The 288,358-nt window shown below is 39.7% G+C and overlaps 3 protein-coding genes and 1 long non-coding RNA gene across 7 annotated transcripts; 3 read left to right on the top strand and 1 right to left on the bottom strand.

Moving 5' to 3' along the window:
• The first annotated feature begins 58,313 nt into the window (after positions 1–58,313).
• NFIL3 (nuclear factor, interleukin 3 regulated) lies at positions 58,314–72,937 on the top strand. Its single transcript, XM_051777431.1, has 2 exons — positions 58,314–58,461; positions 68,941–72,937. The coding sequence occupies exon 2, from the start codon at positions 69,130–69,132 to the stop codon at positions 70,501–70,503; it is 1,374 nt and encodes a 457-aa protein (XP_051633391.1). The 5' UTR covers positions 58,314–58,461; positions 68,941–69,129; the 3' UTR covers positions 70,504–72,937.
• A 9,579-nt stretch (positions 72,938–82,516) lies between these two features.
• Positions 82,517–212,080, top strand: AUH (AU RNA binding methylglutaconyl-CoA hydratase). Its single transcript, XM_051777455.1, has 12 exons — positions 82,517–82,613; positions 83,281–83,364; positions 100,240–100,878; positions 109,378–109,445; positions 109,543–109,630; positions 136,744–136,830; positions 153,203–153,295; positions 154,198–154,254; positions 206,143–206,330; positions 207,676–207,726; positions 209,483–209,530; positions 210,378–212,080. The coding sequence occupies exons 1-12, from the start codon at positions 82,517–82,519 to the stop codon at positions 210,453–210,455; spliced, it is 1,578 nt and encodes a 525-aa protein (XP_051633415.1). The 3' UTR covers positions 210,456–212,080.
• A 12,363-nt stretch (positions 212,081–224,443) lies between these two features.
• LOC127466549 (uncharacterized) lies at positions 224,444–273,387 on the bottom strand. 3 transcript variants are annotated; one of them, XM_051777437.1, is made up of 7 exons: positions 273,011–273,387; positions 269,987–270,112; positions 268,354–268,441; positions 267,155–267,322; positions 265,648–265,711; positions 261,587–261,695; positions 224,444–226,047 (listed from the first exon to the last, which is right to left on the bottom strand). In XM_051777437.1, exons 1-5 carry the CDS (start codon positions 273,253–273,255, stop codon positions 265,685–265,687), a joined length of 654 nt encoding a protein of 217 aa, XP_051633397.1. In that variant the 5' UTR covers positions 273,256–273,387; the 3' UTR covers positions 224,444–226,047; positions 261,587–261,695; positions 265,648–265,684. The 3 variants fall into 3 exon arrangements, 2 of the variants coding, with proteins under 2 accessions (XP_051633397.1, XP_051633396.1); XR_007902777.1 differs by lacking the exons at positions 224,444–226,047; positions 261,587–261,695; positions 267,155–267,322 and adding an exon at positions 264,904–264,987 and having other exon boundaries at positions 273,015–273,387; XM_051777436.1 differs by lacking the exons at positions 224,444–226,047; positions 261,587–261,695; positions 265,648–265,711 and having other exon boundaries at positions 266,320–267,322.
• LOC127466557 (uncharacterized) lies at positions 226,003–246,391 on the top strand. 2 transcript variants are annotated; one of them, XR_007902782.1, is made up of 4 exons: positions 226,003–233,984; positions 239,962–242,269; positions 242,352–242,533; positions 243,812–246,391. It is a non-coding gene; the product is annotated as an uncharacterized LOC127466557 (long non-coding RNA). The 2 variants fall into 2 exon arrangements; XR_007902781.1 differs by lacking the exon at positions 226,003–233,984 and having other exon boundaries at positions 233,991–242,269.
• Positions 273,388–288,358: the final 14,971 nt, after the last annotated feature.

The raw sequence follows: 288,358 nt of genomic DNA, 5'->3' as shown, positions 1-288,358 counted from the left end.
TTAATGTTGACTTGTACTGTGTTGTTCTAATTAAGTATTCCCAGAAATGCACTAAAATGGCATTGTGTTTGTTGTGTTCCTGGGTTTGCTTGCTGGTTTTTTAAGGTGGGGAAAAAAACCCTGGCTGTTATTTCCCACTCACCTAAAAGCTTCTTTATTATTATAATTCATATTATTCAGACTCATACTGTCCACACAGTAAATAATGTTCAATTGCCTTTGACTACAAAGAAGAAAAAAATAACTCTACCAATTATGTATTTTATTAGCACTGCTGTAAAACACAAGAAGGGTACTTGCTAATTCCCTAATGACCTGGTATCCCACAAAATGTATGATTCTTCACCATGTTTATCAGATTTAAATTCAGTGTTGGACCGGGGGGAGGAGTGGCTTACTGGGAAAAAGAATGTTTCAGGCAGGAGCAATTGTATTTATTTTTCCAGTAATAGGGAATAAAGAATGTGAAGCAGACTAATACATCAGTTTTTAAGGGTTGGGGAAAGAATGATGACTGAAGTCTGAAATCACAAGTCTGGAGAAATATGAGGAGCTAGAAAAAAAACTTTGAGAGCTTGAAAAACGGTTTTCATCGTGAAGATATTAACATCTCTCCATAAATTTCAAGATCCCCAGACACCTCTATTCAAATATCCAGAGGAGGTTTTTCTGGATTTTTCTGTGAATATCCAAAGCAGTTTGTAACTTCAGTGACATTTTAAACAAAGCAGGTTATAGAAAGATCTGTAGGAAAAATCCAACACTTTTCAATCAGCCCTTTTCTTTGGGAGACAAGCCTCAAAAATAATTAATGGTGTACTCTGTTTCTAAGCACTGTTACAGCCTTTCTACAGGTGAAGTTCTGTGTACAGGTATGCAGAATATCAATCTGCCCATTTTTCTTTTGTGATACATCCTTTTCACTCGGGACTGATCATGATGGAGAAAAGGTGACCAAAGACTCCTTTGATGGGGAGCTTGGCTTTCATAAGTACAGAGTAAAAATCTTCTGGAAAGGGAAATATTTTCCTTGTTCCTCTATTCTCCTGTAAACATCTGTACCATAAACTACAGTGTCCACGAGGCAGCTGTACAGGCAGTTCAATATGTAATGTGGAGAGGACAATGCTTGTGTGGTCTTTGAATTTCCAATATCAGGACCAAATTAAGACTTTTCTATTTGTCTTTGCAAATTAAGAGAGAAAAAAATCTGTAGGGCCAGAACTTCTGAAGCAAAGGACAAAACTTCAACCAAGGACATTATTATCTAGATTATATGCATCTCAGGAAAAAATAATCCTTGAAAAAAACTTTCTGCAATGAATATAACAAAAAGAAATCAGTTGGCAGCAAAAACAGACTTTATAGGCCAATAAAGTGAAGTTTACTGTTTTGATATTATTATCCATTTAAACAAGCTTTTCTAACAAAAATTATTAAGAAAGGCAGGTCTGAAGTGGTTAATACTTTCAGATTCCCATAGAATTAAAAAAGGAAGGACGTACGATCACTTGTATTTTCATTGTTCCAGTCAAGCAGAGAAAAGCATGCTTGTTTATGCTAGTTGATCATTTGAGCCTTATCTCAAATAGTCCTGTTCCCACTTCAAGGTCCTGAAAGAATCATGTACACCCAAAGCAGGCGTAAAGCTAACTCAAGTTACAGTAAAGGGATTTCTCTCACTGCCAGAGATCAGATGTAAATTATGACAAGTTCCTCTTGCAAGAAGATGCAGTCTTCATTTTCTCATCAGTAAAATGGGATGATGAAAAGAGTACCATTCCCCAGTACCTAAGGGGATGTATTTAAGATTATGTACTTGCAGTGGCTGGAAATATGTACCACTGTATTTTTATTAAGATATAGATCACTTGACTAAACACATTATTTTCTCTTAATATACTGTAAGACTGGATTTATGGGGACCTAGTAGTCTGTGAATACATATCCTCTGTAACAAATATTCATGTTTGTTTTCAGATTCAGTACTTAGAGATGCCCTGTTTGTATATATGAAAACCAAACAAATATCATGCAGCTGCCCAGAGACTTTCTTATTCAAAAACATAAAACCTGAGCATTTCACCCAGATCAGCAGCAGGGTCTCTGGCAGCCTGTGTAGGAAGTCATAATTCTGGGAACAGAAAATTAAACTGCTGCTGAACTTGCCCGGCCAAGCACTTGAGGATGCTCCAGGAGCAGCTTCAACATGCGGAGGCAGTTGCTTCTTGCTCCCATTAAGCATTTCAAACATCTGTCCACGGTGTTGAAAGCTCTGTGCTGGCACCAGTTGAATAGCAGATCATTTGCAGGGTTGCACGTCATGGGCTTAGTTCATCCCGGTTTTGATAATCTCTTTATTCCCTGCGTGCCTGGCATGATTTGAGATCTGCTGACACAGGATTTCTGCGGTTCGTAACTTCTGTCTCCAAGACGCAAAATGTGGCTTTAGGGCTTGTACTGCTTTATATTTTCCTGCTTCCATCTGATGAGGCTAAAGCTTGATGGTTGTTCTGATATTCAAGAACTTTCTGCTTACTCTTTAGTGGATGGACAAAAAATTTCCAAATCTCATCGCAGGACTGAGACCCAGGAATGCCTACCCTACAATCCCAGGTACCATCAATGCTGTTCATGGCTTGGGTGTGAAAGCTCGTGTCAATACATAAATCCTACACCCTCTGCTTCCTTCTTAACAAAATAGGCATCATACGTAATGAGCATTTCAATGATCTAATTTGCCATTTGGGATATAAAAGGTTTTTTTCATCTACCGTACAATAATCATCACTTACATGTTAAGAGAGCATCAGACTTCTGAGCTCCAAATTCACACGCTTGTTAAATATTTTAATTGTTTTCCTTGGATGTGGTGCCCTGAGATGCATGAGAACGCGTCTTTTAATAAATACTACTATCTTTATAACCCTGCTTAAAGCCTTTGTGCATTCTTATGTGATTTTGCAATCTTTACTGCATTCTTAAGCAGCCCTTCTGTCAGCAGCCCTTCCTGAGCAAAAGACTCTCATGCAAACAGAAGTTCTCTTAATTGTATCCTGGACCAGTTTGCAGCCTTTTCATGTGGCTCAGCTGGGTGATTTCCCAGTATGACCTGTTTAGGAAGAGAATCTTCTGTGTGTGTATATACATATATGTACATATATATGTGTGTGTGTGTATCTATCTATATATCTATCTACACACACACACAGACATATATATATATATATATATATATACACTGTTCTTGGCAGATGAGGCTTAGTAGTATGCATTCCTGGGCAGTTTGGGGGTCAGAACACTTTCTGGAGTCAGTGACTAGTTATCTTGCAGGGTGCTCCCCAAGCCAGCACATGGGGAACCCAAATCCATGACTGTGACTCCCAGGCACCAGGATAATGTAAAAAGTAATGGGAATTAAGAGTGTGAAAGAGCTGTGGCTATCAGCTACAGTCTGAACACCACAAATTCAAGAAATTCAGGCTTGCTATTTGGATGTCCTGAAGCAATGTCCAAGGGTTGTGATATGTCTGAGAAACTGGCACACTACTATTTGTTTGAAGACTCACAGTTCCAAAGCCTACAGAGACCTTCACTTTTGCTAGTTACCTTGAGAATATAATTTCTCTACTGCCAGTTTCTCTGGCAGACATAGGTCATGAATCCAAACATAGGTCGTGGAATGCCAATGGTTACAGAAGCAAGTGAGCAAGCAGTGAAAAGAGGATAAAATCTACCTTTACTTGCTATTGTCTGACCAATTGCTGATTATGATGCTTCACATCTGCATGAATTATTCTGCTGTTCTGGGGTCAGTGCTTAATCTGTTTTGCATTTACAAATGTTTGAATGAATCTGGGAGATGGTGTTTTTTTGGTAATGATCCAAATGTATGCTATGTGCCTGTAACAAATCCCTAGTCCTTCACCAGGTAAAAGTTTCAGAAATCCAAACTATTCTATGCCCCTTCCAGGAAAATGTTAAGGACTCTTCTTAAGGATAGGTGTGGTTATCCCCTGCCCAGACAGCAAACAGAGCCAGCTAACAACTACTCTGGTGTTGGGCTAATGGTTAATGTATTGCAAGGCACAAAACCAGAAAGCATTTTTCTATGGGTGTGGCAGAATGAAGAATTTTATATATTGCATGAATGTACCACTTCCTAAATGTTCTTTTTACCATCAACTGTTCTCATTAACTGACTGTGATGAATATAAAATATCATGTGCTCTTATACAGAAGGATCCAGTGCTGAGCTTAGGAGTGAAACAAATTTTTCCCACCTACTTCCCACCTTTTTTGAAGGATACTATGACAATACTTAGCTTAAGACTCTGCCATTCCTGGCTATAAAGAATGGATTTTTCCAAATGTGCAGTTGTTTTGCCAGAATGTCTTTGCCATTCAAATACAGTCTCCTTTGTCTTTCTCAACAAACAGAAATATGGGAGAGATGAGGGAAATGCAACAAGATGAAATAGATCAGCTGAGGGGGTGGCCCTATGCATAAGTGCAGGGGAATTGATAAGAATTTGAAAGCTGGACCACAGTATAAATAAGCAATTTGAAGGAAGTGGGAGCAGATAGAAAATGAAAGGTAAAAGAAATGGGAAGAATAGATACATTTTTGAAGACCTGCATGAAAAACTGAACAAAGAATATGAGAAAGTGGAATAAGGTTGGAGAAGACAACAATCCAGTAGGTAAGGATGAGAATAAAAGAGGAAGGCAGAAGGAAGTGAGAATACTGACACAGGAAAAAAAAAAAAAAAAAAAGATGAGAAGAACAGCAGTATTGAGTTTACATGACTTAAATTCGTTTCTATGGAATGGTAAGTGTTTTAAGAAGTTCCTGGCAATAAGGTCAAAGGAGGAATAGAGAGAATTTTGTTTGAACATGTGAAAAATCACATAGATTCCCAACAAGCTTGGGATTTGCATCTGTTTTTGCATTTGAGGGTCTGCTTTCAGAAAGCAAACTGGAGATCTAGAAGATTAGTACGGCGAGATTTGACTCAGATGAGAAAGCAAAGGAAAGTCTTACCTGAAAGACTTTGAACAACCCCATACTCTGCTCCCTATCATCCATAGAAATTATGTCATATCATTTCTGCTCCCCTGCTAGATCTTATGGAACATCAACAGAAGGGAGGCTGAATGAGGGACCCTCCCACTGCGTGTTTCTCCACAGCAGAGGTGGGAAGATGTCACTTGTTCTGAGAGTTGAGGTGACAGAGCTGGGGGAGTGGAAGAAATCAGTTTGTTCTCCCAACACATGAGGGTCCTAGGCTGCCTTTTTCTTACAAGAACAGGAGAGATACCCTTTCTCCCTCCAGCTCCCCTTCCTCCCTCCAGCTCCTAAGCCTTTGGTAACTCATCAAGTGCTCATCCAGCCACCCAGGAGCTGGCTCTTTCTGCTAAGGATTGATCTCCTGCAGCCACCACAGCATTCACCTAAAGCAACAAGGTTGTAAAGAATTGAGTGTTCGTGACCTTTCTCACTCCACATGACTCACTAGGACGGTTGAAGCCTTATGCAGGAGATGGCCTTTTCTGTTTGGCAAATATTGACTCCTCTTATCAATTGCTTTTTCCTAAGCCCACACCAGCAGAGGTTTTCACAGAGCCCTGAAAGCTAGTTTGTTGAAGAAATCAAGGATGCTGCATAAATGAGCCTCGTGCTGGTGTTGCAACATTGGGCAGTAACGTTTTCCATTCTGCAGATAAGAAAACAATGCATAGGCCTGCCCACAGCTAGGAGATATAGGAAATGTAAGAAACACAATGAGGAAGGAGGCTGGAATAGTACCCTGGTACCAGTCAGGGCAGCTTTTCCCTCCACCTGTGGTCATAGCTGGGATGAAGGCGCTGCCAGGCTGCTGTGATAGATAGACGTGCACGTGTCTGGGAACCTTGAAGGCCTTGCTAATGGTGGAGTAGGTTCTGCTAAAGACTAATCACGTTCTGGTTTAAATACCCCCATGAAATTAATTCAAACAAGCAAACATTTTCTAAAGCCAAAATTAACTTCAGTCTGTCCCGTAATTGTCTGATGGCTGAGAAGCGTCAAATCATCCTCTGTCTCAGACTAAAATATAACAATCAGCCTCTATTTTCTTACTGTTCATTCCATACCACAAAACTATTTAGCAACAAAAGGTGACAATGACATTGGAAACTGAGATCCAAAGTTGGTAATTTCATCATTTCGGAGGAGAAACAGCGGGGGTGATTTTACATAAGCTGGCTTCCCCTCCCCAACACAGCTTCATCAAAGTGCTTTATTATATTATCGCTCATGCTTTTGTACTGTTTTCTAATATTGTACTGACTTGTCTGAATCACTTTGAAAATTAAGGCTGCCTCCTTCTGAGACAAATCCAGGCCTCATTAAAATTCATAAACAGGCAGCCAAAAGCTTTGAGCGCTTTTCCATTGACGCTGAGAAATGGAAGAGTCCTTATTTATCCTGATAGCATATTATTTCAAAGGGTGTCTACATCCATAGGAAACTGGATTTTGATTTATAGATAATATTTAGGACTGGCTGTGAAAGAAACTGACTTTCATTAAGGAGTTCTGTGACATGATCTAGTCAATGGTATCTCAAATCGAGAGTGTTTCAGTGTTTAACTGGGTTCTTTTGATTCAGAAAACCTTCATGTTAGCATTAATTGCAAATCTGTGCTGACACACAGTAGTGGTCTGATCTTCTCATGTAGCATGCATATACACCTGGAACTCTGTTACATGTTGTCACTGATGATTGAACTGTCCCTCATTTCAGGGAGCAGTGAGGGAAGTGTCTCTGCTCTTGAGTCCAGCTGAGCCCATATTACACAGTTTAATACAAGTTATGAAGTATATTTGAGCACTGCATTGTTTTTGTTTGCCATTCTGCCAAATAGGCACTGGGAATAATGATATTTCTCCAAAATAGTTCTCAAATTTAACTAGAAAAAGAAAAGATCCTAAGCTTTAGTCAAAGATGAAAATTGAAAAAACTTTGACACAATATAATCTCAGTAATGTAAGAATTTAAATGTAGTAATTGTCAATTGCATCAATGATAATCAATCAGCAAGACTTTGCAGGGCTGTGATATGGAAAACATCTAAATCTTCAGCAGATAAAATCAACTGGAGTAACACATTTGCTTACAAGTTTGTGTATGATATACTCTCCATTAGAAAAAAAAAAAAGACTCCATTAGACAAAGCTAGCACTTTTGGCTGCACTATAGGAAACTTTAGTAATTGATCTATTGGCCTTCATTTTAGTGAGGTCTTTACTAGTATGACACAAGTGTGACAAGTACTATAGATATCAGTCTAACCTTCTGCTTAAGAACTGACATTTATCTGAAGCTTAAGGTTATCCCAGAACTAGTGTCTTTGAACTAAAATAGTTCTTGGGTTTAATCTAAGTTTGTTTATCCAGGCAGCTGGGGTTTTATGTCCAATGGGAGATTTTTTCTGCTATTCACTCAAGCTAGTGCAGGTTCTAGTGAGAACCATCATACTTGCACTTATCTACAGCAATGGGATATTTTTCCAGACAGGTCTGTATTTAAGAGATGGTAAAAATTGTAAGATCAACCGAGATCACCACACTTTCAGGTAATATGATTTACATTATAAAAATGAATTATTTATGTTTACATTTAATTTCAGCAGCTTAATTCAAAAAACACAAGCCTAAATACCACTTCTACTCCAGTTTCTCAGGTCTCTGGAGTCTGCCCTGGCCTTCCGTGGTGTGTTATATGTGCAGAAAATGCTTCTTGGACAGTCTTCTTTTTATGAAATCTAAGAGAAAACAAATCAAAAATGTTAAAGTTGTAGGCAGTTAAAACAGTACTGCTGATGTTCATAGAAGCCATGCTGTTTATCACCACTGAGAAAATGAAAAGTGTAAATGGGGAATGTTAGACTTGCTGTTAAGAAACTATATATTAGATGAAGTTTATATTTTGAGTCCTTTCTTCTGTAACAAGGCTCAGAACAATTCCATTGTAGCAGTAGATTTGGTGATGGCTTGCTTTTATAAAAAGCCTAGTAAGCATGTTCCTGATGACTTCTATGACATGTGTCTTCAAAACAGCTGTAAGTACATGACATGAGCACTTTGTATCTGAAATCTGTGTGCCTTCTAGATTTGATATATAAATTCAAATTCACCCAACTGAGTTTTTGTAAATTTACATTCAGGAAATCAACATAAAGATGGTAACAGTTTTTAGCAAATGGGCTTCCAGCCAGTTAGTCAAACAGGAATGTTTGTAATTACTTATCATATCTGGTAACCAAATTTGTTCTGGTTCTCAGTCACAAAGTTGTGATTTCCTAAGGAAATCTTGCTACAGTCTACACATCATCAGAAATATGGGATTTTGATTTTCAATACTGCTAAATCTTTAAAGATTCTCAACATTTACCCGAATTTGTCTAGTCCATTCACTGAAATACTGGAATGGATTCAGAGGGCAAAACAGAGGCACTCAGTTCAGAAGTTCTGGACCTGACTCAGACCCATTACTCTTAAAAATATACAGTCTGGTAAAGAATGCCCTTTGCAGCATTTTTCACTCCGGCTCTGAAAGGCTCAGAGATCTTTTACTTTGATATCTGGGATGAATAATACCCATCTTGGACCAAGTAAGTTGCTCTTTTTCCATGTAATACAGCCTTGTAAACATAAGTTATTTTAAGTCAATTGTGTATTAGCTCTGTGAAGTCAGTGAATACTTGATGAAATGCTTTTTCCATACTGAAATATTCATGAAGCTAATTTTCAACAATCAACAAAATCAAGTCATGTTTTTTAAAAAGAAAACAACATCTTTCCATATCTGCTTGTTGAATACAAATCAAAAAAAAAACCCAACACCCTAAAATAGAAGTGATCAAATTCACTTTTTGTATTTGCTCCTGATTTGATGAGAATTTGGAGTCCCAATCAGACAGCAAGCAAATAGCTCCTTTATTATTATTTTTATTTTAGTTATCAGCCATCTTCTTTTGGGAGTCAGTATACAGTATTGAATTTGATAATTTGACACTGAATCTGGACCACAACCCTGGCCATAGTGGGCACTAGCATTTCAATGAGGGATTTAATTTAATCTAATTTTCTATTATCTCAAAATGTTATTAATGTTTCCTTTTTCACACACACATCCAAAAAAAAGTTTGACTGCTTTCCAACGTACTCATATGGCTAATGTATTTGTAGAGTAAAACCAGAACCAGTATTTACCAGTATTAAGTCTACTGAAGTCTATCAAATCACTGTAATTTGTCCTAATCACTGTTTTAGGGATGGTGTTTTTAATTGCATGCTATATCAAATTCAGTCCCAGGAGAAGTTTAATTTGTAAAGGATTCTTTCCCCATGACATTTTTGGCTTTGAGCTCAGAAGCGTGTTTTGAACTTCCCTAATAATGAGATCCACTGATGCCTTGAGGACAGGCCTCTCGTTTTAGCTGAGCAATGCAGAGATTGACGGAGCTGCAGATCTGATGGGGAAAGATGCACGACGGCAACTGCATGGCTTGGTGTGGAAAAAAGCACAATGGCAGACAGGCAAATGGGTGGAGGCAGAAGAGACGTGGGATGGTGACCTCCTTACCCACCCAGCAGTACCTGTGGAGAACAACCCAGGACCTTACACGATGCACATAAGCTCTCCACAGGGTTTGTGCTGAGAAGCAGGCGTTTGCAAGAACCACGTGGAGAAAATTACAGCCTTCCTGCTGAGCACGTTGTTTCCTAGAACTCTCAGAAATGTTCACAAAAAGCAAGATGCTGGAAATCCTGCCCATGCAGGGAGCCAAGGCATGCTATTTAAAAGCCTGCTGCTTCTGTTCCCCTCAGATTCACAGTGTAGGGCTCTCCTTGGAGTCAAGAGGCAAGTGACTACTTGGAAGGACTTGAAAATGGGATGGAGGAGGAGGAAGATGGTAGCTGAGCTGGCCTTAGGTAAAATAGTCAAGTGGTTGGAGTGTTCTCCTAGGAAACAGGAGAGTGGAGTTACCTTACTCAGCTTGAGGCTGTCAAAAACCTATCTTCTATCTCTCTCCTAGGAAAGTGCTGTCAGCACCAGGCCAGCTCTGAAGCTGGTTGGAGGCAATCCCCATCCTTCCTGTGCAAGCTTTTCTCCTGCAAAACAAGAAATACAAGAAGCTTTAGGAACAAGAGAAACACTGCAAGAGGATACTGTAATGTGACATTGCCAAAGGCTAAGTGAACTCTTAAGAGTGCCCACTGTAATGTGCATCTCACAGAGAGCTTGGGCAGAAACACAGCTTGTTCTTGAATTCTTGTTACTTTGGCCAAAAGCTAAAACGTGTGGTTCTGGCCATCCATAGTGTTAATGCCTTAGGTACCTGGGAATGTGGGAATCAGACTAGGTGCTAGTCAGCTCTAGGCTTTGCTGGCACCTGAGCTAGGGATGTTCAGAGCTGAAGCCCCAAAACCAAACAGCAGTGTCTTGGGTGTACCACCTAAATCTTGGGGCAGTTCTCCAGTGGATCTAGCTTCTTAAAAATTGTGTGATCATAAAGCCATTCATTTTAAAGAAAAGGCACTTAACCTCCTTTTGATTCAAATCACTCTGCTTGTAGGAAAAAATAAGTTAAAATATGAAACACCTTGGGAAATAAGAATAAAATATGCCCACCACAGAAAGAAATCCCTTTAAAAAAAAAATGAAATCATCAGGTTACACAAGTCAAGGGTAATGCTTCCCTCTTCAGATATACAGTGCACACATGATAGATCTGAACAGGCTTGTAGCAGGCAGGGACTACTTCACTGCTTGCTTAAGTAGTTGACCTTTTTCTCACTTGGCAGGATTTCCAGGTATCACTTCTTTATGTAGATAAACTGTTCTTTTGGCAAAGTTGGTGATTCTTTCACAACTGCAGTATTCTTGAACAGGTACTGAGCACAACATAAACCTGGGTATGTCATAAATATAGCTGTAATTTATAAAAAGCACTCCTGGTCAGACTCAGTCAGCTGCATTTTAGTTTGTTGACTGTGTTAGTTCTAGTGGAAACCAGCAGAAAACACTGGCATGCTAACAGAGAGTGATGAGAAGGAATAATCTGCACCTTTCAGAGGCAGTGAATGTAAAGTAAGGCAAGAATCTTTCAACACATTCCTAAAAGGCAAGCATCTCTCTTCCGTGGAGAAGGCCAGGGACTCAGGGGTGTCCTTTGCCTGTTACAGATCCACAACTACTCTTTAATTCTTTGATTGCATTTTTCTGAACTCATGTCTGCAGTGCACGATGTAATGTGTGCTCCACAGCCAGACCTGGTTTTGGTCACTAACAGAGCAGTGAATTGCTTCTCTCATTCCTTCATATGAGCATGTTTGGAGTTTGTTTTTTTTTTTTTTTGATCCTTTGTTGTCATGCTTTTCTAGTAGTTATTACAAATGTGTACAAATGTCCTTATTTGTAGAATTAATATAGGTACCATGTGGAAGCTAAGAAATATATTAATGTGCTGATTTACAGCCTTACAACAATTCTGTGTATCTCTATATAGACATACTTATCTGTCCTGGTTCCAGTCAGGACAGGGTTAATTTTAGCAGTAGTCAGGAGGGGGCATGGAAGGACCCAGAGTTTATTCTATATTAACTGTACCACGTCTGTGGGAGAAACAGGGGAGGACGATTTTCTCCAGCTTTTCACCCTCCTTTCCTCCTTCAGGACTGTTACAAGAGCTTTTGAGAATTTTGGATTTCCCTTGGGTGCTAAGGAAAACATGTTCTTGTTGCTAGATCTGCCAGGTCTCCTCCGTGCAGCCCACACCATGTTAGAGTCACAAAAGGTTTTTTTGGGTGAGCTGCAGGATAAGTGCAGACATTTCAGCCACCAGTCAGGTGAGTGCCCCTGGTGACCTGGCTGCTCCAATGCTGGGATATCGTGGCCCACAGTATGAAAAGAGATAGTAGTGAATCCAAGCAACTGGGATCCCTGTCCTGGAGTGCAGGCATTGAGAAGGAGATCAGGAAGAGGATGGAAGCTCTCAGCACCTGGAGGCATATCCTGTCAAGTACAAGGGAAAGCAGTTCTCTCAAGGATGGTCTAGCAGTGTGCCCAAGTAGGTGGAATGCCATGGAGAAAAGTATCCAGTACCTGAGAGAATTAGGTGTGCTGGAGGTACCTATACAATTAGGGTATTCAAATAACTGGGGATTCAGATAAGGAGAGCAGTCCCCTGTAGATCCAGATGAGGTCCAGTGTATGAACTCCATATGGTGGAAATTTGTACGGAGCAAACTATCGTTGTACACCAGCCCCTTATCATTGAAGTCCATGAAAGAAGGAGAACAAACAGTGCTTCAGGTGACCAGCTGACTCTGGCAAAATGAAGATCATCTTTTTTTCTCCCTGCCAACCTGTGCCTCTGCTTTGGAAAGACTGTCCAAGACTGCAGACAGATTCAAAAGGCTCGACCAAACTAGAGAGGAAATGTCCCGTGCCCCACCAGTACGGACTAGATCTCTGCTATTGGGAGCAAGTGCCCCCCAGCTTGAGAGAGAGGGCACACACCATGAGGTATCCTGTGGTCTAACCTGCATGACCACAGAGAGGACATGAAGTGGGATGGAAAACTCACCTCTGCCCTAGCAGCACGGTGTCCTGGGTTACACAAAAATTGTGATATCCACCTTTTCTCTTTTCTCCAAATATGCCTTTTTGGGGTTTTTGTTTGTTTGTTTGTTTTGGGTTTTTTTGGGGGGGTTTGACTTCTTTAAAGAGATTGAACTGCTAGTGATTATTAATTAAACATATGACCACCTCCAGTGACCGCCCAGGCACTGTAGGAGACTGGACTGTTGGTGTTAATGGCTCAATCAGCAAATGTGCTTTGCTAACAATGTGCAGAACGACCACCTAGGCTAGGTGCTGAAGGTGTGCACAGATGATGCCTCGGGCTACAAGCTGGATGTTGAACAAGATAAGAAAAGAGGCAAACCCTATCAGGTGGGATAGTGTTTCTTTTCCCTTACACAGATGAGTCAGCTGTTATAACTCCCCTGAACATTCATACCAAGGCTGAAAGTATTAATCTCTTGTTGATGAGCCATAATGGGCCATAGTGGACTTAGCTGCCCTGACGTAAGAGACAGCTGCTGCAACATCTTGGAAGTGTCAAAGACTCCCGAATTATCCTGTGACTCACAGTATTACATCATCCAGAGGAAACATCCCCGCCCCAGGGGAGGTACTGGAGGCATTCCCACCCAAAACTGTGTGTGTATGTAACTGAGTTTTGGAGCCTCCTTTACCACTCGGGGCTTCCACCACTTCCTTGGCAGATCCAGGCTGCAACCACCACGTTGACAGGACTGCAGCCACCACTTTGACCAATGAACATCGAAATTGCAACAATCAAGTCTTGTTGCTGGATCCAATGGGTGCCTTGCGGGGTCCTTCCAGTCACCTGGGGGGTCCAGAGCCCTGCTCCCATGCCTGTGCCAGCACCAGAGCCTCACTCCAGCACCATGGAATCGCCTGCCAGGTTTTCTGGGTGTCTGGGAGGCAAACCACATGGAAGAGTGACCATCTTGTCTCTGTCCTGTGGCCACATGTGTCTTTTCTGTGTGGGAGAGGCTGTCTGCCATCTCGATTTGGTCCAGTGGGTGGAGCTTGGAAAGTTTCTCCTCATTGGTTGGTTTAATCCAGTTTTATCAGTATTATTATCAGCATTCTTCTTGGTAAAAAGTTATTTTTCACTTACATCCAGGTGTATTTGGTACCCAGTTTTATCGGTATTGTTATCAGCATTCTTCTTGGTAAAGAGTTGATTTTTCACTTACATCAAGGTGTGTTTGGTATCCCTCCCTGTACTGGAGAAACCAGGGATATTGCATCTGAAGAAGGAGACTTCTGTCCGAGGTCTCCACCCCTCCAAATTGTCTCAAACAGAGACACATGGGTACATGAGTTGAGAGGAAGACCAACCACAGGAAACTCTTAAAGGATAAATGGCACTCCAGTTTCCAGTGGGCAAGCCCTCAGACAGAATAGGAGGGCTGATGTCACTTCCAATCCTCTTGAACGGACCACCAGTTCATACTTACAAGAAGTGAGCAGCAGGTGCTATGACCAAGACTGAAGGGGCCCTGCCTCAATCCATGTGTAGGAAAGGGACAGTCAGATCCATTGGAGTGTGTGTATCCAGTGGCCTGGCACACCAGATGCGCAAGATTATGAGGCTTTAGTTGACACCAGCACACAACATACCCTCATGCCACTGAGATATGTAGGGGCAGAATCCATCTCTTCTCCTCTGTCTGTGGTGACAGAGGGATCCCAACACCTGCCTGTACTGGAAGCCGAAGTGAGCATGACTGGGAACATATGGCAAAAAAACCCCCTTGTGACTGGCCCAAAGGCCCTGTGCATCCTTGGCACAGATTACTTCAGGAGAGGGTATTTCAAGGACCCAAAAGGGCATCACTGGGCTTTGGGAGAGCTACTGTAGAGATACCAGAAATTAGACAGCTGAATACCCTGTTTGGTCTCTCAGAGAACCCTTCTGCTGTGGGACTGTTGAGTGTCGGAGAACAACAAGTCCCAGTCACTATCACAACAGTGCACCATCAGCAGTACCACCCCAACTGGGACTCCACTGAATGATTCCTGAACAGGAGAGCCAGGGGGTGGTCAGCAAGACTTGCAAGACTTGCTGACCCTTTAATAGTCCTATATGGCCAGTGCATAAACCCAGTGGAGAGCAGAGACAGTAGATTATTATGGCCTGAACAAAGTCACACCACACCCAGTGCTGCTGTGCCAGACATGCTGGAACTTCAGTACAAGCTGGAGTCCAAGGCAGCAGAGTGGTATGTCACCACCGACATTGTCAATGCCTTCTTCTCCATTGCTTTGGTAGCAGAGTGCAGGCCACAGTTTGCTTTCACCTGCAGGGGTGTCCAGTACACCTGGAACCAACTGTCCCAGGGTTGGAAACACAGCCCCACTATTTGCCATTTACTGATCCAGACTGCACTGGAAAAGGGTGGTGCTCCAGAACAGTTGCAATACACTGATGACATCACTGTGTGGGGCAACACAGCAGGGGACGCTTTTGGGAAAAGGGACAATATAATCCAAATCCTCCTGTGTACCAGTCTTGCCATAAAGCCAAGTAAGGTCAAGGGACGTGGTCAGGAAATTCAGTTTTTAGGAGTAAAATAACAAGATGGACGTCATCAGATTCCAGTGGATGAGGTCTACCAAACAGCAGCTATGTCCCCAGAAACCAGCAAAAAGGAAACATATGCTTTTCTAGGCACTGTGGCCTTTTGGAGGATGCATATTCCAGATTATAGTCAGACTGTAAGCCCTCTCTACTTGTGACCCAGAAGAAGAATGATTTTAAGTGGGGTACTGAACAACAACAAGCTTTTGAACAAATTAAACAGGAGATTGTTCATGAAGTAGTCCTTGGGCCAGTCAAGGTAGGAAAGATAAAAAATAGGCTCTACACTGCACCTGGGAAGATTGGTCCTTCCTGGAGTCTCTGGCAAACTGTACCTGAGGAGACTCAAGGATGACCCCTGCAATTCTGGAGTCAGAGGTACAAAGGATCTGAGGCCAGCTATACCTCAACTGAAAAAGGGATTCTGGAGTTTATGGAGGGGTTTGAGCTGCTTCAGAAGGGATTGGCACTGAAGCACAGCTTCTTCTGGCACCCGAAATTCCCATGCTGGTTTGGATGTTCAAAGGGAAAGCCCCTTCCACACGTCATGACACTGATACTCTGAGGAGTAAGTGGGTTGCACTGGTCATACGGCGAGCTCAAATAGGAAACTCCAGTTGCCCAAGGATCTTGGAAGTCATCATGAACTGGCCCAAAGGTGAAAATTTTGGACTATCATCCAGAGAGGAGGAGGAGAAGGTGACACATGCTGGGGAGGAGGCCCCACCATGTAATCAGTTACCTGAAATGAAAAGTGACACGCTCTCTTCACTGATGGTTCCTGCTGTACCCCAGGGATAAACTGGAAATGTGAAGCTGCTGTATGGAGTCATACATGACAAGCCACAGAAGCTACCAAGGGACAAGGTGGATCAAGTCAGGCTACAGAGCTGAAAGCCATCCAGCTGCTTTAGATATCACTGAATGAGAGAAATGACCAGCACTCTACCTCTACCCTGACTCGTGGATGGTAATAAATACACTGTGGGGGTGGCCGGACCAATGGAAAAAACCCAAATGGCAGTGCAGAGGTAAATCCATCTGGGTCTCTGGATTGTAGCAAGACATCACTGTCCAGGTAGAGGAGTTGGCTGTAAAAGTATGTCATGCAGAGGCACATGTACCCACAACCTGGACTTTTGAAGAACGTCACAACAACAGGCGGATTAAAGTGTCTCATGTGGATCTGGACTGCCAACATAAAGGTGGATTGTTTCTGGCTCAATGGGCCCATGACACCTGAGGTCACCAAGGAAGAGATGCAACATACAGATGGGCTCATCTTCCCCATTATCCACAACTGTGAAACATGCTACAATCAAGCAGGCCAGGCAGGTAAAGCCTCTGTATTGTGGTGGATGAGGGTTGAAATAAAAATATGGTGTGGCCCGGCACATTGATTGTATCACACTCCTGCAAGCACACCAAGGTAAGCACTACATGCTTACAGCAGTAGAAGCAACTCCTGGATGGTTAGAGACATACCCTGTGCCTCAGACCACTGCCCAAAACACCATCTTGGGCCTTGAAAAGCAAGTCCTGTGGCAACGTGGCACCCCAGAAAGAATTGAGTTGGACAATGGGGCTCATTTCAAAAATAGCCTCATAGACACCTGGGCCAGAAAGCAGGGGACTGAGTTGGTATATCATATTGATGTCATATTGTCCTTGTTTCGGCCAAGGACAGGGTTAATTTTTGCAGTAGCCAAGAGGCGTGGTTGAGGGGGCACGGGCAGAACCCAGATGTTATTTGATACCACATCATGTCATGCACGGAGGTTAGGGACTCTTTGGCTTCTGAGAGCAAAGGCAGGACTTCCAGTTGGGAAAAAGTGTGGTGGACAGAGCAGTCAGGGTAGCATGGCACTGGTCACCCAGAACTGAGCCAGAGGGAGCAGTGGGGTGGCGCTGGCCAGGAGTGGTTGGTTCGGGCTCAGTGAGCATTTTGCATGTGAATCACACTCTCTTTTGTATACTTCTGTTGTTAATATTGTTTCTGTTACTGTTCGTTTTCTAGTTTTATTGCTGTTTCCAGTAAATTGTTCTTATCTCTATCTGTGATCTTTGCCATTTATGCCTCCAATTTGCAACTCCATCCCGCCACAGCGGGAAGGGGGAGGGAAGGAGGAGTGAGAGAGCAGCATCTGGCTTGAGATAGTCTTGATGAGAGCACTGAATTGGGAAGTACCATTCCTAAGCCACCTATCATGCACCAGCCTGTGGCAAAATTGAATGGTACAATGCACTGTTAAAAACCCCTTTGAAGGCAATGGGGGGTGGTATGGGAGCTGAAAGGAATGAGGCTGCACACGCAGAATTCAGTTTTCGGGATTCTCCACAGAGCTCTCTCTGCATTCCACTTTTATCAGCTTCTTCGAGTAAACAGCACCTGGTGTTGCCGTTCAGTTAATTAGAATTCCCAAAATTTTGGTGACCTGATGTTTTGATTTCACGCATTCACACGCTGCCCTTCTGTGATTGTTTTCAGTCATGGCATAAACAGTGCACGCTCTCATGCAGACTGTTAAGTAGTTTTCTGCTTTGGGAACAGAGTATTCTCTTTATCAAAACATGGTCAAGGTGGAGATACTCCTTTTTGCTTCTAATTAATTGAATGCAGGTGAATCTGCCTCAGCTCGTTCCCACATCTCCCCATTTTTTGTTTTGACACACGAGGTTCACTGCAAAGAGGGCCAGGACCTGGATTTCTTGTCTTCGTGTTTGTCTGATGTGCTTCCAGAGGACTTGAAATATTAAAAACAGACAAATTACTAGAAAATCTGCTATTGTTGCTGACATATTGACGCTTGGCCTGCACTGAATGGGCCAATGCAGCAGTAGCCATGGCTGTAGTAGCTGCCAGGATTACTGCAGAGATGATAAAAGCAATTAGCCACCCCTTGATGATTTCTTGATTGTGTTAACAGTTTCATTAATCTACTGTACCCTGCATCATCCTCCCAGCTTCTGGTTAGATTCACTGGGAGCCACATTTTGGCTCTTCTCTGCATGGGAATTATTCATCATGGCCAGGCTTCACGAACAAAGATTTGGGAAAGGCTTGTATTGTTACAAGCACGCTGGTGGCTAATGAGGCCAATACGAGATAGACATGTCCGATTGCATGGGAATTATTAATTAATTAATAAATTGAAAGCGGATACATGTCCTGTTCCATCTCAGCCTTTGCTTTCCTGACTCCATCCTTACACATTTGAACTGTATCCCCGTACTCTCCCTAGGTCATGTGTTCCTGCTTACACTGGTTGTGCATTTTGTTCTTAGCCCTCAGATGAGGAGCAGATCCTTGCCCAGCCATGCCAGTTTCCAGCCTACTTTGCTTGATTTCCTGGGATAAAGAGCTCTTGTGCTCTAAGAAAAGCGGCCTTGAAGAGCTGCCAGCTGTGGTCAGCCTCCCTGTCCTTGAGGACAGTTTCCCAGGGGATGTCATTCACCAACTCCTTAAACAGCTGGAAGTTCACTCCTGCAGTGTTCAGGGCCCTGACTTTGTTCCTCACCAGGCTCGTGTTCCTTGAGAGGAATTGGGATTGGTTGCTACAGGGATTGGTTGCTACAGCCCAGGCTGCCTTGAGTCTGAATTCCTTTAATGAGCTGATCTGCACTGGTGAGCACCAGGCCCAGTAACACCTCACCTCTGGCTCCTTTATCCAATAACTGCACCAGGAAGCTGTCCTCCAGGACTCTCCTGGATTGCTTGCATCCAGCTGTATTGCTTTCCCAGCAGATGTCCAGGTAGCTGAAATCCCCTATTGGGATGAGAGCTTGTGAGTGCAATGACTCCTATATCCAAAGCAAGAGGCCTTGTCAGCAGGCTCCCCCTGGTCAGGCAGCCTGTAGTAGACCCCCACCACAGTGTGTCCCTTTTTTGTCCTGTCCTTCATTTTCACTCACGGGCTTTCAACCTGTTCTTGTCTCTTTCTCAGAGGCACCTCTCTGCAATCTATCCCTTCCTTAATATAGAGTGCAGTGACCCTGCCTCTCCTCCCTAGCCTCTCTCTTCTGAAAGTCTTGTAGCCCTCAACTGCACTGCTCCAGTCCTGTAACTCATCCCACCATGTTTCTGTAATAGCAGTTAGGTCATGATTTTCTAATTGTACCATGGTTTTCTATTCCTCCTGCTTGTGACTGATGCTGTGTGCATTGGTGTAGAGACATTTCATCTGAGGCTCTCGACCTCTTCATCATTTGGGAAGAGCCCTCTCTAATTCATTTGGGATGATTTACAGGTGTTTCCCTGCTCAACCCTAAAGTGCTGGTTTTTCCTGGTTTCTTACTGACACCCAGGAGAGCACCTCTGCTGAATCTAGTTTAAAGCCCTGCTAATAAGTCCTGTCAGCTTGCTTCCCAAAACACTCTTAGTCAGGTGTATCCCATGTGCTAACATGCCCAGCCTCTCAAAGGCATGTCCCAGATCAAAGAACCGAAGCCCGGAATAGACACCAGTCCTGTAGGCAGTCATTCACCCTATCCACTTGTCTAACTCTACCTGGGTCCCAGTCCCTTACTGGGGGGATAGAAGACAACACTCTCTGCTCCAGATCCTTTCCACATCTTTCTGGGGGACACGAAGTCCCCGTTGATGTTTTGGGATCTCTTTGTTGCAGTGTCATTCAATCCTACATGAAAGAGTAGGAGTGGATGATAGCCCTCAGCTTTTACCAGGCTGAGTACCCTCTTTGCAACACCCCAAATGTGAGCTCCCAGTAGGCAGCAAACTGCTCTGGAGTGGTTATCTGGATGAAAAACGGCCACTTCCACACCTCTCTGTGAGGTGTCACCAATAATTAGCCCCCTTCGTGATTTTTTGGCGGTGCTTGTTCTAACTTCATGTGGGATGATGTTTTAGTGTGGAATAAAATATTCTGGTTCACATATCTTAATCTGGACTGCTCACACAAAAAAGATTTGATTATTTGGCCTGGTCTTGCCCCGTTTGCTTATAAAAGGAAAGCCAAGTGACTGGTGTAATTCTGATAGATGATGTCAACAGTTAATAGACTGGTTTCTACAAGGAATGCCTAATTCTGTCCATATCGTCTTCATTCTGGCAAGATCTCTTGGTATAACCCAGGGTAACTTTACCTGTGTGAGAGGTCACTATCAGGTTCTGCTGCTAACTGCTGTTAACCTCTGAGCTGCCTGCCAGAATCCAGATTGTGTTCTGTTGTTGGCTTGATGCAGCAGCATACAGAACACTCTAATGCACAGGATTTCAGACTTCAGTTGATTGTTTTATGAACCTTTGTTAAAAATCAGCCATTTATGTCTTGATTTAGAGTCTAGTCCATATTCTGCATATCTTCTGCATAACTCATGCAGAGGATGTACTGTGGCATTGCAAGAATGACTAATTCTTTCTCTATTAAGATGACTCACTATTTGTTGTTCTAAGAAACAGGCTTCTCAAATGATGTCTCTCAAAGTTTTTTTCATTTCTTTCTTTTTTTTTTTTTTTTTACCTTTTCATATTTACTATTTATCAGTCTAGGCAGATAAGAGACTTTTAAAATTTTTATATAAGTTTTCCTCTAATACTTCCCTTAAGTATTGTCTGTAGAAATTTTACCTCCTACATGAACATTTAAGAAAAGATCATTCAAGTATGTAACACGATGAATAATTTAGCATTTGAAAGATATATTCTCTCAATGCTACAATTAAAGCACAGTTGCTCCTTACAATTATATGCAAAGAAATTTTCTATCTAATCCTGTTGATTAATCATGTCTTCCTTTTTTCCACTGACTAGCTCTCTAAATTTACATGCCTTGTGCAATTACTTTAAGCACAGACCTACAAACTTCTGCTGCTATAGCTGTCTGTAGCTAATTAATTGTAGAAACAAACAGCTAGGTGTTGATCCTTTAGTAAAGTTTGGGTAATTTATTTCTATATTTTATATTTCCTTTAAACTGTTTCATGGCTGAGGCTGGCAGCAGAGATGTTTCAGTGTGCAGATTTTGCTTCTTTTTACAGTCCTGAAGTTTTTCCTCCATTTTGTGGTACACAGAGAAGTTTACTGTTTATTAAGACAACATAATAAAATTATTGTGTCTTTTGGCAATGTCAGCTACTTCGAACAATGGAACTCCTTTGAAAACGTCAACCACCAGAACATTATTATGGTGCACGCTTCAGTTTTGTGAAATGATTGATTTTATTTGCTTTGGGTTGGATCAGTGATTGTAAGCACATATTTAAAATTGCCTTGTCATAACTTATTTACTCTAAATCATTATATTTTTAATGCCTGTGTGCCTTGTGATGCCCAAATTGGCTGCTTCATTAACTCCTAGTGAAAAGAACTACTGATTTAAAACCTGCTATGTCTTTCTGTTAGATGGATGTTGGCATGCACTTAACTCCGAAAATTTACCCCCTCGGTAGCTATGACAACTTGTGACAGATTCTGGGGTATTACAAGCAGATATGAAAGGTGGTGAATAGCACAGAGGCTTAGAAGAATTTCTCTTCAAGGTTAGTTACTTCCTGTTTCCCCACTGAATTTCTTTACAGCCTGGATACTGAAGGCACTTTACAAGTACCTCAGGTTTAGATCCAAGCTTGTTCACATCTCAGATTCTATGTGTTTATGCTTGATGGACTTAAAGAAACAGAAAAAAAAAAATTTAAAAAATTGGCATCACATGAAACAGTATTTTCTTTCTCACAATTCAGATCTTCCTTCAGATGTTTCTGACCCAGAAAAATAGAGTCCTATTACCTGGACCTGCTATCAATACTGATTTCAGCTGCTTGGGAAGAGATAAGAAGAACCCTAGGGAACAGATTGGCTTGGCCTTCAGATCCCTCCAGGGCAAACATCTTTATTTTTGGTATTTGTCAGGCAGTGCTTTAAGAGGCAGGAGAAACAACTTAACCGTGGAGTACCAAAATACCATTCTACATGTTTCTGCTGGATATCTTATAGGAAAAAGAAAGGCAGTGCTCACAAAGATGGAATCCACTGCAGAAAGGAGAGGCAGAGGAGATGGGGGGGGGGGGGAAGGAGTGGACTGGCTTCTTCAAATAATTTGGTAAAAAAATAACTCTGTGTGCTAACCTTCTTGATAAGACAGGACCATTATCAAGTGTGTCTTCATTAGCTGGAGCCTCTTAGACATGCTGGTAGCAAGCCAAAGAAAACAAAATGGGCCAAATAAGTCTCGGTCTGTGCAGTCAGCCACAAGCTGAAGGAGTCATCCTGACCACTGGGAATCACTTGCTGAAAAACCAAACCAGAAACATGAAAATATGAAAAGAGCCTGTAGGTGTGTACAGTGGACAGGGCTAGGGATTAGGGAGACGTGAGGTAGCACTGAACAGCATGTTACAGGGTATTTATTGCTACAGGTTGAGCAGTGTTAACATGGAAAAAGGAAACTTTAAGGAGAGGGTGGATTTAGGATAATGAGAGTGCTTAGTAATAATTCCAAAGCCTCTTCTTGTGCTCCCAAGGGCTACAGTGTCAAAGAATCACAATGCTTATTTAAAAGTTTTAAAGACTAGCTGGTGTGGTTTTTATTGCAGTCTGTAAAGTTCACGAGTGGTCATTAGCATTCCCAGTGCACAGACAGCCAACCTGCATGGCTGAAGTGTTTGCTGCCTGCATGCACCAGTGCCAGTTCTGCTCCTTCTTTCCAATCCACTCTTCCTAATGGAGCATACAAATAAGAAAAAAAAAAAGCTATTAAAAATACCCTGGATATCACTCTCAAGTGTGACCTGTGCAAAAGGAGGCTTGTGCTTCCTGAACTTCCCCTGGTAACATACTAGGCTGCATGGATGACAGAGTGACTTGGCCAGGAAAATTCCTTCTGATCTGCTGCTGCTTTTTATGCTGTCTTCTGTGACATTTTAAAACATTTTTTTGAGCTGAAGAGGTTGACAACATTGAATAAGGCCAGGGTTATGAGCACTTCAAAATATTTCAGTGAAGAAACTGGTGAATGTGCTGGAGATCTTTGAGTGCACTTTAAATTGGCTCCTAGAAGTGAAACAAACACCAGTAATCTTATTTGGAAGACAGAGGTGTGTATCACAGAGGAAAAAACAGTAACTGTCTTATAAGAACAATAGATTTTTTTTAACAGATGTCTGTTTGGTATTTGACCACTTTAATTCTTTTTCCTGCACCTTTCTTATATATTCAACTTTCATTACTAAAATCATAAGATAGAAGCAAAGAACAAAATGTTACTCTTTGTGCCATATAAAAAAAAATATTTTTTTGTAATGTGTACCCAATTCTAAGATTTTTCCTTAGGTGTTTGGTATCTTCCTGGCAGCCAATTTCCAACCTAGTTTAGCACATTCTAACATAGCCCTGGTTTACTGTCTTTGCTCTCCTCTATTTGAGTCAGGTCAGTCTGCATCTCAATACTTGTTTAGGGTTTACTGTGGATGTCATCATGATATCCCAAGTGTTTATTTGCACTGCAGGATAAATTGCTTCTCTCTGTACAGCACATATTTCTTCTGTTAATCCAAACTAATTCCATGTGCCCACAACAAAATCTCTCTTGTTACCATCTCGTCAAAATATTAGATGAAGTCTGTACTGCTGTAATATTTTTCCTTCTCTAGAAGAGACCTTTGAAGTTGTCAACTATGTATCCAGGTTTTAAACATGCATGGTAACTGTCCAGAATTAATAAAATTAGGCTTATTATTCATATTTTGCTGCTAAAGGCATTTTTTTTAATGGCATATACTCATGAGTCTTATTTTAGTACTAAATGCAAGAAGTGATAATTTTTATTTTTTATCCAATATTGCATCATTTTAAACATGCAACTAAAGTCCATATGTCCTGGCTCAGCCTACTATATCTGCATGAAGTTACCTTTCAGCCCACACTCTCTCTGGTAGCCAGTAATAAACATTTTTGTAAATTATATAAAAAGAAGAAAATGTTTTGGTACTTCTGAATTAATAAATTTTGACTATTTTCTTTCATTGCTAGGAAAAAAAAAATCTTAAAGAGAAAGCCATCCTCTTCACTGTAGGGGACCAAAACAAAATTGGAATTTCCTTATCAGAAGTTTTTTCCCCTACTTAGTCATATGATTAACTTTCATCTCCTGTACCAGGCTTGTTAAATTCACTGCTGTGTTTTGAAATTATGTCCTTGGTCCTTTCACAGAATTAATTATCACCTCTTTGCCTCTGCATGTGATCTGCAAACTCTGCCCTTTTTCAGGGGTTCAAAATAACAACATTTTCAAATTAATTTTATATAAATGTTTTTCTGATATCTCAAAGTCCAATGACTTACCTTCTTTTAGTTAATTCTCTCACGCTTTGGAGTCCTGCTTTTTCTCATTTACAAGGAAAAAGAAGGCTTAGTATTGTTTGGGAACTGGAGGTTGTTGGAGAGGTTGCTGGCTCCTGTGGTCAAAATAAAAAGGAAGAGTTTGAATTACACTCCTTCTGTGTTTGTGTCATTCATCGTGATGCTCAAAAAATTGTTGGGTTGGGTTGGTTTGGTTTTGGTTTATATTGGTGCTGATCTTTTCCTTTAGGAAAGGACTGAACTGTAACTAGTATAATGTTTGTGTTTTAACTTTAAATCTTGTTGAAAATTAAATACTGAAGGAATGACTGCAAAATTCTTAAACTTCGTGGGTAATTTCAACTGAAGGGTTTGAAAAGCAACATAATTTTAAATGAAACTGGAAAAACAAAGTAATTTTCTCTGTACAAATTGATGGAATTTTTAGAGCTTATTGGAGTTAGGGGGAAAATTTGATGGGATCTGGACACTTTAGTTCATTGGACTCCCCTGAAAAAGCCAGTTAATACTGTCTGTCCTATATGGAATATTTAAGGACTTTCTATACTAGAGTAGCAGAGGTGCACTATTTGTATCTAGCCTGGTATGAGTTCAGTTCATATCTCAGCCCACCTGTCTCCTCTTGACAGATTCTGGGGACATCTTGAAAATCTCACAGCTGAGTTCCCTTGTTCGTTAAACCAAGGTAATCAAAACCTCCTTGACGTCTTAGCAAATGTTTGGCATGTTCTTTCACTAATTCTGCACTTATTTTCGTGTCTTAAAAATACTTTGGAATATGAGCAGGCAAAAGATTCGGTCATGGAGACAACGCTGGCTGCATCCAGCCAAGATGTAGTTGCCAGATAACCAGTAAGTTAGTCATTAGTGGGGTTTTGTATCTTGGATAACATTAGCCTAAAACAATTTGGATCAGTTTAGCCATGTCAGGGGTTAGGATTAGGGACATACTTGTGTCCTTTGCTAGTACTCCAAAAAAGGCAGCTTGCTTATTTTTCAGTCAGCTATCAGTAGATATTTTGTCAGTAGATTTTTCAGGACTTTATTTTAACACACCTGTTATGCCTGCATTGGTGCAGTTAGCCATTCCTCTGGCTTAGCTAATTATTGCTGTTTCCTTATTTATCTCTCTCTGGATCTGCTGTACTTGTCTTTTTCTAGTAGGTTGAAAATCAGAGGTGGAAGGGAGAGGTCACTGTTGTCTACATATTCCTTCCAAAGTGTGCAATTCTTCCTTCATACAAAATGATTGGCCTGATCTCACTGCTGTCTAGCTGCTCAGATCTACTTTTCCTCCATTATCTGTCACGCTTACGATAATTATCCCCATAGACTCTAACAAAAACTTTTATGGCACTTGTGTCACTTTCGTTCTTTTAATGACTCAATCCACAAGCTGCCAGATGTTATCCACCTGCCAGAACTTAAACCAACCTGATCTCTGCTAATCAGCTGCTTTATGCAGTCTTCCAATCTGTTTGCCATGTTATTTGTAGGTATTTTTGATATTGAAATGGCTTGGCAAATGGCAACAGACTTACTGGTTTATCTTCATTAAAGGTGACAGTATTTCCATCAGATTCATTCAGTTTTAACTGCCCTTGACTTAAAAAACATCATTAGACATTCTAAACAGCTTACAAGATGCTGCTACTTCCAGAACCTTAAAAATCTCAGTTGGGAATCCATCTGTGCCTGTAGCCTTTTTTCCTGTTGACAAATACTTAATTAACTGGTTAATTTCCTGATGCAGAATTTGTCTCCCATCTAAGCTGCTACATCTAACTTTGGAGGGATTCTCCTCATCGGGAGTGATGCAGAGAGGTGGAAAAATATGGTGGAAAAAGTATAATCTTTGTACAATGTTTAAGTTTACTGTGATGGCCTCAGCATAAGTCCAGTTGTTTCCTATGCTGTACTTCTGTTGTTGTTGCATTTTAGAGTTCTTAACTGCAACTGTTTCTTGCTAATCTGTCAGGTCTGCTTTATAATTTTTCCAAAGAAATGTTTCTGTGTGAATTGAATGAGAGGCAGCTTTATTTTTTTTAATTGCTGAACACTTTTTTTTTTTTTTTCAGATTCATCAGTTACATCAGATAGTAAAGAGCCTTTTTTAATGACGTCTGTGTGGTGATGGAATAGTTGAAACATATTGTTGCTTCATGTCTAAAAATATGGACTTTATTCAGTCGTAGAGAGGAACCGAGCATGGATAAACTGAGATGCAGTGATACCTAGTTTTATAAGTCTAGTTCACAACCTGTGTGTAAGTGGTAATTATCAGGAATAAGTTAGAATTAATCATGGAGAAGCGAGTGTGAGCTATGGTGTCTGGAGCATGGGGCTCTACAGCCATTTTAGGACATGTTTCTTCACAGACAACATTCCACTCTTCTGGGCTGCAAAATCTGGGCAAACTGCTTGTAACTGTGGTGTCTCATCTTCTTAGTGAGCAAATGAAGGATTAGAAAAGGTAAGAGTGAAACCTATTAAGCTCAAAGAGTATTGTGACTCTTGGCTATTTCATTAGTCCTTTGCAAAGTGGTTTGAAATCCTTGACTAGAAGGTGGCACTAGAATGAAAACTATTCAGGTTGAGTTTTGGTTCTAATGTTTGCACAGCTCCTACTGAGAGAACAGTTGTATTTAGTCCTAATGGTCCTATTGAAAATAAAACCAAATACTTTAGTGTTAAAACAAAGGCCAAAGGCAACATTAGAAATGGCCAACATCAGAAATCAGTGGTTCAAATGTAGCCTTCCAGGATTTTTGCAGATTGCACCATTCTTTGGGGATTTTGATTGTGCAAAGCACAATGTAGGAAGGCTGGCACAATCTGATCATTGCTGCTGCAGCCTCTGCCAAAAGGACAGAAACTAGTGAACAGCTTCATTATTAATCACATCTTTCTTCATTTCTCCCATATCTAAGAACTGTTCTGTACTAGAAAGGTTAGCTGAAGAGATGGCAGCTGACAGCAGCCTGCACACCAGGGGGTATGGCATTCTTACATTCTCTTTCTGTGTCCAAAGAAACTGTGGATGCAATTAAGATATTAAATTCAGGGAAACAGTATACTGTGGCTGGGGGACTTCAGCAAATACTTCACAGGTCAGCTAATCCTTCTTTTATTGTTGACTTCAGTTATCTTTTTACATACAGGTACAGTGTGTTTTTTCTTTCAAACGAGCACCAGTGCTTTCTACAGTGGATTGAAGTGGCTTTGAACAGTAACTGCAACAACATTTTTGCCTTTTCTAATAGTTCCAGCATTGCTTCCTGGGCTTGTGGCTGAACTACAGCATTGCAAAAGAGCCCCATGGCAGGAAGGCTGCAAATTCCAGCCATGCCAGAAGGAGAACGGAGGTCACTGGGCAACTCTTGCCCACTGGGAAAGTGTGTGCTCATTGCAGCACCAAACCTGCTTCTTCACTTCTCTTGACCTGCACAGGTCAGGGCAGTCCTTGTGTCTCTCTGCCTGAGACGGTGCAGTTGGAACCACACACTTGTTCAACACAGTTTGTGTGTTTGTGTTTGCATGCAGGTGCTCAGAGGCCGTACGGAAACTACATTCCTTCCTCATCCTCGTTTTCTACTCAGGTTCCACTTGAGGAGAGGCTGCCACTGCGTTCCAAACAATTATAAACCAAACAAAACCAGGCTTGGCATAAGACCTCTCTCTTTGACTTTGTTTCAAAACTGTGAACTGGAAAGCTTTTGTCCAGAGCTCTGTGTGAACCTCAGGCTTTTCAAGCTGGTCTGCTGCTGCTGCCCTTGCTTTCCAGAAAATGTCACAAATTGTTTAAAGGACAAAAAGAAAGACATTTCCCAAGAAATTATAAACATTCAGTGCTGCTCAGCAGAAATATGTTGTGGCCTCTTTCCACAGCAAATTTAGAGGAAACTGGGATTTCACTCCTCTGACCTCTTTCAGGGAAAAAATGTACCCAACCCTTATAACCACATTTTGGTGTCAGCCTTCAACAAAGTTCAAAAAAAAGAGAGAGATGAAGGTTCCCTTCTCCTTTCTCCTGAGCACAAGTCTCAATTCAGAACAGGAAAGAAAAGCTGGTATCATTGCGTCATCATTGTACAAGAGAGAACTATTTTTAATTTTTTGAACTTCCTTCTTGGGGGCATGTAAATATGACAGCCTCTTTAAAAAGCCCAGCGGGAAATTTTCTGAGTCCTCACACCACAGCTAGCTTGCAGAAAAATATGTATTCCTTCTAGTGTAGCCATAGCTGTATTTTAAAATCTAGGTGCTAAGCAGGTACGTGTGTTCAACCAGGCATCTTGTCCATGCTGCTTACTCTTAAGGTACAAATGGCACAAGCCACAACTCAATGAGACTCCAGTCCCACGTGAGCAACTGGGTTCTGCCAAAATAGATATATGATGTTCATTTTCCTCTGTGGCAGCACTGCCACACTGTCATCCCACTTGACATCCAATTGTACCTGGGCAGACAATGCTTTAAAGTACTGGACATCAGTGAAAACAAAGACAGGGGTGGCAGTGGGGGATACTTGACCACGATGGCAATGCTCCCAGCTCTCAAGGCCAGTCTCTGGCAAACAGTGAGCAGTTTTGCTAAAAGATCACTGAGCAGGACAGCCCTGAGGCACCCATTTGTCCCCTGGAGGGGCATTGCAGCAAGCTGGGTGCGGGGCTGTTTGGGTCAGGAGGGGATGCTGCCCTTACACGAAGAGGAGACACCAAATTCCCTAAGTTATGGAGGAGCAGGACAGTGCAGAGGCCAGCACTGGGGGGGCAAGGAGCAAGCTAGAGAAATAAGAAGGACAGCAGAATGTCTCTAATGTGAAACAGGTGCTACTGTGACTTGCTATTGTCTCAAAAGGTGTATGCCCAGCCTTTCCCCGAAGTTGTCCTCTATAATTTGAGAGCAGAGCCCATTTCACACTTAGAGGCACCAGGGAGCTGTTTACTAGTGTAAATTTTGAAAGATCGATCAGGCTTTTGTGGCCAAATTTTTCCTTCTGTATTTAGTAATATGCAACCATAGGTGCTTCAACAGTACATGAGAATTACAGGTAAGTGTTCTGGAGTCTGCTCTCCGTTAGTAAAGATGTCATTTGTTTCCTGACTTGCCTTTAAACTTTGGAAGGGGTGTAGAAGGGTGTAGAAAAGCCACAAAACTCAGGATTTTTTTTCTGAAAATAGAATCCTTATCTCTATTCCTGATAAGGAAAAAAAAAAAACAAACCAAAACCAAAAAAAGCCAGTGGCAAAGCTTACAACTGAATGTCTGTGTCACAAGCACAGTGGTACCGCAAACCACAAATAATAATCCTAGAGAATAAGGGAGGATAATAATACTTTCTATGCATTTCTTTTTACTTTCCCTTTGTAGGCTGATGTCATCGTTATGAATTGTCGCTTCCTGGGATCACATTTAGCACTCCGATGGTTTTGTTAGAAAGATAATTCATGTAGTGGCAGAAGCTAATTGTTCTTTGGATTTGTCCTTCATTGTAGAATTTTATGAGTCAGTTTGTAAGTGAATTTGAACCTTATCTGAGTCACTTGGGTTTGTGCCCTGGTGCTTCTAGCTTTATTCCCAGGTTAAAACCATCCATCTAATAAAAGTCCCTGCTTCCAGAATTAGCTTAGGGGCACTAAGAAAAGCATTTGACACTGTAAAAAGGAGAAGTAAAAGTACAGTAGAGGCAGCCTTAGGTTTCAAAAATGCTTTCATTGTATTATCATCAGCTTTTCCAAGAGCTGCAGTAGCCTCTGGTGACCTGCCTCAAACAGTTCCATTACAAAGAATAATAGGTGAGGCCATCCTTTGTCAGTTCTCTTTCAACATGTGCTTAGGAAAATAGCAGAATGTCTCATCAGACAAAAGAAAAACAAGGAGAAGTACAAAGGAATGTTACCAATAGACAGTAGTCTAATTATTGGGTGAGGATGGTACTGTTTATAATTCTGATCTTCCTGCAGTTGTCTTCAATCCCAGCAGCCTCATTTTCAGCAGGATCCAAAACTAGTGCTATTGAACAGTTTTCCCTGTAGTATACAAGGTAATTTGCCATTTTAGTTGGCCTTGCAGTGTCTTAAATATTTAGGGGATTTGTGTGGTGACAGAAATAGATAAGATGTTTGAAGCAAATGGCTTAGCTCTGTTTAGGAAAATCTCCATGGGATGTAAAAGGATGCGCTGATGTAATACAATTTGTGGTTTTACTCAAATTCTTTCTGAATAACATCTAGGGGTAAAAGTGTAGCCTATTCCCATTAAAAAGTCCTCCCCATCTTCTAACCCTCCCCCATAATATCCCTCCTGAATGAATTAGAAACCTACTAGAGATGTAAATAATACAGCAAGAGTGAACAAAGAAATGTTTCGAAAATATATTTATTGTCTGTATATACTTGTTTATAGCTGTGAAAATCACTAATCTTCTGATCCTACAGAGTAAGCTGAAGCTTGAGGCACCTTCATAGAATCATAGAATTTTTCAGGTTGGAAAAGATCTTTAAAATCATTGAGTCCAACTCTTAACCCAGCACTGCCACCACTAAATCATATTCTTAAGTGCCACGTCTGCCATTGCTTAAAAAAAATATCGTAAGCAGCAGATTATCTGCTTGTTTATATGCTATTTCTATCTTGCTTAATCACAGTATACAAGTGAAAGTAAGAATACTCACAGTCTGTGCAGCACTGCATCCAAACCCATCTCTGTCTATGTGCAATTGTAAACACAAACATGTCTGCATTCGCTGATACGAAGCTAGATTGCCCACACACACTGGTAAAAGATTTTTGTTATGGATGCACTGTAAAGCACCGAAAAAGCTAAGAAGTACCAAAGAACGAATGTCACTGGAACAACCTTAATTTGGTTTCTTGGTTATCCTTGATGCCAAGGAAGCCGTTTGGGAATTTTTCCACACAAGGTTTTAGTCACAAAACTCCAGTCTATCAACACCAAGACACTAGTGTACACATTCCAGTTTTGGCAAAACTTATCTTAAGTCCAGACTTTAGAATCTTTATGATTAGAAATTCAATTCGGGGCTGGTTCAGACCAGTTTTGTAAACCTGGTTTGTTCCAGAAGGAAGCCCTAAATAAGTGACTTCTAGGTGATTTCCCAGGCCTGGCCATTGTTTTGTTTCCCTGTATTTCCTGGTTTTCTGACTTGAGACTGTAAGACCACGCTGCAGAAATGCAGAATGCTCATGGCTGGAGCTGTAGTTAGTGGAAGATGGGCTTTGAAAATACAATGCTAAATAATCATAAGAAACAGGTCGTACACATTTGAAATTGCTTGCCAGCTCTGAATGTCTCTGCCTTGCTTCTCAACCTGTGCAATGATTCACCAACATTTGTGTATCACATTATCATTTGTTATCACAGCACTGTTATGGTAAGCACTACAGAAAAGCCCTTGAGGAAATTTCATGTGGGTTTTTTTCAGAGTAGGCTTGAACAGTGTTAAATGAATAACACATTAGGCAACAGTGTATTGAACAAGGAAAGAATTAAATATTAAAAACCTACAGGGCACTGTCGTTCTTAAGTAATTGAAAGAGTCATAGGTCTTGTAAGTAGAAACCTCTGTGTGACTCTGTCACCACACATGATGACAATACATATGTACCACAGAGGTTGAATTAAGGTTGCTTTAAGGGAGCCTTAAAGCTGGGATTTCCTAAATCCTGAATGCTTAACGTTATTCTCTTTTAGAAGAACAGTATTAAGGTGGGCTTTTTATGGGTAACACATATATAATCTACAGAGAAAATATATACCAAAGGTTTGATAGAAAGATTTTTTGGGATGAGCTTGGTTGACCTTGTTATTTCTAAATAGTGACTGGAATTACATTTCATTAATATGTTTAAGTACATTAATCTGTGCAGGAGTTGGAGAAACAATAATTTTGTAATTACTATATTTTCAAGGTCTACAATCCAGTTGAGGTAAGATCTTTCTTGTACACAAGCATAGTCCTTACCTAACTCCAATGCCTCTCTATTGCCTGCTTGCTGAAAATTTTCACCAGCTGTGACTTTCTTTGAATGCAAAAAACTGCAGTGGAATTCAGGGTTGAGGCAGGGACAGATGAGAAAGAGACGAGGGTAGTTAATGCATTGAAGGTGCCTTTTAAATTCAGGAGTCAGTGGCTTAGTCTCTAAAGTCTGACACCTGTCTGAGAATGTCACACCACCAGTGAGTTACAGACATATGTATAGTGCTGCAGGGAACTTCTGGATCTACAACCAATTTTTTGATGCCTTGTGACATTGGGCATTCTCTCTTTTTCTTCTGATTACAAATAAAAATTTTGCTTCCTGTCAGCGACGAGGAATGATATATCAAATCCTAAATGTAGCTCTTTGGTGCTCTGATGAGGCAGGGGCCGAAAGAAAAGAAATGCATAAATTATCCTCTTCTGAATAGTAAGATCCACTTGGCACTCCAACAAAAATCTTTCCCTTTTTTGAAGTGTACAGCCAGAGATTCATTTGATGTTCTGGTAGAGGAGCTCCTGGACAGCCCAGGCAGATAATTCCTCTGCAGTATGTCCAGGCCCTGTCAAACAGTGGATCAAAAAACTGAATGCCAGGATTTTTCTCCAAGAGTACAGGTTTATGCCAGCCAGGCCCGGACTACTATTCCTTCTTCTATTTATTTAGAAGAAACACCTGCCAGAAGATGGGAAACCAAACACTTAAGTGGGAGAGTAAAAACAGAAGAGAAAGTGAAATGGTGTTACAAGCAGCATTACTTCCAGTGCCGCAGGGAAAACTCTTCTGAGCAAATGGATATTTTCATGAAACTGCTATCACGGGCTATGAAATGCCCCTGTCATCTCAAATTAAACATGTTTAAGAATGAGTGGTCTTTATTTGGTGGAGATCCATTATAGGAGATGAGCAGGGATTTCTTTGTCTTCTCTGAAGGCGTAGGCTATACATTACCCTCTCTGGAATGTCCATGAGAAAGTTACTTAATGCTCTGAGCAGTACTTACAGGGGAAGAGAAGGCAATTGTTATCACTTGGGCTGCCCCTTGGGGGGTGCTGTGATGATAACTTTCCTGTTTAAATCTTGGAAATACATAGCGCACAGATGAATGAACTTCATTGTCTTTGAAGTTTCCTGCGTGAGTCATGGTGAAGATTTTACATAATTGCATTAACATCACAGGGACAGGAATCAGCATGCAAACAGGCCACAGGCAAACATATAGTTACATGATTCTATCAGCTATACAAATGAAAATTAGCTCCCTTTCCATACTACTTGCCATGCTTTCTCTAAGTGTTACATAAGTTAGTGATAACATCTAAGTGTGTTTTCAGAACTTAGAAAAATCTTACCAGGAGAATAAATCAGTGTAAAAGCTTCACAGAAGAAAGCCAGTATTAGTAATTCATTTAGTGTCAAACCTGCCAAGCGTGCCTAATTTGAGGGGGGTAAATACAGAAGCTTAAGCCAAATACTCTGGTAAGAGCACCTTTCTGTCACTGCTCAGACAACTGGCACTGGCTCACAACCTCGTTTTCACGTTTCCAGCTTAGCATGTAGGCACATTAAACAGACAGTGGTGAGAGATTGCAGAGTAACTGGGATGTCAGGAGGTACTTAGAAAGGGCTTGCTCGAGGTACAGAGGTATGAATATCTCCAACAGAGCTTGTCCAACGCACAGCAGCGCTGCGAGTAACCCGCGCAAACTCAGATTGCACACCACACTTTCACTCCTGGCTAACCTGAAAGTCAGATGACTGTTAAATGTTATTGATGGCAAAACAGAGCCTCTTTCAGATTGGCTGGAGTTCGAAGGGGGATGCAAAATCTTTTGTGACTGTCAGAATGTATCTGAAGCCTGTTGCTCCTTGTCACCCTGAGCATTTCTCCCTTTGGAGGGTAAGGACGAGGGGTCAGAGGGAAAGAAGTCTTGCAGAACAACCTGAGAACAAGTTTCAACACTGACCGCTGCCTGCTAGTCCTTTTGTTTGTTGCTGTTCTCTTTTCTTTCGTTATGAAATGAAGACCAAGTCTTTCCCTGTGGTAAAGTACATTGTGTTTTGTGATGGGCAACTGGAATATACACTAAATTAACAGTTTTTCAAAATCAGTTCCTGATTTTCTGTGACTTCTCTTGAAGTGCAAGCAAAATGGCAAATAGTAAAGTAGGGAATACGTGTGCAATCTTGTTTTATCTTATAGATGATTGTCAAAAAATAACACAGGAATTTCAATTTCATTTCTTCATGTCAGTAGAAGAGACAGATTGTCAAGTGCAGTCAGGTTCCTTTTCTAGAATGACTTCTAACTCTACTCAGCTTAATTGAGGTTGCCCCTACTGAAGAAATAGCATGACCAGAATTTGTAAGTTGGAGTGGCTAGAGCCAGCATCCCCAAGCCCATATTTAGGCACCCAAAGAAATGGTCTGATTTCCAAAACTGCAGAGCATCCAGGAGCCCTAATTGGAGTCCATGGGAACTGTTGGATGTTCAGCACATTTGAAAAATCAGGTCACTTATGTAAGCAACTAATTGTTGCTGTAAGAGCCCAACTTCAGCACCTAGTTTCACGAGGGATCAACGTCGCTTTGCGCAGAAACCTTTCAAAACTGAGCATCTGCCTTGTGCTCACTGCTGACCTGAGCTGAGGGCCTGACTGCTGTTTCCTTCCCAGGGAACTCCCTCCAGCAGGCTGGGGTTCATCTCATCTACCTTTTTAAGGTGTCTCGGGGAGGTGTGCAGTCTGAGGCTGTGGGTTTGCGGCTGCTCTCTGTGACTGAAGGCAGTGGCTCTGCCAGGCTGCATCAACAGTACTGAGAGCTGCTCTCTCCTGGGCCACCTCCCTGTACCCCACTGGCTGCCTCTGAGAGACCAGGGACCACCAGATGCCACTCCCAGAGCCCCTCTGAACCTCTGATATGAGAGGGGGATGCTTCAAAGTGTTTGCCCCTTTTAAACAGTACTCCTGGAAATTCTAAGCCTTTATTGCCTTTGTTCTGTTCCCTTTGGAGAAGGAAAAAAACCCCCACGAACAAAAAAACCCAACCCTGTGGAAAAACCTTACTGAAAAAGACCCTGCTCTTGACTTGAAGATCATCCTCTTTGTGTCAGCAGGGATCAGCTTCCAGCCCTGCATGGCATGCTGCTTGCTGAAGAGTGTGAAGCAAGCATGGGACAAAGAGTGCCATGAACTATTTCAGTGCTAAAATGAACTTTGTGTAGTAAACATGGGGAGGCTTAAGTTCATTTAGTACCTAAGAGGGTAAGTTTGCAGAAGTTCTTGTAAACCCCTATTGCACAACAGGCTCAGCACGACTGTCATCCTGAAGTAATAGATATTCCTCAACATTGTGAAATATAAATAGGTGTCTTAGTCTGACTTTCCACATCAGCAAGGATCAGTGCAGAGTGTTTTCCTCTTTGTTCTTATGTTTAAAATAGTACACAACAAATGTAAGCAAGTTTCTTAACTCCTGGGTAGGGTCTGGTTTCCCAACTCCTGGTGCCGAGCCAAGCTCTAATCTTGGGCACACAGCATACATGAACGTGTATCTCAGCCAGACATTTCCAGATACATGGTGCTACTTACAATTCACCCGAGATTACAATCTGACCTGTGAGGAATATTCTGGACGTGGAAGATACAGGACAAACAAGTCGTGCAAAGGAGCAGAGGCAGCAGTGCTGTTCCTCGGGCTGTGAGCCCCGAGTGCTGCTCGCAATAACAGGCCCCGAGTGATGATTGGCAATTTTCAGAAATAGTGTCTTTATGAAGATGTGCTGGTATTATGAAATATTTGCATCCCTTTCATTACAGCATCCCCACAACCTTCAGAAAGTAGGGCAAGCTGACAGGCAGCATTCAAAGAAAAACCGCACTGGGTGTAACGTCAACACCGTCACTTTAAATTACAAAATTAGCTGTCTTTGTTTAACTTAATTTAGCAGGGGCTGGGAATAGCTGCTTGATTGTCAGCCCCACAGATGCAAGTCACAGGATTACAAGGTGCTTCATATGCCAGGTCCCTGAGGAAGAGCCAGAGATGGTTGCAGCTCTCTGTGCAAGCGCTGGTGTAAGAAGTACGTCGGGTCCAGTGATCCTTCTGCCAAAGGGAGCGTTGGATCATCTCACTGAACCAGCACAGGGGCTAATCCACCATCTGTCTGAGCTGCTCACTGGCCAGCCCCGCAACTCCAGAGAGCAAGATGGGCATGAGGGGGAACAAGTGAAAAATAGAGCAGGGAGGACAAGGGGCAGGAGCTCATTTGAAGTAACCTTCCAGCTGCATTCAGCTGGCTGTGGTGTGAGACTGCACATCAAACAAAGCATGTGTACATGTGGAGCCAAATATGCTCCCTGTTTCTCCTGGAGGAACCCCTTCCCATTGGAGAGGCCCGCTCGTCTCCATAAATGGGAATACTGCACCTTTCTAATTCAGATCTCGTGTTTTGATTAGAATGCCATTTCTAACTGTATTAGAAAATTGTGTTGTTATATCTGTTATTAGACACTCAAGGAGGCATTGTGTTTACAGTGCTGTATTGTAACTCAGTAGACTAATACGTCAGCGTGGAAGAAGGGAGGCAATAAATTACGTAGGGTTTGTACAGTCAGCCCTACAGGTTGAATCACATTTATTTATGTTTTGATAGAAAATACCTTGCAGTTGACAAGCTGCAGTTAAAGTACAAGTTGGTTCCTGTGGCTTATGGGTAGTTGTTGGCAAGAAATTATCCTCCTTTAATGACTTAAAATTTTAAGATGTAGGAGTTAAAATCTGGTATTTCATCACTGTTCACCTTTTTCCTTCCCCATACCAAAACCCAGCCTCATCCAGTCAGTTTTATTGACTGTTTTACAGTGTTACAGTGTGTTCTTTGCAGGAGAGCTGTGGATGTATTTTGTTCACAGGAATGAAGGCAGAAATGTGTGTTTGTGCTTTCTGCTAAATACAGACATAAGCCTACTCCCCCTTCCTTTTCTCCTTCATGGCACATACTGTCATTGTGAGATGACGCAGAAGTGCATCACCACAGAATTATTGTGACTTGTCAGGACAGGCATTGCCTCTAGCTTTGTTTTAACGTCTGGGCTACAACTGAAATGAAACTTTTTAAAAGCTGCCATGCTGATGGTAGCTAGCAAATATTACTGGGAGTCAAAGTTACAGATAGAAAGCTGGCAAGGAAAACCATTCACCTACTCAATATCAAATACTTCTGTCTGTGCCAACAGCAGTTATACAGTGCCAGAGAAAATGTGTTGCTGTAACATTATACATTACCTTTCTCTGCAAAAATACTGGACCAAATTCAGCCTTTGGTGTAAGCAAAGGCAGTGCCACAAACACTTCTGGTGCTGTGCCTACCTCTTTACACTCATGTGGCCCACAACTGTATGTTTAAATTACGTTAAGTGATTAAGAGGAATTTGCTTAAACTGTTGCAAACAAAGGAAATACACTTCTAGGGCCGATGGCATAACCTCGGCTCACATTGCTGGGGCTTGGGTGTCAAGGGAAAAAACACTGACAGTCTGAGCTCCAAAAGAAAAAAAAGGTCAGAGCAGCACATACAGGAATGGGGGTCCTTTTCCAGCCAAAGACTCCCTCAAGTGCCAGGTTATGGGGGGAGGTTCCTTTCAGCTGATGTTTCCTTTCCCAGCAGGACCCAGAAGGGAGATCATATGCAGCTTCTCAAAGCACGCTGCCAACCATGAGTGACCCCTCGCCCCACTCTTCCCCAGACAGCTGCTCTCAGCCTTTCTGCCTGCAGTCTGATGGGCTACAGGCTCGTCCCCTGTAGCTTTGTGCCACTTCACGATGCTGCTGCCCTCAGTGCTGTGTAATTCCAGCCTTATTTTGTACCACGGGTTTTTTTTTTCTCTAAATGTAGTTTACTTAAACCAGATAAAAGCTTTATCATGGAAAATAATGTGGTAAGCCAGCGGGGCTGCAAACAGGTTAAACCTGAATGTAAACTGTTCTGTAAAGAATATTGCTGGAATGCGGGCAATAACCCCGAATAATTTTGTTAATTAGTTATATGCCAGTAGCTGTTTTTAAAGGGCACACTATTTACACTGTAGGCAGTTGAATACGTAATTACACGCTAAGGATGTGTGCTATTTTACTGTCATGAACTCCGTGGATGCAAGACAAAATATACATTATAAAAGCATGTGGTCCAATTTACATCAGAGCTAGGACATTTTTGGAGTCTCTTAGCATTAAAACACAGGGGTTTTGTTCAAAGCTGCTTATATTTCCAATGTAACAACCATTTTTCCTGTATTTTCCACTCTAATTTAGAAGAAGGCCATTCCACAAGCTAAACAAAACTGCATGTATTTGCTGTTCATATATGAGTTCACTATAAAGCATACGAGATAAAAATAATTACTTTAAAACTGTAGAAATATTTCATGCTACTGCAGCTGTTGGTGTTATAAGACTAACATGCTTGCTTATTGCAGGCTGTCACTACTTGTCACAGCTGAGGCTGTTTCAATGACCTTACTGTGAATTTCTATTAATACAGATTGAACTTTGAATCTTAAGGGGTTTTAATATTTGTTTGAGGGATAATTGCAATATTCTTGCAATATTTACTTTGTCTACATTTTTAATCTATGCTCTCTGTCCTACCTCTTGTAAATACTATCTTGGCCTGGGAATACTGTACAGTAGGTATAATGAAGTAACTGTTTGACAGCTTTGCGTTAAGATTATGTATTGTGGTTTGATGTCTGCACTGAGAGCTAATGGTGGTGGAGCTGGAATTGCTAATACCATGCTTAGCACACCTTGGGCATGTATTTGCACAGCAAGTGCCAAAATGCGTTGATATTGGCCTTTCAAAGTAATGAGTAGCCAGAAGAAGGTACACAGTGAAAATTACCACAGCAAAGGAAAACGTATTAAACAAGACGAAGAGGAAGAACACTGCCTAAGACCTAGGCTTTGTGGGATGTTTCTAGAGAGTTCCAAAGGGAGAAGCTGAGGCAGCACGCAGTCTCTGCACTACCTGAAGAAAATCTCTGCTGCATTCATCTTATTTTAGTTTGTTATTCCAGATAATGTGTTGTAGGTCATTCAGTTCATGCTGACTGTAATCACTTGTACGGGGATGTTAGCGTCACTCTCGTATCCTCCCAGACAAGCCTCCCATCTAGGTCAGATTGTGATGCTCTTGCTCACTGAGGAATGTATCAAAGCCCGGTCCCTCATCAAACCTGCTAGAGGTTGTAGACCCTGTATGATCTTCACATTTTACTAGTGTGTCCTAACTCTTCTGCAAGAGGTGCTCAGCCACTCACTTTTTGCTGACAGAGGGCTCTTCTTGTGCTTTCTCTATCCTTAGGAGAAAGTGTAACGAGACACAAGCCAAGAAACCGCAACTTTTAAAGGCAACTTTTGTTCCTGGGCATTTCATGATCTTGCCAATCAATGGATCCTGCTCCAAACCAGGAAACCAACAACTCTTCATCTATTTTACAGTTAGATTACAGGGGAACTTAAAAATTATTTCTCGAGCATTCTAGGCTTCATTCTCCCCTGCTTTGCCATGCTGCCTCTCAGAGTAAGGAGCCAAGCTCCTGTTGCAGGATACATCGTTATCCTTGATCTGGTTAGGTGACTCATCACAGCTTTTTATACAGCTCCATTTTAATGATCTTTTAATGATCTTTTATCTGAAGCGATGAGATCTGTGGATTGAAGAGAACTATCTCAAATTTAATTTCCTGCTGTCAACCTGAAAGCATCTCTGACTGCGAAGTTCTGTTGGAGTAAGGGAAGAACCCAGGAAATACTGAAATCCAACTTTTGCACTCCCAAAAAAATGTTGTACTCAGAAGGCTTTTCTCCGCCAGATAGCAGTATGACTTTCTCCACCAATTCCTCTGCAGGCAGAATACAAGAGGATTGTGGAACACCTTCCTAGGTTGCCCTTCCAATGCTTTCCTATGTTGCCATTGAAAGAAAAAGTGTAAATTTCAGGATCCTGACAGATACTCCACCGATGTAAATATTGCATTACAGAAGTGAATTTGCACATGTGGTCTGCTGATGTTGATATATGGGTTGATGAGAGCTGACTTTTTAGGAACTGGGTGGGGTAGAGCAAAAGAAACAATGCATGTCTGCGTAGTAGTGGCTCCCAAATCTCAGCCATCACTTCCACAGAGGTACCTTTCCAAGAACCCCTGTCAGCTTTCTTGTGAGGGTTACTAATATTCTAGAAGACTAAAGGCCTGGGACCATAATTGATTATAATCTTTTGACTGAAGTTTCCCAGCATAAATCTCACCTGGATCTGTAGAGTTAAACCTGCTCACGTGTAATTGATGTTTGTGGCTGCTATAAGGCACAGAATTTTGGGGTAGGATGGGAGAGGCAAAGACTCTCAGTTGCAGCCCCTAGATATAAATTCCTTGCCATCATTTTTAGTTACTAGAAGATGCAATATAGGTCTGTCAGTCATAGGGAAGGAACTACAGAACATGAGTCCCTATAAAAACCTCCACCAGTTTTTACGTGTTTGGTTAAGCTGAGGGTTTTGTGCAGCAAGGCTTCTTTCCACCCCCACAGCAGTACCACAGGCTTTCAAAAAAGGAAGTTGGTTATATGCAAATTATATGCAAATACCTAATAAGCTTGTTAAATAATTGGCATAGCATATCACACATGATGCAGCATCAAACTTGGCAGCTACAATCGTCCTTACTGTACTGCTAGTACTTCACTGGTGCTAAACTGGTTTGTACCAGCTGAGAATCTGGCCCACATAGCATATGGAATTTCCTGGATAAGCTACTACTCCCTGTTGTACTTAATCACTGATAAATACAGGCCAGATTTATATTGTATATATATGCTGAATTTATCGGATGATCCTTCTCATTCTGCCATCACTTCAAGCAGTCCATTAAAACACTCATTGCAAACAACTGCATGCTGGAATCAGAGCTGATCACATGCTGGCATTTAGTTTTCCTGATAAAGAATAGAGGAAATAACGTAAACAAGTATGCTTGATTACTTTCCCACCCCCGTTCATCCATTTCTGAATCACGTTGGATTAACAACACAATTGAGACAAAGATGCTGAATTTTATTAGCAATGCTTGATCACTGATGTCATTATTAAATGTTACATTATTAGCTACTCGGGTGTAGCACACATAATTCCTGTACCATTCCTCAAAAAATAAGCAAAAGCCAAATTGTTTTGTGGCATACCAAAACCAGTGCTGACTTTATGCAGCAGATGTTCATCTAGCCACGCATGTAGATGATTTCATAGATGGGGCGAGTGTGCTTACCAATCACGCACACTGCTTTTTTCCCTCCAGCACTGAATCATCATCTCTCCTTAACTGGTTTCTTTTTTTTTTTTTTTTTTTTTTTAGTGGAGAAAGTAGAGCACTGTGCAAACAGTCATGACCTTTCCCGTCTTTAACCAACATTTTTTTAATGCCCCAATTCCAGGCTGACCTCCTTTTCAGAGCTATCTTTGGAACTCAAATAATACTATGAAAATACATTTGTCAGCTTCACGATTACTACTTTAATGGTGATGTTCTTTCACTGCTTATTTTCCCCTGCTGTTCGTATTATGGCAATTTTATTTTTACGAACACAGAAAATGATAAAAGAAAATCCAATTTATTTCCTTAAATTTACCTCTATCTTGACATCATTTCTGAGAGCTGCACGTTGCGTGTGCTTAAAACTTGCGAGACTACTTGAAGATTTTGTTTGGTCTAAAGAGGAGAGTAGGAGTTGCTTTGTTTTGTTACTTGCAGCTTCAACAGCTCTGTGCATCTGATCTAGCTGCAGCACTAATTTGTGAACACACAGTTCACAAAAAAACCCATCAGCAATATAGCTACACTTGAGAAATACAGACATCTGGAAATACTAAGCAGCTTGTGGCGTGAAGGTCAAAACCACCAGCGTGCTCCTTGTTGGAGATGGGAGGACACAATGAGTCTGGCGTGCTGTGATATTGTGCCGTCATGAAACAAAATTTTATACAATCTGTTTTCAAATTTCAAGCCTCACCTCTGTGATCCCGTGGTGCTTTCCCCTACCACGGTTGAAACAGTGGTGCATAAGGGTGGCAGTTTGTCATTGCAGGGGGTTCCTGAATCATGCACGCTGTTACATCACTGTCCTCCCACTGAAACTGGCTCTGGAGTATTGCTCACCAACCAGGTGGTTTTGCGGAAAGCACACTCGACTTGAGCAGGCTGCATGCATTCAGATCTCCTCTGTACAGATATCAACTACCCTGCAAGTTTGCTGCAGGCCAACTAGAACCAGTGGAGTTGGTGTATGTATGATGGTCTAAGCAAGGCTTGGTTTGGGCAGGGTGTGTCATCTGTGCAGTCAGATGTAAAGATCTCTTTCCACCCTCCCAGCTGTTTCTTGACTTCACCTTCCCTATTTTTCTCTCCATCATGTTACTGCTTTTCAATTTTTTCAACAATCTAACTAGACCCTTTATTTAAATTTCTATCAAACCCTGAACTTTTGCAATGCAAAGTAAAGTTTTTTATATAAAACCAATGTACTAATCCTTATTTCTCAAATACCTAGCTGAAGGTCAGGAAGAAAGGTGCCTGGATGAGTGAAGAAGCTGAGCAAGATGATGAAGCAGGAAAATGGAGAGAGTGACCCTTCAGGGCTTAGTAGGTCCAGCCCAGCGCTAAGGACCACACATTGGCTTTTCCTCACTGAGCATCTCCTTGCAATGCTTGATCCACCTGGCATGTGACTTATTAAAACACAAAGCTGTGCTGAGGCTGCTGCTTGGCAGTGTTCTGTCTTGCTGGGTGCCTGACACACCACATCCCAGCCTCAATGTGGCACTGGGCAGGAAGCCATTTGATCCCAGCCCTGCACACCACTCAGACAGTGCATGCACCTCGGGCTTCAGAAAATAAAAATCTTCTGGCTGCCTCTACTTGTACATGTCAAACAGTGTGGGCATCCTCATAAACTTGTGCCCAGCACAACGCTGAGCTTTGTCAGTGCAGTAGCATCTCTGGTTCTGTTCAGTAACAGCAGCAAGATGCTTCGAAAGTGAATCCTGTATGATTTTAGGAAACATATGCCAGTCCTGGACAAAGAGAAACCTTTTTCTTGGAGACTTTTTGCCAGTAATGTCCATTTGCCTTACTGCAGCTTCAGCAGCAAACACAGACGGCTGGTAATGACCTGATTTGTTTAAGCACCTTGCAGCAGGGAATAGAAGCTGTTGGCATCTGTGCATGGGTGATGATCAGATACTTAAATAGAGCCTAGAAAGGGAAATATGCACCTGATACTACCCCAGAGAGCAAATTAAATTTTTAAGATAGTCTTAAACCCATGTTATTTAGAAGTATGCATGTACTGTACAGAGGGACAGGATTTAGAAATATGTCAGACAAAGAGTCTCCCAGGAATGCATGTTGCTGACCCTGGGTTCTGTGGAGGTTTTTCTAGCTGTAAGTCAGAGGCTAATCTGCTTCACTCCTCAAGTCAAGAACTGACTTGCAACTTCCAGACACTGCAAAGTTTGATGTGAACCTGATAGAAAGCTGGATACTAGTGACACTCTCCGATCTGGAGCAGCATACAGATATTTGTACGATGACTAGACAAGTTTCATGTCTTTTGACAGTCCCTTTCCCCAAAAGCCTTGCTGCTTAGCCATGACAACAACCACAGCGAGACAACCTTCAAATGCATCAAAAAGATGAGTAGGCATTAAATTTGTGGTGAGGGGTATCAGATACAGAAAGATGGAAACTTGTTTCCTAAGAAGAAAGTACAAACACCAAGTGGGCTCCATTCCAAAGTCCACCTGCAGCAAGAACAACAACTTACCAGCAGCGAGGTAACGGTAATAAAGAACTATTTTATGGCTGCCCAACCCACAGAGCATCTGTTCTAATGAGCCCATAATAAAAGCCTTGGTGCTGCACAATGGGAAACTGGAGCTCCCTCTGCTTGGCTGTGAAACACCTACCTGTTCAGGCCATAGCCAGCAGTGAGGACACAATATTTTCAGCTGAGAGAGGCCTGTCCCTAGGTGCAGAGCATGGTTATTTTGAGCAGTAACATAGAGCAGCTTGCACCAAGTAAAGTTTGAAGGAGCAGAAAGCACGCTGTGCTGCTGCAGTAGTCAGTGCGTAAATCCCCGTTAGCAGGCAAAATAAGAAAACCTGCAGTATTAGACAGGCACAATGTGTCTGAAGCAAGGCACATAGAGTGAAGCTAAAACCCCATCCAGCCTATATAAAGTTAGCTTTTGTGGGGATTACTTGACCATGATCTACAGAGAGGTGTGCAAATCTCAAAAAAAATTGTTTTTGCTCTTTAGCTGCGACAGGTCCTTGGAGTTAAACTTTGACATACACTGGGGTACAGAGGAGCCTACCCTCATTTCTTCCACTGCGAAGGTGAGGTCGTTGCTCTGTAGAGGCCAGGAGTTAACTAAAAGCTACTGAGATGCACAAGAGGTATTCTGCTGCACTCAGAGAGTGCACCAGTGACTGTGCACCAAAGAGTAGCAGAGCACGTTCCTGGATAGCAGGTGCTGAGTCAGTCACTGGGGCACCTGGGCTTACCCTTGTCAGAAAGATTTGTACTTTCTGTAAAAAGGAGGTTTGCTCTGATGTGTACTCCTGAGCCACCAATATCTGCAGAGAGGAACATAAGACCCTCTTTCTTGCTTGCTGGTGCAGCCTGTGTAGAACAAGGTTCAGAAAAAAAGACTCCATATGAATAGTCAGTTAAATATTGGCTTAGTTGGTAGAGTCAGTCAGGGCACAAGTGTTGACACTGGTGGTTTGTTTAGCTTGTTGCAGAAAACAGTTGTGTGAGAGACATTTGGTTTTTATTGATGAAAATAGATTTATCTTTATTTGTTGCAAATAGAGAAAGAAGAAAGGAGATTGAACAAAACGTGAGGAAAAAATGCTTTTAAGTTTCTGTTAATCTTCAACTTGAAATATAACAATAATATAACAAATGGTATTTTTGTATCCAGCAACATGGTTTATTACTAGAGTGTCTGTGTTTTACCTTTTTTCAGAATTACTATGGCTTATTTTTTCAAATTAAAGAAGGATACAGACAGGATTTTTGGTTAGAATAAACTGGGTGAATTTGAGCCATGAAGAACAGCTGTTAGGAGAGAACACGTGAAGAATATCCCAGTTTCTCAGTTATACTGAGAATATTTAACTGAAAACTAGATTTTGTACAGCAAATGTCTGCAGTCCTTGCTTGCTCACTGTTTGGTGGCGTTATCATTCTCCTATACCATGTGTTTGATATTTTTACTCCAGGCTCTTCCTGCGCTCTGAAGACTGGACTGGTTCCCACAGTCAAGTTCTCTATCTTCTGTAGCTCACCCAAAGTAGTGGCATTTGTAAGTCTCATTTACTCCAGTCCCATTAATCTGTGCATCCAGTTCACTTCTGGCATCCTTACTGACACCCATAACTTCTGTTTACTCCTGTGCCAGTTTCCTTGTTTTAATACAACCAATTTGCTACTTCCTCTAATTTTTCTCTTTTTTTCTTTTTCTTTTCTTCTTTTATTTTGCTTTTTTTTTCTTTTTGTGAAGACTACCTCTTGGTCATGTTGTCTATGTTCAGGAGCTCCTGCCTCCTTTTCCCATTAGATTTCAGATGTTGGCCATCAACCTACTGATCAAAGTAGTATAATTGTTTACTTCAAAGTATGTTTCTGTTTGAGCCACAATCTGCATATCGGTACCATGCATTTACTAGAGACACCAATCTTTACAGTCCTCATGGTTTATCATATCCTAAACACCTTATGCTGCTACCATTAGCCAATAAATTCTAGCTGGTACTTCTCCATTAATACTAAATATCAAACATAACATGGTCTTTAGCCTCTTCCTAAACTAAACTTCTCTTATTTGAGGTATCAGGATCAACTACTCTCTTGATTTTAGCATGCAAGTGTGTTTCAAGGTGTTGATACCACACAGTTCCACTTCTTCCCTCTTGGACTTTCAGTTACCACTATTTGCCTTCATATACAGTAGGGGTAAACTTTATATTGCCAAAAAACGTTTTTCTTTCCAACAATGTGTGAAAAAAAAAATAAGGAGGGTTTTGAGCCTGAACAGTTCACTACGTATTTCAAAAGTATGCATGCAGATGTGTGATTTTTAAGAGAAAGGCTTGCACAGGGTATTACATAACAGTATGCAGAAAATGTAATAAAAAGATCAGAGCCAGCAACACTTGCACTTTGTATGGTAAATTGGGGTTCTGCAGCGAGAGATTAGCAAGAGCTGTAGAAAACAACAAAAACTAGGGACACCCAGAGAAAAATGAGCCTTACACCAAAAAATTCGTCCTTGATGAAGTCCACGATAAGCACTGAAGAACTAGGAACAAAATGTCCTCTGTTAAGTAACCCGAGTACAGAAGATGAGAAAGCCTTGAGAAACAGGAGGAACTGTCTACATTAAGGTGGCCTTTTTATCACAAATATTTCCTTTTAGATATATCTTTCAATCGCCAAACTAAGAGCTTCCTTAGTCCCTCCCTTAAACAGAGATGTCTGACCTTAAAAAGAAGAGCCTGAAAATCCTTGGTCATGCAATCCATTGGGGATTTTGTCATTGCCACTGATGCTGTCACTGAGTCACTCTGATATTACTGACAACTAGTTAGCCATAGATGACTACAAGTGTAGGAAATATTATTATATCCAGTGTAACATTTCTGTTCCTTCTTCCTTCCAACCCCCCAGCAGAAGGGCAATGTAGTAGCAATGACTTTTTTGTCCATTTTTTCAATCAAGGCTAACACAATCAGTGAAATAAAATCCAAAGTGGTAGAAATGGAAGAAAAAGGAAGAAGAATTGCTTCACAACCACTTAGCTAGGAACTGAGTCCTTGTACATTTCTGAGATGGTCCAAACCCTCAAATCTGAACTTCCTCAGACATCAGAAGAAAAAAAACCTGTATGTAAACTTTGTGACTTGGCCCCTCTCTTAGAGCCAGCCTAGCTCATGATTCACAGATACATGAAAGTGCAGTAGAATCATCACATGCCCTACAATATCTTAAAAGAAAATAAATGAATCAGTTAAACCAAAACCAAAAACAAGTGTGACGGGCTTATATGCTTTTGAGTTTCCTGTGTGTCAAATCCTGCTTTGAAATACAAGGCCTGAGAGTAAGTTCAGTTGTCAGAGCAAGCAGAACCTTGTTATTATTCTCAAAAATACAGGGATGAAAACAAATAACATTGGATTTTAAAATGTATACCAGACACACTGAGGGGGAGTGAGGGCAGAGGGTGGGCAGAGAGACAGGGCGGTACTGAGAATCAAGAGCACAGAAAGCAAAGCAGAGAATGGTAGGAGTTTCTTTTATTTAACCTGCATAATGTTGTCCTTGTTTTTCTAATTGAGCAGTTCTAGTGCCTGTAATTCATAATATTAAATTGTAAACTGAGAACGGGTTTGTGTGAGATGAACTAACGTGAGCAATGTAATTCATACTTATGAATATTTCTGAAGTACTTTAATGCATGGGAAGGGCATTTTCTCTCTGTTTGCCTGCAAAATATTGCTTTTAATATCAAACAGCCCAGGCTTGGATTCTTTGCCCATGTCACACCCTGCCCTTATTCATGACAGACATGGTGAAGCTCAGCATTCCTGTAGGAGAGCGATCGGGCTCTGGTCAGCATGAGCATTTTGAGTCGAAGGCACTTGAAGGATCACTGCAGTGGGGTATGCTGCAAATGTGCAGCTTGTCGTCAGCAAAGATGGTCAGAAATCTTCCAGGGGAACATTTTACCCACCCTGAAGTGCTGATAAATAAAATCAGAACATTCTGTGGGAATGCGTCTGTTTTAACAAATCTTCTGACAAAACACAGGCACATTTCCAAACTCGCCTGCCAGGCAGGTTTCAGTCAAAAGCCTGCCCAGTTTCATGCCAGCTTGCCAACCCAGCTCCTTAGCAGTCTGTCCAGCAGTCTACTGGGGAGAAAAAAGTGCCAGGCCTTCAGACTTCCCCATGCTAGGGCAGCCCGTGGAATTAAGTGCTGTTGGGGGACCCTGGGCTCGCAAGGTGTTCGTCACAAGGTAGAATGGTTATCAACCTTAAAGGCAGGCAAGACCAGGGCTGCCTGTCCTGAGAAGGGCAAGAAAGATGTTTGTCTGGGAGTTTTGTAAAGGGAGCAGTAAATGAGGGGTGAGGAAGAGTCAGGCTGCATGAAGGACCTCAAAACCTCCATTTCCCTCTGCTCTGATTAATCCTGCAATCCAGCTTTTTATGGGACAGTTTCAGTTCTTGATCCAATACCCATTGAGAAGGGGAGCACTAAGTTGGCTCAATTACTGGAAGACTCTTACCAGTTCAAGTGTCTATGCATGCAAAAGAAATGTTTTGCCTTTTTTTTCCCCTCTAGGTTCAGTTCAACTCCTTTCTGTGCTGGGGTGGACAACAGAGCCCCTTTTTTTAGGTCTTATAGTGTGCTTGTATTACGCCCAGCTTACTAATGTTTACTGCAGAGTGACTGCATGCATGTGGATAGCAGACCAAGTTCTTTTCAGCAGTAAAGAACTCACCATGTGCCTGCTGTGCTCTGCAGATCTGTGATTGTCCCAAGAACCATCCAGAGTATTGGTGGCAATTCAAGCAAGCTGTCCTTGTTTGGTGTGTTTGTTTGTTTGTTTGCTTTTTCCTCAAGAAAAACTCAGAAACATAAAAAGGAGAAGGATATATATTGGGTGAGGCATTCCAGAAGTGGTAGTCTCTCTCTACTTGTAAATTTGGAGCCTCTTACTACCCTCTTCATCCTTTAAAGGATGTGCTCTTGTCACGTAATGGAAGAGAATGCGAAGGACCTCCACAAATGCTGGTGAGTAGCAGTGGGCTTCTGCCAGTTCTCAATTCATGCAGCTCCCCATCACCAGTTTGCTTGCTTGATCCCAAGTTTTCTGCAGGAAACTGGTTCACAAACTGCATGAGCAGTTGTACCCCTACAGCCTGGGGTAAGAACGAACACTGAGACCCCGTGGCTGAGAAAATGATCTTGCTAAACACTCCTTTAAACATTCTTTTTTTAGTAGGTTTTATTGTTTTCTTTCTGTGAGGTGACAGCTTTTATTATAAGATCAGTATCTGAGAAAGAGTAAAAAAAATGGTAAATTGGGGATTTGGATGACAAGTGTTCTTGACCATTTTACTGCATTCCTGTTACTGGGCACTGGAATTAACTAACGCCAGTTCAATCTCCATGAGAATTGTTGACAGCAAACTAACTCAGCTTTTTATTAGAGAATAATATGTCCATCTGGAAGGAATTGTCCATGCTCATTCTTCTGAGACTTGACGACATTTGTTTATGGCTAATTAGCCCAAGCAGAGTTTAGCTTAGGTACATAAGGCAGTAATACAGCTGCATCAACTACCTTTTAACTGACTTTTGTATCAAGGCTGTCTTCCAAAGCCCACATAGCTCAAGATGGTGTGTGCTGTGCCTTCTAGATATAAACTCAGTTTAAAAGGGGAAAGACTCATCTTTGAGAAGACTATTTGTACCAAGGAAATAACATTTTTTCCTCTCACACATGTTTTGAGCCAAACACAAGTAGAACCAAAATCAAAGCATACTTTTGTTCATAGAACTTGTAGGGACTGTGAAGACAAATTCTAGGCTTATTTTCATGAATTGCACGGAGAGCATTTGGGATTTGGCCTAGATAAAGAAACAACCTCTTACTCTTTCTATGTTTGCTCACTGTTCCATACCCTCAGGAAGTCTTGCTTCATTAATCCCTCATTTTCCTCAGATTTTTTTCTGGGGACATTTGAGAGAATATTTAATTTATGGATCATTTTGTACTCCTGATCACCAGCAGTGGAAGTCTGGTTCCCTTGACCTAATTCTGGACCATGTTTCTCTCACTGCTCGGTGAGAAGTTCACAGCTAGTATTTCACACCTCAATGGAGCTACCTCGGGTTTTGCCCCTGAGCAAACTCCAACTTTTCTCAGCTCTGTCTTTCTCCCTTTCTGGTGTCTCCTCTGTTTGAACATAAGGAAAGGCACCTCAGAAGCTAAATTAACAAATCTCAAGAAAATTTTCCTATAGGATGTGTCATCACTAGCAAACATAAGGGACTGGTTCTGCCAAGTTCTGAGGGGTGGTTAAGCAAATTGCAAATTGCAATGTGTGCCATGCACAGGCAATAACAATGGGATGACAGGGGAAAAAACCTCCATCCCTTTAGTTTGTTGCCTCATTCCTTCTTGGTCTGCCACAGCTCAGCTTTTAGAGCTAATTCAAATAATTTCTCTAGTTGCTCTAAAATGAAAATATTTCACTGGAATACTGGTTGGCTAACAATACTAGGTAAACCTAGCTTGCCACTAATGCTATAGGTGTTTTAAACCATTACTCAACTTAGTGCATTATTTCAAACCTTTGCCCTGTGTTTCAGACAGCTCAGTGTAAAAGCAGGATTACAGTCAAGCTTAATGTTTTCTTGTGGTGCTATGACCTGTGTTAGCAGCAGCTCTGGAGTCATAAATGAATTCATTTTTCTGTAGGGAAGATCCCTGTAACTCTTTGAAGTGTTGCAGCCACATGTGTATGTGGAACTCTAAAGCAGGATTTCCTTTTCTCTAATTCCAGTTTAATTTCACAATAAATTTTATCCATGTCTATCTGTTCTAACATAGGAGACTTTTATGGAATATTCTTGAGGGACTGATGTTTACGCATGAAGAACAAGAGTATGGTAGCTGACATAGATCAACAAACTATATTTCCTGTCTAAAGGAAAGACACAGGCATTGACAGATAAGGTACCTCTGAAATAGCTTTGTTTAAAGACTGCTGAGCCTGAATGGCTTCATTGGACCACATATGCTCCAAAACTGTTCTCTTACTATATTCAAATTCTTCTTCCATTTGACACCTGTTTCTTTCATAAAACACAATGAAGAAAACTTGTATATGTTATTGTGTAAGTCTCCATCATACTTATTTTTAGAGAACTGCTGTTGAGCTAGCCAGTAGGTAGGTTTTTGCAAGTACTGCTTTATGAAGGAATAAGGGTGGTTCAGGACATGTGTGCACAAACCCGTGAGGGTTGGAACTCGACAATCCTTAAGGTTGCTCCCAGCCCAAACCATCCTGTGAATCTATGATCTAAACCCATGATGACTATCTGTTTATTCTGGGTAACACAGAACGTTCTTTAAGGTAGTGTCCTTCCAGCTCAACGCATGAAATGTCCTGAAAGTTCACACTGAAATGAAACACACTTCTCCCGTGGTGAGTGTCCTGATAACTGTGCTACAAAAGACAGGCTCACTTTTGCCCTTTGTGTCCGCTCTGGTGACTGTTTTCCTGCCTAGTAGGCCACTTTCTACCCACCCTCCTGGATGCCAGTTTTAGAACTCTGCAGCCCAAGGGTTAGGAAGCCACCAGTGCAAAAGAAGTTTATGCCAGCAGTGGTTGGTAGAGATTTCTCCAAATGTCTGTTAGACAAAGCCCTGCTCTGAACTCGAGTGGCAGTTGTGCCAGTTTCCCACATCTCTAGGTCCCAGTCAGACTCATCGGCAAGATATCTCCCTGCTTCATGCATAAAAGGAAAAACTTTAGTCATCTGAGCATGTTGAGGGTGAAAAGCAATTGTGGTAATGTTATTTCTAGTCCTCTAAGGTTATGAAGCATCTGAGCAAAGCATTTCAGGAGCAAAAGTTTCAAGCAAGCCATTGGCCAGACTAAATGGTGAAGTCCATGCAACAGCAGCTGTTGGGCAACCAGGAGCATGCTTTTCAGTGATCCCTGCTAAGGGTGTTTTCCAAACTCTCTACAGTCCTGGAGAGCAAGGGTCTAAGACTAAGAATTATACTCCATTCTCTCATAAGGCTATAATTAGCCTGCCCAGTGCTTGCACAGCTTTAATGTACACTAACTATAAAACAGTAGCACAGACATCCCCTGCACAGAACAAAGGCTTCTTCTTGTCTTTTTGCTAATCATTGCTGGTGTGACAAACTTTTTATAGCTCTTCATGTCTTTAAGTTTACTACTCAATTTTCACTTCAATAGAACACATTTCCATCTATTTTGCAAAGCATAGTGGCTTCAACAAGTGACTCACTGATAATTACTGTCATAGGAAAGCCAACTGCTCGGTATGATAATATGCATTTTACTATTCTTAGTTGTTATGGTGGCTGTAAAAAATCCATCGTGAGATGTTTGTTCACAGCATCATAACTCAAAGCACAATGTCATAGAAAGATATCTGTTCTCGGTGTCTACAAGCCTAAAGTCGTCAGGGCACACAGACTTCCAAACATTTTGGTGAAAATCAAGTGAGGTTTATTTGTTAATGATTTAGTGCTGTCACTTAAGTCAGGATTAATCACAAATGTAAATCATCAGAGTTAGTGGGATGACTAATGTGAACAGAGATTAAACGGCAAGACCAAGTCTCAATTGTGTTTAAGAAATTACTTCAAAAAAAACAGCATCCCACTGATTTCTTTACACATCTCTCACCTTGGAGTATGACAAATGAAGCAGAAAAGTAGATGACTAGAAAAGTAGCAGTGAATAGTGTCAGGTCATATCTAAAACACTCTGCCTGAGAATTTTGACTTTCCCTTGTCTTGGCTCTGCTGGAGGCCAGGCAGTGAAATTTGTGACTGGTATAATCATTTTTAAGTAGAATATAATCATGTAGAAAACTAACTGAACCAGATTTGTGTTAATTCTGTCATTTGGGGAACTTTTACGCAAGACAATTTTATTTTGTTTTGGAGATAAGATTGCTCATATCCACATGGATAGGAAACTGTCTTAAATGGAACATATGAAAATGTGTGTGTGTGGGGGGTGTTTTTTTGCTTGTGTGATGTTTTATTTTTTTTCTTCTGTGTCAGAAAACTCCATTTGCTGGGGTTTTAGACTAGATCCTGTCATCAGTTGCTTCAGTTGCTGCAGACCAGGAGAGCCTCTGGACATGAGGAACCTTCAGGCCCTCTCTGCTGGAGCTGGTGTTACTTCTCAAGAAATCGTCACTTCACATCAGAAATCCAGCAAATTATTGGACTATCTCATTTAATTGTAATGATTCAAATGTCAGCAGCGAGGCGGCTCTGAGTAAGTACACATTTCAAGCCTCCCTGGTACTTGGCAACATCCGAGCAAGGTGCTGCAAAGTGGAACTTCGTATGGTGAGCTCATTTCACCATAGGCTGAAAACAGTTCCCAGTGGCATTGACATGTCAGTTGTCTCCCTCCTGTGCTATTGGCCATGAGAAATTGCTGATTTCCCTACCTGTGTGTCATCTCCCCCTTTCTTTCAAACGAATGTGGGTGTGAGGTGTGTCTTGCTGTCTCAGTCACTGCAGGGTGCCTGCTGCTTTCCTTCTCTAGTTCTTTTATGTGGTGTGCTCCAGATTTCCTACTCATCATGTCTGCTGCTCAGTCATGGGAATAGGGAAGCTGGGACTTACCTCTTTTTTTTTTTTTTTGCTTTCCAGTGATATTCATAGCATTTACCATTTTCTATATGCACACTATACACTTAATGCATACTATACACTTAATAAAATGGCACATTTTCACATTCTCGAGGGCTTTCCAGTGATTTTTTTCCAGTCCAATATTGAAAATTAATGGCAATACACGTTTCTACTTTCCACAACATTGGCAGCACTACCTCAAGAGTTCCAGTAATGGCAGTATTATACACATTTGCAGCATATATGTTCATTAATGAGAAGAACCTTTTTGAAAATACTTCTCTTTTTGTTTAAATATTCAGGTGAAATCAGATACTTCCCTCAGTCCCGAGGATATTGCTGTTCTCCATATTGTCTCTGAATCAAAGTGAATAATATGCCAGTGGCTCTGCAGGCAGAATTACTGTCTGTGACCTAAGAAACAGGACATTTTTGTTTGCTTTTAGACTCATCTAAAATACTTGAACATCATAATCTTCTTAGTTTTGTTCATTTGTCATATGAATGACCATGAAGCTTTAAGTTGGCTGTTGCAGTGCAAAAGTATCATGTAAATTTTCTTTATTTAGTTCATGCACTTCTTGTGCAATTTTTGGTGTTTCTTCACACTTAACAGTTCCAGTAAACATTGCCTCACTTATGTCTGCCTAAGTTACAATGTGAACATCTATTTCTCTTGGGTTTGCTTTTAGCAAGAGTACATTACAGCACAAATATTTTTCCAGTACAGTTCCCACAAATGTTCCCAGATGCATGGAAATATTTTGATTAATACTTTGAACTGTTGTCAAATGACTTGACTTTTTCTTTAATGCATTTTATTTCTGGCTTTGATCTTTATAAAATCACAATATCATCTATTTTATGGAACTTTCACTACTACTTATCTTGAGCAGGAAGCCCTGGAGGACTAGGTTAGTCTTATACATTTTTGAGCACTGATCACATTAAATATATAAAAAGACTGGTGAATATAGCTTTCTGTAATTGCATTGCTATGTATTAAACCTCCTACACATATAAAGAATGCAATGCAAGGGAACCAAGGATGAAAGCAGAAGTCACCATACCTTCAGCTAATTTCATAGTATGTGTGTGTATATACACATATATATAAATTGTTAAACTGTGTTCAGTAAATCATAATCTTAAGAAGTGTTTTATCCTTATTTTGCTCCAGACTCATTTCAATTATTACATTGTACTGCATGTGGACTGTAACAAAGGTGAGGAATTAAAGCCTTTCTTCTTCGGAGCCACCAAAACTTTTACTGTCGACTTCAACTGATTCTAAATTTCATGCCGGGTCGTATTCAAAGCTCATATCGCAGAAAGTCCAAGAGGCATGGGCAAAACTGAATGCAAACTAGTCAACCAGTGTGAGAGATGGCGGACACTACTTCTGTTATATTTTTGTTAATTACTTCTCAAGTACCACTTTTCTAGACCCTACATGTTGTACTATGACTCAGTGTAGACTCAGCAATATGCATTAAGCCGAAACCAGAGGTAGTGTTAAGAGATTTTAAGCCATGTCGCAATAAATACCGACGAATCTAAAGGAGTTGAAGTTAATATTGTGCTCTCCAAAAGCAAGCATAAATCCTACCATGCTAGAGTCAGCTGAGAATTTAGCTAAAGATCTCCATGACCTACTTCATCCCTCCAGTAGGAAAATCAGCAGAAGTGGATAATCATAGAATGATTCTCTTTTTAGAGTTTTCCCGAAAGCCTTAGGCTCCTTTTGTGCAGAATGCACAAAGCTATGGCTTTCATCCGTGCTATTTTTTTCTCTACTTCAGGAGGAATGGAAAAATGATATGTTCCTTCAGCTGCATGAGCATTCAGCCCTCTATCCCACCTTATCCTTGAATCTGCCAAGCACCCACTGTAAGATCTGGAGAGTAAGATGAGATTTTGCCGTAGAAGGTTTTGACTCTCCTGACTGCCACAGAGTAGAACTAATGTAAAATATAGAAAACATCTTTGTTACTAATCCGGGAGAAAGATCAGGTCTGGTTTTGTGGCTGATTATAATTAGTGACAAACATATAAACAAATAGGCGACCAAACTCCATCTGCAATATTATGTTCAAGACTGTCCACCCACATAGGGAGGATATTATTTGCCTTGGAGACTTCTTTCTAGAACTCTAGAATTTCAAGAATCTGAGTCATGAAGTCAGATCTGAATTACTGCGTTTATTTTTATTTTTTTTTCCAGATATGAGATTTAAAGTTGTTAAAAGTATATGCTATGCCCAGGATTCATCAAAAATATTTATTGTGGTGGAAACTCCATGTACCATTTAATTTTAAAAACTGCCTGAAGTTTCAGGATTTTTTATTTATTTATTTATTTATTTTTAGTTTTTGAAAGTCCTGGGGACTCAGTGCCTTGGATTAGTACAAGATTAGCGTGGAACATAAGGTGTGCTGCACAAGGCTCCTCACATAGGTTCTCTGGTGTGCCTAAGACCTTAAGTAGGCCACTAATATTTATGAGCAAGCAGGTCTTCAAGCTCATTGCTGGATCTCGTGCCTGACATTTACAGCAGCATGCCAACTGTCTTTGCATGTCTGTTATCCACTGGCAAGAGAAAGCATGGCAAAAAAAGTTGGCTGTGTGGCCTCCAGATGGAGGCAGTGGTTGATGTCTCAGACTTGGGCAGCTTTCGAGTTCCCTTTTTCATGGTGGGCTCCATAGTCTCTTACCACTAACAAGGCTCCATACGATAGATATTAGAAACTGGAAAGGAAGGGGGCAAAACCAATATGAGCAAAGGTTATTAGACCCTCCATATTAAATAATCTGTAGAGATAAACAGAAATGGATCCAAGGACTTGGATTTATTGTGAAGGGATGGTATGGGTACATGTGATAAAGGACTGAAGGCTGAGATAAACAGAAAAGTAGTCTGAATTTGCTTTGTGTTAGGTTCACTTTGCTCCAGAGGGCTATCTCTGTTGACATATAAATATGGGATGACAGAGTAATATAAAAGGATAATGTTAGTGAGGACTATGCTTTTTTGGTAAGAGTGTGTAACAGAATGAAATCAGGAATCATTTAGATTCTGGAAGTAGGATTTAATAAGGAAAAATTTCTGTTGTCTCCATAAATTTTACTTACGAAGGAAAAGAAATAGAGTGACAAACGTTCTGCGGGGAAAAAAAAAATGAGGAAGACTCATGTCACACACTTAATCAAACGCGTACATTCGAACACATTCTGGGATGAGAACTGGACTGCTTGTTGGCCATGTGTCGCTTTGTAAAACGGAGGTTAAGCGGGTCAAACCCGCCCCAGAGTCTCCACGGCACCTCCGCTTTGGGAAGCCAGGCCCGGGATGCGGGCTGGGTGGGGGCTGCGGGCAGCGATCGCCCCGGGAGGGCCGGCGGGGACGAGCTCCTCCGAAGCGCGTCCCCGCTTCTGAGCAGCGTTTCAGCGCTGCCGCCTCAGGGGTGAGGGCGTGGATGAAGAAACATCGTCAAGATCCTTCACCCTTGACGACCAGGAAGGATAGCGGGCGAGGGGCCAGGGGCCAGGCGGCGCCCCGGTACGGCGGGCAGCGCGCTGGGCTCCTTCTCCCCGCTGCCATTTATCTCCTCCTCCTCCTCCTCCTCCTTTTTTACGGTTATTGTGGCTGTTTTCCGCGAGTGGCAGCAGCCGCAGCGCGATCCGCCCGCGCGCGCGTGGCGAGGCGGCGGGCGCGCGCCTCCGCGAGGGAGCGCGCGGCTCCCGCGCCCCGGGCGCGCAACGGCCGCGGAGAGACGGCGGGGCCGGTGGCGCTCGGTTGGCGCCCGGACACACCCCGGTACCGCCGCGCACTCCCGGCAGCGCTGCGGGCGGGCGGGCTGGCTGGCGGGCGAGCCGGCCGTGGCGGCGGCAGCAGCTGCCGAGCCCCGCCGCGCCCCTGAGGGGCGGAGGCTGCGCGGGGCGAGCGCCCCCCAGCGCGCGCGGCCGCCGCGCGCCGGTTACGTAAGCGCGGGCCCCCCCTCGCGCCCCCCCGCCCTCCCCCCCGCCGGCGGTTATGCAATCGCAGCACACAGACCTACTGTACCGCGCCCCGCCCCGCGCCCCGCCCCCGCCCCGCCCCCGGCGCGCTCCCATTGGCCGCGGCGCGGCGGCGGCGGGCTCCCATTGGCGGGGCGGCGCCGCCAGTCACGGCGCGGCGCGGCCGGCACGCGGGGCTATGAGGCGCGCGCTCCGCGCAGCGCTGACCTACTAACACACATCCCTCCGCGCCGCCGCCCGCCCGGCGCGGCACCGCTCCGCGCCGCACCGCCGCCACCGCGCCCGCCTCGCCCGCGGCCCCGCGCCGCGCGGGGCATGCCCGGCGCTCCGCAGTGCGCCGCAGGTAAGGGGGGAACGGCGCGCGTACCCTTTATAAAGTTGGGGTGTCCGCCCCGGCGCTTCGCTCCGTCCCAGCGCGCCGGGGGCGGCTGTTACATAAGGCGAGCCCAGCCCGCGCCGGCCGCCGCCGCCGCGCGGGGAGGGTCCGCGGCGGGCCCGCTGGGCGGCTCGGCGCAGGGTGGCGGCCCGAGAGGCAACCCGGGAGGTGCCGGGAGAAGGCTTTCCCCGTCCGGAGCGCTCGCTCCTGGCGTGCCGCGCTGCCCCCCGCGTCTCCGCCCGAGCGGCTCTCCCGCGTTGCATAATGTGCCCAGGGCAGCGGAGCCGCCGCGGCGGAGCCGTGCGGGGCGGAGGGCTCGGTGCCGGGCAGCGCCAGCCGTGCCTCGGCCGCAGAGCCAGCGGGAGCTGCTGCCGGAGCCCGCCGGACGGAGACACCCCGGTCTCGGGCGGCGCGGGGGAATGCTGCCCGCCAGCAGCCGGGATCAATGGCAGCGGCCCGGGCCCGGGGCTGCGCTTCCCTCAGCCAGCCCTTCCCGTCACTTTTTGTCGCTGTTTTTTAGGCGCTGCGGGACCGATCGCATAGTAGTTCCTGGAAATGTTGCATTATGTAACCAAAGAATTTGCTGGCAGCCGGGCTGGGGAAGAGGGAGCTAATTATGCGATTTTATAATCTCCCTACAAAGAAACTAGGACAATCTCGCCCCGGAAAAAGAAAAAAAAAAAAAAAAAGCCCCCCCCCCCAGACCCGTAACTGTAACAGGTTTTGTTAAAGTGTGTTTAATAAGGGAAGTAGACAACTGGGTAAGTGGGGAGGCGAGGCGCGCTCGCCGGCTGCGTGCCGGGTGCCTTAAAACGAGATTTGTGTTGAGTCTATATTTAGCCCCATCGCGTTTTAGCAATTGTGGCTTCAAGTGCTATTTCTGGTCTTTTCTCCAGAGCCGTGCGTGTGTAAGACGTTCGAGGCATTTGCTCGGATTTTTTAACTCCACGCCTTCGGAGGCGTTTTAGATCAAGGGCTGTATTTTTAGGGAAGGCGTGTTTCGCCCAGGCAGCCGTGCCATCTCTCCAGTACGGGGAGGGTGGGGGGGAATAAAATAAAAAAAAAAAAAAAGAAAAACAGAAAAAAAAAACAAAACAAACGGGAATGGCTTAATTTAAGGAAGGGGAAAGAAGGCGTTTATAGGACACCTCAGCCGCGCTGGAGGGCAGAGGTAGAGCCGTCCCTCCCGTGCCCTGGCGGGCGGGGGGAGTGGGGCCGGGTACCGCCGGGGCCCCCCTGGGGCAGCAGAGCCGGGTCCCCGGCAGTAGGTCAGTGTGACATCCCCGGCGGGCAGGGGTGGGGGGAGCGGAGCCCGACGATTCCTCCTCGCCCACCTCCTCCTTCTCGTCCTCTTCCTCCTCCTCCGCGGGGGTCCCCTCTGCCTGCCTTCCCCCGGCGGCCGGTGGGGCGGCGGCGGCGGCGACGGGCGAGAGAGGAGGGCTGGGGGCGCTGGCGCTCCCCCTCAGCCCTTTGTTCTGGGGCTGGGGCGGCGGCGGTGGCGGCAGGAGGGGGGGGTGGCGGGTTGATTTAGCGCAAGAGAAGGGGGGAGCGGGACGGGGCCATGCGCTGCCGGTCACGTAGAGGGGGACAGCAGTCGGGGCATCCTTTGTGGCGGGCCCCGCACCGCGCCCCGCAGAGCGTCCCCACCCCGCTTGCCCATCACCCTCCCCGTCGTCCTCCCCCCTTCCCTCCCAAGTCCCACAAATCGCCAGACAAAGGCCCCCCCCTGGCAGGTAGGCACGAGAGGGGCGCTTTCCTTCGTTCCCTTACGTAACGGCGTGATTAAACAAACAAACAAATAAATAAATAAATCGCCACTGCCCAATTCTGTTTTTATTATTATTATTATTATTATTATTATTTTTATCCCCCAGCCGCTTTTCTCCACCGCGGCTATGTGTTCTGTGCTCCTCTGGGTCAGCTTGTGCTGTGTGTGTGTCCTCGATGGGAGCATAGCTTGAAAGTTGCTGGCGGTAACTTGGCTTTCGAGATTAGGTGATTGATTGTGGCGTTTGGGTGTTTTGGTTTTTTTTTTTGTTGTTGTTGGTTGTTTTTTTCTTTGTTTTGTTTTGTTTTGTTTTTTTCCATTGGTGATGGCTAAAACGGTTCTCCAAGTGGATGAAACCAACATCACTGTGCCTATGACCAAGACACTCCAAACTGAGTGCACCAGCCACAGTCTTTATGCACGTTGTACCTGCCATAGGTAGTAGTAGCAAAACATTTTAAAAATGTAATATTCTGGGTGACTGCATAAACTTTTTGCTGCTTGATTATCGAGGTCAAGTACAGCTTTGATTGTGAAGCTTTTTTGGGGGGGTTACTGAGTGTTAAAAAAAACACTGTTGTTAAAAACAACACTTTTTTTTTTTTTTTTTTGCTTGTCCTTGTAACTTGAATGATTACACTCAGTTTCATTATGTTTGCTCCTGTGTACGTAACCTACTTTGAGTCATCTTTGCCCTCCTCAGTAATTAATTCAGTCCAGAGCCTCGTTTAAAATATTGCTACGTGCATCGCTTTTATGGTCCTTATTCAATCAAAGTGTTGACTTTGATAGGAAACTCAAATGAATTGGGTTTTTTTGGGCCAAAGACCTGATTTAAACCAACAGGTTCAAGGACTACTGAATAAACATCCTCAATAACATTGGCACTAACAGTTATTGTTTTAATTCTCACAAATGTCTTTGACTATTGAAGTGCTAACACTCTTTAGAATATTTTGCTTCTACTTTCCATTTTTATTGACTTAACATTTTTAACTCATGCTCCAAAAGACTCTTAACTAGCTTTTAAAATATCCAGCTTGCTGGATTTGAATCCAAAGCCACCAGTTTCTGCTGTTTCAATGGCTTTTTTTTTTTTTTTTGAAGAAACTGATCCCAAGGTGTCAAAAAGCTTAGTCTTCCCATGAGCAGTATGAACTTGCATGACCTCCATGCAGCTTATCTCATCTTAAGAAGGAACAGTATTTGCCTTGCTTTGGCCAAAATTTGTAGAACATGCATTCTTTCTGTTGCAATAAGTTCTAAATAGAGTCTGAGAAAGATACCAGTACCATGCTGCTTTTTTCCAATCCTTTATCTTGAAATAAAACTCTTAAATAAAATAAACCTTTACTTCATTTTAAATTTACTTATTTTAACAAATGGTTATGCAAACCATCCTTATGCAATAGTTTTTTTCCAGACAGCAATCTCACTGCTGTTATAACATCACTGTGATGCAATAATATGAACAATAAAATCCTCTGTTTGAGTCTTATTACACACTGTTAAGCAATGTATCTGACTCATCAGCTTAATTGACTCTTCTAGGTGACCTTGCCATGGTCATTACAGCCAGTTATGAGATATAAATGTGCTTAGGCTATGTAATAGAAAAAAAATGCAAATAGATGGCCAATTCCTGTAGTCCATACTAAAAGAAAGTGACAGTTGATTTCTGTTTTAGTATTTTACAGTATTAAAATGTTATTTTACAGTATTTGAAAATAATTATTTCAAACATATTTTTAAAAAAAAGCCACAAGGTAATGTAACTGTGTAATACTGTTGATAAGGAGGACTGTAAAAAATAAAATTGTGTAAGCGAGGACATACTTGGACTTGACCAAAAATGTGATAGAAGCAACATTCTTAAATAAATCTATTAGAAGGTAGTTCTGAAATGAATTATTACTAATGCCACCTTAGATACCCTGTATTTTTTTCCTAATTCACTTGTTGAATTGACCCATGTGTAAATTAGCATACTGTGAGACTGATTCTGGTGACAGATATTAAATAAATCTATTTTCAATCAGAAAAAATGCCTTTTTTAAGATGGAGCTTTTTTCCCCATTCTGGAGTTGCTCCACCTTGGTGTAATTTTCAGTCTGTCCCAAAGTATTTGAATAATTAACTAGTTTTTGCTACAGAGGTGTCTGCACAGCAGTTAGCAATATAGGTGCCACTGCTGCAAGACCTCCTTTTACAAGTGGAATGCAACCCAATAAAGAAAATGATGCTTAGCATGGGCAGTGGGCTGGACCATCTCACGGAATTTGGAGCTCTAAAGATTGCTATTTCTCTGTTCCATTTGCAGTGAGTGGTAGATAACAACATTTTACATCTGGTGTGTATTTTATATATTTACTTCAGTTATATAACAAGATGCATGTTTAGAGTATCAGCTGGGATTAATTGACATAATTCTGCTGCCTTTAAATAGAGCCATATAAATTTAGGTCAGCTGAAGGTCTGGTCCGTGCTTGGGATTTTAAGAACACAGTTCAATAATAGAAAGCCATTTGTTGTCAGAATAATTAATATTTGATTTTGTGGGGGGGGTTAGGTGGGTTATGGTTTGTAACTAGGGCAAAGCTGAGATTGTATTTCCAGAACATGGGTAGCTATTAAGTTATAGCTTTTTGCAGTTCTTTGTGCTACCAAGTAGTTATTGAAATGAGAAACATACTGTCATAGTACTGTAACCTTCAGTAATGGTTGTTTCTATTGAGGCTTTATTCAAAATACTGGAAAGTGATATGATATTTAAATTACATATTTATATGTACATACTGTATCTATAAGTAATTAAGTATTTACCTCAGTTATATATACATTTCCTTTACTTCTCTGTTTTAAAGTTTTTCCTGGTGCTTCTGGTAATATTCTTAGATCTTGTTTTGTACCCTTTAAATCAGAACATCAAAGAGCTTGTTTTAGGAAAAATAAATAGACCTGATAGAATCATACTATCTTCATAAGGAAATGGAAGAAAATATAGGGCAAATTTGCTCCTGTTAAGCTTGACTGACCTTTCGAACAACAGCTACCCTTAATATATGTTTTGTGATCTCCAAATAATAAATTTATTTGCATAATTTGTGTAATTTACCTTTGGTAAGCAGGCTGCACTGTAATGAGTTAATTTGTAGTTATTAAGATAAACAGTAACTTAAGTAATTTTTCCAACAATAAAAGTCTTTTGTAAAGATTACACACGACATCAGCTTTCTGGTAATACAAATGTGAAACATTGTTCCACGTTCTGTGACAATCTTACTAATTTTTTCTTACATTTGATTGAACGGTGTCATAATAAATGATTTCTGATGTTCCCAGTGGACTATGTTCTGTGGACATATCCTGTGTTTTTTTTTTTTCCTTTCAATAAGATGATCAACATTTTAGCAAAAGTGGGTCATCTTGTACAAAGCTATCATCATCAGTGTTCCACTGACCTAATTACACATTGGTCCTGAAACAGCAAGCACTTAAGATGTTCGTGAAGTTGTAAGGAAAGGGAACTGTGCACGGGATCAATAGTTCTGCATTGCTCCATGCTGTTGTAATGGATTCGTGGTCCTTATGCATGTGACCGTGTAACAGCAGTAATTGGTGGTAATGTTTGTAGTGTAAATGCTTTTCCCCTCTCCAACTGTGGAAAACCTGTCCGTCATAGCATAAAATGCCATCACCTGGGTTTTTTTGGAAAGGTTTTAGCTTCATTAGCTCTACGTTCTCTAGACCCTTTCGCCCACAAATATGTCCTAGGGATAATATCAGTTTTTCTGTGGAGCCAGCATTAGAGCTTTTCTTTAACAGGAACATAATTTTACAAACTTTTCTAGATAAAGGGCAAGAAGGAGTGTGTTGAAGGATTTCAACAGAGATTGGAAATCTTCCTCTCTGTCGGAGAGTTTCATGGCATAATTTTTGTCTGTGAGAAGCAGCAGAGATAAGAGTATCTCCAAAATTTTTCAGCAATGTTTAAGTAGGCTGCATATGCACCACCTAAGCTTAAATTCAGCCTCCTGTCTCATGTGTGCAACGAGAATGATATTTTTTTTCTGTACCTCATGGAAGCATCGAGACAGATAGCAACTGTTTTTAGAACACTTTGAAGATAAAGTGCAAACTAGATCCTTCAGTTTTTCAAAATTTGGAATGCAAACTGGTGACTTTGGAATTTACGAACAACTTCTACAGCAGCTCTTCTGCTATGTAGACAGATATTCAAAATCAGTGCACCGTGGCAGAACGGTGGCAGTAATATAGTTAATGATACCTGTGCAAAACATGGGCAACAGCAACTAAAAGTAAGCAGAGACATCGGTACAAGCTTTTATTGCTTTTCTAGAGTGTGCCACATAGTGGTGATGGTGATAGATGTGTGTTCTTGTCTAAAACAAGAAGCTGTACTTCGCTATTATTTAAGGACTGAGATATATTTTTTTTTTTGAGCACATGGTGATGCAAAAGTGATTTGTATTTGAGCATCCAGTGCTAGAGACAGGATTTCATTTAGTTTCATAGAATCACTATCAAAATGCTAGAGCAGTAGAATAAATAACTTGTTTTATTCTAGGATGCATTTGAAAAATTACGCTTGGAAATAGCATGAATTATTTTGCTAAGTGTAAATAATAATATGCAGTTGTTCTGTGGGGAAACTTACATACATAGGGAGGCCCACATGCATTCTCTAAAGCAGAAATTATTTATGTAATTAAATTACACAGAAGAGAGAAGAAAGATTGTGGGCCTGTCCTTCAACCTTTGAGACATTTCAATTATTACAGTGTGAATACATAAATCCCCGTGAATGTACTATGTTGTCACTTAAGTATTTTTTGAAGTCCATGGATAAATTAACTTTGTGTGATTTCTGCATACATTATTTCTTGCTTCAATAGCATGAGTTCTATACAATAGTCTCATTAATACTTGGATCTGGGATTGTGTTCTGCTTCTGTTGAAACCAATGGCAAAATTGCTGTGGGAGCAAGACTGGCTCTGTAATTAAGTTAATAGGGTCGAGTGTTATTACGTTGTTGAATTGGCACTCAATGCCATTAACATCAACCAACCAAATGTTGGTTTTATAACACTCTATGAGGGAGTGATAAAGCAATTGAAAAATTAATCATAAGGGAAAATATTGGAATTTGAAATGTAGTCAGAGGAATCATTACAGTTCATTAATTTATGTGTAAATACCGATGTTTTCCAGTGGAATTATAAAATTCAAGTGAAGTGACTAGTTCCATTGAGGGTATGTTGCCATTATCATCAGATGGAATTTAATTTGTTTACAGACTCAGCATTGGACTGATCCACATGGAGAAGTATTAATAAGCAAGGGGTTTGACTCCTGTTTGTAAAGCAGTGATTCCAGTTGCCATGATATGGAAAGAGTTAAAGATCTATTTCTGTTTTGTTAATTCAGTACAGTAATGGCATTAGGTCTAACTGCAGAAACAGCAAACCAGTATGACTATGTCAGTGGGTTACACATCTGTCTGACAGCTTTACTGATGGACTCTGGCAGAGAGCAAAGTTGAATACTGCGTGCAAAAACATGGTAGTTTTGATACACGCTTAATATTTGCTGTAGATTGCATGCTACTTACGTTCCGTCTGTTTGTGCCAGGAACAACGTGTACAGGAGGGAGACTGGCCAAAACAGGAGGAATCAATGCTACAGTTAGCAGAGTGTATGCTGGAATGGCCCAATCTGCAGATGTCCCGTGGAACAGGGGGCGTGAACTCTGCAGCTTGTTGGGCTAAGTGCAGCTCAGTGCTAGTGTTAGGCTTGCAGACATGTTTGGACCTGGAGCTGAGTTTTTGTTGATGGCCATATTGATGAACTATGTCATTAGTCTGCATTCATTTAAGAAAAAAAACCCCACAAACCCACAATCCAACAACTTTTTGCCAATTATTATTACCATTATTAGTATTTTTCCTAAACCACAACACTGGACAAACACTAAAGTGGAATCACTTTGAGCTGGAGACCGTCACAGATAGACACAGTCAGAATTCTTGTCCTGAAGCAGTCTTGTTCAAGACTAAACTTATTGCTTTTGTATAGGTGTGGTTTCATTCTTCTAAAATATCCACTGATTCTCTAAGTACTTCCTTGCTGTTGCTACCGTTTCAAGTAAGTGTAGATGTTCTAGGGTATATGGCATATATGTATAATAATGATGTATACATATTAGTTTCTGCTTTCTGGGAGAATAAACATTTGTATTTGGGTTTGAGTTTAGCTCTCTGTTAGTGTTAAAATCAAGAGCTCTGAATTGTTAAGGACCTGAAATTTCACAGAAGTTGTTGTGAACCTTTTTTACTTAAGTGGGCGTTGACCGAGATGCCCGCTAAGAGACAAGTGATGATTTCATAGGTATTCAGTACATGTTACACTGTTTCCTGCTGTGCCCCATACAAGGTGTCTGCAGTTCCTCAGAGATGCACTATTTTCTCCTGATACAAGTGAATACAGTGTTTGTAGTATATCAAGACAACTACAGTTCAGTAACCATGCGTTCCCAGTGCTACAGTGTAATGAAACAAAATCCCAGTATTTTTCTATTAGTGTAAAATGATGTTACAGAAACCGAATATTCTACAAATGTGACAAAAGGTCAAATGACCTTGTCTTCTCTTCCTTTTTTTTAATTTTTTTTTTTAAATTCTGTGTGTTCAGCAATGATTTTTTAAAGTATTGAGTTGCAGTAGGTTTAAAATGGAATATATACTAATTGAACCACTGATTACATGTAGCAGTGAGATGGGCAAAATGGCTATACAGCTACTTCAGTAAGTCAAAATGTACCGAAAGTTTGGACAAACAGATGTTACTTTGTTGTGGGGCATATGTTTGTTTTTAAACCTGATCCAGCTCTCTTTTTGGCAGAAAACTCCCTTTGACTCCAGTTAGAATTTTGGATCAGGGTCTTATTGTGTAACTGGTTGTGTATTGGAGGTACATTTCTTCTTTCCTAACACGGCAATTTGTGGTGCTGCTTTTGCACTGAAATGTTAGCTGCTGTCTTTGGTGTGGTTAGCTTCTTGCTCTTTTTCATTAAGGCTGTATTATCAAAGACAAATAGTTACATGTCAATAATTAACCACGGATTTTAGGAAATTCCACTTAGTTGTTTTATTAAATGTGTTATTTTTTTTTACGAAAGAAGAGTTGGCATGGTTTGATGGAACAGAACACAGCTTGAAACTTTAGTCTTTATGACCCTGCTTAATTGTTATTACATCACTCACTCCACTTTGCCTTCTGGAAAAGACAAGAGAAACTGGCAGAATACAATTCATTAATTCTTTTATAACTTTCCTGACTAATAATCTTAAAATTAGTTTCGTTAGTCATTGTAAAAATATTCCCAATAAATAGAGATATTAATATGAAGTGGTTGGGGGGGTGGTGTTTGTTGTTGTTGTTTGCTTTGGTTTTTTGTCAGGGTTTTTTTGGTTGTACAGGCAAGAATGATTACTGACTCAATAGTCAGTTCTATAAAAGCACTTGGCATACTACATTCATTTTACCAGGAACATGACTGACTGTGGCAAATGAGATACTGAGAAGCCTCAGGTGAAGACCAAATGATCTTATGAGAATAAATATTTTTTTTTGATTGAGAGAGACTAAGTATAGCAAAGGCTAATTTAAATGCTAAGTTCAAATTTAATGATTAGAATGTCTGAAGCTAAAGGTTAGGCTAGTTTTTCCTTATTAATAGTAAGACTCGTAGGTCTAAACTTCCACTTCAGTGTGAACACTGTTTTCTGAAGGTGCACATGCCTCAATGGTATTAAACTTTACTTTGACATAATAAGACAGCTTGCCAAATGCAAATTATTAATTTAATGTTATTTCTCTAATGTATTTTTCAGTACTGATTTTAAAATTTTCTTTGTAAGATACAAGAAATAATTATGTAATGCTTTTTTTTGGTCAATATTTTTTGTTAGGTATTTGCCCAGCTTATGTGTGTGAACTTGCTAGTTTGAATTGATATGACTGATCAAAAAGGCATTTTAAAGTTTCATGTGCATGTATATAAACATTTTTATATACATATATATGTATATATTTTTTATAGAATTCAAAAGCAGCAATTAAATGTTTAATAGCTTTAATAGATAGTGATGGTATTTTAAAACAATAGAAAGCACTCCAGCTTCTCTAAATAAGCCTATGTTATTTTTAATGCATGAAGGACCCAAATATATTGCATTCTAAGTCACGCACGGCTGTTTTCAGAAGAGATACTTTAGTGGGGAACAAGATACTTTCCAGTGCTGCTCATCAACATGCCTAGTGTCCTGCAGTGTTAAGCATTGGAGGTCTCAGTTTGGTCAGTGATATCATGGAAAATTCTGTGACAGCATTACCATAGGATCAAAACTCAAATACTTTTTTGATTGATTTTTCCTTGGATCATATTGCATTTGTTTTGGAAGCAAATCTGCTACCTAGGTATCATAAAATCTGGAATACTAGTTGTTTCAATGTGTGAATATGAAGTGTCTTCATACTCTTCATACAGCAGGTTTAATGAATCAAATGCTAGTTCTAAGCTAGTTATCAGAAGCTACTTTTGTGTGCCCTGAACCAGCAATTCCTAAGTAGTAATAAAATTCTCTATTTATTCCAGGGTTTTAAGAAGATTCCCACTGAATCTGCTAAGAAAATTGATTCTAGACACTTCTGTCTGAGATTATGAAAGAAAAGGAAGAATGTGTGTGGATTTAAAATTACTGTATTTATCAAGTTGTGGAGTAAGAAGTACTGGGGAGATCGCTTTCTCTGTTGCTTATTGTAGATCTACTACAAATTGTTTCTGATGCAGCTGAGAAAAATGCAGACCCTTAAAAAGGAGCACGGACCTGTTGACACAAGTAGCAATGTGGACAAAATCATGGTACTTAAGTCTACCTTAGCAGAAGTGTCTGAAGAGTTGTCTACAAATGAAGATATACTACTTACTGAAGCAAGTAGTGGAAAAAGCAAATCTTCAGCTTGCCGGAGAAAGCGGGAGTTCATTCCAGATGAAAAGAAAGATGCTATGTATTGGGAGAAAAGGCGGAAAAATAACGAAGCTGCCAAAAGATCTCGTGAAAAACGACGACTGAATGATCTTGTCTTAGAGAACAAACTAATTGCACTGGGAGAAGAGAATGCCACTTTGAAGGCGGAGCTGCTTTCTTTGAAGCTAAAGTTTGGTTTAATTAGTTCTGCAGCCTATGCCCAAGAGATACAGAAACTCAGTAGCTCAACAACTGTGTATTTCCAAGACTATCAGAGTTCCAAATCAAATATTAACTCATTTGTAGATGAACATGAACCATCTATAGTTGGTAGCAGTTGTATTTCTGTCATTAAACATTCTCCTCAAAGCTCAATGTCTGATGTGTCTGAAACATCAACAGTAGAACACACCCAGCCGAGTCGTATACAAAGCAACTGCAGAAGTCCTGAAAATAAGTTCCAGATTATAAAGCAAGAGCCCATGGAATTAGAGAGAGAGCCAAGAGATGACAGAGGTTCATATAAAGCATCCATATATCCAAACTACATGGGAGCTACCTTTAATGTGTACTCACATTCTCCTCCTCTCTTGCAAGTTAATAGGTCCTCCAGTAATTCTCCGAGAACGTCAGAAACTGATGATGGTGTAGTTGGAAAGTCATCTGATGGAGAAGATGAACAGCAGGTTCCTAAGGGTCCAATTCATTCCCCAGTCGAACATAAAAATGTTCATGCAACAGTTAAAGTTCCAGAAGTGAATTCTTCAGCTTTGCCTCACAAGCTTCGAATTAAAGCCAAAGCCATGCAAGTTAAAGTGGAAGCAATGGATAATGACTATGATGCAACACAGAAATTGTCGTTGCCCATTGACATGTCCTCAAAAAGACATTTTGAGCTGGAAAAACATGGTGCGCAGAATTTGGTGCATTCTTCTCACACTCCTTTCTCGGTTCAAGTGACTAACATCCAAGACTGGTCACTTAAACCAGAACTCTGGCATCAGAAGGAACTCAACGTTAAAATTCAGAGTGGTTGCAAAACTGGAGTTGTTGAAATAAAAGACAACATCTACAATGTCTCTGAGTCAGAGAACCTCTATTTGAAGCAGGGCATAGCAAATTTATCTGCAGAGGTTGCTTCACTTAAAAGACTTATAACCACACAAATCTCTGCATCGGACTCTGGTTAAGTTACTACTGAAAAAAGGCTTATTGTTTTAAAGGATGTCATTTGCAGTAGATCAATATGTTTTGTATGATGCTGAACTTTCACTGGACTTGTGATGTCATTTCACTGTAATGTTCACATAATGTCTGATTGGTGTCTTTTTGTGCACAAATTATTATGAAGACTAGGTTGTGTTATGATCACTATGCCTTGAGTATAGTCAAGTAGCCTGTACAAAGGCTGTATATAGTGAACTTTATTTTCTTTTTGTTCTACTACAAAGCGTGCAAGTTACCAGTTACAATAAAATATTGGTGACAAACACAGAACATCTACTCCAGTTCAGTTGATTTTATGAACTTGTAAATAAGTTGTTAATCAAAAACTGGTTTTTTTCTTACACTGTGCTCAACTTCACGTACATTTTAGGGTTTTACAACCTAACAACCAAATTACAATTTACAACATGTGTGATCCTTCTGGCCACCTTTTTCCTTAACACGTTTTTTAGAAGAGAAGTAAAGTGATTATTTATAAATGAAACAGTACCAATTTATAGCCTTAGCCTTCTTTAACTTATTTATTAGGAGAAGTTAACCAAAACCCATGCAAATTCTAACCCAGTAACTAAGATCACCAACCTTTTTTTTTTCTCCTTCAATCTCAAACGAGACAGTAATGAGTTTCCTGAATGTTTTAGTGTGAAAAACAATTTTTTTCAATATTATAACTTGGTGTTTTAGGTGAAATTAGTTAAGTCGGATTTGTGCATCTGCAAAGTTTTCAGAGCCTTCCAGTGACAGGATCGGACAGCACCACCTTTGTCAAGGGGTGGCTTGTGTCTGCAAGGGGTACTGTGAGCAGACAAAGTCTGCCCCTCTTGCATGCCAGCATTCTTTCCACGGTAGACCGTGGGCCACCTGTAGATGAAGAATAAGGCTACTGGATCTGTAAACTCTGAGCTCAAGTAGGCAAATACTTACACAAAGGCTAGGCAATAGCAGTTGCAGAGTTAGAGGGGATCATCTGCTGTTTTAGTTCCCAGTATGGGAAATATTGCAATTTGGTATGAAGTAAGTCTTGCCAGCAATTTGGCCTTGGTTTCAATGGCTTAGTTAGCTGAACTGGAATACTCTGGCTTGCTAAAGGGCATTTTGCAAGAACTTCTCAAATGTAAAATAGAGAACTACGTGAAGAACTGCACAATCCAAATACTGCTAGCCCTTTTCAACTTCTGCAGATGACGAGTTCTTCACTTGATGACTGGACAGGGCTGTGGTGATCTTTGTCTTTCAGAACAGCCATGGAACCATGGAGTCTAGAATTGCATCACATATCCTTGGTTTGGCTTACCAAAGTCTTTCATTTTAAAATTAAAAATAAATTCTAAATAGAACATAGACTTGGCAGAGGTTCTTTTCATGACACTTCCCCCTTCTTTTAACATACTAAAAATCAGACTAACAAATAAGCTTTTTCTGAAAAAGCTTTTTATTGATTGCCATACTGTATAATGAATGGAACCTTTCCATAGGCTTAAAATACTAATTAACAAAATGATATGTAGGTATTGTTTTTTAAATTCATACTTGACTTGAGTGAGAAGAAGTTTGTCAATTTTTTGGGGATATGAAGAGGAGTCCGTGTCACTCCTGATAGCTCTGAAGCTTGGTCCAGCAGTCAAGGCAATGGCAGAACTCCCTGATGTCAGTGAGGCCAGGATTTGATTCTGTGCCTTTTCAGGAGCTGATGATTCAGTTGTGTTCTGGGAGGACCTTCGCACAGAAATCACTGGTACTTTCTGAGCTTTTTTGAGCCTTCTAACTGCTGTGCTGTATTTGTGGCATTCAGAGTTAATAAACTGCTATTCTTTTTTCATGCCTTAATAATACAATAGACCCCATAGCTGGGCTCTGTATGTATTTGGTAATTAACATAGATGACATTTCAATGTTACTGAAAATAAGCTCAGGATTATTGCATGAAATGTAAACATTTGCATTGAATGATGGGGATATGAGACATGAGGCAGTGATTGCTACTGTCTCTTTGCTTGCTAAGTATCTTCTGTAAGCAACAATAAAATTCTTTAAATATTTTGCATATTATTTATCACATGTAATGTGTTCAAGGAGAGGACTTAAAAACTCTCGGTGTTGCCATCTGTGTAAGCCTAGATCTATTGGTTTTTTTTTTTTCCATTTCTTGTTAGAATTGTTTGTCATAATGGAAGAATGTTGTCCTCTTTCTAGCTCATTATATATTTTGTGTATCTGTTTTGTGCAATTAATACTTAACAGTAATGATGTAGTTAATTTGTTGAAGGATGTCATTGCAAGAAAGTTATAGCATGGAGCTTAGGAGCACAATCAGATGTTATTTATACTCCCTTTATACCTTAGTGTTATGCTTCATTTGAAGAAAGAAATAAATAATTTGTCTTTTGTTCAAAACCAGTTCTAACTACAACATGCTTTTCTATTACGTTCATTGTCATAGTTCAACACAGGGGTGTTAGCTGAGCTGATGACTAATGTTCCCGTGCTGAAGTTACTGTTTCTGCAGCTAACATTTGGAATATCTTCCCCAGGCCTTTTAAAGTTACAAAAGGCAGGCGTGTGGGTGGTACCTACAAAGCCCCGTTCTTGGCTGCAGTTGGCGAGCTCTGAGCAGCTCAGCTACACTAAATGTGGTGTACATGGCCTCCTCACCCAGAGGCTCTCACCCTCCTTGCCCATCTTTACCCTGCTTCCCCTTGGGACGTGGTATGGGAAAGATGGAGAGTCACACTGATGGGGGAAGGGAGAGAATGTAGTGGGACCCTCCTGCTCCAACTTTCGGCTGGTACGTAATTGTGTATGACCAGAGGGGCTGGGGAAGCTGTGCCCTTCCAACATGCTTTTCCTGCACTGCAGGAAAGAGAATCAGCCTCCATGAAAAGAATATCCTTGGCTGGCCATCTAGTCATGGGACATCAGAAGGTTATTTTGAGCACAAAGTGGGCTTTAATCTCAGTGGGTATAAACTGGCATAACATCCTCTAACTTACTAAAACTCTTGAGAGCTCAGCAATTAACTGACAAAACAACATAAAACATGGTGAAAGGGGAATCTTTCTCATGTGAGGGAACATGGATGACTAGAAAGTATCCGAAAAATGACTACTGTGTCTTCAACTGTGAATGCTAAGGAAGGCCACATACAGAAACTGTTAACTGAGAGACTTACCAATATAAATTGACATTTTTTATGGGAACACCTGAATTACCACTCTAGATTCATTTGGATATCCCCAAACCTTGCTTTTGGTGTTAATGAGAAGTTTTAAGAAAAGTCTGTCACAAATGACTGATGATTAGCAAGGTAAGTTTTTTCCTAGTGACATTAACTGGTGGCTAATTAACACTGTGAAGTGTGAGTATCAGGTCTTTTATCAAAATTCCCTAACTTAATTGTGTATAAACACAGTAGTGTAGCCTCATGTTCTATCAACATCAATATTTTGATAAATGTATATAGAGGTGAAATGTACATATGCCCATACATATACTGACCCCATACATTATGATTTTCTGAATACCCTCAAGTTTCTACCTTCAGTAAAACTTATATATTACATGGGATATATTTAAATTTTATTAATGTTCTGTACCACCTCCTTATTCATGATAGGAGACAGATTATTGACAATTCCTATTCTTCTCTCATTATTTCAGCTGTTTTCATTACAGCTCTAATGTCTACTTGAGCAGTTTATGAGGGCCAAAAACATTCCTGTGGAATTTAAATGTAAAATTGTGCAATAAACACTTTTCTGAAGTTTGATTAGAACGCAAACTTCTAAAAATATTTTCTACTTGCTAGTACATAAATGTGCAGTTGAAAATCATGTACAATGAATTTAGCAGAAAACTCACAGAGAATCCGATTAACATGACCTTTATTAAAACCATATTGTTTTAAAAATACTTACATAGTTTATTGCTCAATACAAGCTTGGTAACTGCAAGAATACGTTAAAAGAATTTTTGGTATTTCTTGCGTAAGAACAAGTAGCACTTATTGTTCCACTATGGTGCCAAGTCAAAAGTTAAAAACATTAGGCCAAATCCTAAGCCTTTTAACTCAGTGTTGAGTTCTAATTCTCTTAATGAAGTAGATTTTTTCTGTGTGCAATAAAGGACTTAAGATGAGTTAACATTACCAAGATAGAAGCTTTACAGTTCACTCCTGGCACAGAGTCCTACTGGCTTTCCTATCTCTAAGGCTAACTCCCTTGTGACCCAGCAGTGCTGTACCAGTCACTTTATTCATATCACTGGAGTTGTAGGGAACTTGTGTAGGAAAGAGAAGGCAGCCAGATACTCAACTATTATTTATTCAATGACAGCTCTAAAAGGACTCGGTGAATTATGAGCAAAGGGTCAGAATAGAGGCATAGTGTTTATTTGCTTGAAAGAGAAAGTATCAGAAGACATTTGGTTTTAGGAGTCCAAAAAATATCTGGAATGCAGATATGAGTTGACCAGCCATTACTTGTGCACCAATCCCAACTGTGGTAATCCCTTCTACTGTGGACACGATGGAGCTCCACAGGATTACAAACAGAAGTGCTCAGGAGGAACAAATGCAGGGCCTGCAACTCTGCTGTGATTTTATGTGAGTTTTAGTCTCCTGTAGGCAAGCATCCTTCCTGCTCCTGAAGGATGCCTCTGAAAGGGATCGGATCCGAAAAACCTGCATCAGTGCAAAGGAAGCCCTGAGGAAGCTCTGTGGCAGTCTAATGCTACCAGCATTCAGATTACATGGTCTATTTCTCCTCCACCGTCCCTCCTTTCCCCTGCAAACTGATGCACAACTCAGTGTGTCAGCCTATTTTTAGACTTTTCCATGCTACTTGGATTCCTGGATGTGCAAATGCCTGAACGTGCATCCAACCTGACAACTTACACATGTACAAGAATCAGTCTACCCTGCTGTCCACATATGCTGGCATCAGTATCTATTACACTTAGATTTCTGAGAGGTGACACTGAGCGAGTTTCTAGCAATTTAGACCTCCAAAAATCCTCTTGATTTTGGAATATAAATATACTGAGAACGTATTGTGGTCCTTTCCATGGTAGTTGTGTTATACAACCCTGAAAGGTAGGATATTAATGGTTTGTATAATAATCAGAAAATACCAAAGCATAATATCCTATCACATCAAATAGCTGAAAAGATGATAAAAATGCAATGAGGGCTGTTGTAGCACAGTGTTCATTTCTCTGTGTTCTCAACACTGTGCACAACAGTAGACAATATGTGAACAAAGTGGTTAGTATTTAGTTCTCATTCTCAAAAAAAAAAGACGTGGTGACGTGTTTTAAAGGCTTTGTGGTTAAATGTGAACAAGGAAACATCAAAAATATTTGTGTAAGCAGAATGGTACTGGACAAGTGACAGTAACAGACAACATATATGACCTATCAGCATTTTATGGCACTGAAAGGAGTTGCTTATATTTTCTCATTTTCTGTAAGAATAATGACGTTACTTTAAGAAATTCAAATTTTATCTTCTTTCATGAAATATTTATGTCATTGAAAATACAAAGATGGGAGAAAGGCGAGCAGTGCTTATTTGATGGTATAGGCGGGCAGTAGAATGGAATAAATCCAGTTGTCACAGTCCTACAATGATCACCTAGTCCCACTGCCCAAACACTTCAGGGCTGACCAGAAGTTAAAACCCATCATGAAAGGTATTGTCCAAAAGCCTCTTTCTAAGGCACTGACAGAGAGGGAGCCTTCTTCAATGTCTGACCACACTCTTGGTATGAAAGTATTTTCTTAGGTCCAGTCTGAACCTCCCTGATGCAGCTGTGAACCATTCCCACATGTCCTGCAGCTGGGTCCCATGCAGAAAAGATCAACACTTCCCTCTCCACTTCCCCTCCTCAGGAAGTTGTGGAGAGCAGTGAGGTCACTCCTCAGCCTCCTTCTCTCCAAACCAGACAAAGTCCTCTGTCACAGAGGAGTCCTCTCTAAGCTGAGCAGAAGAAATACCAGCACCAAGGCTGGATCTGGAAGAGCAGGAGTTAAGTCTGTGCTCGGGGCCGCAGCACAGTCACCTTTCCCTGGCTGCTCACCAGCCAACGGGTGTGCTGGTGCCTGGTGGTGTCTGTCCCCTGGGGCAGGACTTTGCACTTACCCTGCTGGACTCCTTGGGGCTCGTGCCTTGGTAGGGTACAGGCAGGAGTGATGCAGAGAGCAACACCAAGTCGTGATTTGAGGCAGGAGGAGGGAATTGGCCGCTGCCATAGCAAGGCAGCACCAGGCAGTGCAGGCTGTTAGGAGAGCGGAGGCTTGGGATGTGGGGGCAGAGGGTGATGAGCAGCCTGGGATAATGAATGGTGGGGCACGGGCTGTAACTGGAGACCCTTTGCCTAGAAACCTCTGCCCTGGGGCCAGCTACAGAAATGGGCCTGGAGCTGGGCAGCACTAGCCCTTGGGGAGAATAACAAGGACAGCAATGCCACCTGCACTGCTTGTAACATTGAGACTTTTTCTGAGTTTCCATGCATTTATTTTATTTGGATAGTTGGCTCTGGGGAGCCTGTCCTCTAGGCTCCCCTGCTTTCTCCCACATTGGGTCACAGGCAGCACTTGGCTTGCTCTGGAGGGTCCTCTGCTATCCTTCTTCCCTAGACAGAAGGCACAAGGGTGATTCCTTCTGCTCAGCACCCATCAGACCTCATCCAGGCACTGAGTCCTCTTCGTGGTCCCAGAGAAGTCTGACAAACCAGAGGGGCTCAGGGCTTTAAAGCAAGGATACTCTGTGGGGATGAGTCTGGTTCAACATGGAGCAGACAAGGCATTGGGACACCTCATAGCACACCCTGGTGCTTCTGGGAAAGGCATCAAAGGGATGGGGACAGGCTCGTGGAAGGGTGAGAGACAGTGGCATCTCCTGAAACTACAGAGGAGATAAGGAATCAAAACCAAAATTCCTGCAAGATTCATAAAGCACTGAAGTATGTTGCCTAGAGAGGTTGTGGGATCTGTGAGCATGGAGGTCTTCAGGATCTGAGTGGCCACAACCCAGTCACAAATCCAACAAAGGGATACTGGCTGAAGTCCTGGAAGAGAAAGCATTGACAGTGGGAAACACAGCAATGATTTTCAAAGGACCAACAGTTTCCAGAAGGTTTTGACTTTCTGGTTTTATTTGGTTCAGCAACTTTCATAAATTTTTAATTAGGAGAGAATAGGATAGTTCCAGTTGGCAGGGACACACAACACTCATCTAGTCCAATTGCCTGATCACAGCTGACTAACAGTTAAAGCCCATTATTAAAATTGTTGTCCAAATGCCTCCTCTTAAGGCACTGTCAGGCATGGGACATTGATCACCTCTCTAGGGAGCCTTTTCCAGTGTGCAACCACCCTCTTGGTAAGGAAATGCTTCTGAACGTCAACAGGCCAGCTCTTCACCCAGCATGGCATGCACCTCTTCATCTCACAGCTGAACAACGTGTCCAGAAGGATGCTGTAAGGGACAGTAGCAAAAGCATTATGAAAATCCAGAAAAGCAACACCCACCTCCTTCTCTTCACCTACCAGGCAGGTCACCTTACTGTAGAAGCATCTTGGATTAGCCAAACAGGGCTTTCCTTTTGTGAGCCCGTGCTGTGCCTGGTGCTTACACTTCCTTGAAATGCCTTTCATTACCACCCAGTAACACCTTCTCCATAATTTTTGCAGGTACTGAGGTTAACTCTTAATTGCCTATAGAATAACTCATCAGTGCTGGTTATGACAGGTATGGAAGGGAGGTACAGTCTTTTGGTATATACATTAATCCACATCAATTTCTCTACCTGTAAATTTCACTGTCAATCCTAGCAACACAGTGATATATATATATATATATGGAAATCAAAAGGAATGGCTTGTATCTGAGAATCCTCTAGGGAACTTTCTATTTCTATACTGAGTACCTAGTACATATTTCATGTAATGTCTATGCACTGGTCTCTCCACATACGAAAAGAAAAGAAAGTATGGCCTGTAGATGACATGCAGAGAGAAGAAAAACACTTCTGCAGTCTGAATTCTTTCTGCTTTGTCATGTCTCTCATCTTCTTAACAAGTGCAGGAGTATGACTGAGAGGAAAACTGCCCTTGTTAAAAAATGTTACGAACTTCTCACATTTATGTATTATGATCGTGCTTGATGTGATAAACAGTGAGGTAGCATGTCAGATTGTACAAAAAGTCAGCTGGCTCTCAGAAGATTATAAGTAGGATATCATATAATGACATCTACGTGCGAGTCTCCTCTCTCTTTTTAATGTATAGACGTCGTGTCTTCATAAAGCGACTGGAAACAGTCTCTTTTACTAAAAGTCCTTTGGAGCATATCAGGATTAAAATACACTGCTGCTGCTCCAGAGTGATTAGCACATGTCCCCCAGTTGTTGGCTGAAATGTTTTTCTCTCCTGTCAATTCCCACAAGCAGATCTCAGAAGGTTTCTGTCTGTACCAGTAGTGAACTACCTGAAGCTGTTTCATTTTCCCATCCACTGCAGTTAGTTCAGATTCCAGCTGCTCAAATTTTTCACAAGTGGCTGAAGCTACCTCCTGAAACAAGGCTGATCAGTTCAGTCCCAGGAGCAACCCTTGACTAAAATCTCAAAATAGCTAAGACCAGTTGTCTTGACTTCAGCATCCTTGCTCAGTTGGAAATGTATGTTTCTTCAGCTAGCTGCATTTTTATTGTCTTTATTGGCATCTCCTCAAAAAGGATTTATGTGTTCTAAGCATAAATGAGTAATCCTAGTTAAATTTAAAAATTAAAATATTTGCAGTTGACCTCCTTGTTTATTCCAGTTCTACAGACTATCTCTCTCAATATCAAGTTGAATATTATGGTAGGCTCATGTATACATGGAATGCTTTCAATCTATATTTTCTCCTGTGTAATCAGATAATCTCAATTCTACAACCTTACTATTGCTTTAATTCAGAATAAATTTTCTGGCAGCGTTGTATTACCTGAATTTACACCAGATTAAAGAAAAGGGACCCAGCCTTCCACATGGTCTCATTTTGGTAGAATCTGTTTGTGATATAATAGGGGTGTTGGAAATGGGGAGAATATGAAAAGTCAAAGCAACAACAGTGTACTCCTCATCGTGTAACTGCAGTTTGATGGCTTGGGCCATATTTGTTACCTATTATACAAGTCTTTCTTCACAGAATGTGGTGTAATAACTGGCTTTTAGTACTATTTTCTTGGATTGTCTGCCTCAACTTTGACAGAAGTATTTTCTGCCACATCTTTGAAAATGCTTGGCTCCAAAAATTGTTATTTAATTCTTTTGTAGTTACTTCATAGGAAAAAACCCACTTGAATCCTTTAGAATGGAAAGCAAAACATGCTCCTTAAGAGAGGCAGGTACTCCTTAGAGAGGTACTCAAGCGTTTGGACACAAGGCAATTTGGGTTTTTTTTTAGAAGACTGCATATATGCACTTTTTTTTACTCACCCTTTTTCCAAGTGTCCCTCATTCAGCTGAAGCTGCAGTCCTAAAATATCCACAGGGCAGCTGATTGCATATGGCAAGTCGTGGTTCTCCTGAGGTGCAGCAGACTCTCTCATTGGAATTTTGGTCAGGACCATTCGTGGTCATTAAAGCACTTAGGAAAAAAGAAATAAAACTGCAGACGCCAATAGCTTTTATTTAAATTAAAGGATGACTAGAAGTCCAAGGGCAGTCTGCAATTCAGTAAAAAGATTACTAAATCTGAGATATGAAAAGAGGGACAGGTTACTGGAATAGGAGATGTTTTTCTTGGAAGTGATACAGTGAATGTGTTTGCCTATCTGTCTATTTATAACACGAAACATGACCCACGCACATTTTTCCTGTGCAACATATTAAGTGTTGCGTGGCTTTTCAATACATAGGTAGTACATTCAAAAGCTGCCTTTGTGTGCTGACCCAGTTTTCTCTCAAAACTTGTCAAAACCCCTTAGGTAACTAATGACAATTACTAAACAGGTTTGTTGTTATATCAGGTTTTGAACCTGAGTTGAAAAGAAAATGTTTTGCATTGAGTGAGTAATTTTCGTAACACTGAGAGCGCATTTCTGTAGCACTCCAAGCTATTTTTTCACAGTTCAATGCAGAAGCAGCGCCTCTTCAAAACTTTTGCTAAATTTATGTCTTAGTACATTTCTGAAGCATTCACTAGAGAAATGAGAGCTCTTCTGTTCTTGTCTGTGACCACTTCACCACTCAAAGGTTATGGGAAAGAACGCTAAAACGCGGTAAAGAGCAACAGAATTTGCAGTGAAATCAAAAGAATTTCCCTCAGCGTAGCTGATTAAGTACAGCATCAGGCAGAAAGTTAAGTAAACATACAGTCATAGTAAAAAAATCCTACACTGGGGGAAAGACTCCTTTGGTTCTTCTTATAAAAAGAATTGCTAGATGGCAAGTCTAATTCTCCCAAGGACTTGGTCGCAAACTCTGCGGTCAACATTTGGAGCTTATCCTGTCAAGTAGAAAGTACAATAACATGCGGCATGAGAGAAACATTTCGGTTTGTATGACAAATGTCACTTGAAAATGGGCTTGGCTTTTAATTTAGAACATTGTAAACACACCCAGGAGAAACTAGTTTTGATCATTTGCCAAATATTGCACAAGTATTTAGACTAATAAATAGCCTTCTATAACAGGAAGTGTACTGTATATTTTATGTGTTCCCACAATTTTTAAGAGAAAGTCTCATCCCTTCTGTTTCACAGATGTTTATAGGGAAAAAAAAAACAAACCTAAACTAGATAAAATAACATGTTATTATCAAAAAAGCATTTCAATCATCAGCTAAAGATTTTGGGAACATTAAAAGTACATTATAAATAAGAATACGTTTTAATTAGAAGATTTTCTCGCTGATTAGTCCTTCAGACCCCAGGTTAAAATCATGCCTTACTGAATAAAATAAGATGTATAGTTAAGAAAATAATCATAGGGTCCATCATCTCATTATTTTGCTTGTGTAAACTACGAAGTAAGGCATATTCCAGCTGTAAGAAAAACCAACAGGCCTAATTTCCATGCCGTTATTACATCATGTGGATCTCGGATCTACGAGTGTACACTGCACACTGTGTCCTGCCTCATCATGCTGCTGCTACCAAGGATATGAGATGGATGTGGAGCTAAGGGTTTTGTTTTCTAAACTTTTCTAAACTGGACTCTCCCTTTTGTATCCAAAATGTCTCAGGAAGGAAGCAAGCAAGCCCAAACAACCTCTAAGCCTTTTAGGCGCGACAAAAGCTCTCTTACTTCTGCTCCCTCTCCATTTGGCTTGAAGGGCTGAAGAAGCAAAAGCTAACTCCAAACATAAGAAGAATAGTTCTGCTGGTAACCATCCAAACAAATTGTGGGGAGGGGCAGAAGGGTGTGGGGATGTGTGGTATATGTTAGATCAAGGAATGCATGGTTATCTTCGTTTGGGTTTTCTCAGGACAAAGGTGTTCTGTAGATAACAGAGGTAACTTCAACTAAATCCTGCAGAAATTTGGTGTGAGTTTGGGGAAGTTACAGAACAGTACACAGACTGCTTGGCAATCTCCTGGAATGTGTTAGTAATAAAGTTTTGGTTCAGACAGCAAAGTATGCAGTAGTGAGACACTTTTAAAATTCGATTCTAACCAATGAGTTTGAGGATGCTGAGAGTGCAAAGCAAAATGTCTCACAGATCATGATGTGACAGCTGAAGATTTTTATAAAGAGAGCAATGCAGCATAAAATCAGCAAACTAGGAAAAAAAAAAAAGGAAAATTTAAAGAAGTAGAAGGTGTAGGACAACTGGTAAAGAAGTGATACTGAGGACACAAATGTAGGAAGGGAACACTTTGCTTAATGATGGGTTTCACTGTCACCAGCCATAAGCAAAACACAGAGAAGGTGGACAGTAGATTAGTTATGTGAGCACACACGGAGGTCTGAGGTAGAAAATGAGTGAGATACATGGACAGGAACAACAACATATATGAACATCAGCACTATAAGGCTGAGAAGGGAATTGCTGCTCTGTTACAAGACAAAAAGGAGGAAATAGTGATAGGTAACGCACACAAAACTCAAAGAGTTAATATTTTTGGATTAGTATTCTCTAACAAAGTTAAAGTCAAGCTTGAGGCCAAGACAATGCCTGTGGAGGACAGCACAAGAATTCTTCAGTGATGTGGATGCTTTCAAATTGGCAGTGACCAAAGAATTTCACCTTTGGATTCACGCAAATTCAAAATAAGTATTGATGAGATTCCTCCTCAAACAATCATCTGAAGATATCTCAGACACTCCAATAGCTATTTTTGAGAAATGGGGGGAAACAATCTTTTTTTTTTCAAACAATAGAAAGTTAGTGAGGAAACAGGTGAGAATAAACAGGAGTTCATCACGAACATATTAATCTGTTTTACTCTACCACAGTGCCTGTTGGCCATGGGGCAGGGAAGAATAAATAGATGTTATGCATCTTGACTATTGTAAAAGTCTTTTTTCTCACATGACAGATGCACAGTAGGCCATGGGTGTGTGATCAAGATGAAATTGCTAAGATAGGGAAGCATGAGCCATCATCTGAAAATAGTTCATGGTGAATTCCCAGATTTCAACCTAAACAAAAGGTGGAACAAGTGGGATTTTGCAGTAGTCTGCACCTAGTTTCATCTGTTAAATATTTTCATCAAAACTACGAAACTCTAATAATGTGCTTACTGAATTTGCAGACAATCTGGGGCTGAAAGAGACTGTCCTTGAAGTGGAAGACAGGCTCAAGATTCAAAACAGTGTTGGCAGAATTGGATGTGCAGGTGAATTGATGACACTCAGGAATAAACACAAGATACTATATTCAGACAAGAATGTTCAATTGCTCAACTGCACAACAGGCCTCCGTGGGGGTTGCCTGTGACTTGTGAAGGATTACCAGTTGATCATGAGTTAACAAGGTCATGATGTTGGGGAAAAAAGCATATTGGGACATGCAAACAGGAGAACAGTTTAAAAGATGCGGATAGAAATTGTGCATTATTATGGTTTTGGGTGTTTTCAGTTTTGGACACTGCCCCCCTTGAAGAACATAAAAGCAAAATCTACATGAACAGAGAGAACCCAGAACAGGGCCATGAAAAGGACCTACAAGGAAAACCTGGGAAAACTGAGGTTAATTATCCTAAAAAAAAGAAAAGACTGAGGAATAATACAGACGAGATGCTTCATGTAAACAAAAAGGTGCTGCAAAGATTAAGGTAACTGTTGTCTGTTCAAGAGGGTTAAGACGAGAAGTAACAGACTGCAACAAAAGCAAGGCATGTTAGAACCACACACTGAAGAAAACTCAGAGAAAGGCTTGAAAAGCACTGGACCAGATCACTTGTGAAGGCTATGAAGTCTCCATTGCTGGACATTTTTAAGGGTACCTTACATAAGGATCTGTTGGGGCGTCAGTTTTTTGAGAAAGGGGACTATCGTCAAAGTTCCTTCAGACATACCTTCTTGCAGTTCAGTCATCTGTCTTGGCCCTACTTTCCATTTCCTTAACAAACCTCCTCTGCCTCAGAAACCATGTGTAAAAATTAATTAGTGTTTGCAAATGTACTTCGGAATAGTGCTGAACGGTCTTGAGCACAATAAAATAATCAATGTTTAGATAATTGTCAAGGAACCCATGCAGTTATCTATACCTATGCAAACCTTGTGCCCCTATTTAGGAAAACACATAGCTGTGTGTGGGTTTACCAATGCCAGCAGTGCCATAGACTCACAGAATCATTGAATATCTGAAGCTGGAAGTGCCACATAAGGATCAAAGAGTCCAACTCCCTGCTCCTTGCAGGACTGCATAAAACTAAACCATATGACTGAAATATATATAGTAGTGGAGATGTCACAGAAGTCACTGATGTGTGAAAAAAGGAATCACATTCCCAGTCCTTACTAAAAGGGGGTAAGATGGTTGTATTATTGACTGGCTTTCATCAGAAGTTAGTGTTTTACTCTTATCCCCATCTCCAGTTTATCAAATCTTTTCTTTGTTGCAACATTACAAATAAAAGCTTACAGAGTGAAGTTTAATATAATTGGAAGACATTCTTTATTTTTATAGCATGTAAAAATACATACAGAGCCCTTATGATTTGCTCTGGGTCTGACTTCAGCCACTACTGAAAATTTACTGTTCCCTTATAATACATGAAAATGTCAAAGAGTAGTTTAGCTATCTCTGCTCCTGAGTGCTTTTTGAATTAGGGTTCTATTTCAGAAATATACGTTTATTATAATCACACTTTTGGAAGGGATTATTTAATGTATAAATTATTTTCATTATCTTTTAGGGTTGCTATTGCATCGTGATCTCTGTCTGTTTCCGACTCAATTAAACACTTTCTCACTTCACCAATTCCTTTTTGAAATGTCAGATCATTGCTACTATTATTTTATTGCACAGCAATAAGAATGATACTGGTAAGAAGATCCAATCTGTTGAAAAAGCTTGAGTTCATTGGATGAAAATTTGAATACAGATCTAAGAGGGAATTTTAGTTAAAAAATGCAGATAAACAGGAAAGTGTGATATTTCATATTTATGTGAAAAGTGTGTACAGTTCAGCAAAGATGACTTCGAAACATTAGCTAGGCTGTTGTAGAAAAAATATATATTAATCACTTTGGAAAATATAATTCTTAAGACAAAGCATTTGTGATTCCTTTGAGTGGACAGTATTTTATTTTTTTTCTGAGCCTTTTCCTTCCTTTGATTTCAGATAATGACACTAGAGTTGGAAAAATCAAGCTAAACCCCATCTGTCATCAATGCAAAAGGATATTCACTATTTCTCTAGGCTAATCTAAAAATTGTCAAATTATTGGATTTTTCAGTTCATACTGTAGTAATTCCCTGACTTGTTTCCATTGAGATGGATGAGGTTTTTTCCTGATACAGTTTAAACACAAGTTTTCTCTTTCCGGCTGTGCCATGTACCACCCTAAACACAGATCTGCCTAGATGCAGTATCTTTCCTTGCCAGTTTTATGTCTCCCCTTTTCAGTCACCTTACCTTTTAAGGAGCATGGGTTTCTCAGAGCAAGGAACTTAAATTTTCTAAAAATAAGACCTTTTCTTGTACTCAGAATAAAGCAGCTAAAATCCATAGTCATTTCCAAATGCAGGGGATTGGAATTGCAACGTGTCTTTCAAGTAAGACAGTTTATGAGCAAATGCATCTCAATTAGCACGAAGGTAGAGAAGGCAGAAGAAATGCAGAATTCAGACTAAAATGATACACAAGAAATGAGGGAAACCTTTTTTACAGGGTGAAATAAAGTGAAATTCTGCCCCTAATGTAGTCAAAAGGGGTACAGCCATTGAGTTCAGTGGTACCAGGACTATATTATGTTTGTATCTTGAAACATATTCAATACTTTTAACTTCATCTTTAGAAACTGTGGAGGCCTTTACTATTTTTTTCATAGAGTTGAATGAATAAAAATGTTATCTTGTATGAATTGTCCAACAATAATCCAATTTCAGCTGTCTGATTTGATTTAAAACCTCAAATTAATAAATCTATGTAGTAAAAATTTGTAGTAAAAATTTCCAATGTACATAGAAACTGAAAACACATATTTTCTGTTTCGTAAGTTTAAAGATGGTTCTTCTCTTCGACTCCCCCCCGGTTGTTTTGTTGTTGTCTGCCAAGCCTTGTAAAAAGAGTTACTTTCTTTGGAAATCTTTGGCAATTCCTACATATATAAAATAAAATAATTCAGTAGCATTATAGCCTAACAAAAATTACAGCCAGCAATGTTAAGGCATAGCTTGGGAATTGAATCTGAACATGCTATGAAACCATTTAAGGGAAGAAAGCGTTAGCAAATGCATGTAATTTTGCTTGTGTAATTTGTCATTAAGAGAAAAACAAATATGTAGGTCAGAGGTGAAAGTTCACTTCTACAAAATGTCCTTTCTTGTATTTTTAGCACTTACTAGTAGGGAAAATTGCAGTTCTTACAACCTCTTTTGGAGTTTTCCTGGGAAAGGGTGAGAAAGTGCTGTCCTCTTCATAGTAAGGAGTCTTCCAGTGAGATTGGGGTTTTTGAGATCAAACTGGGTTTGTTTCTTTCCATTTGACCTCATGAAAACCCTGTTACCTGTGATTCCTGTATACAAGATCTCCTTGGAGAGGGCAAACAAGATCACTGAGAAATTACCCAGTTAACTTTACAAGCCATTGATGACTGACAAGCCCAGTGCCCCAAAGAATTAATTGATCTTGCACCTTATTGCTTGAAAACTTTCATAAGGTGGGTTTGGACAACACAAATTGAGAGTCTGAGTGGGTTTCCTAATTCTCTTCCCTCCATCCTTGATGTCTCTCATAGGTGGCTATGCCACCTCAAAGCAAAAGATTTTTCCACATTTATCCCTAAGCTCAGGCAGCTTTTCCTTGTAAGGAGATGACCTGATGCTAACAGGCCATACAATGGTATTCATGTTATTTGTGAGAATCTCGCACAGCTTGAATGAATAACCTGATACTTTAGAGCAGCTCATTGCTCCACTCAGGAGAAAAGAAGCAACAATGTATAAGGACAGTTCTTTGTGTTGGTGCTTCTATAGAAAATGTAGCTTTAAAGGTGTTTTCAAACAGATTGGAAAAAAAATTGACGGATATTCGTGCGGATTTAATTCCTGCTATGACACTGCCTCAATATCACCACTTTTATCCAAGACATACCTGTGTTTTAAAATGGCTTATTTCTAAACCATGGGCCCTCCAAGATGGAAATACTGCAGCTTAGCCTCTTTGCATGACTTTTGACAAAAAGGTGGTAAGTCAGCAAAAGGCACATCCTGGGCATCCCAGGGATGTCACTGGTGAAGTGTAGAGCTCCGTAACAAGACATGGAGATGACACATTAGCCTAGCTGGCACATCTTTCAATACAAGGAATTCGCCTCCAAGGCAAATCCTAGAAATTACTGGGCCATTCCAGTTTAATCTTGGGCAAAGCTGGAGTCAGGCATTCACCACGGCAAATCTTAGTCTGAATGCTGCGTCTGTTACAATTGTAAACTGTTTTGTGATGTGGACAGGGGGACAAACGTAGGCAGCATCTGACTATAACATGAGACAATTTTCTGCTTTTGCCTTTCCAATATGGAAAAGAAACTGTGTGTCTGGATGAACAGCTCTGTGCCAAAGCCAACCTCCAAGCAGTCAAATGTCTTTCATCTATTCTGCATCCCACACACTTGTAAATTTAATGAAGTGCTGACTGAAAGAAGTTTATTCCCGGCTTCCAATTAGGTACTAATAAGCCAAGCTTAGGTAGCATAAATGCTTATTAGGAAGATGGAATATGTTAGCTATTAGCAACCTCAGGCTTCCCAACTTTACAACATTGCCAATAGTTCTTTACAGTGGGACCCTCCATTGATTCCAGTGGGTTTTGGATTGGGGTCTGAGTTGTGCAGCTCTTGCTAATACAGGCTAAGTATTCAAATACTACACAAAACAAGTAACAAGAACTGGTTATAAATTTATATTGTACAACAATCTAACCCAGAGGTAGAACAGAAGATAACACTACATCTGTTCCTCTTTCTTAGATCTCCCAGGGCACATGTAAATGGTGGCCCTCCACCTATTCAGGTCCTGTTGCAGATTCCAGCTATTTCTGGGCTCCAAGTCTAGCCAAGATCTGGTAATTTGTACCTCTAGTAGAAAAGAGACAGAACAGAAAGGGTCTACAGTATTCATCTCCACCTCCATCTCTTATGAGGTCCTCCTGTACGTATTTATCAGTTTTCTCAGACTTTCTTAAAGTGAACTTTACAGTTGAATTCTTCCAAAAGTGAGCTGGGCATCATGATAGAGAGCATTTCAACACCCAAATTTTAAGACACCTAGTTGCTCTGCTGTAGTCTACAGGCTTTTGGAACCCCCACAAGAAAAGGTAGACACCTTAAGACTGGGGTATCCAAAAAGCGATGTAAGCAGCAAACAATCTAAGCTAGCCAATAGGGAAATACTGAGGAAACCAGTATATTTTTAAAATTTTATCCTATTCACAAGGCTGTTTAGTCCTATTTTGAAGAAAGAAATTGCTTTGCTACTTACTGGGATTTGCACAAAATTGTATTCAGAAGGTTGCAGCAACTCTTTAAATTTTTTTTATTTCAAAATTGCTGCCTTCAAATTGGTATCAACTATCTGTTTCTTACCTTTGCTGCTAGTTTTCCATTAGTAACAGTGAAGAAGCTGGTTACATTCTATGCTGGGAATGGGAAAGTAGTTCACTTGGTGCCACTGAGCATCTTATAAGCGAACTTTTACTGGAAGACATACTGTATCTGACAGGTTTGACAGACCACATAATACAGCCAGTAAGAAGTTTTCAGCCAACTCATGTAATTGAAGTCTTAGATACAGTATAATGACCAAAAAGATGCAAAACCAGAGAAATGTCACTTTGTGAACATGCCAACATTAATTTGAATAAATTTTTAAGTGGTATTTCAATTAACTTCTCCAGTAATGAATAAAGAGTGTGTGTACCAACTCTTAATTAAAACTTACTTATTTTCTAATTTTTTACATTAAGAGACCTACTTATTTCACTTCTTGGTCACTACTGTGTCTATTTTGGTTTGGGGTATGTGATAGTTCCAGGTGTAAAGGTTTAGAGTGCTTGGTTTTATGATACACTTATTTATGTATTTTACCTACAATTCTAAAAACATCACTCTGTATTTGAAAGAGAAATTTCCTATAATAGCCTTAAGCAATAAATCACCTTACTCTTTGCCATATTCCTGTGTACTTTTGCCATATAGCTTGTTACCTAAGCTTTGCTATTTGAACAATGATTTCCTTTTTCTCTAGCCTCATTTTTTAAAAAATATTTGAGTGTGTCATGAAGTTCTAACTGAATTTGTGACATCAGTAATTTCCATGGCAACAAACAGATGCTTTAAACATAGGATTATGATGAATTGAACACAAGACTGAGTAAAAAAAAAGACCATGGCCAAGCAAGATTTCATTAGAGCTCAATGGTGTTCTGTTAAAAGGGTGGAGAGAGGAATATAAACGATGAATACACTTCCACTTTTTAACATCACAGTTCTACATGATTGTCCATACATTGTGGTTATTTATTTCAGATGTTCATAATATTTGATGTAACCTTTGTGGAATTCAGACATTGCCAAAAGTTTCAGACATACTCATTAGTCTTGTTCTTGTGTGCTCTCATCACCTCTGAAAAATCATGCTTAAAACACTCCAGGCTGAACTCTGAAAAGCTGGAACACAGGCAACTGTTGGGAAATATGGCTGTAGATTAATTTGTCTTAGTAAGTTTATGTTAAAAAAATGCCACACATTTAACACATTAAGAGTCAAACCCCCACTTCTTTTAAACAATATTTTTAGTCCAGCACCAATTTATGTAATGAAAAAGAATGATCTGTTTTCTTTAAACGATATTCCTTTCAGCTAAATTCTGTTATTATGAAGTGTCTTGAGCATAATGCAGACATACATATGGATGAGGGCATCTGTTGGGTCAAATTCCCACTCTGTCTTTTCCAGGCTGAAGGGCTACTGGTTGCATACAAAAGTCTCACTCCAGGGTCAAAGCAGACCTCAGTGGTTCCATCTCGTTCCCACCTCATGCTACAGCGTGTACCTCAGTTGAAGCTACACTGACAAGGCTCAGAGACGCTGTGGTGGTACCAAATCCACAATGAGAACTACTGAAGTTTTATTCTGTAGTCAAGCTACGGTATCCTCTGTTTCTGCCCAGTGGCTGCAGGAAGGATTGTCAGTTCCAGTCTGCTCAAGATGCATGAAGCCAAAAAAGCATGGCGCATCTCCTGTGGGTGTCTTTGGGAGAGGGTGCTGGATCAGGTAGTAGAAAATGCCAAGGACACTCCGTATCTGCATTGCAAGAAATATCATTCTTGAGGTCAAAATTAGAGTATGATTAATACATGGACATGAGAACTTTCCCAATACATCTAATTGTATGAAATATGTACTCAAGTGTGCACAGTTTACTACTCTTATGGAAATCTTGGGAATTTCTTTCACTAAGTAGTTACAAAATACTGTTTGGGAACATGGAAACACCTATTTCTTTTTCATATTTTTAGTTTTCCACCTATTGCCACAGGAAAACGGCATGTTTGAAAGACTGCAATGAGGAGGTAAACAATATTCTTGATTTTTTTTTTCAGGTATACTGTTGAAACAGCACATATGCTGCAAAGTTATGGGCCATCTCTAAAGTAGAAGGCTGTAGGCAATATTATTTTAACATTCTGGCTTAGTCTTGGAAATTTGGTTTATGTTTTTTTAAGTTTTCCACTTTATTGAGGTGCTTAGACACAGAAAACTTTTTTTTTAATTATTTTTGCCAGCAGCTGCCAGGGTTGAGAAGACAGGATATGTTATGTTCTGCTTAGCAGGTAAAACATAATTCACCAGGTTTAAGGCAACTGGAACATAGTTTTACCTTCCAAACAAAGTGACATACACAAAAAGGTGCTATCTAGAAAGAAAATGACTCTGAAGATTTTTTTTTTTTAAGATATATTTTCCTTAATTGATGTTTAATTTTCACAAATTGTAAAACCTGGTTCCTAAGTGAGATCCTATTTTTAAGGACCTACAAAAACCTTTCCATTAGGAATGCCAAGAAATTAGAAATCTGAAAACTGCTGTGTTGGAAATGGCTGTTCTCTGGCATTGGTGAATCTCTCTGTATGTCTGACCAGGCACCTAAGTGCATTCTAGCCACTTAGTATGTATTTTTCTTTTATTTCCACATACCAATTGCTAGGTTCATTGCTCTTGATCTTAAGAATTATGCTTTTGTACATAGACAAATAATTTACACTGGGATGATTAAGTAGAAATAAGGCTATGATGAATCCATTTTGACAAAATAGAGTCCCTAGTCTACGTAGTTTTCCAACTCATCTATTCTTGAATCCATGTGAGATGCAAAGACTGTGATTATTTAACCTTCTACTCTGCCCTGAAAATTCAGGTCTTAAGGTCATGCAGATTCATGACATTAGAAGATTTCTTATATAGGACTGACTAAGCCTTCACTGAAAATGCTTATTCTGATTATCAGAGTATCTTAATTGCATCAGCATGTAAAGAGTGAAGAATGCACAAAAATTCAGCTAAGGTTAGCATGTAAAAGGTAACCTAGTCTAACAAAACAGAATAGAAGGTCAAAAAAAGGTTCCAGGGTTTTCTCCATATGGTGTGAAAATCAATGTGAGGCAACAATGTGAATGCATATTGCATTCTTAGAAAGAATGTAATATATTCAGTAGAATTCTGCACAACATACTATTAATCATAAAAGGCTAAAAGGGAAAAGTAATCAACATAAATATGTTTTACATCATAACAGCTTACAATTTTTCTTCAGAGTGATCTGTGCCTAATGCATCATATTTTTCAAACAGTAACTGTGCAATTGATCTTCTTAAAAAATGCTGCAGTTTTTAACAAGAAGTATAAACAGTACCTTCAATTTCATGTAATATCTACACTACATTGACTGTAAGCTTAGTTTTGTGTATAGACAAAAAAACCCCAGACCCCCTCCCCCCAAAACAATTAAAAAAATCAGCTGAACAGAAGGGAAATGTAATTATGCTATTCAGAAATGTAATATACACCTTTACTCCTGGCTCAGTCATGGAGAGTAATGGAGTTGCAACTGACAAAAACAGACTATGAAATTCTGCTGATTTTTCTGTTACATTTTATTACTTGAGCATAAAATATAAGACTTCTATTAGCTCCTCCTAGGGACCTGGAGTTCATGACAAATGTATTGTGTTCAAATAAAGCAGAGCTTCTTGGTAAGTTCTTCTCACTAGAAAACTCATCACCTGTGGACAGCAGCACTAAAATATTTTTCATCTCCTGATTGTAACAGTGACTGAAATTTTTGTTTTTTTGAGAGCTCTGTTGAAACGTCCTTTATTACTTTAATTAAAAAAACTTTTAAACAAAATGCTATTCAGATGAATTTCCCCTTTATTTCACCAAATGCTTGTTTAGCTGAAAACCCCGCTCTGCATGCAGATACTGTTTTTATGATGATAGTAATTCTTTGTTCCTTAATGCTTCCTTCTGTGGGCTAATACGTAGTTCTACTTCATCCTTCCAGATAGCATGGATTTGACAGGCTGTTTTTACTGCCTCCTTAGCAGCAGCCCCTCTGCAGCAGCCTTTTACCACACATAAAGGCACCCTGATAAAATTGGCAAATCCATTTTCTACTAGAATTTCATATCAACTTCCTTAAATCAAATGCCAGCTCCATTAGCAGTGTTCTGCTTGGTTTCTGTGCTTCTTTGCAGCTTTCACTGACCCGCCTAGACTACAGGAGAGTAGTTGCCCTGCCTGTTTCCAAAGCAAAGACACTTCAGACAAGTTAACATTAATATTGGCTTTGGAGTTCTTTGAAAGGATACAGATATGGAAGGGGAGTATTGCTTCAGACAAGGGTTTGTCCAGAAGCCTGATCATGAAGAAAATGAGTGATTTTAACGATCTTTATAAATAGCAGAGCAGGGTGCATTCTCTGCTAGAAAAGTATTCAGTGATGTTGATGTTGGTGTGTAATTTGACTGAATGCATAGTTATTTAACTGGCTCTGTAATGCCTTATGTGTTGAACTACTCTAAAAATAAAAGAAAGCTTTTTCAAAAGTTTCAGCAAGAGGAGACGTATCAGCATGAAAACACTTGGGAGCTGTAAATAGGTAGATTCAACTTTTAAGAAATCTTCACTGTTTGTCAATTCTCTGTTTGCAATGTCTTTGCTTACATCTAACCCCACAGAAATAAATACCCTTATTTCATGCCCCTTTGGGATAAACTGTGTGCCCTGCCTCAAAATGAAGCACTCTATACGTTTTCTTTACTAAATATCTGCCCAATTCTAGTTATAAGTACCTAAGGTACCTAGGCTCTAACTTTCCAGTATTACACAGTTGCAGCTCTGTGCTGATTCACCCACTCAAGAGGCATTGCTCAGCATGTTTATGTTCCTGTAATTGTTTTAGCATTCTGTCTTGTTTGTGGTCTGAAGAGGATGGGCAGACAGTCCCATTCTCCTGTAATTGGCTCACATGTGCCAGGCGGTTGTCCACTATATCGATCCAATGCACTTGTCTCCATTTTCAAGATGCGGGGGCATAGGCACAGATAAACGGGGCTGACATGAATACAAAGCCAAAATCTGCTCCAAAATGTGCTCCAAGACACGAGTGACACGTAGGTACAGTTTTCAACAGGTCCTGGGGCCGGGTAACAAGTGCCATGTAAGCAAAACTGCAAGCATACCCCAAAAGGCTGAGTTTAGGAAGAGTAATTACTGAGGAGAAAAAGCAAGCTGTAAAAGCATCATGCATCTTGGCATTACAGTCTCAAAGCTGCACTGAGAAGAAAGAAAACAGACAATCTAAGGAAACAGCTGCCTGCAAAACCATATTGAATAGGCACAGTGCCAGAAAGAGGACACGCTGTGAGAGCCACATGTTTACTACTAATAAATACATAAAAACGAGGGACATTGCTTCAGCAGTCTCAGTGTTAAAATATCAAAAAGACTTTAAAAAAGGTTAAAAATCCAGATTGGAAAGGCAAGTGTGCTAACTGCATAACACAATAATTAGTAAAATCCTGCCATTAATAAAAAGCAAACATGTGAAAACTAGAAGAGACAAATGCTCCTGGTGGGTGGTGTGAAATTGAAACAACCTTTATAAACCAACTTAGAGAATGGGTAGCTAACAGATCTCACTCTCAAATATCACAGTCCCTTTACAGAGACAATTACTTTTCAATTTGCAAGAAAGACAAAGGATTTAGCTTGAAAAGCCAAATTTGTGTGCTACATTTTCTCCCTAAAACCCGTTCCCTTTTCACTTTATGCATTGACACTAATATGCTCATCCAGAGAAAATGAAACTACTTGTTACACCTCATCTACATGCACCAATGCAAGAAAATTAAAGCAACATAGAACTAGGTGAGATTCTTTCTTGCCCATATTCCTGCTTCATTGTACATACTATCTGCACCTTTTCATTGTTAACTGTAAAACTGCACATTAGGATAAATACACACGCAATTATTTTTGTTTAATTTCAAATGTTTTATTAGCCTTTTTAACAACACTAGATCCCTAACTGCACATCCACAAGTAGTTTCACACTCTTCGGTTTTAGGTACTTAATTTAGATCTGAAGTTTAGAGGTCACATGCCCCTGTTATACTTAAGAGTGAGATTTTTCCTCTAGAAAATGAGTCAAGGCAGGTACCCTGCACTGAAGCATGCAGAAAAATGTTACAATAAAACTTCTCTCTGCTAGCCACGCAGGTACTCTCCCAATTTCTGCACCTCTGCACTGTGCTGCCTAAATTACAACAGTTCTGTCCTCACCCCAAGCCTCAAACTTTTCAGGGCCAGGAGTTGGACTGAATGATCCTGATGAGTCTCTTTCAACTCAGCATATTCTCTGATTCTGATTCAGTACTTTCAAACAAAAGCCATAAGCCAAGCTAAAAAAGATGCTGCATATTTCCCCTTTCAGTTTCAGTCCTGTTCACTGTGAGAACCTGGAACCTGGTGTAAATGGGCTTTCCAAGGCAACTCCAAGTGTAGAGTTAATCAGGGCGAAGGACCTTCAAGCTTTTTTCCTTAGATTAGATTATGATTGAGTGACCATATTAAAAGTTGGAGCCGAGTGCAGAGAGTTTGATGAGCTATTCTCCATCTACACTGGTTTTATTTTCATTCATGCTAACATTGCTTCTCTGGCAATAAGGGAGGCCGAGTCAAGATCTACGCAGTTGTGCTAAATCAATTTATTGTACCCATTACCAAATATCAATATTTGGATTTTTGTGTGCAGCAGCAATCAGGCCACCAAACAATGTCATATGTTATTTAGGTAGTTACTTAACAATATTCTTCCAGTTAGTCCAGTTTTTTTTTTTCAATTAGTATATGTGTTTACATAATAATCTGTATGTCAATATACTTTCCCTGCGTAACTAAAGGTGCTTTCCAAATATTACTTTGACTTCAAAGCTGTGTTGTCAGAACTAAATCACAGTGAAAAAAGCAAGGAACAAAAGAATATGGAAAACTTTGCATTCAACCAAGTCCTGAATCATGTTTGAATGTCAGTGGAATTGGAGGAACTGAACATACAGTATTACAAAATGCAGTGTAGTATTAAATGACCAAAATAAAACACACTTACATGCTCATCACACAGTTTTAAGCATTAATAGGGGAAAAAAAAGTAGAAATTAATTTTAAGTTCTTACACACAAAGTAAAATCACACATCAGCATGTAAAAGAAACTTGCATTTCTGAAATTTTTTCAGTTTTAAAAATGATTGTGAGGGCTTTCACAACAGACATGAGGCTGTTGGGCTTGATTCCATTTACTGGCCTCTGCTCAGGAAAGTGTTCACTAGTCCTTGACTCTGGGAACCACTGCAAATGACTACAGGTCTGACTTCAGCCTAAAGGCAACATTATAGGCTCTAGTGAATCTAGTTCTGCTTTTAATGCCCTTTTGTCTTCTCCTGTGTCTTTTAGAACAGTGCTGTCTCTCTCTTTCTATTGACGTAATTGGACACAATGTTTCAAAATTCCTTTTTATAAAATAAAATGTTCTTCAACTGTGACCAAAATTTCCAGGACAGGCACTCTTTATTTCTTTCTACTGGAAAAGTCTCTAGCATACTGTGGGCACTACTGGAATGAGCTGAGAACCACAAGCTATAGCCCTGTTTAAATAGTAAAACACAATAAATGCAAGGTGATACTGTGACTGTTCCTCCCCCTTCCACATTTGCCCTCCGTGGTGCTCCACAAGAACAAACAGGACATTATTTTTAGACTTTATTTCTCCAGAAGGAAGGCATGGAGGAGCTGCTGAGCAACAGCATGAAGGAATGCAGCAGCTAGTTTTCCGAAACAACAACCAAAATGGCTCCATCCGAGCCTCTGCTCAGAAGAAGTACAGCTTTACTCCTCCTATTCAGTACATCGAATTTTGAAAATGACAGGGGGTGGCTCAAAGGCATGTTTTCAATTCTCAATGCCTAATTCTTCAAAGGAAAGAAACTTGAAGAAGAAAAATTCACAGATTTAAGAGCCTCATTACTGTCCTGGATTAATTGCAGCTATAGCAACCTTGCCCAGGTACTATGTAAGGGGTCAAGTCAGCCTCTTTTATATCTAATACACATACCTATACTCTGGCCCAACAAATGTTTTGGTACAGATTGGTGACAACCCTCGTTTTGAAACTGGTCATAACACTCCTGTAACATGCAAATTTACAACTAAAGACAGCAATTACCTCTTACCTCCACTGGTACTTCTTACATTATTTTACTTGCTTCATGCTGGAACACCTGTTAGTGTGCATGGAGGGCAAGCAGACACCACGGTGGTGTTGCTTAGACAACTAAATCCAGCTCTAAACACCAAGTCCTATTAATTTCATCCTTACTTTGGCAACACAATGGTAACTCCGAGTGCTCCAAAAGAGAGGGTGGCCAATCCAAGAAGCCTTTTCAGGCAGTGTGCAGAAGCAGGCACTACCAGGTTTCTGTTACAGACTGAAGTTACTTTGTTCAGTGCTTCTGCAAGGACTGGGCCTAGCTGAGGCTGTGATGTGGGGGAGGAAGCAAGCACTGCAGAGTTCACACACGTTCATTCTGGTGCCACCTCACACCACGAAGCAGAGCCTGAGCATGTTGCCTTTTGAGGTGGGACGTTGTCGAGCTCACCGCAAATAAGTGTGCCACAAAACTTCCACCAGTATCACAAACTGCTGACGAAACCAAACATCTGCTTTTACCCACGAGAAACCTGTGTAATTAAAGGTGTGTATGAAAATCACAGAATCGTAGAATGTTAAGGGGTTGGAATGATCCTTTAAAGATCATCCAGTCCCAAACCTCTGTGCCAGGGGCAGAGACACCTCCCTCTAGAGCAGGTTGGTCAAGGCCTTATATGACCTGGCTTTGAACACTGCCAGGGCTGGGGCATTCACAACCTCCCTGGGTAACCCGCTCCAGTGTCTCAACCACCACCACAATGAAGAATTTCTTCTTAATATCTAACCTAAATATACAGTCTTTCAATTTGTACCCATTACTCTTTGTCCTATCACTACAGTTCCTGACCAAGGATCCCTCTCTGGCTTCCCTGTAGGCCCCTTCAGGCACTGGAAGGTTGCCATGAGGTCTCCACACAACCTTCTTTTCTCCAGGCTCAGCCCCGACTTTCTCAGCCTCTTTACAGGGGATGGTGCTCCAGTCCTCTTAGCAACTTCATGGCCTCTTCTGGCCTTGCTCCAACAGTTCCATGTACTTCTTGTGTTGGGGGTGATGCCTTAAAGGATTGCAGAGAAAAAAAACTCCAAGCCACTTTAGTCTTAGATAAGAGCAGGTCTTTTAATAACAGCCCTCAGGCCCAGGGGAATACACAGACACTCATGTGCACCCAGGTAGTGGTTCTACAACTTTACAGTATGGTCCATTCAATCCCAGATTCATCCACCCTCCCCAGATCCTTCCCAGCTCTGCCTCTGCCATATCCCTCTGGAAATTGAGTCAGGGGTCCTTGAGACCCCTTCTTCCTCACCTTCATCTTCTTTGTGGTACTACATATAGTCCTTGGAGCTTGTCCAAAGTTCTGGGCTTGAAGGTTGCTTTGTCTATTGGAGGTATCTTGTTCGGGTCTAGGGTATAATGTTCTTAAACAGAGGTGTTTTCTACAATTCTACTTTGAACAGGAATCTAAACAAGCTAAAAGAAATTAGAAAATTTGACATGAAATGGGGAGAAAGGGTTTAGTGTGTGCTAACTACTGTGCTAAAGTGTAAGGGATTATACAGCTACCTTAAAATTTACTACTGTCCTAGTTAGAACAGCTGGGACCAGTTCATCACTGGATGGATGTAACCCAAAACTGTGTATTCCATAGCCTTCCATGCCATTTCCCAGAAACTGTTATCAATAGACTGTTTACACCCTCTGCCCAGAGCAGCCCTGACTCCTCAGGCTACAAACTGGGTGTTAAGAGGCCTGTGAGATAGGAGGGTGCTCCTGTCCTCACACCCTTTGTGGAACTCCCCACCCTGAGGGAAGTGCTAGGCATTCAGGCCTGAACTGGAGAATATATAATCTTGGAGTCTTGGAACTTTTGGAACCACTCATGGGATCCAGAGGAAGACTGAGACCACCACTCTCAACCAGACTGAGACCACCACTTTTCAACCAGACTGCAATCACCACTCTTGACCAGACTGCACCAGCACTCTTACCAACAGGTTTTCCCCACTCCTTTTACTTTGGACTCAGGGGGGCCAAAGAACACCACTCTGTTCATGCCCCAGGGTGCTGGGTTATACATTTGGGTTTTGTGGGTTAAAACCAATTGTTTGTCTGTATAATTGTACTTATTGTGTTATTTTATTAAATTGTTATTCTGATTTATAATCTCTCCTTTGAGTTGAGTTCATTTCCCCTGCTGGTTTATCTTTAAACCAGCACAACTACACACCTACTTTTAAAATCTACAAAAAACTGAAAAATCCAAAAAGCTCTGGGGCATCAGGGGCAACAGAACTGTACAGGTGTTCCAAGGGGATCTGACAAGAGCAGCAGAGAGGGGCAGAACCCCCTCTCTCGCCCCGCCGGCCATGCTGCAGTGGGTGCAGCCCAGGATGCAGTTGGATTTCTGGGCTGTGACCACACACTGCCAGCTCATGTTGAGCTTTTCATCAACCATCACCCCCAAATCCTTCTCCACAGGGCTGCTCTCAACCACTTCTCCACCCAACCTGTAGCTGTGTCTGGGATTGCCCTGACCCAGGGCAATGGTTGAACAGTATGGGTAGGAAGGTGACCCTAAAGATCGTTTTGTTTTGACCCCCTGCCATGGGCACGGACACCTTTCACTGGACCAGGTTGCTCAGACCTCCATCCAACCTGGCCTTGAACACCTACAAAAATGGCCCATCCACAGCTTCCCTAAGAAACCTGTTCCAGTGCCTCACCACCCTCACAGTAAAGCATTTTTCCCCAAATATCTAATCTAAACCTGCACTCTTGAAATTTGAATCCATTCCCTCTTGTCCTGTCACTACGTGCCCTTGTGTCTTCCTTCGTCTTCCTTCTAAGTTCCCTTCAGCACTAGAAAGCTGCAGGTAGGTTATCCCAAAGCCTTCCCTTTTCTAGGCTGAACAATCCCAGTTCTCTCAGCCTTTCCCCATAGGGCAGGTGGTCCATCCCTCTAGTCATCTCGGCAGTCCTGCTTCAGATCCGCTCCAACAGGCTGATGTCCTTCCTGTGCTGAGCACCCCCGAGCTGGATGCAGTGTTCCAGGTGGGGTGTCCCAGAGCAGAGGGGCTGAATCCCCTCCCTCACACCTTGCGCTTCGCTTTGTTGAACTCCATGAGGTTCACACACACCCATCTCTCAGCTGTGTCAAGGTCCCTCTGGATGACATCCCTTTCCTCCAGCCTGTCAACTGCACAGAGGGCTCGGTGTCATCAGCAAACGTGCTGGGGGTGCCCTCGATCCCGCTGTCCCCGTCACTGAACAGCATCGGCCCCAACACCGACCGCTGACACACCGCCCGTCCCTGCTCTCCGCGGGGACACCGCGCCGCAGGTGGGGTCTCACCAGCGCAGGGCCGAACCCCCTCCCTCGCCCTGCCGGCCACGCCGCCGCGGCGCGGGATGCGCGGTTCGCTCCCGGACCAGCCCCACATCCCCCGGCACTGCCCGGGCCCGGCTCTCCGGGCTCTCCGGGCTCTCCCGGCTCTCCGGGCTCTCCGGGCTCTCCGGGCTCTCCCGGCTCTCCGGGCTCTCCCGGCTCTCCGGGCTCTCCGGGCTCTCCGGGCCCCGCAGGCCCGGCGGCGGCGCGGGGGGGGGCGGCGGCGCCCCGTGCGTGCCGCAGCCGGTCACGTGGGCGGCGGGGCCGGGGCCGGGGCCGGCAGAGGCTGAGGCGGCAGCAGCGATGGCGGCGGCGCTGCGCGGGATCGGCCTCCTGCGCGCCCGCCTCGGGCTCCCGGCCGCCGCGGCCGCCACCTCCGCCGCCCTCGGCCGCGCCCCGCACCGCGCGCCGGCCCTGCGGGGAGGCGCCGCCGCCGCCGCTCGCCCCTCGGCCGGGAGGAGCTACGGCTCGCAGGCGAAGGAAGAGGAGGAGCTGCGCGTCCGCTACCTGGATGATGAGCACAAAGGTAACGAGGGGAGCAGGCGGCCCTGTCCCCGCTGCCCCGGCCCGGCCGGGGTGACCCCTGCGGGGCAGGGACAGGGCGGCCCTGCGGGAGCCGCGAGGGGCGGGAGGAGCGGCGGCTCCTCCTCCGCCTGTCAGCGGGCCGGGGTTGCGCCGCAGGATGCCGGGAGCTGCCGGCAGGGCAGCGAGGAACTGGGTCAGCTTCGTCTCTCTTGGCTTTGCTTAGACTCGCTGAACGGTTCGGGTTGGAAGGCGACCTTAAAAGATCGTTTCTTTCTGACCCCCTGCCATGGGCAGGGACACCTTTCACTGGACCAGGTTGCTCAGAGCTCCATCCAACCTGGCCTTGAACACCTACAAAAATTGGCCATCCACAGCTTCCTTGGGAAAACTGTTCCAGTACCTCACCACCCTCACAGTAAAGCATTTTTTCCCAAATATCTAATCTAAACCTACACTCTTGAAATTTGAACCCATTCCCTCTTGTCCTGTCACTATGTGCCCTTGTGTCTTCCTTCATCTTCCTTGTAAGTTCCCTTCAGCACTAGAAAGCTGTAGGTAGGTCATCCCAAAGCCTTCCCTTTTCTAGGCTGAACAATCCCAGTTCTCTCAGCCTTTCCCCATAGGGCAGGTGGTCCATCCCTCTAGTCATCTCTGCAGCCCTGCTTCAGATTTGCTCCAACAGGCCAATGTCCTTCCTGTGCTGAGCACCCCCGAGCTGGATGCAATGTTCCTGCTGGGGTGTCCCAGAGCAGAGGGGCAGAATCCCCTCCCTCGCCCTGCTGGCCACGCTGCTTTGGATGCAGCCCAGGACACAATTGGCTTTCTGGGCTGTGAGTGCACATTGCTGGGTCATGTCCAGCCTCTCCACCAGCACCCGAGGTCCCTCTCAGCAGGGCTGCTCTCGATCTGTTCACCCCCAGCCCCATCCAGGTGCAGCACCGTGCACTTGGTCTTGTTAAACTGCCTGAGATTCCCACGTGCCTGCTTCTTGAGCCTGCCTAGGTCCCTCTGGATGGCATCGTGTCCTTCAGGTGTGTCCCCTCTACCACCGTTCCTTTTCAGAGGACTGCAGTGCAGGTGCTGTGTGTGCGAGGTGCACCTTTCTGAGTTGTCATCTGTTGGACACTCCAACTGGAAGAAAATGAAGTTTAGCAGCAAACTGCCAAAGTTGGTGCTGCTTCTCACACCCATTTTCTGCTTTTGGTCAGAAGCATACAAGGGCATAGAATTTGTATCAATGTTTTCTGTGCCAGAAAGTGTGGCTTCTGCATTCTCTCATCTCATGCCACTTTCCTAATAATCCTGCCCTCTTCCTTGCTTTTATAGTTGTCAGCTGCTGCTGACCTTAGTCTGCTCAACTTTACCAAGAGTTTTGTTTTAACCCCCTTGGTTAAACGGGGAAAGAAAATCTGTGCTCCGTAATACTCTGGAGCCAATGCATCACAGCACGGACACTTGGTGCTTCCTCTCCTGGTTTGTTGCTCTCCAGATTTTGCAGGTGTTCTTCCTTCGGAGGTGTTTCACCTCCCTTGGTGTTTGTCACTTCCTTCCCATTTCGGTGCAGCAGGGCTGGGAGTGGTGGAGAAGGAGTAAGTGCAAACTCCATTCCTGAGGGTTTATTTTTATAGCCATGATGTTATACCTGCTTTTACGGAGAGGGCAATAGTGTAGAGTTTTCTTCATCTGCAGCACATGTATGTCTTTATATGGAGAGCATACCTTGAAACTACCACGTGTTGAGGTGCACAGTGCAGTTTATGTCTTTTCAGCATGTTAACTCAGCTATTTCAGACCTGCTGCAAATTCAGGCAAATGCCTGTGAGTTGAGTGTGCCTGCATATAGATTTGTATGCATGTACAGAGAAGAGGTAACTAAAACTTCAAATTTTAGCATGAGGCTTAGAAGATTATTCCTTTTTTAAAGGGAAAGCTGAGGTTTTGCTTTCAGCTGAGGGTAGGTTTTTTGTCATTATTAAGAGTTGATTGTAAAGATGATGTAATCTGATCCTGAAATTACCATCTGTCTTAGTTGTAGTTCTATTCCCAGCTCTTTCAAGTTCCTTCAAGGTATACTGTAGTCGTGTTTTTCCAACCAACTATGGAATTAGTTTTAAACATCTATTTTGATTTTTTTCAGGATTATTTTAAGTAGAGGATCAGTTTTTATTTCTGCTATAACACAACAAACAATAGAATTAGGTGTTGTGTTCCAACTGTTGAATCAGCTAGGAATCATTGCTTTTGTAATGTTATGAAGGTGTTTTGTACTGAATATCTAACCTAATGCCCCAAAACACGGGGATAGTATTTAAAATGAACTGTGGCTATCGTAAGAAAGGATTCAGTCAATGTATTTTTGATTCATGAATTCTCTTTGACAGAAGGAATTTTCTTTGGCATTAACTTTCAGAAGGACATAGAAGCAAATACTGTTAGAAAAGGATAAGAATAAAGGTCTAGAAGTAAACCAGAAGGAGACATAAATTTCATATGCCTCCTTCAGCAGCACAAAGAGCAGACGTTTCCACAGAAGAAATATCTCTACTTTCTCCCTGTAGTGCTATTGCACACTCCCCTCCTCACCTTGTATGCCAGATTCATCTATCTTTATCTGCTGATGGTGTGTAATACCCCTGCTGAATGAGGACACTAACTCTGTGTACACCACTGTGATCCTTCTTGCTCTTCTCCAGCCTACCCTTCCTTTTTCTACCTTTTCATGTTGTAGACTTTCCCAAGAGGGACTCCAGTGTTGTGGCCCCATACTAATTTTCCAATACATACTTCTTGACTCCATCCAGGGTCAGACCCTGTCCCTCTGACTACCTTTTACAGCACACAGATGCTTTTTCATGCTGTGGTTGGTCTCTTCCACATGCCTAGTGTTTCCATGTTGCTTGGAGAAGGATATATTTTCCAGGGGCTTTTAGGGCTGAGGATACTGGGGAGGAAGGAAAACTGACATTAACTGCCTGACATACAGGCACCTGTAACTATAGACAAATCTTTTCCTGCAGGCAAAGTAGCAAACTGTTCTGCTTCATGTCACTTTCACGGGCTTTGTATACCCCAGGTTTTGGAAGTCGTTAAACCTAAACTAAAATGGTAGTGTATTTGAAAAGGCTGGTTATTAAAATTTTAACTCAAGACTTTCCAGCTTCCAAATTTAAGCTGAACTAGAGCTGTTGAGATTTTTGAAAGAGTGTGATTGTAAAACACCTGTGTATTCTGCACATATTGCAGCTTTTGAAGGGTTTAGTATTGGTTTTCTACGAGTAAAGGTGACCGTCAGTGCCTTAGTATTTTTTAATTAAGTATCTATCTTTTACTTTATTTGAGATTCTATCTGATTATCACTAGGGCTGCAATGTGTTACAGCTGTTGACATTTCAGAACTTTTAGCCAAGTTGCATTTTTGATCCTGTTACAAATTTAAATGAGCTTAGTGCTTTTGCTCTTTAAATTACAGGTGGAATTAGTAGAAATATCTTCTTAGTCTTGATGCCAGTGTTGCAGTGTCACTTGCTGGAATGTGACATAAACATTTGTAAAATTTAGATTTTACACTAAAATGACTTTTTTTTCTTAAGTTTTCCAGCTGGTTTTAGTTAAGTTTAGAGTATGTAAGACAGCTTTTGGTCCTCATCAGTTGGAATTTTAACATACATAGAACAGGCAGAACAAATATGGTCTCAGTTGAAGTCGTTTGCATAGAGTAGAGGTTGGAAACTGATAGCTAGCTGGTGAATTGGAAATACTAGCCCTGCTATCTTTAAAGCAGGGCTGAGCAGGTGAGATCTACTAGTTTAAGAAGTGCAGAAAAAATTTGAAGTGGTATTTAGAGATGAAACAGGTGCAGATGGGGATTTTGAAGAGTGTTTTGGTGTTTTTAGAAAGTACTGTCTAGTAAACATTGGTGTGATTTTGCACTTAAATACTTCTTGATAAGGTTGTTAATGGAAGCCACCAGAATTGTGCATGATATGCTCACCATATGTTCTTGTTTTACTTAAGAAACTATCCCAGAATAATAAATATCTAAGTCAACTTGTTTACCTTGGTTTATCTGAGTAGCTAAGTGAGACCAACTTAAAAGTTACTTAGCTCTCTTTGATCATCCTTCCATTTTTCAGTGCATAATTCAGACTTTTTAAAAATATTTTTTTTTTAATTGTGGAAGATTACATTTTTGTGTGTATATTTAATACAAATAGATAAATACAATTTAGAATTCTACAAGTACTTTTTATGCAGGTTGGTGAATCTTTCTGGCTCTGACAAAATTACTAACATGAGTGTAATGACAGGATTTATTTCTAAGTGACCATATAAATGCATTTCTACCAAACATTGAGGATGAATGTTTTGATCACTAAAAAGTACAAGATAAAAGAGATAAAAATCATTATTTATAAGTAAGATTTCCCGAGTGTTGATAAAAACTGTAGTTAAACCATGGTCTAATCTCTTCATGTTATGCACATATTAAATTTAGCGAATGCTATGAAATCAGGGTGTTTCTGGGAATTTACAGGTATTTTGAAGCTATCTTTCAAACATATATGTATCTTTATTTTACTAAAAGACATTTTTTGTTTTTATTATGCATTACTTTAGTATTTTATTCTCCTAAACATTGAGAATTATACCACAGGCAGTTTTTTTCTTTTGACAGAGCTAACTTGTAAGCAGAGAACATAATGTACATTTGCATATGCTTTTTCTCTGATGGTTGGCTAGGAAGTAGTATACAGGAGTATGACTGCTTATATTAGACAACATTGGGAATCATCATCTTTTGGAGAGCCTAGCCAGCATGGATGAAGTTAGTTTTCAGTATGTGGGTGTAATTTTTAATTGATGCACATTATGTGCTGAAGTGTGTCCCAGAAAAATGTGGGGATGACTCCCAGGAAAAACTATGAAATTAATATTTAGCATTATGTGAATGCTTAATCCTTCTTAGTATATCTGCCATGTTTCTGATACCATACAGATACTGCAGTTATTATCATCATCATCATCATTATTATCATTATCATGATTATTATTATTATTATTCCTACTTATATGTGTTAATGATTACTTTTTAGTAGTTTTTTTCTTCTACGAGTAGATTTTTCAAGCAGTTTATTTTAAAAGATTTTGGAAAGCACATCTATATGTGAGCTCTTTAGAAAGAATGAACAATGATTAAATGCTTCAGATGACAATGTAAAAGGGATTATCAAAAAGTCACGGCAGTCAGGTGAAATCCGAGGTGACTGGAAGAGGAGAAACATTGTACCTGTCTTTAAAAAAGGGCAGGAAGGAGGACCCTGGGAACTACCAACCCATCAGCCTCACCTCTGTGCCTGTGAAGGTCATGGGATAGATCCTCTCGGAAGCTGTGCTAAGGCCCATGGAGGACAGGGAGGTGATTCAAGACTGCCAGCATGGCTTCACCAAGGGCAGGTCCTGCCTGACCAACCTAGTCATGGACATCAGTGGCAACTCAGAAGTCTGTATTGGGACCAGTGCTATTTAATATCTTCATTAATGACAGATTAAATGATTGAGTGCACCCTCAGCAAATTTGCAGAGGATGCCAGGCTGAGTGGTGCAGATGAGTTGACACACCTGAAGGATGGGATGGCATCCAGAGGGCCCTGGACAAGCTCAAGAAGTGAGGCTGTGGGAATCTCATGAGGCTCAACAAGACTAAGTGCACGGTGCTGCACCTGGGTCAGGGCAACCCCTGGTATCAGCACAGGCTGGGGATGAACAGATTGAGAGCAGCCCTGCTGAGAGGGACCTGGGGGTGCTGGTGGGTGAGAGGCTGGACATGACCCAGCAATGTGCACTCACAGCCCAGAAAGCCAGTTGTGTCCTGGGCTGCATCCAAAGCAGCGTGGCCAGTGGGGTGAGGGAGGGGATTCTGCCCCTCTGCTCTGGACATCCCACCTGGAACACTGCATCCAGCTCGGGGGTGCTTAGCACAGGAAGGACATTGGCCTGTTGGAGCAAGTCCAGAGTAGGCCATGAATATGATTAGAGGGATGGACCACCTGTCCTATGAGGAAAGGCTGAGGGAATTAGGATTGTTCAGCCTGAAAAGCAGGCTCCAGGGTGACCTACTGTGACCTTCTGGTACCTGAAGGAACCCTACGAGAAGTCTGGAGAGGGACCTTTTGCAGTGCCATATAGTGATAAGACAAGGGCTTTAAGCTGAAAGAGAGCAGGTTTGGTTGGATATTAGGAAGAAATTCTTTACTGTGAGGATTGTGAGGTGCTGGAACAGATCACCCAGAGAAGTTGTGGGTACACTGTCCCTGGAAGTGTTCAAGGCCAGGTTGGATGGGGCTTTGAGCAACATGGTCTAGTGCAAGGTGTCCCTGATCACTGCATGGGGCTTGGGGCTAGATGATCTTTAGGGTCCCTTCCATCCTCAAGATGCTCAGCTCTTGTTGTAATGGCATATCAGAACAAAACTGATTGAAACATGAATTCAAGGAGTGTCTTTTGTGTAGATCAATGCAATATGTAGTTTTCTCTTGCAAACCTCTTATGCTTTTCCTGTTGCGTTTCTTGCTTCATCTTTTTTTTGCCTACTTAAGAAATAGATTAGCTGAATGGGTGTTATCTTTATCTCTTGCTTCTGAAGAAGGAAGCAGAAATGGTATTTTATGACTTGATACAACACTGCTAAGAGGAATCAACTTGTAGGATTTGTCTTCAAGGATCATCTGTTTGTAGGAAAAAATATTGAATGTGCTTTAATGTTAATTGGAACTTACTTCTGAATAGATTATTGTTGGTGGTGGAGTGACAGTCTTTGGGCTCTAGTGGAGAGAAGAAAAATTCAAGTGTTGTTAAGTGTCATTGCTGTAAAGATTAATGTGCTTCTGAAAAGGACTATATTTCCTAACTGGAGTATGGTTTGGGATAATAGCATCTCTAGTTTTTTCAAACATGGGATTCGTAATGTGCCTGAAAGTTTAAAATCAAATTGAGGTCAAGGGATCTTTTGTTTCTTTGAAGTGTGGTGTTGCATTTGTCTAATCTATTGCATTGAACATGTTTGAATTTGGAGTGATCCTCCTGAAGAAGTGACAGCAGAGAAGTGCTACAGCACAGCTCCTTTTTGCTTAACAGAACATAAACAGATTCCTGTGTAAGTGCTGAATAACCACCCTTGCAGATGGTGCTGTGTGAATACCTCCACCCATGGGGATAAAGAGGTGGAAATTAGGTTTGTAGAACAAGGAAGTGAAGGTCATTTGGGCTAGACCAGCTCCTCTCCTCTCTTTGGAGGTATGCATAGCAATTGACTGTGCCTTGGAGCAAGAAAGAGGCACACATACAGGAGGAAGCAGAGGAAGGGGACTCAAGCACTGATGGTGAGTCCCGTGGGAGGACAGAATTTCCAGAAATAAAAGAAGTAGTGTGCACTGAGATGACAGGGAAGGCACCCTGTGGAGGGTACGAGGGCCAGGTTTTATGTAGGTTATACATTCAAACCTGAGTGGTGAAGTAGTAATCACCTGGGCAAATACTGAGTTTCTGGAATTTCTTTTTTTATCTTGTAACTTGATGGCAGTACTATGGACATTTTTGTTTAAGGTAGAGCTCCCTTTTTGCCTTTCATTTGTGGTCCCTGTCCTAGTCCCTTTTCTCTCTTCATCCTTGCATTCTCTGCATAAAAGGTACTGATAGATAAAACCTTACCAGGGCTGGATCAGTGTGCTTTCGTTTCTAATTCAGGGAGCTGTGTTGGGTTGAGGCAGTGATAGTCTAAAAGATTGCTACAGGCATAGTAAGCTTAGACATTAGCAAAATAAACCTTTCAGGATTTTCCTGTTTGATAATCATGCCTGTTAAGCTGAGGGGGGCTGAATAAGGACAAACAAGTGGTGTTTCTGCTGCAACATTCAAACCAGCGTGATCAGTTGGTGAGACAACTGATTTATCTGGACAAAGGGAGCTGTGAATGTGTCTTTGGAGCTGTGTACCAAGGATTGAGCTTGGTTTCTGTGTCTTGGGGGAGAACTTTTGTATGAATTTGTTCCTTTTTTAAACAAAAGTACAAGTTTCCCATTGTTGGTATTCTTTGTATGTTTGTGACTCTCTTTTACCTCTCTGAGTTGCTAGTCTTAGCAGTGGTAGCACTTCATGCCTTAAGAAGTCTCTGAAGACAGGCTATCTAAATATGGAAACATATGCTTTACAATTAAGGATCTTTCCTGATTGCATGTCAGCACTTCACTCACAAACGTGAAATTTGTGCATGCAATTGTGTAATTCCACACTCAGCCTTTGTAAGCACTGTTTCCACGTGAAGGTGTCAGGGCCATATTTTTGTTCTTTAAACGTGTAATTTCTGCCGAGTATTGGAAAGTTTATTTTCTTTCAGAAGCTTTTTTTGCAGCCCTTGATTCCTCTTGTGTAATTCAGAGTAATAATATTTTACGTAGATGATACATATTTTACTACATTGTAACAATAATTTCTTCCCCTCCAGGAATTGTGGTGCTTGGATTAAACAGATCTCATGCCAAGAATGCACTTAGCAAAAATCTTGTAAAAATGGTAAGTGAAAAGAATAGTTTTTACTATAAAGGTGAAATATTGGAATGAAGCACTTTAAAAAGTGTTTGGTTATTCCCCTTCCTCCTTTTCTCTGTAGATGTCAAAAGCTGTGGATGCTTTGAAATCTGATAAGAAAGTACGAACTGTTATATTCCGGAGTGAAGTCCCAGGGATATTCTGTGCTGGTATGCAAACTTAATTTTCCTGAGAAGCTGGAAGTCTCTATCTCTTATTGCACAAAAAAAAAAAAAAAAAAGGCCCAGATTCCAAGGAAACATGTCTTTTTCATATATTCATCTCAGTAGCAAACAAAACATTTTTGTATGATTTTCCTCAATTGCTGACAAGAACCAAATATTGGTTTTATTCTTTCTGTGTCATAAAGTATTTCAAAATATAGAATAGTTTACTCATGGTGGTGAAAAGTCATCTAATTGAACTCCTAGAAAATCTTGCATGTATGTCAGAAAAAGTCCAAATAACACTAGAGGCTGTATAAAGAGGCTTTGTAGAAAGCTGTATCAAACCTCTATTTTAAACACATTAAATTGAATTTTTAATTAAAGAAACGCACGTAAACTTAGAATTTCATGATGAATATGCATGTTACTGCAGGCTGAATGTATTCTCAAATTAAAAACAAATCAAAACAAAAAGCACACACCCCAGCCCACATATCCAACAGCACATGAGTCTTGCCAAAGTGCTCAGGAAAACAAAAGCTCTCAACTACCAGACGCTGGGAAACAGAATTTGTTGACGTATCAAGATCAATTCACGCAACAGTGTCTTCTGTGGATATCAAGTGAATAGTCTTCTTATTTTTGAATGTTTCAACTGGTTGCTACCTTATTCAAATTTAATTTAAATCCATTTAAAACTGAAAACAGAAGTAAATCAGTTTGTTCTTTCTAATATACGAATAGAACTGAACTGTCAAGAAAGAGATCAGTTCTGAAATTTTTCCTTTCTATCATTTACGTAGTCATTATGCTTGATAGCACCACACAGCATAGTTATTTCAGTTTTAAATACAAAATAGTTTTTTCAATTTTTTGCATATGTACCTACCTAAGCTCTTTTAGTTGAGTTTGAAATTTCTCATTGCTTTTAATAAGTCTGTTTTCATGCAGATACAGTTTGTCACTTACAAGACTTGTGAAAAGAATTGTCTTGAAAAGGCAGAATAATCAAATATTTGGTAATACATGTAATTATGTTAATGTGTATGTATTAATCAGGGTATTTAATTTAAAGGTTATATCTTGTGTTAAACAAAAAGTTTTAAAAATCAGTTACTAGTAATGTCAGGAAAAAGGGTTTTAAAACTGTAGTTTTTAAACTGATGAAGAGTGTAGCATCAGAGCAACACATGCAAATGGGATTTCAGGTTAGGCACTATGTACTTCAAATAAAAAGGTGGCAGTTAGTTGGCATTTGTTACCAGCTGTTGGGTTTTTTAAACCATTTTTTTATTTAACATTCTTGAATTTTATGATAGTGTTATACAGGAAATAGGAGAGCAGTAATACTGATTTCAAGGGAGAGTATCTCAGGTATGCTATTAATATTGTATTTATAAGCTCCAAGTGCTTCTCCAGTATTCTTTGTTGGCTGACTATTCAGAGCTGTTTTGGTATCAAGATTTAACATAGTCATTGTTACTTGTTTGTCTGGCTTAGAAAAAAAAGAGGCAACTCAAAGTGTGTATATACAACTGACAGTAGACAAGATCAAGGATGTTTTTGTTGGACATTAGGAAGGAAAATTAGCCCTGAAAAGAAGACTGTGAAAGACAAGGGCTGGATAGCTATATCTGGATCTTAATCCAGGGAGTAGAGATAGGGTGTGGGCTAGGTGTCTGTAATTTTAAAAAAGTGATGGGTTAAACAAGGATCCTAAAAAAGGAGATTCTGGCAGCTGAACCATTGAAATAAAGGATGTTCCAACAGTGGTAACTGAAATTCAGGGTGAACCAGAATACCTGAGGCAGAGTTTGTCAATGAAAAGAGGCAGAAAGAGCTCAGTGGATGGATGACTTCCTTCAGTAGATGACTTTAAGGGGTGTCTCTACAGAGAATGAAAACTGAGAAAGTGTAGTGGGATGTGGAAAAAACAGGTAACAGCTTAGGGGAAGTAGGATGAAGGGGGAAACTGTGGATGTAAGAAGGCATTTTCTGGAGGGGACTTACTAAGGAAATTCAGTAGAACAGAAGTAAGTGTTTTCAAACTTAAATGTTAAAGGAGAATGTGTTGTTTCAAGAACACTTAATTTCCTTAAAAAAATGCAAGGGTCACATTTGCTTAGGCATTGTAGTGCTGTTCAGTTAGGCTAATCCTGGAATGTTTGTTTTATTTTTTTTGTATTTTCTCAATCATGTTTTCTTGCTTGCATGTATGGGAATGTATGTTTTTAAAAATACATTTTTGTGATGATTTTTTGGACCACCATCTGATGTTTTACAGACCGCATATTGAGAAACTTTGTCCTAGAATTTAGTTCCCTTTTATGTGTGAAGAGAAGTCCAAGATCATTAAATCTTGCCATTCTTCAGCTATCAACAAAAATCTGTGAAAGCCACAGGCCAAGTGTCTTATTTCCTTCTAAGGCTTAGTCCACAAAAAATGACATCCAACTGTTTTTCACAAAATAACACTGTGGATGGTTAAAAGATTTAAACTGTGTTGGTGACTGATTGGGATTTGGGTATGATTCCAAATTATGGAATTTTCACATGGTGAAATGGGAGGGGGAAAAAAAAAAGGAATTGTATAAAAGAATGTAGACGTGTGCCAGAAATCACATCCTTTCTTTTCTGCATAAAAATTCACTTTGAATCTTTTACTACTGCTTTCTCCGTATCTCCTGTTTTATACTCCATACATCTGCGGGCGCAGAAGGTTCCTCATTAATGCTCTAGCACTGATCAAAAGGGACACCTAGAAGTCAAAGAATTGCTTGGGTTAAGGATGTCTTATGTCTGTGAGCAGACTATGCCTATGAGGGCTTGTTGTGCTTCCATTAGAAGTACTCTGGCTCCGAGTCACTTCTTGGCTGCTTTCTTTGTCTGAAACCAAATAAGTAAAGTATTGCCCTTTCTGGAGTGAACATGTATGACTAGTCCTGGCCCGTGTACGTGCCCAGTTCTGCAGCCAAAGCAGGTGAGTCTGTGCAAGAGTCCTTTTATTTCCTGGCAGTGTTCCATTCTTGAGGAAGGCACAGTCTTGTGCGTGAAATAAGGCAGGTGTCCCATGGGTAAAGTGATCATGGGCTGTGCTGTGTTCACAGAAGGGGCTGAATTACATTTACATAGGCAGTTTGAATAGCTTCATTTTTCATTATTAATGTAATTTTAACATCTAGTGATGTTGCTTAGGGACTTTATGTGAGCAGATTTTCAGGATTTTTCACCTTCAACACATGGTACTGAGAGGAAGGGAGGAGGGAGTATCCAGAAGTTGATGCAAAACCTAATTTTTGACGTGGCAGTGTATTCACAGAATCACAGAATGGGTCAGGTTGGAAGGGACTACAGGGTGGTCATCTGGTCCAACCTCTCTGCTCCAGCAGGGTCATTCTGGAGACAGTCTTACAGCTTCTTCTGATTTTAACAACATGAGGTCTGAGAGAAGGTACAAATAAAATACGTTGTCCAAGATCTGCTTTCCTTGGTTTTCAGTGTTTGATAATGGCTTTACTCCGAAGACTTGAACAACCTAATATTGCACCTCAATTTTTATTGCTTTTGATTTCCCAAGGCTTTGAATAAAAGGCAAATCAATATTTGTAGAACTTCTAGTTTTAATAGAATTTTACATTTGGAAATGTTTTTGCAGGCTGAAGCCTGCTGCTTTCCTTCATTTTTTTTCCCCTGTCTCTCTCACTCTTGTCAGCGTTAGTGACATGAAATGGGGATTATGCTATATTTTGCAATTGAAAACTATGGATGTTTGAGATCAGGTAACATTCTTTTCTTTTTAAACAGTTTTACTGTTGATGGTTGCAGTGATTAAAGAAACAGACTATTATTGTATTCTTTTCCTTCCACCTTCACTTGCTGTTCTTTGTGCAAAAATAGTTTCCCTTAGGATTGTCATGTTCCTCCAGCCCTCTTTTCATGTCCTGTCAAGAAGGTGCTTGCATATGTATTAAAAAAATGTATTCCTCATTTGTTTGTTCTCAGACCCATAGTCCATTGGTTCAGTTTACAGCTCATGCTAATAAATAAAACCCTTTGCTACTGTTTTCAACTGGCCAAGCAGGACAGTTGCTTAACTCTTGCTGTCTCAAACAGTCGGAGACTGTTTCTTTCCTGATAGTGAGTTATTGTCAGTTTCTCTGCATCCACCCTCTGTTGATATGCAAAAAAGTGTTGCCACCTCATAAAGGAGAAGAATGAAATGCTGTGATTCCCTAGAGGAACACACTACTTCTGGATTTCCTTTTGTATGGCAGAGTTGGGAGAGCTTTCTGGGACAAGAACTTGTAACTTCTTGAGATTTTTGTGGTGACTGTCTTTGGACTACAGGTCTTAAGGGCAGTCTCTTCTGTATTGTTTTTTCAAAGTTAACTGGACTAACCGAAGTAGAGGTTGTGAGATTGAAGCGTTATTTGCTTTGTGTATGTGTGCACAAAAAGGGAGCGAGCTTTCTTGGCATATTTGAAAAATGTTGTTATTTGGTGACCTTATTTCAGAAATCTTTGAGACATATCAGAATATAGACAGTGAACTTTTTTGTTGTTGTTGTTGTTGTAAGAGGTTTTCAAGACAATTTGAAAAATTTGTGTATTAGAGCTCTTAAAACCACTTAACCTAAAAGTTCCTTCAGCTTGGCCAATAAAACCCTCTCTTAGAAAAGCAGGAGTAATCTTTCTGCCAGCAAAAATTCATCATTTTAGTCTGTGGTGTGAGTAAAGCCAACCCAAATGCTTCTCCTGTTGGCATAAATTGTCTGCATCAGAATTATGTTTCCAGCAAGGCTGAATTGGCTGTATGGTGTCTGGTTCCCGGCTGCCACCTCCAGCTGGTGTAGTTTTCCTGGCAGAAGTTTATGAAGCAGATAAGCCTGTTAGGGCAGATCCTTGAAGACTTCTTTGTTTATGAGGTTTTGAAGTGAAGAAGGAGAGGAATTCCATTATAGCTCTCAAATACTTGACCTACTCTTATTTTTGTAGAACTAGCAGGAGTAGTAGGGAGGTATTACTGTGGGTGTAGTCTCCTTTTGCCCTGCAGTCTCTGTTAAATGGGCAAGGAAAGAATATAAATTTTCTCTGAGCATACTTTGTCCTCCAGATCCCAGCTCCTGCACACACACTAAGAGAGTTTGTGTATTACTTCGTTGTTCCCTTTTGAGGATTCAGGTCACACATGAAAATGTTTTAGTGTCTCCTGAATATTTTTGTTGCTGTACATACGTTTCATTCCTCAAAATAAATGCCTTCATATGTAGTCTGTAGCTAGGTTTTTTTCCTCTGTTTTTCATTCCAGGCTTGCACCTATGTTGAGATTCAAACTGGTGTTATCTACTTGCAGACTGTTAGGCTCAATGACGGCTGCATTTCCCCTGGGGCAGCGTCACTTATGTGAAATGCAGCAGGTTGGTCAGCCGTGTGTCAGCTCTGTCCTGTGTGCATAGTAATCTGTTAGGTTTGGATCCTACAGATTGCATTTGTCTGACATCATTTATTGTACTTCTTAATTTTGTCGTTGTTTCTCTGAAAGAACAAATTGTTGTCATGATTTTCTAGAGGACATGTTGAACAGCTGGGCCAATAAAGAGTGCAGTTAGGATTGTGGTTTAATCCCCAGGTCTATACAGAAAAAAAATCCCAATAAGAAAAGCTGTTTTAAATGTCTTTCTTTTGAAAGTACCTCATTCAGTTAACTCCAAATGCTCCTCCACCTTCTATGCTGACAACGCATACTGAATTTCAGATGAAATTGGAATGAGGGCTAAGTCAATCTTAAACAAAAGCTTGTTCTCAGCCCTCAGTATGGCAGAGCTGCTATGTGCCTAATTGATCACTTACATGATTCTGATATTGGAATGTAGTTCAAAGGGGTTCAGCATGCTATGTCATCCATATTATTTTGCATAAGTTTACCTTAACCGTGTGGTTACCTTGGAAAACAAGCTACTGGGAAATTAGCAAATAAAAATTGCTTTTAGCTAAGGCAGCAAATGGTGGCACAGTAAATAGCTGCATGCTAAGTTATGCTTCAAAAATAAAAAAATATGCATTCATCCTTTAGCTGCAGAAAAAATACAAGTGGGAGGTTTCCAGGAAGTTTTTCACTAAGAATATGAGAATTTAATTTACTGTGTTTATTTTTTTAATCTCCAAAAGACTGATCTGTTCCTGTTGAGGAGGCAGACACAAGGAATGGGATTGGAAGTTAGGTGGGAATGTTCTCAATAGTGCAGTCCTTAAATCAGCATCTAACCAGCTGTGAAACTTTAAGCTAAGAATCACTTGTCTGCCTTCCCATTGGTCATTTCAATACCTTGCTTGAGCGAACTGTAGAATTTGTTTTTCATTTTTTCAGCTTTCTGAAAGTTATTCTCTAGTAGGGAATAGTTTTTAAACCAGTGTATTGAGTTCACATGGGCCTCTCTCAGAAGAGACCAGGAGCTGTCTTGGTACTGGACACAGTGAGCTGCAGCCAGTTCCAAAACAGACCCATGACTGTCCAAAGCTGAGTCTGTAAGTGATGCTGGTGACACCTCTGTGATAACACAGTTAGAAATGGTAGAGAATCATGTGCAGGAGCCCCGAGAGAGAAGTGAGAAAAAAATGTGAGGGAACAGCCCTGAAGACACCGAGATCAGTGGGAAGGAAGGAAGGAAGGAAGGGGAGAAGGTGCTCCAAGTGCCAAAGCAGAGGTTCCCCTGCAGCCCAAGGAGAAGACCATGGCAAAGCAGGTTGTTCCCCTGGAGCTCATGGAGGACCCACTGTGGAGCAGATAAGAGCCCTCTGAGGAGCAAGTGTTATGGTCTTACTGCACCTCACAATCCCCATTGTGAGGCGCAGCAGTGGGGAGAGGTGGAGGAGTTAGTAGTAAAGTTAAGCCAAGAGAGAAGGAAGAGTAGGGGCAAGATGGTTTTATTTTGGTTTTTGTTTCTCACTATCCACGTCTTACTGGCAGTAGATGAAATTTGTCTTTCCCAAGTCCAGTCAGTCTGTTTTGCCCACGATGGTAACAAGGCAGTGATCTCCCTGTCCTTATCTCAGTCCATGAGCTTGTAATTGTATTTTCTCTCCTGTCTTATTGAGAAAGGGAATTGAGAGACTGTCTTTGTGGGCACTTGACAGATGGCCTAAGTTAACACAGTTGTTATGGGTTTTCCAAAATAAGTCTGAGGCAACACCTTTATTCTTGAGGAACTATGAAATCGAGGGTGGACTGGTTATATGGAGTCTCAAGAGAAACTTGTGTAAAAATAGGGCTAAAATAAAAGTAATGAGGAATCTTTCTCTCCAGATGAGTGAGTAGTGACCAGCACTGTGTAATAAGTACTGTGCAGAAGCTGAAGTGGAATAACTCCATCTGAAGAGACTATGTCTGTAGCTGCTTTGTTCTTTTCTCCATCCCTTACATAAGATGCAGGACTCTTTTCATCAGGCTTGACATCTGTTTAGATGTCTCTCTTTTGCAACACTGTGTGCTCTAAAGCCTTGTCTATGAAATGCTGTGTGTCCTTCTCTAGTTTTGAAGTTCTCTAATGACATCTTTAGGTTAGTTACTCCTTTAGTACCAGGAGCAATTTATAAAAATATTAAATTTCTGTCTCAGAGGGACTCCATTCTTCCACTGAATGAAAACAATTTGAATTGAAAGTACTTTCAGCCACCGTGGCCTTGTCTCCTGTGTCAGAGTTTTTCTTAGGATCTAGTGGAAGTAGAGACAGCGTTATTCATAGCTAATATTACCATAGCATAAAACTTAAAAAAAAAAAAAGAAAAGTTTCTGGTAATTGGGTGTATTCATCTGGGGATACTAGTTGTGGATATATCCATGCAATTTTTCTTCCTTTTTTGGTCTTGAATGAGCTGTAGACCAGAGCTAACTGTGATTTGTGAGCACAAAATAAATACCAAATTTAAGATCAGACCATTAATGAAAAATAAATTATGAAATCCAGCTAGGGAATTATCTTTTTAGCAGTATTTTCCCTTGATTGACAAAATTTTGATATTTTCTTTTTCAACCTGATGAAACAGAACATCTGTCCATTCCTTCTCTTGCCTGGCTTGTGGTATCTGGTTAAGAAATGGAAATGTATTTATTTCAATAATATGAGCATTCTTCTTTCTCCTTCCTCAGTAGAATTGAAGCCATCTTTGAACTTGTGATCCATGCTGTTACTTAAGATTTACTAAAAAGACCCAAATCTGTCTGAATTGGTCCTCTAGTTATGTGGTGAGCCTTGCCAAACAGAATCAACATGTTTGTGCACGGTGACTTTGCTAGTATAATACTCACCAAAGGCTGGACATTCACCTGGAACTACAGCACCTTCTTCAGTTACTTGAAGTGTGGGGTTACTTTATGTGATGGTTTTCTGTCTTTAGAACTAATTTTGAGCAACAGAGGGCTATACTATACTTGATGTCATCCATCTGGTTTAAGTGTGCTGGGAAGTGTAAAAGCAGTGCATCTTTGGATACTGGAGAACGTAGTGAGGTTATGGTAAGTTTTACTTGCTCATAAAAATAATATATTTTTTAAAAACTTGTTCCGTTCTGATAGTTTAATGTCTTAGGCTTTTAGTCCATTACAGCAAATGCACACAATGCAATATTTTCTGAAAATATTTCTTCCATTGAAAGCCACCTAAAATATTAAAAATATTAAATTCTAGGTAAAAGATATATTTCTGAGGGAGTGGCATTTGATTAGTTCTTTAGTTTATCCTGAGGAGGGTAACAGGAAACAGGAATGACTTTCCCAGAGCCATTAAAAAATACAAAAGCATGGAAAAAATTGATCAAATTGAATACTTAAAATTATTACATGGAAATATTAGGTATAAAATAATTTGTTATGTTCTGGAGGAGTAGTCACAAAGCATAAATATACTGGTGATAAGAGAAATTTACTTGTTTCAATTCTGTGTCTGGCAGTCAGAGTAGTTCTCAGGGTGTCCTCTCTTTTGAGTAGCTGTATGGAAAAACTAGGGAGACAAATTTCTGAAGGGAACACTTGGCTGTTTTTAAGTTCCCCTCCTACATCTCATTTAGAGTAAGCTGAGTAAAAATTTTGGAAATGCAGCTTATTTTTTTAATGGAAAATAGAGAGTTGGAACCTAACTTTAGAGCTGAGACTTTTATACCCAAATGACTGGAAGTCATTTAATTAATGAGAATAAATATAACCGTATAGCTTACAAATAAGGGAGTCAAATATGATCCCGAACGGCTGGAGAGCTTCTGCAGTTTTGTGAGATGCTTGAATCTGACACAGCGCTCAAGATCTTTTGGATTGTTACAGAAATGATACAGAAGTTTCCTGAGTAGAAATTTGTAGTGATTTGGTGTGCAAACTCGACACAGGCAGGAGCTGGGGAGAAGGACCTTCAGCATAAAGCAGAATTTAAATGAAAGTGACATCTTGTCAAGATGATTATGAAGCAGTGAAAGGTACCTTGCTTGAATACCTTGAATAGAGAAATGCTTGAATAGAGAAACATACATACAGACCTTACTTAGAGTGCTGTAATAAACTTTCAAATAGTAAAGACTTCTCTGAGGTGGATTTTACCAGAATAGACTAAATTAAAATGGAAAAGATACCAGATGGATGCAGAACATTTTATACTGGGAAAACTCCTTGGCAGCTAATGTTCTTAGGTAGTTGGACAACTTGTTTTCCCATTTGCTCCTATAAAGAGACTCTGCTTTCTGGATATAAAATATATTAAAAAAATTATTTCAATATTTAGAGCTTAATCGGAAATAGTTTTGCTCTGTATTTGTCTTCTTTTTTTAATATGCTTCTCAAGGGTTTGGTCCACAGATGTCTTTGGTGATGTCACTAGCTTATTGCAGCTTTTGTTGCTTGGAAATACATCTTTAATGGCTATGTTATGTATGTAGTGCAACTGCAATGTGTTTAATTTTGATTTAAAAAAAATCGTTCTATAGTATTTCTATCACGTTTATCCAAACCCACGTTTTCTAGGTTACATGGGTAGATGAATTCCTGCATTTCATGTACGTGTTACAGTTGGATTTGACTTTTGGAATATAGTCCTTGTGGCACTGCTTAGGACTGCTTCAGAGTAGTGCTGAGTTTCACATACAGCTACTCACTGAAATGCTGCACACTTTTTTGTTTTCCCCCTTTTTTATCCTGTATCACTGAAGCGTGAAATTAGATGACTGTTGGCACACATGACACCGTGTAAGAAATTTCTCTAATACCCTGCATGTTAGAGGTGTGTAGGTGAACTTGACTGTCATAAAACAGGACTTAACTGGAAACTTGCATAACCATCACTGGACCGCTTCTGGTGCCTGGATCAAAGTGTGAGGACTGCAGGGTTCAGTGCTGCTAAAGTCTTTGATTTGGTAGGGTAGACTAGTGGGTAGGATGCTGTAACTGAACAGTTTTATTTCTGTGAAAGTGAATAAAGTTGTCTTGGTATGCTTGAGATTCTCCTGGTAGGGCATGTTCTTAATGTGGCATAATTTGTCATCTTCAAGCAAGCTGTAGGCTCTATTGATTCCTGCAGGTGTATTAAAGCTAGTTGAGTTTTGATTTAGTATTTCAAGCTACAGGAATATCTGTGCAGTCATCGTTGGTATCTTCTGGCTCTTTGAAGCCACAGAGCAATTCAGCTGAGTCTTCTGATATCCTTGTATGTGTCATCTTTCTGTACCTCTCTGTAGGTACTTTGAATTATTTGGGTTGTTTTGCTTGTGGTTGATGTATGCATTAACAAATGCCTTAAGTACTAGTGGTCTTTATGACTTGTACTGGGCATGACTGGGACAGAGTTCATTTTCCGTATAGCAGCCCATATGGTGCTGTGTTATAGACTGGTGAACAAAACAGTGGTGGAAAGACACCAGTGTTTTAGTTGTCACTGAGCAGTGCTTGGACAACATTGAGGTCCCCTCTGCTTCTCAGTGTGCCAGTGAGTCAAGGGTTGGCAAGAGGCTGGGAGGGTACACAGCTGGCACAGCCAGCTGGAATTGTGAAAGGGAGTATTCCATGACTCATGACATCATACTCAGCAGTAAAACTGGGTAGTTGTTTTTCCAAAGTAGACCTTGCTTAGGGCTGGAGAGGCATTGGTCTGCTGGTGGTGAATGATTGTTTTTGCATCCTTTGTTTTCTTCTTCTTCCTCCCGTACTTATTAAACTCTCTTTATCTCAACCTGCAAGGTGATTTTTCCACACAGCCATTCATCCCTCTCCCCCTGTCCCCACCTTGCTTTTACTGTTCCTTTTGTCTTGTCCATCCTGCTGGTGCAGAGTGAGAAAGCAACTGAGTGGGGGCTTATCTGCCATCCTGTGTCAAAACTGTGGTTTTGCAGTACAGAACTGTGGTTTTGTGTGACATCAAAAATGAAATCTGTAGTCATCAGGTGGGTTAGTTCCAAAAATGTCCTGTAAGGTGATGAATACCAACATTACTTTAATGTTACCCTACTCCTTTTTAGCTTTTCTAGAGGGATGCTTGAAGTCACTTCAAGCCTGTTCCAGCAGGTGTTGCAGGCCTAGAGGGTTATTCTTTATTCCTGTTCTATTTTCGAAGTGCAGTGGTGAACTCTCAGCTAAGAACTTGGCATTTAGGGAGGTGCTCCTGAATTACTTTTAATCCAAAAGTACCTTCAGGACTCTTCAGGTAGAAACACAGGTTTTCAAAAAATAATCTTTCTGTACTTCTAGCCTTTCATGGTTAGCAGTTTGCACAAACTTTGGGAGATGATTTATGGGGATTGTTGTTCACGCTGCTTTACATGTGAACAGTTGCAGGTTTATCTTGGAGTCTGGAATTTGCAGCACCTTACAGTATTAGGTATTAGATTATGAGTTTGAGAGGTATTCCTAAATTACAAAATGTTGTTTGGCTGTGGTTTTTTATAGGCCTGCATTGGCAATATGTTTTTGCTTTAAGCCTTTCATTTCAAGTCTCCCCATTGGGGATGGAGAAACAGTTCTCTCTATGCATTTAAATTTTTATTTTTATTTTTTTTTGGGAGATCTCTTGAAAGCTGGGTTAGTATCCTAACTGACATTAAGACAATTCAGGAACTTTATTTTTCCAAGCTACTTGCACATCTCTAATAAGTATGATTTTAGATTCCGAAGACAACTTTGCATATTTTGAAATAGAATTTTATTTATTGCCCAGAAAACATATAGGACTTATTGGATAGAGTTCTGTCTTTTTTTAGTATCAAGTTGTTTGTGCTTTGCTGATTGTAACGGGTTATTAGGGGTGTTCAGCAATTTGATTGAATCCAGCAGGATCCCTGGAGGTGTTTAAAAGCTGTGTAGATGTGGCACTTGGGACATGGTTTAGTGGTGGACATGGCTGTGTTAGGTGAACAATCAGACTCGATGATCTTGGAGATCTTTTTCAGCCTAAATGATGCTATGACTGTGTGATACCAGACCCACTTTAACATGATTGTGGTGGAGAATAGCTATTTTAATTCATGTAATTTTCACTCTTTTCATCATCTTCAAATCCTAGTTAAAAGAAAGCAATTGCATCTTGATTATGTATAAACTCCAAGTCTGTCATAGACTCTCTTACACCTTCCTAAAATCTGCAAGCTTATTTTCAGGTGTTGGCTAGAGCTTGTGCTGCAGTTTCAGGGCATGCACATGGATGCTTTTTTTGTCAGAAATTGAACTCACTCATCTTGTGCTCTGTATAAAATGGTTTAAAACTTTGTGGTTTTAAAGTGACTAAAACCATGTGAAGATCACTTTAACAGAAAGATACAGATTATTGATTATCCCTGATCAAACTAAATTGATAAGGATAGCTTTTGGTTAGGCCTTTGCCACCCAGGACATTGCTGGTAAATGCCTTTGTTCCTAGATGAAGAACTTAATTCTTTTTAACCTCTGTTATCAACATTTGACTTTCCCACTGCAGTCTCTTAAGGTCCAGATCTCTTCCATAAGTAATAAGTCAAATTGAGTAGTCACTTCCATTTGAAATACTCGTGTCCTGTCTGTTGTTGCTTTGTGAAGAAGTGATGCAGGTTTTTTCACAGTTCTCTGAGGCGGGTTGTCTTTGTACACTGTGTGAGTTAAATAACCCTTTACTTTGGTGTACTAAGTGCCTATGGCACCTGATTTCTTTATTGGCGAGGGAACTGAGCCTGCTTTGCCATTTATATCCTTGGCTGAGAAAACCTGCTGGCAAAAATAATTTGATCTCATGCGCTTGGTGGTAACGTGTCCTGGAAATAGAATACATGTGCGCAACACATGGAAAAAATAGTTATTGCATGGTAAAGAATTCTTTTCCACTTGCTCTTGAAAAGAATAAATAAAATGATCGTGTAGCAGAGGTATTTAGACATATCTGAATCTGTGGCATTTTCATCTTAAGACAGTTTTAACAGTTAGTTTCATACCTGCTTTTATAAATGGCATAGAATTGGGCAAAATGCAACTATATATATACATATATATGTATATGCTAATTGATTCAAATATGAAGAAAAACTTCCAATAAGTAAAAGAAATTCTGTGACCTTTAGTCATATCCTGCCTATTTTAACAAAATACAATCCTCTCCGAATTATTTAATGGTAAAAAGTTGCAGGTAGGTAGTTAGTTGTCTGCACTGTCCCTCAGCAAAATTCCAATGTAATGCAGAAAGTTTATATTAATAGTGAAGCATCAGGGTTTTGTAGGATATAAAAAAATTAGATCTAAAATAGTATTTTGTTGGTATTTTACCATTTCTTTGTGGAATTCCTGTCACCAGCTGGAACTTACTGAATGCATGTGGATGGACGTGGTTTTTAAGTGATTGAGCTCTAGGCACAAATATCACCAATCTGTATAATTTTTAAACCTTCTAGATAGCAGGTAATACTCCAGTGTTGTATCTCCTTTCCTTTTTTTTCTTTTCTTCTCTGAAGTAGTTTGCTGACAAGTCTCTTGGATGGTCTTTTAAAAATAGAAGAGATCAAATATCTCTGAAGTATTTTAAAATAACAAGTCCTTAGAAAATAGAATTGAATTTGCAATATTGGTGCTCAAAATATGTTCAGTGGATGGGAAATTTTGCTGTTTGAAAGCACTCTGATTTATTTTTCTGAGTCAGTTTGAAGCCTTTGGGGACACAGGGGATAAGGGGAAGTACTGCTTGTGAGTTGTGAGAAATAGAATTGCAGCTGCTGGTTTCATGTCTGACTTTTGTGTGAACAAAGGATAATTAAGAGATGTTCCTACTCATGGCTCACATACTAGTTGTTACTTTCACACAGTACTGTGTAGAATGGCGAGACTTTGGCCTTGAGTGCTGTCCCACTGTTAATATGGGCTAGAGATGTTTGTGCAGCAATGCCAGCCGTTTTAATGCTTTTTTTTTTTCAGTTCAAGATTTACGCTTTCTGAGTAGACTTTGAGTTGCCAAAGCCGAGCTCTATGTCTTTAACCTTTAACCTAGAAGACTTTTCTTCTCCAGTTTGAGTTTTCCCACAAAAATCAAGCTATAGCTTGAAAAGGTTTCTAGTCAAACTCAGTTTTCACCTCAGGCAGTCTTTCTAAGGCCATTACTTCAAGTCTTTCCTCAGCTTTGTTTGTGATCTGATGTGTGCATCAAAAATTATCATCCTGTAATTGGGAGGCAGCAGAACATGATGATTTTTGCAGATATCCTTCACAAGATGATTTTATATTTTCATATACTGTATGTATAATTTACCTGCTTCTTTAAATGTTCCATTGAAAATATCACTTGCTGCATAGCTGCACAGAATCCAGCGTTATTGAGTCTTGACCTGCTGGAAGTTTCCAGCTAATACACCAATGCGGTTAAGGCTGCCACAGAGATACTGGATGATGCCTTCAAGATTAAGGGATTGAACTAAGGGTAGTGAAGAAAGAAGAAAATGGCTTTCACCCATGCCTTTGTCTGCATCCAGGTAATGTAACAGTTCAATCTGTGTTTTTTCTCAGGAAGAACTCCTCCTTTTTTTAATAGGATTTATACCTGAATACTGGCTTCAGGACTTCTTTGGAAGAAATTCTGACTTTCTCTTTTTTACCACATAACACACTTCCTCTTTTTCTATTTACAGCTCATAAAACTGGGTGTGCTGTTAGTTAACTATTTTTGTACTTACTGCTATTCAAAATAGATAAACCCAGCAGTATCAATTCCTTTTAACATTAAAAAAAAATATAAGCAGTGGTCAGATACATGGTATATGCAAAATATTTGAGTCAGTCATCTGTAATAGTGCTATGAAAGATGTCTTTTCTTTTGAGTACTGAACTTATTAGAAATCAAAGTGGAACAAACAGCGGGTTGCTGAAAATTTTGGGTGCATTCATGTTTGGGATGAAAGGCTTCATAACTGCTTACTAAGAATGTTCAGTCTGAATATTCTTTTAAGGTTTGAGAAGAAGGATGAAGAATCTCAGCATTATCAAGTTTTAGGAACGCCTTCTTATGAATCAGAAGATAGAAAACTGTATGTCAGTTGTCATTATAGGAGTTAGATATTAGCAGACTCACTGCAAAGCTATTGCAGTTGATACACTTGAGATGCAATACTACATTTATACTATTTTTTCAGTAGTAAATTAGTTTTAGATCTTTCTTTAAAAAACAAGAACTCTGGCGCTGATCTCTTCAGAGGATTTTCTTATGGCAGGTATAAATAGAAATCACGATTAATGATTGCACCATTAGTCTCGAGCTAAATAATAGGGTAAAAAATGCCGCTTTTAGGGTTGTCTTATTTGAACTTTGCCATTCTGTGTAAGAATTCAGTTATGTTGAATGTAGGAGTTCTCTTAGTGAAGGTTGAATTTGAAAACGAAACGTGATTTGAGGAAGTTGGTTGTTCAGACTACCAGAATAACTAAAGAAGTACTTCTGTAATCTTGTTGTGGAAATAACATAGAAATCAAAGTGGTTTAGGAAATAGCTTTACTTTTTTTTTTTCTGTGGTGGGGGTTGTTTTGTTTAAAAAGAAAATGCTCTATATTGAATAATAATCACAACATTTTTTAAATGCTGATATTTAGCATTACCATGATGTAAACTCATAGTCTTGTCCTTTAGTTGGGATGTTTTATAGGGTATTATTCTAAGATTGGGGCAAATAGGTTTTTCAAGATTTGATTGTTCTAAAGGCCTGTCTTTGTGGTTCGTAGCCACTCACTACTGCCACCACTTTCTCCTCCTTCTGTATCTGTCTGAGAGTCAAAAATTACACAGCCTTTTTATGATAGTTACACGTACACAGCCTTTGTGCCTGCCTTCTGCTAGTCCTGATTTGTTAGCCTGACAGAAGTCACTAGAAGTGAGACATAGCACAGAACCAAAATTAATATTGTCTTAATTTACCTGTTTGGAAACAGGTAACTGTACCATTCTTGTATTTCCACCAGTACTCGTGTTGTGATTTAACCCCAGGTGGCAACTAAGCATATGTAGCTGCTCTCTCACTCCCTCATTGGTGGGATCAGAGGGAGAATCAGAAGAGTAAAAGAGAGAAAACTCATGGGTTAAGATAAGACAGCTTAATAGGAAAAGCAAAAGCCATGCACACAAGCAAAGCAAAACAAAAAATTAATTCACTGCTTCCTATGGGCAGGCAGAGTGACATGGCAAGACAAGCATCACTGCAAACAGCCCCAGCTTCTTCCTTCTTCTTCCCAGCTTTATATACTGAGCAGGATGTCACCTGGTCTGGAATATCCCTTGGGACAGTTTGGGTCACCTGTCCTGGCTGTGTCTCCTCCCAGCCTCCCATGCACCCCCAGCTTCCCTCCCCAGCGTGGCAGTATGAAAAGCAGGAAAGGCCTTGGCTCTGTGTAAGCCCTGCTCAGCAATAGCAAAACCATCTCTGTGTTATCAACCCTGTGTTCAGCACAAATCCAAAACATAACCCCATACTAGACACTGTGGAGAAAATTAACTCTACCCTGGCCAAACCCAATACAACTGGTCTCTTTCATGTTTCAGGGAGGAAACTGCATAAAATCCTGTTGTGACAAAGCTGTTAAGAGGACAGGGAGTTAAGGGACTAGAGAGTGACTGGATGATGGAAGTTTCACAAAGAAAACTGGTTGGTGTTTGGGAAAAAAAATTACTTTATTTTGAAGAGATGAGGTTAATATCTTTATAATGATTCGTTTTTCCCCCCTTCAAGTGAAGATGAATTCAGGAAAGGCATATGAGGTGTAATGCTGCCTTTCTTTTGCAGTAGAAAAGGTTAACAGGAGGAATATTGTTGGGTGTGTCTAAATTTAGATCTGGACAGACAGCATGGAAAAAGAGCCAGCTGACTTTAATCTATATCTGGTCTGAATTTGCATAGGCATTGGAAAGGGATTGTAGAACTTTTGTATATGAAGTTAGTAATTTATATTCAGGATTCCTGGATCTGAAGTGGAAACCTGTGTGAATTAGCACCTGGGCCATTCACAAAGGTTTGGAATTGAAAAGCTGAAAGGAAATAGAAAAAAAAGGCAAAACTCCCCTGTGCCTCCGAAGTTGTACTTTCTGAAATATCCTATTTATGGGGACTGATATAGCAGCTAGTGCTTTAAATATGCTGATCTGTGTCTAAATTATTGCAAGATATATAAGATAACATATAGTGCTGGAGCTGTAATGCTGCCATCTTACCAGAGGGAATGTTTAGGACTGGCATCCTGCCACAGGCTCAGACATATAGGAATTGCAGCAGACATTTTGTTTGTTCTTCACAGTTTGATGATTCTCAGGAATGTTTCTGTGACACACAGGGGATGTTTGTAAAAAGTGAGGTTATCAAGCCATGCTAATAAATTGTGAAAGTAAGTCTTATATGGAAGAACAACAATATTAGTTTTGTCTCAAAAATCATGTATCCACATTTAGAGAACTTCAGGAATATACAGTCTTACATAAAAAAAAAAAATAAAATAGTTTTATTCGTTTAGATGACTTCCCTGTGTAGGAAACATACAGGTCATCCTGTGTGCCAAACTGTTTTTCCCCCAGTTAAAATGACTACAGCAAGCATCCTTCTCATTTTGTTTTGAAATTTAGAATACAACTTGCTTTTTATCACAGTTGCATGTAAATGCATTTTCTTTGTACACGGTGCAGGTGGTGTTTGCAAAGATTTGTGTCTGTACAAGTGTGTGGCAGAATTGGTTGCTGTTCAGTAAAGGAAATGGCTATGATAGATAGTAGGTGGTTATTCTTAAGTTATGAAACGTGCTTTCTCTCAGGTTACTAAAGATGCTTGGAAAACCTTGTGCTGACCGTATGTTGTGAACTAATTTCTTAGCTAAAATGTTATTTAACAGGCAATTATGAAAAGCGTGTCATAATCTCCATAGTATGTTTGTGTAACTAACTGCACCAAAGGCTGAGAGATAACCCAGGTAGGTAGGCATTGGACCAAGATGTGTGTTCTCAGCCAGTGACTGTTAGTTTATATCTCTTTGGCACTTCAGAGCCAGCTCCTTAGTATATTTGTTCACTGTTAGGCTGGGTCCCGTGGTGCTGCACTGGTTTTACTTTTATAAGTACATTGTATACTCAATTTCTTCCTAATGCCTGGGAGCATGGGTACCCTTATTTTTATTAATTTCAAATAATTTTGTATTTTTACAGTGTGCTGACTTGCTAAGAATTTTGTGCATCTGGAAAACCGAGTTCTGAATACTTACATGTAACTTTTGGAGTTCTCCATTCCATTTTATATGAGAAGATTTTCAGCACTTGCTTAATACTTCGTGATATATTTCTGACTTCTTTACTGTGTGTTTTTTGTTTCCTACCTTTCTTGGAATCATTAAAGTGCTTTTTTTTTGGTTTGGGCAGAGTTAATTTTCTTCCTAGTAGCTGGTACAGTGCTGTGTTCTGGATTCCGTGTGAGAATAATGTTGATCACACACTGATGTTTTGGTTGTTGCCTAACTAGTGCTTACCCTAAGTCAAGGACTTTGCAGGTGCACAAAAAGCTGGGAGGGAGCACAGCCCAAACAGCTGACCCAGACTGGCCAAGGGGACATTTCATACCGTGGAACATCATGCCCAGTATATAAACTGGGGGGAGTTGGCTGGGAGCTGCCAATCGCTTTTGGGGAATGGTCTGGGCATTGGTCAGCGAGTGGAGAGCCATTGTGCATCACTTGTTTTTTCTTCTTGTGTTTTATTTCTGACTCTTTTTTGTTGTATCAGTTGTTGGTGTGATGATGATAATTATGATTATTCTTATTTTATTTTCATTATTAAATTGATCTTAACCCTTTTCCTCATTCTCCTTCCCTTCCCACAGGCATGGGAGGTGGAGTAAGTAAGTGGCTATGTGGTACTTAGTTACAGCTGGGGTTAAACCACAACAGAAATGCACTAAAATGTAGAGGTCCAAGTCGTGTTTACCACGTAAAAGTGGTGGTCATGTCTGTTTAACTTCAAATTAAAAAATAAATGTAAAGGAAAAATTAAATGTGAGAAGATGTGAGAGTTTGAATAAAACTTTGTGGGGACTTATCAAAGGGGACTGTTGTGGGATTCTTTCTTCATTGAAAAGTTTCAAAGTGCTCTACAGTGTAGATAAAGTTAATGTGAATCTTAGATTTTTATTTATCCTTAAGGAAACTTAAAAAAAAAAAAAGGTGTTATACAAAGCCATGTTTTTCCAACAATGTATTGTTCTCTTAGAGATTAATCTTTGAGGGAATGATCTTTTGATATAAATTTTACCTGTTACACGCACATGTTTGATTTTAAATTTAAATATAAAATCTCAGAGAACAGAAAATGTAGAGTAAGTTGTACTGCTTTGTGAGGTCTTTCTTCTCAGTAGTACTCAAAGAAGAAGTTGATCCTTAGAAGCAAGTTGCTAGCTTTTCTTTGTTCAGTAGGTATTTTGGTACTACTTTTTTCACTTTTTATCCTTAACTTTCAGATCTCTCATACCTCTGCATTAAAATTAATGATTCTTGATGAAATGATGATTCATTTCTTAGTGTTCTGAATTTGTAACTGATTTATAAGTATTACAGAGTCAATTTGAATCTAAAATCTTGAAAATATTTAGGAATGCATTGAAATATATTCCATAAATTATAAGTTTATTTTGTGTGTTCTGTAGCTTGTAAGCATTTAGATTTGAATATTTATTTTCATTCTTAAAAAAAATAATAAATTCCTGTCTTTTAATCTCTTGAATATCCTTTTTATATTTTTGGAGGAGTTTTTTATTCAGCTTACACCTGGAAAATGGGACTTCCAAACCACTCAGTTATGCAGAGATATGCTTAGGATGCAAGAAGCTCAGCTGGAGTTTGAACTGGCAAAAGGTGTCAAGAGTAACAAGAAAAACTCCTGTAGGTATGTTAGTACCAAGCATAAGGTCAAGGAAAATGTAGGTCCACTGCTGCGTGGGACTGGCAGCTTAATTATGAACAACTTAGGAAAAGTAGAAAGAAATATTCCATTTTCCCTCTGCCTTGGTCTGCTTGAGAAAGGTCAGGTCCCAAGTCTCTGTGCCAAGAAGCAACAACAAAGTAGATGGCAAACCACTGACAGTAGAGGAGGACTGAATTAAAGTCCAGCTGTACCAGTTGGACACACACATGTGAACAGGAACTGTTTGGATGTGTCTGAGTTGGTCCACCACCTATCTTATTCAAAAGGTCATTGAAGTGACTGCAAAAGGGCAAATATTTTACCCATCTGCAAAAACGAAAGTTCGGGAAATTGCAGACCAGTCAGTCTCACTTCCTTCTTGGGGGAAGTGGCGAACAGGTGTTTGTGGAAGTTGTTTTCAGGCACGTGAAAGACAAGGAAGTGACTGGGAAAAACCAGCTCAGGTTTACCAAGGATAAATTGTGCCTGACTGACATGATGCTTTCTGTGGTGGAAGCACTGGTTCAGTGGATGAAAGAAGAGTTATGAATGCTGTCTACCTGGACTTAACAAGGCACTTGATGAGTTCACCTGTACTCCTCCTGTAGACAAGTTGGTAAGTTACAGTCTGGACATACAGACCATGGAATTGGGCTCACCTGTAAAGATCAAAGGATAATGTGATGTTAATGGCTCAAAGACAAACTGTCAGGTGGTGTTTGGAGTGGGGTTCCTTAAGGATCAGTGTGGGCTCTGGCAGCGCTATCCAATATCTTTGTAGATGTTCTAATCGTAGGATCAAACCCTCACTGAGTTTGCAGATGACTTCAAAGTGGAAGGGGAGGGAAGTGCATGGGAAGGAGGAGCCACCATTCCCTCAGAGAGATGTTGACAGGCTGGAAAATTGGACCAACAAAAATTGCATGACTTTTAACAAAGATAAGTAGGAACTGCACCCGGAATTGAGTAAACTTCAGTGTCAGGACAGGCTGGGAACTGACTGGCTGGAGTACAGCTCTGCTGCAAAGGGCCTGTGGGTTCTGGGGGACAGCAAGCATAACGTGAGCTAGTAGTGTACTGTGGCAGTAAAGGAGGCAAACAGTGTCATGGACTGCATCAGGAAGAAAACCATCAGCGGATCAAGACATGCTTATTCTACTCAGCACTTAGCAGGCCAGCATAAGGTGATTAGAGGACTGGAGGTTGCTGAGGAGGGAGAGAGAACTGGTCATCCTGTGCCTGGTAGTATCAGAGAAAAGTACTCTGTTTGCAAGGATGTATAGAGTGGCCTGGATAACCTAATTTAGGGCTGTGCATTCAATAGAAGGTTGGACCAGGTGATTCTCTAGAGATTCCTTCCAGTTCAGACTTCAGTCTATTATTCTACCAAACAGATGATAAGTTTTTTTGTTACTTTTGGGAAGGTTGCCCACGATAGTCCATAGTTATGATGCATTCTGTCTGTTCTTGTTTGAGCAGACTGAACTAATTTGTATTCAAGATACTTTGTCTGCAAAGCATAAAACATTTTTCTTTTACATGGGCTAGAGATTTCAGTAGTCACTGACTTTGTTTGTGCTGTGATTTGTCAAGCATATAGCTTTACATACAGAAAGATGTTAGTTGAAAGCAAAATAAAAATCATTAATCTACATGGTGACATTGTTATAATCAAATTCAAATTTTGCTTTTTGGGTTTTTAAAAGGATTTTATGGATATAAACTGGAAATATATATCAATAGAATAATATTCATAGCCTGTTACTGTATTAACAAAGTTTTACTTGGGTTAGACTTGACACTGTCTCTAAATAAATATATTTGTTTCGTGAAGTATTGCAGTTGCTGTTCAAAACTGGGAGTTAAGTTGTCCTAAATAGATTTCAGGATGTAAAAGCTTTATTTCTGAAACTTAGAAATTTGGAGAAAAAAGATGTTGGTAACTATTTTCCTCTCCTTTCTCTCTTTCTTTCTTTCTTCCTTTCTTCCTTTTTTCTTTCCTCTTTTAATCTGTTTTCTTCTTTTACTCTTTTCCTCCTTTTGTGGATAACTTAAATGAATTGTGTTTTACTAAAACTGGTATATTGATTGTTTGTAGTGGGTGTTTTCTGTGAACTGTGTCTTTTTGTTGAGTCTTTTAGTGAAATGCTTTTCTTGGTTGTATTTTACTCCTGTAAAATCTTTTGCCAAAATGTCTTATTTCTCTCACTAAATTAAAAGAAATTCTCTTAGAAAAAGTGTAGTAGCATTGTCTCAGACAAAGGATACTTTGGACACCTTTTGACACTTGGTAGAGTAACTTCACTGTTTAATTTTGGTGTGCCTACTCTCTAAAGGTCTTATTTTAATGAGAAATATTTATTCAATAAAGTTAATTTTTAAAGTATCACATATAAACCTTTAAATTTTATGCCTTTCTAGTTTAGAGATTTTGTGGTGTGTTTTGGAAGTAGTATAGAACAGTCTGTACAAGAAGATTTCTAGGCATTTACAGTATTTAAAAAGTGAGGCTTGTACAAAGATGTTGGAACGTATTTTTCAAACACAACACATAGCTTTTCAACAGTATATAAATTATGTTTAGAAGGTTTGTGAAAATATCCAAAAAAGGCAAGAGGGGTCAGAGTAATCACTGTAAAACTTGGTTTCCTTTGGTATATTCTCTGAGTTAAATAGCCATCCTTGTCGTACATACCTGCAAGTGGAAAAATGCTGGTGAATAACAGCAACGTGCTCATCTTGCTGGCTTGCCCTTGGCTTTCTCAAATAAACATTTTCTCTGGCATCGTTGTGAAATGGAAGTCAGGCACATGCTGAGAAAACTCTCTCAACTGACAGTGTACAACAGCTAACCTTTGAGTAGGGTAATGTTTAAAACCATGCAAATGAGAGTTATTCCGACGGGGTTTTCATATTTAGGGGAAGTAAGGTAAAAAAAAAATAACCAACCTTCCTATTTTCTGCCAGTGTTGGAGGAGGGGAATAAGAAAGTGATGGATCAAAATCAAACAGACATTTCTACCTTTTGGATTGACAAACTTCAGTAGAAGTGTAGGTGGTATTTAGAACAGCATGCGTCTTCCTCACATCAGTTTCAAGAATTGATCTGGAAAGACCAGTGTGTGTACTTGCAGCACAGCAGACATCCTAAAGACTGCTGTTTATACTGGTGTTTTTCAAACAGATCTGTTCACTGGAAGTCTGCAGGGAAGTTCTCTCCTACCAGAGAGAACTTCTGTGTAAATTTGGAAGTGATACTTCGGTGAATTAAGTTGGTTCAATAGGAGTTTATTCACAAGTGGAGAGTACCTGACCAACTCCTAATGTAGCTGTAGGAGGAAGTGGTTGATGGCACTGACAGTGTAGTCTTTCACTGTGGCACTTCTCTTTTGTCCTGTACTAGCAACTAGTAATTTGGAAATGGCATTTTATAATCTTTAGAAAAGAGCTGATTAAGTGCTGGGAGCAGGAAGGTGAGAATTGGGGAGCATGACTCCTAAAATCACAGGTGGTTTTGACTAGCTTTTGTTAGTATTCTGAGCAGATGAGAATCAATTAGTGGGACGAAGCACTGAGATGCGAGAAAGCGCCAGAAAACAATGATTCATGCTCCGGTACAAACCGGATGGATGTGGGAACATAATTACAGTGTGTAATCAAAACTGAAACAGTTAGTTTGCCTCAGCTCACTGGTAGCTCAGGTTTGCCCTTTCTTTCTTTCTTGGGTAGAAGGGCTTAGAGAGCCCTGTGTTCAATGTGGGTGGGAGCAGTAGACCCACAGTACAGCCCCTGGAGTCGTTTGGGAGTGGATAGGGGGAAGCAGCTGGGTCAATCGTGCCCACAGATTTCAGCTGTGGCCCATGGGAAAGTTGCAGAGGTTCGTTGTGTCAGAGTTTTTGTGGTTTGAAAAGCCTATCTACTTTGTTGCTCTCAGCAGTTGAGCAAATACTATTTTCAGCTGCTTTGAAGGAGAAAACTTGGGGTGAGAGGAGCGGTCTTTGATTTCTGTAGCTGAGAGAGCAAAGTCTCTGGTTGAATCTGCAGTCCCCTTCATGGCTGGCTTCAGAAACTTAGCCTTTTCTGCTTCTGACTTGAGAACAGATTTTGAAGAAACACCTGAATAGTTCTCTGCTATTTGGGTCACAGAATTCTTAATAATTCTTTGACCAGAAGTCAAATCTTTACAACAGTAACAAAAGTATTAAGTTTGTGGCAGCTCTGTCTCCCGTGAACCAGAGGATGCCAAGGCGTGTGTTCTTTTGGAGTGGCTTCTGACTGAAATTCTTCCCTCAGAAAGTTACAGTTACTATTATTATGCTTTGGAGAGCTAAAATAGAAAAAGGGCTACCGAAAGGACTCTTTCCACTTCCTTGGCATTTATAAGGGAGAAACACTTAAAAAGGGAAATGTTAGATTACAAAAGTTGGTTATGGCACTAAGATCTGATATTTCTTTACAGTAATTAAAATCATTAATTTTAAATTAGAAAGTACATATTAATCCATTCCTACACAAGTTTTTTTTTAAAATTTAATAGATTTCTGTAAAGGTCTTCAAGGAAATGTATATTCTAACTGAAGGAAGAAGTCTGCAGTTTGTTAATTTTTTTATTTTAGAAGGGTTGAGGTTTTTTGATTGAGTCCATTTTTCCATTAGTCTGAATAAATCAAAACTTAAAAATTGTCTTAATCATATATTGACAGAAGATTTTATTAACAGTAATACTAGATGTTTTATTTGTAATTCTTTTCAAGGGTATGACAAGTAAGCAGGATTTCAGTGTGTGGAAGCTTTGAGTCAGATTACACAGTTTTCTTGTTAATAAAGCACACAGTCTTGTGTTGTTCTTATAAAGGCAATGATTTGGCCAGAGTTGTAGAAGCTAGACCAGACATTAACTGATAAAAAATAGATGATATATTTTGTTCACACAGTTGCTGACATAACTTTTAAAGCAGGTTTTGACATGAAGTTTCATGAAGCTCCTTTTAGCTCTATACATAAATGCATTTGTGAAAGTTGCTTGCAGTTTTATGTGAATCAGAGTTCTATCCAAATTTATGGATGCAAACTGTGTTTGCTTTCCAGGTTCCTGGCAAGATTTCTCTGTGCAATGACTGTGAATTGCCAAGGTAGCAGTTGCAATTTTGCTGCAGTGCAGACTTGACCATAGTAATTCCTGTTTTATACTCGTATATTTGTATGTCTGGTCAACTGTCCTGTCATACTGTCTTCAGCTGGGGCACATCCTAGAAGGTTGTGTGGAAGTTTTTTGGCAAAGTGCCTTATAGTGTAAATTAAACTTGACTTTACTTAGTGGGAAACATGCAAATTGCAGCCAGGACTGATGCTTCATTGTTTTTTTATTGACATGGGTAAAAGGAGAGCAGAAATCCTGGTGAAATAAGGAGCTTTGCTATGATGGAAGTAGAAAGGGCAAATGTAGAGCTGAATTGTTGGGCTTGGTACTGTAAATCAACAGCTGAATGTTCATCAGAAAATGTCAGAGAGACTGGTTTTCACAGAGCTAGACTAGAGTTGTGAGTTACAACTAATGCTGTCAATAAAAGTATGTCTAAAACTATGTTTGATGAAGAGGGTCAAGAGGGCCTAGCATGAGTTAAGTCCAGAAAGGTAAAAGGAGAAACCTATTACTGTGTAACTTAATTCTAATCTTCAGTCTTCACTTAATCTGAGTTCAGTGCATTTTCCTGAATGGATAGTATTTTGATTCTCAGGGTAGAAAAACATGAAACTATTTTTTTTTTTAATATTGGTTATTTGCCTTATTTAGCCATATGCCTAGAGACTAGCTCAATAGGTTACTTTTTACCAAACAGAAAAAATACATGTGCAGTTGCCATGTAACTGTTTCATTTCTTTGGAGAATAAATGTGTCTATGCAGATTTTGTCTCTTTTATGTATTCTTCCTCTGTAAGAAAGATCGGCTTCTCTATCTAGCTATTATTATTACTATTATTACTGCTGAGTTATTTTTTTTTACATACTCATGAGAGAAAATGTCAGTGTTATACTACAAGTGAATTTTTAAAAACGTTTATATCCATGTCTAGTTGCAGTATGCTTGTTAAACAGAATAATTTTCATATATTCATAAAGAAATAGATAAAAATTTTCAAGCTGTGGCATTTTTTATAAGCAAAAATGATGATGGTATGTAACTTATTCAAAAATACATTTCAGTAAATGAGTTGAAACTGAGTTGAAAAATGGAACTAGGTCCACTGTAGATTTTTATTTAGATAAAAATTGTCTGCTAATGTAAAACCATGCACCTTAGGTATTGTATGATCTACCAATAAAAGAATAACAAGAGCACAATATGAAAACCACATATTTATCAGACTTTGTGACACAGTTGGGAAAATAAAATAGTATGTCATATGAACTATAAGCATAAATGCTCAATTTTAATATGAGAAGAAGAAATGTCACTGGGAAGAATATACTTCTTGAAAATCTGGTTATGATAATTTATCTTTTTGTTTGGTTGGTTGGTCTTTGGTTTGTTGTTTTTCTTTTTTTCTCCTGGATAAATAGGTCATGTTTTCCTTGAAATCTGTGGAAAATTTATGTGACCAATTTAAACTCCTCGTCTAAAAGTAGATTTATATTTTCTATGAATGAAGGAATATTTTACTTTTGAAAATACATTAACAATACTGTATAGAGCTTGCTAACGTGTGTGTGAAATGTCACTTACAGGTGCTGACCTTAAAGAAAGGGCAAAAATGCACTCAAGTGAAGTTAGTTCTTTTGTCTCAAGAGCGAGAGCAACTATTAATGAATTGGGTAAGTAACCTCTCCCTTGAACAATGTTATTGTAACTTTAACCTGAGGAGCATTAGATCAGAGGAATAACATAAACATGCATGGTTAATTCTTGACAGGTAGTAGGATACCCATAACTGTTTAACTTCACATCACAGATCTTGAATTGGAAGGCACTCAGTAAGGATTATGGAGTGTGTTGATAAACATGAATCATCATGCATTTATTCTTTTAAAATGTTCCAAAATGAGTTGGAATTTTTTAAAGGGCGCTAGAAAAGCTAAATCTCAACGGGAATAGAGGTGATTTTCCCTTCTGTTTTTGTAAAGGATGGATTGTTCAGTGACATCCAAGTGCTTTACAGTTTAGTTTTCACTGTTGAATTCTTGTGGTTGGTATAATTAGTATGGTCTAATATATTGTAGAAACATGTTAAACATCGACTGCTGATAGAAATTTAGCTACTAAGCCTTCTAAAATTTTGCTTGATATGCAGTTGCTCTGGAGTAGTAAAACCTGTTAATAGTTTGAAATTTTAATGGACTTGTACCAGTTTTTAAGGTACAATTTCTCTGTAAGTTCTACATTATGAATTCACCATCAAATAATCATATTTTTACATCTCTGATGATCAGTTTTAATATAATTGTTTTTCATCAGGGTATTGCCAGTATCTTCTGTTAAAAAGAGAGGTATAGTGTTCCAAGTTAGAAGCAATTAATTTTCTGCATTTAATTTACGTATGAAACATATTCTGCCACTTGAAATTTTGGCACGAAACTCTGAGGAATAAATAATTTCTCAGAAAATGTTTTTAGATACATTTCCTTAAGAACACTGTGTCAGATATTGGTTTGGCAGAATGTTATGAATGGATACCAGTATGTTTTTTCAGGTAAATGACAAACTGCTGAAGAATGTGTCTTTGATTAGGTACTTCATGGAGAAACTTGTGCCCTCAAATGAATGTCAGGTCTTTGACATGACAGTAGACCCTAAGGGCTCTTTAGATAAGTAAAATCTGTGAAATGCCTAGAATCATTAATTTTAGATCATTAATTTCCTGCAGCTAATATTGTATATCATGCTGGTGTTTGTCCTTCTGTTGGAACGCCAAGCAACAAATTGTTCAGTTCAGGATTTTGTAAGAATTTTGGGAGGCTTCCTTAGCACTAATATTTTTTCAGCCTTCCTTGGCCTGAAGTTACTGGAAACACTTTGAGCTGCTGTTAATGTTTAAATAGGGGCAACTGGTTTCAAGATTTTCCGGTGATTAGAAAGTGGAGTTTTTTAATTCAATTATTTTTGGATTTTAAAGTGAGAAAATTTCTGAAGCATGAAGTATTTGAATACAGCATTCTGCACTGAATGATGGAAAATATTCACAGTGATTCGATGCTTTATTTTGCCTCAGAGTTGAAAAAAACTTTGAGAAAAATATTTGGTAGTGTTCATCTTCATTAAGGTTCCTGTAAGACTGTTTAACCACTAAATATGTAAGCAAATTTTCAGTGTTATCTGAAAGGTTTACACTGGATCATTGTGGTTATAGTGAATTACTTGAGGTTCAGGAAACCTCTATGAGTGCTTTTATTCATTGATCTCTAGTCTCTTTCTCAAGAAAGAAGCCTGGAATTGTGAGGGAGTGGAATTAATATTTGAGAACCCAGGCCACTGAAGTACCTAGACAGGAGGGTTTGTGTGGGGATGTAATAGCAATTAGACATGCCTCTGGTTGAAAAACAGAAGCCTCATAACCCTTGTCTCATACTGTAACAAAACTTTTTGCTTAGGTTGACTGTGTCTCTCTCCCCTCTCTCGTTTTTGCCTCTTTCTCCCCCTTCTCCCTTTCCCCTTTCCTTACTCCCTCCCTCTCCCCATTTTGCCATTTCCACTTTAAAACATAAACAGAACAGTCACTACAAGGTTCTCCTAGTTAATTTTTAAAGGACTAGAGAAGAATATTGAGATATCACTTCTAATATTGCTGGTCAATTATCATATCATGTATGTTTAAACATGCATACTGTTTAAAGTAGCTTTAATTTTTAGGTCACATGATGTATTCCCAGTATATACATCTTTGATGCATAGTTTTTTTGAGCATATTATGACAGCAGTAGATGTAGTTATAGAACAGCTCTAACATTTTTCTGAAGGGTCTTTGCAAAGCAATTAAAAAAACATAGAACCATGGAATGGTTTGGATTGGAAGGGACCTTTAAGATCATTTCGTTCCAACGTCCTGCCATGGGCAGGGACACCTTTCACTGGACCAGGTTGCTCAGAGCTCCATCCAACTTGGCCTTGAACACCTCCAAAAATGGGCCATCCACAGCTTCCCTGGGAAACCTGTTCCAGTACCTCACCACCCTCACAATAAAGAACTTTTTCCTAAAATCTAATCTAAATCTGCTCTCAGTCTGAAGCCATTGTCCCTTATCCTGTCACTCCATGCCCTTGTAAAAAGTCCCTCTCCATCTTTCATGTGGGCTCCCTTCAGGTATTAGAAGGCTACAATTAGGTCACCCCAAAGACTTCTCTTTTCCAGGGTGAAAAATCCCAAATGCTCCAGCCTTTCCTCACAGGAGAGGTGCTCCCTCCCCTTAATCAACTTGGTGTCCCTCCTCTGGACTCACTCCAACAGATCAAGCCCTTTGTGTGCAGGGGATCTCAGAGCTGGATGTAGTAGTCCAGTGGGGAGTCTGTGTGTAATTCCCTATACCAGGAACTAGTAGAGAATATAAAACAAAAATTATGAGTTTAGATTAGATGGCTGCACAAGATGTCCTGTTGTGTGATGTCCTTATGAAAAGAAGTGAATATAATTTTGTAGCAAGTCAGAGGCTCTTAGCTCTTTTCCTTTTTTTTTCTGAAGAAGTGATCTGTCATTACAGAATGTAGTTTTTGTGGAACTATGGGGACATTTTATTTGCATTTGGTTACTGCAATGAATCTGTATATTGAAAATGATAATGATATTTTTCCTGCCTGGGAACGACTAGAATGTTGTGAGGTGGTTAATGAGGAGAAACCATTTTCAAATTAGTATTTACCACTGAGAATGTTGTATAGCCAGGGAAAAATATTTCCAATCTCCTACTTTGTTCTTTTTCTATCTGAGTTAAATGCTTTAATCTCATTTAAAATGTATTCTACTTTTTGCTTTTCAGAACTAGGTCATGTTTTGATAATTTGTATTCAGACGTGTGACCTACTAAGGAGATACTTCTTTTTAGCTATATTTTCAGAAAGAAGACCATTAAGTTACCTTTATAGACAAAATACACTTAAGGTTAATTATGTCTCAAACAACTGCATAAACTTAGCTTTTTTAGCATGCTTAGGCTTTCCTTAGTGTCTGTCAGTTTCATCACATTTAAAATCCTTATGCTAGTGGTTTTGTAAAAAGCTGAAGTATCATTTTGGAATACAGCTACAGAAGAGAATTTTCTGGAAATTAAAAGCATACTGCACTTGTTTATATGGGCATAATTTATAACTTCTTGCTAAATTTGGGTGAAGTAGTAAGACTGCAGTAAATATCACTTGGTTTAAAAATAAACACATAAAAGGGCTGAAAAAACTGAACTGAACCATTAGTTGCAGCACTTAAGATCTTTAAGTTGTGGGGAGGGGAATCAAAACAGCTTCTATTTTTAGCAGTGGTTGCTTTTGCTAAGATTATATCAGAATTGTGGGGGTTTGTTTGGGGTTTGGTATTTTTTTTGTGTGTGTTTGGGGGTTTTGTATTTTTTCTTTTTCTTTTTTTTTTTAATAGTAGAATTTGTAAGAGTACTTGTCCATTATTATATTCTGCCTTGAGGCACTTCACTGCAGATGTAAGACTGTCTTTACCCTCAAGAAACAAGGAGAGACAGCCTTAATAGATCTCTTGTAACCGTGCACAACAAGACAGGCCTGCCTAAATTGATCAAATTACACTGACTTCCAGAAGCCTTGTTTTTGATGCTTTGGGGGGTAAAAAACCCCTATCATTCTGGGTCAGATCTTCATTATGTATTTTTATAGTATGACTCCCATGAAGTCCATGTCTGGGCTGTGATATTATTGTTGTAGGTATGTTATCTGTTGGGATTTCAGTTGCAAAACAAACTGAGGCTATGTATGGGGCTGAATGCAGTAACCACACTCCTCCATAAAAACACCTTGTTCAACAGAAAGAAAAAGTGAAGCTGTAGAAAAAATTTCAACTCAGCCAATACATGTAATTACTCAGAGTGACATTTGGCCCCAGCCTCTAATAAGTGAGAAACTTACTGTTTAGCAAAGCTCTTCCAAAGAACATAGGCGCACGTACCCAAATCCCACAAGCAGGGAATAAAAACTGGAGACTGACTTTCTTGGTTGCTTTTTAAGATTAAAGAGTGGTCAGCTTGTTTTTTATTTCACATTTGGAGACAAAACACCTTACTCATGGCCTAATGGAACCTAGATCTGCACTAAGTTAAGAATGAAATTTTTAATAAAATACTGACATTACTTGTTTTCTGTAGATTATGTTGCATTATAACAAACCTCGCAGTACTTTGTGAAAGGCAGATGATTAATTTTGATACCTAAGTTGTGATACAACTTCAATAAGTGGTGATATTTAATAACTTTGTTTATACATAATTTTTACAGATATGATTAGTTTTAACGTTAGTTTTAACATAGTTTGAATGAGATCATCCTCAGAAAGCACCTTGGTCAGTTGCTTGCACTTGTGTTTTTTATTGTGTGCTTTTTTTATTCAAGACAGATACATCTCTATATAGATTTTTTTTCCCTCCCTTCCTTAGCAATTTCTGTGTCATTCTGGCTTCTTTCAGTCATCACCAAACTTTTAACTTACCTAAAAGAATGCACTTGTTCATCCTTCTGGACTACATCCTCTTTTCCAAAAAGTTCCAGTTTTGACTATTGAAGATCATGCATCCTTGGGAGTTTTTTTCTTTGTGCCACGTTACATTCTACAGTTCAGTTTCGGATGCAAGCTCTCAGAAATCCCAAGAATGATATCAGGATTATAAAAATTTCAATTGTTTTCTGGTCTGCCAACTACTACCCCACCTTCCCACTGTGAGTTCTCAAAAATAAGCAAGAGTAATAACTGATGAGGTCAGTGCAGTGCCTTATATTGCTATTTGAGTTTCTGGTGCTTCTGTGGAGCTTTGGTTAGCATTTAAAATCCTGGTTTAGTAATGAACACTCCAAGCCTGATTACTGCTCCTTATGTAACATTTACCCAATTTATCTGTTTGCTGGAGGCGGATCTGGCCATCAAAGGCAGAGTACTCTAGTTTGGAAATCTTTTGGTAAGAACTGATGATTTCTCTCGTAGGGAAGAGGGATACAGGTTGTAACTGGCGTTTACTGGAAAGCTGAATGAAATTTCACGGCTATCAGATTTGAAAAAGGACTAATGTACAGCTAGCAGAGCCATGCTTAGCAGCCTGCCTCAGGCATCATGGTGTTTTTGTGTTGCTGACACCGTGAAAGGGAGATTTTGGCACAGGGCACAGTATTCCGCTTGCTGTGTTGTGTGGTTGCCTTTTTGGTTAAGTGTACTGCATAGCTAATGCAGTCCTTGACTGCTTGCATTCTGAGTGTGTTGCTGAGCTCTTGGTTGCTTTCCAGTAGTAGATTTACTGCTTCTCTTAATATTGAATTAATTTAAGATACCTGTTGACAAAGTGTTGCCTGTTTCCTAAACAGACAGTTCTGTCCATGCAGAGCGGAAATTAGGGGCTTTGTCAAATTGCACTGGATTGGTTTTAATTAAAAACCACAATTCTAAACTCTGTACCATTTTAGAGACAATAAATGCAATATTAAACTTCTCTACCAAGATGTTTATTAGCTATTTATATGACAACAGTACTTCCACAATTGCTGATACGTTTCCCTCCCCACACCCCAATAATAACCTTCTAAAAACTTACAAAAGAAATGCCGAAATAGAGGACCTGAATATTAGAATAAGCTGATTTTCCTTCTGTGTAGATCTGAAGATCAGAGGTGGCTTTGCATTGCTGATTCATTGCTTTGATCCCTGGTGCTGCTGTACAGCCTTGACAAAAAATCAACATATCCTCAGCAGTAGTTTAGTTTTCCTACTGGCAGTAATTCCAAGTGCTGCTTTATGAGGAAAAGAGTCTATGTTCTGGACATGACTCTTTAATTTTCCTTCCACAAAAAGTAACTGTACCCAAAAGGAGGGTACTACTTGCTCAAATGGTCTATTGAGATCAACACAGCCAGTTTGCACTCTGTTAGAACAGGCCTCTAGTATGACTTGCTGTCCAGAGCGGCTGTTCCCTCTCTAGGGAGCCACATTTTGTATGTTTGATGCCCTGGAAAACTCAACCCCTTCCTCACCTTGCTCAGGTTTGAAATTGCATGTTTCAATCCCTGAGTGAGAAGGAATAGTTTGTTAGCTCTTTTTCTTTGCCTGTCTTGGTCTCTGGCTCTGTTCCTAGAACGCATCAGTATTAAAAGGGCAGCACTCCTGGCGTGGTACTGAAAGCATAAAGTTGTCCTTCTGTCTAAGAAATCCAAATGTCATTGCCTGGCCCAGGCATGAGGCTTTGACTTCAGAGTAGCATGTTCTAGTCTTGTGTTGCACACACCTTTTGCCTAGGTATGCACTGGCTTGATATTGCCAAGCTAGTTAATGAAAAAAAAATTATGCTTCCTGTTAAATGTTAGGGAGCGTTCCTTCTGTAGTATTCCATGAATGAGCGGGCTTGAAACTATTGTTTGATACATTGTGGTAATTTAGAAATAAAGGTAATTTAGCACTAGACTGGGCAATGCATTGAATCAAACAAGGATGCTTGTGTTGTCTTCATACTGTAAATCAGACAAGTAGACGGTAAAAGAAAAAAAGAAAAACATATCCCTTTTGATTTTCTTAGTAGAGATTATATTAGAGACTATAGTTGTGCATATGTATTGTGTGTATATATTATGTAGAGACTGTAGTTTGAGTTTTATTTTGTGTGAGCTTTAGGAAATAAAAAAAATTACATAGTAGAATGTAAAAATGTAACTGAATTCGTTTAACATTGGTGTTATCCCCCGTGTTTTATAAATTCACTACTTAATTATGTGCTCTGCTGTTTGTGTTAGTAATAAATTCTTAAATGTACTTAGTAAGGGTAAGAAATACAAGAAATAATTTAATTTTTCTTCTATCCAAAGCTTTTACTCATTTGCACAGAAAGTAGATTCTATCACCTGGGTTTTACTTCGTTATTGTTTTACTGAAGGCAGAACGAGACTAGAAGGTGGAACATTAGGAAATATGAAGAAACTGAGGAATCTGTTTATCAAACTGAAGTGTGTCACTGAAGATGAATGAAATATGCAAATAATTTTATATAATACAAAAAGAAAATAATGGAAGAGTTGACTATAGCAAACTGTAGCTAAATGGTTTGATTAAAGCACCTCTTTCATTCCCATTAGTTTCCCAGTTTCTGTTTCTATTATCAAGACTGTAAAACACAGTGTCTCTATTACCTGTCCACAATAAAGTAGCAAATAGAAAATTTTAAAAAATAAGAATGTAATATTCCTAATACTCCTATATTAAGGTTGTTTTGATTGTTTTTTTGTCTTTCAAAAATATTTTTTCTAGGTCATATATCAGAGTGAGTAATCACTGGAGGAAACTGGGAAATTAATGGGATTGACTGAGGAGCTTTAGCTGTTGTCATAATAAAGGGAAGAAAAACTTTATTAATATCTTTTGCTTAATAATCAACTGTAAGCTATACACAGTAACCTTTTTAACTAAAAAGCAAAATTTCTTTAAAATGCATAAAAAAATGCATTTTTTTTATGCAGCTCTTCACTGCTGTGGATTGTCTGCCTGAACTTTGAAGGTATTAAAGCAAAGACACTGATGTTCAAACAACTCTACTAACAGTTACAGTCTATTAAGCTTCTTATCCAGAGCACAGGAATTAGAGGGTAGATAAAAGCCTTTCACAGCTGTACTCTAGCAAATGAATGGCAAAAAGCTGTGTGTGTCCAAATGCATACATAGCCTATTCAGAATTAAGAGTGTGTGGTCATGTTTTTGCAGATGGATACATTTTTTAAAAATATTTTAAGACATGTAAGTTACTTCGAGTAGTTGCTTTTTCATTCTTTTTGCAATTATGAGAGGTAAAGCTTTGCAGCATTTAATTACTTGCCTTTTGCAAAAAATGGTTTGACCAATCTTCTTTACCTTAAACTTCCTATAGGAAGATTTGACAATCTCTCTCAGACTCTTTCATATTTTGCTACATTCATTGATTGGTTTTCTTAGTGTTACAGAACGAATGAAAATATTTGTTGAAGTATTTGATTTCTGTTAGCTTTTTTCCCCCCCATAGAAAGGTCTTTTCTTGATGGTAGTGTTGCAACTGAAAATGCAAGCAAACTGTTGTAGCCACTGACTTGATAACAGATTTTGCAAGGTAAGGTAAATGCCTGAAAAAAACCTGACATTCCAGTGATAATATGCCATCTTAACATTATTATTTTTCTTCAGGAAAAGGTCCCTTAAGATGAAATCAAGATATAGTATTGTGTTGCAATTATTTTTCTGATTTCCTATGACAAAAATTATCTAATATGTAAGTGTAATTTTGTGATTATTATGTTCCTAATATAAAGAATATTGCAATTATCAAAATTGCATATGGTCCACCTCTACTTGCCACTCAAGGTGCATAGTTTATGTCCTTTAAATTTTTTTTTAATGGAAAAAAAAATCTTAATTTTTACAATGAGAAGTCACATCACCACGGGAGATCAAAAATCTATGTAGTGCCCAGGTGGAAGAGAAGTCTATTCTGACTTACAAGATAAGAATATCTAGGTATGAACTTAATTATTTTAAAGCCAAATTAAGGATCCGTTCCCAGTTATTATGCAAATTAGGGTGTGGTTTTAAATAATCATTACTGCTGACTCAAAATTCCTATTTGCATCCGTGACCTTTTGAAAACACTTTTCTAACTTGCAACCAGAAAACTTGCAGATATAAGGTTCATAAGGAGACTGTAAAGTAACAGGTCTTGAACCTTTCTTTCAGTGTTGTTGGTGTAGGAATCAGGCATAGACTTGCAGTATTATGTGGGTTTAAGCTATTGCTAGTTGAAATATACACTGAAAATAATGACCATGTAAATGAGTACATTGTTTTGTAGTAACAAACCTAAAATTTGTAATTCTTTCTTTAACACTTGCACTCTTCAGATGTGACTTCTGTTTCTTCTGTCTGGCTATTAAGACATTTTGGGGGCATGTGACCATTCCTTTTATTAACTTGAAGGCTCCATTATTGTTGCTACATTTGAATAAATGTACTAAGAAACATGGAGGGGGATCTTTCTTATCTGTAGAATAAAGTTCATCCTTGGAAAGGTGCTGGAACAAGTAAACATGGAAACTAAACTACTACTGGGCAGATGAGGGACCAGAAAGTTGTGAGGTGTAGTCAACATGGAATCACAGAGAGGGAAATCTTGCTTGACTAGTCTTATAACCTATGAAGAAATGACTGGTTTCGTAGGTGGGGAAAGAGCAGTGGATATTTTCTGCCTTGACTTCAGTAAGGCTTTTGACAGTGTCTCTTATAAGATTCTCATAAAGTAACTGATGGACTGGGTCAGCAGGCAGCGAAGTGGATTGAAAATTGGCTAAATGAATAGATGCAGACTCTGGGCATCAGCAGCATGAAGTCTGCTTGGAGGCCCCTAGCCAGCAGTGTGTATCCCAGGGGCCAGTGCAGGGTTCAGTGTACCCTCAGCAAGTTTGCTGCTGGCTTAAAAGCATAAGGAATGGGTTGTGCTATTATTTGGAGGGAACTCACCAAGGTGGAGAAGTAAGCTGACAGGAACCTCATTAGGTTCAGCAAAGGAAAGTGCAAACAACCCCATGCACCAGTACATGCTGGGGGTAATGATATGGAAAGCAGCTGCACAGAAAAGCCATGCAAGTCCTGTGGACACCAAGTTAACATGAGACAGCACTGTGCCCTCGTGGCAAAGAACTACAATGGTATCCTGGGCTGACAATGAGTGTTGCCAGGGAGTTGAGGGAGGTGATCCATTCCCTCTCATCGGCACAGGTGAGGCCACTGCTGGAGTACTGTGGCCAGTTCTAGGCTCCCCAGCAGAAGACAAAGATGGAGCTACTGGATAGTCCAGTGAAGGGCCATGAAGATGATGAATGCTCTGGAGCGTTTCTCCTATGGGGAAAGGTTGACCAAGCTAGGGCTGTTCAGCCTAGAGAAAAGAAGGCTCAGGAGATGATCTCATCAATATAGAAATGTCTAAAGGGGAAGGAGTTAAGAAGAAGAAGCTGGGCTATCTCCGGTGGTGTCTAGTGACAGGACCAGAGGCCATGAGCACAAACTGGGACACAGGACGTTCTTCCTGAGCGTCACAAAGTCCTTACTCACTCTGAGGGTGAGGGTGACTGAGCATTCATACAGGTTACCCAAGGAACTTGTGGAGTCTTCCTCCTTAGAGATCTTCAAAAGCCATCAGGACATGAGCTTGAGCTGCCTGCTGAAGGTGATGCTGTTTGAGCAGAGGGGTTGGACCAGGTGACCTCCAGAGGTCTCTTCCAGCCTCAGCTATTCTGTGATTTAAAGGTTTCTCATGTGCTGCAGATGTATGTAGGCAGATATTTGCCACACTTTCTCAATCTGCTAGAGTTAGATAATGAATTGTGGAACTTTTAATCTGTTCTTCAATTTATAGCATACTTTCCTCCAGTAATGCATATCATACACACAGTATGCAGGGTATTTTTAGACAATTCATCTTCCTTGCTTTATGTTCTAGGAAATCCATTATTCAGAAGGAAAAATGAGCTGCTGGACATGACTCCTGATGTTGTTTGTCCTAGTAAGCTGTTCACTAATTAACCTTATTTGTCAAATAATCAGAAACGCACCTGTGAAATAAATAGGTTGGACCATCTATTTTTTGGTTCTGTGGGAACTCAGTTCCACTGTCATGTAAAATTGAATTCTCTTGCTGTTTCTGTCTTAGTTGGACACTCATAGTTTTTGAGGCAAATAGAGTACTCTCACTACTTTCTTTTCAGTCAGTACCAGGAAAAAAGAATTCTTCTTTTCGTAATTAAAGACAAGTCAAGCTTACGAGTCTGATTGGTAGGTACCAGAGGTAGTAACCAGCTTCTGATTTATGTCTGAATAGCTGTTCTTTCTGATGATTGATTGCCAGAGGTCACTGAAGTAAGATGAGGGATGAACAATAAGGACTTTTTTGAACATTATGCAGGTATAGGACAACACAGGATTAGCTAGGGAAGTTAAGGTGACTGTCTTTATTTTAGTGTTTCATATCAAATGCATAAAAAGGCAAGCTTTAAAAGGGGGTTGCATTTGAATGTTCCTAAATACCAGATTCTGACTGTTAAAATTAGTTGAATAGAATATATTTGTCCTAATCTGTAAAAGAGTACTTCAAAAATAGAAGTTAATTGTCTCTAGGGGACCATATAGAATTTGTGCATTGTTAGGGCTTGAGTGGGCTTTCATGGAATTTTCTGATTCATGGGAATCATGAACTGTTGCTGCAGTAACAGCGCAAACATTTTACTTCAGGAGAAACTGAATTCTATGCCTACCGGACTTCAGTTCTTCAATGATGACTCCTATATCCTAGCTATAAGAAAGGAATACTACAGTTATCCCACAGGTTGATTGTAACTGCTGCCAAGCTACAAATGTGTGATTCTCATATACTTCATTGGTACTCGAACAGTCTGCATCTCACAATATCTTGTGCCTCGCTCTGGAATTTTTTTTGTTTTTATATGAGTATGTGATACAGTTGCTAACAGAAAATATTACAGGTATAAATTTACTTGGCAAGCAAGGGAGATGCTCTTGGAAGGTTGGTCTCTTTGAATTTGACACATTCTGCATCAGTAACTCTGTTTTCTGGTTGTTATGTATTTTAATTTAATCAATCTGGACAAGTTCATGTAGGTTGACCAGGAGCACAAATCATGAAGTCTGGAATTCTGGATAACTGTATTATTTTTCTGATGCCTGTTTCAGGAACTATCAGTAAGAGACCAGTATTGGTGATAGGTCTTCCTTTGAGTCCTTGGACACCATCTAAAGAATGTGTTTATTGCCTGTTATGTAAAATATACTGTATATAATGTTTCATAAAAGCAAGGCTACTTTCATATATAAATTTTTGCTGGTTTGGTTTTACTCTATGTATTCATTCCTTGCACTTCTTCCTTCCTTTTTCCTAAGTAACTGTGGAAAGTAGATTTTTCCTGGTTGATCAGACCACTTATTTTCTGTCAATAGTGAGAAAGTGAGATCGTGAAAAAGGCTGCTTGAAAGTTACTGCGAAAGTATCACGTGTAGTTCAGTTCCATCTCAGCTATTATCTTACATAGCTGTAATTTTATAAGAACTTTCCTAATGAATTAGTCAGAGAACTAAATAGTCAGATATGATTCAGGTTAGTAGAATCCAGGCAACTTCTGCTTTCTATTTGGGGAATATCAGTGTCCGCAGTAATATGAATCAGCTGTGTGGGCTTTGTGACACACATCTGAGAAACTATTTAGTGGTCAAGTCCTCCAGACCTGATGCCTGTATTTATGTGCCTGTTGTTCATCATATCATCATCTCTAAGCAGAAAGGAAATCCCTTGTTAGTCACCAGCAGTGGACATCTTGTGGAAAGCCACTTAAAGGTGAAACAACATTACATGCTTCAGAAAAACCAGTTCTTTGAAATTACTTCCAACACATTACATGTGTTTTTATGTACTTAGCTGCAGAGTGCTCCTTTTTTGACATCCTGTACTGATGGCAAAATTGTGGGAGAGTTTAGCTTACTCTATTCTATATGTTTCAGTAATGGAAGTCACAGGAGAGCAGGAGGTATCCCAAGTCTACAAGATGCTGCTGGTCAGCGTAATCTAAAACTACATGTGACATATCTGTTTAGCAGGAGTGTAGTCTTGAAGCTGATCTGAAGATTCACAGTTAGTGCAGAGTAGGAAACAGGCCCCTTTCTTTATATTGCTGTATATAATATTTTCTAACTTTTGTTTGACCTTTTTGTGGGTTTAGTTTAGGTATATAATGTTACGAAGTGTAGTTTCTCTTATTGAAGTTCTTCAATTTACCTGTTGGTCACTGTACCTGATAATGTCTTGAATGGTTTTTGCTTGGGACATGTTTTGCATGCAAAATGGAAGTGTCTTTACAGAATTTGCAGCATGTTTTACAATACAATAGATGTGTGAAGTAATCTTTTGTGAATTAATTCATGAACTATCTTATTATTTAGCGTTCTTCATATTCCACACTTTGATGTACTGTGGTAGCTCAGTGAAATTCTCTGACTAAAGTTTAATGCTGCTTGTTACTCAGTCTTTTTAATTACTTCTAACAACAACATTAATCTGTCTATATACATGGTCTACCCTTGTCTGTGTATTGTACACTCACATTTAGTTTAGTTAATTTGTTTCTTTTATATATATATATATATAATTCCTTTTTGACTTCACTCTGCAGCTCATGATTGCACATTGATAAACCTGTACCAGATCTAGAATTTAGCAATAATGATTAGTAGTGCACAAATTTCCTGAAATTTATATTTTGTTATTCAAAGTGTGGCAAAAATGTGGAATGTTAAAGAATAAAACCACTAGGCATCTTGGCAAAGCTCTAAATATTTTTTTTTATCACTCATAGCAAATGAGCGTTTTCACGTAGAATAATTTTGGAGGTTGACTTGTCTATTTACATAATTTATTGTTCCTAAAATTTGAGTGCATTGACTCAGTTAAGTCTACAGGGCATTATTTGTCAAACATGATCTCTGTTTTTGTTATGGGCTCAACAGATTTGGCAGTTGTGTATTAAAGTTAGTAAAATGCCTCTTGTGCTACAAAATATTAATATTCCAAGAAACTTTGCCCTTGGTTACAAGTTCTAATAGCCTAGAAACTCAGTTTACAGTCCTGAGCAATTGCTAACTTATTTCTGTGTTACTTTTTTTTGATGCTTCACAGGAACATATTAAAAGGATTAATTTCTCCAATTCATTTGAGAGATATGCACCAAGCTATTACAAAGAATTTGTATTTTGCCTTTCATTCATTGTCAGCTTCCACGTCAGATGATCCTTTAAAATTCACTTCTTGGGAAGTGATGATTCTAACATACTTTATCAAACTGCTTTTTCTCTCCTTGAATTATTATTTTTTATTATTTCCTTAAAGGAATGCTGGCTGTAATTCTTGAAACAAAGCCGGTTTATAATACTCATTTCCTAAGTTTCATTTCCATGTGTAATAGTCTACTTGAATTGCACCATAGCTAATTCTGGAACTTGCTTATCTTAGGGAAAGTATTCTGCCTTGGAGTACTGCAAAGTCATGCAGATAGTGCTCAAGATACTGTTTGCCAGTTTCTGATAACTGGAACATTCATACGGGCAGTAACTGCTGGAAGCTGCAGTTAACAATGACTCAGGCAAATTATTTTCCATTTACCTGTGGCAAAGGCCTGTTCCTTTAAGAGAAGGACTAGCTGTGTCAGCTAGCAAGATTGCAGGGCTGTTTGGCAGATTAGTTGTGTTGACGGGGTTAACTAGTTTCTGTCAGCAACCTGGCCCTGCTGGAAATGAGAGTGGCCTTTCCATATCACTAAGAAGAAGTGAATAGAGAAAGAGCAGGTTTTACTCCTATTCCTCTGTCTCTTATGCCTTCTGTGGTAGATGGCAAGTATAATGGATACCTTGAGCTCTTTTAAGTCACTGGAAGAGCTTGGTGTTGCAAACAGTCACTAATCTCTTTTGACATTGAAATTGATTCAGATAATCACTATTAATCATGATCTAAACCAGCAACCAAGGGACTTTGGTTTAAAGCATCTGTTACGATATTGAAAAGCTTTGCTGTGTTTTTGTTCTTTTCTTAAAGACAATTGGATATTTCATTAGTCGTTAATCATAAAAGTGTGTAAATTTACCACTAAAATAGCCTTCATTTAATTGTATATTCTGTAACTTTAGGTTTGTATACTAATTGACATGCTCATGTACACTAACATTTAATTGGAATTTTTTTTAAATTAAATTATCTGAAGTATCTCTGTCACAAAGGAGAAAGGTAAGCTAGGTGGCAAAATTTCTAAAATTAAGAATGAGCTAGTTCACTATGAAAAGGAAGTATTATTTGTAATTAATACATCAAATTAATCACTTTTGTTGTATTATCCTTTTAGATTTTAAAAGGAATTAAGTCTCTCGCACTTCATTTTCATTTATATGTTGACAGAAGTTTTTTTTCTATTTCAGTTTCCAACTGAATGAACTGGTCTTTGAATTCAAGTAATTGAAACATTAAAACAAAGAAAATATTGTTTTAACATCTGCAGAAAAAGCTACTGCTGTCAGGAGCTGGCTTAGCATTTCCACAAGCTGCACACCCAAGTGTCCAGCTGATTAATTGCTTTTGACTATCTTTGAAACTTTAATAGCAACAATGTACTACTGAAATATTGTTTGAGTATAGTTTAAAATTGATAGCTTGTGGTAAACGTTATATTAAATATAATTAAAGCTGTAATATCCAGTTTTATTTCTCAAGTGAAAATGCATTTTTTATCAAACTTTGAGTTGGTGGTGAAGAAGGATGAAGAGAACTTAAACTTGCAGAAGGTGAAGGGCAGTACTTTAGGCTTAATGTTTGAATGACTCTCCTGTGTCAGAACACTGATGATGAATTACGTACAAACCGTACCATGGTTGCACAGGCCTCTGGAGCCTCTCGTGTGTACTGACAGCACGTGCATCTGTTTGTCAGACTGAAGACTTTCCCACCTCCATTGTGCTGTTAGCTGCTGTTTTACAGGAGGAAAGGGGTGAGAGTGGTGGCCACTGTTGCCAGTGGTGGTCTGGAGTGTTAAGGCACAGAGAGCTTCCAGCTGTGCCAGCATCGCAGGTGGCTGTGAAGAGACATCTCCTTCCAACTGGGACTGTTTATCTGAGTGCTTTTTCCAAGTACCCCTGTTTTTTGTTTGTCTAGCTCTGCTATCTACATTCTTGAAGTTTACTTTCAGGTTTTTGTAAAAAGTGAGCCAAAGCCAGAGAAAAAGGCTTGCAAACCTATTCAACCACGGAGTGATGGGCGGGGTAATTTTTTTTTTTTCCCAAAGCATTGTTGATCAATCAATTTTTCATCACAGTTGGTTTGATGACAATTTTTTCCCATACTATGACTGTACAATGAACGAAATGTAATGAAATGGTGTTTCAGAGATCTTCTTTGTGAGGCTGGTTTTAACTGATGCTTTCTTTTTCAGCCAATCTGCCTGTACCTACTATTGCTGCAATAGATGGAACAGCCTTAGGTGGTGGCCTGGAACTTGCATTAGCCTGTGATATACGGGTGGCAGGTAGGTCTGAATCCTGTTTTTAGAATATAGAATTATTAGTGTTACAGATGACTTGACTAATCCATGTGTTGACAACAGTCTTATAAAACTTACTTTGTATTTGACGTTGTTTATAACCCATTGTTTTAAAGGACTTAAGCAGAAACCTGTCTAAGTACTTGCTAATGTTTAATTTCAAACATCACTGATAGTTGGATTGGTTTTATTACATGTTTATTTCATTCTTATGACCCTCATTTTATCAGTATTGCCAGAAGGGTTGTGTAATTATTTTCATATTTTATTTATTCTTATGAATTTGAAGTGCTCTGGATGGAGATTTCATTTTATCTAAACAGGGTGCAGGCAAAAAGCAAAAGTTGCTAGTGAGAGTATCATTACACAAGAAATTAAGTTACAAAAGTGACAGCAACACTTGAAAAGGGGCACCGTTAGCTAATAAGCTGTCAGAACTGTAAAGCCAATTGATGGAAAGTAAATGGAAACTTTGTCCTGAACTGTTGCCAGAAATTCGGGGTCTATTTGACCTTACAGAGTATTCTGTCACCTCAAGAATTCAAATAATCAGATAAGAATTCTACCCCATTTTAAGACGTTAAGTAATAGCAGCCTCTTCCTTTTAGTATTTTACATTTGGAAGCAAGTCTCTGTAATTGCTTACTTGTTATATGGAAACTAATAAGGTACAGAACTTGCCTTGATGGAAGTAGTTGGATCTTTTACTAATGGCAGATCAGTTGAATCTATTTGAAGATTTTTATAAACATGCTTTTTAAAGTGATCTATTGTTCTTTTTCAAGGAAAAGTAATAAATTAACAAACTTGTAGGTCATATGTAATATTTCCATAGATTTTTGTCTCCTATGGTTATGGTAAGAACTCCTTCACATTCTGTTTTTTAGCCTCTTCTGCTAAAATGGGCCTAGTTGAAACGAAGTTGGCAATCATTCCAGGTGCAGGTATGAGTGTTTTGCTTTTACTACCATGGATAACTAAATAACACATGATCTTAGTATTTTGAATTGCTGTTTATGAGTTTCTGCTTATTTTTATATTTCTATTAAGGATCATAGCAGGTTTTCCAGCTTAGTGCTGGTATTATTTTAAAAAAAATAATTAAAAGGTGTATTTCTTGGTTTCAGGGAGGAGCACTTGCATATTATGTTTTTAAACAAAGTCTTCAGTAACTAAGTCAATATTGAGTGATTCTGTAAATGACAGGTGATTCTGTAAATTCTGTAAAAGGTCAGGTGAGAAAAAACCTGTCAGTGTACGAAAGCAGTGATTTAAAATATGATCCACTTTTACATAACATTTGGTACTTTAGAATTCGAATTCTGTTTTCATGCTGATTTTAAATTGGTTGTAAAGAAATGAAAGTATAGCTGTGAATAAATGTGATAGTATAGCTGTGAATTTTTTGAGATTTTTGGAGGCAAAGACCTCTTTTATATTTGGAAGGCCAGTTGACTGGCTTTTCCTGGACTCAGGGTGAATACAAGTTGTGTAATAAATAATGTTCAGAGAGGTCTGTGTGTTACAAAACCTTTTGGTTTTATTTTGTGTATAAATCATTTTACTTGAATTAAGATATTTGCTGGTCTGGGAAAAGGACAATAATTTAGAAAAAAGTGCATTCCTTTGACTTTTGGCCTTAATTTCTGGAAGCTCTAGGGAACTCTGTTTTGTTTCTTTACTCCTGTTTTCTTTCTAGTGGGTCGAACCTATTCTGAAAGCAGTATATCCAATTCTAACAGATACCATTGCAGATACCATTCTGAGCTACATTATACATAAAGAAAACAGAGCTGTGCTTGAAGACTGGTCTCTTTTTAGCAGTGGATAAAGATAATAATGCAGATGATTTTAAAGATATATTTCCTTGTAGTGGTGTTGTCTTGAAGTAACATGCCTTGACAATAAGTCCCAGTGAAGAATAAAACAGGAGTTTATGTTGCTTATCTTTGTTGAAAATTTTTCCTCTTTGTCCTTCCACTCCATCTTCTAAGAACAGCAGGACAGTATTGGAGACATTTGCTCCAATTCAAGAAAGTCAGGTCAAATTTCTCAGTATATGGAGAAAAAGTTGAAAACTATTCAACTTTTGTAGGTTGTCTTGTTTCCCTGTCTTCAGTTAATTATAGATGTTTCAAACTTCTATGCTCTTACCTTAAAATGCTAGGTAACTGACTCACTGTTAGTTTCATTCAGAATATTTTACTGCTATTCAAAGACTAAGGTCTGAAAAATCTTTCTTTTTTTTTTTTTTTCTCATCCTAAAATAATGATTCTGGCATATGTCTTCAGCTCCTTGAAAATATGACAGATTTCGCCATGTTACATTGCCTTTTAAACTTAAAACATTTTGGGGTATGTTCAAAGATGAATTTTTTTCCATATTCATATCAGCCTTTCTTACGACTATTTTTGCCAACTACATTTGAGCTTATCACAACCTTTTCCTGTTCAGCCTGTACTTGCACCAGTCCTGTTCTGTTGAGCAATCACAGTGGCTCATCCCTTTTAAATCTCGTCATCTGAAGAGTAACTGATCATGCTTTTTGTCACCAGAAGGTGAAGACTGAGTGAAGGAATATTTTGCATATCTCATTTAGGTAGAGAAGCCAGATGTGCACACTTGAACCACAGGTTTCATGGGTTAATGGAATGTTTTCTTACAGTGAATGTTTTCTTACATGTTTACTTCAGGCTGCTCTGAGCCAAAACAACTGGGAAGTGGAGCTGAAAAGTGAGCTGGAGCCATTAAGAGGCCTCCATACGTTTCTGCTGCCATGTAGCACACCTGAAACCTTCTGACAAACTGTGTTGCTTCTTTGAACTGGGTCCCTATGCTATAGCAAACTATGGGGTTTATTCTGTTCTGTGAGCTGCCAGGACTATGTGATAGATGTGAAAATTTTAACTTGGGTGATAATTAATGTGAGTATTTGAGGCTATATGCAAAACATTTATTTGGGGGAGGTCTGCTTTTTAAAGCCCTACAAAGATACAATTGAAAAGCTGTGTTAGAAGAATGTTACTAGAATAGTATTAAAATATAGATTCAGGACATATCAGCTGGACATGTTTTGGACCTTGTTGTACGTTATGTTTTATTCCATCCGATTTTGAAATGTGGTCATCAAAAGACTGAGTGAGGTGCTGTCTAGTGACCAACCAGTTTTAATACAAATGACTTCACCTTGAATATTGTGTGCAGTTTTGGTCACCATGATATAGGAATGTTATTAGGCTATTACAGAGTGTCCAAAGGAGGGCAACAAAGATGGTGAAGGGCCTTGAGGGGAAGGCGTGTGAGGACTGGCTGAGGGCACTTGGTGTGTTCAGCTGGAGAAGAGGAGACTGAGGGGAGACCTCATTGTAGTTACAACTTCCTTGGGAGGGGAAGAGGAGGGGCAGGCACTGATCTCTGCTCTGTGGTGACCAGAGACAAGACCCGAGGGAGTGGCCTGAAACTGTGTCAGGGGAGGTTTAGGTTGGATATTAGAAAAAGGTCCTTCCCCCAGAGGGTGGTTGGGCACTGAACAGGCTCCCCAGGGCAGTGGGCACAGCACCAAGCCTGACAGAGTTCAGGAAATGCTTGGACAACACTCCTGGGCACATGGTGTGACTCTTGGGGATGGTCCTGTGCAGGGCTAAGGGTTGGACTCAATGATCCTCGTGGGTCCCTTCCAACTCAGCATATTCTGTGAAATATCCCAGGTGCAGGAAATTTTGCTTTTGAATAAGCACAGAAGTACTGCAACCTTCTAAAGGATAAGTTTGAGTGGTGGTTGGCTGAATTGCAGTGAACCAAAATGAATCATTCCTCTGAGGGTCTGCTGAGGGTCTCAACCAAGCAGACATTTATAGAGTATGCTGTATTGCTGGTACTGTATTGGTGAGCAGGTTGAATCTCCTTCAAAAATTCATCCATGGCAGACAGCATACATACAATAGTTCACAGGCCAGCTGTTCAGGTTGTGAGGGAGCAGGATTATTCTTATGCCTTCGGATATTTAAATCCAGTTCTCTCCACTATGGAAAAAAGCTTAACTGCTAGAATGTGAGCTAGAGAAAGTAGAAAACCTTTCTCTTTTTTCTCTTCAGTACATCCCACTGTCTAATAAGGAAGTCGAAATTCAGAGAACTAGTGGAAGTGTGTAACAGAGAGAAAATTGCCTGGTAACTTGATGGTGGAAAATGAATATTGATGATTTTTGTTTTCTTAAGAAAGTCTACCAGACACTATTACTATCTCCTTTTTTTATCGAGTTCCAAAGCTTTCTGTCCAGCCAGGCTGGTCTTCTTTCCCATTGATTCTTCTTTTGGCACATGGGGACAGCCTGCTTCCTGTGCCTTTAGGATCTTCTTGAAGAATGTCCAGCCTTACTGAAAACCTTTGCCATTCAGGACTGCCTCCGAAGGGACTCTGTCAACTGGTCTCCTAAACGGGCCAAAGTCTGCCTTCGGGAAGTCTGAGGTGGCAGTTCCGCCGACCCACTTCCTTACTGCCCTGAGAACTGAAAACTATCATTTCACAATCACCTGTGCCCCAGATGGGCTCTGACCCTCACATCATCCTTCTCTGTTCACAAACAGCAGTGAGGCACCTTGCCTCTTCGTTTATGTACCAACTGTGTCAGAAAATTATCTTCCACATAGTCCAGGAATGTCTTAGACTGTTTCTTCTCTGCTGTATTGTACTTGAGAGTGTGTATTTGGCTGTTCATCCCCTCCCTTCCTCAATTTTCTTGCCTGTGAACTTGGTGCCTGTTAGCCCGTTGTGGTCTAATTTGTGGTTTAGAGGCTGCAAAAAAAAGACAGTCCCTAGAATTCTACTGCAAGTAGGTGGCCAGATGAAGGGAAAATTTTATTGTCCTCAGATGAAAAAGTTTCAGCATGAACTAACCTATTCTTGGGCATGAAAGAAAGAGCACAGGAGGGAGGTGCCATGCATGTCTTAGCTGTGGATAATGTTTCAATCAGAATCCTCATCTCACTGGATAGCAATGAGTTTGTACGAGACAGGATTTCATGAGAAACCAGACTTCATTAGCTTTGCATTTTGAGGCAATGCTTGTTATCTGTCAGAGTAACTTTTCTCAAGCCTGTTCATCTCTAAAAGAAGTTATATTTTTTTCATCTCTTAGTCAAAAAGCTGTTTAAACAAGTTATTTTCTGTGTAATTCTGTGTCTGTATGGAACTCAGTGTAGGAAGAGTCTTTTTTGCGCACAAAACCAAAAGTATTTCTTCTCTCTGTTGTTATTTCCCAAACTGAAGTAAAAAGAAAGCAAACATCTGTCATTAATTGAATATAGTTTCTCATGTCTCTCAACTTGCAAAGGAAGTGTTTCTCAGTGACAAGTTTCTCCTTAGCCAAAAATTGTCTTTTGGAGCATTAGTTTGTTGAAGTCCCTTGTTTTTCTACTTTGTAAGTTTTTAAAACTGTCTCCATCCATAATGTATTTCTGTTTTTTTATCTCTGGATTTTCACAATGGATATCATACTAAGTCTGCAATTGATAGATGATGCCTTGCTGGCAGATCTGCTTTTATTTGTTTGTATCTTATTTATGTACCATTCAGTAATGGATCTGTGGTGAGGAGACAGAAATGCTTGTAAACGATATACATAAACTTTCTACTCTGTTAACAGAGCGAGAGATATTAGTTGGACAGGGGAAAGTATTCTGTGATAACAAGAAGTGGGAAAGACAGGTATATATATAAAAAATAATTTGTGCTTCCTTTTTGCAGTTTATTTCTGTGAAAGTGTCATCTGTAAGGTAAAGGTATTGGTATAAATCCACAGTTATGTTTTCACCAAAAAAAAAAAAAAACCAAACCAGAATAAAATAATAGAACTTCATTGAAATTAATACACTTGTGTCAGCAGATAAGTTGACCCTGCTGGATAAAAACTGTAGCTACTGGCCTGCATTTGTATAGCCGTCACTGTTTTTTTCTATTTGTTTTGTTTATGAAAGCATTTTGATTAGCAAGGTTTAGTTCAATTCATCATCATTTTGCCTTTGTTCTTCTATGCTCCTCATAAAAATCCAACTACTTAATTACCAAACTGTCTTCCACTCTTTATTATTAAAATAAAAACCCAACACACAATCCCTGGGATCGTGTTTTCCTTGATAATGTTCAATTTAAAAGCATTTTTTATGAAGAAGACTTAAAAAAAAAAAAAAGGGAAAGAAACAAAAACCAACTCTGTTAACACTCTAAGAAAGTCTTTGTAAATAAGCTATATCTTCTTTCTGCATCTTAAAGTTGCTTTGAAGCCTTTTTTCCAAAGGTGAAACTGAAGCTTCATGCCATAACAGACTGGACTGATTTTGTCATTAAAATGTAGAAGAAGGGAGAGATGGAATGAAAGCATTTCTGTGTTCTTCTCTTTCCACTTTGGTAACAGTATTGCTTTGACTGTTTTTCTAAACTTTAACTTGCATTTGGGGAAATTATAGTACTTGTGGATTATAAGATTATAAACTCCAATGGAAGAATACTGAAATATTAGTTTTCTTTGCACAGGAAGAAAATAAGTGTAAAAATGAAATCTAGATTTACGTAATCATAGTGTATTTTCCTTATCTCTGAAAATATTAATTCTTGGCTTTAAAAACAACCTTATGGTCTCTGTTGCAGTATTTATTTTAGAGTTGAAAAAAATTTTCTGTTTTGGATGATGAAGATGTCAAGGGAATTCCCAGACGTGAAAAACACAGAATGTGATCTTGCTAACAGCAGTCATTGGCCAATTCGGGCAAGTGTAAAGGTTAAGTTGAATGTCAGACATTTCAAGTTGAAATCTGATGCACATTACAATAGATTGATAGGATATTGTTTAGATTTCTAAACTTCAGTTTCAAGAGGAATAGGAATAATTGCATTTGACAAATACTGAAAAAATTCCAGTGTCACTGTTTGTGGTAGTGTCTGAGGTAGGACTTAAAGGCTTCTGTATATTTAGTGTAGTTTTTCTGCATGTAGGTGCTACATGACAGTACATCATTACAGAGATACTTAGAAAAATCTGATTATTTTGTATAACCTTATATATCTTACTCGGGTAATCCTGTACCTGTCTGGTCCATCTTTATTCCTACCCTCACTACCCTATTCTTTTCTTTTCTACTTTTTTCATATGGTCTCCTGAGTTCTTACATAGGCTACTTTTTTTTCCATTAGATAAGGACACCTGTGTAAGAGTCTTACATTTTTAAAGTTCAGCTCTTAGTCCTGACTGACTGATTGGGAAAAAAAACCCCAAAGGGAAACAGTAAACTTTGAGTTCGTTTCTTTTTTGTTTCAGTTAGTCCATAAAGTCTCTTTTGACTTCTATTACTTCTTCTGTTTCCTTATGTCAGGCTTTTGTCAGAGTTTTAGTACTGTAAAGTTCACAAATTAAATACTACTACAAGACAAGCTTCTGAATCAACATCTTCAGCATCTCATCAATACTGTGCTTAAAAATCTATTTACTGTGGAAAAACCAAGCATATGCATTTTCTTCTTCTTTTTGGCTTAAAATTAAGAAAAACTTTTAATTTTTCTTTTTTTACTGTGGTCTCAGTGACTGTTGAGCATTTAATAATCCTGTTAAGATTTGATACAGTAAACCCCCTGAATTAGTTCTCCAAGAAAGTTTATCTGTTTTTCTTCAGTCATCTGAGGTCTAGATAGCTCTAGTTGCATTTTCATATGTTTTAATGTTTATTTTATGAGTTGTGTTAAATAAATGTCCTGAAATAAGACATTGCTAATAGCATAGAAAACAGATGTCTTAACATCCACTTTTTCCTCAAAGTAATTAAACACAATATATAGAATGTTTCTAGAGGAGGGTGAATTGGTTCTGCTTCTGTAAGTTAAGGAGAATTGTGGTTCTTACAGTTTCCCTTTCTTAAATAAGAATTAACTGATTTTCATCAAGTGACTCATTTTCCCCCAGGCTTTGTGATCAGTTGTAATGGCAATGATGTTTAGGCAAAGCTGCAAAATGTCTTGCAATACTAACACTGCAAAAGCTCCATACATAAACCTAATGTTTTGCAAATTTCGTATACAAAATTATTTCATCTCTTTAAGTAGAATATTTTACAAGTAGTAGCAACATTCAGCAGAAGGGTAGGTGCTGGAACTGTGTCATCAGAACTGCCCCCAGTGTCTGCATGAAGAAGGTTATCTCCAACACTTACCTTTACAGATTGATCCTTGGAACAATCTGTGCTTTTCCCTTTGCATTTTAGCCGTAGAACACTTTCCAAATCCATATTAAAAACACAGCTAGTACTTCCTACAGAAAAAGGAGGTATCCAAGGCTGTTGTGAGTGTCCCAAGTGACTGCAATTGTGTAGAGATATTTGGAATGTCAAGTTCAGTGTAAGAAATTGACCACTTCTGACATTCTAGCAGAGGTGGCAGAACATCTCTTCCTGACCTAAATTTAGAGCTGTTCTGTTGATAAATCAGAATTAACAGTCAAATGTTTGAGAAAGTTCAATATCATAAGTGTCAGCACTGCATCTCCAATGTCCTGTGTCTAGTTAGTCCCCTGATGCTGCAGAGGAGGGAAGAAGTAAAACAAGGACAAAGGAGAGCCCCAGAAGCCAAGCTGAGCATTAGAGGAAGTGTAAGAGCACTTGATCTTGGAAAGCAAAGCATAGAAGTTCTGAGATCAGTAAAATACACCAATGGAGAAAGCAAACCGTAGCAACAACCAATGGTTGAATGTTCTTTGGACCTTTGTCATGTCTTGAGGGAATAAAAACATTGCTCTTAATATCAAGATTGATTTTTTGAATACTGTTTTTATTAAAATTCGTTCTTACAACCTGAGATGTTATCAGTTCCTTTCCTCATTATAGGTATATGAGTGCTTTCATGAGTTTGAAAATTGTTTTGTGAGATTGATAGATTGCTCATTTTTGAATGACAGCCAGAAAAATGAAAAGAATGCAACAAATTATTTGTTTATCCTCCTAAAATAATGCAGATTTAAGTCCTGTTCAGGTGCTATTTCAGTGAACATGGATATCACATTTGTATCTTTTCGGACCATTTCTGTGCTGTTGGTAACTAAGGAGTGAAGGTTTAAAAAGAAAGCAAACAGAAACTTTTTGGAGCTTTTGCAGCTTGATATTTCTTACTACATATATAGAATAGTATGACACCAAATAAAATTATGGTTTAGGCAGTCTGTAACAACATCAATGGAATTCACAGTAGGTTTCGTAGCATAGGTGCAAAGGAGGTTATATTCACTTGGGGTGCTCAAGTGAAGAGGGCATGGAGAGAATAAAGTAAACGAATAAAAGAATGATCTAAAACACTGCTAGGTAAGGAACCCTTTATTTTTTCAAAGCCAGTTAAAAAGATAAAAGAATCTCTATACACACTTACCTGATCAGGTGAATGAGTTTTGTATTCACTCGTAAGGATCAGTCATGAATGCCTTTGATGATGTGATTTCCCCCTTGCACAGTTTGGAACTAGTTTTAAAAGTTGTACAAAACCTGATGTACTTTGTTACAAGACCACCTTTGTGATCCCCAAATGTGTCCTGAAAACAGGATCTGGTGTCCATCTTAGGCTCTGTTGTTCACTGAAAATCCTAATAAAAACTAATTGCACGCTTTCGTGTAAAGTTTTTTGTATTATTTTCTTTCCATATCTCATTACTAAGCTTATGTGGGAACAAAAAGAAGACCGAGTAAAAATAGCTGATGTTTCTGGGGAAAAGTGGGACATGACGAAAATAAAAATTTGCAGCATATGGAAAATACAATTGCATTAAATTTTCTTTTAAAAGTTGGCTTACTGAAGGTTGTTTGGTTTTCTTGTTTGTTTGTTTGTTTTTGGTTTTGCTTTTTTTTTAATTCAAAAGAACTGCATTTTGGAAAAATAAAAGCTGCATTTTAAACAAATTAAATTTAATATCTACTGACTTGTCTTAACCTCTCCTGTTGGACTATGGCTAAAACAAAAATACTGAGCTTCAGAGTTCTAGGCTCAGCTTCTTCCACAGTCAGCATCTCTGAATTTTATTGCTCGCTAACTTTTCTGATTACCTTTCCATGTTTGTCTATTATAGAGACTCATTGCTGCTTCAGCTCATTGTCAGAGATTAAATATTGTCTCAATAATTTCCTTTTTTTCCTATAGCTTCACTTATGCACTCTATTTGACAAACTAATGAAGCTTTTTCTGTATTCTTCCTGTCTACAGTAGCACAAGTGGTAAGGAGAAAGAACTCCTTAGGAGTTTTAGGAAACACAGAGAAAATAGGCAGGTGAAGTAGAGAAAATTATTAACCTTAAAGAGTCAATGATGAATGAAGATTAAAATGCGTAAGTCAGTCAGTCTGTGTTGGGAACTTGTTTTCTAATTCCTTGAGATGACGAGGGAAAAATCTAACTTTATCTCTCAGTGACAGAATCAAGCAGAAATATGTCATTACCAAACTCTCAGTATGTGTGCATGAAAAACGTACCAGGGCAATTGAATACAGCAAAATAAAAGGAGCAAAGAAGATTATTCATACAGTCTAGGCAATTTTGGAAGTCTTAGTTGCTGTCCTGTCTCTGTACGTTGACAGCTCAAGAAACATAGACTCCTTATTTTAGTTCTTGGTTTGTCACTAAATGAGATGTGTAAAAAGGGTGATGAAAATACTCCTTGTAGTGTTAAGAAGCTTGTTAATCTGCACAGTGATAGACGCAATTTAGTGCAAGATGGTGAAGATGAGACGTTGGATGCAAATGTTATGTAGCTGATCATATTACACATCCCTTAGTAGTTCCCAATAGTTCTGTGGAAGTGATGACCAAATGTGTTTTTCAGTTATGAGATAAAAAGTATGTCTGGGAGACCTGCATGATTCTCACAGGTGAGATAAGCAACATCCATATGTGAGAATCAAACAGCCCATAAGCCACCCTTTAAGTTTAAAGTGACTCAGCTTCTGTGATGTGTCTCCCATCCCTGCCCTTTGTGAAGTCTGCAGTTGACAGCATGTAGTTATGATACTGCCATAGCCTGTACAAGTACTTGGGGTGGAGCCTACAAAGAGATTGGGCATAGAAGCAAAGACAGAAGGTGTAGGAGATAAAAAGGAGAAAAAAAAAAGCATGCTGATCAGGAGTTAACTGGCAGAGAAAAAAGACAGGTTGGAGATGCAAACATGAGGACTTAAATAAGTTTTAATAACTGAGGAGAAAGAAGTAAGATGCTGAAATTTTCCTGTTGATTCTCTTGAAGGAATTATTTATTAAGATTAAAATAATTAGTATGGGTTTTAGAAACATAACCATGTAGCTTTTTGGTCTGTTCAGTTTTTTTCCCCAGATACTCCCACAGCATTTTTGAAATTTTAAATGATGAGTATGTCCTTCCAAAACTTAGTCACAGGTCTCCATGTCATTATTTGCTCAAAGTTTCCATTGACATCATCAGCGTTTGCCACAGTAAAGCCTACAAAATCTATGATCATCCTCTGGTACTTTTTTTTTTCCGGTAGTTGTGAATCCAGAGGGAATCTGGAGGATAAAAGAAGCCCCAAAATTTTGAGGTGATTAAATAAACCATTGTGCAAGTGACCCTCAACTGCTCACAGCACACAGGGAAGAGCTGTGGTTTTGTCATTGGCAAGGGTTAGTAAAGACTTGTGTAAGCAGGGATTGCTGGGTGAAACTAATTGCGTTGCTCTACTTATGTCATGTTCTAGTCTGACTTATGAAAGAATGTTCTGGGATTTTTACGGGTGCTGTAATAGTTTTCTTATAGTATTTCAGTTTGCCTTCTGCACTTTGCTGGATTAATGAATGGAAAGCAATTCACAGAAGGCAACAGGCTTTGGAAAGATGAAAAGAAGATGAAATGTCTTCTGCTGTGTGTTGTTATTAAAATTCCCCTCTTCAAAATCTCTTCATCTCAATATAGATGTTTCTGGGGGAGAAGGACTGGGAGTGGGGATCTGGTGGACCAGCTGGAGTGTATAAATGGGGGCTAGTATAGACGCAACAATACTTGCTAAGTTCCTAAAAATTATGTCGACAGCTGTTGAGCTCATCCATACTCAGTGTGTTTTTTGAAGAGAAGCCAAGGAATTTTTAATCAAGGAAGATTACTGAGCAGATTACTGTGTGCTTAAAAATAGACTTACTTATATTAGTAAAACTCTTTGTTTAAGCCTGAAGTGTTACATTTTTCACTGAAAATGCAAGAGCTGTTTTGATTTTAAACAGTTTTAAATTATTATGAATGAAATGGAAAGAGATAATGGGATGGAAAGAAGATAATGTTTATTCGGTCTAATTGGAATTTTGTATAGGAATGTCAGTATGAGTAATTGAAGTGCATTTTAACTTTAAAATGTAATGTATGTCAGACTGGCATTTTGGGGGGGAGGGCAAGGTTTTCGGTGATCTGTTAGGTTGGAAAATGTCTGATTTAAAGAAAATTCTTTATGGAATGCTTTTGTGTGAAGTTATTTTGGTAATCTGCTCTCATAGGACCAATTGCTAGTCTTTTCCCACACTAATGAAACTAGGTCACTAGTTTTTGGCACTCATCCAAGTTGTGAGATTTATTTGGTGTTCAAGCACACTGTCTAGAAATAGTGATGCAATGTCAGCAAGGCCACTTTTCATTTCATGAACATAATTTTCAGTGCCCTGGAATTAATTTATTCACTGACCTGTTAATAACTGCAATCTGTCACTGGCTTAACAGAGGCTGAGGAAGTATCTGGAAATAGTCATGGTCACCCTACCAGGTGATTAGTTATAGGATATCTGTTCAATGCAACATTTTTTGGTTTTAATCATGTAGAAGAGTCTGACTGTTAATGAAAACAAAGCAACAACTTAATCAAAAGGAACATACGGGTAATAAGTAACTATTGGAGAGAGATAACTGATTGAAGTGGTGGTTTTACACCACATTATACGGTACTATACCTGACAACCATGCTGGTTACCTTTGAGACAGTACAGAAATTCAACATGTGTAGATGATGCATAATTGTTTGAAAAAACACATTATGATATTGCTGTCATGCTTGCTAAATAAAAGGAAGATTAGTAGTTTGAATTTACTGGTGTTTCAGTTTTATTCTCGTCCCCACCCTCACAGTGTTTCTGTTGAAATTAGAATTGTCTTTTGCCACAGGCATGGCAGGCAGTCACTCGTGGCTGTGGGTTGTCCTCGATACCAAAATAGCTGTTAGCTCTTTTCTACTTTGCATGGACCAGAGCCCTGGAAAGTCAAGCTTGCTGCTGCCATTGAGGGAAGAGGGTTCAGTGATCATAAAACAGTTGTTACTGTGCAGTGACACAGCTGGCTGTTCAGCAATGCTGCTGGTATCTTCAGTTTTTCTGTTTCTGCAGTAGAGAATCATTAAACATAGCTCTAAAGGGATACCCCTCTGTGTCTGCATCCTAGCTCTGAGCCTTTTGCCTTACTTTTGATCTGAATATTTCTCCAGTTCCTCATTTAGTATTCCCCATGGTACAAGCTGCACAGCATCCTGGCCCTTAATCCACTATCTTGAAAAATTAAATTTTGCCTATAGCAATAAGCTGGCTCTGATTAAAGTATCAGGCATCATCACTGCATGTAGTAAACCCTACTCTTGGGTATATATGAGGAAAGGATTTTCTAGACTTGTACAAAACTGATCTTTGGTCACTGATTAAAGCTTAATAATGAAGAGGGGGTGGAGGTTGTTGTTGTTTGTTGGTTTTGAGGTATTTTGGGGTCTAATTTAAGACAGCTCAGGAGCTTCTGAGCAAGGGTACTTCATGTAATATTAGAGATACTAAAATTTCTGATGGAACTTTCAGCAGAACTGTGTAGATCAACAATAGCTGATCTGCTGTCATTGCCTTTGCAATCACAGAAGGAATTGCTTCTTTTTTGGTCTCAAGCTTCATGATCAGTAGTGTTTTTCTCAAAACTTTGGTTTCAGACAACTTGTGGCCTGAACTTCCATGGCTGAGCAATGATAGTTGAAAACATGCCCCTTCTTCATAGTGCCTTGGAAAGCTGGTGTAAGCAAATGGCAGCTTTTATTTCTAATCTGGTTTTCTGTTAGTCTTGCTTAAATGTCTAGCAGCATTTGAGGGTGGAAAACTCTGATATCTTTTTTAAGTGGACGTTGAAACAGAGTATCTTTAAATCTTCCGACTTTATGCAGTGTAGCTGATCCCTTCAGAGGGGGGCCGAACACTTGTTTTTTTGGATGAATTGCGTGTCCCTAGAGGTATCATCCTACACCTCTTCAGTGCTAGAAGAGAATTTATGAAATCCAATGTGAAGGTTAGTTGGGGTTTTTTTTCTCTAATAAGAAATGCATTTTTTTAATTGAAGAAGGACAAAACAGGACAAAAAATAGCAGCTTTCTCATTGACTCTTGCTAAAAACCAGTATTTTGTATTTTACATACAAAGGGCTGTAGCTACTGCATACTCCTCTGTTTTGTGCTATTTATCTTATCAGACTGCTAACTATATCATTCCCCTTCATGAAACAAGGAAAGGTCTGGCTGTTTTGCATAATATCCAGTCTTTCAGTGTATGGAATGCTAGCAAATTCTGATGACTTGGCCTAATTCATCTTTTGATGTCTCCTTTGTTTTCAGATTCTTTCAAGTGACACAGTAAATTAAGTGTTCTCTATTCACTGCATCTGCTGACTGTCTCCCAAAGTCTTTGTCATAAAAAAGAAAGTAAAAACAAAGTAAATTATCAGTGAGTCATTTTCTAATGTGATAAAACATAAAACCAAAACTGGGGGTGAACAATGTAAAACAACATTCTGATCTAGTAAATCACATAGAAGCCGGACGTATTTACTTGGTTTTTCATACCATTTTCAAACCAAATGAAAATGATTTGGATTCATGTTGCAGTGTTTCAGACATGTGTTTTTGTTTAAAACATATTATTGAAGTTGTTTATTATTATCTTTGTTGTATTCATTTTTCAATTACTTTTAGGGATATTCCATTAATTGTTTATAATGTTCTTATACTATTATATTATTAATGCATAGTGTGATCATGATTCAGGTTATTGTTTTGGGGCATGAGGTTGTCTCACTTTTGTGTTTCAGCATGACATTAGGGAATGTGTTAATGTTTGGTGACTTTCTAAACTTATAGTTGTTTTGGAACATTGAAACTGGGCTGTTTGGAAAATCCCTCAGCCTGAATGATGAGTTCACCTGTATTGTAAGATGCATAAAATAGAGCAGTTTAATCATCTAAAAGTTCACGTGAATGTTGTTCTTGAAAATGTCAGTGTACAAGGCTTCACTGGTTTTTTTTTTTTGTCATTACTGTGACAGGCTCTTTTTTTTTTCATTTTGCTGAGCTTGGCATCTGCTAATTGACTGTTTCAGATGCATTTCTGCAACACTTTCTCCAAAGGTTTGCATTTACCAATAACTTAAGCTAAGTGCAGTTTTCATCTTCTGTCATTAAATCAGTTCTTTCGCCTGTTTTTACTGGGGAAAGTTCTTAAGAAAATATCTCTCTTGGCTCTCTGTTTTCTTGTAAAGAGTCAGCAGATGATACTTCTCCCAACAGAGCTAGAATAAAAGTAGGTCTTGTAGAAAGCAGCAGGATGATAACCAATTAAAAATCTTGAAATTGTTCATAGATTTGAACATTTTACATGTGGAATTTTCACTGTATACTACAGGACTTTAATGTTGTAAGTCTCACCTTCAAAATCATCAAGCCATTCTCAGGTGCCTTAATCTCAAATACATTGAAAATTTCAGTGAATTCACAATTGTTCTGGTAAACACAAGGGAAAAAATAACTTCTAGCATATATGAAGGAGTGAGGTGCTAGGTGGATATTAGCTGAGTCAGAAGAAAAATTTTTGTGGGAAATTCACCTTAGGTCCCAGACTACCCCATCATTTTTCTCGTAGCAATAAACATGGGAGCAATTGTCCTCTTAGAAAAGGTCAGTGAAGGGTAGCTACTTTAATTGCAAAGCTCATGTTTTCAGTATAATTCCTACCACTCTCTTTCTGGAAGAGTCTGACAGTGCTACCACACCTGGATTCAAATATAGGCAAGCTTAAGTTAAAGTTTCTCTCTTGTAGCCTGGGAAATGGCAGGACAATTTTGAATTCAGACATCCAGTAACTAGGTATTCATCTTAAACACCAGAACAAAGGCACACAGTAGCAGAAAGACACAGGTGCTCCTGAATTTTCATACTTTGAAGCAGAAGCCAACCTTTCTCTTAAGACAGATCCTCGAAGGCTGTTATTGCCAGCAGAAGATAGCATGTGGAATTCAGCTCCCTAAACATGCTGTCCTGTGCTCTGGGGTTTCTGGCTGGGGCTCTGGTTACTTCTGTGGTCTTGCTTTCAGAGCAGGAGCTGTACGTACCCTGTGATGTCAAAAAGTGCTTTTCATAAGTAGGTGTGGTGAGTTGAATCTCATGTGCACAAGGTTTTAAGGGCAGTTTTTTGTGAAATGCAGAACATAAGAGCATAGTGCTGTAGCCATACTATGGTTTTACATTCTTTTAGATGGATGTGTCTGGTTTTCATTTTTTTTGTTGTTGTTTTTTTGTTTTGTTTTGTTTCTTTAGGAGGTTTTGTTTGTTTGTGGGTTGTTTGGTTTGGTTGGGGTTGGTTTGTTGGTTGGTTTTGTTTGGTTTTTTTTACTTAGAAGGGACAGGCAATTTACAAATATATGTATGTAATTTGTGCTGGTAACACACTCAGACAGATGCAACAACTGTGAACAAATGTAGCAAATTATTATGTGTCCATTTGCAGAGGCAATACGAAAACTTTGCAGATTGTCCTAGCAATATGAAATACTGTGAATGAAAGGTACAGAGGTTCAACAGAGCTCTGTTCATAGCCATCATAAATATGCCAATAAAACCTAAGAGGGAAAACTGTGCTTCAGAATGAATATTTAATGAGTGAAAGCTGCATGGCCTTAGCCAGTCATTTACATTGAATTTTTATATATAAAAGCTCACATAAAAAATTGTAACAACTCTTTAGTAAGTAATATGTCATAAAAACAGAGTAAATGCTCATATTTTTATTCTTTTGTTTCCCAGTTCAGTCCATAAGATTTTAAAAAAAGTCAAAAAGAAAAGAGTTGATACAGAATTGACTGCTGTCAGTATGAAAGAGAAATGTGACAATTTGAAGACCAAATGCTCTCTGCCACAATAATTTTGCCTGAAACTTAGCTGGTAGCTATTGATCTTATATTGAAATTCCTGAAGTTTGTGGCTAGATTCATGTGCTAGTTGTCATGTGTTTGACAAGCAAGGCAATATGTAAAGTTCTTCAGACTGAGGAAATTAATAGACAGTTTTAATCCAAATGTGCTGGCCTGTCACTTCCTACAGGACTGGACCTGTAGTAGTGAAAGATTTCTTACTGCTTCTCTGAGGTTTGCTGCTAGAGGCAGAAATAAAGTGTCTGAATTTTGATATTTTAGTTGTTCATGAAGATGTTATACCTAGCCAGCTTTATAACTACTACAGATGATCAAAAGTCTTCATGCTAAACACTTCAGAAGTGGCAGCTATCTTTCTGGGTATCCATCTCTTCAACAGAATAGGAGGTCATCCAGACCATAGCACTGTTACCATTAAAAAACTTTATTTTCTTCAATCTTGAAGTGAGAAATAAGAGAGGAAGAAAGAAACACTGGGAGTACATCTACATAGGAAGCAGCTATTGAACTTGCTCATTGCTCATATGGGAAAAAATAAGCCCCTGTGAATTAAGAAGCACTTAATGCAGTCTTGGAAGTGTCAAAGGTCCAAATAGTGGAAAAGGCTGATATGTTGGCAGTTCTGAGCTCTGCACGCTTCTCCATTCTAAAATGAGTTAAACCCCAGATAAAATGTTTCCATGTTCTGTAAAAGATGTGTCCTAAATTAGATTGTGGAGTGTAATATATTGTAGCTACAGATTTTTTGATACTCTTGAATTCCCTGCAATTTGTATATAATATCTTGAGGCAAGACTTGTTCCAGATGAGTGAACTCTACTCCTTACTTTGGTCTTTACTAAAAGTTTGTCTTTACAATACCTTTTTTATATGAAACCTGAATTTAGTTTGTTATGGTTGAATGTCTGCAAAGATAACATTTCATATGCTTTTCTATTCCTAGAGAAGAGGTGATTATACATAATGGATCCAATGTAAGTCACAAAAATTCTCTATTATAGTTTGCTTTGGAAAAAACTCACCCCAACACCCCTCAAAAAAAAAGCCCCCTTCACCCCAACCCCCAAAATTTATTCCTCTGGGAAATTTTAAAAATTGCTTAAAAACCACGGGAAAAGACATTAAAAAAAACAGTGAAAGCTGTGTTTTGCATTTCTTGTTCTGGTGGGCAGACTAAAGTAATTGTTAGACTATTATCTATTTCAGGATTGTCAGGTGCCATACGTTTTAGGAGGTTTGTATAGATGTCTGTTTCCTCATCCTGTCATCCAGGAGCTAGCTACTGCATCAGAAAAATCTTGTCCTCAGAATTCCTTGATTTGGAGATGGCCTTGATGTTCACCAGAGGTCCCTTCCAACTTAGCAGTGATTCTGTGACTTTTATCAGTTGCATGAAGTATCAAAAGACAGTGAAAAGCATATTTTGTTTGGTTTTTTTTTAACTTCTCAGAATCAGGGTAAAGTGAGCATGTTTTAAGCACAAGTACTAGCACAACATAGAGAAATATGTTAAATGCGTATGTGAGTCCAAATCTGGTTTGTTTTTTTTTCCTTCCCCCTGCCCCCTGCATAGAAAAGGGAAGTAGTACTTCACAGTGGTGAAGTATGATCTGATAATGGAAAAATTGTCAAATTTCCTGACAACACTGTTCATAGAACAAAGTATTATCGCAGTCCCCTGCTATTTTTCTGATTTGCTACCTTTTACATTCTCTCGTTTCCTGATGTTATAGGACTTCATATTATCACCTCTGACAAAACCTCTTCTTCTAAGGTTTCATTAAATATATGATTTGTAGTTTAGCCTTTAAAAGAGAGGTGTTTTTACACAAGGGTGTTTCGTGATTTCTGCCTTCTTTCTTCTCTTGTGTGGTGTGGGCAGTAAAGTCTCTTTCATAGGCTTGGTGCAGAACTTATAGTTGTGTTCCTGCTTGACCAAGGGTGAGGTAAGGTGTGCAGTTACTGCGTTAGTGCCAAAGGGAGTTTGCCTTAGGCTGTCACATCAGGAAGCCAACTTGAGTAACTTAAAGGAAAATGGAGTTATCCTTACAAATAAATGTAGAATAACGAAGTAATAGTACTGCCATACTTCAGGTTGAGGTGAGTTTGCCTGTTTAGCTGGAGATCTTTTCCATGCTCTAAAAGTAAAATATGTTCTGAGATTATCTTAAGTGTCTGTATATTATTGAAAATGGGATTATTGTGACCAGTCACATTTGGAGAACAGAGTGGTACAGTGAGGTACAGTGATTCTTGGCCCAGAGGGTGGCAGGACAGAAGATATAAAAAGAACGAGTCACCCTAGCACAGTACCTTATCCAATTCAGATTTGAGTGTGTGTGAGGATGTAGACGTAGGGATCAAATTGATCTAGTAGTTAATTTCAAAGTGTATCACCAGACTGTAGAGAGACTTATGTTATGCTAAGAGGCATTCTAAAATTGGTTGTGAATTTCTAGTCATAGCTTTTGTGTCTGACTGAAGAAGCATTTATCTGAACTGAACATTAGTATACTCTAACATGTCTGATGTCACTGACTGAATTGCCTTGGGTGTTTGTTCCAGGTTTTGCTGGGTCGTGTTGTGTTGTTTATTCTAAGTTTTGTTCCTAATTAGGACCAAACACTGAGTAGGAATCTTTCTTTCAGCATATGGCTTGTGTCTCTACAGATGCAAAGAATATACGGAATGATCTTAACTAAAAGGTTATCTTTTGAAAATAATATTGAGAGAATTGCCTCATTTTGAGATGCAGGAAAAAAACCGAGCGATTTTTTTTGTTTGTTTGTTTGTTTTGTTTATTCTTGTAGATGATGTAGTTTACCTTGCAAAGTTTTTGTAATTCTCTGAAGGAGCCATTGATGCAGTTAAAGTTCTGCATTGGTGAAGAATTGAAACTGAAGTTCATCCAGAATGCCTAAGTAAATATATATGAAAAAACCCACAACCAATACAATTGTAAAATTTTCTTTGCTTAAAGGAGTTGTGATCTCTTTTTTATATGTGCATAGTCTAATTCTGTCAGGAACAGTGTCACTTTTAGACATGTACATGAACACATCAATAAGCACTTAGCTTAGGGGAAGTGCATTTTCAAAATCGTGGATCCATCATTTCTCTGTTTGATTATGTGGATTTTTTTTCTCACAGAGAGAAATGAATGCTTATTAATATCATGAGTATTTCCAGTATTCCTGTAACATCATTATTGGCTCACAGGTTTATGAAAGGATAAATGTAGATTGTATTTTACAGGGAATCTTTAGTGCACAGCTGAATAGATTGTAAAGTTACACTTATAATATATTTTTAGTTGAATAGATAGTACAATCATAAGCACAGACCAAGTGTAGAGTTTGATTGGCTGACCAAACATGACTTTTGACATTTATTGAAACAGAGGTCTGGCGGTTTCCTCAGTTGTGTACGTCATCTTTACTGCCCCTTTACTGGTGTTGATTTTTCTGCTTGTTACTTCCCTTGTATATAAATCTCCCTTATATATTAAATCTCTTATATTTAGAGATTTATGCAGGTGAATGTAATATCTTTGAAGAATTTCAGCCGTGAGAAATCAGCTTTAGCAAAGTATAATAACGTAGTTATTCTGTCTTAAATAATTATAGCTTATGAAAACTGTTGGTGTGAAAAGTACTGTTAGATAATATGTAAATTTTTTAAAATAAAAAGTGTTACTGATTTATTTTTGTTTTTCAGATATGTGTGAAGTATAGTATGAGTAGGGATTTTTTTTTTGCCTATTGCAAATATAACTCCAGACTAATCTGCACTACTGCAGAAGTGAGATATTGGAACATAAACTATTCACAGTGTAGCTCATTGATTTTTGAGTGTCTGATTAAAGTAAATTACATCAATCACTGAGGTGGCAATGTAGAAATATGGAAGTGGTGTAATAGTAGTAATCATTTCCATAATGAAAAAGTCAGCTTTAAGAATGTGTGTAGGAGGAAAATGTTTTCCAAGAACTAGCTGCATTTGAATATCATTTCATCTAAATAGAATACACCTCCATATGACTGATGTTTTCATTTTTAGTAATCATTGACATTCTTTGTCAGAAGTTGCTTTTGATTCCACCTCTTGGCCTGCTAAGTTTTATTTCTGTACACAAAAAAATTAAAAATAATACACCTTATTCTGATTTTCATTGCATCTTCTGAGAAGTCAAATATTGTCAGCACTTGTTTGTTAGTTATTGCCATGGTCAGTCTGGAAATTATCTCTATGTCATCTTTCACTGTGATATACTAAGTTCTTTTAATGGTGAAAAGGGCTGATTTGCACATTTCTTAGTCTCATAATCAAGTATGTGACTGATTAAGTCAAACCTTTAAAACTGGCTACCTTTAAACACAACCAGAATTAAGAAAGGCACTTACTTTAACAAAATAATTTTCTTGAGGTGTTGGGAAGATCTTTTTTAAATTACTGATTTAATTGTATTAAGGACTCAGACTACTTTGAAAAAGATACAAAGCTCTCTATTTAACTAAGGCAATCTTTTACAATGAGTGGTTAAGGAAAGTCCACATTGATTTGATAATGCATCACATTCCTCTTTGTATCTTTCTGGGGAAGAAATGAGATGTTGATTATGAAACTAGGTGGAATCTAGCCTGATATACAGGAGGTAATATATTGTTGTTGCAAAGGCTATTTCACAGTGCTTTGCCATCATACCTGTTGTTTAATAGTACAGAAGGAGAAAGTAAACAATGAAATAGTACATCAGTTTGAAAATCCTACACCTCGAAGAAAATAAGGAAGCTTGAAGTCCTCTGCTTATTTAATTATTCTAGCTCAAGTTCATGTTTACAATATTAAAAAGGATATAGCAGAAGTGTATTTTTAGTCATCTATTTCCAGTCTGCTTAGAAAGCAGACATCTGAAACTTCATTATGATTTGTCACTGGAACTTTGCAGATAAGGTAAATAAGAATGTATATCCCTACTATAAAGTCCACACTGAAACTTCGATGGCTTAAACTTCTCCTGTGATAGCAGGCAAATACGAATGATTCCAAATAATCAGGATGGAATTTCGCACAACTAAGGGCTCTATCATTTACCTGGAACAGAGATTTTAATGAACTGTTTAACCTAGGTTAAATTCTCAGAAGCTTATTCCATAGTTGTTGATGTGAATATTTTCATGAATATACATGAAATATACATATACAAGATATTTGTATATGTATATATATGTATACAAGAAATATACACTTACAAGATAACTCAGTAAAGAAAATGTATGCATAATGTTACACTGTGTCTAAATAATTTTAATGGTTTGATACTTAAATGTACTCTAACTTCAACTGTTCCCTGCCTTAGGGCCATGCCCTAACATGCTTGGCTCCTTCTACAGACTTGCTTACTGTACTTGCTCTTTCAAATTACTTTAAGTAGAGGTGTCGAAAAGTAGTTCAGTGAATGCCTACTGAAAGCATACAATCACAGAATCATTTAGATTGTAAAAGACTTTTGACATCCGAACTCCAGACATACTTACTTGTATAAAGGTGTTACATGCAAAAAACAAAGTGTAATGTGTTGTGCTTTAGTTAGAAATAGCATTCACTTCAAAGGACAAGAACTGGATGGAGAGTACTACAAAATCTTAGGTATTTTTCTTTGATATGTGAAAGTTTAAATTTATAATGCCTCGGCATAAAATTAGGTCTTGCTGCTCCCTTGGAGTTGGTATTCTGCAACAGCTCGTGTCATATTCTAAATGTGAAAAAAAAGGATGGGGTTGAAGGCATTGGTACTATACATTTTTATTCATTGTAAAAGTAAGAATTAACACTTTAAAATAACTTTTATTTGCGCCTTGTGCAGAGTGTTGTGTACATGTGCATGCATGCATACACTTATATTTTTAGGTGAATGAATGATAATTCACTAGCTGCTGTAAGAGTAATTTTATTTTTCTGCTCTTTCTGTTTGTTTTTGTTTGTTTGGTTGGTTGGTTGGTTGGTTTTTGTTTGGTTTTGTTGTTTTTTTTTTAAACCTGTATTTTTCTCGGTGAATTTAACCCAATTCCAGCTTTAGAAACAGTTTGTGGAACTGTGTTTCAAAAAATCTAAATGACAATGACTCCAAAATTCTCATTGAGTGCTTTGGAAAGCAGTAAGTATCTGGTTGCTAAGAAAGAAAGTAGAATTTAGGGAACAAAGCCCTGTAGCCACCAGCACCAGATTCTCTTGACACTGAACAAGTTGAAATAATTATTTTGTTTAATTCTTGACAATTAAACATTCAAAAAGATTAGCAAAGTGTCTATGTTTTGTCTAGTTCTGAGTGATATTTGTATGTCTTTAAATGTCTACCTGCTAAAATTTCAAACCATAAATAGATGCAAAAGTGTTACTGATGTTTGTTTAAACATCTGTCTTTGTCTTTTTTTCTTTTTCTATTTTTTTAAACCTACTAATTATAGTAAAAGTATTAGCTTTCATTGCATGCAGGATAGTGGTATTAGTGTGGTATTAGTGGTTAGTAGTGGTATTTACCATTGTTATGACATGCAGGTTGTTCATTTTCAGTTGACCTGTAATAAATGTCCATGCTACTGATCACTCCAAGCCAGTGATGTTGCTTTTCTACACTAGCTTCAGGTTTGAGTAGTTTTGTTCAGTATTTGACAATATGAGGGAGAAAGAATTGATTGGTCTCAATAGGTAGCACCAGTTGGCTTGCAACAGTTACTACACTGAAAAAATAAAATATGAATTCTTGAAGACCATCAGTGAAGAACCTCAATGGGATTTTTAGTAATCTCAAAAACAACAGAAAGTGTTTTCTCACATGTCAGATCTAACAGGTGAAACCTTGTGTACTGAAATGGAGGAGCTAAAAATCCCCTGTAAATCTTGTGAAAAAGAAATATTGTCAGTGTTGTGGGCATCAGGGGAACATAGCCAATGTGATTGTGTAACCACTTATGGAAGAGTTAATGTGGCATAGTTTCTCAGGAGTTTAGAAAATGTCTATTATATGAATCATTTTGTCTCAGTGGAATAAAAAGTCGTTGAACTGTGGTCCACATCAGCCTCTTGTTTTATAGTCATATGAATCAGTGTTTGGATATCATATTATTCATACTATGAAACCAGTGCAGTAGAATTAGGCTGTTACATTACATGTTGGAAAATTATTACATATTTGTACCTGGACAATTGATCTGCAATGATGTAATAGAAGGCAGTCTGTTAATTTGCCACTTACTTTAAAGTTCATTAAATCACTCCAATTTTGAATATGTTTTTTTTTTTTTAACATCAACCCTCCCCAAACCCCAGATATTTGCATGTCCTACTTTATCTCTAGTGGTATTTGAACAAGTGATTTAAAGGAATTTCTCAGTTGTTTTTATATTTAAAAAAAAAACAAAAAACAAAAAACAAACAAAACCAAGATAGGCTTTCTTCTGATAACTGTAAATCTAACCCACTAAGTATAGAACTAAGTAATTGAGAAGATTTTCTAGAATATGTAATAACAAAGAGTCCCTTTAAAATTACTTGGTATCATTTCTTTGTACTATTGTAGCACAATAATACTCTGGTAATGGATGAGAAGCCTGTTTTTTAAGGGAAGGTGCAAAGAGGAGCAAGGCAATTGCTCCTGATGAAAAATACTTGCAATATAAGTGTAATTGTACATGTAGAAAATAAGCAATGTAGAAAAGATGAAAAATATAAGGAAGCCATGAGACCGCAATATTTGGTGTGATAGGTGATGGTTTGAGTTATGATTCAGTCTCTTCAGTTTTCCTTAGGCATCAGAGTAAAAGAAAATTTAAGGCCTGAGTTGAAGAAGATAGTAAATTTATCCACAAGACACCTCATTCCAGCATGAGGTGCATGAGGGAAGAAGGCTCAAGGGTGCTTGTTTCACAACATGAGAAGTGAATGGTAGAGTTTTACTGCTATTACTGCTATAGTTCAAAAAGCAGATTCAATCTTTCAGTACAGAATGAGACTTCATGGATAGAATAAAATAAAAAACTGAAAGTATTGCACTGAAAATTTTACTCAATAGAAGCAGAGTAAAGAACAAAAGATGCCGAGAGAGGGATTTCAAGAGCAGAAACAGAGTAGGGACACTGACATTTAGAGAATGATGTATTTGCTGAAGTTTCATCCTTATACACTGATCAGCAAAGGTGTGAAGGCTAATCATATACATCGTAATCTGAACACGTTGTTTCTTTCAACAGGACTAAGAAAGACTGCCATTGGCATTCCCAAGGTATTCTAGATGTAGAAAAAATAACATTTCTTCAATACTCCATCAATGTGTTATTTCTGATCTTTATGACAAACCTTTTTTGATCTGATGAACAGTTGATTGATGCTGCAAATGAAGCTCAGTGGGAATAAACTATGGAAATAAGGTTTTGAACTGGCAAAGAAGTTCCAGGAAACTACTAAAGAAGTAAGAGTACACTTGATGGAGTAAATACAGATTGAGCTGTGAATCTCTTGTGTTTCGTTTCTGCTGGTTGAGGTGATTGTGCAAAGCATTTCATGGTCTCCTTCTTTTTCTCTCCAAGCTCTTAACGATTCCCTTAAGTCATAGATGAAGGTGTTATTAGAAGTTTTGCTTCTGACAGAGATTTACAATTTATAGTCTTGTCTTGTTTACTCTGTATTAAAACAAGAAGAAAATTTTAAGCCAAACAAAATTTAAAATGCTTTATTAGTGAAACTGCAATAGACTAAATGTTTTGGAGTTAATTATTTTATTTCCTGATCTTCACACAGCCTAAAAGTCCTCGGTGATCCACAAAGAAGTTTAAGAACTGGTTGAAGTCTGTAAGCTCAAATTTAAACTTTCAAGTACAAGGGTGAATAGAGGCTATAGTTTTCCACATATGATTCTCCGGCTTACAGGTTGGGATTATTTGAGCAAGTGAGACTTTAGAACCAGGGAGCTTGTATTGCATACCCCAAAGGTCTGTCTAGTCCCATGTCTTGTCTCCCAGAGGGCTAGTGTATATAAATGGAACTAGTCTCTGTCTTTTTGATTAAGGATTTTCTGAGCTGGATGAGGTTTATATATTTTTAATAACTCTCGGTGGATTTTGCTTCCATGAATTTGTCTGATCTTCCCTTCCCTTAAGCCTCTGCTTTGTTACAAGCTTTGTTCAGAACTTGTACCACTGAGCTGATTTTGCACTGAGGGATCTGTAGATTCTAATTTAACAGTGACCTGATATTTAAGTGATGTTTGAATGATCTAAGTGCCATTTTTTGAAATGACCATTACATCATTACCAGTGTCTGCAACTGTGGATTCTCTGAGCAGTAAGGGAAGTGAAAGTGCTGACAAAACTCATGCATTTTGTTGATTTTTTTACTCCCTCAGTTGTTGCTCCTTACCTCACTCACACTAGCTTATTTGAGTTTCTGTGTTACGTGACAAAGAGCAGTTGCTTCACTGAATGTTAGTTCTGTGCATCATGTTAGCCATGATGCACTTTTTCTTGATGTAGTTGGTTAAAGTGTTTAAATAGTTACTTGGAAGGGTGTCAGCATATTACAAGCAGCTGTTTCGAGAGAAGAGATTACTGCTTACTATCCTACCCTCAGCTGCCTGTCTTGCCCTCCTGCCAGAAGTCATCAGTCATTTAGATCTGCTTGCAGAACAGCCTGTTCAAACCCTTATTATAGTCAAAATAAAAGGTCTACCGAAGAGCTGTAATTTAATCAGCTGTCCAGGCTGATTTTGACTATAGCAGATTCAGGGAATCTGATTCTGAGTCCAGGGATCAGTTGTAGAAGGATGCTGGGGGGTGTTTAGAGAAGAAGTAACCTGTTTGATTGGAACAGCTGGACCTGTCTGATTGACTAAAGCTGATATCATACAAGAAGAACTTCTCTTGTGTATTCTAGAATGATACAACTTAGGTTGGACATGCACTTTTGAGGTCATATACTCCAGTTCTCTGTTGAAATTCGGTTAGTCACGGCCTCGTCCTGCCAAGTTTTTTGTGTCTTAAAGGTTATTTATTCCTCAGCCTTTCTGACCAACCGGTTCTGTGGTTTGACCACCCTCGTGAAGAATTTTTTCATTGTAATTTATTAGAATTTCACTTGATGCAATTTGTACCCTTTGCTCCTGAGGCTGTTGTATATCTCTATCTTTTCTATAATTGTGCTTTAACTAACTGAGGATAACAATAAGAACACTGTGGTAGACTTTCAGAAACTTCCTAAATTGGTGGTAGATTACAGTCTTTGCTCTCCCCTCATCATTTGAGTCAAGCATCTCACTGTCAGGTTGGTCAGGCACTTCCACTCCTGTGAATACAAATGACTTCCAGGAGGATTTGCACTGTAGTGCAAATGACCCATGACCTTGAATTTGTCTGGATGGCTTGTAGTTCCCTTGATCCTCCTTCTTGAAGGATATGACATTTGCCTTTTTATAGTCTTCACATCAGATACTTTGTGGGATTGATGTGACCTTCTGAAGAAGAGACTTGTATCACAGGGACATTAGCCAGCTTCCTTAGCACCCTTGGATGCATCCCATCTTGTACCTTGAGACCTGGAGGTGTCCAGTTATTCTCATTTGTTCCCTGATCCAGTCATCCTCTGCTGTGGGCAGTACTTCAGTCCCAGAGACGCCACCATGCTGCTCAGGAACTCTGGTGGGCCAGCGAACAGACCTTGATGATGAAGAGCAAGGCAAAAAAGGCATTGAATAGTATTTAAGCTTTTGCTGTACCTTTCCCTGGCAAAGGCACCCTTGCTTGGTCTCATACCTTGTTCACCAGACACCCACACACTTAACTCGTTCAGTTTTGGTGCTAACATACTTACGGAAGCTCTTCGTGTTCCCCTCCAACTCCAGCTCTTATTTCCACTTGTGCTCATGTGATGTTTCTGTATTCCTCTTAAGTAGATTGACCCCACTTCCACCTTACATACACTTTCTAACATTCTTTTCTCATTTTCCTCTGTTTTATTTACTGCTTTTGTATTTGCAGAGGGAATTTATCATGAGGCCTTTTTCATGCTCAGTTTTTTTATTTGATGACTACTGCAGCAATTTCATCTGCATTCAGTTGGAGAAATACCTATCTTTAAACAAATAGTTCAATAACCTGAAGTCTCTGCTCATGAGGCTATGCTCATGACTGTGTTCCATAATTTAATGTCAGCTCTTGCTAGCTCATGTGGGAATGTGGTACTGGAAGTGTTATGTTCTGAAATACTAGAGCTAAAGTGCAGTCCAAAACCATATAATAATTATCAATTTATGTAGAAGAATGTGCAGTAAAATGAAATTAACCTTTTTCTGATTTTTAGAGAGGTTGTTTCTGTTTGATCTGTTCATAACATGCACAAAGGCAATTGTTGTCTCCTTGTTCAGACATTGTAGATAGCATTCAGGTGTTTCAAGCCTGTATTTAAGCAGTTTTCCTTGTCTTTTTTTGGTATTTGAGACAGTCTGTTAAAAACAGGTACCTCTGATTACCTGGTTCATGGCTAACTTTAAAAAAAAAATAAATCGATCAATCATTGTGTTATGAGTAAATTTATTTTTAACAGCAATTCAGAGAATTACAAAGATTGCAGTTATTATACATGTTTTATTATCAAACGTATTTAATTTTATTTCATTGAAATTTATAAAATGTTGCGCTGTTCATGAAGAATTATTTTATGGCAATAAAATGCAGAAAGCTTAATTACAGCAATCTGTAGATGTAATGGATATGTGTTTAACACAGCTCAGGGCTCACTAACCAGTTTAATGAGCTGATCACAATTTTCTCGTAATGTTATTTTGTTTACAGCACTTATCATGTACAATAATTGTGTATTTTTCATTTTGTATGATGTATGAAGATGTATAGAGCTTTTTTTGTGTGTGTCTGTGTGTCAGTGTCTTAAATTGGGCAACTCTAGTGCTTTTTAAATGGGGAGTTTAACTGCATCTAAAGCCATTTAATCATGCCCTTCCTGAAAGAACTCTTTTCCTCATATTGTCTTATGAGATGATGACTTGTCTGAAAAGTCAGATTGCTCTGTTGGTGTAAAGGGGTTCAGAAGGCACAGATAATAGCTTTCAATCAGTTTGATATAATAGTTTACAGACATGTAGAATGTTTAGTGTCAGTTTCAAGCTTTATGTGGTGAAGCAAAATGAGTTTTAAACTCTGATGACTTCATGGTGAACAAAGTAAAATTTTAGCTTTGATCCTCAGGGTTGGAATGTGTACGATGATTCGCTTGTGGTTCAGAATATGATGGTTTTAGTAACTTGTTGGGTGGTGCTACATGTTGAAAAGTCTGTAGGAGTGAGTGAAACAAATTTTGTGTTGTATTTGCAGTTCAGGTAATTCATGTTTTAGTGGTTTATCTCGCCCTTATAATCAGCCCAAATTGAAAAATATTTAGGTTTTTTTATTATTATTATTAAAAACAGATGTGTTGTGTTTCAAGGCTTTTAAAATGCATGTCCTTTCTGTAATCTAGGCATGTTAGACTAATTATTGAAATTCTTTCCTGATGATCTTTGGGTGATAAAGGAACAAAACATAATCACAGTGTAATTGTTATAGAAAATTGCATGTGACGTGTAACAAGAGGAAAAGAAGAACCTCAGTATGCTATTTCATTCTGTGGCTTCTGGTTGAACCTGAAATGTACTTATTCATGTGCTGGTCAAAAACCTCTTCTACTAGATTTTTTTTGAAGTACCACAAAAATCTCTTTTTGGCAAGTTAACTTTAGAGATGAAATAAGAAAGAAACTGGTGACCGAAATCTTACTGTTCAGTCACCCGTTCAGGGACTTCTGAGTTAGGACATAAATGAATGATAAAGTACTGACATGTGCCACTATGAACTTCCAGTTGGTGTTGCAGCACTTCCAATCCTGTCACTGGGTTGAAAACCTATCTGTTTTTAATTTGATTTCGTCTGGGAGTCACAGGAATAGTTTTAGAAGTTACATTCAGGCATATAAAATACGCTGCAGCAAGGATTGTAAGGATCAGGAGAACAATAGGTAGAGAATGCAAATAATATACAGCTATGTAAAATATCTTGTTGATTTTCTGTAGAAACTGCTTTTAGTTTTTAAGTAGTAGATGAGTATGTACAGTGTATCTGCTATAAATCTTACATGATTGTGGGGAGAGTAATGATATATAAGAATTAAAATGATGATTTTAGACATTATCTGTGGGAACAGAAAAAAGCTGCAGCAAGTTTATCAGAGAACTGAAAACTGGTATGTGATTAGATGCATTAAGCTTTTAGACTATCAGCAGAACTCTGAGTTCTGGATTCTCACAATTCCTGACCCTCACCTTGGCCCAAACAGGCTCTCACTTGTGTGGCTTGAGCATCCTGACCTACACTGTGCCACTAAGGGACCCCCTCCTGTACAATTTCACCGAGCTCTGAGATGAGCAATGTCATACAAGGCTGCCATGAGTAAAAGTAATGAATTCCTAATCAGAATTGGATTGAAATGTAGCATACCATCAAAGATGCTGGTCCCCAGATACTTTTTGGTTTTTTTTCCTGGTGAGAGCTAATATCCACCATTATTTGTTTAGGTGTCGTGGCTGCTTGACTAAGACTTTTTCCTTCTAAAATTTACATGCTTCTTAAATTCATAGTAGAGTCTGTTAGATTTCTTAACTCTGCAGCAGGGCATTTGGCTGAATTTGACACCTCAGCCATGAAAAGCCTAAAAATTGTATTCCAAGAATTCGCAGAGGAATAGATTTTGGAGGCCTTAAAGTTGTTAGTTCAGCTCTGTCATCAATATATAACTTGACAGAAGACTAGGAAGGCTCCAGGGTGCTCACTGAATTGCCATTGGGAACTTCTGTGTAATTCATGTGTACGAAGCTAGAGTTAGAAGATGCAAGATAAATTTCATATCCAAAACCAAGAGAGAATTGCTAAAAGTCTTCCAGACACTCTGTGTTTCAAAATGTGTATATTTCAAACCAAAGAGATTTTCAAAATGTTCCCTAATGAAGTGTCAACAGAAGCTAAAAGTTTGAAGAGAAGGTGTTTGACATGCAAGAGGGTATTGGAGCATTTAGAATGCAGATGGATGACATTTTATCATCAAACTGTGTTACTGCAGATTGTACCGAATAGGAAAATACACTTTGTATAGCTTGTTCTGGAAGATATTTAGTATCTTCTGCTAACGTATGTATCACTGTGCCCAAAGTTATCTTGAGCTTGCCCTTTTAAGTTTCCGTTTCCATTTGCTTTAATAATAAAATAGCTGGAAAGCCCCCAGTGCTGACAAATCCTATGACACAAACAGAATTCAAGTATTAAAGGTTATCGTACCAGTAGGTACATGTTTTTATTAGCATAAATATATGTTAAGATTGTACCAGTGGCATGATATATTTAAGTGTGACGTTAGCATGTGTTATTTTTGCTTTGAATCAGAGAGCAAAACTTTGGAACATATCGTTCTAGCTCAGCTTCAGAAATTGAAGTTAAATGCTTAAATGGACACGAATCTTTACATATTAAAGAGTAGACTTTTTTCAGTTAAGGTTTTTGAAGAAATTCTCTGAGGGACTACCCAGGAGGGAGAAAGAATTACTCCTTACAGTCTGGATTTGTTACCATATTTTCAGTTCTCCAGTTAGAATTTCCTCATTTTGCATTTGAAGACTTTTATGTTATTTGTGATCTATAAAGTTCACATTTTGAAGCAGTCTGTTGGTTTAACCGTGGTGCTGTTGAGGACAAAAAGTTGTTAAAGTTTCAATTCAACAAATTGCTAAGGCAAGTAATTGTTTTGAATATAAGGTACCAACTGATTTCCTTGAAATATAGATCTATACATCTCTAACATCTCATGTCAAACACTGATGTACTTTGCTGATAAGGGTAATAGCCCTTAACAAGTACAAACATGATGTTACATTTCTCTGTGTAGTGTTGTTCACTAATTTGCTTTAAACATCGTGTTTTGTTTATAAATGTCAGCAAAAATTATAATTTCCTCCTGGCACAGAAAACTTCAGAAAGACAGAAGGAGCTCTTTACAGACTTAATTATTAATGCTATCTTTAAGTGACTTAAATGTGAGTATATGCCTAATGTGTGTATAGATTATATATTTGTTGCAGCTGTGATTTTCTAAACTTGGAAATAGAACCTCAGGTAGTTAGAAAACAAACTAGATTTTCTAATATCTCAATGGCACTGGTGTTTCAAAATTGATTTTGAAAAGTACACTACAGGTAAAGTAAGCTTATTTCACTTTTAATATGTTAAAGAAATAGTTATTATTCTCTCTGTTTTAACTCTCTCTATCTGAAACCATTAAAATGGTATGATGAAATAAGTATGTATATGAATTGAGGTGTTTCACAGAATAGGTCAGGACACTGATTGTGGTTGCAGTGCTGTGAGTGATGAAGAGAGATTGATATGGTTCAATTTTTTTCTCTAAAAAAGGCAGGTTATTGCAAAAAGCAGTACTGTGGGTAACAATATGATAGAGAACCAATGTATAAGGAAGGAAAAACACAGAGAGTAGTTTGAGTGGACTTTGCATCTCCCTGAATGCTTTGAGATATTCAGAGGAGGACATGAGATTCCTTTGGCAGCTTTGCAATTGCTTGTCTTCAGCTACAAATTAGTGTTATTCACAGCCTTCTATGTCACTTCTTAGCCTCCAGTAATTTCTCATCCTACAGTTTATTTTCTTAAAGGAGAAGAAGCCTTGGTTAGTTTTCCCTGCAAAAATCTTAAAAGATATGAAGCATATTATGGACTGCCTGCTTTTCCAGATTTCATTTTTGAGGAATAAAGTTGAGTATCTATTGTTCCAATTTATGTTGAGAAATATAACTATATTAATTAAAAAAATCTGCAGTAGGTCTAGAAATTAGTTTTAGGATGTTACATGGAAATGTAGTATAAGTAATTATTTTTTGCATATTTCCTATACCCTTGAAAGCGACAGATTGTAATGGAAATTATGACAAAATTTATTCCAGATAATGAGGGTACTAACGTCACTGTAGAGGCTTTTAATCAGTGTAAGTCTATCTATGGGGAATCAATGCCGTTCTCTTAAATATTTAATATGTGCCATTATGAACTAAGCATTTGCAGGTTACATTTCTGCCTGAGCACTTTTATTTAAACTAAAAATAAATATGAAATAATCTTGTTATCAGTCTGTGATCAATATAAGTAAAACTTAGCGGTAAAATTGAAACATTCCAGAAGAAAGCAACAGTCTGATGGAGTATTTTAAGAGTTAAGCCTAAAAAAACTCTTCAGGTAGGAGTTGTTCAAAATGATAACCTCTCACATCATAACATGCAGCAAATAAGAAGCTAAAAAAACCCCCAAGCCCCACCCAGGAAAATAATAACAACAACAGTAATAATAATAATAATAATAATAATAATAATAATAATAATAATAATAATAATAATAATAATAGAAGATAACCAACAAATAAGAGTAAAATGCTGAGAAGAATCGCTAAGTACTCTTGAGTTAATAAGCTCTCAGTTCATTTCATTGAGATTTCATTGTTGTGGTTTCGTTGAAGGAAAATATTTCTTGCTCTGTGTCTTGAAATGGAAGATACAAGAGATGAGGGCATTGGTTTACTGGTTATTTTTTAAAAAAAGTATTGTGATTACTGTCTGTTTAAGAATAAAAACATCTGGGAGCTGTTCTTAGCTAGGAGGAAAACTATATTACCATATTTCACACACCAAGGCCTCCAAAAATATGTTTAATGTAAATGTATTTCTTTTATGCACTTTGAGGTTTAAGTTATACCATGCCAAATATGTTTTAGTTAAAAACTTCAGCAGAAAATATGGTTTTCAATGTAAGCTTGCAGATCCTACGATGTAGTAATCAATTATGTAAGAGTAAAGATCTTCACTTTTAAGCAGCCTCTTTTGATTTTATCAGATTTCTTCTTTCTGTGTTGAATTTTTGTGTCTCTGTGGCCTTAGAGGTTAACATGTGTAAGCTGATTTGAGGGGGAAAAAAAAGAGTCCAGGCAAGGCACTGGGCTGCTCAAATTACCCCTTTGACTAAGACATACAGTGAAATTCAGCTGTAGTGAGTTTCACCTCAGTACAAACGATGGTGTGAGTGCTCTGGCATTGTGTGAAGCTCTGGAGTGGCTTTCATTGTAGTATAGGTAGAATTAATGGGTATTTTCTGTAGGTAACATTGTGTGTTACAGGATGTAGAACCCAGCCTTACTCAAAAGCATGTGGAACACATCTTTTTCCTTAGTTTTCCAGGGATCTGAATAGCTTGAGAGGCTTGATAACTCAGTTGTTCAACTGCTAGAAAATTGCCTGATGAGTAATGTGGCTGAATTGTTCATGAATATTTGGTCCAACACCAGCTGTGCTGGATTCATTGGACAAGACCAAACTAACTCTATTGTGAACATGCACTAGTTCTGAAGCACTGGCTTTGCTGTGCATGTGCAAAGCTGTTGTATGATTCATCTGACCAGGGTAGTCATAGATTTCAGCATTTAAAATCCACCAGGGCTACTTGTATCTGGGGCTTCATTACTATGGTGCTTTAAAATGTCTTAAAGGGTTTAAGCACAGTTTAATGGGAAAAGAATCCCTGCAGCAGGTCCTTTGTAGTGAGGCAGATTTCATATGCATACCAAAATGCTGGCTACCTGTGCTTTTTTCTTAGAGAAAGATGTGCTTTTAGATCTTTGTCTGTTTCTTCCTTCTGTTCATATGAAGTTTTTACCTGTGTGCGATAACATCTGTTGAATAGTATTAAAATAAAAATCTGCACTGAATTAGTCATCTTGTCTTCAATCACTTTGAGACATAAAGTGGTATTCCTAAAGTAGCATATGTTGTACAGGGTGCTGTATGTTGAGGCCCTGGAAGATGTAAATAGCATTTTTGTAAAACTTGTGATAATTAGTGTTTCTATTAAGTAAATGTAGAGATCCAATGCTGTGAATGTCTATACATGCTTACACATATCTATCCACACACACATATATGAACATCTCCATTTAGTGCATAGTGCCAACATCTGCTTCTGAAAGCTCTTGTTTTGCTGAGGCTTCCCAAGAAGATGCAGATTGCATAAGAATTCCTTGGTCAAAGGTCTTGGGATGGGTTTATACAACTGACAAGTTCCAGTCATTTGGGCTAAAATTTCTAATGCTATCTGACTTTTTCCAGATACTTTTAATGGGGTTGTCAATGAAAACATAATGGTTTGCTTTTTTTTTTTTTCCTTAAAATAGGCTATCTTTTTGATCTGGAAAGGTTGCAGGATTTTACTGAGGACCTTATATTTAAAGAGACATCTTTTTGTATCCAAGCATTATCCTTGGAATCACAGAGTGCTTTGGGCTGGAGGGGACCTTAAAGATCACCTAGTTTAATGCTCCCTGCTAGGGGCAGGGATGCCTTCCACTAGCCTAGGTAGCTCAGTGCCCCATCCAGCCTGGTTTTGAACACTTCCAGTGGTGGGGCAATGGCAACTTCTCTGGGCAACCTGTTCCAGTGCCTTACCACTCTCATTGTAAAAAAACTTCTGGGAGGATCTGTTTCGTGATCTTCCCAGGCATATAAGTGAAGCTGACAAGTCAGTAGCTCCCAGATGGTTACATTTTTCCTTTTCCCAGGCACCTGGGACTTCCCCTGACTGCCATGACTTTTTGAGTACTGTGTGGGGTGCCTTGGCAACTACATCAGCCAAGTCCCTCCGGACTCTGGGATGCATCTCATTGGGTCCCATATACCTGTGTATGTTCAGGTTCCTCAAATGGTCATGAACCTGATCTTCTCTTCCAGTGAGAGAGACTTTGCTCCCCCAGTCCCTATCTTGTGGTCTGTCCACTTGAGAAGTATGGGAAGAGAGACTGAAGACCATTCAAGACTGAAGCAAAAAAGTTGTTGAATCTTCACATACTATTTAGAGATTTATTATTCAGGGATTTATCTGCTACTTCCCAATGACATTTATTTGTTTCTGTTCGGGCCTGAGCAGTATTTTCATTGTATTGGGAGGCTGATGTTAAGCTCCCGAACAGAACTCTTAGGCCTTCTCCTGTGCTGTTGGTGACCCTTCTGCAATGCCCACCACATCAGAGTGTGTGGATGGCTGTGGTGCACGCCAGCACCTTGCAGAGGTGCACAGCTCACAGGGAGAGTGTGGAAGGAAGACACAGCTCAGGACTTCTTTAGTGGGAAACTGTACTTAAGCAGGAAGCAAAACTGGAGAAGAAATGAGAATTTGGTCAGAGTTGCATTAGTTTTTTTAGGTGGAGAAAATTGGTAGGTGATCCTGGAACTTAAAGGACAAGATGTTAAGGAACCAGTGGCTAAGGATGAAGAGAGAAGAGCCTGCTGAAGAGCTGAAACACTGAGGAGGGGGCTGGGACTGATGAGTCAACAAGCAAATGGGAAAAAGGGCGAGGCACAATTTGAGTGTCCAGATGAACAGATGGTACATCAAAAACGTTTGGAAGGGAACGTACCAGCAATTATTATACCTGCTAAAATGCAATCCCGTACGGAGTTGGAAATGGAGCCAGTGTTTTTTAAAGACTTAACTGTGGTGGAAGAGGGAGGTCACTTAAAAATTTATTTTGTTTAAAGTATTACTTAAGCTGTGTTAATTTCAGAGTGTACAAAAATGATTCTCAGTTAGAATGGACATAACTTGTTTTATTTTAATTCACTTCGAAATGGAATTTTCTTACTTCAGTATAGATCAGTCTGATATTTTAGAATGCTCCCATACAGTCATCCTGCAAGTCATATTATTCTTCTTTCATCAGCAGTCCCAACTGCAGCATGCACTGTGCTCTACACGGTGTTTGATGTTGCTGTACAAAAATTTTACTGTTCTCTTTTAGCAGCAAAGAAATCCAGGACCTTGCAGCTGAAAGTAATATATGGTTCCTCAAATAGCCTACCTTATATGGTTCCTCATATGGACCCTGGAAAAGCAGGAGCACAGGCACATCTCAGAGATTATGCAGACGTATGTAAAATGTATTTTGGCAGAAAGTGATTGAAAACTGAAGCACACAAAAATTAACTACTACATACAATTTTGCACAAAACTGCACAATATAGCTTGCAAAGTTTAAAGCCAGCTCTGTATGCGTTATTCTGTATATTCTTTTATTTCCTGGGCATGAATACTGGTGCTTTTCATGAGAGTTTTTTTAAGACTGAAACTTGCCCAAATATATTGTGTGAATTGCAAGTGACATTGCCACCAATGGCAAGCCAAATTTAACTCTGTATTCCAAAGCAGAGATGTTAGCGTGGCTCCAAACAAGGGTTTTTTGGTTTTGTTTGTTGGGTTGGGTTTGTTTTTTTTTTGGTTTGTGGGTTTTTTTTTTTAATTTTATTTTGAGCTAAATGCATTTTTACGTGAGTTTCATTCTTAGGGTACAGCTAAACTCTTTTGACTGAATTAAAAAAAAAAGTAACATGAATAACGTAGCAATATGAACTGATTACTGGGCTGTTTATAATACTTATATGGGGTAGAGCTATTACACTCAAAGAGCGAGTATACTCAAATAAAAAAATACTTTACATTGAGAAATTTTATAATAAAGGTCATACTAGCAGCACTGCCTGAAATAGATATATAAATATTGCTAAGATTCTTTATATTAAGGGTTAACATTTAGATGGATTTTTACTTTTTTTATTACTTGATTTAAGGAAGATGAGGCCTGTGATAATCTGCTTACCCTACTGTTTCATACCAAGGAAATTAATATGGGTGTGAAATGAAAACTGATTACACAATAGTGTAAAGTGCAAGATTGTTAGACAGTGCAATAGAAAATGAAAAATAGAACACTATAATTCAGAGAATTCACAAAATTCCATATTTGTTTTTGAATCCTGAATTCCTCTTAAGAAGATTAGTTTATACTTGAAATAGCTAAATTAAATGCACAGTCAGTTTTGTCTGCTTGACCAGAGGAGGGTAAGTAGTCTGGATAACGTGATATGAACATGAGGAAACTGAAAACAAGGAAGGCTATTGGGTGTAATCCCAAGAATAATAGTAAGTACTATGGTATTGTGCAAAAGATACTATCATTTCCTGAAATTGAGGACATGGGTGAAATAGAGTCAAAACTTGCTTTGGTATTCTCCTCACACAGAAGCTTAGAAATATTTTATTAAATATTAATAGCAACATAAAAGACCTTTGGTATTATTTTCATTTTAATTAGGCAGGATATATATGCCATTCACTTTGAAGCCAAATGCTACTCCTTTGTATTAACCTGCAGGGGGTACTAGAAAATTGAACCAAGTAGCATTTAGCTATTTCTCCTCCTGCCATGAAATAATTAACATCTCCTCTTTTGCAGACTCTCTTACTGTTACCTGATCCCCATATACAGGTTTCATATTGACTTACAGAGTCTGAGTGGTATGGTGTGAAATGCTGCCTCAGCCCATTTCTTACAAATTGCCAGAACTCAGGAAAGTTACTAACCTTCAACTTTAACCTGCTGAACACAGAAGGGAAACTTAATCTCATAATGAAATCAGACATGAGAGACAAAATGGACCGTAATTCCAGGAGGGAGTTAAAGCTGCATATAATACACTGTTTTGGGGTGAATGATAGAGACAACTGAAGCATGTAAGAACTTAATGATTGCTGGTATGGCAGAAAGGAATGGGAAAGTTTTTGACACGTAAAGCCAGGGCAGGAATTACTAAGTAGCAAGTGAAGAAAAATGGAAAAAAATTAATTGTATGAAGTCTGTGGGTTTCTAGACTCTTGGCTAGCTGTTTATGCATTCTTCCTGCCTCCTACACAGGTTTCCCACTCCACATCTAAACCGTAAGAATCATTTTAAATGGGGCCTTGGAGCTGCTGATCTAGCAGCCATTGATCCTGAGGCCTCAGCTGGGAGAACACTGAAGGCTTCTTCTCCAGCTTTTTCCCCTGGCTGGTGGCCTTGGGCATTCACTTTGGCCGGAGCTTGGTATCTGTTAGCCAACTGTCCAGGTAGCCTAATGCTTCTTTACTCTTAAACCCTAGCGTATTTTCGTGGTCAGTCCACTGCAGAGCTGTAAGATTGCCAATCCTTCAGTCTTGGGACTGGACACTCCTCATGGCTAAGCTTCCTGAGAGTGAAGAGTCTCGTGAACTTAAAGGAGTTATGCATATTAGCCAGCAGGAAACAGAGCTGCTTTCACAGGAAACCCACCTGTGTTCCACTCAGTGCAAACAGGTGTGTTTATACTGAATACTACACTTAAAGATGAATGCACATTTTCTAATGATCATCAGGAAAACTGTAGCAAATTTGACTGTCACTGTAATGCTCCTTGACTGAAATTATCTCCTTTGTACATATAGATTATGAAACATGACAAATTACATCATCACATTTTTTTTCACTGACCCTCTCCTTCGTAGAAGAGATGGTTCTTTGATGAGATAGTACACAATATTTTGTATATCTTGTTTCCCCATTATGTAAAATGAACATCATTCCCTGTTTCCTTCACATTTTTCAGCCTTGTTCTGGGGGCACAGTTATTCTTTTCTCCATATAAAAGTACATGCAGGTGATAATACTTCATCTTACAGGAATGTTATGAAAATAAATTTCAGTAGTATGTATGAGAAACCTGTGCTGTGGTGATGTTAAAAGGTTTTGTTTATTCCAAAATTTCATTGGAGTGAAGGCATATAAATAGCTTTGTTTTATCAACAAAGTGAAAATCCAGCAAACAACAGCTTCCTTCATCTCCTAATTGTTCTTGATTTTTAGAGAAAATGTTGGGCGGTCAAAGAAAATATTAATCTCTACTTTTTCCTTTTCTAAATAAAAATCACATTGGTCTGGTTGTGATACACTGAGATACTTTGCTGTGCAGTTTGTAAATTGTAACAGGTGTAATCAGATTTGTAAATTTAGAAACTTCTGCATCTGCTGTAACATCTCATCTTGGGTTCCACGCCTGTGCTGTTAGAAAAACCAATTTAGCCTGTTGCACTGTGGCTACCAGACTTGGATTAGTAATGACCACAGAGGTTGCAAAACAAAATTTTCTGAAGCATCTCACTTCCCTTGTTCTCAGATATGCATGTAATGTGTCGGAGCAAATTGAAAATATTAAACCTATTTCATACCGCTAGAGCAGTTGGTTTGAATTTGAAAATGTTAACATTTGATCAAAAGAAATCCATGTCTTTGCACTTGGGAAGCTGTAAGAATATAAGCTGTTACTAAGGGGGAAGGAAATGGGTAGAAGAAAAGTTTTTGTTATTGCATACTACAAGGTTTTTTGTATTTTTTCTGTCAATAAGTAAATTAAAGCAGCAACCCTCCCAACTACTACTTTATGAATATTACAAGTGGGCACTTTCAGTGTTTGAAGAAGTATTATTACACAAGAATTTTGAGGCATAGAAGATAAAAAACAATAGGCTTGACTTTTGGTTCTTCGAAATAATAAATTACTTAATAAATTAATACAATTAATCTGTTTTGAGGAACAGATCAAAAATGGTAATCTTTTGTTTGTGCTAAAATGAATAAGCAAAACCAAGTGATTAAGCTTAAAAGGTAATCAGGCTTATTTCTTACAGATGTTCAGTCAGTGAATTTAAGATACTCATGTAAAATAGTCATGCCTCATTTATACTGTAATGCATAAAAGGCAATTACTAAAAAATATTGTAATTATATTGTATGGTTGCCATCATGGCACTACAGAACACTGGAGGGTTTCTTGGAAAACACAACTAAACCAGGTCCTGAACTCTCAGTAAGGGTAGTGTAAAGGATGAATGAAACATCTGTAGTTTCTTGGATAGATGGATAGATAGATAGATGGATAGATAGATAGATAGATAGATAGATAGATAGATAGATAGATAGATAAATAGATTAGATAGATAGATAGATAGCACAGCTTTCTAGTTTACTGTGGCCACATTTTCAGCTGCCACAGGGTTCAGGGCCATGAAGTAAGTAGCATCAATGTATCAGGCCAAGGTAGGACAAAACACAAAGTTCATTCTACTTATGGTCAATGTTAAATTTGAAGCAAGTGAAAAATACATCCTTCATATCTGTATGAATAGTGTAACTCCATTTTTAATTGAATAATTTACCTATTTGGAGATCTGTCATTGCTTAATAATAGTACAGAGTTTAATTATTTCCATTTCATATATACTTATGACTGTATTATGTGAGAAAGAGAAATAGCTTCCAAACTCGTAATGAATTCACTGTGTGTCTGGCATTTTTCTTCAGCTTCCAGAAAATTCAACAAATGAAATGGCAATTGTGTAGTCTGCCTCAGAAGAACAGCTGCACAAGTTAGTTCACCACAAAACAAGTTGGACAAAATGATTTATGGAGTACTGTTTCCTTAATTATTTCACAGAACTTCTCTGGCTCTGGAGACTTATTTGAGCCAACTGTTACAAATCTCTGAATTTCAGAAATGGTAGATTCTTGTCCTTCCTTCTTTACCTCCATTTTTCTTCATGTATTTTCAGTTTATGACCAAGAATGACTTTCTTTTCTCCTGGTTCTCAGACACAACAGAAAACAAGCTTGTAGGAAAATGGCCCCCAAAGCTATTAATCCTTTGGAACTTCATGCTAACAACTCTATATTAATGTACTTTATATTTTAATATGAAATTGACATCTGAGAAACCAGTGTTAATCAGATGACTGGATTAATCTAAATTTTCTCTTCACTAATTCTAAGCTAATTCTTACTTCAGAAGTTTTGTGATATTGTGAAGAAAATTGGAACACAGAGTGCCATGTACTTGACACAGACATGAGTGCTTTAAGAATTCACTCTCTCAGAAGCCTACCCTGATGGATGTTTTTAGCATTATTTTGGATCTGGTCATCAAGAAATAGGAATGACTACTCTGAAATTTGATTTATCCAAAATATAAAAGGATGAAGGAAGTTAGTTTAATTTTGACCTTTTAGTTCAGTATGCTAATATCAAGAATACCTTCCAGAGGGAATGATTGTTTGTTATTTCATTATGAATGGAGTGCAATTCTCCTTTTAGCTTGAGCCCTTTGAGGTCCTCGTAGCTTCTTGGCTTTCTTGATTACGCAGGATGATAAAACGTATTTATTGGCCAAAGAATTTTTTTTTCTAGAGGATTCTAGAGAAGAACTAAGCTAAAGGAAACCCTCATTTGCCCAGTTTCTAGGAAATATAGTGATGATCTTGCACAAAAAGAAGACACATAGGAGCTCTGCACAAAGTCACTGAAAACTCTGCTTCCAATTACAGTCATCTTTTCCTGCACTCTGCAACTGCAGGCTTACTCGCTCTACTCTCAGTTTCCCAGTGTTTTTTCTTTGAAAAAGGTCTTTATCCCTGGTGTGGGATACCTATACCCTTTTATGTGTGCCTTGATTATCAGCTATATGTAATTTATACCTGCAGAAAATTATTCTTGTTTTTTGAGGGGGAAGTAGTTGTTTCTTTCCCCTCCGCCGTGTTTGCAAGAAACTACCATTGCTCTCATATTTAGGGAGCTAAAATGACCTAAAGCAGAGTATTGTGGGGGCTCATGGCTGTGTGTGGTCAAACAAGGAAGGTGAGGTTGTCTGTGGGATTCAAACCTACCAGCCTGAGCTCACAGCTGCACACCTGCCCCTCTGTTCCATTATGAACCACTAAGGAGAGGATGTTCATATTACCAGGACTGGGGGATTATCAGTGCAAAACAACTAAAATTGCTTCTGCTCAAGGGTACTCCACACGCACAGCATGAGTGCCATGTGAGATCACCATCATGTTAATGGTCTTATTTTTATTGATAGTGTTTTATTTTCGTCAGTTCAAACAACCGAGTGTTTCCTTCCCACGAATTCTCACTGCTGTGAAATAGTATGTGGCTCGTGTAAAAGCAGCGGGCTAGAAAAGAAGGATAAATTTTCCTTAATAAAAACTTCTGGGTTTAGATAGCACTGTTAAAAATTGGAAGGCTCAGTTCAATGGCTGAACTAAATTACCAATCAAGTTGTGAAACCAAAATGTTTTGTTTCAGATTAAAATTGATTTTTTTTCTTTTGCTTCACCAGGAACGTTTTTTCAGAATCCTAAAATACCCCAAGGAAATAGAGATGTACGAACAAGGAACCGGATAAGAGAGACTGAGATAGCAAAGTAGACTTTCTCAAATCATATTTGTGATTTGTAACATAAAAAAGCGTAAGGGTCGTGCTTACAACACATTGCAGGCTTATCCTGCTTTTGGTATTCTATCAGATACCTGCACAGAACACTTACAGCTTGCTGTGTGACCGTAAATTGTATTTGCACAGTAAGATGCAACCCTGTTTGACTAGTATTAAACATGGAGGTGCGATAGGTGCTTTCCATTTCTGAGCCGTTTCAATGGTCAGCTTCCAAGAAGAATAAATGTTACATCTGAGTCTGACCAGGGAAGAAGGCTAACAGTACTTAGGGTGAAACACATCTTGTGCTTAAAATGAAAGAGAGGTAGGAAGTCTTTTAAAAAATAACATTTTTTCTGAGAAAGAAAGAGAAAAGAGACTGAGGCCAAGAAGGTGATACGGGGTTATGCTTGCTCGTCAAATTTCTGGCCTTGCAAGCAAATGGAGTCTACAAGGTGTTTCATTCAGCATTTTATCCTAAAGGTTCTGTGATTCTCTTCAGATTTCAAGGGTAAACTGTTCTTTATTAAAGAAATTGTTTTTTTTTTTTAGTTTCTTGCTCATATGCCATGTGTTCTCTGAAGGACTTAGGCAGAAATAGAGCTTTTGACACCTCAAGGCTTCAGTAAAATGTTCCTAACCTGATGAGGATTTGGGAGAGCTCTAGCACTGACTCTGTGGTCAAGCAGATGGATTGCTGCCAGATAAGGGTCATAGGATCTTCATGTAGAATTCCTTGAGAGACCTAGAAACTAGGAGCAGCAGCCAAACCTAGAAGCACAAAGGGTTCAGCAGTGGGCTCTGCTCACATCAGAATGGTCCTGCCTGAAGGGCAGGATGAGACCAGCTAGTGTGAAATGAGTGGTGTTCCCTATCTTGTTGAGCCTTAGTGTTTGCTATAAACTATTTTTAATTACTTATGTTGACTAAAACATATTTATAGTTCTTTTAATAACTGCAGTGCAGGGCCCCACAGATGCAGGGCAGCTGTCCTAGGTGTTGCAGTTGACATCGGTTTGTGTCTTCACTACCTCATGCCTATATAGCCCCTAATGTCTCCCTTCCTGGAATTTGGATGTAGGGTGTAAGGAAAATAAAATTAGTATCTTTGATCCTTAAAACTGCAAAGGTCCATGAAATCCAACTCACATGTGCCTGATTAGGTGACAGAGGAATATAACTAGCACTAGTTTCTCCATCCATGGGGAAAGTCTTGCTGCTGCATGCAGCCATTTCAGATTGCATGATAAAACCAGTGAAAAACAGTTCTGTTCTGTATTGCTATGTCACAGCAGCAGGCAAGAGGAACATAAAAGGTGTTTTCTCAATGTAATTAATTTCCTTAGTGTTGTAACAGTCTGACAGCTACAGCTTTGGGAATAATTGATTATTTAATCTCTTTCTTTGTTGATTTCCTGTCACTTATTGACTTCTGGGTTTTTGTTGGTTTTCTTTTAAGAATTAAAAAAATGTCTAGAAGGTGATGGAAGATCTGTAGTTTTCTGTTAAAGAAAAACATCTGAGTAATCCCAGACAATAAAGTGTTAAAATAGCAGTTTGTGCTTATTGGGGTAGGTCCGCTGTTGCACAGGAACTGACCTTAAGCTGAAATTACTTTAATGTCTTTAAGCTGAAAGAGGGTGAGTTTAGATTAGGTGGTATTAGAAAGAAATTCTTTACTATGAGCATGGAGAGGCACTGGCACAGGTTGCCTAGAAAAGTTATGGGTGTCCCTGCCCATGGCGAGGGGATTGGAATGAGGTGATCTTTCAGGTCCCTTCCAAACCAAACCATTGTATCAACTATCCTAGTAGAAAGTCTATCCCATCTACGTTTAAAGTTGTTGTCTATCTTTACAAAATAATACACATACTAAATTTAACATTTTTAATTAATTTGGGCTGTAAAGTCTTAAGAAACTCTGATTCTCAAAATGTTAAGCATGTGAATCAAATAGTATTTACCAATCAAGAGAGAAGAGTGATTTTAAATATACCATTTCTTGTCTGGCCCTTTAATAGTGTTAGTCCTACCCACCCTCTCTCAGCTTATCCTGAACAGCAATAAATAGAACAAAGGTTCAGTCAAAAGCAGTAAAGAGATGTGATCCCCTGATAAGGACATGAGCAAATAAACCATTTGGATCTTCTTCCAATTGCTTTTGTTTATGTTGAGTTTGTAGCCTTTCAATCTTTGAATACCTGATCTTTTGTATAGTTTGTGGGCTATCTACTGCTCTCAGTATAGCTGAGTAAGGACTGAATCATATTTATATAGTGAATAAAGAAGTTTTCTATAGAGTATGTAAAGGATGATCCTGGTTTTGAAGAGGAGCTTGTCCATGTCTTAGGCTTCTAACCTGGTGTGTTCAGATCACTTAAACTGCAATTTTTTAGGTGGCAGTTCACTGATTTTAATTTTTTGATAGCCAGCTGAGAGTTATTGAGCATGAAAACCTTAAACTGAAGTCACTAAGGCTGTTTGTACCTCTGTAAAAAATAAATCTTCCATTGTTTCAAGCTAGATGTGAAAATATCCAAGTGATCAAAATTAGCACATGGAGGATATCCTATAACATAGGCTGAATGCATATTTATATTTACACTTGTGCTGAATTATTTTAATTGTTAATTTCTAACGTAGGTTTTAATGATTCTTGCATATAGGTATACTTGCAAGGAATAGCAAATAATATAACATTCAGAATACAAATTTAACACGCACAAATAAAAATTACATTTCAATTATTCATGTGACATAGAGAATTTTTAATAGCAACAGTGATTGTTTCTTCCCATGTCAACTGTTACTGTAAAATAACAAATAGAAGGGTCAGTCTGGGAAGTAAGAAGAAGAGAATGCCCTTCTGGCACTCCTAGATAATCTGACAGATCAGGCAAAAAAAAAAAAAAGTTAGGAGTGTTTCTGAGCATCAAACTTGCTATCTCAAATGATTTACAGAGGAGTTTACTTTCTTCATTGCAGGTTGCTATATTAATGCATGCCAGCTTTGAATGATTTGGCCAGTTTTTTGGTAGAGTTTGTATTTTTCAAAGCCCGCCAAAAATTGTTTTAGACATTATGTTACAACCTAAATGCTAGGCTAGGTGCAGTGTGGCAGTAGTGTATGGCTGCCTCATCAGGGAGGACATTCTGCTCAGGAACGGAAAGCGTGCTTCATGTGTACATGTTCGTTTTAAATACATTTATTTATCAGTAGGGAGAGTGCTCTGCCTGCCTGGGATCTGGCAGTTGAACCAGGCGGGATTGTGTCCTCCCACTGCCTCATTGGCTTTGCTGTTTTCCCTGGGATCCCATTGTATTAGCCACCAGTTCTCCTTTCTTTGGCGCTGCTCAAGTCAGAGAATTTCAGGGATGAATAATTTCAAGCATAAATTCTTAAAAACCCATTACTCTGGAAGAGATGAAAGCAGATTAATTTGATAGTAGTCACAATGGGAGAAAGAATAGGGTTAGGAGTAGGAATTGGTTTGGGGGCTTTAGCACATTTCTTTGCTGTGTGGAAGAATAAAATGGTAGATTTCTATAAGGAGAGCACTGAAGTGAGGAAAACATTCAAGTCACTTGCTTATAAGCAGTGAAGACTTCAGATTTAATAGTCTGGTTTTTGCTTTGCTTGTTGTTTCTTCATTTAAATTCTGTCCATTAAAAACTATAGTAATTGTCCCAATTTCAGACTGTGATCTCATTAAAAATGTAAGTAAAAATAGGATACTACCATGGTAATTAATTTTCTCTTTCACTTGCTCTAGGTAATGATAATAGTTTTTCTCATGTCTGGGGGTTTTTTTGTCTTGATTTTTCACATTAAATGAGTTTTAGCTCTAATAGTCAATCAAAAGTGCAAGAACATGTACTATAACATTATTTATTTAAAATACAAGTCAAATAAAACTTCTTACCTAATATTTTGCATAAATCCCACGTGATTTGTAAAGTATGATCCTACACAGCAGCACTGGTCTAAACCTCCTACCTGTTGTTACAGCTGAGTAATGGCTTCATTAATGTGTGGGTGTAATTTTGAAATTGGAAAATGCCCTCTCATGGGCCATTAATTTCTATCTGCAGCAAGAAGACTTACATTTTAATGTGGATGTGCTTCTGAATTTCGTTTAAGGTGGCTTCCCATCACTGCATTCTCAAATGAAATACCAAGTTCCTATCTGTAGTAATAGGAAAGCCTGTGGTCTACTGAATACCTGTGCGTGCTCAAGCTCGTTGCATTTGTTTACACTAATGTAAAAATTAATAAGTAGATTAGCAGTCTTAGGCATTTCTCTTCTTCCCCCTCGAATGATTTCCATTTAAAACCAAATAAGGCAGATTATCAGTGTGTATTAGCAATCCTTCGAGCCCTGGGAGTCTGTGGGTGGTAATGCAGATCCGTGCTTCTCAAATGGTGTTTGGTCTGACAGTGGAGTTGTTTGTACCATGCTTGTGAGGGAAATGTGGAGCGAGCTCCTTGCTCCAGGTGCAGAATCCCTTTTGAAGTGGAGTCCGTTTTACAAAGTTCAGGTTCCAGATGCATTTTTTTGGTTCTATTCATTTCACACACGCAGCCATCTGCTAGGAAACCATCTTCTACTTTCTCAATCTACAAAACAATTACGTATTTTGAAAATAAGTTAGTTTTTTTTCTAAATTACGTACCCATTTCATCCTTCAGTACAAAAGCTGTGATTGTTTATCTGCTAGCGAATTCTTAAAGTGTTTTACACTTCCTCTCATGCATCTTAAGCATTTGTACATCTTTTAGCCAAGTACTACATTCTTCTTATTCAAGCTGCCACCTGCAAGCCACCCGTGTGTGGTGGTGTGGTTTATTTCTGGTGTTTTTCAGATAGGTTTTTAAATAAAACTATCCATAGACACAGATAAACAAAAGTGGTGTGTGAAAGTTAAAGGCTGACTTGCAGATTAAGTGGACCATTTTGGAGATGGGGTTTTCCAGAGCCAGGCTGGCATAGGTAGCAAGCCATCCTGCCTCTTGGACCTTAGGTAGGGAGGATATGTCTCTGATGTGGCTGAGGGGCTTTCTTCGCCTTGGCTGACAGGCCAGACTTCCATGAGCTCTTTGGGCAACCTACTATGAAATCTGGCTCAAACAACTTTTCTCAGTCATTACAGACCCTGGGGCAACCTCTGAGTCAGCCTCCGGCCGCTGTCTCAGGTTTTCCTCAGATTTCCAGCCTACTTCCAAACAAGGACTTATATGGCCAGACACAAGAGTGGTCTCACCTACCACCTGCTCTTTGTCAGCTCAGTGGTTTTTTTTTTTCCCCTTGCAGAGATAATATTTTGTTTCTTTTCTTCTCCATTACGTTTTCACTCTCTCATCTTTTTGCATCTGTTGGTGTCTTTCCTGGTCTAAGCTGGTTTTGGTTGTTAGCCAGTTGTCTGGTTTGTGCCAGTGAAAGGCTCTTCATGTTTTCTTCTGAGACAAAATGTCTAAGCCCACAAAGATTTATGCTTGGATTTAAGCTAGCTAAAACATGTACAACATTGCAGGATCAAGGCCTGACCTTGAAAAATAATCTGTTGGAAACTTGGTGTTAAATAATATCTAGGTAGAGTGTTTAGACTTTTAGCATGTTTAATATTTTGAAAATTGCTTAACTTAGCAACAGATGGCAGGTACTTTAAAAGTGGAGGATATGTTTGTTACAGAGACTTTTAAAATATGACTTAACATGACTAAAAAGTCTTATATTAAAATAATAATTTTATCCCTGTCAGTGAAGTCAATCTGATGTGAATGAAACAAAGCTTGAGATGGATAGGATAGGATAGGATAGGATAGGATAGGATAGGATAGGATAGGATAGGATAGGATATAGGATAGGATAGGATAGGAAAGACTGGTTTTTACTTAATAAACAGGATTATTACTGAATTAGAGTTTGGATTTTTTGTCAGAACACTATTTTTTCCAATATGTTTTGACAGAGCCCTCAGCTATGAGAAACTACTGACTGTAGATACTCTGTGCCAGAATGATGAATCTATTTCCAGTAAGCTAGTTGCTTCATCTTTCTGGATATACTCTTGAGCATTTATCACGTAACTCCCTTAATCCAAACCAGTTGTGTACATATTTTGTAATTGATGAATTGCTGACAGTAAATAATATTCATACAAAATCAACTATTTGTTAAATAAAAAAATGCTGTTTAACAATTTTTGTACCAGAACTTAGCAGTCTTTGATTTACTGACTTTTCACATGAACAAGTGTCATCTAAAACTGTGTTTACAATATTACAACATTGACTATACACCATTTCAGGTAAGAACACATTTACATTGCAACTGTATGTTAAATACTTTCATCAACACAGTGAGTAATACCAGATCACTAGTCCTTGAAATAACATGTCAATAAATTTGTGAAGATGAAACAACTCTTCTCCCATCCAATTCTGCTCTACATTTAGATGAAATGCCTTGGTTAAGTAATGTCTTTGAAGACTGGGTGTTACTTCCTTTAGCTCTGATTGTAGTTGGCAGGCATTATATGTCCTTTGTGTATCACCAAAACAGAACATTTGTCTGTGGTGTACTTTCTGTCTTTTCTTCATAAATGGATGCAACTTTGCTGGGTTGGGTGTATTTTAGTGTGTTGTTTGCATTTGATTAATTTGCTCTTGCTGCTCTTGTGTGTACATATATCTTACCCCTGCTACTGAATATATGTGATAGATGCAGTGAACTGTTGGCTTCTGTTCTGTGAATATTAATCAAAGAATATGCTCCTCTGCTTAATGGCTTTGCAGTGTAGGAGGCAGCCAAACGAGTCTTCTTTTTTTGCTCTTTAATCATTATTGTGTAAGATACTGGCAAGAACAGTTTTTTCATCTATAAACACTATTTCATGCTTAAACATATCCATTGTTTGGTCAAAGTTATGAAATATTGTTGCTCAATGAAATTTTGTTTTCAGCATTTCCTGGTAAAGCAGTAATAGAAGAGATAAAACAGTAAAGGAAGGGGGAGATGATTAAGTAGAAGAAATACTGAGCATAGCACACAAGGAAGAAGCAGAAGGTGCAGAGTCAGTAAATTCAGCCTCATATGATTTCAGGTCTTATGATTCGGACAAATAGTTTTCTTTAATCAAAAGCCAAACCGGATGCTTTTCTACATCCCGTGGCTGTGGTGAAAGGAATAATTTTTGACTAAAGTATTCTTAAGGAGAATAAGGATAGACATTTGCCATGTTCAGATATATGCTTAAAATGTGTGTGAGAATAGATATTGATTAGAGTGTGACAGCATATTTGGGTGAGAAATTAAAAGACATCTTCAGTAGTTAAGTAAAAAAACCAGTAAATGTTTGTGATGATGGTGGTACAGCTCAGTATCAGAAGTAGCGAGTTTCTTGAAAGCACAGCTCACATTTTTATGGCAAGTAGGTCTGTTGTAAATTTGATAGATACAGCTTTAGTCATTCTCCATGAATCCCAGCAGTGAGGCAGCCAAGGCTAATGGGAAGGCTTGTGCTTAAGAGTTCATAGCTTTTTTTTTTTTGGTGTTCTTGGCAGGGGGTTGCTTTGGTGTGCATCCCCTGCCCCCTTCAGAAAAATGTCCCTAGAGTAGAGGCTTTCTGTAAATTGTGCTGTTAGCAAAATCTTACTTCTAGCACTATCACTAGCTTAGCTCTAGAGAACCAGCAGAATTAGCAGAATTTATGGAACAGGAATTTCTCTTGCCATTGCCTGTTGTCCTTGACCATTAGGACAGTCTTGCTATAATCCTCTCAGGTGTTGTAGGACATTGAGAGTATCACATTTTTTTGTATTTACTAATAGTTTTGTACTACAAATTTTATTTTAATTGTTATGAGTACAAGCATTTTTTTTTTAATTCCTCCAGTTTCTACCTGGAAAATACATCTCAGTTTTTTTGCTATAGATAATGATCTTGTAATATTCTAGAAAGGTACAAGGCAGAAATCCTCCAAACCTTCTGCAATTTTTTGTGATATAATATGTTCAAAGGCAGGTCTGTTTTTGTGGAAAGGAATACAGTAGTACTGCAGCTTGTGGTTCACAGAAAAACAATAGTTGGAAGCTGAATCATTGAATCACAAAAACGTTTTTGTTTTTCCCAGTCGGTTTATTTATCTCAGATATGTATTTAAAGTATTTTCAGGAAATATCAGTAAGATGATTCTATTGAATGGCTTCATTAAAATACTTAGTCCACCATTATCTAGTGGAAATTAATATATTTTACTGCTTGAACACACATTTATTCAGTGTTGTACCACCTCCCTTTGAACAACTCCTATAAATACTCCTCTTGCATATATACATATATTTACATTTGAATATATTAGCATGCTCTTGCAGAAATAGCTATTTGGAAAGAAATTTTTACTTACAGACTGTTTGAATAAATTGAGTATGTCTTTCAGATCCATGTCAAAATGGTATACTTTGTGTGTTTTAAAAATGCTTTCTTCTGGATAAAGGCCATTTCCACTGGTTTAATTCATATAAACATCTGCTTCTGTGATTTTGAATCTACATCTTCCATTTTGATAATGATTAATCCCACATTCTCATTGTTTGTTAGTTCTCAAAAGTTAATTGTTAGTCCAGCTAAGAAGTCTTCATGTCGTCTGGTTAATGTGGTTACTGCTTATTGACCTTCTGAAAATGTTGATATGCCAGAGAATTTTTGAATGTACTAAGAACAGCTAACTAAAGTTAGATGCCTTTCTCTGCTGATTGTCCTTCCCTAGTTTTTGTAATCATGCTTTAAGATTGCAACAATAATATGGAAGTAAGGAGACAAAACCATGGCTTCTTTGAGACCTTCTCTAGTAGTGAGTTTATCTCAGTTTACATGTAAATGTTGCCCCTAAGGTGCAAATTTAAGCATAGACTACAGTCTTGTTAAGGTACATATTCTTTTCTAAGTGTAGTTCTTCGAAAGTGGTGATTGATATAATAAAAATATACAGTGTTGAAAAGATCCAGAGGTTTTGGATATGCTGATTACTGGCAAGTAGCTTTCACTCAGCTTTTGCCTGATATGAGTAAGGTAACTTGTCTGTAATAGAACAGAACCTCCATTAATAGTACCTCTTTTCAGTTATTTACATGTCTTTCTAAGAAACGGGACAATTGATTTCAACTTAGATGTAGTTTCAAAACTGAGGAAGGCATTTGGTAACGACTTCGTACTAATTTAATTCCTGTATGCTCATGTAATTGTTTGTGGAATCTAAAATGAAAATACTTAAACTGAACAATGCATCTACATTCGTGGTGTAGATAAATGGGAAACTACTACTTGCATTTTCTCTTTTTTTTGCAAACTCTAGGGGGGACACAGAGATTACCTCGCACGATTGGAGTGTCACTGGCAAAAGAACTAATCTTCTCTGCACGTGTTGTGGATGGTGAGGAAGCAAAATCAATAGGATTGATTAGCCACGTGGTAGAACAGAATGAAGCAGGGGATGCTGCATACAAAAGAGCATTAGCTCTGGCAAAAGAATTCTTACCTCAGGTATGACAGGTTATTTTGATCTTGGTTTTTACTTTTTACCAAATATTAAGAAAAAGAAACAGCTGTATTAAAAAAAAAAACTGGCATGAAGTTGTGTATTAAAAAGCCATGCTTAGTCATGTGGCAAGCAATCAGAAGTTTTCTATTTTGTGTATTGAGTGGTGTTATTTGGTAATTATTTCATAGTGAAGAAGAAACTTCCATCAGTCCTCATCTCAGCATGATCTGGTCTGTGTTTTCGTTGTGCATTTTGGCTTTCAAGTTTTAAACAAAAAAAATGCACGGGTTTTATTTTTTACTATAGCAATTGTCTTACTAGGTCATTCTGTTGCTGTTGAACACTTCAGAAGAGAGGCAGAAAAGTCCATATGAAGGTGGATGTATCTCAGTGTAACTTCTGTTTGAAAACATAAAGCTAAATGGAATTTCAGTATTAAAGCAAAGCCCATTTAATAGTGGAAAATTTGCTTTCTGTCCTTTGTAAATATGCTTGATGAAAGATTCATGCTCTTTTTGTCATTCATTCTAAGTGACATTCTATCTTAGTCTTTCATAGAAGAATTGTAGTGGGATTTGCTGAATTCCTGTGCTTTAGAACTTAAAAGTTTTAGTAAGAAGCACAACTATGATCCTTATGGTAGTAGCTGATTGCTCCCTGTTACCATCGGCTGCAAGCTGTTAGTTCAGAGTAGGAATGTGAGTTTGGAGATTTTGATAAACCTACTTTTCAAGTAAAGGGTCCCAGGTAGCAAATCCGTAGGAGGCAGAAGAAGAAAACAATTAATAAACCACTTTGTTGGATCACAAGTGTAACAGCTAAAATTTTTAATTGAAAATTTAAAATGTTATAGCTTATATATGAGGGTCTTGAGCACCCTCATAGAAAGACAAACATGAAAATATGATAAAATTTTTAACATGTTGATTAATTGTCACATCTATTCATGTGTCTCCACTGCCTGACAGGAGGGACATAGGACTGACCTTGCAAAGACCTATAGTGATGTATCTTAAGATGGCCTTTCTGAGCCTTGTTTTGAGGGGAATTGGCAAAGCTTGACAAATGTGGGCACATTCATCACCTTTGAAACATGAACCAAACACAATGCTTTAATTAGGTTCTTTTGAAAATAGTGTACTTTTACTTTTTCTCAGTATTCAACCTATCAGTTTGGAAGCAAATGTCTTCTACAGTGATGAAATCTAGGATATTTGACCCATTACTGTAAATTTAATGAGAGTCCAAAGTCTAGGTCCTGATATAAGAACACTGAGGTGCAGACTCTTCAGCTACACATCTTGTAGGTTTTGATCATATGTGAATAAACTTTTTCTTTCATTTTAGGGACCAGTAGCAATGAGAGTTGCAAAACTGGCTATCAATCAGGGAATGGAGGTAAGGATCTGTACTTTCCATGAGAGTGAGCAGAAATCAGGTTGGCAACAGTTCTGCTGTGGTGATTTTTTTCTAGAACTGTTTTAGTTTCTCACTGTATAGTCTTTCAAAATCTCTTTGGTCAAAACTTTCCAAAGGATGAAATGCAGTTTTATTATGTCTCGGACTCCCTAGATGCTGATTTCTGTAACGAAGCTTAGTAACCTCATGCCTTTTCAGGAGTAGTGCACCCTGCTAATTATGAATACTAGAAACTAAACACAAACTACTATGAACAAATTGTATTTCAAATCCTAGGTGGGAAACAATGATCAAAGTTACACTCTGTCAAGTCTGTCAATGCTCTCGATTCAGCCTTCAGGCTGAAGGGCATGTATTTTTTTTAACAGTTTAATAGAGCTTAGCGTTAAAGTTGTATCTGGAGCTTGATTTCATGTTTGATTCTGATCGCCACTCCTTTTTGTACATTATTGACCTAGCTCTAAAGCTCCTTAAAATCCAGTCCTGAACACGTCTGGACATGTGTTTTACTGAAGGCATATGGGTCCTCTTGCTGAGTTCAGCAGGACTGTCCATGTTTAAAGTTAAGCTCTGCAGCGGAACACCCTGTAGCTGAGCCTGGTAAAAGGAAAAGGGTATCACACTGTATGCAACATGGAATCCAAGGAGACAAATTTAAGAATGGTCCTTTTTTTTCTTAAAAGTCCCAAAAGCAACCAGCAATATAATTGAGTTCCACCAGTAAGTTGTGGTGTGAGAACCAAACTCTGATGCTGTTGTGCAAAGAGTGTGTTTGTTAGGTTTCCATAGCAAGTAATGATGGAATTCAGGATTTATTTCAGTGGTACCCAGGGTTCAGAGTGCAACAAGATAAATTGTCTGGCTACCAGATATAGTGGACTGAGAGGTCAAAATGATGATGTTTATAGAATTATGGACATTAAGGTTAGAAAGACTCTGAGTGATCATCTCTAGTTCAACCTTGAGGCCACAAGACAAAGATCTACTTATTAAAACCAACCAAGGCACACGAGCATCCAAGCTATTTTTACAAAACTTCCATGGCACAGATTTTACAGCTTCCTTTGGTAACCTATCCTGTAGCTTATCTCCCCTTGAAAATTGCTTGTGGTGTGTAGCCACAGTCCTTCCAGTGGTCAAGTGGAGAACTAGTGAGTTCTGCAGCAGCTGATGCTTAAGACAGAGAAATATTGAGGGCAAAATTCAGCTTTTTCAACTGTTCAGGCCAGCTCACAAAGAAAATAAATGTATTAAAAATAGATGATGATGCAGAATGGCCATTGGCCTCTTTTTTTCCCTATTTTAAACCCCTCTAAGCTCGAATTTCTATTTTTTTGTGGCATGATGTCGTGTTTTTATATGATATTTTGAAGATAACTTATTTCAGAACAGATTTTAAATAATCATGCACTACATCTTTTCCCCTGTAGTAAGTGAAATTATTACAAATGTGCAGGCAGCTAATGGTTGTTGCCTACCCAGATGATTTGTAGCAAAGAGCATACATTTTTGAGTGTATTACATACTAATTGTATTGCCAAATAGGGAAGCTGTTAGACAAATACTAACCACTGTCACCATATGTCAGTGTAGCATTTCTGTGTTAAAGTAAGGTAGAAGAACTTTGCAGGGGTGTTATAGTATGTGGCGTACAGAAACACAGTATTTATGTGGAAATAATATATAATAAATGTAAAAAATATTCCTTTAAAAAACATTGTATTCTTTTCCTCAGGTCGACTTAGTAACAGGTTTAGCAATTGAAGAAGCTTGTTATGCTCAGGTATGTAAATATGATTACACCAAAAAACCCACAGAAAATAGGCTTTGTTGGTGCCTGTTATGAAACATGGAAATTCAACTAGGAATTGTTCTATGATTTCTTCTGCAAACATTTTGGCATTGTGTTTAGACTTTCCATCTGCTTATTCTGATTTTGTAAGGAATTTCAGGAAGGAGGTGCACAATAACATGTCCCTGCCAGGGCTGTTAGGGTGAAGGTAGAGAGGGACTACAAGCCAGTCAGACATTGCCGTGCATCTAGTCCAAGAACTGCCTTCCTTTTGCTTTGTTTTGGTTTGACATGAAATAACATGAAGGGCAGTTCATTACTGTGCCCCTAATGGCATATGTGCTAACCAACAGAAAATCAAGACAAACCTCCTTGCCTGTGAAACATGGGAATGATGTGTTTGAGATTGAATGTTCTTGGCCTTCGAGACAAGTTTTTAATGATGGAAATAGAAACCTCGGCTTTAGATGCTTGTTTAAGACATATGGTGATCTGATTAATGGCCTCCTTCCCCCCCAAAAACCAAACCAAACAGAACAAAACAAACAAACACGAAAACAAAAAACCTACCACCGAAACATCAAAAACAAACCCTAAAGAGTTTCTTACAGACATCTGTTTGGAGAAAAGGTAGTCCTTCTCTCAAATTGCTTCACGGCCACATGTCATGCCTTTGAAGTGTCTGGTACTTTCCTGTCTCTGACTAGACAGCTTTTAATTTTTCTGTTGTATTGTGTGTGTCGTCCTGGGTATGTTGAAAAACAAGGATTTGTATGCTAATATTTTTCTTGGTGTTGTTTTTGGTGTCTATAATGAAGTGTTACTCTGCTCATTGCAGACTATTCCAACAAAAGATAGAATTGAAGGTCTTCTTGCGTTTAAGGAGAAGAGACCTCCTCGCTACAAGGGAGAATAAAAGAATCTGATGCCTTTAAAACACAGGGGGATAAAAGTACTTCTATGAGGACCATTAAGGTGCACTTTGCATCTGCACCTGGAATATCACAGCCACCAAAGTAACAGCAAACCATACAGATGTTACAACATTCTGAACGTGTGTCAGCTCATGCTCATTACAATTTCTCATGGTTTTGATCTGTGTATTGGCAAGGTCACAGGTTCATGCAGCATTTTCAAAATTTTGCGTGTGTGAAACATACCATTCCACAATTGAACAAAGCTCTGTAAATTCTTTACATAGACAAAAACATATCGGTGATGTTAGGCATAAATATGCTGTATCATTTTATCAAAGCAAGACAACTACTGAACACCAAAAATAAGAAATTGTACCAAATATGCATTTAAATGATTCTGTATATCAGTAAAAATCATATTTGAGTATTCTATCTGAATATGTACATTGTTAATAAAGCTAAGGGAAATGAAAAGGATTATTGTTTGGAAAATGTTAAGCTTAGTTGATCTTATTTACACTGTCCTTAGTAAAATGAAATTCACTTCAGCACATAATGGTGTCCTTTTGATTAAATTGTTGCCATTATATTAATTTAACTGTATTAAATGAAACATTTTTGAGGCCAGTCTTTAATTATACATCTTGTATGTTAAACCTGTCTTTGTCTTGCATTCTTCCAATGTGTCATCTGATCAGCACTATCAGCTGTGAAGGAACTTTATTTCACTTGAGCCAGTTATTTTAATTTTTTGATGATTGTATTAAAGATGGTTGTGGAGGGATGTGACTAATGCACTGTTAAAGAAACTAGAATTATCTTAATCTGCAAAATATTACTTTTGCAGGTTCTAGGAATGTATATTTATATACAAGGGGGATGATACTGAAACGTTCTTTATTCTATGGTGGCCTCAGAGTTCTTTTCATATATCTAAAGAGAAATGCAGTAGGTTACGAGGTGAGAAAACGGTTGTGGTTCATACTCTGTATTTGCAGTGGACATGACATATACAGCAAATGTCTGGAAATAACCTCGTTGAAAGTATTTTTGTTAACTTGACTGGAAAATAAACATGGCTTAGCAGTCGGAGGCTGTCTTTTTATATGAAAACAAATTTATTTGTGTTTGGATACCATTGGCTCATGAAACTTGTGACTGCTTTGCTGTTTCTGCAACATTAACTATGGTCACTGTCCATATCTGTGATGATAAAGCAGCTCATCAACATGAAATGACAAGAACTCATCTACATTCATATTTAGACATACCATTGCATGTAAATTGATTATAACTGGTAGAGCTCACACTTTGTTGACTGGTAAACTTGCTGAGTCGATCATTTCATGCACAATAATTTGCAAATAAAGTACTGGTGCTTGTTTTGATAGTCATATAAAGCCTAGAGGGTCATTTTCTCCTGTTTTTGAAATGCTAACATGTCATTTTCATTTTTACTGACTAGGAAATAATTATGTTAATAGGAAAAAAAAAATATTAAGTCTGTGCTGATGGATTTCTGTTTCATAACTTTGATATACAGTGTGGTTGTCGAGCTGCCTCTTTTTCTAACAAGCACTGATTAAGTAGCTTCTGTGAATATCCATTTAAAAACATCTAATAATCTTAAATACTGTGGCATAAGACTGTGTAGATTCATGCCTTTAACTAGTAGTTTTGATCTCAGAAAATAATTTTGCTGTCGCAGTGGTCTCTCCATTCCTTTTCTCAGGAAGAGATAGTGTCATATCATGGCAATTTGAGTCCCTGCTTTGAAGTCAACAGTTTGAATATCATTACAAAGTGAGTGTCAGTCGGACAATTTTTAAAGGTACTTTGGAGTGATGTTGAAACAGTTCTGAAGGAACAATATTTTAGCAAAAGATGTGTTAATCCCTATCTCTGTTATTAAGTGACGTGTTATGATGTCTGCAGTGCTCATGATTAATAGCAATATTAGAACTCTGCTTCCACAACAGGATGATTTGTAAGAGAAATGCTCTTATAAGGGCTGACTTTTCCACGTGAAAGGTATGATCTGGCAAATCATCCTTCAAGCACCTACGCTCGACTCTTTCAGTTCCTGGTAAAGCCGTGCTTTTCTGCACTTTAAATCCACTCCATGGATGAATCAGTGCTGGTCCCCACTGGTTTTCTGAAAGGTTATCTCATGGTCCCTACACAGAAGCATCTTTTTCTCCTGCTTCTGTTGAGCTCAAGTAGATAGTGAGTTCTTCTGCACTTCACTGAGTTGGGTATTGAAAAGTTATAACACATGTAGGTCCATTACCTTCAGCTTATAACATCTCAAGAGTGTAAGTTCAACTTACTAAATTGCCTAGAAATTCTCAGTTTCATGCAGAAGGTAATGTGTGACTTTATATAACACATATCATTTTAACCTTTAGTCTGTCAAGCCATTTGTATTTTCAATGTTATTGAAGTAGCTCACATTCTTAGTAGTTTTACTAAATTTCTGGATAAAGTTTTCATGATTGTCTGCATGGCTTAAGTCAGTTCAATACTTTTGAGTAGCTCACCTGCTATGAAGAAAAGTGGTGTTTTATTTATTCTAAGGCTATGTAAAGACACAGTTAAGAGCTCTTGGAGATGTTGTTCTGTGGAACATTTCTGTGACATTTGCTGAGCCATTGGTGCCCAATTGTTGCTGAAATTCTGTGTGGCATTACTCATAGTCCTACACCAAGGTTCATATCAATGCTTTTCTAGAACTGCTTTTAACCAGCTGCATTCAGAATAGTAAACATCACGATGTATCATTCTCAGCTGCTTCATGTTTTACTCAGTCATTGCTCTTTGATTCATTTAATCATAGTCAGATTTGTTGAAGAGAACAACATACAAGAGGGCAGAATATCATGCTGCTTGGAGTCTGGTTTTGGGAGACCTAGGGAGTAAAGTAAAGGGTTTGATACTAGTGTCACTTCACATACCAAACCCAACTCACAGATGCAAAGTGAAAAGAGTAATTGAAAGATCTTAATTTATCAACACATAGTTTTTATTTCGTTCCTTTTCCATGCACGCAAATCGCTGAAAAGGTGTCTGCTGAGATTAGACAGAGGATTTATTTACAGTTTTAAAAGATTTACTTGAAAATCATTGTTCTTTCGCGTGGTGTGCATGGAAATGGAACAAGATGTGCTTTCTTGTCTCATTTGTGGAATTTTAGCCTTGTTCTTGTACCTTATGACAGTGTTGAAAAGCTACAGGGCTTCATTGTCTACTGAGGCTGATGCAGTCAGTGTAGTCGAGGTGTGATAATGTTCATGGTGATGTGGTTATTTTAAGATGTTCTTTTTCTGCACACTTTTAGAACTATCTCCAAAAATGAGAAAAAGGATAATTGCAAGCAGATAAACCAAAAGAAGAGTTGTGTTCAGCTAAAGGTAATGAAATTCCTCTTGCGTACTACAGTAGCTAGTTTTTCTGTTTGTGCCCCCCTTTTTTTTTCTCTTAGCTTTTCTTTCCTCTGAGTCTGAAGCTCAGACGTGAGTGTGCAGGGAATACTTTGAAGAATTTCTATGGGTTGTTTTCACTTTAAGAGCACTGGCATTTTATAAGGAAAGTTATTAAAGTTTAAAAAATTTTCCTGAAAGGTCTTTGAAAGATATAATCAGAGATTACCACATTATCACTAAATATTGGGTAATATACCTTTTTATTATAGATTTAAACCACGTTCAGTTTCAACTTTGAAGCAGAGTTCAATAGAAGTTTCTTTAGTTATGCAGATTGCTGTGTTTTCACAATGTACTTATTATGCTCTATATGTGTGTGTATACTGACATGTCATATGCATGCATATGTATGTGAATGTGCATATGCATATGTATACGTATAAATAAAATTATCCAGACTGTCAGGCAAGACCAGATGCCCTCAGGATGTGATGCCACTATTCTGCTCCAGGAAGTTTTGAATTTGTTTGTGCAGGAGCACTACCAGCAGAATACTTGACCCCACACAACATGTGCTGTGCCTGCTACAAGTGGCCACACTTGCCATGTGTTCTGCTAGCACAGAAATTCTGCCACAGAAGCAGCAGTCAAGTAGTGAGGGGATGCATGTGTGTCACCCTGTATCTCAGTGTGTACATGTGGTAGTTCAAGGCTAGAATAAATGTAGCAGGAGTCAAAGGCAGTTCTTAAGTTTCAACAAAGGTGTGGCATCCAGATAGCACATTCCTCCCAGTACCATAGTATCATTCGCTCCTGCAGCTTGGGGAGGCCTACAGCAATCATGAGCAGCTCATTAATCAACAACTGTCGTAGATTATAAGATCAGTCTCTACCCCCCTTAATAAGTCTAGACTTAGATTTCATCTCCAGCTTTTATCTAGTAGATAATTCTTCCAAGGACACTCATTCACATGGGAAGAAATATGAAGTATGTTAAAAGAATTTATTACAGAGGGTGTGAACGTTCTGTGTCAAAGCTAAGTCCTATTGCAATACTTGAGTTCAAAATAGTACATTAACCCTCTAAGGCATAGTCTGTACATGTATGTTTATAAACTCTTCAAAGTTCTGGCTGGTGACTACTACCCTTTGATTATAATTTCTGAAGCATATGCTAATAAAGCTTTTGTAACATTAAAGAGCTGAGAATATGGTACAGTTTTCTTGTTGCATAATATATAGCCACTTTCAGAAGAACATGAAAAGTGTGTTATTTTTTTAAGGAACTTATACGTCAAATTGTTGCTTCTTTATTCTGGCAACTGCTAATTGATTTAACATTTTCCCTTAAGCATAAGGGACTTTGTGATATCATCTTTGGCTCAATTCTTTCTAGAATGTTAAAAGTTCTGATGCCAGTTGTACAAATTTTTTAAAAACTTGTCTCTTTCATCCAGCTTAGAAAGACAAAGTAAAAAATTTAGTTGTAAGGATAGAGTTGTGAAGGTTGTGTTTTCATTGCATATAAACGTTAATAATACATCTCTGTGGTTGCGTGGCAAGAGTTTGACTCTTTATTTTTTGTGTAATAAGTCTGAAATGCTGGGACTGTTGTCTTCAGAGCTGGTCTGTAGCTGAACTGTTTTTGTAAACATATGTAAGTATCCCCAGCTACTGACACCTCAGGGTCTGTGGTTCCCGTTGTCCTGTAGTTGTCTTCTCTTGGCCAGCCTCCTCTTCCAAGCAGTGGTGAAAGGAGAAGAGAGCCAGGGAGCACACTTCCAAGTCTGGGAAGGGTAGGAAGCAGGTTTTGTAGGGTGGGTTCAGCCTGCCCGTTTTAGTCACAGTCAACTTCAGCACAGTCATTTCTAGTATCTTCATGAGCAGCTCCACAAAGTGGTTTTTTTCTGTGTTGGTTGGTTACAGCACCTGAGTCCCGAACCCTGATGACTAGTAGAGTTCACAACATCCAGACATGATTCCTAGAGTGTACATATAACATATGAAAGAAGGTGGGAGCTGCAAAAGCACCATAATGAGGAGGGTTCTGCTTAATTTACTAGCTTGTAAATGGACACATGGACGTGTTTCTTTTCCACTTTGGGTGGAATGAAATTTCTCTCTTCACCTTGGATTCTTACCCTTTCTTACAAGTCTTGTCTGAAATCAGTCTTTTCGAAAAAGTGAAGAGGATATGCTACAGCCCCTCCATATGTATATTTGTTCAGTAGATGAAGGACTCATGAAACAGCAAAGCAACTCAGTTTCTGCTCTCTCCTTTCACTTGGTTGACGTGAGCCAAACTCTCGTATAGTAGTGACTTGTATGGGTGCTCTGAAGTCACTTCTGATTCATTTTTTCTACTTTAATTATTTATTCTACAAGTGAATTTATTGATATATAGAGATAATGACCTTCGCATAAATACCACAGTGGTTTTTGAACAGATGACACGGTAAGGATGAGAGCTCTGCTCACTTTCCTCTTGTCCCCAGAATCTCCTTTGTACTGTGTGGAGTCCTGTCTGCTAAACATGAAGATGCCTACTGAGTCAGACTCCTTAGGTGTGGAAGGTTTAATTCATGAATCCCAAAAGGCCTTGGATACAGCACTTTCCAAGTGCTGTTGCTTCATGTCATGACTTTGTGATGCCAAATGCCAGCAGGAATTTTGAGAATCTGAATTCTAGACTAGAGCAATGTCTTAGTTGTGTGCATTTTGTGATGGTGCTTCTAATCTGCTTTGCTCTTTAGGATTCTTAGTTAAGCCTGAAAATACTTCCTTAAAGTAAGCAAGGGATATAATAGCCACTTGTGTCCCCGGAGTAGTCAGGCTGTCATCAGTGAGGTAGAAGGGAACAGTAGCAATTCAGAGGGGAGGTGGTGGTGTAGCAACAGGGTCATAGCTGTAGTTGGCTGTGCTAAAAAAGTTACATGAAGCTGGTTATTCCAGCTCAGTAGCCTGATTCTGCCAACAGACACAAAGTAGATGCGTACAGGACAAGCTTTTGGTCACACTCTGTGTGTGCATATGCATAATCTATAAAATGTATGTCCATGTGCCCACTCTGCTTCCAGCACGTAGTTTTAATGTTGTTCACAGAAGCATTTAAAGGATTGTTAAAATAGCTCACTAAACCCACGTCTCCATAGGTATGTGAGTTTAGAGTTACAAAAACATTTTGTCCTACACATGTTTTTATATTTCATATAATTACAGCATATTTATCTGAAGTATTTCACAAGTATACTTTTGTGTAATACTAGTAGGAGATTAAGTAATAGCTGCTTACTAGCATTTATTGCACAAGAACATCAAATGTTATTGTGATGTTCTGAGATTGGAGGTACCAAGCATGCTTTTGGCTGCTTTGTTCCTGTGACCTTTATGCTCTTCTGGTTAATACAGCAGTCCTGTAAAGATGCACATGTTTTCCTTTACACAAATGCCAGTAACCACTTGAGCAGGGCACTTGATTCCAGTTTTGATGGGCGGTGCCTGTAATGGACAACGGTAGTGTATCCAGGCCAAGTTGGCTATCTTTGTGCTTCGCAGTGCCAAAAACTTCAAAGCTTCTTCCTTTTAGAACTCTAAAGCAATACAAGTTTGTGTTTCTTCATATCATCAAACTTAATTATTGGCAATAAGCAACTGCTGGCAGGAGCGGCACATCACATGGCTCCATTTCTGCTTTAGAAAAGGTCAGCATATGGCATAAACACTTTGCTGTATTATGCAGCCTTGTACTCTGATCACATAACACATGCTTCAGAAAGCATTATGCAATGTTAGACTCACTGATTAATGACTGCTTGCACAAGAAGTTTTTCATTACCCCAAATGCTAGAATCCTGGGAATGATTAACTTTGTGACATAACTCTCATCACATAAATATGGAAGATTCAAACATAGCCTCAAAATAACGTATTTCAGAAATAACTGAACACTTTCCTGCTTAGTACTGTGTACAGTACTTGATTAACAACTGCTTTAAACCTTCAGAGTTGAATAGAAAAGCCTATTTGTGAGAACTGAAAACAAGATTTATTTCTGGGGTTTAAAGTTTTGCCCAAGAAGAATTTTTGCACACAGCAGCATCTCATTTGCAATATTTTTCCTCTGCTTGTGTAAGTTTGAATTTCCTGAGAAAAATCTGTGCCAACTATTTTCAGTGTTCAGCCAGTGAGTTAAACAGAACAAGTCAAATCTAGCCCTTATTTAGACCAGCAACTGCATGTATGTAAAATGACTCAGTCCAGTGTCTTCAGTAGTACAGTACATACAACTGTATGCTTAAATCAGCATAGTTAGTGCAGATTAAATTCCCAATAATTGCTGATGTTTCTGCAGGCACAGTATGAAAGCAAAATGTCGTCCTGAACGAAGTGTCTTGCAAACATACAGCCTGAACATTGCTACACATTCACATTTAACATTTTCATATTCTATTGATGAATCATTCCATGTTCAAATTTTGCAGATTCCTATGCTAAAAAGCATGATGACAGTGCATCACTCATGTTATCATCTTCAGAATGTACAAAAGAGGAAAAGCCTATAAAAAGAACTATTCCTTACTAAATTCCTTCACATATGAAAATTCATCCTCTGGTTTCAAGTAATTGCTACAAGTTATCTGTGTTTCAACAGCTTTCTGAAGGAGAAAAGTCGGTTTGCCTGCTTGGAAATTCAAGATCAGTTTTCACAAGGAAATAACTGTATTAAACTTCCACTTACTAATTTGCCTTTAAATGTCAGACTGGAGAGAAAAAAAAAAAAAAAAGACATCTGCTTTTTTTATGATTCTCCTCTCTCCTGTAAGTAATCCTGCTCACGAACAGCCACATTAAATAGAGCTATTTGAAGTCCTTGTGATGGGGTGGGGGGGAGGGTGGTTTAGGATGCCACGACATTAATGTGTGCGTGCCACTTCTTCAGAAATAATCTTCGCTTGAGAACAAGTAGGAGAGGTAAACATTGACCTTCAGCGTGTTCGCTTTACTTTTTTTGCCTTTTCCTGCATTCCAGCTCCTACAGGCAGTAGCAAAGGCTAAAGGAAATGGCCTCTGACTAAGCATTAGCTACCAGCGTGCCCTCATTATAGCTGAGGGCTCTTATTCTCGCCTAGCCTACGTGCAGAGCCAGCTAGTCTTTCAGCTGTGATGACGAAATGCCATGCATTTCTTCCTGGAATAGTACGCAGATAAGAGGCCACTTGTTATGCTGAGGTTTCAGATGAACTCCACTAAGGGTTTCAAAACACTCTGTCACAATTATATCAGGTTTCTTTAGCAACCAATTCATTTCAGACACTTTTAAGATAAAAAGGGAAGAGATGTTAGTTTATTTTCCCTTGTGGTTTCGCTGTTTAAACCTTCACAGGATATGACTGGATGGTTTGTACGTGGCCTGAATGTATTAATTTTAAAGAAAAATAGCAGATCAAATTGGATCAGTTGCTTTCTTGAAATCTGCATTATTTGTTAGTCCCCTATGTGTACCTATAACTTGAGAGAAGAAACAAAAAAATCTCATGCCTGTGATATGCAGCTAGAAAGGTCCTGCTATGCAAACTCAGTTGCTGAGTGCCTTGAACTCATTCTGGGTCCAGCAAAAGCTGAGAGTTTTCAGAACCTTGCAGCACAAAAGGTGAATCCTTTATGCTGGGTTGGGTTCAGATGCAAGGATATGTGTGCACAGGATGAGCCCAGCTGGCCTAAGTGTTTCTTAGCAGTGATGGGAGAACCTGTTTGTGAGATAATTTTGGTGCCTGTTTAGGTGACTCCATGCACTAACAAAAGCTACTTTGGTGGGATCAAACAAATCATGAGAGCATCCAGACTGTGAAAGAAAGAGGACTCTATGGATTGTTTGTTTCAGACTGAGAAATACAATTAGAACCAGCCAAAACTGTATGTTACTGTGAAGAAAGGAATATGTTGTCTGGAATGAACACTGGATCCTGTGCAGTTGTACAGCACTCTTTGCTCACCTACAGACTCTAGTGAAACATTTACAATCTGTGATATGCCCTGTTTCCCATGTGTCTGAATGCCACTTTGGAGAGATGTAGTCAGTAGGAGAGAGAGTCCTATGACAATAAATCTGAGTAAATCGCAACCTAAATAAGTAATATAAAAAACCCCAACCCAACCCAAAATGGCATCTCTCCTTCATCACTTCCCCTGCAATTCTCTACTTTTACTAGTGTGTCATTAACTGGGAACTAAAAGCTTAATTCAGAAAACAAAAAGAAAACAAAATTTTCTTTTTCCATTTCCATAACAAAATTTGGATCAGATCTTGCTTCTGCAGTTTTATTCCTTTAATGCCTTCCAAATAAATGTGTAATTCCCAGTGAGATCACTAGGAATCTTGGCTATTCATAGTCGGTTCTTTCTTTTTTGTTCTTCAGTGAAGAGGGTCCCCTTTGAAAATGTCCAGAGAATACTAGAGTTTCCAAACCCACCACTTCCCTTAATTACTTTCTTTTTTCCCCTTTCTTGGAGAAATTCCTTTCTCTTGTTGTTGACTACTGACTCAGAAAAAAAAAAAAAAAAAAGACCAAATTTCCCTCACAAATAAAATATCTCTTAATTGTTTACTAGAGAGAGAGGATTCTTGCATGTTACTGTGAAGAAGTTCTGTCCTTGCCAAAGCAAGGTATGATGACAAAACATATGTTTCTCCATTATTTTTCTGCTCTCAAAATGTGAAAGTCAGCCTAAATACTGTTCCTGCAGTGGTCACTAGCAGGTCTTTTCAATGCTAGACACTTAATTTCACAAAAATTCTGATCCACCAAGTATAAATATGCACTATGGGCATCTCCTTTTTTGAATTGTTTCTGTTGTGATGTTTGATTTTAAATAAATACAGTAAGACTTATTTGTCAGAAATGGTACTTGTTAAACACTACTACTTCTTCATTTTGTGAACTTAGTTGTTTATAACTCATATTATGTGTTATTTGAAGTATCTTGCAGTGTTTTATCTCATTTTTTATCTTCAGAAGATTTGATCTTAATCTCTGAAAAAGATGTTTATTAAATGGAATTTCGTGGGGGGTGGAAACAACAAACCGAAGTACCTTTCTGGAAAATGATACTAAAAAGATAAATGCTGTTCTGTTGTTCAAAACCTTGAAATGTTTTAAACTGCAGTTACTGCAACTGAGAATTTGTCATCTTAGGTGAAATCACAGAACCAGCGAACACAGTCCCATCGCCACTCCCAACAGTGAAACCTGTTTTCTCCTCCTCTTTGGCCTTTGCCACCAAAGGCAAGGTGGCATCCTTTCGTGCAGTCGGTGCTCCCACTCCCCTGACATCACCTGCTGAGGGGAGGGGGTGTGTGCCATCTGACCTTGGGTATGTGCTGTTTGTGGCTGGAGCCCTCGCAGGACGCGTGACAACCAAGTTGTGCCAGTTTTCCTCTGCGAGGGAGGTGGAACAGGAACTTTAACTTGAGCATTTATTCTTTCATCAAACCCATTTTCATGGAAAGCTGATGGATCCTCCTCCACCTCTTTCGAGCCCCATTGACATTGTGTAAATTTCTAAAGACACAAGGGTGATAGCAGTAATACCACACTGTTTTCTAAGGCTGTTGGTGCATGGATAGAGCACAGGACATGGGGGCCAGGCTTTGTCTTCTCGTGCAGTCATTCGAGCTGTCAGAGGCATTAACTCTGCTGAGGGTTGAGAAACTGTGCTGACAGGCTTCAGCCAGCGAGCAAATGTCCAGGTCCTGCACCATCTTGAACTGACACACTGATTCACTGTTAGTAGGATCCGAACTAGCTGGATGCGAACCAGCTCAGATTTATTTACATGCAAATACTGATTGCAGAATAGCTTTAATAGGCATTAAAAAAAAAAAAAAAATTCCCTACAAGTTAGAATCTTTCCCACCTGAACTAAATCAAAGTTAAAGAAAGAAATGGGGAGAGTCTTTATTATGCTGTAAATGTTAGCAGCTTTATTCTAAGTCACGGAAGCAATAGCAGTAGCACTTGCCAATCAGTTAATCCTGACTGGAATGTAAACAGTTTATGCTGGTGATAACTGATAAATAGGTATATTGAACACTTACAGGGGTGTTGTGACCCTGCAATATTGTTTAATTAAATAAATAATGCTTCAAAGTAATATATACTTTTGACTTTCAGTCTTGCTGTGGAGAATGAAAGAGTTGGGGGTGGACTTTTTATGCCTGTTATCTATTCTTCAGAGAATTATTTCATTGCTAGAAGCAGATGGTGATTTTTAAGCCCACTGCTATTTTGGTGTACTTTAAAAAAAAAACCCAAACCCTAAAAATAAACCTAAGTTACCATATCCAGCAAAAAATATGTTGTCAGCTTTTTACTCTTCTGGGCTGAAAACAAATCTGTCAGCAATTTCTTTGGGTTAAACTATCTTAACACTGGGGAGGGGGCAATTTTTGTTGGGTTTTGGGTTTTTTTGTTTGGTTTTTTTTTTTTTTAAAGTGGTTTTGTAACAGAGTCCATTTAAAGACTAAAGTATCAACAAATTACCATCTGCTGTTATGAAGACAGTTTACCAAATTGATGAAACCTGCACTCCGGTTAATGTTGTGGATCAGCTGCATGAATTAGACTTTAAAGTCTGAATGAAATCAACACCTTCAACTCTGCTGGAACAAACATTAAAAATCAGCTCATCTTCTGTAATTACCAAAGTGAAAATGGGAGTGACAGTTATTCATGCAGGGGAAAAAAAATCGCTGATGCACATCTGAGTCAAATGGGGTTCTCGTGTTTGCCTTACAACCTTTTCTTGGATTAAAAGTGTGGTTTGACAGAGTTGCTGAATGGAAAAAGGAAAAAGACCTTTGGATTCTCTATGCACCTACAGGTGAATGGCATAAAAGACTGACAGTGCAGTATTTTTAGAAGTATTTTCCGTATTGGATAATTTTGGCATAACTGTTGGCTTAAGGATGAAATGTAAGGGTTTAGGTAAAGGGGTGTAGTATTTGTTATCTCTGTAGCACAGGAACATATCCTGGAATGATGGATGCAGCAAGCTGAACCAAAACCAAGTCTCTAAGGTAGGGATTTCATTTTAATATCAGTGCAAAGTATTTTGTCTGGCGTCATTTTGTGTATGTGAGGTACAGCTCCTTAGGGTCAAATCCTGTGATATATTAAGGATTCTTATTATTTGTTGGAGGTTGTCAGGATCAATAATTCCCCAAACCAATAATTTGTTATACTGATTAAGTGGAATGAATGCTCACTGCCTACTGGAGGTACCCAGATAGATGTAAGTGTGCCAAATCATCCCTCCTGACAGCATCAACCCCTTTCTGTTGCTTCTAGAGGTAACTTAGGCTCCCCAATTTGGTCTTCATTCACACATAAGTTACATGCTTAGGGCAGGCAATGTGGCACTTCTTGTCAGAGAGTTCAGCATGTGCTCCACAGCAGACCTTCCTTCAAGGCCACTGAACTTCACTTGCGAGGCTGACTTTGAAAAACTGTCTCCTCGTGAGTGTGGTGTTAGTAATCCTGGAATCCCTTGGGCTTGGAACCAAATTGACTGAAGTTCTCCTGGAGACAAGCTCTAGAGGATGCAAACTATCATGTAAAGGGCAGGTGGGAGAGGAGCCTCAGATTTACACTCCGTTGTGTTGTACTGTAGTGTAGTGTACTGCTGTAATGCACTTACCTCCTGTGTGCCCCAAGACCCTGCTCTGTGCCCTGAGCTGGTGTCAGATTGAGCTCAAGAAGTCCAGCACTGAGGATTTCACAGTGCAGTGTGAAATCCTCCCTACAGGAGACAGAAGTTGCTTGCTACAAGGACAGGTAGGCTATATGTGCATGATGTCAGCAAAGTGTGCCAGGGTCATGCAGGTGCTGTAGATTACAGACCATTTCCAGGAGTGGTCATAGCTGGTACAGTGTACATATAGATGCTCTGGTGTCAGTTTGTTGCTCTGTGTTTCAGATTTGTAACTGTGCAGTAATCAGTGCCAGCCACGTCTGTGTGTTCACTCATGCAGTGGAATTGGACTGTGGCCTGTCCTGGGTCTGGCCCTGGGACTTGATGGGGCAGACTGTGAGTTAGAGGAGAAAAAGGAAATCACAGGGAAACAGCCCAGTTTCTTTTTAGAGTGGTGAGCTAGTAAAATTTTGTTTCAAGAAAACCTGTCTCTACCTTTTAATCTTGCATAGGCTTGACACTTTTTGACTACAATTCTCATTATCTCAGTATTATCTTCTAAATAAGACTGATCCTGAACCTACTTGTCATCTTTCTTATCCCCCAGACACTGATCTTTCTGTTCTGTCCCTGCAGTAACAGATTACTTCCCTTCTCACACCAACTTCTTGGTGAGTATTAAAAGCCTACCTTTCCTACACGGTTTTGCTATCCCACAGTCCTGAGATGGAAGGATCTGTGGGATGATGGAAAGTGTGAAAAAGTGCCTGATGCTGTCACGACAGGCATGTGATTGTGCTTGTGCTGAGGCAACCAACACTCTGATGTTTAACTCCATGGATGGTGAACTTCTCTAGGCACAACCACATGGTCTGCGATGATTTTGAGATAAACCTTTGGTCATGCAAAGTCAGCCACTGCCTTTGTTGGAATTAAAGAAAGAGGAAGATGAAGTGTGAAACTTTTTCGTGAGAATGCTGTCGTTCACATTGTCTTAACCCAATGATGTTAAAGGAGAAGGAAAAATGTCACTAAACAAATAAATAATTATGTTCTTGGCAGTAGGATTTGCTTTGCAAACATGAGCATTTGGCAAGTTTCTGCATTTTTATCTTCAAGCTAAACAGAAATCTGAGGAAAAGAGTAAAAATCAAAGTTGAGAATTTTGAGTTGCCCTGGCCTTGCTGAAGTCAACAAGGTTTACAGAAGAGAAGGCAGGAGATCTACCTTCCTTAAAAAAGGGCCACAAGATTTGCAAAGGGATCTTCATTTGAAGAGAACAGGAAATTACCAGAAATTAAACTACACATACCTTACTGTACCTAGTATTTTTTTGTAAAAGGATGTAGACAGATGATGCATGTCGTTTTGTGCGTGTGTTTACCCATGTGTGTGTGTATGTAAGCACAGGGATATGTGCTTTTCAACAGCTCCAAGTCCCCAGCATCTGTCAGTATCTCCAGGTGCACGTAAGTCATCTGAATCCTACAGCCTTAATTGCATAACACAGACCTATTATGAAATATTACCACACCAAGATCGTTTACATTATTTCATAACAAAAAGAAATACTATTACAGCACATTTTTACCCTTAAGGGAAAACTACTAATTATTTAAAACGTTGTCTGTGTGTGTGTTTGTGTATGGTGCATAGGGGTATATGAACCTCATTAAGGAAAAATGTAGGGGTGGATTAAAGCAGGATCCGTGGGATACAGCCCCAAGGTCAGAGGAGTTTCAGCAGACAAGAATGTCAGAAGCTATGCAGAAAGTACCAGCGTAGTTGGTTATAATGAGCTTATTGGGGTGATATGAACCACTTAACTTGAGGGGAAAGCAGCACTTTGGGAGAGGAAGCAGCTATGTAAAAGACTGTCAGAGGACTTTGGTGGACTGCAGATATTTGGGTCTCTGAGTGGAACCCAGACGCTAGTGTTAAACTTCGGCATTCTCTAGACTGCAAGAGGGTTGCTGACTTTTGAGACAAATTAATTCAGTTACCTGTCTCCTCTGTTCAAATCCAAATTTCTGTCTTGCTGCAAGGCAATAGCACAATTACTTGGCTACTGCCCATGTCCTTCCTTCCATGTTAGAGATTTTTTTTCAGTGTATAAAGTTTTATTTTGTTTTTCATGACTGGTAAGAAAAGGGCTGTTGTTCTTGCTCCTGCTCATATGATTGCTTCCATGCTCCATTTGGTGACCAAAATGGAGGATTCCCCACCCTCAGGTGGGTGTCCCAGTTTCCTGGCTGTGGAGGCTCATTTTTTTCCCATGTGTGTTCATGCATGTCCTGCATCCACACCAGTAATTTGCTGGTCAGTAGTGAAGTTACAGTGGCTTTGACAATTGAGCCCTCCAGGCTGAGGCACCCAGGATGCTTTCCTGTGGAAGGAAGACTTACAGCTCTTCAGGAAAAGAGTCGATGACTTCTATTGTCTCACGTTCAGGGTAAAACCCATGTCAGCTCCAGCTGTGCTGAAAAAGACAATGGTGTCTATTATTTTTTTATATCATCCTGACCCCATGAGTGGAGTGGAAGTGCACTGACATATACATGTTAGACTCAGCCCCTTCAGTAGGAACACCTGGTTTCTGTGTTTTAAGACTGAGACTTGGGCCTGAATGAGGTGTCTAATCAGCTAGACTGAGAACATTTAATGTTATTTGGGAGTGCAACATCCAACACAATCCTGTAAAGGTTCAGGTACCTTCATGGACAGACAAGGGCTGAGTGTTTTGACAATGATGTCTGGTGTACCAGTGGGAGATGTAGCATATTGTGGCAATGGACCATCAAGATTCTTAAGTTAAAACATGCATGGGGTGTGAAACATAATTTTTCAAAGTGCCTTTTAGGGCTTTTCATTCATCTTTCCAGAATTCTGGATTAATACCATCAAACTAAAACCAAAATCAAAACCAACCAACCAAACACAACAAAAAACCCCCAACACCCTAAAAGTGGTACTTGGGACCTTCTATCCCTCTATCCTTCTTGGGACCCTTTATCTTGCGGTCTTCTACCCCTCTGTTGGAGCACCAGTAGAAGGGAGTGTTCTCAGAGGGCAGAGGAAGCTCTGGGTGACAGACAGGGGGATGCTGTACATAATCTCTTTTTCATGGTTCCACTGTCCTAAAGTCTCACCTGCTGAGCTGGAACAGGGGAGTTATTTTGGTGGAATGGAAACTTTTGTGTTAGTTGGGGGAATTCCCCTCATAGGTCAGGGAGTCTCTTCTTGATCAGGTGTTATAAGGCGACTTGGGATCAAAAGTGTGCTCTACTGCCATCTTTCTCCTCCAGCTGAACTATGTCTGTTGAGAAAGGGGTCTTTATGGTACGTAGATTTGGCCTAGAGCTTAACAGGTGACACTAGCAATCAGGATACACAAGATGCTTCTGAGCTTACTGTTGTGTTGCATATGCAAAGTCTAGTACTTCACCCCAAAGAGATGACAGGGCTCAATTCCTGTATGTCATCTTGAGGCTTTCTAATTCAAAGAAAACCAGTAAATACTACTTTTGCAGAGTGCTTGTTCACCTGTTTCCACATAACACAGGCTTCTTGTGAAACACATTAGAAGATGCACAGCTGAAAGTTCTGCATGATATTGACAGATTTAAACTGTGTGGCAGGTAATGCCATCCAAGTATTTCTCGTGTCTCTGATCTATATCCTGTAACCATTGCTACCTTGTGAGTTCCCCCTCTGCCTTCCCCCTGCAGCCCCTTCCAGGTGCCTGTAAGACAATATGTGACTGACCAACCACTCAGAATGCAGGGGGCTTCCATCTGTCTGACCATGCAGGACATATTTTCACTTGGCATTGGTGGATCAAAATGGTAAACTTTTGGTTACAGGAGCCTGATGTATTTGTTTTTCAGGCCTTAAACACAAGCATACCTCTGCAGGTAGGAGAGCAGGCAGAGCTCCAAGGTTGGTTGCCCGTAGCTACTAATAGAGAAGTCCTGATAAAGAACTTGCTTGCTGTTGCAGCTGCAGTTGGCAATCAGCTGGACTTAATTTGTGAGAGGCTGAAGGAAGCTGAGAGATGCAGCAGCTGAGAGGGGTCTTGTTTGTGCAGCACATATGGTGTCCCAGCACGTGCCCCCTTCATTGCCATTCCTCAGAGTTGGCTTCTCTTGCAGTATTCTTTGACACAGGACTTTGACTTGTAGGGCTGCACTTGAAAATTGTTTCAGTAGTCAAATAGATGACACCTTTTTGTACTGACTGTTTATGTTATCAGAGTTTTCATCCTTGAAAATGAGAATAAAATAGGTTGTGTATATTACAAAATGTCATGTAACATACCAGCTGTCTGCAGAGGCAATGCATATATGCCTATGTCTATTTAATAACTGTAAAGCTGGAATTTGCACAAACTGTTGCTGTTCTGTTGTTCTCCAAGTCATTTTATATTGGAATTTTGGTAAACCCACAGCTAAAGTTTAGGCCACAGGTTATAAAATGGGTCAAGTTGTCTATGTGGCAGTTTGTAGCTGTATGCTACTAGATTTCTATTGCTGGCTTAGGGTAGCACAGCAAAAAAAACCAGACCCATCTGTGCTTATGTTGTATGCTAAGCAAACACTGTTTCATGGAAAATTTTTATTGGACTATAGATGTCTTCTCTGTTGTCGTTGTTCCTCCTGCCACAACCTGTCCACACCAACTCCCCAACTCCACAAGCAACTTTAGGTGGCATGGCATTGCTCGAGCTGCCAGCAGTACTCTGAAGAAGTGTCCTGTGCAGAGCATTTGGGTGTCATTTGTATTTCTTCCCTGTTAGGTAGAGGGTCTGTTTAAACAACATAAATGCTGTATGGGACACAGTGTTTGGTATTTTTAGCAGATATCAGTGGCTTTAATATCTGGAATGGCATAATTAATGTTAAAAATTAACTATACCTAAATTTAGCACTAATATTTTCAAAGTAAATTTAGAAGAACTGACACAAGCACTCTTTGAGTGAGCAGTAACTGTGTGCATAACTCAAGTGGTGATTACGGAAAGGAATTATGTGTAATTCTGTGAAACACATATGAAAACCACATAAACACGCCACATTTATATATGTTTAATATGTCTGTTAATATGTAATCTATGCAGTCACATATATGCCTGTATGCTCATCATACCCTCACGCATGAAGAGTATTTTAAATGTTTGGGTTTTTTAATGAAAAGAAGGCAGCCTCTGTTTCTGACTTTTCAATTATCTCGTTAGGACCAGGAAGTGAATTTGGGCATCATGTGTGACTTGTCTGGTGTAATTGCTGAGCCTAGCATCTTCCATTAACACCGAGGCTGGCAGCACAGGAGTCATTCCAGTTTTGCAGAGCAGCTCTGCCAGTGTGGCACAGCCCTGCCTCTGGGGCTGAAAGAACAGTTTCGTTCCCATCATTATCCTTTTGGGCTTGTTGGCTCGAGAAGGGTGCCCAGCAGTGATGCTTTTTGATCAGGAGCTGATTTACCTAATCTGGCTGGATTGGAACATCAGTGTCTCATATGGTCAGTGTGCAGGTTCTTGTTCAGAAACCCTGTGAGTGTGAGTTGCTGAATTCCAGCTCTCGGGCTTCACTTAGACTGACATTTCTCAGGGATATCCGTCTTCTGACCTGGGCAAATCCTTCAGCATTTCACATTTGTAACTACATCAGTCTATCAATTACAGCCTCAGCAAAACCCCTGTGCGTAACCTGGAAGCTGAACTGTCATTTTCAGAGAAAGCATGCTTTTGTCCTCTGTAAATATGTAAAACAAAATTTCTGAGCTGTTACCAGCCTCCTTTTTCAGTCATCACGCATACAATCTCACAAAGAATGAAGCGATGCTCCTGCTCTTTATCCTCCTGCTCAGAAGGAAGGAAGACCAGGAAGTTGTAAAGAACTGGTGAAGAACACAGGATAAAAATCCCTACCTTTGCCTTGAATTAGTGGCATAACTAATCTGGCTTGAATTCACGTCTTCTTGCCTGTCCCTTAAAAAAGAAGCTGGGTGTAGTAGTGGTGGTACTTTCTGAAAGTAGAGTCTGTGCTTCCTAAAAATAAATTTATCAGCACTATGGAGTAACAGCATGTAATGTTCTCCATCTCCAGTGGAATTCAGAGCTCCTTGTCACTGGTCAGGATGAAGTTGTGAAACCCAAGTGGATATTTTTAGCAGATTTCAAGAAAATAGCTTCTTGTAATAGTACATGTTGCCCTATCTGATGTGGCGTTTTGTCTTTGTCCTCTGTTTGAAGGAGAGAATGCAGGAAATAAACTGGTTAGTTTGTTTATGGCTCTGTCAAATGACAAAGGTTGAATGGAAATCCAAATGCACTGAAGTAGTATTAATTGTAGATGCACAATACTCTGGCTTATATTAGCATTCAAAATTATTCTTCTTCTGAAAAGGCTAACAGGGGAAAATTTGCAAAAACTTACACATGATTTGACTTTATGTGACTTGAAAAACTGTGGAAATGGAGTTAACTACCCACATAAAACTTCGTAGGACTGGAACTTTCTTCTGCTTTATTTTATTCCTCAAAATTAAAAGGCATCTTCAGATCTGAAAGTTACTTTATATGACTTCTGATGGGACAGAGTGGATAGAGTTAAGATTAGAGGATAGGTCTTAGGTTTGTGTCACATGATTTCTTTCAACCCCTCCTTGTGTCTTTCTCAACCATAGTATTGTTCATAGCAGTCAAGCAGAATTTATCAGTGATTATGCACTTTAGTTCCTTTAACAAACAGATTTTTTTTATTATTATTTGTTTTGTTTTGTTTGTTTTAGCTGACAAGGTTATATAACTTCTGGACCCAGTTTATGTGGCACAGTGCAGCACAAATGACCCATGCAAAGTTCTGTGCTGCAGTGCTCGAAGTTTCTGGTACCTGCAGCAACTTGCTTAAAGCGTGTTAAAACAGTCAGAGATGCAAACTGTCCTCATTTGGTTTCCCAGAATGGAATGTTTTGCAGTGGCTTTGATATTGAAACTTGTTTCATCAGTGTCTTACTGATAGGTCCTTAGCAAGACATTTGGTGTTGAGGATGGCTAGCATGGGGTACTTTCCCCCAGCTCAACCTCACTCTGCACTGACCCAAAATGTCATGGAGTGGAGGACAGAGCCATGCGTCAGCTGACTCTGTGTGATACCTGGAAGTCTTTTCTGAAGCCAAACCTAGGCTGCTTTTCAGTTTTGAAGGACATTTCACCCTAGCACCACAAGCATCTTGGTAAAAGTAGAGTGCATGAATGTAGCTGTTTCTTGGCGTCATTAGTGTTAACTGAGATTAACTTGAAGGCGGTGGAACTGCTGATTCTGCCTTGGGCTGTCTTCCAGAGCAGACAGAACTGGTTCCTGAATGCTGTCTGTCTCTGTGGCTGAGGCAATAGAGCAGGCAGATTGTTGGGTTACCAGTATGCTCGAAACCTGTACTTCAAAGCTGATGTACTGGCAACAGTTTCAAACTGAAGTCTGGTCATCCATGAGCTCTCTGATAATCAGGGCTGCTTTGATTGCTCTTGGGACAGAGAGCAAGAATTTGGTTTTTTATCATTAGCACCAACTCTATAGTTCGAAAAATGTCAATATTTTCTTCAAATAGAAATTGTTAATTTACCACAACACAGAAAATGGTAATTTTCTAAAGATATCTTATAGAACCACTGAGCTGCGTCTTGTGGCCTTAGAGTCTAGGCTTTTATTTCCTCTAAATATACTCTGCTCTGTTTTCCATGTGTCTGTCATGTTGAATAAGTAACAGGCAGTGGGCACAGGACCAGGACTCATGTCCTGTGTATCATGTAAAACAGAACAGGCAGCTCTTTCTCTTGTGAGAGATACCATCACGGTGTCCTAGTCACAAAGCTGGAATGGAGGTGCTGGAACCCTAAGATAGAGTTGCAACTTCTAACTCAAAGTGTGCTAGGGGTTTTCTTCTTACTTATAATGTCTACTGTTCTAGTGGCTAGTCAGTGTCCTCGGTAAAGCAGCCTCACCTTTCAAACTTCTTGTTGCCCTGCCTCAGGTTCCTTTTGAGCCAACCCCCAGCCTCCCTCCTCTGTTCAGTTCTTTTCTGTCTTTTCCCAGTGCAGCATTCTCTTCCATTCTGTTCCACCCCATTGTGGGATGCCCCATCCCAGGGTCCTCCTGCCTCACCTTGTCATTACGGCTCTGCTCAGCACTGGAGGTGTAGGCACGAACAGTGGGACACTCAGGTTTGCTGCTTTCCCTCTTACTGAACAGGGCTGCAGCTTGTGAGCCATCCCCAGGACATGGCACTGAGTGCACCCTTAGCAAGTGCTGATGACACCAAGCTGTGTGGTGCAATCAGCACACTGGAGGGAAGGCATGCCACCCAGAGGGATCTGGACACCTTTGAGTGGTGGACCAATACAAACTTCATGAAGTCCAGCAAAGAGAAGTTCAAGGTCCTGCACCTGGGTCAGGGCAATCCCAGGCACTCCTGCACACTGGGCAGAGGAATGACTGAGAGCAGCCCTGTGGGGAAGGACTAGGGGGTGATGGTTGATGATTGCCAGCATGAGCTGGCATGAGCTTGCAGCCCAGAAAGCCAATGGAATCCTGGGCTGCCTCAACAAGAGCATGGCCAGCAGGGCGAGGGAGGGGATTCTGCCTCCCTCCCCCTCTACTCTGCTCTTGTCAGGCCCCACCTGGAGCACAGTGTCCAGTTCTGTTGCCCCCAGTGTAAGAATGACATGGAACTGTTGGAGCAGGTCCAGAGGAGGCCAAAAAGTTGCTAAGAGGACTGGAGCACCATCCCCTATAAAGAGGCTGAGAAAATCAGGGCTGTTCAGCCTGGAGAAGTTTGTGTGGAGACCTCATGGCAACCTTCCAGTGTCTGAAGGGGCCTACAGGGAAGCCAGAGAGGGATCCTTGGTCAGGAACTGTAGTGATAGGACAAAGAGTAATGGCTTCAAACTGAAAGAAGTGAAATTTAGGTTAGATATTAGGAAGAAATTCTTTACTATGAGAGTGGTGAAACACTGGAACAGGCTTCCCAGAGAAGTTGTGGATGCCCCATCCCTGGCAGTGTTCAAGGCCAGGTTGGATGGGGCTCTGAGCAACATGCTCATGGCAGGGGTGTTGGAAATAGATGTCCTTCCAACCCAAACCATTCTATGATTCTATGACATTCAGGTGCTCATAGGATCCAATGGCTGAGCAGTCACATGCCCTGCCTATGTGCTGTGTGTCTGTGTGCTGTGTATGAGAGAACAGGATCTTGTAAGACTGTGTTAGCTGACTCATATAATTTTCTGGCCCGATATCATCTCATCAACAGTAGATTTGAATAATTTACCGAAGTAATGCTACTACTGCAATTTAAGAAGGATTATTTGCAAATGCTCTCTTAAATTATTGTGGATCACACTTCTGAGAAGACATTAGAAGGTTCATTTATGCTACACACCTTCCTTAATCCAGGGCTTAATTTATCTAAATTTTGTGGCAGCCTATCTGTTCAAAGGCATGATTTGGCAGCTCTAAAGGTTGGTGTGCAAAACTATTGATGCCTTTTCCAAATCTGAAGTCAAAGACCTATTGTTTATGGGCTGATCAGGGATGCCATGTGCCTGGGATAGATGATGGTGATATGGTTTGAAGCTGGCTCCCTGCCAAGTCTCCAAACCTTACCACCAGAAGTCCCCCCCCCCCCCCCCAAAAAAAACCTCAGGGAGAAGAGGGAGAAAAAAAACTAAGAAAACCTGAAATGAGAGAGAACCAAAGTGATATATATATTTACACTTATATACAATTAAAATATACAATTTCACAAGGGAAAGGGAAGGGGGAAGGGAAAGGGAACAAAACTAAAATAATATATATATATATCCCAATTAGTGACCCAATATCTAACAACTAAAAGAGTTAGCAAAGAAATAGCTCACTACTCTCCTGAGACAACCGAGAGTCGCTCCGGAACGATCACCGGCAACCTCCACCTCCCAAGGTTGACAAGGCCTAACCAGGCCTCACTAGGCCTCACTACACCTCACTAGGCCTGACCAGGCCTCGCTCCCCAACACGGCAGACTCAACAGCAGGGAACCTGCACCTCCAAGCCACTGGAAGGAAAGAGAGCAAAGGCCTCTCCTCCTTTCTTCTTATAGTCTGGCTTACGTAAAAATCGTAGGGAATACTGGGTAAATCTGGGCACTTCCTTGGTTACAAGCTGGTCACCAAGGAAGGCCTAGCCCGAACCACCACAGATGGTTATTGAACCCCTGAACAGTGTCCCACGTACTCGCGTCCCACCTCTATCATTCCTGCTGTTGACTGCTGGTTCTTTCAGATAAGAGAATACTCCTGCTCTTTAGCAAGAAAGATGGATTTTATGCACGTCTAAAGAAGCCAACTCCTGTGACGTCATCTGCCAACAATTTATATGGGTGGTATGTAATGGTTTAGAGGAAATTCTGCAAGATTTTTTTAAAAGATTACATTCTTTTCAGTTTGCATTGTTATAATTACCTCCTTGTTGAAGAAATATAGCTGATTATTTTCTTTCTACCCTGTACCTAAGAGTGGTATTTCAGAGAGGATTAACTGGATCCCCTTCAAAATGTAGCTGTTGATGTCTCCCTGTTCAGGGTTATTTTGCCTGAAGTGAATGTCTCTTTTCTGTTTTGACTCTTAAATACTGTGATAAATGTTGGGGTCTACTAAGTTTCAACTTTCTATTTTTATCCATCGGTAAACACTACACCAGATGTGGGTGTGAAGGACCCTGAGAAGCTGAGGGAGTTCTGCTTTTATTCAGCAGTTTTAACTTTCATAACTGAGAATTTCAGCTCATTTTTTAGGGTTGTGTATGTGCTGTTTTGGGTTTTTTAAGAGCTGAGAAAAACAGGCTTACGCAACTTAGTTTGCATAAGTGCAATGAGTCATTCACATTTTATTTTTGCGTGCCTCTGTGTGTGTGTGTGTGTTGTATTGCTTTATATAACCTGTCTTTGAAAAAGTACTACTGTGAATACTAAGAATATATTTTTGCTGTAAAACAGAACAAAAAAAAAAAAAGAAATATGCCTATTAGGAAGATAACTGCTTCTCGGTGATATCTCCCTGTAGATACTGTTGTCCAGGAGGGCACTTTGGTGATTCTTTTTAACACTATGATTCTCCAGTGGCGAAGTTTATGCTGATATATGAAAGTGTAAGAAGGTCAGGTAGCTCTATCCTTTCCTTTTGTGGGCAGAGCTGAGTGTGACTCCACATGATAATGTTGGTTATATATATGTGTGTGTGTATATATATATATATATATATATATATGCATATACTTATATAGAGGTTTCAAATATGTGTAGTCCTTTCAGCATACTGTAGCTTCTGCTTTATCACATTTATTCCCATCATCTAGGGAAGAGTGGAACTTTCACAGCAGTGTACCTCTGTGCACTGTTGAAAGAAATTTGGGGCTTAAATCCTTCACACAGCTATCAGGCATGGGTGGCAAGCATCCTTCACCAGGCATGCTTACAGAGTCCTCTGGAAGGCTTCATCTTTTTTGACACTACTTCTCTGCTCCGTGTGATCAAGGGTACTGTGAATGTCTGGCTGCTTGGAGTTTATTGTTTTGAATGAGGTTACAGGTAATTAGGTGTCAGTACCCTTTAACTGCTAGAATTGCCATTTTATTTTATGTTTATATGTTTCAGATGTGTTTTCTTTGACACCTGATGGATGGTGCTGTAACTATGACAGGGAACTCACTGTTAGTTTTCTCAGGAAGGGGGAGTGTGGTTCATGGTGCAGAGATGTGGGCACAGATCTTCTTGCCCCACGGCTCTTCTGAGGCTTACTACATCATTCCTCCCCAGCTCCCTGCTGTGTCATCATGTTTTCTGATCTGATGTGTAGGATGCTAGAAATCTCTCCAAGCATGAGAAGTTCACCACAACAGTTTCATGCAGATTACTTCCATGCACACTCAGAAGTCCCTCCACTCTGCTCTGCTGCCCTGCTTTACCAAATCAGATTCGGGACTTCTTCTTTTCTATAACCCAGTTTTTTATTTCCTTTAACACACATCACAGGTTTTATTTAATTTCAATGATATCGTAAGTTTTGTGCAAGTAGCACTGTTCATTGTTGGGGCAACATTTTTTGATGACTCCTGGTTGAGAAGATGAGGAAGTGAATTTGGACATCATGTGTGACTTGTCTGGTAATCACTAGAGAAACTGTGTTTTCTGTTTGATGCAGAAAGGATGTTTGCAGTTGCAAAATAAAGCAGTATTCATCTACTACCCCGCTAGCAGATTGACAGTCTGAAGTCCACAGAAGTGCCATGAAACATGGGTACTGCCATGGGCAGGGACACCATCCACTGGGACCAAATTTCTCAGAGCCCCATCTAACCTGGTCTTGAACATTTCTAGGAGTGGGGAGCCCACAACTCTGGGAAACCTGTTCCAGTGCCTCACCACCCTAACAGTAAAGATTTTCTTCTAATATCCAATCTAAACCTACCCTCCTTCAGCTTAAAGCTGTCCCCCTTTGTCCTTGTGAAAAGTCCCTCTCCAACCCCTTTAGGTACTTGAAGGCTGCTGTAAAGTCTCTCTGGAGCCTTCACTTCTCCAGGCTAGGTCAGGTGCCCCAGACCTCTGAACAACTTAGTGTCTCTCCTCTGGACCCATTCAATAGGTCCGTGCCTTTCATTTTTTTGGGGACCTCAGACTCCAAGGTGGGGTCTCACAAGAGTAGAGAAGAGGGGGAGAATCGCCTCCCTCACCCTGCTGGCCATGCTACTTTTGTTTCAGCTCAGGATGTGGTTGGTTTTCTGAACTACAAGCACATGTATTGAGCTTTTCGTCCACAAACACACCCAAGTCTTCCTCCCCAGCTAGTCTCAGTTCATCATCATTAAGAAATTGGGTTCACATAAGGAATTGTAGTACCTGTCTAGCTTCAAAAATGTGAGCAGTTTTCATTAATACACTTACATGTATAAAGTCAGGTATAAACTTAAATTCCTTGTTGGATTGATGTTCAGAAGAGCAGCTCAACTGGTTTGGGCTCTAATGCGATTAATGTGCCCAAGACAAAAATACCAAGTAGGTGTGACATAGGTATAACTGTTTCCTATAACAGCTGTTGAGAATAAGGCACCTCCTTCACTCAGCAGACAATTGGCATGACATCTGGAGATAAGAATTATATCTGAACTTGTGGAACCCTGTACAAATAAGAAAAAATTCCTACTCACGTACACAAAAGCTATAATTTAGAGTAACCTTTATATTTAATCCCCTTAAAGAGGTGTTTTGCTTTAGCACACAGTTGTGGGCAGTGTCTCCGTGGGCATAGTAGTTATTCTCACCACTGCTTGATTGTTTCAAATGACCCCTTGTATGAACAGGCAAATACCTAAATTGCCTATGCCTTTGTGTTAATCATGACCTCAAATGTTAGATGTGAGAAGTGGCAGGCTTTTGCAATAAAATTATAGCTATGCTTTTAACATTCATTCTTGTGCTTCAAATACAATGACTCAAGTTTGCTGATCCTCAAGGCAGTCCTTGAAGCACTGTTTCTAATCGGTCCTTTATCCCTGAGGGTATTATCCTTGTGCCCTTTTTTATATGCCCATGCTGCATAAGTCTATTACAGAGTCACAGAATGGGTCAAGTTGGAAGGGATCACAGTGGGGCATCTGGTCCAACCTCCCTGCTCAGTTGTGGTCATCCCGGATCACATGGCACAGGATCTCATGCAGGCTTTTCTTGAATATCTCCAGTGAGGGAGAATCCACATCCTCTCTGGACAGTCTGTTCCAGTGCTCAGTCACCCACACAGTGAAGAAGTTCTTCTTCATGACCATGTGGAACTTCCTGTGCATCAGTTTCTGCCCATGGCCTCTTGTCCTATTGCTCAGCACCACCAAGAAGAGCCTGGCTCCATCCTCCTGGCACCCTCCCTTCAAATACTTCAGACACTGATGAGGTCCCCTCTCAGTTGTCTCTTCTCAAGGCTGAACAGGCCCAGTTCTCTCAGCCTTTTCTTGTAAGAGAGGGGCTTCAATCCTGTAATCATCTTCATTGCCCTCCAGTGAACCAGCTCCAGGAGCTCCTTGTTCTCTCATTGTGAGGAGCCCAGAAATGGGCACAGCTGTCCCCCCTCTCCCTGGGAGTGGGTAAAGGGGCAGGATCTCCCTTGACCTGCTGGCAATGCCCTTCCTAATGCACCCCAAGACACCACTGGCCTTCTTGGCCACACGGGCACACTGCTGGCTCATGGAGCTTGTTTTCCACCAGGACCCCCAGGTCCTTCTCCACAGAGCTGCTTCCCAGCAGGTCAGCTCACAGCCTGTGCTGGTGCCTGGGGTTGTTCCTCCCTGCACTTACTTTGTTGAACTTCAGGTGTTTCTGCTCTGCTGCTCCCTCCAGCCTGTCCAGGCCCTTCTCCAGGGCTGCACAGCCCTCTGGGGTACTGACCACTCCTCCCAGCTTTGTGTCATCAGTGAACTTGCTGAGGAGGCATCTGCCCCTTCATCCAAGTCATTGGTGAATAAATTAAACAATACTGGGCCCAGTATGGAACCTTGGGGGACAACAGTAGTGACAGGCCTCCAACTACAATCCTGTGTCACTTCTCCCTGTGCCAGTGGTCACAACCCTCTGAGACCTGCCATTCTGCCAGTTCTCAATTACACATTGTCCACAGAAATCAGTCATAAGGCAGCCATCTCAGTGTACCACAAACAGTAGATGTCTCAGGAATTTAAAAAGTCTTGCTAGAAGGTGAATGTCCACTGGGGTGAAAGGATGGTCCTGTAATGGTACATTTGTGTGCACTCTGGACACAAGGTTAAGAGTCTAGAGAATCGGGGTGGGCTGAGCACATGAGATCATATGTTTTACTCAGGGAAATATACCCTCTGCTCTTAAAAGTCATTGGAGCTTGAGTTGAAATTAAACACACTCTTCCTGCTAATGACGTTTTGCAGATTTTTTCACATAATTTGGTGGAGAATCAAAGATTTTATTACTTACTTACAGAAAGAGATACTTAACCAGCAGGACATTAAAAGAAGGAACAAAAGGTTTACAAAGCTCAAATAAATCTTTCTCTGTTTTTCTGTGGTGTGCTCATCTGACTGCTTGAACACGACTCTCTAGAACTAAATTTTTAGCCAACTGGGTTTTAGAAATTTCACAGAATTTCAGCACAAAGCAAGTCAACTTTCTGTAACCATGATAAAGGAGGAATAACTACACTTTAACTGACCCTTATGATAAGTTTCCAGCTGCCTGGAGTAGAAATCTGGGTCACTACTTCACTGAGCAATAATGTAAGACATCAGGACACTGCTGTATTCCAGGTATAGTAAATTACCCTCTTCTTACCAAAATCAAAGCAATAATCCCACTCGTGTCCATGAGTTTGTTCTGAACTTTGTCAGTGATACATTTTCCATGCATAAACTAGAAGGCTTGTTAAGCTTTTTTAATATTATCTTTACTTACTGACTTCTGTCTCCTGTTCATTTTAGTGGAACTTTTTAAAGATTACCTTTTATGTGGCAGGAAAACTGACTTAATCTATTTTAGATATCACTGAGGTGAAATTTATATGAAACGCAGTATGTCCTTTGTCTTGACCAACTACATTGAGGAAGTCACTGCTACTATTACTAAAAGCAAATGGCCAACAAGTTAGCTCAGTAGCAGACTGGCATGGGTATCAGCTGATATCTCAAATTTGATTCTGAAAAGTTCCAGAGAACCATGGAGAATTTCCCATCAGAATTCAGGAGAAGGGCATTGTTTTACAAATTCTTTGTGTGGATTTTTGGCAGTAATGTAGCCTGGGATGTAGAAGCCACCCCAGGCCAAACTCCTGCAAGGGTGTCAGATTACATTAACAACATATTGGGAAGCAGGTATTCAAGAGTACTAGCCTTCATCTGCGTCACAGGAAGAGGCTTGAAATAAGGCTTGAGAAAAATACTTTTTAGAGTTACGTGGGAGGGGAAAAATAAGCTTCAGCAACCTATTATTGGAGGCTTTTTCTTCAACCGTTTTTTTATTTGTGAGCCAAATACTGCAGTAATTAAGCTGCAAAATGAAGGGAATGTGCTTTGCTTTTAGTGGAAATTAACATTGGTTTTCTCCAGGCATTCAATCACTTAACTCAGTTGTCTTTTTATATTATTCAAATGTGACACACATTAGTTAAACATAAGTGGTTGAAGAATCATGTTGCAGAATGCCTCTTGAGAGAGAAGCATGTTATAAACATTTCTACTAATGGAATATTTATGTTAATGTAAATTAACTCCATAAGGGTGGCAAATCCTTTAAAAGGTGAACATGAAGTTCCTGCTGCACAATGGACGCTTTTATTATTTTGTTTCTTGTACAGCACAAAGGGTGGTGTACAGGCTTCTGCTGTAGCCATCAAGGAATTTGCAAATGCAGTTTTTGTGACCCTCAAGAATCAAGGCCTGTCACACAATGAAAATATAATGCAGACTTTTGTGATGCTGAGGAAGAGGAAGGACACTTGCAGAAGTAATTGTAAGAACTGTGATGTGAGAAAAAATGCAGAATGAACTGAGTCTGTAGGAGAGCAGAGCAAAATGAAGAGCTATAGGTAGAAGATAGATTTAATGAGATGGATGGAGATAGCGATCATTTTAAAGTGGGTGATCAGTCGCCAACAATATTAGGGATAAGGACCTAAGAATGACAAGAAAGTACAGTCGTCATCTCTGTTTCCTGTTGCTTAGAGCTGTACAATCCTAAACATCCACTGGTCAGATGATGTGACCAATCCATCTGTTCTAGAACAAGCAGCAGTCACAAGCATTGAGGCCATGTTGCTGAGAACACAGCTGTGCTGGGCAGGGCACGTCTCCAGGATGAAGGACCAACCACCCCCTCCCTAAGATCCTGCTTTATGGTGAACTTGCCACCGGCTGCTGCAAGAGAGGAGCCCCAAAGAGGAGATACAAGGACTGCCTGAAACAACATCTCAGCCTTGGCCATATTGATCACCAGAACTGGTCTACTCTGGCCTCCAATCAGGAGGTCTGGAGACACACCATCTATAACACTGCTGATGCCTTTGAGAACGCAGCAGGATCACCCTTGAGGAGAAAAGACAACGCAGAAGGAATCGTGTCTTGCAGAATTTCCCACCTAAGGAGTCTTTCTGCTGTGCCTTTTGCAATCGGATATGTCTGTCTTGTATTGGCCTCATTAACCACCAGCGTGCTTGCAACAAATGTGGATAGAGCCTTCCTAAATCTTCGTTCATGAAGCCCAGCCATGATGATGAGAGTTGTGAGATCAGACAGATCTGTTGGAGTGATGGAGGGGACTGGTAGCACACCTTGCTTGGAAAGCATTTGCAGTGGTATGGCTGAATTAAGTGCTTTTCAAAGAGGGGTCTAATACAGGCTTCTCCTTACAAACCAACTTCAGGGATGGCAGAACTGAAGGAATGGTTGCACCATCCTTTGGAAGACAGCGCAGCAATCAACAGAGCTGTTATTACAGTCTCCAGCACGGTCCCTTTGCTCTTGTGCGTGAGGGGAAGCAGAAGCCCTGGAGGTCAGGGAAGTGAGAAGTCCAGTGAAGTGCCCAGGCTTTGTAAGCACAAGGGGATTTACCCAACTGCCTGTTTTGAAGTCCCCTATCAAACGTAAGCACAACCTGCTAAATAAAACCTTTGATTCTTCAGCGGTTTCGTTTGCTTGTTTGTTTTTGCGGTATGCAAATTTGTTATCAAAATTATTTATGTTGCACAAAGTGCTCTTTCAACTGTGTTTTATTAATTCAGGAACGGCAGCGATAAGATCTAGTTCTTTCCAAAGAATTTGGTATGCCACATGTCCCAAATGGATCAGATTACAAAGGCAGTTCAGTTCCCAGTTAGGCTCTTCAGTGAAGTGGTTAGATTTTTGACAGCACTCAGCATCCAGTGGGTCTGGTGTTCATTTTCAGGAATGGGAGCGGGTGAGCACTTCTGCAAGTGTAACCTTTTGTACTTAAATATTTGTGTGTTTTCTCCCAATCCCGTTTTACATGAAGTTATGTGATATTTTTTTGTTGTTATTTTCAGAGTTTGTTTCCTTGTTTAATAAAGAAAACTAAATAGTTCTGCAAGAGTCCCACTGCATTTCTGTGTATTGGGATTGTCATATTTTTGTGATTATTTGTTTGTATTTTTATGATTTTCATTATATTTAAACCCCAAGTGTTCATAAATAAGTGCACAAAAGAAACCACAAATACCATGATGAGTTACACAGTAGTGATAACTCCAAGTACAAATACTAAATTTAAAATGTAAGTTGTTATTTGTACAGTCAATTAACATGAATGACTGATGAATCACAGTAAATCCACAAACACATGCTGAACTGGGATTTTTGCACATGTAAATCCATTTCCCTTAACGCCTTGTTCCTTGGATAAATATGACAGTTTTATGTGACTTTTCAAGAACTACAGATTACTTTCTTCCACTGGAAATCAGTGTGGTGGCCTAACTACACTAAATATTCCTCTCATCCAGATTTGTCTTTAATTATGATTTTACCTCTTGAAACATCTCCCATTTTCAGGTTTTGTGGAAGTTGTTAAGTTCCAATCCCTGATGGATACATGTGAATACTTAATAAAATATATATCATATAGCCAGACTGGTATTCTCATGGTGCCAGGTGAGTCAAAGACACCTCTAAATCATTGACACCGGTGTCACATAACTTACCAAACTGTCTCTCTGATTGTCTTTCCCCACAGCTCTGTCCTCACCCTGACAGTTCTGCTTCCAGTCCTCGTGGTGCACAGCACGCCTCTGGCATTGATGGTTTGCATGTCTCCCAGCTTCTCCCTACACATTGATGCCATTTGTGAGCTTCTCATTCCAGAACTTCCCAAAGACCTGCTTTCTGTACTGTGCCAAAAAGGTACTAATTTCTGTAGTAAGTGTTCTCAGAAAGAAAAGCCAGCTTCAGTTATGATTTCTCCTGTTCCGTTTTCCTTTGTCTTGCCAACTGTCTGACTTTTATCACTCTACCTTTGTCTTCCCTTGGTTTGTCAAGTTGACTTCTGTAGTTTTGGTGTACTCCTGAACAAGCAGCAGATCTTTTCCTTGCCACTGTAACATGTCTGGCACTTACTGCAGTGTTAGTTTTGATATCAGTAGTGATTAATAGTTGCAAAAATTCATGAACTGCTACTGGTCTATGTCAACTGTTGTAGTGGCCCCTATTTTAATCTCATGAATCACTGCCTAGGCAATAAGCGTGGTTAACCTGCAAGTCAAATTGAAGGTGAGCAACGAGCTGTGACTTCTTTTCTCTAAATTCTTTTTGAGTGTTACCCCATCTTCCCCTGCTACCCCCACGCCCGTCATCTGTTCACGTGCTCACTGCCTTTTTGGTCTTGACTCCAAGCTCAGTCTGTCAGGGGGTCTGTGCTGGTGTTTACTGCTGCACGCTATTACCACAGTGGTCTAAAGCTTGTGTTCTCACAGAGTTGCTGACTGTGACATTAGTGCTTCACTGTACGGGGTATGATAATGGCAAAGGTGGCACAAGGTGGAGAGCCATGGAAGCACTATGCTGATCTTTGTTCCCTGGAAGTGCAACCAATAGGAAGGGGTGGATGGGATACAGGTGGGACGGGGCTCCTCATCTCCCCCCCATCTCAGCTGAGCTCTGCCTGTTTCACATCCATTCAAAGGGCTTCATTCCTCAGAACAGGCTGTCCGGCCCCTTTTTGCAAACACATCAGTTTCAGCACATGAAAAAAAAGAAAAGGTCTGGTTGCATGGATCTGGGGAAGAGGCAGCACTGCATAGCTCCAGCAGAAAGCTAACTTTTCCTTCCACTGTTCTTCTGCATTTCCCCCTCCTCCCCCTGGGCCCTGCAGAGAGATTAGCGATCAAACTGTAAATCCCCCAAGTGCAGAAATTAGTAAACCTCCCATCCCATCCCCAAGAGGACATGTATGCTGACAACAGCCTCATTCAATCTGACACCTGTTTCACTTTAAAACAGAGCCCTATAAATAGAGTGAATGTAACCCTAGGTGGCATTGCAAAATATTATGGAAAATACAGCTTACAACCCTGAGAAGAAGGGGGAGTAGAGAGAGTGGGGGTGGGCAAAAAGACACTATCTACCATAAAAACCTGGCAGCTTCGTGCAAGTGCTGTTGCTTTTAATTTAAATGCTCATTTCTTATTCTATTTTCAGATCCTCTCTGGGATTTTAGGAATGTTGAGACGTGCTGGTTATAAAACCCTAAGTACAAAATGGTCACGGATGGCTGGAATGAGGCATGTTCTAATGGAAACAAATCACTTGTCAGTAAGCAGCCTTCAAACTTTTGAACAAAAGCTCAAAAGGGTCAGGGAAAAGACATGTTTGTTGATCTAAAATGGCTGGATGCAGGTCATCAGAAAGGCATAGGCTTCAATATTGTTGAGGCAACTCTTCAGTTCTATGTAAAATTAGAGTTTTAAATGAGGTTAAATGCTTTGATGGCAACCACAAGTGGAATGAGCAACTTACATTAAACAAAAAGCTCACACATTATAAAGGGTGCATAACACCGAAATGTAAAGCACGTACACCACAAAACAGCTGCAGAATGGAGCTCAGTTGTGGGAACTGCATTTAGGTGTATAGACATGAATGTGTGTGAGGAAGACCATGCTATATCTGCTGAAATTTAGGAGGGTGACCAGTACTCCTGTAGGTGTCTGTGATCCGTTAGTGGTTTTGTTAGTTGAAATAGTGTAGCTTAGCTTTATAGTGATTTGTTGTTAAGTCTGTTCACTCAGCTTTCTGTAGGTTTTAACTCTAGATGAAATTCTGCAATGCAATCGTTAAATTTTTTAATATTTGCTTGCAAGACACGTGATGAGGTTCATGACCCCTGGACCAGCTATAATGAGGGATGAACCCTTCTTTTTCCTGTGTAATATTTTGTGTTGCTGTGTAAAATGAATAATGTTGGTCTATAATAAGTTGTATAAGGTGAATGAATTATAGTCTTTGTGGAACATCTCGTTGAATCTCCTATTTCTACTGTAGCTTGGTTTCATAAGCAAACAAGCCTTATGCAATCTTTCTTTATGATCAGTCTGTCTGTCTGCTAGTCACCCTCACAAGCCGCTTCTGAACTTGTTCGATCTTCGACTGGATTTGAAGGGCGTTTGCAGATAACTTATGTTTTGACTGGATTTGTTGAAACTGCTCTAAAAAAAGGAGAGGCAGAGGCAGTGCCTCTGCAGAGGGTAAGGCAGGTAAAGCAGTTGTCAGATAAGCAGTCAACGTGGGGGTCCTTGGTAGGGTACACACTGCTTTGTGCATGCAGGGACACAGTGGGGACTGATGAGAGAGGTTTGGACAGAGGTGACTGGGGAAACAAATCTGAAGGGACAAAGATTTGACCTCCATTAGTAACTAGGTTTCGTTTCAGTGTTCATGGAATAATTTCATTTTCATATGGAAAACAGCAGCAGGAGAAGAGGCAGTGACTCTGTGTGGTGAAACGATATCCGTGAGCTTCAAAGCACAGGGCAGCCTTTTGGTGTTTCTGAGGTTTACTCTGCTAAATAAACATTGTTCTGCTTTCAAAGGAAAGAAACTGAGACACTTTCTTCACAGAGTTTTGACTTGCTCAAAGGCACCAAATGACTCAGCAGCAACCAGGTGCAGCATACAGACATGCTAAGGTAGCTTAGAATCACATAATCGTTGAGGCTGAAAAAGACTTTTAGTATCGTTGAGTCCAACCATAACCCTAACAGTCCTAAGCCCACCAGTACACCATGCCCCTAACCACCACATATACATGTCTTTTCAATACCTCCAGGGGTGGGGTTGACTTAACCACCTCCTGGGCAGCCAGTTCCAATGCTTCATAATGCTACTGCTGAAGATATTTTCCCCAATATCCAATCCCTCCCCATACTGAGGTGCAACTTGAGACCATTTTGTCTCATCCTGTTGCTTAAAACCTGAACGAAGAAGAGACTGACCCCTGCCTGGCTACAACCTCCTTTCAGACAGTTTTAGAGGGTGAGAAGATCTCCCTCCCACGGCAAACAACCTCAGCTCTCTCAAGTCATTTCTCATAACATTTCTGCTCCAGATCCATCACCAGCTCAGTTATCCTTCCCTGAACACACTCCAGAACCTCAATGTTATTCTTGTAGTGAGTGGTCCAAAACTGAACACAAGATTTGTGATGAAGCCTCGCCAGTGCTGAGTAGAGGGAGAAAGTCACTGCCCCTCATCCTGGCCAGTGTGTCCAGCAGCTTATACAGATCTTCACCCACCACACATCCCAAATATTCTCCTTCCTCAAGACCTTGGAGCTTATCAGTGCTCCCTGTTCCTGACTTTTCGGTTGCTCTTAGGGTCGTTTAAATCTGCATCTGCTAGTATTGCAAGAGGACAGTGCTGCCTGCTCAAGCCCAGCAATCTCTTGCCATCCACAAAGGCCATGACAAGGAAAACATCTCCCAAATGCCGCTGGTTGTTTTTTGGTTTTCTGCCAGAAATGAGGGCATGCTGCTGAAGAAGGGTTGCAAAGTAGCCTGCAGAGAGCTCCAGGCAGTACAGACAAAAGCACTCCTGGTACCTGGGATAGCTTTGTTTGGAGTTAACTTGGGGTTGTCTGCAGTATCCTGCCCTGCTCACCTGCCTTAGGTATGGCAGCTGATAGTTGTTGCTCTTTTGTACTGCTCTTCTTGTCCGTCACGTGAAGTACACTGAGACCATGGGGAGGAGTAATCATGGGAGACACTCCATGTCTCCTCTTCAGATGCTACACTGCCTGGATAAAAGCTTATCAGCAGTTTGGGTTTCTCAGCACTGGTGCAGATGGGTTTGCAAACACCTTATATTTGCATTAGGAATGGCACTGCCTTTGTGTGCAGAGCACTGATTTAGTCCTTCTGCACCACTGAAGTTCTGTGTTGAAGCCAGATTGTGCACTACTCTGGGTGCTGGGGTGGAGGAGGCGGGAGGCAAGGAGTAAAAATTGCTCCTATACCATGATTAGTTTGTATATAGGGGTAGAGTGGCACTGGGAAAATGCTAAAGGGTGGGGGGGCCAGGGGGGCAGACAGATGTACTACTGCAAATGGCTGCTGCATCTCCCAGTAAGACAAGCTGATTTCTCTTTGCCCAAATGAGCATCAGATGAGGGAAGCACTTTTAGGAAACATAAGCCTTGATACTACATTCATTTCTGGGACAGAATTAAACCTGCTGCTCATGTGACTTGAATTTAATGTACGTGTGTGCACACAGAGTTTTTTGCTTTTTGTCACATGGCTGCCAAAAATAATAGTAAAACATATAAGTTAAACATGCTGTTACAACACAATATCACTTCATTACTGTTCAGGGCAGCTCAGGTTTCCTTCTGAACATATCACCAGCAGGCAGTAATGGAAGAGTACAGAGGGCACATGAAAAGAACAGTGCAACCTCTTGGCATTTTATCCTAAATGTCAGGCATGGTCAGTATTCCCTGGTGAATTCTCCAGTGTGTGCAGTTAGCATCTTCAGGAATTATCTCTCACAGTGTTCATTTTAACTTAAATAGGGTAATATCAAATTGTCTGCTCCCTGAGTTTTTCTTTCCAAATTCCAGCAGTTGGCCATATAAATAATTTCTCTCCAATCAGCAGAGTCTCTCCTCTGTAACTCTTATTCTAATCTTATTTTCATAACTCGTTACTTCTCTGACTTTCAATTAACACTTCATTTATGTTCTTTACTTAGACACTGTAGGTGTAGCCTTTTGAAATTCTTCCCTAATGTGATTTTAGTGCTGTCACTCCAATTAGGGGCATGGTAATGACTAACCTCTGCTCTTGTACCTCTGTTGCTATGTTGCATAATGACTTCTCAGAAGTTCTGAATTAATGCAGGTCAGTTGATAATTTCGGGCTACAGGCAATATGATGCCTGGAAAAAAAAATCCATTTGTAATCTGAAAGATCTTATGGGAGTGTTGCATAACTTGAGGAACATAATAGCTCATTAGCTAAAAGTCTGTAGTGTGAGGACGGGTAAACATGATTAGTATCACTGGGGAAAAAAAAAAAAGGCTTTATTTCTTAAGTGCTCTTCTCACAATACAGCATAGCTCTAGGTACTGGTGGAGGTTGCAAGGAAATGCTTCTGCTCTGGAGTCCTGTTTCCGGAGTCCTGTCACTTACCAGTGCTCATCCTACATGTTGGCACAGCACAACCTCTGCTCTGAGTTTCCTTGCTGGATGTGACAGGTGTGGTGCTGCTTTAGGAATTCTTGCTGTGCTGTTTGCTCCGCTCTGTCCTGCTGTAGCCTGTGTGCCATCCAGCAGCTGTCAACAGGCAAGGAAGAAAAAGTAAATCCCATGATTTCCTTAGCAAGTAGTTTTTAGGGAGGTTGATGGAAGAAAACACAGCAGCTAATATGTATAAATTTTGAGTGGTTTTTCTGTGTAGAAGATAAGATTTTTTTTTTCCCACCCTGCTAACAAGATATTATTATTTTTTTTAGCTCATTATGTAATGAGAATTCAAGATGAGATCATGATAGCAAGACCACAGCAGTTATCAGGGAGTGTCCTGCAGCACAGAGTAGCTGGCATGGTAGAGAGGGTTGTTATGAAATTGTTTTTAAAAATAATTCTGGAATCCTGCCCCTCTTTCTGCTTATTTTAAGGTTCCTATGCAATGTGTTGAATGTCTATGTCCTGAATTATGCTGCTAGTGGATCCTCCCAGCTGGTCTGTCCAGTAACTGTTGACTAGTAGGATCGTGTTTCCGTGTTAAAACTTTAAAAATAATTTAATGATAGCTATGTTTAGTGACATCATTTTAGCACCCATATGACTAGACTCTCCCTTGCACTCTGCCTGAGACCATACAACAGCTGCGTTGTACCCATATATGTCCCCTCACTTCAAGCACTGTCAGATTTTTAAAAAGAGGGATTACTGCATCTCCCCCAGCTGTACAGGCTCTAAATTCACTACACAGATGCCTGAGCCCTCTTCAGTCTTTAAAAATCTTTGAAGAAAAAGTGTTAGGATTTTCCTAAAGGAAAGGCTGTACTGGTTCTTTTTAATAACTTCATGCCTTTTTTGGGTGAAAAACGTGAATTTAGAGACAGAAAATTTCTTCTTAAAATACCGTATTGCCTTTATTGTCAGGGCAATAGTAACAGATTTATTCTATTAATGAAGAATAGTGTTATTGAAATAATAGTTGAAAATACTGATCTTCCCATTAGAAAGCTTTTGCACAGAGAACCTCTGTTGTTCAGGGACAGTTACTTCTGGGAAACCTCCTATCACCTGTCTTCCCTACCTACCTGCCCTTCTATTTTCATACTGCTGCGATTTGATATCACTTGGCACGTTAACAATTTTGTTTACAGTAAGATAAAATGCACCATGGTTACTTGCCATAGTTTGCTCTGTGCTGCATTGCTGACAATTCAGAGTAAGTTGGCTGGTGTCACTGACAGATGCTGAGCTGTGAACAGAACTTGGTTGCCTTTTTCTGTCGGTCAGTTTGGGTACAAAGCTGTCACTGTTGTGGCCCTCAAGTCTACTCAGCAAAGATGTCTGAGCAAAGTCCACTCAAGGCCACGCATGGATTTAGCTGCCCCTGCTGTCTCTCCTTTTGAAGTCCAGGTTGCAGAGTGATGGATTCAGTAGGTAAACCTGGCTGTGCTGTCAGTTTCACTCTGGAGAGGGTGATTCTTTTAAAAATCTGATTTACATTACAGGCATTCTTGAAAAACCTGTCCTGAGGTCTCTGGTGGCGGGAGATAAAATCGAGAGAAGAGGCAATAATGCAACCTGTGTAATTGATCCTCAGAACTGTGGTCTGTGTCCTCAGAGGGATGAGCAGCTGCCAGGCCTCTGGGAAGGCTGTGTGGTCTGCCACAGCTGGCTGCTGGCTACTATTCCCATCTTGTTATAAAATTCATTCTGGTTAATAATAAATTCAGTTTAAAACTATCTACATAAAACAGCCTGACATGGCTTGTCAGCTACAGTATCTTGTCAGGAAGCCAAAAGATGATTTTACTCCTAGTTTTCTCAGTCTTCTTTTGTAATACTAGGCAAATTGCTTCCATGTCCACTCAAAACAAATCCTTTGTTGGTCCTACTTGTTAGACAGACAACTGGCTTTGGGAAGAGGCTGTATTTCAGGGTGTGCTTGTACGATGTCCAGATGGTCCATGGCTGAGACAAGAAACTCTATGGATGAGCCCCTGTGCTACATGTCACTGTTACAGTGCAAAATGAACCAGCGTGTCCTTGGATGATGAGTCCCCTGCTCCCTCTGTAACCTGCAGTGGATTTGGGAAGTGGCTTAGTAAAACCAGTTTTCACAGAAGAAATCGGACGTCCATGGAAGAGAGAGAGTGAAATGAGAGGGACAAGAAGATTGATGCTGTCGCCCAAGTTGAGATGATGAAACATGGTAAAAGAGATGTGGGATGTAGGGTAGAGGCTGGTTTGAGAGTAAAAGCACAATGGTTGCAACTGGCGTACCATGAGATGGCAAATCTGTGAAGTGGCTCAGGTAAGGGTCCAGAATGCTTTGCCTGTCCTCTGTAGCCATGGAAAGCTCAAGTACAATTATCTGGGCTGAGTCTGCAGGTCTTAGGGATCCTCATGCATGGGGCCCTTGCACTCAACTCAGTTCGTGACTGACCACAAACTCAGAAGGGATTTCCCCTCCTGCTGGAATTGAACACTTCCTGCCTTGGTCCCAAGCCCCACGGGAGAAAATTGGGAAGCAGATAATTAATCAGTTTCTCCTCTTCATTACTGATTTGTAAGGGTAAAGAAATTCAACTGCAGCTGGAGTTGGGATATTGCAGAAATGATGCTATTGAAAAAAAACAAACAGACCAATATGTTTTTCAGTTCTTTTAAAAAATTAAGGAGTCAAGACAAGAGTGCAGAAGATATTTTAATAGTATCAACATTTTATTTCCCATCTACCTTCTTATGTTCTTTCTCCTCCATTGAAAGTAAAATGTTGGGAACTGAGAGAGTCCAGTGAAAATCATTAGTGAGATAGTGCCATTTGCCTTATTAGGAAAGTGGTTGTAGCTGACTGATAGAAAGTGCTGTGAAAGGGACAGTCAGTGACATGGATGGAAGGGAAGTACAGATGAACAAGATTAACATTATTAAATTGCCAGACAAAACGAAATCTAAGATATGTCATATACCAGAAGGTACAGTAGGGAGATGAGGATTTAGTCACATTTATTAACTTTTCCCTAATCAAATCACTGAATTGCATACCATGAATTTTTAAGGCAATGTTTCCAAAGGTAGGGGGAAAACCAGGTACTTCTAATGCACTGCATAATAGTGATATAGGGCATCAGAGTTAGCATAAAGCACTGAATAAGAGAAGACTGACATGAGTCCAAACAAACTGAAGCAGGCATTTGAGTTCCATAAATCAAATGGGCACTGCAGGCGCTTACCTGCATTTGTGAATTCTGGTCCGTGACCGACACCAAATGGGTCATTTGACACAATTACGAAAATCATGTGCTTTAGTTACTCCACTCACTCACCTGATTTGCCTGTGCAACTACAGCTACCTTGCCAGCTGGCTGACCTGCAAGTCTAGGTAAGTAACACCCAGAGCAGAAACTCTGAACGTGGCAACAAGTGTGAAAATGAGCAAAGGACAGAGCTTCTGCAGCTGCACTATCCAAGCAAGCATTGCTTCAGAGCTTTAGTGGTTCACCTAGTCACTTCCTCCCTCATATTTGGCGACAGGTTACTTCATGAAATAGGATACTAGAGATTGCTTACATATCCAAAAGCAACATCAATCTCTTGCAACTGGTTTTGCTGTTTCAAAAAGCATGTTCACATACACGGTCTTGAAAGAAGGTGGGAGTGAAGCCAACGTAGAATTAACCACACTGAATAACTTACACATTTTCAATGAAGTCTTTCATGTATTCTCTGCTTTTCAAAAGTGAACAAGGGCCAAAACCAGCCACATCACTTGGATTTGCTATAATGAACTCCTGCTTCTCTGCAGTCTGAATCTAAGCCACTATCCTACACTTACCACATCATAGGAAACCACTAACCCTAACCATGAGACCAGTACATTCATGTCTCAACAATATGTTCGTTACACTCACATTAATAAATGAATATAATGTTACAATGCCTGTGCCATTAAACAACACCTGTTCCATACAATGGAAACAAGGCACTCCGTGATTAAATATATTATCTTCTTCACAAAGAACTGCACAACTGTTTGGCTAGAGCTGTGAAGCAAATGGTGTATTTACATATGAAAAGAAATTTGTGTACATTTGATGAATGACAGAATAATTGCTATATATGGCAAGGAAAAGGGAAGTAGAATATTCTGTATATTCATTACTGCTATTGGAAGTAAGTTGGAAAGACCTTGATATAGCTGGGAATCTTGACCACTGCAGCTAGGCAAAACCTACACAGGCTGCTGGCAGCATCACAAGAGTAAGTTTTAATCCTATAAATCTTATCAGGAAAAGGTCCAGTACAACATGTTCAAAATGGGTTTTGTCCACTTGAATTTCAAAGGTCTCAAATGTGGATCTTCCACCATTGAACTTAGAAGCCTGATCTGGATTTTAATAAATTCCTGACAATGATAATTTTTTTCCTTTTCATTCAGTGAGTATTCTTCTTTTCTCTTGGTTTCATTCATGTTAGTCTCACTATACCTTTTAAACCACTCACAATTGTGGGTCTTGGCCCTAGCTAAGCAACCTCTGCCCAAACCTCCATGAAAGCAGTGGAGGAAAGGTTTAAAGGGGGTAGAGCAACCCAGGCAACAAGCTGCATGGCAACAAGGATAGAAAAGGGGATGTGATCAAAGAGTTATAGACAAGATACTTAGGTAAAGGCAAGGAAAAATGGTAGTTTTCTACTTCAGCCACCTCTGCTACACACACGTGTGTGCACATGCACAGACTGTGGAGAAGAGACTTTTCATTGCAAATTTCCCTTGGAGCTGCTGCTGTCAGCAGTTATCTGCAGTTAAAAACTAGACAAAAAAGTAGAGATGCTGCCCTTCCTGCAGTCCAAATCTTACTGACCTTGTAGGAGGAGGAAGATGGCAGCTTTGGTGCAATACAGTCACTGAAAGGGTGAGAAACAGCAGGCGAAGAGAAGGATCCTGGATGGGTGGGGAAGAAGAGTAGATTCTTGATTTGGGGATATCCATGTTTAGAGGTGTGGATCTGATTTGCAGAAATGCTAAACCCTCAAGGCAGAAGCATATTCAGCAAATATAGAGTGCTCTCAAGTACTAAGAATTGTAGCTGGCATCTCAAACTGCTCACACAAATTAGCTTACAGTATAGACAAATTTGACTTTTTTCTCACTGAAGCACTTCTTTTTCTGCATCTGAAAAATGGTGGTAACGACGTAACATTTTTAGTAAATGCACTCAGTTTTATCTAAAGAAAATAAAAATGAAGGGGAAACAGAGCAAACATACTGTAAAAGGCCAGATAAAAGCTCAAGAAAAAGTCTCTCTGTTTGTAGGGTTTGAATGACATACAGCAAATAACACCTGAGATCTCATGCTGAATGAGTAAGATAAATGTAAGTATGTCCATTCAGTGGAATAAGGAAAGGTTCTAGTAGAAGAATTTCTGACCATGTTTTATATTATGTACTCACCCATAGGTATGAGATGTAACTGAATGGGACCACAGGAACTGAGCTTGGGGAGGATGAGGGGGGGCTTAATTAAGAGGCAGAGAAAAACCTTAATCCTGTTGCTTAATTTACCCATGTTCAAGGGTCTGATTTTGTGAGTCTAATCACTCTTTTCACAGTTTTCTTCTCCAGTGCAGTTCATGGGTATGGAAAACAAAGAAAGCACTTTCTGAAAGACAGCTGGCACAGCTGGTTCCTCAGAACACATGACCACAAACCAAACCTCGTACTGTAAGCCTACATTAATCTTTGCTTTGGCTTGCTTAGACTAGTGGTCCCTCAAAATGTGACGGTGTGTACTAACCTTTTCTTCTGTAAACAATTTTCTCACAGCTGATTTTTGTGTCTGGACAGTGTACTGCAAGCTGCATAAGTATCAAGCTCCTTGTGGTTCATAAGCATACCTAAGAAATAGAGATTGCCTGGTAAAGCTTTTTAGGCTGGCAATCAGGGATCTCTGTAATGAGATCTTGCACAATGTTTGCTCACTCTTAGATCAGAACATTCCTTGCCAAACCCTCAACCTTTAAGTAGGAATAGGACATATTGCCCCTTCCAAGAAGACATGGATAGGATGGTGCAACTCTTCTGACATAGGCAAAGGCAAGGAGGCCTAAAAGAAGTAGGTCCTCTCATCTAAGAAGATGTGTAACCACGATTTTCTTCTTCTTACTGACTCCTGCCAGCAGGTTTGTGCGTTTGTGTTTTGGAACATACTGCATAGCAACCATGTGTGGGCAAGCAAGAAGAGCTACAACTCCTAGTGCTTTCATACCTGGTGAATAGAACTGCAGCTCATAATGATGTTATTTGATCTGTTTTCAATCATTCCTCACTTTATTTAGAAACAAAATACAGTTTCTCACAGTAACAATGATAACTCTGATATTTAAAAACACAGCATTTTATTAAAACTAGAAACTGTAGATACACCAAACAAATGTCCTAAATAAGAGAAGGGAAGGGTAAAGGAGTGTGGTTGGAATAGCTGGAATAAAAGGAGTAGCGACTTCAGTAAGCATTTATGTTATTTTTTTCCTGGTGTTTCATTTCTATCCCCATTTATCTTTTCAAAGTTATTGACATTTGATAAAGCCAGTAGTGGCACAAAAGAGAAGGGCAGATACTCTTCCTTCTTAGATTATCCCCAAATTCTGATTGTCACATAGTTTGTTGCAGTAAATGACCTTAAGAATAAAAGAGGATAAAAGAAAGGAGGTTTTGAAATGAAAAATTTTACAAATTAAAAGTAGAAAAGAAAGTAATTTTTCAAATTGCCAAATGATAAGTTGGTCCAACTGTATTTTTTAAAAGTGCCTCAGGTCTGTTTTTGAGCAATCAAGGTTTAGTTTATGGTCATGTGTTAAGTAATGTTGTATTGTATTGAGATTAGTATCAGACTCAGTATATGTGTATTAAACTCCTATTCTCATTTGTGATTGTTTGTCATTGTCAAGAATATCTCAAAAGAAGGAAATATTCAGTAATTGATTTAACTTTAAATCCACTGCCAGAAAAAGTTACCGGGATAATACAATTTCTCCTGCAAATGTTATTCTTCTTTTCTGTCCTCAGTTAAACAAACTTTGTGGCCCTAGTGAAGATATGTGGCCTTATTCAGTGGAGAAAGGTTTGGGTATTTTGTTTAAAAGAGAGGACATTGTGTTTATTTCCCTAGATCAATGCAGAGATGCAATATCACAAAGTAAGCAAACTCTCGTAATGTTCTGGCATCTTTGGCCAGTTTTGCCTTGAGCACAAAGTTATTAGTAGATGATGAAGTAACTCTGTTAGTAAACAAATGAACAGAAAGGATGTTAGCACTAAGATGAGCCAAGGAGGCCAGCTAGAGGACAGAAAAGGCACTTTTGTCCCTCCTCTACTTAGGCCAGTCAAAACCGAAATCCCAAGGTTTACGTGGTGTAATATCAGATATGTTCAATTCATAGTGTGGTCATAGCTCAGTAAGACAGCAGATGTTATGACAGGCAGCCTTCAGCTGAGGTTGTCAGAAATTTATGTGGCATCAAAGCACCCCTATCTCACCAGATGTCCTACTCTCTGAGCCAGATAGGCACCTACAAGCTGGCTCCCTGGCTGGCTTTTTCTCTGAGGCCCCAAGCAAAAGACAAAGCTGATTAGCTTGAGATCCAAACAGAATGCAGTACTAAGCACTACTGATAAATTAAACTCATTTACATTCTGCTCATAAAGATTCTTCCTTGAAAAGAAAAAGTTTCAGATGTGTTGTCTGCTCCAGACATGTTGCATATTCTCTCCATTGCCCCAGTTTAGGTTTTTAGTTGAAGAAGAGATATGTAGCTGGAAAAAGCTTGATCTAGACTTTGAATTACAGTGCATAATTTTGCTTTCTCAAGTAATAAAGACTGGCCACACCAAATTTGGAGTGGAAACAACAGGGAGTTTCAACCCCTTGCAAAACTTACCCAGCAACAGCCCACTTACAAGGCTGGCAGAAGGGAACACAGAGGATGACTGCTATAGAGCAGAATGCAAGTGCCCATCATTTGTAGAAAGATATGTGTCTTATGGGGCATTGCCATCTACTGTATTTTTCAGCCCTTCTTCCCCACCAGTTTTTACTTGAAAAAGCAGAAGGCTATTGACATAATCTTTTCCATTAGACGGGTGTTGTTTCTTTTCCCTTCCCGTGTTTCTCAAGGTTGTTTAAAATAGATTCTAGCGATTTTAACAAACATGAGAGATGTCATATTGAAAACCCTGACAATGTAGTCCTCCATTAGTTTCATTTATGCAATGATGACAAGATTGTTGTACACTGGCTGCAGCCAGCCGACCTTCTGAACAAGTCAAAGGCGTGTTCTGTACATATGAAAGTAATTCGGGGGCTTTTGTTTATTTCCTTTTGAACTGTCTTCCAAAGCTGCTAATGATGGCACTATTTGCATTACCCTGATACCACAAGCATGTCTTGGTAGGGTGTATGTTGTGTCACAAATACATAAAAATTTCTATAGGCCCACAGGTACTTATACACAGATAGGTACTGTTGTATTCATATGGTTCCTGGTGATGTGGTGATTCTTCTAGTGGGCACAGTGGTAAGATAATTGCTTAGAAATTGATGTTCAGTTCCAGTAAGTGACAGTCTATCTCTTTAAGCACGGTAAGTAAACAGCTTTGAAAGATTTCTGTCCACATTTTTAAAAAAAATCATCTCTTAGGTTTTTCAACTATGGAATTAAAAATCTTGACTGTTTTAATGTCAGTTTTAAAAGGGCTAGGAAAGCTCCAAATAGTGTGTGCAGTAAATCTGTGCCATGGCAGAAACAATCAGAAGAGTAAAGAGTAATGATTAAACATTTAATCAGAAGCATTATACTTTGTTGTGTTCTCACTGTAGCTGCAGGAAAAGATGCTGTAACAGATCTTTAAATAGAAAACCTGAGGCTAAATTCTACTTCATCCATCAAAAGCAGCTGCTAGGAGATGACCTAATTTTAGTGGCTTATCAATTCCTTAGTGCTTGTTGGTTGATGTAACTTTGATCCTCTGATGCTAGATGACTTTTGTGCTGAATATAGCTGGAATTTAATGTGAATCTTTTGGATGGCTGCCCAGCCAAGCTGCATAATCCAAACAAAGGGAGCGAGCAGTACATGATTCAAGCTACTCACGTGTACAATAATACAAATATATGTATCCTGATTCCTTTGGGCAATCAGCTCCATGTCACCAAGCACATATTTCAAATACAATGTCCTTGTGGGGTTTTTTTGTCTGTTTTTTTTTTTGGTTTGTTTTGTTTCTGTTTCTGTTTTTGTGGGGTTTTTTTTTTTCCCCAAACAATGATCTGCTTTTCACTGGAAAAATAACACAAGATGCAGTGAGACTCAGCTGCTGCCAAGAAATAATGATAGAGTCAATAATTGCAGGACGTTTTTAATGAATGTTTTCCAAGCAAATCATTGCCATTTCAAAGGGCTGTTATTTCTATTTATGTAGAGATTAGCCTACACGTTATCAAGGAGATGGAATGGTTCTATGTTTTTTTTTTATCATTAGTTTTTGTAGCATTTTTAAGGGATTTTTTTTTTTTTTAACAGCAGAAAATGTCTTTGTCTCTCTTTCTAGCTACTCTTTATCTGGACTTGCTTTCCTTTTCCTTTCTCTCCTTCTCTTTTTGGCTCTTCACTAAAACCATCTGTGACACACATGCAAGTTGATGGGTGCGTGAGCAATGCTTCACACATATTTAGTTGCCCTACTTGGCATTATTTGCTAGTCATTAAACATTATGCAGAAGTTTTTCACGTCCCATTTTTTTTTATTCTCTTAGAAAATTAAGGTAGGAATAAGAGTGTGATCAGGCTATTGCATGGATTTTTTTTTTTCCATTTTTTTTTTATTTCTTGGAGAGACTGTGTCTAGAGTTTAGACTGGGGAGGATTTAAACTGGAGGATTAGACTGGAAGGATTTCTGGGTTTTCTTCCTGGCACTGACAATCATGCATTGTGTGAGCTTGAGCCAGTCACTTAGGGCCTGTTTTTCACACTCCAGTTGAAATAAATGGAAACTGCATGTGCTCAGCACCTCTGCAAACCAGGTCATTTATCTCTCCTCCTTTTATTTATGCACTGATAAATATAACAACCTTTGCCTTTGCATATGCAAACTGGATAGGAGGATACAAATATGGGCAGTTGAACATGCAAATCCCTCATTCTCATGCACAGCCATTTCATACAACCAGGGATTTCTACATTTGCAGGCCTTGGTTCTTTTTGGAAAAAATGAACCATAAATAACAAAATCTATACAGACTTGTCAGAGAGGCGCTGCTGAAATCAATATATTTGTGCAGCCTCTTTTCTACAGTTTCACTTATGTCAAAAAAACTATTAGCTACTATGATAATCATTTTAGCCTACTTTATTACTGGATTAAACCATGTTGTCAGTGTGCAAGTGCCTTGGGCATTGCATGCTAATTGTAGGTTATCATGCAAGACTCAGTATTAACTGTTTGACACACTTTTGGATTCTTGGGTGGGCTTCATCATCCCTTCATGGCACCTGCATTTCTTCAGTGACTAAGGGTGTCCAAAATGGTTAGCCAGCAACTCAAGATTTCCCCAGCTAAATGCCTGTAGTGCCTCAATATGCCTTCTGGACATACAGAAAGGGCTGGATCCGGTATGAAAAGCAGGAGAAAGTTTGTGGTAAGCAGTCAGGTTGACATCCATTTTCACTCTGCCTACCTCTGCTTAAAAAAAAAAAAAAGTAATAAGGACAAACTTCTTCAGTGGAAATGAAGTGCTACTCTTCCTGATATAAAAATGTCAGTGACTCCTGGCTTCTGGCTTCTGTGTCCTGCTTGTGCAGGAACTCAATGGAAGTCAGAAGTCCTGAGGTCTCTCTTGCAGTTACAAGATACTATCTACCAGCTTCAGTTGCTGTTCTGATGCTTCAAAATGATTCAGTTTTGGAGAACATAACACTTAAGAAAAAAAAAATTAATTATTTTCCTTAGCTCTGCTGTGGGGGAAAAAAAATAAATGTTTATGTTTTGCCCAAGGTCTTCCAAAAAGACCAGAGCATAATAAGGACATCCTGCCTGGGGCTTCAAACCTGGATTCACCTTATTGGGATAATCCTCCTGTCTATGCCCCCTTTTTTCCTACTTTCCCTAGGACCTCACCATGTCCCCTTTATCATGGGACTGACAAGCTGACAACTGCAATGCAGAAGGATGACCCTACATGCTAGAGGAGGCCTTTATCCCCAGGCCACTCTGCTTTCATGTCTGCAGTGCATTCACCATTCATGGGCTGGGGAAGTGCTTGCCTTTTCCTTGCAGGACATACACACCTCTAGTGATGGCATAGGAGGATACACGGTGTGTGTGCAACCTCAGCTGCATTTCAGGCTGCAGGAATTGCCCTGGCCAGAAGACTGGCCACTCTTGTGGCAGAAAAAAGAGCTGAATGCACAGCTTTTGTGTTATTGCCCCAGCCTTCCCAGTATGCCAGTCAGCTTCCCAAACTGAACCCGATAATTACAGTGGTGTGTGTAACCATGAGCTTACAGGGAATCTTGAAACTGGACTAGCTTAAACCTTTACGATCCAATTTTGTCCTCATTGGACTGCACAGATTATTAACTTCAGTGGAAATAATCTTAGATGCTCTAAAAGTGTCAGAGAACAAATGGCTGCTGCCCCTAGAAAGGAGCGATGTATTTTGAGAATGGGGCTTGCAGCCAGGCATTCCAGACTCCTTGTGCTGGCCTTAGGCAGACTCTGTATTCTTGCTGCCTTGTTGTCCCCTTGCAGCACAGGTGGAATTGTTTTGCCTTCCTTCCTTGTGGTGTGTGTGAAGATTAATTAAATCACCTGAATATTATGAGTATTAAAGTTACTCTTATTTCATACAAACATCAAGAGCCTCTTGATTCTAATCACTGCCCTGCCTTCTGATATTTCAGTTAAAAATTCACATTGGTAGGATGTTTTCTGCTGCGCTTACGCCTCTGTATTTCATTGAGGGTTTACTGATCCTCATTACTAATTAAGAAAGCTCCTACTTTATGTGATATTCTAAAGATTAATTTCATACTTCATGGTAGTGAGTCGATGTTGCAAAATGCCAGGCTTTACAACTGTCAGGACTGTATAAGTGGTTAGGGCTAAGAGCAAAAGTGCCCTGCTTGCAAGATGAACTGCTAAGCAGCATCACCAACTGGCCCAGTTGCCTGGTTTACAGAGGAAGCCAGCTGAGGCAAGGATGGGCTGGGAACCCAGATGCATCTCATTGACCTGGATGTGGCAGCTGTACCCTACTACCTGTGCTTAACCCACATTCTGGATATCTCTGGATGTGGTTTAACCTAATTGCTGAATATCCCTGTGCATTTTTCAACTCTCTCTCCATGTTAGTGAATACAATGTAAATGAGGCTACAGTGCTTTATATTACCTGTGTGAAAGCAAGCTTTTAGATCCATCAGTGCCATAACATAGTTACAAGATCAGATGCGATTCAAAAATGTGAAATGACCCTGAAATGTTTTCTGGAGGCCAACTTGTTCTTCCAGCATGCTTGAACTTCTACTTTTCAGCAGTGTGAAAGCCAGTTTAGACATGAATTACTTGTTATAGAGGCATCATCACTGAGTGTTACTAAATGATCACAAATGAGCAGATAGCAATTCGAAAGCACTCCGATTCTGAAATGTTTATTTAATGGAGCCAGTATCCTAACTAATGTCTGCTACAGGTCAAGTGAAAAAATGTGGATGCAAAATCAGATATAACAAAAGTACATACCAAATTCTACCCTGCTTTCTGATTTTTATGCTTATTTTCATTTTATCCTTGAAACACCATGTATAAAAGCTCATCTTTAAAAACAGGCTTTGCACCACTGTCATTGTTGTGGTCTGCTAAAACTGAAACCTGAGTTTTCCTTGTCCAAAATGCTACTGTTTGTTCCTGCAGTCAGACATCTGTGCATGGAACAACAGCATAAAATACCAGTTTGCCTTTCAGCAAGTGGACAGAAACTCTTGGGCATTTTTTGGCACCTTCTGAGGAAAAGATCTCATATATTCAAGAACAGTCTGGATGCAATCCTGTGTAATGCACTCTGGGATGGCCCTGCTTGAGCAGAGAGGTTGGACAAGATAACCCACCGTGTTCCCTTCCCACCTCACCCATTCTGTGCTGTGTGGTTAAAGCACCAAACATTGACCACAAGTATGCAGTTCCTTTGCTGGTAGTCCCTAAAGATCCACCTGTCTAACCAGACTTTTGGAAAACAATTTGAGTTAAAAAAATGTGTTTGTTAGTCAAAAATTGGACTCCAAAAAGCACCTGATCTTGACATTCTGCAACATGTAAAACCCATGGGACTGGACACGCAGTGTCAGTGGTGATCTTACTTCATAGAAACTTTAGAAGCAAACTACTCCATGTCTTTTGCTGTAAATGGTGTTACAGTCACCATCAGCACTGGTTTTGGGCAAAAGCCTAGAAGCCTGTGGTTCTTTCTTGGGCAATAAGGTAAGACCAATGAGGGGCAACTGTGAACTGCAAGTGCCAGCAGGGCTCTGGAGGCACCTGACCGAGGGTGTGAGACATCTGGACAAGCATGTCCAAGTTTTGCCTCAGTTTGTTATTGGGAATAGCTCTGCATGGCTTTTACATCATCACACGTGATGGTGAGCCCAGGTCTTCTGTATCACTGGCAGGCTTTCTTACCTTTTTCTGATGTTTCAATCCACAAAAGAAACTGGGACTGAAGAAACAGCAAATCTGCTACAGCCAGTGTGACTCAGACAACTATGAATTTCTCTGCTGTTCTGGTGATCTGCTGTGTAAAAAAAAAAAAAAAAAGATAAAAATTAACAGCATTTCAATTATGAGGGTTGTAACAAGAGTTAGTTACCAGGTCTAGGTTTTCAAAAGGAATTTCTGTAGTTTGTTTTGGTGTGGTTTTGTTTTGTTTTGTTTTGTTTTTTCTTGCTGCTTGAGAAAATTCATGAAACAGACTTATGTTATTTAAGAATGCTCAGTGTCTTTTTTGGAAGGAAGACCCAGACTGTGCTACATTACCATCAATGGAAATGAGAGTTTGGAGCCTAATTCGTTTGCAGCAGGGGAGATTAGAGCATATTGTGAATATGATTTCAGTATATGTACTGAGTTTCCCAAGGGTATCTCATCAACAACAACTTCAAAAGTTACTTTTATGCCACTTCCACTCAGCTGACAAGAACACTTGACATTTTGAGAAGGTTTAGAATAGAAAACATTAGCAGTTCGTGTTGATCATGTAACTCATTGGCAAAAACACTACTGTTTAAATATCATGTTCAGTCATCGCTGGATTGCAATCTAATGAGCGTAAAAGATGAGTACCTCTCAAAAGTGACTTGTTTTGTAACTTTTACAGTTACAAACTTGCAAAATGAAGAACCTGGACGTTTACTTCCCCTCAAATACCATTTCCGGGGACAGCATCCTTTTGTGCCTTGGAAAAGCATCTAATGAGCTGTAAACAAATAGTCAAGGTTCTGTACTTTCTGCTCGGTGAAATCTCAGTAGGAAATCTTCATTATTATGAACAGAATGAGTAATCTCGCTGATGGTGTAGTGACCACATATGTTCTGGCTTGTCTTTGAACACCTCCAGTTTTATGGATATATTTAGCTGCTATCAATGAGTAGTGTTCCAGGTAAATCCTCCGGTAAAAGGAAATGTGATGTCCTCTTTCTTCCCACTGACATAATTCCTGCTTGACTTTTCCTCTAATTGAACCAACTAGTGTTTAGAATTCACTTTGGCATGGACCAGGGAGTGGGATTGCTGATGTCTTTAACTTGCTTGTTTACTTAACTTCCCGGTACATAATCAGTTGTATGAAAATGACCTCCCCCTAAATATATCTCAGTGGCTATGTTATATTATACTAATGACTGCAACACGCAGAAAGCCAAAACAAGCACTTTGCCAGTATCAACAGAAATTATGAAAACACAGTTTGCAACAATGTATGAATTATTGCTGCCAGCTTGCAGTTCCCAAGTTAACCCTTGATGAAGTTATAAATTGCAACAATGAATGCTGTTTCTATCTTGGGTCACACTGTGGGCCAATTTCTGCTGTCATAAGTGGAGACTAAAGCCATTACAGTTGGATAGTTCTGTTCCTGTCCAACCAAACTCAGAGTTATCCTTCCAACAGTTTGATGGTGTGAGATGGACAAAGGCACACATGGTAATTCCTGTAGTATGGTTTCAGCCAGTTCAGGTACAGAGGTGGAGGATAACTCAGTGACTCAGTTTGGAAGTTAATGTGCAGTTCAGAGCTTTGTTCACTAACAGGGAGGTAAAGGAAATCTAATTTCAAGCTCCATTGGAAATTGAGGGGAAGCAAACAATATTCGAGAGACAGCAAGGAAAACTAGGATAAGGAAGGAATAGGATAAAAATTAATGAGAGATATAAGGGTGGGTGGGGAGAAATGGAATTGTTTATCTGAATCCTCCCTAAATGTCTTTGGAGACTTCATTCCAGACCATCCTAGTTTTAGCTTTTTAAAAACAAATCCTCTCTCTTACTTTAAATAGGGGTATGCTAGAATTAGAAGCACTTATCCAAACCATCCAGGCTTTAACTTTCAGGGCTCAGAAAAAATGGGACCTGGAACTGAAACAGCTTTGGTTTGGCTTTTAAACCCAAACCACTCTTTTTTTTTTTTTTTTTTCCCCTCTGTAGTTAGACTAAAGCCTCAATCAGAAAACTAGCAGTGAATGTATAAAAACAGCACACAGTACGAGAACAAAACACTAGACACTAAAAGAACAACTTCAGTTCAGCTACTTTGCTCTACGCAGTTCTGACTTATGGAATACTGGAAAGATAGTAGGAATGTTTCCACCCAGAATTAGTTATGGAAGGAAGCAGGATCATTTTGGGAGCATGGAGCTGTATTAATGTAGTGGGAAGTCTGTCTCCACAGAGTTTCGCTGATGTTACATCCCAAATCTGTCTGTGATACATAGCTTGCATCTTGGCTGACAATAGCTGAGAGTTTGAAAACTTTTCAAGTATAGTATGTGTACCCAGTTCCACTTCATCACTATGATTCACTGCTGTGGTAATCTCCTTCACTGTCAGTGTTTATAGAAAGCCTGTTCTCCAGGTTAAAAAACAAGAATTGCTTTCATTGTTTGGCTTCTTCCAAACTGCGTCATTAATTGTATATATATCTTCAATCTTCTAAAAATCTTTTTTACAAAATCTTTTGTTTGGAAACTTCACTATTTAGACCCTTGGGTAACATCAAGTTTGCCAAAGGTCATGTTGTCTAAGGGAAAGAGGATCCAGGATGAAATGCTTTTTTTCTTTTTCCCCTTGTGCAATAATGCCTCATTACTGTTATTACTTGCAAAAGGGATGATTTTTCTATTATCAGCATATGTCCTGTACAGCACTTTCAACATTCAATAGCTGTCAAAAGAAATAAATTTTAAACATGTTTTGCTACAGATGAGTTTGGATTAACTCCCTCTCAACCTCTAAAATCTTTAAGATTTTTTTAACAGTAATTTGCCAGGACATTTTTTAAAGTTTCTGGAGCACAGAAAGCTTAGCTATTCCAATCATAATGTAAGCATTATGAGAATAATGCATAATGAAAATATTCCCTATGAAGATATGTCCACTAACAAACAAATAATGTGGAAAAAATTAAGAATATCCTAGAGAAATTCCAGGCAATCTTAGTGCATTCGTCATGAGATAAATCTCCATTTTATGAGCATTCCTCTGGTCCTTTCCAGTTCTTTTTGTCTCTTGTCTGTAATGTTTTGTTTGAGAATAGTTGCAAATTGTTTTGTCTTCTCCAGGAAGAATATGAAAGGGTTGTTGCATCTTTCCCTGGAGTGTCTTGGTCAAAGCTTTTACTGGAGAGAAGTCATATATATATTTCAAATACTGTCCTGCACAAGGTCATTTGGATGCTCTAGGACATGTCTTGAAACAAAATTGCAGCATAAAATTGTAAAACCTACCTAACAACAACTTCCTCACCATGGAAAACATCTGTACAGAACGATGATGTGTACAGAACAGTGATTCAATATTAGTGCAATTTCCTGCAAGACAGAGCCAAATTTTAGGACACCACATAGGAGACAAACATCTGCTGACTCACCCTCATCTTGCTTCATATTTGTATATTACAGTATCTCTGGTCAGTGTCAGCCTTGGGTTGCTGCTGACACATCTGTCCTGCTTTAATTACCCTCTGTGGAAGGGGCTTACACCCAGCATGAGTGAGATGTGAAAACAGGTGAAATGTCCACCTGCTCTTTTACAGTCTTTTTCCTGTGCAGGAAAGGCTGAGGTTTGGGTTGGGTTGGTTTTGGTTGGCTTTTCTTTTTAATAGTTTGAATTAACATCGCAGATAGACTCATGGGTGGGTATATATCCAATACATATATTGCTCTAGGAACAGGTGGGAATAGCTGTAGGGACTTGTTAGCTTTATTGCTCCACTGTTGTTGCCAGAAAATTACATGCTGCTTTTCCCCGGCCTATTTTGAACTGGAAGAGCTGCCAGAAGCTTGCCCACTGTTTTCAGACAAGCAGTGTATGATCTGAGGGGTGGGAGTTTTTGGGGCGGCACATCCATTCACTCACATCTCTGAGGGTGAACTAGAGCCGGCTGATTTAACCTGGAGAGGGGGGCTGTCGAGACTCACTGGGGAAGGAGCGCAGCAGGGATGGCAGAAGGCAGTAAAGTATAGGATTACCTGGTGGCTTACTTTCTCCAGAAACCAGAGTCACTCACTAGAACTGGAAAACAGCTACTCCAATCTATGGGAGAATTGACAAGAGAAGGATTGTGAGGGAGGGACCTCAAATATTTCTGCTATTTCTGTCTCTCCTCTTTTTCTGCTCTAAGTGTTGGAGTATGCTGTCCTTCTGGCTTATAGTGAAACTTCCTCTCAAGTGAAGCATCTAAATCTATGATGGTCTCAGGGAACAGAATGTCTTTTGGAAGCTCAGTGTCACTTTAGGCGAAAAGAGTGGGCATGTTGGGTCTGGGGACAGGTGCTTCTATGTTGCTGATGTGTCTTGGTGACTCAAAAACCTCCAAGTGTGACCATTCCCAGGGAATGGAGAAGATCAGCTTCCTGGGGGAGCATGAGCCGTCCTCTACTGTCCTATTTTGCTGGCAGAGGGGCTGGGAGTACTGCCTTAGAACAACATTCATTGACCTCTTTTTTCTCCTAGGAAGGATACAAGAATTTTTGGAAGGACCCCATAGTAATTCCTGGACTAAGGCTGTGCACACCACTGCAACATAGGAAAGTTACTAAGCTCTTAGAGAGCATCCAGAGGAGGGCAAAGAAGATGGTGAAGGGCCTTGAGGGGAAGCTGTATGAGGACTGGCTGAGGGCACTTGGTCTGTTCAGCTGGAGAAGAGGAGACTGAGGGGAGACCTCACTGCAGCTACAGCTTCCTCATGAGGAGGAGGGGCAGGCACTGATCTCTGCTCTGTGGTGACCAGTGGCAGCACCCAAGCAAATGGCCTGAAATTGTGGCAGGGGAGGTTTAGGTTGGATATTAAAAAAAAGGTTCTTCCCCCAGAGGGTGGTTGGGCACTGAACAGGCTCCCCAGGGCAGTGGGCACAGCACCAAGCCTGACAGAGTTCAAGAAGTGTTTGGATGATACTCTCAGGTCCATGGTGTGACTCATGGGGATGGTCCTGTGCAGGGCTAAGGGTTGGACCCAATGATCCTCGTGGGTCTCTTCCAATTCAGCATATTCTGTGATTCTGTGATTCTGAGAGAGGAAATGTAAGATGCTATTGGGTCTTGGCCTGAGAGTGGAAGAATATGTAGTAACACTAAATCTAGTTTGTCTCTGTGTGTAATGTTCTTTGTTGTGCTAGATAATTTAGAGAATTACAAACTGCACTTATGAATAAACAAATCAGAGCATTGCTGCAGGCAGAGGGAGAGTACAATATGCACATGTGATGTTATATAGTAAATAATGGGATGTTGTCTTCATGATATTTTGGCCACATGCTTTGCATGGAGGACTTAAACATTTACTAGAAGTAAAATCCATTAAGAAAGGCAATTGTTGGCTTTATCCAAGGCAGAGCATTGAAAACAGACAGCTTCCTTCTCCAGGCATTCCTTTCAAGATGACAGAAATTCCCACCCCCCCAGCTTTAACACAGGAACATGTTGACTTAATGCTTTCTTTTCACTAACAATTTCGTATTTTGGAATTTGTTGACGTACTTCTGCTGCCATCTTAATGCAGGCCCCAATTTGATCTTGAATTTTAGGGAATGGAAAATCCTGAAAAACATCCGGGCTGCTGTGAATGCAGAGGACAAAGCCTTCGCAGTAAAACGTCTCTGACATACGCCCATGAGAAGTGTTTGATGTGCTGTAAAAGACATCTGTCTGAAAAAAAAAAATAATGTTTTTCCTCTTTGGCTTTGTTGAGCAGACTATGGAAGCAAATGACACAAAGTAACCCTTCTTTTCCTCTCCTACTGGCCCCCTTTTCTGTTTGATCTTGCAGTGATGTGATAATGGTGAGTCTGTAACTTGAAAGTAATTTCTGTAAAGACTTATAGCATGAACAGAAGGGGTTTTATTTTCTGCTGCTAAAGGGAGATCAAAGTATGATCTAGAGATTAGACCTGTTTAGAGAGAGAAAACTGAGCAGCCTATTTCTTCCTCTGTCACTGAATTGCTGCATCAAACTGCACAAGTCACTTAACTTCTCTGTGCCCTGGACCTTTGCTGTGTAATGTAGCATTGAGCTCTTGTGCTAATAACAAACGTTTTGCATGGCTTAATCATAAATGATTGCCTATATGCTAATTAGCCTCAGTCAGTGCAAAGTTTATGATACTTGTTTTCAAACTTTACACCAATTCAGGGGACATGAGGGCTGTTTTTTTATCTAGTTTTGGTCACAGCTTGCAGGAGGGGAAGGAAGAAAGCACTGAGATCTGCAGAGGAGTTGAATGCAATGGCACAGTTTGTAGGCTGATGGGAATTTCTGGGCTCAGGGCTGTGCTTTGCAAAGGATGCTGGCATCAGAGAAGCATTATTACAGTGTTTTATATTGGCCTGCATGAGTTTAAACAACCAGCTGAGCTATTAGCAGCAATGTACACAGTGCAGACCAACCTTCCAAATAAGTCCTGTGTCTCACACTGGCTGCACGTGACTTTCAGGCACTGGGATTTTGCTGTTTGCTACTCAAACTAGTTCAAATAACACTAGCTGAGGTATGCTGGCCTCCTCTCATGGCTGTAGTTTGGAGATGGTGCTTGCTCGTGAGCTCAAACTGGCAAATGAAGAAGTCAGGTCTGCACCAATGCACAATCCTCTGAAAAGTAATCGACTGCCCAAGCCCTCCAAATACCAGGGTAAAGCTGTGTCAACAGTTGTCTCCCTGACAACCCTGTGAGCCCTCTTACACGTGGAAGAAATCGGTCAACACCAGTCCAGAAGGGAAAAGAACTTGTGGAAATCCCTCTTCTCCAGGCAAGGCTGCAGTTTTGCCATCTTTAAAGAGAGAAAGATGTCAGGAATGTCCCATTCTGTGGCAACACTGGAAATTTAATCTGTAAGTACATGCAAAGGACATGTGATTAAATCACAGGTACAGGAGCAATACAATGCTATTCAGTGTGTGAAAGCAGGCTCACATCAGTTCTGCATTTTGCATACAGGCAGCCTGAGAGAAGAGACCTCTGCTGCAAAATGTCTGCAGTCTGTGTCCCTGGAGAATCAGCTGGAGTTGAAGAAAACTTTCAAATGTTTCATGCCTCTGTGAGGGAAACAGGAAAGCTGCCTCTTCCCAAGGTATCAGCAGGGAAACCCAGGAACAAGTAGATTAACAGGCACTGTATGGTGCAATGTGCTATATTATTTTTATTTTGATGCATCTGAGAAAGAAGAAAATTCCCTAAATTTCCCAGCATGACATAGCAAAGCAAACCCAATGAATCCCTCCAGCAATTGCAACAGTGTTTTCTTGCCCTCTGCCCTTTGTCCTTCTAAGGAAAAATGTTGGGTGGCATATAACATTTAAAAAGTTAATGACAGGGTAGCTGCTAAAAGCTAAGACTTGCAGCTTTGGGTTGCAGGAGCAGACAAACAGGAGGGCAGCCTGTTCATACCAAATGTCTGAGAGTACCTTATTCAGGGAAGCACTGGCAGACTATAAAGTACTCTGTTAATTATTGTTGACATTGCATAGAGAGCTTCGTGCTGTTCTTTCTCTGCCTGCTTTGACTTAATTTGTTTGAGAAAGTACTTTTTCTGTGCTGCAGATTATGTAAATTCATATACTCTACTGCACTGACAGATGTGTCTTTGTTTTAGAAGAAGCCATTATTTTTTTCAGGGCTGAGTGTGAATGGAGCATTTCACATTGGTGGCTTCCAAAAATATTTATAAAGTGAAGCCGAGTAGCTCAAAATATTTTGCCCTCCTACACTGACATTCATAAGCCTTTATAGCAGTGTTATCAAAAGCATTTGCAGTGGAATGTGCATGAGTCGGCCACAAAGACTGGGTTAGTCAACAAATGACTGAAGGCACACATTTTAGTCAGCTCTCCCTCACACAACGTGCAGCAGAACCCAGATAACACAACTGTAATCAACAGGGCAATTATTCCATACTGTGGATAAAAGACTATCTTATAATGATCCCTTGCTCTCGTAACTCCTGCATGTCTGAGGAAACAGGATGAAGAAGTAGAAAGTGACTAAAATTCCCCTTTTTTCCTCTTTCTGCTGGTGAAGTACAGTTTGACTGTTCACTGACTGCAACAGGCAGAGCTTGTTCTGAGGCATGATAGCTGCTCATGACTCTGATAGTCTGGCTGTGAACAGTGACATTGTTTGCCTCGCTCATTTCCATTCCACTTCCACTGGCCAATGCCTAGGTGTCCTTCAACTCACCCTCCAACTCACTGATACTTCCTGAGTATGCTGCTAAGAAATGCAGCATGCTGCATTCACTTGAGTAGAGAGAAATGCTCCCTAGGAGCACATAAATGCATCAGACTTACTCATAGCTTTCACTATATATTAAAATTACCTCTCTGCCAATTGATTGCAATGACTTCCATAGTCTTCGCCACTGTATTGAAACCGTGGCTTCCCAGATATTTCTTCCCACAAGGAGTCATCCAAGAGAACTACACCCGCAATCAGTGGCCTGCAGCTGCAAGCAGAAGAGTGTCTGACTAACTTCATTAGCATGGGGACAATAATTGACACACAGTGATTTGAACAATAAAATCGTATGTGTTCTGTGCCCATTCTCACCTTTGTGCATTTCCATCTTTAAATTTTTAAAATATATAGTAAATAGCAGCAAGTCCAAGGAATTCTACTTGTAAACCCACTAATTAATGTTAGCTCTGTTGGCTTTGCTTGGCCCATCTCTGTCCCAAGGAATGGGGCTACATACCGCACTGAAACACTCTGATTCTCCTCAGTTGGCAAATTAATAGAAAAGACATTTTAAACAGTGTGAAGTCTCCCCAGTTGCATTAGTATAGCAGGAGCTCAACAGCAGGAAGAGGGAGGGTCTCTCCTACACTACCCCAACTTCCTGAATATGAGCTTGCCATGATGAAAAAAGGTGAGCAGTTTTACTCAATAATGAACAGGAACTCCAACCAGTCCCCCTTCTTCGTTATTTAGGAGATAAAATATCACTCTAGTATGCCCCATGATTGCACCCTGAGTAGGATGTAATTTTCCTTTAATGAGTATAGAAGTTTCTTTCCTCATAATCCTCGCATTATTTGGACACAATCCTTTTTTGTACATTTGCATTTTTCCATTGCTAGATGTTCATTTTTTTAATTGCTGATGACTGTGTGAACCTTTTGTTTTCTATATGCATTGTTAATTCTGTGGTATTTAAGCATGTCAAAATGAAACCTGTCTCAGCTGAAGATAATTTTCAGTGGAAATCAGTCACTGATTTCCTTCTTTTTCTGGTAAAAAGCCACTTATTTTGGGTTTTTTGGTGCCTTTTGGAGGCTTGTGCATTGAAATTACTTCTCAAACTTTGAAACAGGAAAGAACTTCACACTTTCAAACATGTATTGCCATGTAATTTCTACCCTGTATCTTATAGCTTGCAGCAGGTGAAAAAGCAGTAATGGGTGACAAAAACTGCAATAAAAGAAAGAAACGTGGAGAACAGTAACAGCAGACACATGTGGTGTATACCATGAAGTATTAATTTCCTTTAATGAATTTGTAGCTTAATTAAAAAAAAAAAAAAAACAAAACAATAAACTAAGTTTTCCCTGTTGGTCAGCACAAAGTAAGAGAATACTTACAATTTTGATTAAAATATAATTGAAGAAGCTAATCCTCTAGTATTTTGTGAACTTGGCTTGAACAGAAAAGAGATACAGAGTTTGCCTCTAATGTAACCATGGTGAGGGAAGTGGGAATTAATATGACAGATCACTTCAGACTATCTGAAGAACTGGGTTATAGGATGAGAGTTGACAAGGGTGTTCTTCTGGCACGAGGTAGCCCTCCAGATGAAGGATGACGTGTATCTGCGCAGAATGCATTTGTTTTTGATGGCCAAGCCATGACTGTGAAGTAGGCTTCCTCTCCTCTGGGACCTTATCTCAGATTTCACCAGCTCCTACTGCAAGTGAGGAGCACCTTTCTTTGACCTTGGCATTTCTGGCATTAATGTTTAGGAGCATGCAAAATCTCAAAACAAACACTCCTCTCCTGGGGGAACAGATAAGTGAAACAAACATGTGACAGGTGATAGTGACGTTAATTAATGCATGACTGGTTTGCACGTATATTCTGCTCTCACTGAAGTTGTGAGTGGCTGCAGAAGAAAAACAGGTCATGTAATGACACCAATGTGCCTGATGCACTAGTGAGCAGGTACACAGGCACATGGCTTGACACAGACACAATGCTTAAAGATGCTTGATTTCCCAAGAAAGCCCCAAACTTTCATGCAGAAGTCTTGCTAGAGCTTCCAAGCTTTGTAAAAATTCAGTTTCGAAAATCACCTTCCGCCCAAAAAGCACAAATGAGGTTTTGCAACCGGCCCGTGAAATGTTCATCTTCGCATTGCAACATGGTGACTCTGTCTTGAGAAAGCCTTTTTTGGAAAACATTACTTGGGATTGCATGCTTATGCTTGGTAGGTTTATAGCCCCTCATGTGAACCACCTTTTATCGAGAAGAGCATTGCCACTGTCCCTCATCAGGTAGGGACAACATAGCAGCTGCAGGTGTGTAATGCTCACTGAGGTATCCAACTGCATGGAGAGATAGGAGAAACAGGAACTGGACAAACTGGTTATAGAGGCTTAGTTAGGGGCTCTCTGGTGCTGTGTCTTGTTCAGGCAGGCTATGAAACCTGCTGCGACAGAGTAGCTTCAACTGGAAAGGGCCTTGCACTCTCATTTTTTTTTAATCTTCTCTCACCCCTAATTTTTGTCCTGATCCCTTCTCCCCTTTTTATAGCGTTTTGTTTGAAAGAATACACTGGCAATGCCGAGTGCTGCATTGGAGGGAGGCCCCAGTTAAACTGGCTCCAGATGTGCTCGAACTGGCCTGGCTGTGTGCACCGGAGAGCAGAGCCTGCCTCTCGGGCTGGGAGCAGGCACCCATGTGCCAGGCGATGCACGTGGCTGGCTGCCACAGTTACTAACCTAGTATTAACTGCATTAATTGTGGGCATAAACAGTGTGTGGTGCCAAGCATGTCACAAGCTGATTATAAAAGCTGTGGTGTAGGCAGAGTTTCAAATTGTGCTTCACTTTTAATTTCCAGCGCCTTTCCCTACCCCCCTCCCCCCTCCGAAATTCCTTGAATGTGTGTCTGTGTATTTACGAAAACACAGACGTGCACCCAGCGGGGAGAGCTGTCAGGTTGTAAATACTACGGGTGTACCTGCGGACGGCTGGGAGCGAATTGTCTGCGGGCGCCCGGAGTCGGGGCGGGAGCGCCCGCAGCCCCCGGCGAGGGAGAGCCCCCTTCGCCTCCCCTGCCCCCTCCCCGTCCCGTCCCGTCCCGTCCCGTCCCGTCCCGTCCCGCTCCGCCGCTGGGCGCTGCTGACCTACTTTTTCTGCATTTCTCCCCACACTGCCCAGACGCCTCCTGCGCATGGGGCTCGAAGGCTTTTAACCCTTCGGAGAGCAGCAGCAGCAGCAGCAGCAGCAGCAGCACCCCCTCATCCCGCTCTGGTCCCGGGGGCTGGAGCCAAGGGGCTCGGGGGGAGGTGGCGGCTTGTCGGGCAGGGCCACCAAGCGCTGTCCCCGCAGCACCACCCATCGGGAGAGTGCGGGCACGCACCGGCTGCATCGCTCTAACAAGCGATTCCTGCTCGCTCGGTTACTGCCCCAAGCTTGCCCGGGCTTGGTGTCGAGTCGGCCGTCAGCAGCTCTCCCTGCAATTCTCGGAGCAGCGGATCTTTACCAAAACAAATAGTGTCCGCGATGAAATATGAAGTAACCGAAATTCGAAGAAACGGTGCTGTTGCCGCCTCTGTGCAGTGCAGCCCCACCTTCCCGGAACGGGCCAGGTCATCAAAGCGTTTCGGAAAGGCTCTGCCCTTTGTGGCTCGTGCTCTGGAACTTTGTCTGGGAAAGGCTGTATGATTATGGTGACAAAATTCGTCTGGCGCAGCGTACTCTTAGTGTGCTGGCTTAGTGTAAAGAGCACATGTAAGTGCTTTGTATTTGACCATGTGCTTAGCGTGGTCAAATGGTGCTCAGTATGATATCAAGTGGATAAATTGCAACTCGCTTTTGGATTGCAATTTACCTCTCTGCATTTCTGCTGAAACAGTGGAGTCTCTTTTGCTCTTTTTAAAAGAACGTTAGAGGAATATCCCTTTAGCTGGAAAGGGAGAAGATAATACTCTCACATTTTAAAACATAAAGCTCTTCCTAAACAGACCAGAAAGTAAAATGTTCTGAAATTAAAAATTTGGCTTGGGTGCGCACCTTTTAGGCACAGAAATGTTTGCTTGTTTTGAAAAGTGCCTGCTGGGTTTTAGTAAAGGTTAGTGGACATCTGCTTAACTTGTCAGTAAAGCATTCCCTCAAGTATATAAACATGTCTGAGTATACAAACAAATCGCATTCAAGTACATGCAGATAGGGAAATGGGCAATTTTCTTCTGAAAAAGTTAAAGCTTCCCTGGTGCAGCTAGTAAAACTCAGAAAAAAAGCAAAACTACTGGAAAACGAGTTTCTCAGCACCATGGATTTCATAGGCCCAGGACCAATAGGCAACCATGAGGTAATCAAGCTCTGTGGGCACTGTGACCCTGGAGTAAGGCCTATGGGTCACTCTTTTGGCTGCTGTGTTGTTGAAGGATGGTGGGGATAGGCAATGGGCCCTGTTTCTGTTCTAGAGGAAGGCCACTGAGAACTTTGATGAGAGCATTCTGTGTTCTGAGAGTGGACTGTTTTGTGTGCTTAGCTGTGCTCCATTGCTTTGAGATGTTTCCCACTGAGAATATCTTGGCTGTTAGTGGCTACTGACCTGTTTGTAACCTTTGTTCTGCAGAAGTTTTATTCTGAGTGTGTTAAGTGGAGAGTTGCAGGGACATCTGGGCATGATCTTCCCCCTCCCACAAAGGAGGCACCTTCAGTCAAGCCTTGGGCTATCTAATGGTATTGGATTATCCTTAGCTCATGTAATACCGTCCTGCTGCTAAGGGTAATAAATAAATCCCCTACTGACTGTCAGATCTTTCAGCAGCTTGGATAGGAATAACTGCTAGGTGTCAGCGATAAGGCCGTGGTCCTTGGCAGGGCTTTAGGGGACTGTCCATGAGATACTGGAGTAATTCCTGGAAGAGTAGGATTTGAAAAGGGGGTTATAGGTATTTGTTTACTGAAGTGGGTCAGGGTGCTGCTGCTTCCCATCTGTCTTTCTCAAAACACAGAATGAATATTGGGTTGCAAATAACTGTCACCCAGAGGTATGAATTAGAAGGACTACTGGGTACAGCCAAGTGCAACCCTCTACCTCCTTTGCAGTTGTCTCTCAGCAACTATCCTGGTTAACAGATGGTTCAGTCAGAGTCTGTTTCTTTTTGAGCTTGCTTTCAAGCAGCTGTGTACGAGTTGCAGTGAGCAGTAATGTGCAGGGAAAAAGAATTTGCACTTTAAACAGGGAGTAAATTTTAGGTACCCATCCAAGCAGAAAAGTAGATACTCTGCAGAGTAATTGGTAGGCAAAAACCTCTCAGCTCAAATTTAGTGATCAGTTTACTATCACAAAGCGATCTTTGATTTTCTTTTACAAACACAAATTATTTTTACATCATTAATGATTAAGTCAAAAGTGAATAATGACTGCAGGAGTTGGTCTTAGTGACAGAGTTCATAGGATAAACTTACTAAGGGGAATTTTTTGCACGTTTTTAGATTAACTCAGAGAATCTGTGGTATGGGAAGTAAAAATGATGTTGAATGAGTGCCACCAAGTGTTTCCTGCAGCGTATGAAAGCCCAGGTCTTAAGTGGAACAAAAAACAACATTACACTACAAAGTTCTGTAGTTCTGAGAGGAACATCTCAGAGACAGCAAATTCTGTCAGAGTGAGAGGAGTTAAAATTATTATTCTCTTGGAGTGCAAGAACGATGTCTGGAGATCTGATGGGGTGAAATTTCTGTGGCAGGTGCAGAAATACAGACATAATACTGACAAACATCCAGTTTGTCTATCTGTTCCATTCTGTGTATCTTCTGAGTGAGTGCTCAGCAGTCACACTGTGCAATCTTTGTGGCTGTGCTATGTTGTATCAGATGATGGTGTGATACACCCGTCCTATCTTGAGCAGGGCTGGTAAGTATCACAGGACCTAACATAAGTTACAGATTTGGCAATTAACATCTCCGTTTTGGCCTTCCTTCTGCTGCTATTGATCCCAAAGCCAGCCACATCAACAGCTGCAGCGATGGCAAGGCTGAGATTTGTGTGCCTGAGAATCAGAGATTCAACAAACAAAACAAGTGTTGTCAAATGTCCTACAAGATGGTTTCATCCCAGCTTCTCTGTAGATTAAAAGGTTCTGATGGATCTTTAGATTTTTGGTTCATACACATGAGTGTTACTGAAGAAGGAAGATTTATATCAGTCTCACAATTTTGGAATTTCAGTTGATTCAAGCAATGTTCTGGTGAAACAGAAGAGAGGGAATAGGCTAGGACAAGGGCCTAGCCAAAGAGACTGTTTACTGCAGGGTTCTGGCAATGTACTTATTTGGAGATGGCAGAAATATTTTAGGTCAAAAATATGCTGAAGCCTGCATACAGAATTTGAACATTTTTTAACTAGAATGTGGTTGTGTACAAATAAACTGATCAGTGCTGTGATGCCACTGCATGGCACCCACTAAACCTGGGGGAGTGCCAGAGAGCACAAGAGAGCACCATACAGTTTGGGAACTCTGGGCAGTGAGGGAGCAGCAGCCGAGTTTCTCTGTTTAATCAGCAGCCCATTGTATCTATCAGGGCCTTTCCACAGAAGTTAATGGGTGAACAGACTTCTGCTGGCACAGACTTTCCATTGTAGCACTCTCTGTCCTGCACTGTTCTACTATTTCACTATAAATTAACTTGAAAGAGTCATGTTTACCACTATCTGAGCACACTGTAAAAAACCTTTGGAACTGTGTGTAACTTTTTCTTGCATGAAACTGTAAAGTACAGAGACAGAAATCAGTGTAGTGGCCTTGAACTATTTGGAAGGACTTTCACTGTTTGCATGGGTGACATATATTTTGTGGTAGCTACGGTGTCCAAAGGGGGCAATGCTCAAGTCATTTGGTCCCACTAGATGTGAAATTTATGCTATTGAATTGGTATTTATCAGTATGCAGAGCTTTCCAAGCACCACTGTTCGGTGTGCTAGATAACTAGACTGCCCTCTGTGTGTGGATAGGTAAGACGAGGTGTTAAAAGCATATAAAAAAGGTGAGAAGTACCTTTGTAGGTTCAGATAAATGTCTAAACTCTGGTTCAGTCAAAGCTAACCCTCTATACAGAACACTGAGTAATTAGCTGTCCTTTTCCTCTTGTGTCCTTGCCAAGCACAATAGACAGAGTTATCAGTATTCTTGCCAGTAATTCAACTATTATCTCAGTTTAAAAGTATTTCATTGTTTCTAGAATAGGTTTTAAAATACTGGAGAAGATTCCTGTTAGGCTGTGCTATCTGAGCATGATCTCACCATTCATACAAAAGGAAAAATAAAAATTTCTCTGAAATGTCCAACATCACTACAGCCTTAGAAGCACTCTCTGGTGAGCTGAATAGGAGCAAGTGGCAACTATTTGTTGCTAAGAAACAAATCCAGATGCTTTCAGATTTTATGGGGAAAAAAAAAAAAGGATGCACCCACCAAAATGGATCAGTAATTTCCAAAAGGAAATTATTAGATAGATATTCTTCTATTAGCCAACAATGCTAGTTTACTAAATAAGGAAATAATAATATCTGGCTACAAAACATCAGAAATTATACAAACCAGCTCATAAACAACTGATGCCTACATAAGTCCTATCTTCCTTTTTGTTATATTTTTTTCCTTTTTTTTTTGAATCCAAATTGTTCTTATCACATTTTGCTACAAGAAACACTTCCTGTGAATGAGTAAATGAAACAAACTGCAGATCATTGGACACACTTTATCAGAGTGGAAAGCCATGGAATACCTTTCAAAATGAAATGGTTAATATGGGTTTGGTCCTGGAACCAACTATAGTTACCTTAGGTTTTATTTAATTAAATTACATAATATATTCATTTTGTGACTGTTATCCCATGTTTTTCTTATTGGAATTATATCTTTAGATATCTTCTTAAAATATTTTGGGTTTTTTTCCCCAAACCAAACGGTATATTTTTTTTTTTACACAGAATTATGCTGAAATGTAAAAATAATTTTTAATAATTACGTGACACGGAATTTCCCTCCTCCAACAATGAGAATATTTCCATTTTTAGCTAACAACAACAACAACAAAAAATGTTTATTTTATTGAGGACAGCTTTACTAAAACCACCCTAATTGATGCTTATACAATTTCTTTTGAAGTATTTCAGCTAAAGGCCTTTGGAATGGACTCTGATTCATATGGAAGAAGATAGTTACTTTGACTTTTTTTAGTCTAAGGTTTATTGTACCTTGCTTTGACTGTAGGGTGAAAAAAGCTGGCATTCTTCAAAGAGCAGTTTCCTTTTATTAAAACCTGCAGTCAGAGAAACACAGCTTTCATTGTGCTTTATGCTATCTGAGTCATGTTCTCAATGGATGATTGATCAACACTTTGTCAAGCCTGGACATGGTAAACTACAAAAGCAACATGATGAATGGAAGTTAAAATGTGTTTCAAACTGTAGGTCCATCTTTACGTTCAAAATGAAGTAAAATATTCCACCAGCAGCTCAAATCCAAGAAAAAACTACCAAGTTGAACATGGCTGAGTTTAATTTAAGATTATACTCTGTCTGCCATGTAGATACTAAAGAGAAAGTCTAAAAAAAACCCAAGACAGATCAACAGGTGGACAATGTTACACTCAAAAAATGTTACCTTTGGCTTGAAGCACCTTGAAAAATAAAAAGAAAAGTGATAGTATCTGACTGCATTCCTGGGCTAAAGTGACTCTCCTCTTCCACCTACCTCAGTCCAGATTTTGGGCTCAGTGTCCAGAAGGAAGAAGGAAGTCCTGTCTTCTTGGACGTGTAGTTCTCGACTACTGTGATTTCCTCCTGTATTCAATCTTCTCCTTTAATTATATTTTCCTTTATTTTTTTAAGAAATGGCACCTGTAGATATGATGATATTCTTCCTCCTTTAGAAGCCTTTTTTTTTTTTTCCCCCAGCTCCTAATCTCATATCTCATACTCCTTCACAAGGTGAGTTACCTGCATTTATCTTCAGTCCTATGTATCCTATGTTCTTGTATAGGCTCTCTGGGATAATTCCTTTCACAGAAAGCTGGACAGCATGACCTTGACTAGGTTGTTAAACATGATAGCACAGTAAATAATGAATAATCACCAACTTCTTTTATCTGTAGTAGTAAAGCTGAATTTTAGTGTGATTGTTACTTGAAGTAGGGATGACAATACTTTACTAAGTTACTATAAGGCAACTGCCAGTAACTAGTGGCCTGGTAGTAATACCTTGTGATCAATGTTCCCAGGAATGTCAGTTTCAAAGGTACCATGGCAGAAACTCAAAGTTTTGTTTTAAATGCTTCTTCTGGTTGATGAATACCAACATCCCAGCACCGAGGCACGTGCTTCTTATCATCCATCCTATGCAACTTCAATGTGCTCATTGCTGGATTATGTGATTAATTATAGGACTGTGTGTGGGTCCTCAGCCTGAGAGGGTAGCCCAGCGTGCCACTGGAATGGTGGAGAGCCCCAAGAACCCTGTGAAATCCCCTACTCCAGGAGCAGAGGGATCCACGCTGTGCCTATGTGTGTATATATTTCCCACTAATTGACTGCCATCCTGACCAGCCAGCAAGGGAACAGGATGAGGTTGGCAGGGTTTGTGTTTGCATGAGCTCTGAGCAGGCCTGTGGGTGTCCTTCTGGGCATATACCTGTGCTCAGCCTCACCACTGGGGGGACTGGGGAACTCGGGGTTGTGTCAGTCTGACCTACCAGGCCATCAGCTCTGCCAAACCCAAAGTTTCATAAATGCTTTGCACATCATTAGGCTGCTGTGGACAGAGGAAGTGAGAAAACGCAGCAATTCCAAGATATTTCAGGTGTCTTCAAAATAGCATGTCTGAATGCTTAAAAAGCAAATAATGTTTCATTAAAAATTTTAGGTTGCATGCATAAAGTTACTGGAAATATACAGTTGTATCTTGATCGATAATAACTTCTTTAATAAGTGATGTCTTGAATGAATGACGACTGTTTCCTTCAGTCAGTGCTCACAGGAAACTTGTCAGAGTTTGCATTGGCTAACTTAACTTTCCTGTATCCCAAGAAGTTACGTGCAAGAAAATCCTTTGATAAAGTTGAGATGCACATTATTTTGTTTGGTGGATACTGTTGCCCCCTGGAGGCCATTTCTCAGTTATCACAATATTAGATTGGAACTTAAATTAAAACTTAGAAATGTTTGCTATTATAAACAAAATATTCCCTTTAGCAATTAAAAATACTGTGGCTTTAATTAAAAGGGTTTACGAGCTTATCAGAGAAATAACTGATTTCTTAGTATGCTAATTATTTTTCTACACTTGTTGTTTAGATTTGCAAATCACTAGACAGTAAAATTTAATTGCTTTTTAAGGGAGATGAATATTTAATTTGAATACAGTACTTGGGAAAAATAAGGATTTTGTGAATATGTGTGTGTGTTTTAAACAGCGTAGATAATCGGCCTGGGGAGTGTTAGTGTCTCCACATGCACTGTAGATGTGTTTCTGTGCAGTGCTACTACTGCTCATGGAAGTGCAAAAAAAGAAGAGCAGTGTGAAGTTGTGAGTAGAGGCAGTACTGGACTTCAATCAGACGTTGTATGTGCTGTATTGCCCCTGGTTTAAAACAGCACTAAAGTCAAAGACAGTTCACAGAGCTAAGAACTTTGTGTGGCCATTGATAACAAGGACTCAGCTAATGGCCAAGTAGGCAGTGACTCAAACCTCACACCCAGCTCCTACTGCACTGCGTGGTCTCCTGCTGAGGGAGCCCTGCTGGGCTTCATTCTGGAGGCACACAGCAAGGGTCATTGCTCCAGAGTGCTTCACAGGCCTTCTACGGTGGAAATACGATTTCTGCCTTTGCTTAAGAAAAGCACCCTCTTCTTCCTTCATTTCTGGGTCTGCTAGAGACTTTGGGCTCATTGCCAGAGTTTGGTGCATGGCTATCTGCAGCTGACATTCAGCCTACATGGCAGTGAATGCCAGTTGCTGGCCATTGGACTAGAATCTGAACTACCAAACCAATTGCATTGGTAATGGTTAATCGGGCTGGTCATGCAGGAAGATATCCTTGTGAATACAAGGCTATTTCTAAATATTTAGGTCTTGCAGGCATTGCAAATCACTATTACTAGTGGTATGAATTAAGTATTAATCTATACATGTCAAATTGTTTAGCTTTTATAATTAGTCCCTTGCCTACACTTGTAATAGAGCTTTTTTCTTCATAGGTGCTGTACCACTCTGCCTTTTTTCTCTGCTGGTGCTCTGATTTCTGCTGCCTCCTCAGCCCTATAAGGTGCTGGAGTTAGCTTTGCTATTCTTCACTAAGCTTCCTGCCCCCGTGAGCACCAGCATTTCAGGAAACACCCATACTGGCAAAAAAATAACCCTGTGCTAGCATAGGGAGCATGAGTACTCTCTGTGAAGGAAACAGAACAAGGGCAATGCTGGGTGCTATATTGACTAACCCCAGTGAGGCTGATGTTGCTGGTGGTTAATGAGCCATATACTGGGACAGACTACCAGTTCTAGACACCTTCTTGGTCTTTGGCTGTTGCTTTCCATGCTCACATCAATCCCATGCTGCAGGAAGGCTGGCAGCTTCCTGGACAAACATACAGAGAGCATTTTTTTCTCCTTGCAAACTCTTGTCTGAGGGCCATAAACACCTCTCCTTCTCCCACTCTTTCTTTTCTTCCTCTCCTCACCAGAGGTTCAGTGTTCCCTCTCTGAGTGCAGTTCACTTCATGTGTTCTAACTAACCTTTATGCAAGATGTAATCCAGTCTTTTGCACTGAGCTTCATTAGCACCTCATGTAAGTTGAGTTACAGCCTTTAAACTGCTGAAAATCAAAGGAAGGGTGCCTGGTAAAGAGTGCAACAACTGGGCTTTATTTGGTTACTTTCTGTCTGTAATATCAGTACCATGTGCAGTAGGTTCAAGTATTATAATCTAGTTGTGAATAAAGGTTTCACACAATCTGAGGTGCTACGAGTTTGTAGCTGAAGCTCTTGATATGCTTCCTAACTAACTAAAATGATTAAATTTTCCCCTGGTGGAAATGTTCAATCCATGACATAGCTCATCAGTGTTGATATACTGAAAAATATCTGAAGCTTGAGAACTATCTGATGGTTTGAGTCTTACCACATGAGAGTACATACAAATGCTTCCACCTTGTTTTTACATATCTCCTGCATACATTAAAGTTTAAACACCTCTATGTAAATCGACATTAACTGTCTATTACTGTTCCTTCCAAAATTCTAGCTTTAGAAATAAAGACATACACACAGAGAGAAGCATTGAGGACGCCCATTTTAGAGAAAGGAAAAGTCTTTACTCTCCTGCCACTCTGCAGGTTCCCCCTGTTTCTTCCTGCCAACTCCCAGCCTGCCTCTACGTACCTAATCCTCCAGCCTGACTCCTTTTTTATTATTTTCAGCTGATACTTTTGTTGTTGTTGTTGTTATGCCATCCCCAGCTCTGAATGACCACACGTGTTGAGTAAATGAGGCTGCGCCCCAACTACCTCCTGCACTCCTGCTGCAGAGGTGCTGAACCCTCAGCCCAAGAGATCTGAGCAGCCATGTCCAGACAGTGGCAGAGAAGGACACCAGAGGAGCAGGAGGATGTAACAGGGAGGGAAGGAGGGCACTACAGAGACTGACACCCTGCCACTTCAGGGGTGGGCGGGATGCGCAGTTCATCCTTTAGAGAACATCCGGCACAGACTTGCCAAAATTGTTAGAACAGATCTGGCTGGTGGACCTTAGACTGGGGTGAAAAGGGGCTTTTAAAGTGTGTGTGATTAAGTTTCACCAGATTGAAAATGGATGGAATATCCATTTGCAATCCTTTTGGAAAGGCAAAATATGAATTTGTGCATTATTCGCAGGTAGGAGGCTTAAAAAGGCGAGCAAATGTTTAGGTTTCATCTGGGATGCAGTTAATTTTCTTCTTAGTAGCTGGTACAGTGCTGTGGTTTGAATTCAGTATGAAAATGTTTACAAGAGAGTGACGATTTGGTTGCTGCTAAGTAGTGCTTGCCCTGAGTCAAGGACTTTTCAGTTTCCCGTGCTCTGCCAGTGAGCAGGTGCATAAGAAGTTGGGATGGAGCACAGCAGGACAGCAGACTTGATGTGGTAGAACATCATGCCCAGTATATAAACTGGGGGGAAGTTTAAGGGGAGCTGCTCATCACTGCTGGGAGATGAGCTGAGTATTGGTCAGCAGATGGTGAGCTGGTATTGTTTGTCACTTGTCTTTTTTGGTTTTATTTCTCTCTCTCTCTTTTTGTTGACCTCCTTTTTATTACACTAAGCATAATATTTATATTATATTTTGTTTCAATTATTATACTGTTCTTATCTAAACCCACAGCTTTTACCTTTTTTTCTGATTCTCCTCACAAGCCACTGGTGTTTGGGGGGCAGTGAGTGAGTGGTTGCGTGGTACATAGTTACCTACTGGGGATTATTTTTCCTTTCAAAATGTCATTTTTAACCTTGGTATGCTTGAGATTTTGGCCATGATAAAACTCCAGAAATGAAGCCTGGATATGAAATGAGGCCTCTTGGGAAAGGCAAAGGGCTCAGGTTTAGGACTGAAGCTGGAGGAGGGTGACCAAGGTCAAGGCAGATCAGCAGCACCATCTGCAAGGTGAGCCTGCTCAGCTTGCTGTCCAGTGAATGTGAACAGGGAGCCTTTAGCATAATATTTTACACACATAGAGTGCTTTCCCATGAAGGTCTTTGAGAAACCTGTACAGCCATTTCAGGAAGGGTGAGGCATGGAGGAAAAATGAGGCATGTCTCCCCACAAGGCAAACGCGGTATCAGAGATAAGTAATCTGGGTGTGCTGACTTCTGCTATATATTTATTCTGTTGGTTAAAAAGGGGGGGAAGGGGAAAAGGTAGATCTTAAAGCTGTATTGCTTTGTAGAGGAGAGGAAGTTAAACTATCCACTTCTGTTTGAGATATGCCTCTTTTTCCTGTTAAAACCTCCAGTTTTAGGAGTGGGGCTTTAACAGTCACCACAGCGAAGGTTTGGGCTAACCATGGTAGCACTGACAGCTAATCCCACCTTCTGTTTCTGCTCTGCCCACAAAATGTGAACCTTAAGAGGCCTATGGGAGAGGAGTAGAGCTCTCTCCTATGAGGAGAGAGCTGCCCTGTGTGCCTGCTGTGTGGTATTTACAGCTACAGAAATATGACTACAGCATGCTCCAGAGAGGAGCTAATTACTGTTAGTTACAAAGGAGAAGGAAGGAGAACTAAAACCAGCATGCAGCTCCTTGTGTTGGCGATGGGGGGGGCAAGTATAGTCACAAACGGAAGGCTTGTGAGAGAAAAAGGTATTTGTAAATAACAGCAAGGAGGAATTCTAAACTGGAGTAACCACATGGCTACCATAGGGCCCTGGGGCCATCAACACTGCCAGGGTGGCTGGAACTTGGCTTTGTCTGCCACCACAAATGGGTGGATGGATGGAAGGTGTTGGAGAGTGACTGCTGTGTGTGTGTGCAGGGAGCAGCTGGGCAACTGTCATTCAGCACTTTTATCCCTAGTAAAAGAGAAGGGGAAAAAAACCCTAAAAATAAAAAAGACTTACCGACACAGAAAGGTATCATGCCTTGTGATTGCACCAATAACCCCATCCTTAAAACCCCTGAGAGATACTAGCTGAGTTTTTCTCTTGCTGGGCCTGACTTACTCTGCCCAGTAACCCCCAAGCCTCTGCACATCTGTCCTGGTCCAAGTCAGTGTGACTGACAGGGGGAGAAAAAAACACAAGGCCCTTGGAAGGTCCCTTCACATAAATTGCTTCCAATGAATTGTTTGCAGTTTACATCAGAAGACATACTCTACATGATATCATTAAACTTTACAAGGCTGTGAGTGAACAGCTGCATCTTACACAATATTTTTTCATCTTTGCATGTAAGACACTGATTCTGCTAAGGCTGTCCCCTAGGCAAGTAACAAAATGGTTTCATTCAGCCACAGGGAAAGTTGGCATTACTTCCTCGAAAAATTGTACCTCTCTTTAGTATGAAGTATTAACAGTATTTCTCCATAGCTGGTTTACTTTGGCATTACAGATGAGGTGTGTATGGGGCACACATTGTATTGCAAGGTGTGTACTGCTCTCACAATAACTCAGAAAAAGGGTTTGTTTCAGAGTTATGGTTACAGCTTACAGTGCTGATGACTCATGCCATAGAAATCTTTTTGTTAGTACCTGTGGTGGAGAAAGCTCCCTGCTTCATTGTCATGTTAAGTAGGAACTTGTGCAGCTGTTAGATCAAAGGCTCCAGGACCTGCCCCTGCTTAGAGGCTGGAGGTGCTTTAAGCTTGAGCAAACTTAATCTGGTGGTGATATGGTGTTGAAGTCAGTTTTGTTTACATGCAAGCTGACACAACACAAGGTGAGTTACTACCTGGGATCTGACTGGATTTACAGGACTTCCTATATCTAGGAGCTAGGGTAGTCAGGGTCTTCTGCAAAGGGACTTGAAAGGAGTCCTATATTCCACAGGCACACCTGTCTGAACGTGAAGACCAGTGAGGACAAAAGTGACGTCAGTTTTTGCCTATAATGCTAAGTGTGAGTACATTAACCGTAATCCATATGCCTGGGTGGGATGACAAGATAAAGTTGGCATAGCAGATGTACCTGGAGCAACTGTGTAGCAGCCACGCTTGGGCATCTGCCAGGCTCTGGACTTCTCCTTTCAAAGCAAGGGTCAAAGCCTGACAGTTCCTTCACATCTTGGAACAGCTTCACAGCAGAAGGGACGTGCCTGTACTTCCCATTCTGGGCCCCTCCTTCTTGAGGAGACCTGACATAAGGATTTCCAGACCAGAGGACAGATCAAGAAAGAGTGATGATTCACTTTTGAGAGAGGCTGATGGACAGGGAGAAGTGGACAGATGCCACCCATCCAGCCCTAAGGCACTGTTAGGTGGCTCTTCCCAAACTGCCTTGCACATTTGTGGTTTCTGACTTATACAAAGGAGCAGCATCCAAGTGTGTTTTGTTAATTGAAAAATGACTAGAAATTAGGTGGCTGCTCTTCTGATTTTTCTTCCTCATAAGCAAGGCTTTCCCTTCCCCCCTGCTGCTCAGCAGAAGTAAACAATATTCCCTGGGACAAAATTTAGCTTTCCTCTAGCTCTTCATAACACTTAGCTCAAGGCAATTGATGCCATTAGTCAGAGATCTCCAATTTAAGTGTCATAAGACACTAATTATAATAGGGCACTTGATGTCTCTCGCTGGGTTTACCCACTCAAGATGCTGCTGAAGTCCTGTGGGGCAGGAGTTATAGGGACAGAATGAGAGAGGTGTTCTGTCCTGCTATAGAGGGGGTTAATTAGAAAACTTCTCACATTATTGGTGAATCTAATTAATTTCATTACCTTAGAAGAGTGTCCTGATTACACCTGGAAAAGATAACCCCATTAGCAAATTATGGGTAATATGATACAAGACCATTTATGGTTATATAGCAACAGCATGTTTTGCTGCCTTTTGAGTAAGAGTAATGACTAAGACCTGGGCAGAGATAACAGCACAGAATATCCATGGGGCAGAAATTGCCTTGTTCTGGTTTCCTAGGAGGAAATCCTGAGGATTTCAGGGAGCAGAAGAGAATGTTGCCATGGGAGAAGATTCGCTGTTTGTTCCCCATTTGTTCCTAAACAAATTATGTCCAGAGATCACCTTCCCAATGATACAATTTGTCAAAGCTAACTTGCTTGCCCTATGTTTAAACTTTACCACACAGTATTAATGAGCTGCATTCTTTATTCTCTCTGTGGGTTTATAAATAAATAGATTTTGCCAGAGATGTCATGCTCATAGACCCGCACGAGCTCAAAGTTAATATGACTTTCAGCCACCCTTCTACACCTGTCCTTTGTGAATTTTGAAAGCCATTTTCCCACCAGCTGCTGAGCTGGTAATATATGATATTTCATTAGTAAGGCAGCTAGATACAAGCTGACATCTTGGTTGAATCAGTTATTTGAGCTGGGGGTAACAGAAAATCTTTAGGGATGCATGAACAGGCATGTTGATAAAACCGTCAAGGAAAAGAAAAATATAAAAGAGTCTTTAGTATTGCTGAGGGCTGTGATACTAATCCCAAAGGTTAGGCTGGCTGAACGTAAAGAGAAGCCCTCTTGAGCTGAACACATGCCTTTTATTTTGTAGTACCTCCTTCCTTATAACCATTTATTAAACCTTGCATGTTAGCATAATACATATTCTGTTAACATCTGGCTTGCTCACAGCCTGTTGCTACGAGTGACTGGGAGGCTGGCAGAGCTTCCCAGGGCTTTGCCAATGCTGGGAAGTCCCACTGAGGTTTTTGGGGCATTCCTGCCCTGAGCTGCCAAGCCCAGTCTGGGTTCTGGCAGCACAGGGTAGGGGAGCAGAGCCTCCTGGGCATGCACTGCCCTGGCCACTGGGGCACAGCACGGTGGTGGCAGGAGGTCTGGGATGTCCCACATAACTGTGAGATTGTATGTGAGCCTCTCCTGCCCTGAACAGTCATACAGGGGTCCTGTAATGAAACAAAGGAAAGATGAAGATGAAATCTCTGCTAGGGACCTCGGCTAACACAACAGGGAAGTTTTTATGTATAAAGTGTTTCATTTTGGCTGTGTTAGCAGTTGCATTTCTCTCCCCCCCCCCCCCCCCCAATTGATCTGACATCTAGAGCTTTTGTCATTGTAAGAATGTCAGGCAGAGAATAAAAAAGAAATTAAAGCTGCACCGACGGTACCTTTCAACGCTGATGAGGAGTCACACACAGGGATGGGACGTGAGTAAGAGACTCGAGGCCATGCTCTGCTCCAGCTATGCAGAGACAATATGCTGAAGAACAATAAAGTGGAGCTTAAGAAATTCTCTCAGGACTGTGGGATTTTGGACACGTGCCCCTATTATTTTGGAAAGTAATAGCATTAAGTCATGGAGAAGAGAAAGGAAGACACATACCCTCCTCAAAAATGGCCTGTTAACTGTCTGTTCTTTTCCCTTTTAGTCTGGGGAAAATATTGCGCAATACAGGTTATGGATGTGTTGCATTTACAAAATCAAAAGATGAAAAGCCAGTTCTTGCAAAACTCAGACTCAGGATGGGTTGTGTAAGAGAACTGACCTGGCACTGCATGTGATCTGATCATGAATGGAAAGTTGTACGTTTCTATAGCTCAGGGGTTTGTAACAGATTCTGTCCTGCCCCATTGAACTTTCACACCGTTAGTAGAGTTAGGTGATGTGAGACAATTTCTGTCAGGAAGCTTTGGCAATCATAGTGCCCAGCTACTCTGGGCCTTGAAACATCAGCCTGAGAGTTTGAAACACACAGAATTTTGGTCCACAAAATTTGAACTGTTCAGATTTTCTCACAGACCAGGAGTCTTATCTTACAGTCTTGTCTTTATGCCATAGTTTAAATCTTGTGAGTAGAAT

This window comes from Manacus candei, unplaced genomic scaffold (genome assembly GCF_025592945.1).
Source record: "Manacus candei isolate 608988 ecotype Guabito, Panama unplaced genomic scaffold, ASM2559294v1 h1tg000010l, whole genome shotgun sequence".
In the NCBI taxonomy this organism is placed as follows: domain Eukaryota; kingdom Metazoa; phylum Chordata; class Aves; order Passeriformes; family Pipridae; genus Manacus; species Manacus candei.
Note: the sequence above shows the minus strand (reverse complement) of the source record. Positions and strands in the feature narration are given on the sequence as shown.

Coding starts and splice junctions, on each gene's coding strand:
- NFIL3 (XM_051777431.1), top strand. CDS start 69,130: ATGCAGCTGAGAAAAATGCAGACCCTTAAAAAGGAGCACGGACCTGTT.
- AUH (XM_051777455.1), top strand. CDS start 82,517: ATGGACAGGAACAACAACATATATGAACATCAGCACTATAAGGCTGAG. Junction 83,365..100,239: donor TGGCAGAATTGGATGTGCAG/GTGAATTGATGA, acceptor GTCACTGAACAG/CATCGGCCCCAACACCGACC. Junction 109,446..109,542: donor GCAAAAATCTTGTAAAAATG/GTAAGTGAAAAG, acceptor TTTTCTCTGTAG/ATGTCAAAAGCTGTGGATGC.
- LOC127466549 (XM_051777436.1), bottom strand. CDS start 273,255: ATGCAGCCGGTGCGTGCCCGCACTCTCCCGATGGGTGGTGCTGCGGGG. Junction 270,113..273,010: donor GAGAAATGCAGAAAAAGTAG/GTCAGCAGCGCC, acceptor TTCTGCTTGCAG/CTGCAGGCCACTGATTGCGG. Junction 267,323..268,353: donor TTGACCGATTTCTTCCACGT/GTAAGAGGGCTC, acceptor TTTTTTTTTCAG/ACAGATGTCTTTTACAGCAC.